This window comes from Urocampus carinirostris, chromosome 16 (assembly GCF_059441175.1).
Source record: "Urocampus carinirostris isolate Australia breed hairy pipefish chromosome 16, RoL_Ucar_1.0, whole genome shotgun sequence".
Classification (NCBI taxonomy): domain Eukaryota; kingdom Metazoa; phylum Chordata; class Actinopteri; order Syngnathiformes; family Syngnathidae; genus Urocampus; species Urocampus carinirostris.
Window position 1 is genome coordinate 15617633 of NC_142364.1, and position 241449 is coordinate 15859081.

The 241449-nt window shown below is 40.4% G+C and overlaps 5 protein-coding genes and 2 long non-coding RNA genes across 15 annotated transcripts; 3 read left to right on the forward strand and 4 right to left on the reverse strand.

Moving 5' to 3' along the window:
* Positions 1 to 2019: 2019 nt before the first annotated feature.
* sec31a (SEC31 homolog A, COPII coat complex component) lies at positions 2020 to 34450 on the reverse strand. 7 transcript variants are annotated; one of them, XM_088319796.1, is made up of 27 exons: positions 34238 to 34450; positions 32680 to 32759; positions 30933 to 31056; positions 28778 to 28976; positions 28618 to 28713; positions 26881 to 27021; positions 26655 to 26797; positions 24792 to 24891; positions 24563 to 24724; positions 22554 to 22706; positions 21471 to 21692; positions 21304 to 21378; positions 20002 to 20232; positions 18585 to 18681; positions 15981 to 16159; positions 14925 to 15051; positions 14705 to 14850; positions 12763 to 12933; positions 11287 to 11478; positions 11119 to 11217; positions 10063 to 10159; positions 9658 to 9924; positions 8171 to 8226; positions 7888 to 8094; positions 6811 to 6957; positions 4425 to 4496; positions 2020 to 3142 (listed from the first exon to the last, which is right to left on the reverse strand). In XM_088319796.1, exons 2-27 carry the CDS (start codon positions 32756 to 32758, stop codon positions 2963 to 2965), a joined length of 3762 nt encoding a protein of 1253 aa, XP_088175922.1. In that variant the 5' UTR covers position 32759; positions 34238 to 34450; the 3' UTR covers positions 2020 to 2962. The 7 variants fall into 7 exon arrangements, with proteins under 7 accessions (XP_088175922.1, XP_088175925.1, XP_088175924.1 ...); XM_088319799.1 differs by having other exon boundaries at positions 6811 to 6930; positions 9703 to 9924; positions 10063 to 10162; XM_088319798.1 differs by having other exon boundaries at positions 9703 to 9924; positions 10063 to 10162.
* A 3406-nt stretch (positions 34451 to 37856) lies between these two features.
* On the forward strand, positions 37857 to 39032 carry LOC148350393 (uncharacterized). The gene is made up of 2 exons (XR_015847094.1): positions 37857 to 38238; positions 38653 to 39032. It is a non-coding gene; the product is annotated as an uncharacterized LOC148350393 (long non-coding RNA).
* An 83-nt stretch (positions 39033 to 39115) lies between these two features.
* Positions 39116 to 40582, reverse strand: LOC148350394 (uncharacterized). The gene is made up of 2 exons (XR_015847095.1): positions 40345 to 40582; positions 39116 to 39580 (listed from the first exon to the last, which is right to left on the reverse strand). It is a non-coding gene; the product is annotated as an uncharacterized LOC148350394 (long non-coding RNA).
* Positions 40583 to 44286: 3704 nt separating this feature from the next.
* On the reverse strand, positions 44287 to 72363 carry lin54 (lin-54 DREAM MuvB core complex component). Of its 2 annotated transcripts, none has more exons than XM_088355891.1 (14): positions 72215 to 72363; positions 66010 to 66362; positions 62845 to 63093; positions 59966 to 60077; positions 59755 to 59894; positions 56628 to 56786; positions 53923 to 54189; positions 52054 to 52251; positions 49800 to 49894; positions 49641 to 49709; positions 48334 to 48436; positions 48132 to 48269; positions 47853 to 48055; positions 44287 to 45199 (listed from the first exon to the last, which is right to left on the reverse strand). In XM_088355891.1, the coding sequence occupies exons 2-14, from the start codon at positions 66331 to 66333 to the stop codon at positions 44998 to 45000; spliced, it is 2259 nt and encodes a 752-aa protein (XP_088212017.1). In that variant the 5' UTR covers positions 66334 to 66362; positions 72215 to 72363; the 3' UTR covers positions 44287 to 44997. The 2 variants fall into 2 exon arrangements, with proteins under 2 accessions (XP_088212017.1, XP_088212018.1); XM_088355892.1 differs by lacking the exon at positions 72215 to 72363 and adding an exon at positions 71409 to 71469.
* A 3957-nt stretch (positions 72364 to 76320) lies between these two features.
* cops4 (COP9 constitutive photomorphogenic homolog subunit 4 (Arabidopsis)) lies at positions 76321 to 85732 on the forward strand. The gene is made up of 10 exons (XM_088355800.1): positions 76321 to 76439; positions 78870 to 78949; positions 79034 to 79185; positions 80485 to 80588; positions 80669 to 80822; positions 80898 to 81048; positions 82539 to 82709; positions 83912 to 84027; positions 84134 to 84218; positions 85319 to 85732. The coding sequence occupies exons 1-10, from the start codon at positions 76366 to 76368 to the stop codon at positions 85450 to 85452; spliced, it is 1221 nt and encodes a 406-aa protein (XP_088211926.1). The 5' UTR covers positions 76321 to 76365; the 3' UTR covers positions 85453 to 85732.
* A 4904-nt stretch (positions 85733 to 90636) lies between these two features.
* Positions 90637 to 97621, reverse strand: LOC148350397 (placenta-specific gene 8 protein-like). The gene is made up of 3 exons (XM_088356233.1): positions 97520 to 97621; positions 95068 to 95192; positions 90637 to 90851 (listed from the first exon to the last, which is right to left on the reverse strand). The coding sequence occupies exons 1-3, from the start codon at positions 97602 to 97604 to the stop codon at positions 90747 to 90749; spliced, it is 315 nt and encodes a 104-aa protein (XP_088212359.1). The 5' UTR covers positions 97605 to 97621; the 3' UTR covers positions 90637 to 90746.
* An 8600-nt stretch (positions 97622 to 106221) lies between these two features.
* Positions 106222 to 230353, forward strand: adamts6 (ADAM metallopeptidase with thrombospondin type 1 motif, 6). Of its 2 annotated transcripts, none has more exons than XM_088319701.1 (25): positions 106222 to 106418; positions 111059 to 111495; positions 113358 to 113734; positions 128040 to 128211; positions 136716 to 136915; positions 137005 to 137088; positions 139440 to 139588; positions 143880 to 143923; positions 153400 to 153505; positions 158187 to 158333; positions 177109 to 177250; positions 186598 to 186705; positions 194166 to 194311; positions 197595 to 197658; positions 201049 to 201151; positions 202148 to 202281; positions 204685 to 204808; positions 206317 to 206397; positions 210912 to 211075; positions 211145 to 211283; positions 213263 to 213392; positions 217667 to 217871; positions 219382 to 219558; positions 222011 to 222167; positions 226690 to 230353. In XM_088319701.1, the coding sequence occupies exons 2-25, from the start codon at positions 111396 to 111398 to the stop codon at positions 226797 to 226799; spliced, it is 3363 nt and encodes a 1120-aa protein (XP_088175827.1). In that variant the 5' UTR covers positions 106222 to 106418; positions 111059 to 111395; the 3' UTR covers positions 226800 to 230353. The 2 variants fall into 2 exon arrangements, with proteins under 2 accessions (XP_088175827.1, XP_088175828.1); XM_088319702.1 differs by having other exon boundaries at positions 201049 to 201148.
* The last annotated feature ends 11096 nt before the right edge of the window (positions 230354 to 241449 follow it).

The window sequence follows — 241449 nt, forward strand, 5'->3', positions numbered from 1 at the left end:
AATTTGGAGTTGACATTTCACTGATCTGACCTTGCCTGAGAACGTCACAAGTCTAGATCTGTTCCCAAAACCAAACAGAGTTTGACATCCCTGGTTTAGAGTTTTTTCTTTACTATGAAATATATTTTGGTCTGGGAAAGAAAACAGGTCTAAAACATGAGTTATTTGTAAATAAATAAGGTATTGGTAAAAGTTCACGTGATCAATCAATAGACGAAAACTAAAAATGCACAGGAGGTTGTTTATACAGCTTCACTGTAACCCAGGAAGTATATACCTCACTTTGTTTCATACAACATAAATTGCATTCTGAGAAAATTGAACATACATGGGAATAGTTCTGTGTACATTGTTACACAGAATGACAATACAAGGAAATTATATTATTATTATTATTCAAAGTGGCTTTGTCAAAAACCTTAAGACAATAAAAAGAAAACATCAGGAAGCCGGATGGCCAGCCCAAAACAATACCTGATCAGGTATGCTCTGAAGGCAGGTACTGACTTCAATTAAAAAATATGGCTATTGACTTAAAGAGATAAAAATTATACATAACACTGATTTTTTTTTTCTGTTTATTTTGAAAATCGAATCAGTTTCATTTATAAAAAGATAAAAAAGCAAAGCGCTGGCTGAGACACTTTCTACAATGCACTACAGTCTTAAAGTTTTTTGTTGTCTATACACCAGGGGTCACCAACCTTTTTAAAGCAGTTACTTTTATAGTAGCAATTAGCACGAAGGGCTAGCAGTTTGATATGAATTCCTAAAATATTTTGTTACTACAGTACTATTTTTTTTCAATACAAATGCTAAGTTATTACAAGTAGGTTTAAAACCACCTCAGGAGACCACTAAAACCTTTGCCTTGTATAACAGCACAGAGTAATACAATTAATAACACAATTTCCCATAAGAGTCGGCTCAGCTCGAGGTGCTTTTCTTTCTATTCTGTTTCTATTTGACGTGATTGGTCAATATGCATGGTGTCATTTCTGAGAATGCAATCTGGAGGACAAAAGAAAAAAAGATTCAAAAAAGGAAAAAGACAAATTTGGACTCAATTGAATGATTATTAGGCAGCACGGCAGCGCAGTGGTTAGCGCATGTGCGGCACAGTTCATGTCTTGGGAACCTCCTGCGTGGGTTCAAATCCAGCTCCAGACTTCCTGTGCGGAGTTTGCATGTTCTCCCCGTGCTTGCGTGGGTTTCCTCCGGGCACTCCGGTTTCCTCCCACATTCCAAAAACATGCATTTCAGGTGAATTGGCCGGTCCAAATTGTCCCTAGGTGTGACTGAGCGAGTGAGTTGTCTGTCCCTGTGTGCCCTGCGATTGGCTGGCAACCAGTTCAGGGTGTCCCCTGCCCACTGCCCGATGATTGCTGGGATGGGCTCCAGCACCCCCGCGACCCTACTGAGGATAAGCGGTGAAGCTAATGAGATGAGATGAATGATTATTACACATTTTAATCTATATTTTATATTTAGTTTTTTTCTCAAGGGTTCCATGTAGTTTCAATTCTAAATTGGTTCATTTTAGAATTTATAGCACTGAAGAGTTGATAATTTTATTTTTTAATAAGGATTCTAAGTTGATTTAAAGTTGTGTAATAAAATAAAGATAAATGTGTAAATGAGTTCAAGGACCACTGTAGGGTAAAAACAAAAACTTATAATATTGTAGAATGATACATGTTTTAAATATATTATTGATTCATTTTGTGGTCAGTGTTACATCCATCCATTATCTGCACCGCTTATCCTCAGTTGGGTCGTGGGGGTGCTGGAGCCCATCTCAGCTATCTTCAGGCAGTGGGCAGGGGACAACCTGAACTGCTTGCCAGCCAGTCCCAGGGCACACAAGGACAGACAATTTGCTCGCTCATTCACACCTAGGGACAATTTTGGACCGGCCAATTAACCTGACATGCATGTTTTTGGAATGTGGGAGGAAACCGGAGTGCCCCGGAGGAAACCCACGCAAGCACGGGGAGAACATGCAAACTCCACACAGGAAGGTTCGATCTCATGACTTCAGAACTGTGCTGCATACACGCTAACCACTGTCCCGCTGTGCTGACCCAGTGTTACATTATTATTGGTAATTGGTAAAATAGCGTCTTTATTTTCTAACTTATAGCACTGACGAGTTAATTTGCATTTGTTTTCCAGGGATTGTGTTGACTTCAAAATTGCCTAGTATAAAAAGTTAAATGTCTAACTGAGTTAAAAGTTTACAGTAGAGTCAAAAAAAAGGCTATTCTAATATAGCTAAATAATACATTTTAAAATGAATTATTCATTTTGTGATCAGTGTTAACATTATTGGTAATGTATATATTAGAAATACAAAAAAACTGAGCTGTTTCTCTAGAAAGGGCTGGAATTTTCATCACTACACATAAATGACTTCTCATGCCAGTTAGAAAACACATTTCTTAGAAAATAACAATTACCGATCAGTGGTGAGCTATTTTCAGAACTGCTCTGCCGGCTACTCAGGCATTTTTAGGTAACTACCTTAAGCCCGATATTGGTGACCCCTGAGCCACAAACAACATGCCTAAGTGACAACTTGAAAAAAAAAAAAGGTTTTTGGAGTATTCTGGAGGATTAAAAAAGGAATTTTGAAGTGAAGTGCCGTGATAATATACACAATGAAATTGAATTGCTGTTAAGACATGGCCTAAAAGGCGGAGTTGAAAAATCAAATACGTATTTTACGCAGAAGAAGAATGTTTTTTTTTCTTCAAAAAATATGACAAAAATAAAAATTTCTACACAATCTGATGCATAGAATATCCCTTATTCTTCCATTTTCAGTCATTGAACAACGATTCGCTCGAATGGAGTCGCTTAATATCAAGTTGATTCAAAAGCAATCAGTGGGAATTGAAAATAAAACCCCCCATCTGTTTAGAGCCCTTGATTGGGGGACCCGGGTGGTAAGTGGGCGTGCTCACACGCCCATTTTGTTGGCTTGCGTTAGCACCACCTTGAGGACGGGCATAAACGCCGAAGTTTCGCTAAAGTTGCTGCTGCTGACGATATGCGTGTGAATGCCCAGACCCTCGGCGTACGCGCGTGCCTCGATACTGCGCGCCATGTTGTGCAGGCCCCCAACGATGGCAGGGGAGAGCTGCCGGAGAGGAATAGAGAGCACAAGTTAGAATTAAAGACTTGAATGTTTTACTATCTGTTGCAGGGCAAAGGTAAGACCGGACCTTGAAAAATCAAGGCGATCAAAGCCCACGGGTATTGAAGACTGACCCAGCCCGACAAATTGACCTATGGCTAAGTCCTACCCCTTTACTCACCCAGACAAACATTCACATTCTGTGAAGAGTGCTATGGCAGGGGCAATTGATCAGTACTAGTGATCCCAAGAGCCAAGAAGAGAACCACAGGTTCAAGAGCGTTCTCCATTCAGGCCCTGGTGTTGTGGAACGCTCTGCCCAGAGATTTGATCTGCAACCTCAGTGGAACTGTTTAAATCCAAGCTTAAACACTTCTGTTCTGTAGCTTATGAATGACCTATATTTCATGTTGAGAATATTTGTGTATTATTTGTTATTGCATCCGTTGCAGCATGGTCATCCTGGAAGGGGGATGACCTCATGAGCAGCCCCTTTTCAAGGTTTCTTTGTTTTCCGCAAGTTGAGGTTTTTGAGTTTTTCCTTGCCGTTATTTAGGTTTTGGATCAGGGATTGTGTAATAGTAGTCTGTATTCTGTGCAGCCCCTTGAGACTCTTTGTGATTAAGGGCGTCACAAAAAACATGACTTGACAATTGATGCATTTTTGACCCAAAAATACCATATCAAAGTCACCAAAAAGGGCCTGAACTGTGCATTTCATTGTTGAGAAGGTCTAGTTTTCGGATATCTGATTTCAGACTGATTGTGATGTTCCTGTGATGACTACAAGAGTTAAAGCTTTCCAATGATGTATTTCAGTGACTGGTTGCTTCTTAACAGTCTGACGGTGAAACGTTTAAGGGTTAATGTCAATTGTTTGGTAAAAACAATGGTAAAATATAGAAACATACTTTAATTTTCTAATGAAAGATGAGGGTTCAAGCTTTCTTATGATGATATGTCCTTTATAGATGGCTACAGAACTGAATTTTCTGTTGGCCTTAAACAATTAGTCAAAATGGAAAAAATTGGCTGCAATTGGCTCTTCTAGCAAAGGAGAAGCCCAGCCCGAAATACGGGTAGTTTTTTTGTACATTTTTTTATCTTTTTGGTATGTTTTGAACCCAATTTTTTTTTTAAATACAATTACCTGATTATTTTTTATGGAGAGAGTCAAAAAATTGGTTTTAGGGTGTTGTTTGGACACATCATGGCCCAATTTCCATTTTAAACATCCCATAAAATTTAAAAGGTTTTTTGACAATGAAGATGTTTGGCAACTTACAGTCTGATCCCGCAGTTTGTCATAAAGTGCCTCCAGTCGTTTGTTGGCATCGTCCAGCTTCCTGCGAGTTTGCTGGATAAACGAAAAAAGAATGGTTCAAATAACATTAGTGTTAGCTGCCTTAAAATAAACACAGACAATATTTTTACTATTACTTCTATTACGTATGTATAAAACTTCAAGGCATCTGCTGATTTTACAGTATTTACGGACTACAAGTCGCACCGACCAAAAAAATGCATATTTAAGAAGGAAAAAAACATATAACGTATAATTCGGACCATACGCCACTACTATTTTCCCCAAGTTCTCAACCCTGCGGCTTATGCAACGATGCAGCTATATTATGCATTTTTATCAACTTCCGCCAGGGGTGCCCAAACAGTAAAGGTAAGAGTGAGACACGTGGAATACATGTGTCCAGGAAGGCGCAGGTTTAATGTAACTTTGCGCTTTGTGCATGAAAAAAACTAGCATGAACAGACCCTCATCATGGAAAAGGTGTCAATCGAAAGGCGGGTGCTAACTACCATATTGGGAGTAATTTTACAAATCTGTTTAATTGAAAACGGAAATAATGTGACGAAAGAAGGGATTACAAGAAGAAACGTCCAACGAATCAAAAATGTTTTAGTCGGAATTCTATTTATCTGTCAGCTATATCGTGTATTTTGGAGTGAATAATTTACACGGTTGGATTCTATGGATCGTCCTTGATGTAACGAAGCCATTTCCGCGGACATTCGGAGAAGTTGAAGACGGCAAGGGGGACGTAATGGTGAGTTCCTTCGGCTTTATAGTTTTCGGGTATCTTGTTTTTGACTGATCATGTTTCTAGGATGAGTATATATTGAAATGGTCATCCTTATCTTTGATCCATAGAGTTTACGTTTTCTATTGATATGTGGGGCATGACGTATTTCGGTGACTGGTGGCATCGTACAGACACCTATTTTTTACTGTATATTACTAAAACCCTTTCTGTGTACCATCGTTCTTTGTAAATATCTTTTGTTTCAATGTGGGTACATGTGGCTTATAATCAGGTACGCCCCGTAATCCGAATTTCACGGTATAAGTCACTCCTGTAGTATAAGTCGCATTTTGGGGGGAAATTACTTTGATAAAAACCAACAAAAAACATACATGCTATCTAGAAAGGCAATTTGAAATTGAAATAAAATAGAGAACAACAGGCTGAATAAATGACTGGTATCCGAACGTTACATAACTGACATGCCTGGCTGGTAATGTCAATAATGACGTAACATATTAAGAGTTATTCAGATAACTCTAGCATAAAAACAGTTTCACTTCAAATCACTAGATATAATGAAATCTTCATCCTTGGTGTCACTTCTACCGGTAAACAACTCCCCAAACTCAGGAGGAGGACAATGTGCCGCTTCCTCCTTACCACACTACTTCAAATTCCTGGTCACATCAGTGTATGATGTCCTCCCAAACCCTGCCAATCTGTTCACCTGGGTTCTGGTTGACCCCCCGTGTTTCAGCTCTGTCAGAACAGAGGCTCATTAGAACATATCCTCAACTGTTGCTCAAAGGCCATGGGAGTGGCAGGTATAGGTGGCGCCACGACCAGGTCCGGCAGGAAATAGCTGAAACGATCTGCACTGGCATCAACACCAGCAAGCGACAACATCCAACCAGGAGCAATATTTCCTTTGTCAGAGCAGGTAAGAAACCTCAACCCTCCAAGAAGACACAGGGAGGTTGTTCACAACTGCAAGGGTCTAGAAACTCCTGGTGAACATAGGGAAGCAGTTGCGATTAGCAGACATCATCACAGCTACAACACTCTGGCCAGTGAAGCTGCTTAAAACTAGAGCCAATAAGCAGGTAGTGCTCCTTGAGTTGACGGTTCCTTGGGAGGACAGGATGGGTGAAACTCGGGGGAGCAAGAGGGCAATGTAAGCCAACATTGTGGATGAATACCAAAGGAATGGGCGGAGGGCCCACTGCGAGCCTATTGAGTTGGGCTGCAGGGGCTTTGCAGGCAGGTCTTTTACACTGTGTCCTCGAGCATTTTGGGATTTGTGGACTGCATTGGCGAAGAGCCATCAATAACATCTTGGAAGCAGCTGAAAAAGATACACGGTAGCGTGACCACCCTCGGCTAGGCTACCTAGATAAAGGTTTCTGACTAAGACCTGAAACACCCGATGACCCTGGGAGAGTCCCTGATAATGTGCCCAGGTTGCACCATAAGGTGTATTGTGTAACACATAATAATCCACTCCCAATGTGAGCCAAATAGGCTAACTGGCAAATGTATAACTTGCTTAAGATAATGTGTAACGTCAAAGTTGTGAAGCATCAATAAATTTAGTTTTTTTTTTAACGGCGGCGGCTTTTCCCAACTAACCGGGTCGGTAGCAACGGCCAGGCATCTTTGGACCAGGCCTTCAAAGGTGGTCTTGAGGATCAGGTGCTCCTCTGGGATGGGTTTCTTTGCAATCTTCTCAGCCGGGATTGGCTGCACAGGCTGGAAACATTTGGCATCGGTTTTCATCTGTGACATATACCAATCACAATACTAGTACTGATACCGTGAGTATGTATAATTTTTGTGGAAATACCCTTAAAACCAAGCAAAAATATTTTCCCTCAATAATGCCTTTATTTAGGGTTGGGTATAAACAGAATAAATGTAACGGTGTTACTTAATCAGAATACAGCAAAAAGTAATCAGATCACAGGGACATGTAGCTAAAATAAAGATTACGATTTTATTTAAAACTATATTTTGTATACCTAATGCACTGATAGACTAATTGTATCCTAATTTCAATCACTGACACAAGAGAGATGGATCAGTTGTACACACCATGTGCGCAAGCACGATCTTTTGCGATTGAACAAACTGGTACCTTATCCACCACTGTATGTCGTCAAAGCAATTTACATTTTGTCTACATTTCATTTTATCTTCAATGTTGCACTCATTTTGTTGAATTGGTAAACGCCTGAAGTTTTGTGACGCTGCTATTGTGTGTGCGTATTGGGCATTAGGCAGCGAAGTTGCTCGCCAGAGATGCGTTCAGGGACATTTAGTAAATTTAATTATCCTTTTATATTTTGCAGTTAATTGTTGTTCAAAATCCACTATTTGATCACTGTATTGTTATGTTGTAAGAATTATCTACTTAGCCAAGTAAATCTGAATAACTTCAAGGGGTTTGGAATCTCCACTTCAAACAAGTGAAAACACTTGGTGTGTTTAAGACAATATTGGGTTCTTGATGTCCTCCTAATGTAAACTAAAACAGCGCGTATCTTAACTGCCATGTGAAAGAGTAAGTTTTATTTTTGCTTTTCTCTGTAGAAGGCAGCAGATACTGGTGTTGGCTACCAAGTACCTTCACCTTGAAAAAAAAAAGCTGGTATCGGTACCCACCCATCACTAGTTTCATTTGATCCACCTGAAAATAAGGATACCAACCTGTACAGCATCACCTGTGGGCCCCCCGGGTGCTCCTTCAGTTGGTATGTTTGGATTAAGGGTCTGCGATGACATAGGCTGGAACACACCATGAGGACCCGGGATTGAGCCCTGTGGCGTTCCAGAGGCCTGGACATTAGGGTCTCCGCCCAGGGGAGCCATAATGGGAGCTGTAATTGGTGCAGGTGGGGCGTAGTTTTCCGGAAGCTTTGAAAAAAATGATTTTTAAGTTTTTGGATTTGTTTACAGAGCAATGGAAAGCGGATATTCTGGAAAGACTCACTTTCTTTTTGGAAGTTCTGCTGAGGGCTGGTGGGTCGTTCCAACCATTCTGGGGTCCTGGCACATGCAAAAAATAAGGGAATAGTCCCGTGTTTGCTATTAAGTCACTGACTTACATTAAAAAAAAAAGATGATTGGTCATTTCATTAAAATATCAGCAATTAGTCCTCCATGAACCATAAAAATTTCAGTTAGAAAAGCACAGTTGGTTAATTAAGTGGAATGATCTTTCCAGATTAAACTTCTGTTAGCAGAGTTTTGCTCAAGTTACAAATTATATTATTTTTTTAAAGAATAATTTTAATTGAATACAAGTTGGCAGCACGGCGGCGCAGTGGTTAGCGCTTGTGCGGCACAGTTCATGTCATGGGAACCTGTCGTGGGTTCAAATCCAGCTCCAGACTTCCTGTGCGGAGTTTGAATGTTCTCCCCGTGCTTGCGTGGGTTTCCTCCGGGCACTCCGGTTTCCTCCCACATTCCAAAGACATGCATTTCAGGTGAATTGGCCGGTCCAAATTGTCCCTAGGTGTGAATGAGCGAATGAGTTGTCTGTCCCTGTGTGCCCTGCGATTGGCTGGCAACCAGTTCAGGGTGTCCCCTGCCCACTGCCCGGAGATGGCTGGGATGGGCTCCAGCCCCCCCGCGACCCTACTAAGCGGTGTAGCTAATGAGATGAGATGAGATGAGACAAGTTATCTGTATAACTCTGGAGTTATCTGTATAACTCTTGTAACACCGTTACTGATTCAGATTCAGATTCAGATTCAGATCTACTTTATTGTCATTCTAGTACACGTGTATACAGAACGAAATGTCGATGCATCTGACCCCCACAGTTTCCTTGAATGTACAGATATAAATAAAGTTGTATTGTAATTGGCTACGTATAGTATTTTACCATTTACCGGATGTACCGTATCCGAGCGTGTAACGTACAATACCATGTCCTCAACATGTATGTTTTTGCTGTTGGTTTTATCAAATACATTTCCCCCAAAGATATAACATATATGTGTTTTTTTTCTTCTTAATCATGCATTCTTTGGCTGGTGCGACTTATACTCCAGAGGCTTATAGTACGGAAAATACGGTAAGTGGGATATTTGTTGATATGGGACACAGACTATGGCACTATAACTATTTTAAATTTTATGAAATCATTAAATGTCACATAGTAAGATAAAATGCACTAAATAATTTTTTTCTTGTCTGGAGATCAGTTTTTTTAATTGTTTTTTCTTGTCTTGCTGTCAGTAAAAATAAAATCCCAATATTTTACTTTCATGGCTCGAGTCAAAAAGGTTCCAGAGCCCTGTTTTCACAGATTGCAAAATACCAGGAAATAGATTTATAGTTTTAGTGGAGAAGGAAATTAGTGACAGATCAATTTTAATCAATGCATTTTTTTAGTGTGTTACAAGACAAACAGGAAGTGACACACAAGAAACGCAAAGACAATTAAAAAGTTGCCTTGGCGATCTCTCGCACCTTGTCCCTGGGCTTCCGCGTTCTGCTCGAGCTCAAACTTTGTACCTGAAACTCCGCCAGGTGGAGGAGCGAAACACCCAGGCGAGCCTGGGACGCCATGCTTGAAAGATGAAGAGGTAGGAAATGGAGGAAAAGAAGAGGAGTGTGAAGAAGAAGAAGAGGGCAGGCACTGGCCGACGAAGCCGGGTGGCTGAGGAGGGTAAGGGGGCTCAGAGTACTGAAGAGGCTGATAAGCTCCAGGCGGGAAGTGCTGCACCTGAGGCTGGGCTGACATTCAACAGTTGCTGTTAGTGGTGGAGAACGTGCAAAGATGCCAAACATTATGATATGAAATGTTTTGACGGTTTTAAAGAAAAATAAATAACAGCTTTGCATTTTTGTCGTCGCTTGATCTTAAAGACTTACGCTGGTATTGCTGGGAGTACATGTAGGAAGGGCCGGTGGAGGCGGCAGTGGCGGAGCCTGACGGCGGCATCCCGTACAGAGACTTTGGCGGTTCGGCCTGCTGGGAACATGGTGGGGATTTTTTTAGACTTTGGGTGTTAGCCAGCTAGCTAGATAAAAGCTGGTCAAAAAGCCGGCTAAAAGCTAGGTAGTTAAAAGCAAGCCAGCCAGCAAGCTAGACAAAAGCTACCTAGCCAGCCTGCCATCTAGCTCAAAAAGCTAGCCAGCAACCCAGCAAGTTAAAAGCTAGCCAGTCAGCTAGCTACATTAAAGCTAAGTGACCACTTGGCTGTATAATAACTGGCCAGCCAGCCATTCAGCCGGCTGGATGAAAACTAGCTCACCAGCAAATTCAAACAAAAGACAGACAGTGAGCATCTAAGCTAGGTTAAAGCTCTCCATCCAGGTAGCTAATTTAAAGCTAGTCAGACAGCTGCATAAAAATTAGTTAGATTAGTAAATAAAAACTAGCCATCCAACCTGTTAAACAAAAACTAGCCTCCTAGACAAAAGCTTGCCAGATAGACAGCGGTATAAAAATCTGGCTAGACTACTAAATAAAAATTAGCCACACAGCCAGCATGATAAAGGCTATCCAACTAGTCTCTCGATAAAAAGCTAACCAGTCAGGTAGTTAGCTAAAAAAAAAAGCCAGCTATTTAACTGGATGCCAACTAGCCCGCAGAATAAATTGTAGCCTACCATCCCGCAAAATAAAAAGTAGCCACCTAGATCAATCGAGCAAGTCTGCCAGTTTGGTAAAAGCTAGCCAGACATAAAAACAAGCTAGACTACTAAATAAATATTGGCCTGTCAGCCACCTACATAAAACTTGCCAGCCAGCCAGCAAGATAAATTCTAGCCAGCCATCCTGCTAAGTAAAAACTAGCTAGTTAGCCAGCTAAATGAAAACTAGCAATCCACCCAATTAGATAAAAGCTAGCCAGCTATCAAGCAGTTTGACCTGATGTAAACGAATTGGGAAACTTCAGACTCTTAAATGTTCAATGGAGGTACCTGCTGCTGCTCAGGACCCACTTGGAAAGGAGGTGTGACGTTGGGCAAGGCGGTCGGTGTTTGGTTACTCCACGAAGTGACAGTGGAGGCGGACCTCACCTGAAACACACATTTTTCTTTCAATTAATAAATTCAATCTTTACATTCTGGGTTGGTAGAGCAACTCACGGGTTGGTAGTACTGCTGCTGGGTGGGGATAGAGGCGGGTGTTGGTGCTGGGGGCGTGGCAGGCTGTAGTGGAGTGAAGGCGTGGCGGGCTTGTGGGATGGTGGACTGAGGTTGAGGTTTTGGGGTCTGAACTGGACCTGCCTGCTGACCCAGAGCCCGACTGAGGCGTTCGCGGAGATGCTGTACAGCCACCTTGTGGGCAAAAAACATGCCGACAAGTTAGCATGCTAGGTAGGCTCATCAGAATACTTAAGATTTAATGCACATTTTTTTAAAGTGATGTTTCTGAAAAATGTAATTGAATCTATTTATCTAAAGCATGCTTTTTTTAACCTAAAAAAATGAATCAAAGTATGGGTAGAATATTACCGTATTTGTGGAATGATTGATCAATATGAAAATATTGCTGATAACCACCACAAAACATGCAATTTGAATGTGAGCGCGCCAAATCCTAATCAATGGACCACCTGTTATATAGATGACCTACAAAAAGGCATTCCATTTGATTTCATTATCATACTATTTTAAATCACGTTATCAGAGATGAATGTTAGAGAATGGAGAAAACAAAGTTGTCCTGAAAGCTCAAGATAAAAGCATGACGAGGGAAATAACTCTAATTAATACATTGTTAATTTAATGTTGGTATTGTGAGACCTGGGAAAATGTGTTATGGTCAGATAAAACCAAAATAGAACGTTTTGGTAGAAAGAAAAAAACTCAATTGCATCTGAAGAGAACCCTACCCACTGTGAAGCATTGGGGTGCAAACATTATGCTGTGGGGCTGTTATTCTGCAAAGGGACCAGGATGACTGATCTGTGTAAAAGAATGAAGGGAGCAATGTATCGAGTGAAAATCTCCCTCCATTAGCAAAGGCATTGAAGATGAGACGTGGCTGGGTCATTCAGCATGACAATTATCACAAACACACAGCGAAGACAACAACGGAGTTGCTTTGTAAGAAGCTTTGCAAGGTCCTGGTTTTGCCTAGCCAATCTCTAGATACAAATCTCAACTCTATAAGGGAGTTGAAAGTCCGTGTTGCCCAACAGCAGCCCCAAAACTGCTCTAAAGGAGATCTTTATAGAGGAATGGGCCAAAATACCACCAACAGTGTGTGAAAAGCTTGTGAAGAGTTACAGAAAATGTTTGGCCTCTGTTATTGACAACAAAGGGTAAATAATATTGAGATGAACTTTTGGTATTGACCAAATACTTATTTTCCACAATGATTTGCAAAATATTTCTTTAAAATAATCAATGTGATTTTTCAGTTTTTTTTTCCACATTCTGTATCTCATGGTTGTGGTTTACCCATGTTGACAATTACAAACCTCTCTAATATTTTCAAGTGGGAGAAAAAGTGTTTGACTACTTATTTGCCCCACTGTAACAGATGTTACGCTGTTGATATTGTGAGAAGACAATATGGCCGCCCCTTTTGTTCCCGGGAATGAAGCTGGAGCTCACCTGGCCGCTGGCATTGGGCAGGTAGCTGATGGCCGTGGACAGGCTCCCCTGCGAGGCCAAAAGGCTAGCGTAGCGACACATCTCCTTGGCCAGCAGGATGCCGGCGTTGGCACCAGAGCGTTGCGTCTGCTCCACGGCACGCTGCAGCACCACCACTTTTTCGATCAGGTCCTGTAGGGAAGATTACAAAATAAAAGCAACAGTTAAATTCGTGGATCGATCCTTTTTTGACTGTACAATTGACCCCCGGAATGCGGTGAATCAGCCTTATGACGTTTTCAATTTAATGTGTGGAATAAGATTTGTTTTTATGGCATTTTCCTTATTGTACAATTTCAACAACATAAAACTTGAAATTTGCAGTTTTTATGCATATGTAGAGTTCTGAGTCTATCTATGGGTCTCTATGCCGGTCAGCTATTGGTCAACTTCATAGAAAATGCTGGTCAGCTATTGGTTTGCGTCACAGCTTCATGGAAATGCTGATATTCTATTGGCTGAACTACCTCCCCCAATGTCTTTTTGATTCAGTTCGAAATCTTTTGTTGTTTGTAAAGACTCGGAAATATTGTATTTTTGTAATGTACTCAATCACTATGCGTCCAAAGCTTGCATTGACGCTAGAGGAAGAAACAAAAACATGATAACCATGGGAAAAAAGCTTGTGATTATCAAGAAAGACAAAAAAGCCACGCATCACTCTCCTACTGAATTGCATTTATGATCTGAACTATAATCAAATATAAATATAATAAGGAACCAATTTAAGAAATGACCTCTTTCAAGACCAAGACAATACTTGCAAGTTTGAGTTTTAAAATCAAGTTTGCGTTTAATCCACCATCGCCTGCCCCTCCTCTGCAACCGCCATCCACTCAACCCTACCAGCTTGAGTCACATCCTTTCTATATTTATTTAAAATATCATGCATCAGTCTCAGTGATGGGCTGACATTTATTTTCATCAAATTTCTTATTTTTCAATGTTTGCATCCCAGCTGACTTTAAACAAGGAGCAGGTGCCACCCTCCACTGCCACCAGCCAATCACTGATCACATCCTGAAAAACAACTTCACTCATTCATTTTCAATATAGAATCTTCATAGGTCTCACGTGCGTGGTTTGCCTAAATCCACACATAGACTTATATGACTTTTGCTTCATAACTTTAAGTATGGTGACAGTGGTGTATCGAATCCCTCATAAAACATCTGTGATATTGTGTTTTCATATGCAGTATGCAGTGTTTAACTGGGTAGCAGTTGTATTAGAAGTCTTTCGGGGCATGCTGCGGCCACTGCCCGTCAATGCCAAGGTCTAGCTCATCTCTGTGACACGGATTGAGGCTTTATACCCAAAAAACAATGGCGGCAAGATGATGAAGGTATTGTATCGGATCTAAATCAGCAGACTTCTCCTGATACTGGTAACCAGGGAAACCAGGGAAACCAGTCCTGCCCGTTTCACGAGAGGGAGAGAACCCTAACCCCAAAAAACGTCTTGGATAGAGATGGGCGCCACCAGGTTGTACTTGTCCAAGACACACCACAAGAAGTCGTGCCCCAATGATCAAGTTTGGCGGACAGCCACTCCTCATTAAATGTGCACTTTTTGTGCGTGGTCCAAAGTAGACATCTCTGTCCAAAGTTGCTATGTGTATTTAAGGTAGACCTAACGGATTTAAGACTTTTTAATGACAATTAAGGCCTTATTTTTAGAACAGTTAATTTAATGCCTTTGAAGACTTATCAATTATCGGCCGGAGCCCTAGCTATCTCTGTATCAAGTGACACAATACTTTCATTGGATAAATTGGGAAGTGGAAATTTCTTCTTCATTTGGGCTCCAGCTTGTCATTGGGGTGGAATGGTAGGACCTAATTTCAGACCAGTTGAGAAGCAGTGGTGTCATGTATTTAAGTTATCCAAAACTCTGTGTATACCTGCAGAGCAAGCGGACAATGTTGCCGACCGGCCACGTTCCAGCAAGCCACCAGTTTGTCTATGCTGCCGGCGCAGATGTAGCACAGGCAGGCATCGGTTCGAACGAAGGCTTCGTTCGACGCTTGCAGACGGTCGCCGAGGAGATCTGGAGAGCACGAATGGATCAACGAGAGGGATCAAATTAAAGAACAAACAAGATGACGACGCCACTCGACTCACCACACAAGGAGGAGAACTCTTCGGGTTTTGCGTAGGTCATGACGGCCGCAAGCGCCTCCTTCCAACTGTGCAAGTCGCATGTGTTCAGGACGTCGCGCCAGTCTTTGGTTACCACAGCGCTGATTAGCTACCAGACAACAACAAAGTATTGATATAGTTGTCAGTTGATTCACTGAACTCAGCCGGTTTATGAGGATTACCTGGTTAGTTTGTTATCAATAATGCCTGAGTCAATGTAGGCAAATAAATGGCTGGATAAGTTAGCTAAAGCTTGCTAGCTATATAAATTAAGCTTGCTATCCAGGTAAATTCTAGGTAGCTAGCTAACTGGAGAGAAGATAGCCAGATAAAAGCTAACTTCTAATCTAGGTAATAGCTGGCATAGCGTAGATCGAAGCTTGCTAGCTTACCGGCTAGATAAAGGTTAGCCATTTTGCAAAATAGATAAAACCTGGGTGAGTGGGTGGACCCCTTACACACTAGGGTCGCAGGGGTACCATTTCCTGCGGTGTGTCTTGGGCAAGTACAGCCTGGTGGCGCCCATCCCTCTCCAGGAAAACCTAGGAGGCTTTATATAATCTAGCTAGCTCACCAGGTAGATAGAAGCTAAAAGGTAGGTAGATAAAAGCTATTTAGTTCGCCAGCATTATATATACCAGCTAGCTCACGAGCTAGATAAAAAGGTAGCTAGCCAACTAGATTAAATTTAGGAGGCTGGTGCCACCCACATAAAAGTAGGATAGCTTTTCTAGATAATGATAAGCTTTTCTCAATAAAAGCTAGCTAGCTAGCTCGATTAAAGATAGATGGCTTTGATGCAACCCTAGCTCTTACTGTAGCTTAAATTCCATGCACCCAATAGATAAATTAATAGAATTATGGCAAACTTGCTTTCACTGGGGTCCACACACAAAAAAAATACAAAAGTACAGAATAACTGAATAATTAAATGCAAAAACACCCCCATACACAAGCGCTTTCTTTTCATATTATATTCGTTTTTTGAAAAAGTGCTCGCTTCCTCAATTACAGGGGGGGAAAAAAACTTAAGCGCACCTTAGCGATCTTGCCGCGACTCTTGCGGAAATATTTCCTCTGGGTCTTCTCTAGCAGCTCGGCTCCCCCGGCGACAGCCAGGATGATGCTGTCGGCCATGCGGTCGTCGTGGAGGCAAAGCTCCACCGCTGCTTCGAAGTCGCCCGTGAGCAAGGCTTGCGTGATTAGACCGTCCATATCTGTACATAAAAAACAAAAAGAACATAATTATCATTTCCAGAGGTGGGTAGAATAGCCATATTTTTACTCAAGTGAAAATACTGTGTTACTTCAGAATAATATGACTCAAGGAGAAGTAAAAAGTAGTCATTCAAATAAATAATTGAGTGAAAGTAAGAAAATTAATCAAATACTTAATAACTTATTTAGAGATTTTTTTTTTAACAACCATTCAATCAGATCATCAAAGTCTATCAAATTTAAATAAATTACAAGCCTGTGTAATTCTAAGTCTGTGTACTCTGGGTGAACCCTCTGTGGATTAAAAATAATAATACATATATATAGTACGGTATATATACATTTATGGGTGATTCTTTTTTGTGGTGTCATAATAGAAAAAAAACATCCCATGTTTCATGTTTTTATGGGGTTTGGGGTTTTTAAGGGTTATTTATCTATCTTCGTTATTCATTTTTCATTATCCGTTATCGGTCAGTTCATAATACGCTACAAAGCCTAGGAGCCGGGACACTTACTCTCAGCCAAAAGGCCAAGCTAAGGTCCTAGCCCTAAAGCCTTGTTGCGATCATTGCGAATGCACCGTTCCCGGAGGTACTGCATGTTTTTATGTCTTTATTACAACACTAATATGTTTAACACTAAGAAAGGGTGGGACAAAACAACTGATGCATCTTTTATGTCGGGCGTACAACTTACACAACGTCTCTGCCCTGGTGGCCGACAACTTTTTCGTATCTATCTATCTATCTATCTCGTTTTTATTAATATTATTTTTTTTCTTTTTTTTTCAAATCAAACGTTAGCTTTATTCCGATTTTGAAATCTTCGTTTAGTGGAAATTTCGGTTCATTTGGCAATTTGCATACTCGGCGGCCAATCAGAGGCCTGCATCGAATAACTTCGTGCTTCCGGACTTTCCTGAGCGTTATAAGGTCGTGCATTTTAGGGCTCAGCCCCAGAAGATGCAAAAGAAGCTAACAAAATTAATAACGCTACAAAACGTAAACATACATTAAAAGCATCGTGGAAAGAGGAGTTCACGTGGCTTGTAGCAGACGACGCAACGCAAACATTGCATGAATGAAGATGAGTAAATACAGGTACATACTGATGGCATATGGAAAACAGCGATGTCATATACATGCAATGAATGTTATAAGTAGATTTATAATAAACTTAATTTTAAAGTGTTGTTCTGTTATATATTCTGATGATCAATTCTTAATACTTTGCAACAATTGTTTTTTGGGGGTTTTTTGTTGCGATTAGTCGTCTTATTTGTGTTTCAAGTTGTGAAAAATGGGGCAGGCAACGTTATGGCTGGGCAGGCAACTTTTCAGAGTTGTCTGCCCAGGTGTCGGGTAACTTTCTGTCATGAGTTTCAGACACTGATATAGTGTACTTCTGGTTTTGTCTAGGAATATATAGGGTCGAATCCAAACTACAGCTTACAGTCAATGTGTTAAACCAACACACCCCATTTTGGGTATACGTCTCTATAAAAACAAATATATATATATATATATATATATATATATATCCTGATTTATTTTTGGGCGATTTTTACAATTGAGGTTTCCCCCCGAAATCGATTTTAGTGACACCCTATCCAGAAAAGCTAACCCTAACCCTAATTCTTTAGCTTACACTTGTGCTGTTTTCTCTATTATAGGTTTTAGTTTATTTTACCATCTTATTGTGTTAACTGTAAATCGGATCTTTAAAGGACCACGATTGTGTTACGTCGACATTTCAGTTCATCGGATTTTGTGGCTGTATACCTGTTGCACAGTGTACATGTTCTCATTGTCTCGGTTGAAATAAATGTCAGCTTCCGGACTGACTGACACAGGCTGATGTGTTGTTTGAACATCAATCATGCTTTATTGTCCCAGAACTGTCTGATTTAAGTTTCTTGTTTTTTTAAATAAAATTAAATCACAATCATCAATTAATAGATCCGACAGCGCGCGCTAAGCTACACCAACCATAGTTACGGTATCCATGCATCACAAGTGGAGCAAATAGTGCGGCTGAAACAACAACACCAGGGCGATACTCTTTAGTTGCTATTCCTAATTGCATAGCCGTATCATTTCTTCCTTATTATGCAAATTTCAGTAAAAGAGGGTCTCAATTATTATATAGTTATATTCATGGAATCAAGGTGTCCAACCTTTTAAGGGTGGATTAAAAAATATTGTCTGTCTATGAGGAAGATTCCCTGTACCAATTACACAAAGAAATAGATTGAGACTTGTGAGGGATAATGGTAAATGAAGCATACACAATAAGTGATCCAGTATATCAAATTCTTGAAACGAGTGTGTCTCCAACTATCATCCCGAGGGCCGCAATTGGTCCCTGGGCCTCGAGTTTGAGACCTTGCTTGAAATGAAAGGTTTCATGTTTTATGATTACCTTTACCGATGCTCAAGTTGACGCCCTCTTCGGGAGTCTCAGTGGAATCCTTGGCCTGGGCAGGGGCCGTCTTCGGGTCTCTATCCAGTGGCACCTCCTAAATATAAAAATAATTACAATAAAAAGAGTAACGAGAGCTTTGTGATTACATTATCATATTTTCCAAACTGTAGAGCCCAGCCAAGACCCCCCAAATTGGCCAGAAATTTGAAAGAGCGTCTTATAATGCGAGGGTGCATTACATATCAGAAAATATGGTGGATAAAGATGAAAGTGCATAGAATTAGAGCATACTGCATATAAACTGTTCTGCCTTTGAGAAACAGTGGTTTTTTGAGTGCCCTCTTGTGGTTATCATGTTAATTGTTTATTGCTAAAAGGAAAACAAAGAGAAGGGCAGAACTTCGACGGCAGCTCAGACGCCAACTTTCGAAATCCGCTTATGTTGTTGCTTGGGACAAGAATTGTCCATAAGTGAAACATATTCTGAAAACTTGAATGAAGATGTTGGTTTATAGCAGTGATTCTAGGGGGATGCGGGCCTTCGTCAATGGGGTGCACGTGTCACCTCGGGGAACTTTTTGTTGTTGTTTTAATTAGTACAGTGCAGTTGCACCTTCACCATATTAGGGGGCAGCAATAAATAAATAAATAAATAAATAAATAGATAAATAGACAGACAGACAGACAGACACTTTATTCATCCCCGGTGGGAAATTCACATTTTCACAAATTCCAATAAATATGGTGCAAAAAAATATATATATTTGAAAAGCACTGGTTTATGGTAACATTTTGTACAAAATTACAATTAATTATTAATTAATTATTATTTTTTTAAACTTAATTATTAATTAAAAATTACGTACCCTTGCTTGAATTGCTGTTTGCATGTCTTAGCTTAATTTAGAATGTGATTGTATAGCTAGCAAGTTAACGGGACTTTTTTGTACTTTGTCTTTCGGTGACTTTATAATGGTAATGGTTGAGGCCATAGTCCAAATTAACAGGCTCTGAAGAAAGGAAGTCTGGTTATTCGGGAGATTGCTCACAACCTGTTTAGCTGGTGGAAAATGGGAATACTTTAGAGTGAGGACAGCACAGTAACATGGGCATGGTCTAGTAACAGCACATTTATGAATGAATTAATGTTCGTGGCTAAACCAGATGTCATAATGTTCATTTATGTTTGATTAAATTACATTAATTTAGTATAAATGAATTTATTTTTAATGCAACACTAGCTCTTACTTAATAGTCCAATGTGCCTTATGTAAGAAAAATACATCACAAAGGACTATTTTTGGGTGGTGCGCCTTATAATACATTGCGCCTTATAGTGCGGAAAATACGGTACTTTTTCATGATATGCAGTGATTCAATGATGGTATCTCTTTTTTCTGTCGCGGAAGGTTACCTCTTCCAAGGGAATCTCTTCCTCCTCCTTTTCCAGGTCATCCTGAAGGTCATCCTGAAGGACTTCCTTTTGGTCCGCTTCTCCTACAGTCTCCTCACTCTCTGGAGCGTTATCTGAGTTCATGTTAGCTGCAGCAATCACGTCGAAGACCGCCTCTGGATTTTCAAGCGGAGGAGGCAGAGCAGCCACCGAATCCGCCTGTGGAGGCTTTCCTTCCAGCGCCGCTGATATCTGCCAATGTGAGTTTGCGTTATTTCCTTTATGATGCTAAACTGAATCATACTATCTGTCAGTGCTTAATTGTTTTCTGACATGCCACCCCTGTAAGATGAAAACCAACTGCACCACACTAGATCACCCCCAGCCGCCCACCACCCCCAACGCACAACCAAATGGTGGGTGGATCTCTTAACCACTAGGGTTGTAGGGGCATCAATTCCTGTGGTGTGCCTTGGGCAAGTGCAGCCTGGTGGCAACCATCCGTCTCCAGGCCAGCACATCTTAATATTACACTTTTTATATACAATTGTACCCCACTATATCTTTATAACAAAGAATAGTTTTATTACCTCTTAAGAGTAAATATTTGATGAAATGTTTAAGTAAATTGTAGTGTTTTATATTAACCAGTGTGTGCATCAGTTCTGTTTACATTCTATTTTTATTTTATCAGAATTAATGAACTGCGAGTTGAGACTGATGTAAACTAAATTTTATGATAGACCTCTGGCGACCTGTCCTGGTGGATTCAGCAACTCGCTTAGACAACACAATTCGATTCTAACACTTAATAAACTAAAATGAAGACAAAACTCCTTACACTTGATGCTCCCCTTTTGTGAGAGAATATATGCTGTTGCTAAAATTGTGCACTAAACACGCAAGGAGAGCAGAACAACATTTGAAACGAAGTTTGCTATTCTTAATGAATACAAAGTAGCCACATGCATTGTGGCCCATTTTTTCCGCAGTCGTCTTCCCCTTCTGTATCCACAAACTACTACACTGTACTAGCTTAGATTACATCACACCAAAGGTAAATAAAATTTAAGTTATTCTATAAATGTATTTATTTATTTAATCATAGACACATATATTACATATGAATAGTACTTAATATATACTATTTTGTTTGTTTTAATCCGAGTATAACTGCTGTTTGGAAAGAATTAACTGAGTGCCATAGGTTTCTATCTTCTGACATAAATAAATTTTACCTTATAACCCTCATCTTCGTACGGATTCATGTTGTATCCCTGGGGTATACTGTTATAAATATGGAGTTATTTTAATGAGTTTTACCCTGGTAGAAAGCTCTTCTTTGTTGTAGCCCAGAAGTTCCAAGAATTGACTGCGAATGTCACTTTCAAAGTTGGCCTGAAAAACACACTTTCCTTGTAAACACACAACAACAATAAAAATAACTGTCTTTCTATTCACACTCACAAAGAAAAAGCTGTCTGTCTTACTTTGAGGAAAGCCCAGATGTTTTTATCAAACTGGTCCTGAGCCGTTTGGATCTTGTCCTGGCAGAACTCCCGGAAGGCACCAGAGCTCAGTGTGGCCTGGAGCTGCTCCGAGCGGGTCAAGAAAGTCGTCTCCGTCACCACCTGGCTGACGTGGACCAGTCGGGGGCCAGGCTGCTGCCCGTTTGCCGGTCCGTTTTCCAGCGATACGAGCTTGCCGCCGAACTGCAGGATGACCACATAAGAAAAAGGTCATCGTGATCAACAAAAGTTGGAATATTAATCAATGAATCTGTTAAAAAATGTGGCTCATCAGACATGAGATGAGGGATACCATAAGTTCTTAACTCATGAGCAGAAGTATTTTTTATTGATTTACATGGATTTATTTTTTTACTTCAAATAAATTCACATTCACCCGTACTTATGACCACGACCACTACATGTTAATCATTCTAGCGGATGCTAATCTTTTTAAGTCAATGCCTGGTACAGCAAGGCGTAGTAGCTTGACAACACGTACAACAATTTATCAGCCGGCACAGCAATCTACAGGTACCAATACACTCAGATATTCAATACCATGTCAGCAGCAAATGGTACCATTTTAATGGATTTATGATTGGTTGGCCAGAACCTATCCATGTCGTAAATCGGATGTCACCTGTATACAAATTGTACTAGCTAGCAGTTGTTAGATGGTGCTAATTTCATTTATAGTTACTTTTTTAAGATCACTGTTCACAGATCCTTTAACCACTTGGCTCATAGGGGCACCATTTCCTGTGGAGTGTCTTGAGCAAGTTAAACCTGGCAGTGTCCATCCCTCTCCAGGCTGTTTTTTTTCGGGTAGGGGTTTTCTCCCCCACATGAAACCGATATTACTGGTTCCATGTTTACCAGGAGCAGGACAAGCCTCCTGATCTGACTCAGATACAGCAACTTCATCATCTGGTCGCCGTTATTAAAAATTGTAAAAATATCTACCAACAGCTATATAAGATAATTTCAAAGATAATTTTTACCATTTTATTCAAGAAACAAATACAAAAGAAAACAAATAGGATTGTGGATCGAGCAACTCACAGCAAACGAAGCTCCGACAGGCCTCCGGATCCACTTGGGCGGTTTTTTAAGCGGGTTGATACTAGTAGCGGGGGCAGCAGTCTGAGGTAGCTGCAGAGGGGGCAATGTTTGTCCTGTCCCGAAAGGATCCATATTTCCAAAAGACTTGCTAATCTGTGAAAGTAGGAAACTGAGGTATGACACAAATTCATTTTAAAATCTCATGTATAATGTGTTGTAGCAACCGCTAGCATTAGCATAGTTTGCGGTCACTCGCCGACCTTGCATTCGCAAGTGGCTTTACCCGCGCTACCACTAGCATTAGCGGAATTTTGCGGCTACTAGGCAACCTCGTATTAGCGACTAGTTCCAACTATATCACCACCCACATTTATGGCTAACTTTAGCATCAGCTGCTATTGTGACTGTAGATAGTATTAGCAGTTGTGATTTACTTTATCATTCAAATACTGATTGCTTACTACAAATATTTTTTTCTGTAGTAGTTACCTAAAATTCCAGACTAGAGACCGCACATGATTAAAAGCCGCATGCTCAAATTTAGGAACAAAACTCAATTGTATCTTAGTACAACCTGCACCTGATTCCAAACCGCAGGCTTAAACAGCCATACAAGTTAACTAATGCATGACTATTTCTTACATATTAAGCCCGGCGCATACCTGGCACCGACCACAAGGGGAATTTGGGGTCAACACCTTTGGCTGCAGAATGTCAACGCTGTCGTCCCCTGCACCCGACATGTGTCATTTTCAATTTTGCCCCAAGTTGTTTACGTCACGTGTTTTCGGATCATTTGACCAGTCATTCATTGATTACATAGATAAGCACGGACTGTGCAGAATGAAAACGCAAATGAGGGCTGTGTCGAGCAAAACGCGAGCTTCTAGACGACAGCAGCAGGGCAACCATACTGTGGAGAATATTGCCAGATTGCAACACAGGCGTGTCTTTTTGTGTTGTTTCTGGTGGTTACTGCAGTAAGGGACAAAATAACATTTGCATGTGATTGTTTCTCGAGTATTAAAGGAAACTTCAGCAAACTTGAATGGATGCCGATAATACGCAAAGAGATGTCAAACGCTTTTGATGGATAACTTCCATTGCTGTTCAATTCGGATGTAGAAATTGAGGACTTGATTTGTAGTGGGAAAAAGTTGGAAATATTGAATAAAGGATCGTCAACCCTCCCGTTTTTGTCTACTGCTATGTGTTATCATACTAATGTTGGCAAAAGCATGGACTAGATCAACTCAAAGGGCGTCATAAATACGTTGTGAAAGAGAACAGCTTGCCATTTTTTCGGGGCCACCATGAAAAAAAACAATAAACCAAACGGTACTTAAACCTGACGTGTTTATAATCTGGTAACAAGTAGCGTCTTGTAGTCCGGATTTTATGGTTTAGAGAACCCTCTGTACTTCGAGCTTTGGTTATCGCTGGTTCATTGCTTTGCGGATTTTGAATTGAGTTATCTTTATTGTCATTGATATCAACGTATTAAATTGTGTTCTGAACACACAGCACATAGCAAGTGCTATCACGAGCGCAGGTTAGGGAGGGCTTTGCGTTTTGGGTGGGCGTGACCGTGTGTGTGACTGTAATAGGCCTGTGTATGCTGTCAGTCAAACAGCAAGGCGGGCGCACAAGTCAATATGTCGACCCAAAACAAACTATAAAGAGTGGTTACAGCTAACTTTTAGCAGCTTGTTACATTGTAAAGAAATTCATCAATTAAAACCGGACTCAGAGGAAGGTCAGAAGTGTAATGACAAAAAAAGAGCATCCATTCAACTGCAATTCTGTGTTCTTACTTATAGATTGATTCTTTGTATTTTGTTATAGTCATATTTTTCAGTCAGTAAAGACGTCATCTCCAAGTAAGTTTGCTTCTTGTGGGCTGTTATGAGGGTGCGACACTACTTAGCGGATTTTCACTTTTCTCATTAACTGCGATAACCAAAGAATTACCGTATAATTTTTCTTAACCCTCTAACAACTTTTCTGACCTGTTCTGCATGCCGGTGGCTCTGCGCCTGAGTGCTGCCGCCCATGATGGAGTAGACGTCTATGTGCCCGTCAAAGCAGGCGGCCGACAGCACCGCCGGGTTCCTGGGGCACCACTGCACATCGAAGCACCACTGGCTGCCGGCTGGGAGCTCGTACAGCACCTGGTTGGTCGCGAGGGTTGCCACAATGAATGAAAAACATCAACGGAGAGATAGGCGACTTTCTTACCTCACCCGTGTTCGGGTTCCAGCACAGAATCCTGCTGTCCTTGCCGCAACTGAGGAGCAACTCTGGATCGGCTGCGCTCCAGGCAATGGCGAGGACGCCTCTGTCGAGTGAAATAAAACAATTAATCTTACTGTCTTTTCCAGAATATAAAACCCCATTTCTGGACAGACATTTCAAAGTGCGCTTTGTGACGTGTTACATTCCGCAAAATGCTGGTGGATGAAATTGGAAATGAATTCAGTATTTATATGTGTGCGTTAAGACACAAGATCTTACGTTTTCACTACGATATTAATGCAAAATTACAAAACATTGTATGCAACGGGAAGCAAAAAACATACGAGTAAAAACGATATAAAATCGAATGCCTTTTTGAATGTCATCTATGACATTGGTGGTCTAGTGGTTGGATTTCAGTGCCCCCACCGCCTCCAACCAGGTTCGATTCCCATAACATACATCAGGCATGGCAAACATACAGCCTGTGGGCCATTGGATGATTTAATCCAAACCCTCCGTGAATTTCTGAGCATGGCAAAAAAAAAAAGCAAAATCTTCAGCTCATTTCTATCAAAGTTTAATTTTAACAAATGCATTTGTACACATATATGTAAACAAATTTGACCAGAGTTAAAGTACTTTTCACGCACATTTATTTAACTACATATAAAAAAACTTTAATTTGTTTTTCTACAATCAGAAATGTTGAACTTTAATTGCTGTTTTTGTTACTTTCTCTATTTATTTGGATTAGAAAATTCGGGGAATGTGTTTTGGAACGTCATATCTTTTAAAATAGCGAAAAATGTAAAAAAGATATTTTTCATGATTTTCTTGGGGGGTTTTCACAGTCATCTGCCTATAGCTAAAAAATAGAATGTTGCGACTTGTGAGTCATTTCTACAAGGCAGGTCACATATAGGGAAACTTAAATCCCTATTAATACTATACAAAGCAAGTAAGTATAACCTACCGACCAATATTCAACAGTTGTTTCTCTACAGAGCAGACACTAATCCTCTCAGGGGGATCCATACCTTAGAGGTCCCATATTCTCGCACAACATTGAAAAGACATTGTGCCACCCGAAAAGGTATTTGTCCATGGAACAATTTAGTTGACAACAATGTCGCGAATTTACATCAATTTAACAAATCAGACTATACATATTTTAGAGAAATATACTTAAGAAGATAATATATTGAGTTTCTTTGAGTGTTATACAGTACTCATGTTTGTCATACAACCTCACACTGAGGTTATGAGTTTTTCCTTGCCTTCATGTAGGTTCTAGATCAGGGGATGGTGTAATAATAGTCTGTAATAGTCTGCTGTGTGTGCAGCCCTTTGAAACCTCTTGTAATAAAGGGCTATAGAAATAAATATGACTTGACTATCAAAAGTTTTATTTTTACAAACACAAATCAAATACTCCTTCCTGCCGCTAGAGGGCAGTAAAGGTGTGAAAGAACTGACATCCAGTCTGGTCTAGTTCTGCAGTATTTTTCTCAGCTTCAGTAGACCCAGACTGGTGGTTTGATCCAATGTTACTGCCCGTTCACAGCTAAAACTATTGTTTTGTAATTGTTTTTAACTGCTTTCAAAGCAGTATGGTTATTGAGGCAAGCATATTTATATTCATAGCTCCCAATTGAGTTTGTTTGTTTGTGATATTTGTGGTGATTTGGTTCAGATGTAAGGCTGCATCTACTCAACTGTTAAAATAAACAAAATGTTAACACATTCAACGCCAACTATGAATATAATTTTGCCTTATAATTCTGTGCGCCTTGGAATGTGCAACATATGGTTGATTTCTTTTTTTTTTTTTTCAGGGATCGGCTCATTCTTCAACATTAGCACCTGGTGTGATTCTCCAGAATTTTAAGCGGGGACGTGGCGAATCGCAAATCCCACATCTGGATGACGGGCATGCGATCGTCCTCGGAGGCCAGGACCAACTGAGTGGCGACTTCTGGGTTCCACGCCAGCCCGGAGCAATGCATCTACGAGTGAAGAAGAGTTCTTTTCAACACATATTTTTGATTATATTTGGAAATCAACATACATTTTCATGTGTGTATCATACCCTGTTGCTATGGTCGCTGACTTTAATTATGAGGTCATTCTTGCGGAGGTCCCAGACGGAGGCCCGACCACTTGGACTGGCTGAGGCCAGGATGTGCTGGACTTGCCTATTCCAGGACAGGCAGCCGATGTCCTCCACTGGCTGTACACAAAAAATAACATGCCGGGGTTTTTGTTTTTTGCAATTTTTTTATCTATTTAGTCGGTGAGAGAAAAGCCCGGCCCAACCCGAAAGTAATGATTGACATTTTAGGCCCGACCAGAGCCAAAATTTGGATTGGGCTTAAAATCTTCCCCCTAAGCGGACAATTGAATTTTTACAAAAGCATACGATAAACACTACAAAAGATAAATCTTAGTAAAGGAAAAAGAATATTGAGGAAGGAAATACCTCAATAATCATGTTGTGATAAAATCTTACATCCCTGAATCATAAGATAATTGTGAGCATCCAAAAAGACCCAGTCCTCCAGCTAAGTAAGACCTTTTGTGCCATTAATTGACTAGTCTGGTCACTTTGAGAATGTTGTTGTTTTTTACCCTGTGTCCCCCCTTCCCCGAGCTAAAGGGAATAGGACACCCCTTGTTTAGACCTTTCTTCACATCAAGACAGTGTGATGTTTAAATATCACCAACTGTACCTGTCTTGCCCTAATTGTTTTTCTATAATGGATAAGTTACTGTGTTTGAAAATGTAATGGTTGGTTGGTTAGATCCTTTAACGAGCTAAAAACTAATTTAAGTTCATGAAGTGTTGTACATAGATATTTTGTAGACTAGAAGTGTACAAGTCTGAGCCTTGGTTGATTCATACCTAAGATTTACAACCTTGTAACCCATTATCTCCCTGCTTGGCGCTTAGCACTAAAGGTTGGAATTGAGGCAGTAAGTCACCTAATGACGAGAAAAATTTGGGAGAAAAAAAACAACAAAAAACATTGATATTTTGTGTTTGAGTTTTAAGTTAAAAAAATATGGCATAATAATAATTACGGGATTTTTGCATCACTTCCGACTGTGATCTGTTTGTCATCAGTATTTTCACACAATGGCTGACAAGACAGTTGCATGTCCAATCCATCTCCATCCATGTTGAAGGATTAACAAGGCAATGCAATAAGAGTCTAAAAGTGTTTATATTATGTATAAACAGGTATATTTTGTAGTAGTTTAGAAATAGTAAAGTTTAAGTACTTAATTTTTGCAAACTTATTGGCACATTGTCTCAATGCATTGTAATGTACTTTTGCAGTTTTCACCATCCCAAGAAGGAATTAAAGCTTCAATTACACGTTCCCTATGTCAAGATCCTTCTTTTGTGGTTTAGCCCAGTGTCATATTGATGACACCACAGTAGTGGCCTAAATAACCCAGCCCAGACCAAGCCCAACAAAGTAAAATGATTTAAAGGACCATGCCCGATGCGGACCCGAAATTTTATTTTATTTGTGAGGACTCAGGACGAGGAAGAAAGTGTGATTTTGGTCCACAGCTGTGCATGTGCCGACAAGCACGCCGGTTTTGTCGGGCACGGAGTAACTGGGGCAGGTTAGCATGCGCGGATGCGCCGCTTAACATGTCGCGCTGTGCATCCTCCACAAAGAAAAAGAAACACAGAACAAATGACGAGTGATTTTTCCGCGAGAGAGAAGCCCGAGCCTGAACTAATGATTGCCCGACCCGAATTTCAGGCTAGGTTCAGGCCTGGGCCTGAGATCTCACCTCCACACTACAGTACCTGTGTTTTGGGTCCTGGCGTCATGGGGGACTCAAAGTTGTTTATATCCCAGATGTAGATTTCAGACTCGTTCCCACCAGAGGCAAAGAGGTTGGTCTGAACGAAAAAAAATAAGTAAGAAGAGAGGCGGTAGAAGAAAAGAGGGACGGTGATGACGTACCTGGAAGGGATTTATGTCCAGTCCTCTCACGGGGCCCGTGTGCCGGTTGCTCTCGACAACGACAACGTCGCTTTCGCCGGCCATGATCTTGGCAGCGTCGTAGAGGATGACGTTGCCATTTTCGCCGCCGGCAATGACCAAACCGGACAAATGACCTTGGGCGTCTGCTCCGCAGGGACCCCAGACCAGCTTGTGATACCTGGGGTGGGGGGTAAATGTCAACATAGTCGTAGGGGTAAGATCTTAAGCCGGATTCTAAAATCTCAATCATTAATAATGGTTTGGCCTGGCCTTCTCTCTCACTGACTTATTTTATATTTTATAATCCAACCTCAGTGTTCTCGTTTGCCTGCGTCCCTGCGTCCTAGACGCATCATTTTTGCTGGGGACGCATAGTCTCAAATCAACGTGCGTCCCCAGGACGCAACCTTTTTGCCACAAAATTGTCATTAATACCCGATTCCTTTTTTTTAACAAAGATTTACTGCACTCCAAACTTTTCGTCAGGCATTTTTGTTTTGGTCTCGCGGTTCGAGTTTTCGTCTGCACGCCGATCTCAGTCAACGAGATCTCGTTGCAGAGTGAAAGGAAGTCCGTCTTTTTTTAGAGAACCGGCTTTTTTGGCTCAACTCATTCAAAAGAGCCGGCTCTCAAACAGCTCACTTGCTTTGATGATTGATATTACGAATTATGTTGTGTAAAGAAGTTAAGAAAAAAAGGAAGTATAAAAGGAGAAAATTAAAAAAAGACAGGTTTGTGGTTATCCCTTTAATCGGTATATTACCAACAATAATTTGATGCAGAAATAAATTAATAATTTGATGATTAAAACTGAATGAATATATAGATTTATATTATATATTTGTCGCCGATTTACGATTTCAACCTCGATAACACTAAATTTTGGGGACCCATAGATCTGTGTTGGGACCCATAGATTTTTGAGCATGCGAGTCCCCGGGACCCATCACTTTTCAGAGGTAAAATGAACACTGCAACCTGTCTTTGCTCTTAATTTATTCTTCTTTGAAGAGGATCCACACAAACTATTCCATCCCCCTTTCGCGCAAACCCAGGTCACATCGTCGCGCACAAAGAACAGGGGGACGGGAATCCATTGCGCAGATCCTCCAAAACAAAAATAAAAAATAAGAACAGTGACAAGTGAATAATTCTTTTAAAAGTCAGTAAGAGAGAAGGTGTCATCCTCCTCACAAATCAAATATGAAAATTCGGGTTTCCTTGGGGCTCAGTCCCTCAAATGAAGTACATTTTTCGGGCTCACACTTATTGACTGCGTAAACTTTAAACACAATACCAAAGTAAAATTGACAATGTATTTATTTAATGTGCTTCAAAGTTCAACTCATCATCAGATACACCAGAGTTGTTTCCCTTGTCGTGCTTTTTTTGCGATAATATCTTCAAGGAAAACTTCTCAATTCATCTCTGGTAGTGTGAATAAAAAGGGTGTGAGGATGAGAAAAAGTCCAATGCCTTTTCAAATTTCATCCATATCACTTCAGGATTTGGCACACTCCTGACCGCGACCCAGGTTTGATTCCCATTGCACCCAGTGTATTGAGGTTATGGTCAGCAATATTTTTGGACTGATGAACAATTGCACAACTACACTAGGTTGTTATTTTCTAGGTAAAAAAGCGCGTGATACAGGAATGAGTAAAGTACTCCCTTACCGCAAACTTATCTAATTTAGACGCACCGTCTCAAATGCCCGATTCACTCTCTGCAGAATCAGAATACACCTCTAACTCCATCAACAAATTTTCCCCTGGGATCTACACACTTCACATGTGACTCTTTTATACTTCAAAACGGCAAATTTTGCCCCAGTTAAAAAAATGTACACATAAAAAGGTTTTACAGCTCAATCTTTTATGTTATAGCATGGAGTAGTTTTTATGCGCAAACTGGAACCAGACTATAAGAGACAGTCAAAAGTGGTGAGCAGCCTTGAGCGTGCTCTATTGCTAGCCTTTGGGACTGCTTGTGAACTGAATTTTCTTTCGTATATTGAGCAAGATTTTTGGCGCAAATAAAACTCGTATACCGAAACTTTTGTCTTCAGGGGTTCTCATATAAAGAGGGCCCACATTACACAAACAGAAACAAAGGGACAGGGAAATTGAACTACCTGTGAGATGAAGAGAAGCTGCCACATGACTTCATGTCAAGAGACGGGTCAGAAAAGTCCAGCTCAAAGAGCTCCAGGGAGGCATTTGTGCTGAAGGAGGCATCCAGCTGCTGTGCTGACGTACCTGCGCAATGTTTTTTTGCAAGTGTGAAATCTTACATCATCTGATGAGTAAGGCTGCAACAATTAAGCGACATCGTCGACAATGAATTCCATTGTTGAATTCTATCCCTGCCAAGAGATGCCCATGCACTGTAGCGTCTCTGTCTCAAGCGGTAACATACAGAAACTATGGTGAGTTAACATCAAGTGCGCACAGCAAAACTTATGTTTGGGAGCATTTTAGCCTTCATACGGCAGATAAAAAGACTACTTGCACAGCAGACCATGCGTATCATGGCAGTAGCTCGGTGACACACGAACATTTAAAGAGCACACGTCGGACAGTTAAACAAAACTGAGTCTGACTCGCTTCAGGAAAATACAAGTAACATTCAAACCAATACGTGTATTGTGCATTTTATACGCGCAGATTTTCTTTAAAAGAGAGCTTGAACATTATGCCAGACTGTGCCTGACAAGCGTATTAGAAATGAGATGCATGCCGTCTGAAGAACAAACATCGATTGCAAATGTCAGTTTTTAAAAATGCTTGATTTCACTGTTAAAAATCCTTAGGTTCTTTTGTTACAGTCTTTACAGTTGACCACGGAATTTACTTCACAAAATGCACATATTTGTGTTATTTACTGTTCTACTGCTGTTAAAGAGCCTGTTCTTGATTTACAGAGATAATGCATGGTTACTTAATTTATTATTTGCTTGTCCCCCAAAAAATGGAAAGAGGTTTATTCATGGATTTATGTCTTTACTGACCAAGCACTCTGCCCAATTGGATTTAGATAGGGCAGGGGTCTCCAACATGGGTGCCTCCTAGGGTTAACTGGGGTTCCAGCGGACTTGTTCTGAAAAATGGTTCACCAGTGCTCTGCCATTGTGATTTTCCAGTAAGATGATTTTTTTAATGGTTGACTGAGTCTATTGGAAAAGCTGCGGTCAATCATGGACAATCCATCGCATCCACTACACAGCATTATCTCCAGACAGAAGAGCAGTTTCAGCGACAAACTGCTGTCACTGTCTTGTACTACGGACAGATTGAAGAGATATTTTCTTCCTCATGCCATGAGGCTCTTTAACTCTACCCGGCAGAGTAAAAGCCCACATTAAACCACACCACCTACATTGCATATTACCGAATTTTATTGCGATATGTATTCTGTGTAGCACTATTTAGATATACTATATAACACGCTACAGTGGGCATTTGCACGTCACACTGGGTATTTGTATATTGTATTCTTTTGGCTTTATTATTGTATTGTTCTCAGCTCAGGGATGCTGCTGGAAATGTGAATTTCCCTCCGGGGATGAATAAAGTATCTATCTATCTATCTATTTACCCTACTTCCACTAATCAACCTATTAATAACAAAGTGTCAACTTTTAATAACATAAGTTCTTTTAGAAATGCATATCTAACTGGATGTCATTTATGCCAACTAATAACAAAAAGTAGCTCTCAGCTTGAGACGCCTGAGATAAGACATGTTTATTTATTTTTGTAGAAATTCACAGTATATTGAATAAAAGATGTATTTTTCACTGTAACATATTTTCTGGTGTTTATTATCACTTGCCACATAACTAATACAACTTCATGCCAAGTTCATGCCTGTGCTCGTACCTGTTGCCAGGTAGATTGGGTGCTGCTTTGCCGGACTCCAGGTCTGGATGGCGGTACGGTTGATTTCTTTCAGTTTCATCCTGAAAATATAGATTTTAACTTTTAAGTCAGACTTGCCTGACAATTATTTATACATACAGTATAAATATGTTTTATTATGGAAGAGCAAAACCAGCATGCCCATAACCAACATTACTTGACTTATTTGCACACTGTCTCATCGCATTGTACTTTACTGTTGCAGTTTTCACCATCTGAAGAAAGAAATGAGAGCCACACGTTCCCTGTGGTCACAGTCCTTTGGTGGTTTGGCTCAGTGTCATATCGATGACGCCACACGTATAATAATAAACACTGGATTTACTGCTAGTGTGGAGAAAACTAATAAAAGATTGAAATGATTGTGTAGTGTATATGGTAAATCTCATCTCATTAGCCGTACCGCTTATCCTCATTAGGGTCGCGGGGGGGCTGGAGCCCATCCCAGTCATCTTCAGGCAGTGGGCAGGGGACACCCTGAACTGGTTGCCAGCCAATCGCAGGGCACACAGGGACAGACAACTCATTCGCTCATTCACACCTAGGGACAATTTGGACCGGCCAATTCACCTGAAATGCATGTTTTTGGAATGTGGGAGGAAACCGGAAACGGGGAGAACATACAAACTCCGCACAGAAAGTCTGGAGCTGGATTTGAACCCACGACAGGTTCCCATGACATGCACTGTGCCGCACAAGCACTAACCACTGCGCCGCCGTGCTGCCTATATGGTAAATAAACTAGTTTAAATGAGCTATCTTTGTTTTTATTCTTCATTGTCCAGCTTGCTGTGAGTAAATAGGTGCCACGTTGTATTTGTAAGGTTTTTAATCTTTTAATAAGGTGAGCCAATGGCTGTTTGACAGGTAACAACATAACTTGGTAATGACATGGAAAAACGTGCATATCAAACTGGTTGCCCATCGTGCTTATCAGTAACAAGAAAAAAGTAACTCTCAGCCTCTTCAAAAAAATCCGTGGCCCCAAGGCACAGTAATGCGATGCCCATAGGGACTAGGTAGCCCCATAGGACCCCATTATGTACACTACTGCATTCAAATAGCTCACTAGCGATGAGATCTTCAAGGAATTATGTAAGAAAACCGACTATTTGGAAACCTACAAATAGAAAGGATGGACTACTACAAAATAAAACAGTTGCGTTATTGTTAATTGTCAATACAGTTAATAAACGTAAAATTAGAAGATAAGGCATTACGGAACTAGAAAATACAAGTAGAAACAAGTTTTAAAAGGATAATTTAAGGTAAAATATATGCTGGCCTTCATGACAAAAATGAATTTAAGTTTAAGAGAATTTAATTCTTCGCTGTGCAGGTAATTAAACATAACTATTGGCTCATCAATAACAATAAATGAATAAACAAGAAATACATGACATTCACATTTTTAAATAGAGTCTCATTTCAATTCGTTATAAAACTGAAACCAATTGGAAAACAATGTTTAATAAAGAAGCTTATCAGTGAGCTGACAGCTCATTAGGCAATGGCTTACCTTCCTTTACTTCTTGCAACATACGCACAGGTGCAAAATAAGAATTGGCGAATTGAATAAAAGCAGCAGGGTTTATGCAACTTAAACCTCCTCCACCTTGGAGAAGACGACAAAGCGGCAGCTCTTCGAAGCTACCAGTATCCGCTTATCTTGCCCCACGACTCGGCTTTCCACGTCCCCACTGGTGTCCATCAACGTGGCACTACGCATCGGCTCGGAGGTCTCCACCGACGAAGAAGAACTAAAACAAGGCGTGAAGAAGAAAATCGGTGCGTTTCCGGTTTGCATAGCATGCTAGGTCGATTGACTTTATTAAATTTAAGTCTGGTTGTTCACCAATTGTTATTTATTTATAAACAAAGTACAATAAATTTCGTTTGAAACTGTTCACAAAATTTGCCCTGCTAAAGTGCACATAAAAAAAACCATTTGTTAAGTTTTGCATTTTTATGCGACTTATCAATTTTCTCCCTGGCATGTTAACGCAATATTGCTTTGACATTTTGTATGGAAATGTTTTTTGCAATTTGTTCAATAAAGCAATATTTTTTAAAAAAAAAAAAGCATGCTAGTTTTCCTTTTTACAAATTACATCGACTTTTGCATACATCAAAAGCACAGAAATCGTTTGACCAAATTATTGAAGATTTTGTCCATGTCTTCAAAGTAGTGTACTCTTCTTAGATGCGCTAAAATAAACTGTCTTTTTCATCTTTTGGGGTTTGGGTAGGCGTTTGAAACAACTATTTTCTTACTTTCACCATTTCCATCCTAGGATTTAAAAAAAAAACTGCAACACGTGTGTGAAATCACTCTCCTCCCCCCGGTCCTCTTTATTCGAACATTGTGTGTTCCGTGGCCGGAACGCCGAGGATAAAAGATCAAAAATATGGGGAGTGGAAATTATAGACTCTTTAGCTCAATTGATTATTGTTAAAACACTTGAGAAAATATTTCATTTTAAACTTGTTAAGGACAAACCACGCACCCCACCTTTAAGAAACCACACATCATTTTAATCAAAACTAATACATTTTATGTCTGAACCAGTCGGTGGCTGACAAACGTTTACAAGAAAACACAACCTTCAATGAACAATTTTTAAAGGGACAGTGTATCATTTGACCACTAGATGTGGCTGTAATGTGCAGTAAAATCACAAACAAGTGCTAAAAAAGCACAGGGAATAAAACAAATTTTATTGAACATGGCTTCATTACTAACAAAATAGACATGAAACAGTGATACAATAAAAACTTAGTTTTCAAGGAAACAAGAAGTGCTGCAGTATAACAAAGTAAAAAAACAATTATGACATGTTTAACTCCACACAAGGAGGATTATCTAAGAGACAGTGTATAATATTTAACGCCTCATAGTGGCGCAACAAAACTTTCATTCAGTAAAAAAAAAAAAAAAGATTCGAATACTAGGCAAAAAATGCTAGAACTACAAACGTAATTTGATAAAAAAATCAAGTCGAGACATTTGAATTACTTTTAGGTAGTGGAATCCCAGCCTAAGGTCGCTGCCGTGTTTGTCTGGCATCTTGTTGCAACGCTGTGCTCTGTGGCACTGATTTTTGTTCGTATTAAATAACACAGTGCCATCAATATTACACACTGGGGCCTAAAAACGAATTTTCCGACAAATGAGAAAATACACGAACTGCAGACTCATTCCTCGACCTAGTATTTGAAAAGATGTACAGTATTAAGATGGTTAATGCATTTTTGCGTATTATTCAAATAAGTATAGCTTTTAAAAGTTTTACCACTAGGAGGCGCTAAATACATACTGCCCCATAATGCAATTTTATGAAACCTGATAGGATGCAGTTGCATCGCAAAAGTCATAAGGTTCCATATCAAAAATTCAACTCAAATAAAAAGGTGACAACTAAGACAAAGTCCGACCCGCTTAGACCATTTAGCAGGGCAGTGACTAGTTTATAATGGTACACTTTACACGGCTGTCTGCGAAAATTAGAATATTTTGATAGTTCTTTTCTGCAAATCATCATTTAAAGCCATAGCAATTGACCTGTAATATTACCAGGGCCCCCGCGACCCTACTGAGGATAAGTGCAGATAATGGCTTACAAGTCTGGTATTGTATGGTTTCGATCATCAGAATTACCTTTTTATTTTGCAAAAATGAACACAATTAAGTTATAACACATTTGTTTAAAGTATGAATAGCTCAAAACATGTAGACTCCTGCGATCTGTAAAAGCAAAAAGATACACACAGACCAATGGTTAACATTTTCAATTTCACGTATTTATACAAGAAATTTCAGTTAAACCCTCATAAAATCAGGTGTAATCTACCCCAGGCGTGTGCATGGGTCAGATGGGTAGTGATTATTCTAATCATTGGGATTTCTTTAAGATCAACTTGATTAACAAGAAATCTGAAATTGCCTTACTTTTCCAGTCCAGGGAGTTGCCATGTGTGACCGTCGCCTCTTGTAAAGACAACAAATTGTCACATTAGTCGTAAACTAAGCATTTAAAATGAAAAACAATGTTCTACCTATATAAATCACAATTCTTCCAATACATTTAAATATAAAACAAGCGTTTTACGTGCTCCGAGTTCTAAGCACCATGCTCTTTCGCTTCTTGATCACGTGCTATTTCTTCTTCGCCGGTTTAAAAATTAGATCTTTGAATGAAGTCCAGTTGCGTACTGAATGTTTAACAGCGCCACCTATTGCCTGGTGTGACAAATATAAAAAGTCACGTTTTCCACCCGAATGAAAACTCTTTTTATAACATTTGTACTATACCATTTCGCTAATGGACACAATTTCTCACATGATTACTGTACTGCCGGGATATTTTTTAATAACAGTAATTCTGGTTAACGGATGAAGATAAGAAAAAACGCATTTCTGTGCTTTAAAGGGGTAATCAGGTCTCAAATGTATTTACATTAATAGCCATTTGTGATTCTAGTACAGGGTTGTCCGACTAATTTTCAGTCGGGGGTCATATGGTAGAAAAACATTTTCACAGGGGCTGGACTAGCAGTTGAGAGCGCAAAAAAATAAATAAAAATAATAAATACAATTAAAGAGAGACAGAGGAAGAGACAAAAACAAGAGAGAAAGAGAGAGAAGTAAGAGAAAGAAAGGCAAAAACAAGAGGGGAAGAGAGATGGAGAGAATTAATACAAAGGGAAAAAGAGAAAATGGAGAAAGACAACGAAAAACAAAAAAAACGAGAGACGAAAAAGACCGAGAGAGCAACAGAGAAATTTACAGACAGAGAAAAGAGAAAGAAGAAAATAGAAAAAAATACTGAGGTAGAAAAAGAGAGAGGAAAGGGGAGAAAGTGGGACAAAAAGAGAAAACAGAGAGAGCAATAAATATGGAGAGTGAAAGAGGGGAAAAAAAAAAGGGAAAAGAAATACAACTTGTTTTTTGGGGGCTTGGCCAAGCTTTGGCGAAATCCAATGGACATATTTAAAACTGCAGCTCGTTTTCAAATACATTTTTTACCATTAGCTCGTTTTTCTCTTACACTTCTCTTCCAATCTTTTTGGCAGGCCTGATACAACCCACGGGCTGCATGTTTGACATCGCTGCTGTAATCCAACCACAAGACTATGGCCCAATCCCATTTCTCTCACTCGGCCCCGAGAACCCTCCAGTGAGGTCCCTCGATAGAGGAGTGCCCTCATCGAGTGGAGTGCAAAGTGGAAAAGGTTTGGACAAGACTTGCAAGGTTCCACCCCTGTCCAGGAGATGGCGGTAATATTAATTGGCTGTAGACCTTAGTGACGTATAGGCCTACGTCACATGTAAACAACTCGAGTCTCAACGTAGTGTGTCAGTTGGAGAGTTCGTGCAACGTTAAAAATGCCCGCTACAGCTGTGTTATTACCGATTGCCTGAAAGCTCATCATCTTTTCCGTGTCTCCAATCAACGGAGGAGAAATGTGCTATACTGAAGACAGCTTTGGCGCTATGTAGTGCTGATTCATCTTTACAAGGTACGTACACTCATTAAAAAAAATGACCCGTTCGGTCAAATACAGTAAGAGTTAACATACAATGCACGTTCACATAATACCCTATGTTTGTGTAGACATAAATGGCAATCTACTTATTAGTATCTTAATGCCATTTTATGACATATAGTAGGGGTTTTGAATGTGTGACATGACGAAAAGTAAACAAACACAAGAACAGTCCACCTGACCCTTAAGCTGACATAATATCGTCACCAAACTTCCCTGTACGACCCAAAAACCTTAGTTCATAAGGAATTTAATTCAAAAGAGTTGTCATTGGATATAAAAAAGGTCATTTCAACATTTTTTCATGATGCTTACATCACAGTTAAAGCGGTCTTTTTCTTTTCTATGCCCACTTTTATGTCTAAATTGTTATCTATTGTGTTCCAGAGTGGCTGTCCCATAAGCGTGGACAGGTTGGACAGGAATGTTCCCATCCTGTGCTTATGGTTGGATGTGGAGTCAGAACTCATTCAGGACTTAAGGTTGAGCAAGAAGGTTAGGTTATGTGGGCCCTGCATGAGCTGCTAAAGAGGGAACAGGGCCGTGGCTGGAGGTCCTGATCTACGTGTACTGGCTGGCCCACGCTCTGTCCTACCGTGTGGTGTCACGGGTCTTCAGGGTTCCCAGGTCCACCGTACAAAGAATTGTCCACAGTTAATATGGAATAAATTGCCCAAAAGCCATATTTAGGCTCTTTAAGTCAGACCCACATTTGCATTATGTGCTTTTCTGCATTACTATTCAATAAACATCTTCATTTTGAGTAACACCTTGGTGGTTTATTTCATAATGATGTGAGATACTGTGTGTGAACTATGTGACTGTTGGAAAGAAAACAACTACAAATCACTCCAGCTTAAATAATAGTTTACTTTCAGAAAAACAAACTCACATTGGGCCAAAATACATAATAGTAAATAATGTGTCACAAATTTTAACAAAAATATACCAATACTTCCATGAAGCTGGAAAACACAAACTGGAACTTCATTGAGTTCTTAATAAAAAAAACAATATTATCCTTTTATAAAACAAAGGGAAACATTGCAGAGATGTCACTGTTCTGGAAATTTGTCCACGAGCTTCCCAAAAAGGACGGGAACCGCTCAGTTTTGGCCACAGTTTCTTCGAGCCTTTTCCTCACTCCGGCAGACTCCGCTTTCAAAAAGTCAAGGAGTGTATCGTGCTTCCTTTTTTTTCTGGGTGATTTGGGGTTTGGCGCCGGATTAGAAGGTGCCAACGACGTGCCCGGTGGTGTGGATGGCGTGGTAGCTGTGATGGTGACCAGCTCTTCCACGGGACGTTCTACAGTGGCCTTTAGGTTGGGTGGAAAAAACAAGAATTACTTAATGCTGATGTATTGTACAAAAACAACTGAGTATAGGATGCTCAGCAAGTTGATGTGAGACAGGAAATTATAGGATGTGTTCTGGATAATTATTTGATAGTGAATAGATACACAAAATTGACATGTTATTCTTATGGCTGTATGAGCCTTCTATTGGCCAGCATCACATATGCTTTAGAATTGTCTCCACATTTGGACAACATTTTGAGAAGGTAATTAGTTTACTTAATATGTGTTTACAGAGAAGGCAGTGGACTATGTGATAGTAGTTTGTTTCAACTGTATTTCCACGTGAAATTCGGAGACATTACTCATAATGCATGATGAAAACTAATGCATTCTGATCTCACATGAAAGAATCATATTGTAAATAAAACACGACACCCGAAATTGTGTGCAGTAAACAAGCGCTTATGTTCAGAACGGTATTCTGACTATGCTCCTTTAGCGACTGGCCATGTACAGTAGATGTAAAAGGACGACTCGTTTAAGATAAAAACAGGGATGGGCTGAACCGTGATTTTCTGCCCAGTTATCCTACTTTAAAGTTTGTAGCGTGAAGATTTTTTTTTGCCAGCTCCCTTGGTAGATTAGTGCACTTCGTAAAGTAGCGATTTTGCAATGTTCGTGTTTTAACGCGAAAATACGATTTTCTATTGCATTTACGTCTAACTAAGATATCTCAATACATTTTGTTGCAAATACATGCGTGGTTGTGGAAAACTACTTACATTTGTGCGGTTCCTTTCCGGGCATGTTTGTTGATATTGAGAATTCGCAAAGCCTTCTGGGTAGTCACTTCGCCGCCAAGTGAGGTCGAGAGCCCCCTCGGTCTTGAAGTGGCTACGACATGGTTTGAGGGCACTTCTGCCTCGGTCTTGAGAGTATCGGGACACACCCCATTTTCACGTGAACGCGCAAACCGAGTGACTAGGGCACATAGCGAGTGAAAGTGCGAAGAATGGGACTCAGCCATGACTGTTCATATTCTTGATTCTTATTCCACTCCATATATGGCTCACAATGTCACAGGTTTAAACTCGTAAGACAATATATGCTTGTTTAATAAATATTGTCTTGACCTTACCTTTGAGGTAATAGAACTTATGTTGTGTGTTACCACTATGTCGAAAGGGAAATCTATACTTACTGTAATCATTTTTTCTCTGGCATTGAGTAGATCAGGAGTGTCAAACTCAATTGAGCTGGGGGCCACATGCTTAAAAGAAAAATCTCACAGGTGCCGGACTAGTAGGTTTAAGAAAAAGAAAGAGAAAAATAGGAAAGGAGAGGGGGAAAGAAGAGAGAAAGATAAAGAGAGAGAGAACATGGGAGACAGCTTAAGAGAGAGAAGGTGAGAGACAGAAACATGAGAAAAAGTGAGAGAAATAGAGAGAACGCGATAGACAGAAAGTGAGAAAAAAGAAGAAACACAGAGAAAAAAAAGAGTAGAGACCGAAAAAGAAAATTAAAGAAAGTGAGAAAGAGAAAGATAGATCAAAAGAAAAAGAAAGGAGAAAAAAATTAAGAGTGAGCATTAGAAAGAGTGAGGAAGAGTGAGACAAAGTGAGAAAAAGAAGGAAAGAGCGAAATAGAGAGAAACAGAAAAAAATGAGAAAAAGCGGGAAAGAGAGGGTGAGAAGGAAAGAGAAAGTTAGAGAGAGAGAGAAAGAGAAAAACAAAGAGAGCAAGACAAAGAACGAAAACAATAGAGAAAAAAATGAAAGAGAGAGAAGATAACGAGGGAAAGAGAGAGAGTGTGAGAAGGAAACAAAAAAAAGAAAGCAAGAAAGAGAAAAAGGGAACAAGAAAGAGAAAGAAAAAATATTGGAAAAATGAGAGACACAGAAATACTACTACAGATGATTTGCTATTTAAACTACAGCTAATTTTTCTCTTGCGCTTCGCTCAGTGTTGTGTAGCGGGCCGGATTAAAATCCTCGGCGGGCCTGCATCGGCCCACGGGCTGCCTGTTTGACACATGTGGTGTCGATGTTAGAATACCTGGACTCAGATTATGTACCGTATTTTCCGGACTGTAAGGAGCACCTAAGAACCCCAAATTAGCTAAAAACCGTAACCTGCACATTATATACATACCGCAAAATACGGTGAATATGGTGGAATATGTATAGTGTTTATACGTGTGCGTTACTAGACGAGGTTTTACACTATACTGCTGTATTTGTGCAATGATGGATAAATCGAAAGATATGGCTGACCAAAATCATATGCGTTGGGAATCAAACCCGGGTCACGGCAGTGAGAGTGCCAATACTTAACCACGAGTTCATCGGTGGTACAGATAGCGTATGAAAGGCATTTAAACCTAGTAAGACAATCTATGCTGGAGCCTCCAATTACACATTGGCTTCTCAACTTCCTCTCAGGGAGACCGACCACAAGCAATTTGGGTCAGCAGCAACACCTCCAGCACCACGGCGGCCCCCAAGGGGTGTGTGTTGAGCCCCTTCCTCGTCCTTATGCTGAGCCACAACTGAACCCTGTCATCCAACTCCAATATCTTCATTCAGGTTGCGGACTGTGGTTGGTCAAGACAAAAGACAGGTGGGGAATGAGCAGGCTGGCCCAGGGGTTGCCACCTGAATCTGGATAAGATCAAGGAATAGCAGCATTGTAATTCATACATTCGGATTTTATTCATAGATTTTAGTAAAGCTTTTAACACTATCATTCCTTCTAAATTGCATTTTAAACTTTTTCATCACCTCAATTTTCCAGTTTTATTATAAAATTGGATTTTAGATTTCCTTCTCAATAGAGAACAATTCGTTCGCATTGGTGAGATATATTCATGTTCTATTGTCCTCAACACTGGTACGCCTCAGGGCTGTCCATTGTCTCCAACTTTGTATTCCCTATTCACTCCTGACTGTCAACCCAATTCTGACCATTCACTATTCGCTAAATATGCAGACGACACCACGGTTTCTGGCTTTATTTCAAAAGGAGATGAAACTGAAAACCGAGCAGAAATTGATTCACTTTCTACCTGGTGCCATGAGAGTAATTAGTTATTGAATGTAGGTAAAACTAAGGAGATAATAATAAATTTTCGTACTAAGCCCCCCCCCGCATGTGCTACTGTCAATTAATGGTAGTGAGGTCGAACTGGTCCATTCACTCAAGTTTCTAGGTACTTACTTGTCAGCACCACCAACGGTGCGCTGGCGTGGACAGGGCGAGCAGTACAAAGTTCCTGGGTGTGCACATCAGCGAAGACCTGTTCTGGAGCAATAAGATCAAATCCCTGGCCATAAAAAGCCCATCAACACCTGTACTTTCTCTGCAAACTCAGGAGGGCAAGTGCTCGGAGCCCCCTCATGCTGTCATTCTACACAGGTACCATTGAGAGCATCCCGACCAGCTCCATCACCGTGGGGTATGGCGCCTCCGCCGTGTCCTGCCGAAAGACCCTGCAGAGCATCGTGAGTACAGCAGAAAAGGTAATTGGTGTCCCCCTCACGGAGATCTATAACGCCCATTTAACCCGCAAAGCCACCAGGGTTGCAGGAGAATCCACAAACTCACCCAACCTGGAGTCGTCAGGGAAAAATGCAGCACCTCAGAGCCAGAACCAGCAAGCTCAAGGACAGATTCTTCCATCAGGCTGTCAGGACTCTAAACTTCCCCATCCCTCCCCCTCTGCATTCTGCCAAATCAATACAAAACTTCTCCATTTAGATTCCGGCTATATTCTGCACATTTTTTAATCTAATCCTTATATAGTGTAAGGGAAATTATGGTCTAAGTGTGCCTTTTCTACTATATTACAATACGTTTATTAGGGTGGTCCTTATTTTTCGACTTTTAAAATTTCATGCTCTGACCCCTTGAATATGTTCCAATATATACAAAACGTAATTAGGCAAAGTTTCATCAAAATCAAAGGATATTTAGAGGTCGCTCAAGGCCTCTGAAATTTTGGTATGAAAAATAAGGATTTTTCGCACATTATATCAGACCTAGTGTACAAAGTTACTTGTAACTTTTCTTGTGTTACAATTATAAGCAATGGACTGAAATTGGATGTTCTAAAACGCCGTACACATAGGGTTAAGATTTCCGTTTTTTCTCGAAAATTGCCAAAATTTTACCATTTTGGGAAATTTCAAAGTCGTTGAGCTACCTCTAAATATTATCCAAATTGTTCAAAATTGCACACAGTGTGTTTTTATCGATAGAAGAACATATGCGGGGGGTCAGAGCCCAATATTTCAAAAAAAAAAATTTCGACCCCCATTAAGGACCACCCTAACGTTTATACATTTATATTTACTCAATAATTGTGCAGTTGCATTTTCGAGTTGTTTTCCGGAGCAAGCGCCTCCAGTCGGGAGCGTGGGTTTTCCAGGCCAAAGAACCTTTGTTTCTAAAGCTTTGGAAGCTCCCTATCTGGTGCACGGAAATCCTTACGGCCAAACCGTACAACCCAAGGACTGGAGCATAAATGTTCTATTTGCGAACAATAAACTGCTGTGTAAATGATACATTCATTTATTATGAGCTCACGCCATCTAGCAACCAACAGTATACACTGCGTTTGAATATGTGATTCCTGCCTAAACCAATCAGAATGCGCTTACGTGCCCGTGTTTTACTCTATCCTCCAATAAGAAATCTATGAAACAGTATAAAAAGGAGGCTCACGCTTGAGTCTGTGAGATTATTTCGTCGCAATCCAAGAACGCAATATTGCCTGGTTTCAATGTGCTTGCTTTTCTTTAACAAACGAGTTTGATTGTAACTCATAAGTCTCTTATTTCATCTAGACATTGTTTTGAACCTGTCATAGTTTTATATGCATACTTGTTTTTCTTTTTTGACCTTGCAGCTATTTGTTATTTATTGCATGTTTGCACACAGGGAAGAGAAAGTAATTTCATCTTTGCTATACGATGTGCATGGAGTAAATTTCACAAAAAAGTGGAAGTTTACTTTATCTCATGCGCCTTATAATCCAGTGCGCCTTATAGTGCAGAAAACACGGCATTTCTTAATCTCCTCATCATATACTTTTTGCATCATTATGGAAATTGCAAGTTTTTTGCAGACATGCCAAATTTCAGAATAGATATAACCTATCCACAGTTTATAACAATAAAAATAATGATAACAACAACAACAACAAGAATAATTAACAGTGTAAGCAACACGAGATTAGCACTAACTAGTTACAAATGCTTGTCAAAATAAATATCAAAATTGTGTTTTATCTAGTGTGAGCACAAACATACCACTCGACACTGTGTTTTGCCGTAAAACTTCAGATAGGAAAGAGGAACGCACAAGAGTATAAAATGAGGGCGATAAAATCTGTCGGTCTCTGATGTCCCGCGTGTGTCCGTTTCCAAAATGTCTGCCTAGCTGTTGATTGTGGCACAGTCCACTTTAGCTTTGGCCGCCGAGTTGATAATCCTCATGAGGCAATGTCCAAATTCCTCAAGGATCAAGCGCTCGGCATCCGCCTGAGGTTGCCGGCTGTGCTCAGCCCACTTGGCCTGTTCCAGGAGGCATTCGCACGTGGCCTCCAGTACTTCCTTTGTTACAAATGTGTACGGGAGCCTGAAAGGAAGATGGAGAAGTAATCGGTTTTCATGAAGAAAAATTTCCCTTTCCATTTATCCCTCTTTTCATGAGAACATATGGCTCGGAGATAAAAAATTGCTCATGCAAATTTAATACTAATTGTTCTACTTCTAGTATGCCCAAAACAGAATTAGGCACATACAGAGCCAATGCAACGCTGATTGTAGTAATGGTTCAGTCCAGTATATAAAGGGAATTTTCCACAACAGTTTACACTCAAGGTGTTACACCAACTGACCCTGTTTTGGCTATATGTCACTAAGAAATCCTTTGTAAAGAAGCCATTGAACACTGTGTGTTCACTGTTGAGACACTTAATGATAAAAACCCACAGAAAAAACTGTAAATTCCCAAAAGTACACAGAGCGGGAATTGTAGGCAAATCTCTGCCTACAACACGCTTCCTTCTCTTTCGAACCCGCCCACCGCACAGAAGGGGAACACTTTCCAGCCGGGAACTTTTTGTTTGCAGTATTTTGTGACATTTTTAGAAAAGAACTGCTTGCACCTTGTTTTAAAACCATTATTTCCAACAAAAAAAAAAAATGAAGGTCAAATTGAGCCTGAACGATCTTAGGTAACCGTGGAAGGGAGACGAGTTTAAAGTGGTATAATTGGTGATATGGGACACTGGCTCTGGCATTATTTTTCTTTCATACGTATTATCAAATCATCTAACGGCACGCAGCAAAATAAGACGGGCGAAAAAATAAGCTTTTGCCTGAAGAGCGGGTTCGGCGGTTTTGTTGAATTTTGTCTTAAGATAATGATATGGGTCCCTCTCAAAAAAAAAAACAAAAAAAAAAGATTTTGCTATTGTGGCTCTTTGGGTCAAAAACCCTGATAAAGCAAATAGCCAAGGGTAAGAGCATCGAGTAGTGTAGGCACGAAGTATAGCACACCCTCAAGTACGCCTGGGCGAGAAAACGTGAACAATAATTATCGTGATATAATTTTGCCACAATAAATAAAAACATTTGATAAAAGGCGATCATTTAAATGGTAATAACACCACCCAACCAGCGAGAAAATGGGGACGCTAATGCAACAAAAATGCAAGTTCCAGACTAACATTCAGGAGAAGGAAGAAGTTGACGAGGACCAACCGATCATTTCGCAGAAATGGCGGTAGAGTGGCTCACACAATATACACAAAAGGACTAGGATGCGGTCAAAATGAGGGACAAAGAAAACAAGGACACCCATTAGACCCACTCAAAGCATGCTTCAGATGTTTAAAGGTATTTTGGTTACTTAAAAGTGATAAAAATTAGCTGCGATGTGCCAAGAACATTTGCCAACCAAGAAAACTTCTTCAATGTTAGTCATTTTTGTGAAATGCTGTGTCATAGTTTGTCACCATGAGTCTTTGTTCTGACAATTGAAGGATTTTATACATTTGACTATAAAGGATTTTGTACGATCAAATACAAAGTACATTTAAATGCAAAAGATATATACTGGCTGAGCTGTGGGGCGAGGTCAATGCAACCTAGTAAAGAATGATGTTTACAGGAACAGCGGGGAACTGGGACAAAGGGCTGATAAGATAACCAGAACTTCTCGACGCAGACGGCCCTGGTGGCGTAGAAACGCTAGGGGATGTTTTGACCATTTCAGACATCGAGGCGAGGGGGCTTTCCTGGCACACCCATAGGAGGAGCCGGCACACCAGCTTGCGGAAAAAGACGTGGGTGGGTTGAAGAAAAATAGGCAGAAGATCGAGAGAAGATCGAGAGATGAGGTTTTGACAGAGACTCAAGCAACACTAATTCGGCTAATTCGATAGAGTTCACTTAGTTAAATTATTTAAGAAATTAAATCTGCCCCCGAGTGAAAATGTCGGCTATTCTTGTCCATATTTTCCCATCAAGAAACAAGCGTGCATTGTTTGGTGAATGCAGGTTGTGTTTTGTTAATGGAGTCAGATAACTAATTCAAACATTTTGGTAAACGGTACATTTTAATACTTAAAATCTAACACAATAAAAATTCGTTAAGACAGAATTAGATTTTGTCAACTTTCACTCAAAGGCTAAACTTAAGGACAAAAAGACACAATAGTTATTGCGATAATTATCGATATCGACTGATAAGAAAAGATTTATTGTGCTAACAATTTTTGTCACATCCCCAGGCTTACCCTCAAGTGACCCCATGAAAATATTTGACCCACATGAGGAGACGGGTGAAGTGAAAAGGGGCAAAGAGAAACTAAAGTCTCCTCCCGAGAGAGGGAAGCTTGACCTAGCGTACCACGGCGGTGGAGACTAGGAAAGACCGTATTCCTTGCTATGTTGGCAGCGGACAGCATGAAGCCAAATAAATTAAGCTGTCACTTCAAGTCATTACACCGAAATCACGCCGATAAGTTTTTTTCAGCAAAAATGTGCCAAAAGGCAGAGATTTGGCATGCACGCAGGTGACATGTTACCACCAATATTGAGGACTCGTTTTGTCCTAATTGAGAAGCATTGCTATATGCTATTTTGTAGCAGGGGTTCAGAGCCCACTAGCTAATTACCATAGCTTTCCATCCTCCGCTGTATGGAAATTTCCCCTAACGATACCCACCTCAGAGCGGAATAATGTCGTATCCTGGGTGTCTATTGTATAAATATTTCGTTACCTGCCGCCGCCGCTGGAGATGACGGGCGTCGTCTTCATGAGAAGGTCCGAGATCTGCGAGGAGAGCTTGGTCTTGGCCGCCGTCTGCTGCTGGACCCTGACCTCGGCGGCATCAGCCAGATGCATGAGCGTCTTCCTCTCCGGGCTCTCCTCGAAGTTCTTGCAGCCGACGCACTTGCAGATGGACGAGCACATGATCTTGGCCTGGGTGAGGAATATGAAGATTGTTTTGAGAGATGTTTTCCAGACTTTATGAAATATCGACGTGTGGAGATCGCACCTCGTAGCACTCGCAGTAGTTCTTCAGGCACCCCGAGCGTTTGCAGTTGCAGCCTTTGCTGTGGCGCCGGTCCGGCTCGCCCTCTTTGCCCTTGCCGATCTTGGGCTTGAAGGCCTCCGGATTGCGGTCCAGGCACGTCTGTAGCGCACCACCAACCCATCTTATACGGTTCGGGATCGGGTGCGCAGACTTTACGACTTACCTTGATGGCTTTGGAACGCTCGGCCTCGTGCTCCAGGTTGTTGAAGCAGTTGTTGCAGTTGCAGTTGTTGCAGAACTCGCCGTTTGCAAAGCAGTCGCAGTATCTTGAAAGAGGATTCGTAAGAGAAAAATCATTTTAGGGCTGCACGATTTCGGGAAAAAACTTAATAGCGATTTTTCAGACATGAAATTCTAATTTCGATGTGATTTTCCATTTTAAAAGCGAAGTGAGTTTTCTTTGCTAGTTTTGTTTTTAGGTGAGTACTTAACCAGTACATAGTCTTATATGAGTGGGCTCAAAAGTAAGCGGGAAAAAATATAAAATGCTAATGAAATCATGCCATAAACAGGTTTTAGAAGGAATACCTGGAATAGGCCAATATTACATTTTTTTTTTAAAGATTTTCAAGAATTACAACCAGTAGGGTAATTTTTGATCCTACTTATGCATCCAAGGTTTAATGCTAGTAACAGGGCCGCCAGACTGTTCAGAAGCAAAGACCTATCCAGTCAATGGTCCTTTAACAGTTTCCAAATGGCCACTTTTGGAAACGCCTAAACCTACCCTAGAAAAATGTGCAAAATTCTAATGTTTAGTTTTTCAGGTTGTGATCAAATTTGACCTGGGACCAGGTAAGGCTTCATGCTATGGTCCCAGCTGTTTTCCAGCTAAGATGCCCATGCTACACTTGTGTTGCATGTAATTGCAAAAAAAAAAAAATTCAGGCGGGAATAAAAGCCTACCATTTCTGTGTGCTCCCACCTAGATTTCTTAATATTAATAGCGCTTGCAGTGATTATTTCTGTTGGGGGGATAACTTCAGAGTCTTACCTTTCAAAAGAGACCAAAACCATACAGATTTTCCAACCAGTTTAACAACAGCATTCAATTTACTTTAGGTACGTCTTGGATTGAGATTTTAGGTGAATTTTACAGGATTATGATTATTAAGATTTAGGGAAGAGCGCCCTCTTCTATAGAGCTTTTTCAGTGTTGCTGTCTATAAATCCTTGAAAAAAAAAACCCGCAATGCTAAGTAATTATACATTTGCACTACGTCACATCACACCATTTAAACTGTAAAAGCAGAATGTCCCAGGGTTGCCGGGCGTTCTCCTTGGGCGAAGATACCAGTGAGCATTGTCGGAGTCCTTTTTAACCAGACATGTTGTAAAAACCGCAACAAATTCAATCATTTACTAGCACTACACCCAAAATTCAAGTTCTCTTCAAAACTCAACATTAAAACTCAAGCATTTCGAAGGATTTCAAGCACCCGTCCTAACCCTGAAAATGGTCATACTCACAGCTTGAGACACTGCGACTTGGTGCAGTTGCAGGGTTTCCTCGGCCGCGACGCCGCCTCCGCTGTCATGCTGAATTTGAAGCATAAATGAAGTTATGAATTGCCACTTTTTGACTCACCTCAGTAAAATGTTAAACTGATGGTGCAGTAAACTATTCACCCGTTAAGTGTTTGTCGGGCCTGAGTCTGGACGGCAGTGGCGGAGGCGGGAAAAGTGGAGCTATTGGCGAGCGTCACGATGGGCCCCTGTTGCAGCTTTAAAACACACACACACATAATATTAATGAGCTAGCATCTCCTTTGGTAGACACAGGCTAAAATTCAGTCAGACAACACCCCATGCGAAAATGGCATTACTTGCAATCAGGGTTGGGTAGGGTGACTTTAACTGGATTACTTTTGGATTACGCCAATACCAAATGTGCTAATAAAAGACAAAAGAAACTAAATCTGAATAAAATGACTAAATTTTGTGCAAGCTTGGGGAGTAACGGAATACATGGAACAGCAAAAATGATGTTGGCAAGCTGTTTGGATTTATTTTCATTTTGTTTCTGTCGCATTTTATGTTAGTTTTGCCAGAGATCAAAGAGATCAAAGCCAGGAGAGAAAGCTTACCACGTGTTGTGAGTCATCATTTTATTCATATTTAGTTTCTTTTGTCTTTTATTAGCATATTTGGTATTGGAGTAATCCAAAAGTAATTGAAAGTAATCCAGGTAAAGTAACCCTACCCAACCCTGCTTACAATGATTAATTTTCGAGACAAAGGACGAAAAACCTTTAAAAACAGTTGAAAACAATAGTTGCTGCCAATTAGTTTTACTTTTTCAAATCAATGAATTAGCATTGATGCTACATAATGAATTTGTCAAAACAATTGCTAATAAGTGAATAATTAAAACAATTTTCCATGCTTGGTCGTGGGTAAGCTGAGCGATCCGATCTGCCCGTCTAATGAATTTGTAGGAAATACTAACAGAAAAATACTGGATTTTAAAACGATATACGTTTATGGCCTTACGTCAGTAGTTGAGGCCATTATTACATGCCAACAGTAAAATCGTGAATTCTTAAAAATTCTAAATATAAATAATTTCCGATATAGAAACGTTGATTAAAATATCAGACAGTCTTTCAACCCCCCCATGCATCAAACCAAAAAACGGAAACAAACTAAAAATCAGTAACCGAAATCGCTCGTTAATCAAAACCCGCAAAGAAACATGTATTTATCATGTATCAGGAACATATAATACATACAATTGTATTAAAATAGCAACTACAGATCTACAAACAAAAACACAGAACACAGAAATGCAGTTGCATGAATGGTCTTTATTGTCGTCATACATTAGTAAAAACAAATTGTAGGGTTTCTCCTTTCAGTTTAAGAAAGCGATGTAGAGAGCAGCCGGCTCGCTGCACACTAGCATCAGGGATCCTTGGGTTAATCCAGTTCTCAGTGATAATTAAAATACAAGAGACACGAATGTAGGGGGTTCCCATGAGTTGAAGCTACAGGTCACCTGTTTCAAGGGTAATGGATCTGGATTAGGTGAGATACAGGCTCGGCAGAGGTGGTTAGTCGAAGTTGTTACATAACTTAGCTGTAGACGCAGGCCGGGCTGCTTTCTCTCCCGATGGTGTCTCAGTCTCTTTCCGGACCCAATGACAATCCACCAAATACCAGCATTTTTTTGTGCTCTTCTGACTTTCCTCAGCATCTGATTTAATTGATGATTTTCTTTTTAATATAATGAGCAGCTAAAATACCAGCCGTCGCTGTGCTTTGCAATTTTGAGTGGACCCATTGACTTGATTGCTCGCCCAGCCCTTTACTGACAGCATACACCAGCCTATGACAGTCACGTACACAGACAGTCACTCCCAACCAAGACACACACACAGAACTCTTGTAAAACTACCACGTGATAGTTTTTGCTTTACGTTGTCTGCTGCAAAACACCAAGTTCAAAACCAGCTCGGTAGTCTAGATAGTAGGGCGCCCGGTCCGAGACTGGGAGGTCGCTGGTTCAAGCCTTGGCCGAGTCATACCTAAGACTTACAACATTGGTACTCATTGCATCCCTGCTTGGCGCTCGGCATTAAGGGTTGGAATTGGGGGGTTTGGTCACCTAATGACTCCCAACATAGCAGTTGGGTCTAAAACGGCAGTGCCCTGTTTGGTTGCAGCTGCATCGGCTTGCTACAGTTTAACTGTACGGGTCAGGTGTATCGACATTTCGTTCTGTGTGCATGGTTACAAAGAACGACAATATAAGTAAATTCTATTCTATTCTATTCTATTCAATGAAAATCCGTTAAGTACCAAAACCGCAATACAGCGAGGGATTACTGTCTTGCCATTTTTGCACAAGGTTAACGTAACGAAAACAAAAACACAGACAGACCTGCGTGACGTATTGGGCCGGCAACACGGCGTAACCCAGATTGGCGCCGCCTGGTGCTTGTGCCAGGACGGTGCCCGGAGGCAGGGTAGTGAAGTTGGGCTGGATCTGCGGCAGCGCCGTGGCGGGCATGATGAGGCGCTGCTGGGTGGGTGTGCCACTCACCATCTGGGACCCTGATGTTAGCGGCTTGGGGGCCACCTGTGAGCGGGATTAGGCATCAGTGTCTGATGTAATGTGTTAGGGAATTACTTTTCTCTGTAACAAGTACTGTAACGCGGTATTTATAAGGTATTGTAAAGAAACTGTTGTTAGAACGTGGTGTTCTACTTTTTAGAAGCAGATCATGAATTGCAAAGTCCTCTGCTCTGACTGTTCCACCTTTGCTCACAAAGTGACATACCCCCCTATACCACACAGTGCTAAGTACAACATTAACATGGGTGGGCAGTAAGGGGGGGCGCTGTCTCAAGCACAGAATACGAAGACGCGTAATTTCTCCCAACTGATATTCTGACATTCTCCCTACCCAGGGTTTGTACACCCTTTTCATGGCCAAAATTCAAGCACTTTTTAACGACTTTGAAATACAATTTACACTCTCCAGTACTGTTAAGAGAAAAAAATCCGGTGCGAATCGTGTTTTTTTGCAGAACCACAAATATATCTACGAATTACATATGTGATTTTTAGACTTGTGTGCATTTATCGATTCATATCATTTTTAGATCTTGAGTAAATCGCAAATATATATATATATATATATATATATATATATATATATGTTTTTTTTTTTAAATGACAGTAATATGAAGCGTATATTTTTAGTAGCAGGAAGTTCTTTCCAATAAAATGTACCTTTGGGAAACGCTACCTCAATTTGCAGGGCCCAAATGTCCATCATTGATACATAATCGTTGCACTAAAACACATTTAATAGTGACCTGTTTAGGTGTAGCATGCACCCATCCTCTTGGGCGCGACCTGTAGGGGGCTTCATTAGACAATGCCATAAAAACTAATGACAGCAGCTGTTAATCACAAGGGAAGAACATGTGTATTTTTCTAGCAAAGCTACCAGGGATCAGAGTTGGCGTCATTTTTAAGCAGACTTGTTGAGAAACATGGCAACAATTTCAATTATTTACACTCACTTGACCCAAAATTTAAGCGCTTTTCAATCCTTGAAAACACAGCATTGAAATTCAAGCATTTTTAAGGATTTCGAGCACCCGTACAAACCCTGCCAACCAAATAATATCCTCACATCTGAGTTGTATTTACAACTATAAAATTGATCCCAGAAATTAGTGGGTCAGTTAATATGTACATATTCGGTTGTATGTCACAACTAGCGAATGGTAGGCAGCATGGGAAAAGGGGGTATGGCTTATACAGGAACAACAAAATCAATGGGGCAAACGAGAGCACAGAATTTACAATAAATGAGTGCTGAATTTTGGTCTTTGTAAATTTTTTAAATTATTTTCGCAAAACACCATTCCCGATGGTAAAAGAAAACATCTTAGACATTGCCTAGAAATGGAGAAAGAATAAGTGGTCTAAAGATATTAGACAAAATGAATATGGACTTTCTCAGTTGTGCTAGTTTGCAGGCTTTCAAGATCGAGGTTTTCATTAAAAATGTTGTATTATATGGCCATTTTAATCAGTTTTAGGGGGTCAGCTTCAAAGTGAGAATATACAGTACTCAGTAACTAGCCAGTTACTTTGAAAATAACGCACTACTTTTGAATGTCTGGGGGGATAACGCAATTACATTTTAAATCAATTGATTTTTATTCAGTAATGCGCCAAACAGTGATCAGCATTTGATTCGGTTCGACCTGGCCATGAGGTGATGCCACATACCTGCTTGACTGTCTGCGCTGTCACAATGGGGACCGACATGCCCACTCCCCCAGTGCTGACCACCATTGGTTTAGCTGCCTGAATGGCACTGGTGCTAGGAGTGCTGGGCGGTACGGTGCCGCTAGCCGTGGTGGCCGTGACCAGGCGGACGTAATGGAAGCGACTTCCGGGCACTTGGATCTGCTGCATGTTGGACTGGGTCGCCAGCGGGATGATGGTCTTATACTGGGACCCACCCACTGCCACCGATTGAACGGGTTTGATACTCTGCAATTACCAGAAAGAGGATAGTGGATTCAAACAGGGTGAAACAGATACCACATGTTTCTATTAAACTTCAATGGGTTCATTCCAATTTGACTTTTAATCATGTTTACTTAAATGTGCTGTCTGTAACTTTAAAATATTCAACTCGCTGATGCCACCTGCTGCCTGAAATCATCATTGCAGCCTCTGTCGAGCTCCTTTTGTTGCGCGTGCAAGTATGTAAAATTCTGAGATAGAAGAATAAACTTTTCATTTTTCATCTGTTTGAAGGTTTGGGTTGGTATTTGGGCTGTATTTGAAACATTCAATTTCTTACTCTCACCAGTTTCATCCTTAAATAAAAAAAAACTGCAACCAAGCTCGTGAAATTCCTCTTCTCCCTCCTTACCTCCCACGCCTATTTTCCTCCTGCGTAATGCACTTTGTGGCCGGAACAAAAAGGGAGGGTAGGATAAAAGCAGATAGGTGCGGTGGAAAAAAAACTCCGCACAGGAAGAGAGCATCTTAAACTACGCAGTGAACCTTTAAAGGATAGGGTGCTTGAGGTGTCATTAAAAAAGTTGAAAGTTAAATATTTGAAGTGTGTGTTAGCAATGCCCGAGCGACTGTCTGAGTTCAAAGAGCCATTTGCTTACGTAGCATAAACATAAAGCCTTTATTGTAAAATAAACAATTCCTCAACATAAAAATATTTTTAAAAATATGATATAATACTTCATGTATTTTTGCTTATTATTCAAATCAATATAGTTTATTTAATGATTTTTTTTTTACCCTTTAACACTTTATTTTTTATAGTCAAGTCAAGGTTAGTAGTATAGCTCTTAATCACAAGGAGTCCGAAAGGGTTGCACAGACCACAGATTATTGCAAACCGCAGACTTTTATTACAACATCACCTGATCTAAAAACCTACATGAGGGCAAGGAAAAACTCAAAATCCTCAACATGAGGAAAATGAAGAAACCTTGAGAAGGGACTGCACACGAGGTAACCCTGTTTCTGTGCTCGCAAGGAGGACAAACTTGCAGATTTTATTGACAAAAGGGCATAATAGAATGTCTTTTTTATGATTCTTTTGCATCCTGTGGCTGTGGCCGTATTTGCAGGCAATCCAATTAATTGCAACATTTCCTCAGGACAAATTTTAGTTGATTTGGTGAGGCTCAGAAAGTCAATCTTGACTTGTGACGTACATACAGATATACACATTCACACACACATTTTTATCATATACACACACACACTGCTTCTTTTGGTTTGATTCTCTTGATTTGTTTGAGTTGTAGAAGTATTTCACCTATTATACAATTAAAGGGTTTTGAATTGTAGGCCTACTGTTTACAACAGGGGTGTCAAACAGGCGGACCGTGAGCCGGATCAAGCCCGCTAAGGGATTGAATCCGGCTCGTGAAACAACGCCGAGAGAAGCGCAAGAAAAAAACAAGCTGCAGGTTAAAATATGTCCACTTGATGTTGTCAAAGCCAGGTACCTCTCAAAAGGACGCTGTAGTTGTATTTATCGCTCTTTCTCTCTTCCTCCCTTTTTCTCTCACTCTCTATTTCTCTTCCTTTCACTCTCTCTGTCTCTTTCTTTTTTCCTCTTTGTCTCTTTCTCCCTCTCTATCCTTTTACACTCTTTTGCTCTCTCTTCCTTTTCTTTCTCTCTCTCTCTCTTGCTTTCCTCTTTTATCTTTCTACCCTTCTCTCTTTTTATCCTATTTTCTCTCTTTCTCACTTTCAATTTCTCTTTGGACTTCTTTCTTTGTATGTCTTTCTTTCCCGCTCTCTCACTATTTCTCTTTTTTCTTCTCTAGTTTCTCACGTTCTCGCTCTCTTTTTTCTTTCTCTTTCCTAGTCCCATACTCTCTCCTCTTCTTTCTTTCTCTATTTTTTCTTTCTCCTCAATCGACTATTTCCAAAAGTGGCCATTTTGAGACAACCTGTACTTGTATATCTAATAAATATATATATATATATATATATATATATATAATCTCTCTCTCTCTCTCTCTCTTCCCCCCATTACAACTTCGATTTCATTTTCAAAATATTGTGTGATGAAACAGTAATAAAAATATGTTGTTTTTTTTTTTTTACTGCTGAAGTCTGCATTGTAGTTATTTAATAAAAGAAATACATTTTAGTGCCTCAAATCTTTGTGCTTATTGTAATTATAAATCTATTCAAGGGGGGAGGGATTCAACTATTAAAAGATAATGCCATTTCCAAGCAACAGGTATTGGATCAATACTACCCTGGATTTACTTGGGTCGGATCGATACCAAAATTCCCAGTATCACCCACTCCTTATTTAGACAGATGAGTCCATATTTTTGGGCAAACATATGATTACATACAAAAACGGGATTAGCAGGTATTTATCAAGCCAAATTCAAACTTATTTAGCATTTAATAATTGAAAAGAAACTGCTTACCTGCACTGTTGCCTGGCTAGTGGTCACCTTAACAGGCGATACTGGCGTAGAGTGCTGTTGCATTGAGAGAATCTGCTGGCCGAGGGCCACGTTGACCGGCAGCGTCATTGACTTCTGAGCGCCGCCGGATGTCGGTGACGGCATAGACACAACCGTTACCTGCGTAACACATCAAAGAGATATCAAGCAATCAATGACGGATTCACAGTACAGTCAACCACGGGATACAATATGAATCCGTTTTGAAGTGGAGTCGGATGAAATTGTCATAGGGCGGGTATAGGAACACCTGGTAACCAGCTAATGTGTTCGGAACCACCACTATTCCAGTTAAAAACAAAAATTGTATACACATAAGTAACAAAATAGTACATAGTAAGTGTTTTCTCTTAACTGTCGGGGTCTTAGGGGCACCATTTGCTGCGCAGTGTCATGGGCAAGCACAGCCTGGTGGCGCCCATCCCTCTCCAGGCCAACAATTACTATTGTAATATGCGAGTATATGATTAAATAACATTAGAAATAAAAAGAAAAAACGAAATTTCATTTGGCTGTTCCAGTGAAGTAAGTGGGTGGATGCCAACGGAGGGGGAGGGGGCTTATTGAAACTGATTGTAGAACTTGCCCTTGCGAGGATTGCGACGTCCTTAAAAGACCGTGTTGATTTGATCGCATTCTTATTCTTTTAGCATAAGTATATAATATTTGAGCACTAGATTGTACTGTGGGCTAACGCGAAAATAAACTACGTCACAGAGCATAGCTTACAGCAAGATCCCATAAAAAACATGGTGGTGACCTTTAGGTAGGTAGTCAACTAAGAAAAATATATACAAATTTCTTGACCATAGATATATATATTTATTTATTTTTTTGCAAAAATAAACATTGGCATGATGTATTTTTGCCTTGTTTTTTTTAACTGAGTCAGGCTTTTCAACCACTAGGAGGCAGTAAGTATTACACAATGTCCCTTGAATATTTATCCTGATGGTCAATTGGTCATTACTGCAAGTCATGGGACCCATAGTAAACAAATACAGTAAAAAAAAAGATATTATTATTTTGACGACAATTTTTTTACGAAACACATGATGAGATTGTGAAATGAACCAAGAGCGAAAAAGGCATTGTGGGAAGGAGCGCAGCCAATAGCAAAGCAGCATCATCAAAAGGTTAGTGGTCTTTGTGTAATGATTCATGATAAAGGTCTATATCGCAAAGAGTTTAAATGCCAGGCTTTCCATTTCTTAGTATATTATTATGGTGTTTTGATTAAATCAGCCCCATTTGGCTGTCAAGATGAGAACTTTGTTTTGAATACAGAAAGCTCCAAGTTCTTCGCCCTGAGAGGAAGTCACCTTGCAGGTTCAAATGACACGCTTCCAGAATTTGCTGATGTTGCGAGGCCACTTTAAAGCCAGGCGGAAAGCACCGACTAGCTCTCTTTGCCGGGACAGCAGGACCGCAACCGCCTATGCTCTTGCAGCAAACGCAGCCTAAAAGACCCGTATGAACCAAAAACAGTCTCAAAGACGAGTCCTTGTACCACGAAACCCTCTCTCTCAGCTAAAGCACGCAGAGGAATCTAGAGAGCGAGAGAGACAGAGAGAGAGACAGAGAGAGATAGAGAGAGAGAGAGATCTAGCTGACCCTGAACGACTGAGAGAACTACATCTCTCCTTCTCTCAAGGCTGATTTGGTGCCAAAAGCTTCTAAAATGCCCTACAAAATCTCTTCTCATTTCTATCATTAGCCATTTTCACTTCCCACAATACACCCACCCAATGCCGGAGAGGCTAATCAGAAATGACGGGAGATTTCCAGGGGGGCCGGCTCATGTCAAGGTGGAATTTGGCCAGGGTGGATGAGAAAAATCATTTGAACATGCACCTGTACTTGCACTAACTAACCATACTTGGGCATTCATTCTCTAGTCAGCTATATAGTCACATTCAGCGCAACAGATGAGGTGAGTTTTACCCCCTCGAAATTTTGAAGTTGGTTTTCCCCAGTCTTTCTTTTCTCTAGTGGCAAAATGAACACAGAACAGCATAGATGATATGAAGCAGGTACGATGAAGGGGCAGAAAAGTGCTAAGTAGGGACGAAAAAGCCAGTAAAAGAAAAAAACTGGTTAAAACAAGAACTCTTCATACATTTCACTCATCTTGCACTTTTTGCCTGTCGAAGGTGTGTCCCCGGAGTGTGTGTGCTGTGCTACATGTTTGCAGAATTTAGCAGTTAAATGCCTTCACCAAGTCACTCCACACACTCAAATAAGCTCAAAGTGATGGGAATTCCCTCTCTGTTTCAAGAAGCGTCTCTTTTGGCTCGGCTCACTAAAAAGAGACGACTCAGCTCCTAAATGCCTCTTCAGATTGTTTTGGTTGCTTCTAACCATATATGAAAAATGAATACGTAACATTAGGCACAGAATTACTTTTGGAGGTCAAATAAAGCATAAAAAGAAAAGAAACGACCACAATGATAAAAGAAACAACAGAAAATAACATAAAATAAAGGCAAAAAGAGGGAAAAAAGAAAAAACAATAATAAAACGTTAAAAAAAAAGGAGTGAAAGGGCAGCATGGCGGTTGACTGGTTAGCGCGTCTGCGGCAGAGTTCTGAGGTCATGGGATCAAATCCAGCTAAGGGCCTTCCTGTGCGGAGTTTGCATGTGCTCCCCATGCTTGCGTGGGTTTGCTCTGGGCACTCATGCATGTCAGTAATTGCCCGGTCCAAATTGTTCCAAGGTGTGAATGAGCGACTGAGTTGTCTGTTTTTGTGTGCCCTCCAACTGGCTGGCAACCATTTCAGGGCACTTGCCCACTGCCCCAAGATAGCTGGGATGGGCTCCAGCCCCCCCAGGACCCTACTGAGGATAAGCGGTGCAGATGATGGATGGATGGAAGAAGTGAATACAAGGAAAGTGAGGAAAAGCAGGAAAAAAGCTTACATTAAAAAAGGTTTTGAGTATTGCTTCATTCGCGATAAATAATTCAGTTGGGAAATCGTGCTGGCCGAATCGGTAGCCACAGAATTAGATTTTGACTTAAATAAATACGATTTAAAGCAATTTACTCTACATGGGCTAATAATAACAATACTTGACTCGACTTCATCACCTTGCTGGGGGTCTTGAGCGGAGAGATGGCGATCTTTTTGCCGGCGATGCTTTGGATGCTAATGGTAGCGTTGTGCGGCGACTCGGCCAGGGTGATGGTCCTTTGAGGCATCGACGGTGAATTCTGCCCGAGCACCCGCCCTACGGAGGTGGAGCCCTCTTAGCGGCAAAAACGGTGGGGAGAAGGCCTTTAAGCGTGTGTTTCAGCTCACCTGCTAAAATGGGGGTGCCCGTCGACTGGGGACTCAACACTTTGCTGTTCGCTGGTTTGTTGATGATGAACTTGATAGGAGCGGCAGAGGACGTCGGCGTTTTTTTGGCGATCTGTTTGAAAATGAAGAAGTCGGAAGCGTTAGTTTTACTATCCGCATAGATGACAAAATGATCCAAGTTTATGTTCAAAGGACACGATATTTACAAAGTATATATTTTAGCACATCAGGATATATTATTGCTAGTTAGAGCTCTTGTAGGTCGAATACTAGCGTACATATTATTGGCTTATGATTGTATTGTTAGTGTAAGTTCCATCTGCAAATGTGATGCTACTACCTCAAAGACAAAAAGAAAAGGAATAAAACATGATACAGTAGTAAGTACATAACTAAACCAAGAATCATAAAGAGACAAGCATCACGGAGTGCTTTAATGCAGTCTTTCAAATTGTATTCAAAAAATAAAATGACATGGTTCCTTCATTTGCACATACATGGCAGGAAATGTACTCACAAATGAACGGAGATAATTAGAATGCGTGGAAAATATTAGTTTCCTTCTGCAGTGTTTTTTTACATGCAGGACTTGAAAGTCAAGAGAGAAAACGTTTCAGTTTGACGCAATTCTTTACCTGCCTTATGATTGGCTGGCTTCTTCCTGATTTGGCTCAGAGCATTCACCCAGATTTTAAAAAATCGGCCCTCTTCCTAGTTCGTGTTTAAACATTCTATACTGTATCTCCAGTGCGCTAAGACAAATGTATTGTTTATTATTTTTTGCATCCATCCAATATGGTTGATGTAAAGTGCAAAGAAGAGGCAAGCCGTTTCTTTTGAAATGAAAGTGGCATAAGAAAGCTTGATGAGGTTGAGAAAATGGTTGGATCGTTTTTTATTGGCCACTTTTTACCACGGAGGAGGACCTCTTGAAGCGCAGCTTCCAAAAGTAAGTTACACTTCACTTTATTTATCTATATAGAGCATATTATTTTATGAAATGCTAATTTTTTGGGACAAAACAATAGAAGTTACTTATACAAGCCTGAAACATACTTATATAAACCTTAAACATACAAAATATAGAACTGAAGCAAAAATTATACTGACGTCCGGAACCTATCTCGTTCGTAAGTAGGGCAGCGTCTGCATTCCAATAGTATTTTTGTAGTATTAGTATAATATCTTTGTAATATAACGATGATGGTTCAATAGTATTTTTTAGCATTTCTGTTTCCATAATTCATTTATTTTTTAGATTTTCTGCAGTATTTTTATAGTATTAATGTATTTGTATTTTTATAGTATTTCTGTAGTAGTGTATTTGTCTTATATTAATACTGCAGAAGTATAATGGCCATTCTGTCGTTATGGGAACTATATTCTTTGTAGGACAATAAAAGTTCTTAATATCCATCCATCCATCATCTGCACTGCTTATCCTCAGTAGGATCACGGGGGTGCTGAACCCCATCCTAGCTATCTTCAGGAAGGAGGCAGGGGACACCCTGAACTGGTTGCCAGTCAGTCGCAGTGCACACAGGGACAGATAACCCACTCGCTCTTTCACACTTAAGAACAATTTGGACCAGCCAATTAACCTGACATGCATGTTTTTGGAATGTGCGAGGAAACCGGAGTGCCCGGAGGAAACCCACGCAAGTACGGGGAGAACATGCAAACATCGCACAGCAGATTTGATCCCATGACCTCAGAACTGTGCTGCAGATGCGCTAACCATTCGGCTGCAGTACCGCCAAGTTCTGAATAAACATTGTTTATTTTAAATATAACTACTCTACAGTCAAATGATAATTGTAGTCATCAATGTGAACTGACTCTTAAGCCTATGAGAATACAGAACATGATGCACGATACAAACCAGTGAGGTAGCAAGACCGTGAAAAGTAAATCTTCTGAAAGCGAAATACATGATCGACTCCTCCAAAATGACCTTTAAAATGATCTTATAATTTATAAATGTAAATAACTCAGTGCTTGCCCTTATACAAGGTAGATGGTTTAGTGGTTGATATAAATATTAATCGTGGTAATAACACCAAAGTGACAACATAGCAATATCCTGATAACCATTTTTAGAAATGCATATCACCTTCACGCTAATCAGTCACAATAATAAGTAGCTACCGGCTTCAAAAAGGTTAGAAACCAATGCGCTAGCATTTCTTGGCATCAATTTTAAGCGGGGCTCGGAACGGATTCGCGAATTTACATTCAAAAGACGTCTCTACTTACAAATGTTTCAGGTTACAAAGCTACTCCCAGAACAAATTAAATTCGTAAGTAGAGAAGATCTTCCAGTTTGTGGTGCCTGACTCATTGAAACAGAAAGTCCTCCACGGTTTTCATGACTCAGCAGGTCACCAAGGCCAGAACCGTACTTTGTCTCTGGTGAGGCAAAGATTCTTCTGGAATGGCATGGAACGTGATGTTGTGAACTATGTTAAATCCTGTCAGCGTTGTATAGTAGGGAAAACACCGGAACCACACAACCGTGCACCACTCAAGAACATAGTCACCTCTGAGCCTATGGAGTTGGTCTGTATAGACTTTTGGACTGCTGAGCAAACCAGTGAAAGCTGTCAGGCTCTGCTTTCTTTGTTATTGTATGTGTGTGTCTTGCTGTCGGTCACCCCTCTTGAGGGATATGACCAAGGTAGATACATAGAGGTACCACAGTACTCTCAGCCGGTAATAACGATATCTCGAGGTAAGTTTGCATGTCACTATGTTTAAGTGCGGAAAATAGGGGACTTTATATGTTGGATCGGATAAAGTAAAATAAAATCTAGTTATCTAGCCAACCACAGTCCTCGGCATCGCCAAAAAAAGCCAAGACTCATTTCATTTCAACCAACCTGCACAGTTTTGAGCTGCTGCCCTTGTAAGGCCACCTGTCCCATGGCGCCCCCGACGACCGGCTTTAAATCCGACCTCCCGCTGATGGTCACCAACTTGATGGATTTGCCGTCGGCCGCTACTCCTGCCTTGGTGGCGGCGTGGGGCAGCTGCAGCACGATGGGCTGTCCGCCTTTCCCGATGGTGGTCACCAGGAGCTTCTGCCCCCCCGCCGAGCGCACCACCTCCGTGGCCTGGGACGAAGCCACCTATAGGTGTAAAAATAGGTCAGTGGTTAAAAAGCTAAGCCTAAAAAAATAGTGATGTTTATTATCTTGGCTGAGTTTAGCCTAAAATCGCTTGCATGAAAGCAGATTAAATTTAGCTCGGCTGAGTTACTCTGAGAGCTTCCCTGCCCCTGACCAGGCAAACAACTTGGCTAAGAAACTGCTGGCGTCTTTTTACAAAGCCACGGTGGAGAACAAAAACATTCAGGGTAATAAACACAGGCAGGGGATCATTGGCTGCTCTTTGCCCAGTCGGAGGACACCCCCGCCCACCATCTTTTTTACTTGCTACCTTCTGATAGGTGCTACAGGCCCCTTAAAACAAGGACCAACGTGCTTTTCTTTTTATTTCACCATTGTTACGATGCACTAAACTTCAGACAAAGTGATTTTCACAATTTGTCTTCTCATTGTGTCTCTAAATGTTGAGGTATTACAATTAAAACAATTGCAGGCCTCTCTCCTAGTATTAGTGGGTGCTTGACTAAATACTTGATGTCCTAAATGTGGAATGTCATGAAAATTCTTTTTAACCATGATTGGCTTTTCCTCATTTTTAAACCACATGAAAGATTAAACACTGACCCTTTATGCAGTGGTTTTCAAGTGGTCTGACTTCACCATTCCGCTCAAATCAAACTCCTTTTCTCAGAGATAGGTTTGTTTAGTTTGAGGAAGAGATCGTATAGTACATTCCCTTTTTTCCCAAAAACAAAATAACCAGCAAAACCAAAACGATCGCGAGTCAAATTAATATGCTTCAAAGGCGAGCTACGAGGTCGCGACACTGAGCGCCAAACACTGCAAACCTTTCACGAAGGGTGAATTTATTATGATTCAAAGAATGCCAGGCTGAATAGTCCATCTTATCTCCAACATCCAGACCATCCATCTATCCCATTTATCCTGATAATCTTTCATCTCTTTTCTCTTTGAAATATTTATGACATGTTTACCCTGGAGTGTCATAACTAATCTTGTTGTTTCACAACATTGATATCAATAAAAATAAAGTAAATCAAATTAAAGATTATCCCCAGAGATACATTTGGCACTTACTCTGTACTGTTTTGTGTGTGAAAAATGTTTTCTATAATATTTCCATAGATTTCTTTGATATCTTGCGCCATTTTAACTATCCTGCATTAAAGTTTTACATGTAGGTATTGCCATTTCATTAAACTCGTTTGACTGTATAATTGCAACAGTTGTTTGAAAGTCGTTCATTTTATTGCTATGACCAATTAAGAATGCTTGTCAAATGGTCTTCAGAGCTTTGATGAATATGTATAGTAAGGTTTTTTTCAGATTTTACAAAGTGAAGAAAAATCTGCAAAGATGGTATCAATGAAGTTTTTGGATAGGGTAATATGGTATACATACAGTAGTCTAATTCCCATTCATCTGGTCCCTCGTCAAAAAAAGAGAAGTTTGTTCTTTATGAAGGACCAGTTAAATAAAAGCAAAAGAAAAAAAAATAGAACAACAATTAAAATAGACAAACGTGCAACTGATTAAGCCAAAATGCCCCAGCCAGACTAACTCAATGTAGGGATTCCATGAGCGGCAATTAGCAATCCTTCTAATTTTTTCCAAGTCCAGCCCGGGGACCAGTTACGGCCTCTGATAAAATTTTTACTGGCCTTAGGGTAAATTTATTAAAGACTGTTCAAAGAATGCCAGGCTGAATAAACGGCCCTCACACATTTTTAGTTTACCAAATCTGGTTCGGCACTCCTGATCTAAGTAATATATGTATCCTGCGGTTTGGGTTTCAGTTGACCATTCTCCATTCTGATTGGCTAGAAACAACAGAATTTGGTATGATTCTCCCAACGCCGCATCTTCGACTGACAGTGATCCTCGCTTTTAACGTAGCAGCTGCGCGGTCCAAGGGGAAACTATCCCGCATACGTGAAAGCAGCGCCTCACGCGTCTGGTTCACAAAACTCCCCACGTTCCCTCAAAGCCTTTTCTCCTTGGATCTAGACCAGGGGTCGGGAACCTTTTTGACTCAAAGAGCCATAAAAGCAAAAAATATTAATTTTATTTTGGGAAAGAGCCACACCATATATTATGAGACAAATTTACTAAATTGCTAAACCGGCGCCCCAGACAAAAGCTTAGTCTTCAGCACATTTATTTTTGATGATTTGATAAAAATTATGAAAAGAGAATAATGCCAGAGCCCCTGTCCCAGATTCAACAAACATACCACTTTAAACTTGTCTCTTTCTTGCAATTACTCAAGATCGGTTAAACTCCTTTTGACCCTTTTTTTCATACATATTGGTTTCAAAACCAGATGCAAGCATTTATTTTGTAAAAACGTCACAACATTCTGAGAATAGGGAGCCTTATGTGCTTACCTTTGGCGAGAGATGGGAGGGAAGGCTTGTATTTTTTGCATAGCTCCACCCATCCCTCCCACTCACCCAATCAAATGACTAAGTTCTCTTCCGGTGTTTTGGCGTATTTACAGTTCTGTGGATTCATCATAAAGTATCTGAACACACATTATATAGTGAACTTTTAAATAAAGGATTCTTTAGCGTTGTACAGCCAAAACGAGTTTTTTTCCCCCTTTTTTTTGTGTGACACCTTGACTGTAAATTGTAGAGAAAAACGTGCCCTATATATACTGCGAAGTGTTATCTTCGTATTTAGCTTTGATTTGGCTCTGCGTGTACCTGATAGACAACTCCGTAATTGAACATTATGGAGACATTTTGCATGCAATCAAATTGGTCTCTGAGCCTCAGATACTCATAGAAAGAGCCATATATGGCTCGCGAGCCATAGGTTCCCGACCCCTGATCTAGACTATTGACGCTGGTCACCATTTTTATTTCAAAGCGGTGAATTTCTCCGAAAGGTGAAAGATTTTCATTCCTGCACCTTGTTGAGGATGATCTGATGATTGGCAGGGGAGATGCCGAGCGGCACGCTGAGCTTTTGCAAGGCGCTGGTAGTGACTGTCATGCCAGGGACGCTGTCAGAGATTTTGGTGGTGGCGGTGGGAAGAGTCGGTCTCAGGGTCACCAGAGGTGGGGAGACGACCATGCCCGCGTTTTCTTCCGACGTCCCAATGCTCTCCGGGGTGGTGTCCGTTTCCATTGAGACAGACAAAGCCTGGCTGGCCTGAGCCACCTCTTCTATGGCCTCCATGTCCATGATTTCGTCTGGAAGGAGGCTGTTGAGCTCAGGCGATACCACGTCCATGCTAGCGACGACCCAGCACCCCGATACACCTGAAAATAAATGAAATATGTTTGGCATTCGGGAGAAAACACACAGGAACACATTTCTTTCTTGTTTGTCATTTGACTACTTTTTATTCCACTAGTTATAGTTCCTCACACATAATCTACATCCGGGCAACCAGAGTAAAGCGGGCATAATGGATGCGTTTATGCCTCATTATTATTGTGATTGGCATTATATAGCAATCAAAGCTCTATTTTGGCTGCCATTAAACATTCTGGGATGAGTTAGGACAATGAATATTCACCGATGTACAAACAAGACCGATACACATAAGAACAGGGGTCGGAAACGTATGGTTCAGAGGCCAGGTATGGATTTATTCGTGAGTACATCGGGCTTGGAGATAAAATAAAGGCCATGCCGATTCTCTCTCAATCGTGCCATTGAGTACATGCAAGGCCGAAGCAGGACAATATAGTGTACTTCTGGTTCTGTCTGGAATATATAAGGCAGAGTCCTAACTATAGCTTACAGTCACAGTGTTGAACAAACAGACCCCATTTTGGGTAAACGTCTCAATAAAATCCTTTGAATGACAGCTCATTACACTATGTATGATTACTATCAATTGTCCTGATGCACTTACAACCAGTCTTCAAGCACTACCTCTTAAATATTTGCCTACTCATCCTGACGTTTTTTTAATCATTTTTTTCTCCTTTAGGTGCTTATAACATGTTTATGCTACAGTTGCATCAAAGCCAAAACGAACAGAATGAGCAACAGATTCCTCCCGAGATCCATTACCACCCTGAGCTTTTATCTCCAACATTCATGAGCATAATGCATATTAGTGCTGCAACAACGAATCAACAAAAGTAGTTAGATTATCGATTCGTTGTATCACGTAATCAATGAGCCACCAGAAAGTTAAATCAATGCAAATTAGAGTGCACACCATTTCGCTGTGATGCTGGGAATTGTAGTATCGATGTGGTCCGGCAGAGGGCTCCAAGACATTTTTTTATAAAAAAGCTACGTTAATATTTTTATATTCAGACGCTCCCCTACTTACGACCATTCGAAAAACGGTAGATACGAACATTTTTTTCAGGATATTGAAAAATACTTGGACATTGCTGTAAGTTAGATTTTGTACCGTGTGCATCTTTTTCCGAGTATGGGACAGTACTGTAGTGCTTCTTTCCCCCGCTATCGGCATGTGGCGCTGTAAGCGGTCACCCAGCATCCACCCCAAAGAAGAAATCAGCTTCCTCACCTTAGTTCATGTGTAAACATTCTATAGTGTATCTCCAGTGCGGTAAAAACTTCTACATATGTATTGCATAATATCTCAAGCATTCATTTAATATGGTTGGTGTAAAGTGTAAAGAAGAGGCGAGACGTGTCTTTTACGGTGGAATAAGAAAGCTTGATGCGGTTGAGGAAATGGTTGGATAGCTTTTTTTCGGCCACTCTACCACGGAGGGGGACCTTTTTGAAGCTCATCTTCCAAAAGTAAGTTAAACTTCACTTTATTTATCTTTATAGAGCATATTATTTTATGACATTTATTTTAAGTACAAAACAATACAGGTTACGGATACAAGCCTAAAACATGCTTATACAAACCTTAAACATACAAAATATAGCACTGGAGCAACTTACGAACAAATTCAACTTACGAACGATCGTCCGGAACCTATCTCGTTCGTAAGCAGGACAGCGTCTGTACTACATTTTGAACATTGCATCATTTACAAACAAAATTGACACAAAAGTTTCAAGTTTGTAGTATTTGACTTGATTTGAAGGTTAACAGTTTTTAAGGAGACAGAAATACAGAGAAAATAAGGATAAAAAATAAAGTAAAAAGAAAAAAATAATAATGACATGTTTAACTCTACCCAAGGGGCAAATTCTTGCTCAAATATAATTTTCATATTGGTAATGTTTATATTATTCCAAAATTAAACCAAAAAAACTAATTTGTTGGCAACATTTTGAAAAGTGGGTTTGTTTACATTTTTGATTATTTATTGCAATGTATGCCTTTTTGTTTTTTTTGTATACGTCCAAATTTAATATGATCGGTGGATAAGGTGGTAGGAAAGGAGTATCCTCCATATTTGCAGGTGTATAGCATACATTTCTATGCATTTTTTTAATTATCAAGTTAATTGACATTTTTTTTCATTGCTTTATAGCATAGAATATTTTGTTTTGTGCACTCGTCTGTCCAAAACGTCAATATTTGAATAAACAGGAGGGTAATTAGAAATCCGATTAATCGAAAAATAATCGACTGATTCATCGATTATGAAATTAATCGTTAGTTTCAGCCTGATTAAATAGGATTTTTTTATATTACTGCCACGGGGAATGCTGCTACATGCACAACTACTCAGGAACCTCAAACATATTTATGGTATATTATTAATATATTATTTGTGTTGTATTTATTTTGTAGGTTCTCGTTTATTTTTTTTCTTGTTAACAAACTTCACATCACAAAATTAAAGGGGTTGAAGCCAAAGGCGTATAAGAGACCCGCTTCCTCAATCAATCATCTAAACAAATGATCATATCTTACATAATTATATAGGGGCAGCACGGCAGCGGAGTGGTTGGCGCGTCCGCGGCACAGTTCTGAGGGCATGAGATCGAATCTTTCTGTGTGGAGTTTGCATGTTCTCCCCTTGCTTGCGTGGGTTTCCTCAGGGCACTCCGGTTTCCTCCCACGGTAGCTGGATTTGAACCCACACAGGAGGTTCCTAAGACCTTAGAACTGTGCCGCACACGCGCTAACCACTGCGCACTTTGAATAAATGTGTGTAGTTGGGTGGGGATGATTAGTTAAAATTGACTAAAATCAGAATATAAAATCGTAATTTTTCTAGACTGAGCAATAAATGTAAGCTTTTATTCACAGCAATTATGCCCTGCCCTTATAGATTTTGGGATTTTTCTTTTTAGTTTATCTCTCTCACAATGGACATTACTTACGATGAAAATTTCAGACACCTCTATGATTTCTACGTGGGAGAAATAACATAATAGCAGGGTGTTCAAATACGTATTCCCTTCACTGTATGTAGGGCACGGTCATAATTGTTGAGTGAGTAGCAGTCCATTGACTGCAGTCCATTGATTTGCACAACATTTTGTGCAAATATTTATTAATAATAAACCAAAACGAACCCTAATCCCGTTTTATTACAGGTAAATCACCACTTTTAACCTCTGGGTGTTTTTATAGGTCCATGTGTCGCATTTTTTTGTGTATTCACATCTTTTTTTGCTAACAAAGTTATTACACAGAAACAACAATGCTAGTTCTCCATTTTAGAAGTTTTCTGTTGTGTGTCAAAATTAACCTAAAGGGCTTAATTTTTGTGTGTGTGTATTGTTTATTTTGACAACGGACTTTCTGCTGACGGTGGGATGACTGGAAACCTTTGGTGGAGCATGTTTCTTAAAAGCAAGTTGAAGTGGCAAGAAAAATAGACAGATTTAAGTAAGGAACGCACCAGTCAAAGCAGAATTTAATAAGTCCTCAAAAATGGACTAACGGGCTTCTGTTACAGAGCCATCAGTGCCCTAAACGATACTAGACTGTTTTTTTTATCTTTATATTTTGAGTTTTATTATACGAGACCCGAGGCGGGCGACGACGCTTCATAAGACAATGCCGTACAAACTAATACCAGCTACCGTTAATCATTTAAGGAAAAAGACATGCAATGGTATAGCGAAGCCACCAGAGAGCAATGTCGGCGTAAATTTTCATCAGACTTGTTGAGAAATAGTGCAACAAGTTCAAGCATTTACAAGCACCTGATCACAAGTTCAGGCACTTTTCAATGCTTGGAAAAACTGCATTAAAATTCAAGCATTTTCAAGGATTTCAAGCACCACTACGAGCCCTGCTTGCTTTTCAGTCTTTGATTATATGTTTATCCTTGAGTGCAAAGTCAAATCTTGTTGTAAACAATATACACTATGTTGGTATCAATGACAATTAAGACAATTTTACTCTAATACGAGGGCAGCATGGCGGATGAGTGGTTAGCACGTCTGCAGCACAATTCTGAGGTCATGAGATCGAACCTTCCTGTGTGGAGATTGCATGTTCTCCCTGTGCTTGTGTGAGTCCGGGCACTCCGGTTTTCTCCCACATTCTAAAAACATGCATGCCAGGTTAATTGGCTGATTCAAATTGTCCCTAGGTGTAAATGAGCTAGTAAGTTGTCTATCTCTGTGTGCCCTTGCGACTGGCTGGCAACCAGTTCAGGGTGTCCCCTGCCCACTGCCAGAGGATGGCTGAGATTGGCTCCAGCACCCCCGCGACCCTACTGAGGATAAGCGGTGCAGATAATGGATGGATGGATATTCTAATAACTTAAATAGGTTTATCGTCGTTAAACTTTTCAGAGTAAGTAAAGTATGTTTTTTTTAATTAGTTTTTTGATTCCACTCGGCCAACTATTTACTCAAACTGTTTAAATCATTGACAATGTTTATAACATAAACACATAGAATGTGAGGTCGATCTACTAAAGGTCAAAGTTCAATGAGTTGTAACAGTACTGCGATTAAAAACAACACATTTTACCACAATAATAATGATTTAGAACTGCTAATAATTTCAAGAAGATATAAAATAAACACACGTTAATAAATTAACAAAAGTGTCGAGTCCAGAAGCGTCAGTATCACCGTTTAGAAGCTTGGAGGAGAACGTAAACAATCCAGCCAGGGTGGCCAAGCTAATGTTAGCCCACCCACCCGAAACTCCAAATTTGTTGACATAAGGATTATTTTAAAATTATTCATAATTTACCATAACTGTGAGACGTAAAGAGGACACAGACAGCAGATTAAAAGGTAAACAGCAACCATATCGTTCACCCGCATAAAGAATCTTTGTTTTTCCCACGGAGGGGCTCACTTAGCCCCTCTACGATTGGCTATCCGGCTGCTGTCGTGCAAATAGCTGCAAAGTTTGTTTATTATCAATTCAAACCTAAAAATGATATTAAAATTACCACGCCGCCATTAAACAGAATGCAAGCGAGTTATTTACTTGCCTGCGTTCCTATTTCAGGCCGGGCTTGGATTTCGAAAGATCCGCCATTTTTATCTCGTCATCAATCCTGCTAGCTAGGAGGCTAACAGAAAGGGAGGGTGCTGTAATGATAGATGTCATATCCATACTCGTGTGTTTTTTATTGAACTATAAACAAAAAAAGTGTGGTAAAAGTTTGGACAATTGACATAATAAATTAAGCGATTGGGGGTGCGTTTATTTGGGGGGATCCTGCTGTCACTAGAGATCATTCCGATAGTAAAAACGAAACCGTTGTGAGTTAAACGCATAAACGCTGCTTGTTTTCTATAGTTTGATCGCTGTGTATTATCGAGACATAATTTCGGTGCATTTTAAGCAGTTACAAGAATTATGACATTGCTTTATAAAATGTTAAAATAAGAAGAAAAAACACGTTCATGTCAATACGTCTTGCTGCTGTGCATAAACAGCGTTGGGACCAAAACAACACACATAAAAAACGGAGAAAATAACGTATTCTTGATCGGCTGCAGAACATCAGTGTTTACTTTGGATGATTTGACGTAGACGTGTAAGCAGTTTTTCCCCCGGGGTGCAAAACACTCCAACCGGTCGCTCGTGGAGAGTTTAGCGGGGATGTCAAAACGGTTTGACGGCATCCTCTTGGTGAGTAAGACCATCGATCTCTTGTACTATTAGCAAACTTGCAGGGCTAACCGGAGCTAGCTCCAAGCTCTACGTTTATTTTGTCCGCGTGAAATAAACACAATCCCACGCGTGATCGTGGTGCCTTCTGCCCGGGATCCCGGTTCGTGTCTCGCTTACCTGAGTTATCTGACGCGGGCCGGCGTTTGGGGACGAAACGGGAAGCGCAAAAGACGATTGTTCAAAATACCGCGCCGAGCGCCATTCCTCCCTGACATTTCACAGGTCGGCCACGCCTTCCTCTATCTACGTCACGCGGGACGTCACTCTTAAAGGTACATAACCAAAACAGCGTTATCCGTACGAGAATTTGTTTCTTTTTGGGGGGGATTCCCTTACATTTATTTCTCTATTTATTTCAAGTCATATTTTTGCTGTAAGTTTTGATGTTATTATATTTTTTAAATGTTGTTTTAAGTTTAAAAACATTTTCTATCCCGTTTTTATAAAAAATGACAAAAAGTTGATACTTGAAATGAGCAAAAATGATCTGTCAGTGTAACAAAAACAATATTTTAATGCAGGGGTGCCTAACTGATTTTAGCTCAGGGGCTGCACAGTAAAAAATATTTTCTCGGGGTCTGGAAAGAAAGAAAGAAAGAAAGAAAGAAAGAAAGAAAGAAAGAAAGAAAGAAAGAAAGAAAGAAGCAGAGAGCGAGGGCGAGAGAGAGAGAAAGACAGAAACAGAGAGGGAGCGCGAGAGAGAGGAGAGCAAGGGAGGGGGAGATGGAGAAAGAGAGCGAAAAGCAAAAAGAAAGAAACTGTTAGAAGAGCAAGAGAGAGGAAGAAAAAGATGGGAGCAGAAGAAAAAGAAACGGAGAAAAAGACAAAGAAGGAAAGAGAAAGAGATAAGAAAAGAGAAATAAATAAATAAATAAAGAGATAGAGAGCAGGCAGCACGGCGGCGCAGTGGTTAGCGCTTGTGCGGCACAGTTCATGTCATGGGAACCTCTCGTGGGTTCATATCATATCCAGCTCCAGACTTCCTGTGCGGAGTTTGTATGTTCTCCCCGTGCTTGCGTGGGTTTCCTCCGGGCACTCCGGTTTCCTCCCACATTCCAAAAACATACATTTTGGCCGGTCCAAATTGTCCCTAGGTGTGAATGAGCGAATGAGCTGTCTGTCCCTGTGTGCCCTGCGACTGGCTGGCAACCAGTTCAGGGTGTCCCCTGCCCCCTGCCCACTGCCCGGAGATCCTAATGAGGATAAGCGGTACGACTGATGAGATGAGATGAGATGAGATAGAGAGCAAGAGAGAGGGAGAACAAAAGAGAAAAAGAGACAGAGAGGGAGAGGGAGAAAGAGAGCAAAAAACAAAGAAAGCGGGTGAGGGAATAAAGGAGGCGAGAGAAGGAAAAAGATGTGTAAGGGAGAAAAATGAAGGGAGAAAGAGACAAAGAGGGGACATGAAAGAGATAGGAAAAAGAGAATAAAAGAAAGAAAGAAATGAGAAAGAAATGACAGAAAGTGTGGAAAAAAAATGAAAGAGGGAGATAGAGTAGAAGAGAAAAGAAAGAAAGAAAGAGAGAGAGCAAAAGAGAAGAACGAGTGAGAAAGAGGGGGAAATGGGGATAAGGGGAGCAAGAAAGAGAAAGAGAGAGAAAAGACAAATAGAGAAAGAAACAAATAAAGAGAGAGAGAAAAGAAAGAAATAAAATGAAAGAAAGAGACAGAGAAGGAGAGAATCAAAAAGAGGGAAATAAAGAGAGAAAAGTAGACAGGAGAGAGAAAAGACAAAGAAGAAGAGAGACAGAGAGGGAGTGAGAGAAAGAAAAAGTGAGAAAAGAGAGAGCAAGAGAGAGAGGGGGGAGAGGGAGAGAGAGTAAAAGAGAGAGAGAGAGAAATACAACTACTATCGTATTTGTGTAAATTTGATATGTATTAAACATTTTCATCGCAATCTTAAAGGTACTGTGTGTAATATTTGAGCCCTAGATGTCTCTGTTTGGTATTGTGCAACCGAAAACGTTGGCTGACCAGCACAATGTAGAATGCAGTCTATGGAGACAGAAAGTTACCAGAACACCGTTGTTTTCCCTCACTTGTTTGCTTAGCCTTTCATGAATAAAAAAAAAATAGAAGAAAGAAAAGAAAAGAAACGATAGAAGAAAAACGGAAACAGAGAAAAATCTGAAAAAAACTAAAAAAAAAAAAACGTAAAGAAGAAAAGGGAAAGAACAGAAAGAAAAGGGGACACAAACAAATTAAATGTGAAAAAAAGGAAAAGCCAAAAAAGGGGAAAAGACAAAAGAAAAGAGAAAAAAGAATTAAACTAAAGAAAAATCAGTAACAAGAAAAAAAGGAACAAAAACAACAACTCAAATTAGCAAAAATCATTTAACAGTGGAACTATTTTACTTCATTCTAAATTGTATTAGTTTTTGTGATAAAAATAGATAATAGAAAAAAAGTATAGAGTTGACAGCAAGACGGCAGCCAAACATGGCGCTCTAGGTCAGGGGTGTCAAACTAATTTTAACTCAGGGGCCACACGATAGAACAAACATTCTCTCCGGGGCCGGACTAATAGATTTGAGTTAAAGAAACAGAGCGAAAGAAATAAATAAAAGAGAGGAAGAGAAAAAGAGAGAGGGTGGGTAAAAGAAAGAGAAGAACGAAGAAAGAGAGAGCGAGAGAATATAAGAAACAAAAGGGAAAAAAGAGAAATAGTGAGAGAGGGGGAAAGGAAGAGAGAGAAAGAAAAATCCAAAGAGAAAAAGAAAAAAGAAAGAGATGAGAGAAAAGAGAAGGGGAGAAACAGAGAAGGGGAGAAAGAGAGAAATGGAAAGCAAGAGAGAAAGAGACAAAAGAGAGGGAAATGGAAAAAAAGAAGACAGAGCATAGAATGTAAAAAACACAGAGAGAAAGAGAGAAAAGAGAGAACAGGAAAAATGACAACAAAGAAAGAGAAAAAGAGAGGGAGACAAAGAGAGAGATAGAAAGAAATACAAGTATAGCATTTGTGAGAGGCACCTGGCTTTGGCAACATCAAGTGGACATATTTCAACCTGCAGCTCGTTTTTCTCATGCGCTTCTCTCACATTGTCTCGCAGGCCTGATTCAATCCCTTCGCTAGGTGATAATCATTTTACGTCAAATGGATGCTAATATCTCAAATGCCAAGATTTTTTTTAAATGCTTGTTTATATTATGGTTCATATATCTTTGCTGATTATTTCAATTTCCAATCAACAAGGATTTGTTTTTTGTTTTTATTTTCGAATGAAGTTTTTTTTTCACCACCAGGGTCACTAAATAATACACACTGTTCCTTTAATCAGAATAGGTTAATAAAGGTGGGGTGCGCCATTTGAACTTAAAAAGTTTACATTTAAATACATTTTCTATAAAGTGTGTTGTGTTGGCAATGCCCAGTTTAGTTCAAGGAGCCCTTATGCTTAATTTTCCACAGTCCCTATCTGCAGTTATCTTACTTTTAGTAGAGCTGTTCTGGGCGGAACACATTAAGTCCAAGGAATGGGGGCCAATTATCATTGTAGCATGAGAATGGTGAAAGTAAGAAATGGCCTACCTCAAGTGGAGTCCAAGAGTTTATTCAATAGTCCAAGAAATGCACGTACATGCACATGCATTATGAATGAGCTGACTGAGGTTGACACAACCCAGGAGATGGCAACTGACAATAACAAAGTTCCAAATTCCGTACAGCTCTTTTGATTAAATTGTACTGCCTCATCAGTAGGTAATTGATACGTGCTGCCACCTACTGATGTGGATGAATGTTACAGTTACTCAGATGATCACTGGAAGAAAGCAAATATTCCGAACAATAGAATTTTTTTTAATATAAAGAATTAACTATTTATAAGTTCATTTATAGGGCTATATTAATGTTCAAAAGGATCAAATAACAAGATATTTTAAAAATGATAATCTTATACAATAAACCGACATACAACATTTTGTAAAATTATTCGTAAGTTGATGTAAAGAAAAATGATAAAATAGAGAGCATAAAATAAAGCAACGTATTTAAAAATCCAATTTAAACTTGGAAACACGGACCTGAAAGCGTCCAAACTTCATATTAAGTTACATTGCACTCTACGAGAAGCATTTTTTTTGTTTTCATTACTCAAATCTTTTTAAGTAAACAAACAAAAACAAAAGAACGTCACCTGAGACATTTTGGTGTGTTATTTTGGTACCGGATATGAAATAACTTTATTTTGTAAATCAAGTGTCCCTGAACGGAAGTTGTAGTTTTCATCAGCGGAAGCGGGACAATTGACAACCCGGACGGCGCGATCATGGCGACCGAAGTGCGGCAGGAGCTCGCACAGCTGATGAATTCGTTCGGCTCCCACAAAGATCTCTCGGCCAAGTATGTTGCGATCAATGGAATCATATTTATTTAACTATTGTCAACCACTCTTGGATATTCACAGTTTTCGAAGCATCCCGTCAGGCTAAAGCAGGGTTACCGTTACAGACGAAGCTAAGCTAACGTTAGCTTATGTGATTACCCCGGTAATAGGTGCTGGAATAACTTGTATCCGTAATTGTTTATCAGCAATGGGTGAAAAGCTAATATAATACATAAATTGCGCCCGTGCAACATAAATACATACACTTTTTGTGATCAAAAGTGCATCAGAATATTAAAACGAAAAAAAAAACAAGTTTAAGTTACTTTATACAGATTAATCCAAAACTCAACATTTCTTGTCCAGCCAAGTCATGTTTATTTGTATAGTATTTCATCACAAGTAGCATCAAAGGGTTGAACAGACCATTACTCAAGCCCCTGATCTAAACCCTAAACGAATGCAAGGGAAAACACAAAAATCTCAGAGTGAGGAAAATGAAAAAAAAACTTGAGTAGTCGCTGCATATGAGGTAATCCCCCCTTCCAGGATGACCAGGCTACAAAAGATGTTGCAAGAGATAATACACAGACATCATCAGCATGAAATATTGATAAAACCAGAAAGTCCAGTTCAAATATTCATGTCCTATGTATGTTCTACATGATGGCATACATCACGTCCGAAGTGCTGGTACGATGGCTAGAAATGCATGCACTGTGCAACAACCAGGCTAATCCTTTTCCCTCATTGATATGAAAAGAGTTAGTAAAGAGTAAGTTATTGAATAGCTGTGTGTCTTAAGCCTAAATTTAAACACTTCCACTGGGGTTGCAGATCAATCTGGGGAGGGCAGAACTTTCCACAGCACTGGAGCCCGAACGGTGAACGGTTTTAAACCTGCCGATTTCTTCTTGACTCTTGGAAACACCAGTAAACCAGCTTTTTTCAAGTAAAGGCTCTGATCAGGAACATAGGGGGGATTAAATCTGATATATATGAGTGGGGCAAGTCCATGCAAAATTTTGTATGATACCAACAGAACCTTATGATCACATCTTAAACTGAGCTGATGCAGGTCAGCTAAAATCAGGGCAATGTGATCAGACTTTCTTGTCCTGGTTAAACTCCTCACCGCAAACTTTTGATGCCAGACTTTGGGAGACCAGAGATTAGTATTAGTACATTACAGTAATCGGAACGGGCGGTAACAAACGCATTGTTTATAGTCTTGACATCAGACTGGAACAGCATAGGGCACATTTTTGCAATACTGCAATGATGGAAAAAATATCTATTCTGGTACAGACGCTGCCCTACTTACGAATGAGTTTGTAAGTTGAATTTGTCCGTAAGTTGCTTCAGTGCTATATGTTGTATGTTTAAGGTTTATATAAGTATGTTTAAGGCTTGTATAAGTAACCTGTCTAATTTGGTACTAAAAAAATAAACATTCCATACAATAATATGCTCTTTAAAAATAAATCAAGTTGAGTTTAACTTGCCTTTGGAATACGGGCTTCAAGATTTAGGCTACTTCCTCCTCCATGGTAAAAAGTGGCCGAAAAAAGCGATCCAACCATTTTCTCAACCGCATCAAGCTTTCTTATTCCACTTTCGTTTCAAAAGAAACGGCTCACTTCTTCTTTACACTGTACACCAACCATAGTGAACGGCTGCACAGGTTATTAAACAATAAAAATGTCAAGGTTCTTTGCGCACTGGAGATAGTGTAGGCATAGAATGTGAGGTGCGCATGAATGATGTCAGTAGGGCGACAGTTGGTGCGAGAGTGTAGGGGAGCTCGAGAGTTTAGTTTTGGAGCGAGTTCTGTGTGTTTACGATAATTGGGTGCTGACGGTTGTCGCTCTCCAAAGAGACTAAGCCTTCCGGAGTATTTTTTTCATGAACGGGGAGCAATCCATTAGCCACACAAAACGACACGCTACATTGGTGGCAGCGGTGGGATTACGAGCAAGTGAAGGAGAGATGTTTACACACGAACTATGAAAAGGAAGCTGATTTCTTCTTCGAGGTGGATGCTGGGTGAGCTCTCACAGCGCCACACACTGGTAGCGGTGGAAAGAAGCACTACAGTAATGTCCTCTACTCGGAAAAAAGTGCACACAATACAAAATCTAATCCCCGGATATTTTTCGACATCCTGAAATAAATGTTTGTATTTACCACTTTGCGTAAGTCGAATGGTCGTAAGTAGGGGAGCGTCTGTAATATTTTTGTCATGCGACGGAAGCAATAGATTTGGGGGTAAATGTGGCAACAGAAGGGCTTTTGTGATATACCCCAAAAAACCTGTGCAACTCATTAATAGAAAAAAAAACCTGATTTACATGTAAATGGCAGGGGAGCACTGTAATATGATGGAAAATAGTTACTTTTTTCTTATCGTTGAAATAATGTCCCTTTCATCCACCATATCTTTCAAGATATAGACAAATCTTGGAAAAGGCTGTCCAGTTCACAGATGCAGATCAGTTGGAATCCTTAAAAGCCTTTGTTGAAGCAAGTAAGGAGCACTTCAATGTGTTTTTAACGTACTCTGAAGTCTTGCACACTTCTCCATTTCTGACACGTTTTCTTTTTTTAATAGTGGTCAATGAAAATGTGAGTTTAGTCATCTCAAGACAACTTCTAACGGACTTCTGCACGCACCTTCCCAACTTGCCCGACGCCACTGCCAAGGCGGTGTATCACTTCACCTTAGAGAAGATCCAGCCCCGGGTCATTTCCTTTGAGGAGCAGGTCATTTATTTTTGCTCATTTATGTTTGGTATATGGCATTGGTCTCAAACTATTTATTTGGGGGGTGCTGAAGCTAGTTTTATGGGTGAGGATGGGTCAGATCTACTGTTCACATATGTTGTTTTTGGAATTTTTCTACAAAAATCATTAAGAATAAATATGAAAATAAACCAGTAATAAGTTAATTTATTGGGGCTGCACTTAAAGGGGCAGTGCATATTATTCAGTGCCTCCTAGTGGTTAAAAATGTATTCAATAAAAAGAATATTGATTGAAATTTAGCAAAAATAAATGAACTATCATATAAATGTGCATTATTTTTAAATACCTGTATGTGTAGAAACTTCTTATTTATTTTACAAACATGAGGGACTTAACTAGATTGAGATGACATGGTCTGCAATTTTCCTGCTATTGGTACCGCAAACAACAAAAACTTTTTTCTCTGCCTTTTTTCTCTTTTTCCCTTTTCTGTTTTCTTTCATTCAATGTTTCCTTCATTTCTTCTTTTTGATACATTTTTAAATTTTCTATGTTTTTGATACTTGTGCGGCCTCAAATGACAATAATATAGTTGCAGACTTGATGAGCAACACTGCAGGTATACTGTAACTCACAGCAGTACTCCTTGCAACAAATATTATTTTTATTTCAGTTGCCCTATTCTTCTTGTTGGAAAAACAAATTTTGATATGAGATTAGATTTGATGAGATGGGATGGGGAGTTAACAATAAAAATCTAGGGGCAAGGGAAGAGAAGGGTCATAATATAGGACATTTTGTTTACCTAGGAAGTTCAATTATGTCTTAAAAATTTCATAAACATAAAAAAGTAACATCTTAGTTGCATGTCTAGCTCAGTGTGGATGACAGCGGAGTGTTTGTGGGGAAGGGTCATCAGTCAGAAGGTTGACTTGAATTGTTTTTCTTTTTTTTCCTTTTGTTTGAGCTCCTTTTTTCTTATTTCATTTCCTCTTTCTTTCCTTCTCTTTTCCTTATTTTTTCCCTTTGAACTCTTCTTCCATTTTTGGTGTTTCTTTGCAAAAGGCTGTGCAGTGAAATTGAGGAAAAACACTGCTTTATGGTCACTTTTGGCTCTCTTTAGTTTGTATTCTTCCTTGTGATTGCAAGCACTCGTTTTCGGTGGTACGACAGATTAAAGCAACATCTTGTGGTCAAATAATACTCACGGTCCTTTTAACTCAAAGACGGGGGCCTCAAACTATCATCCTGAGGGTCGCTATCGGTCCGCGGGTATATGGGATCGGTCTTACTGACGATGGCGTGAACTGTGTTCAGGTGGCCTCTATTCGACAGCACTTAGCAACCATTTATGAAAAAGAGGGCGACTGGAGGAACGCAGCTCAGGTTTTAGTCGGCATTCCTCTGGAGACGGGGCAAAAGTAAGCTGCGAGTGCCTTTCTTTTCCCCTCTTTTGCAATCTTTCTTCATCTTTAAAGAGTTCTTATTTGTCCCACTTTAGGCAATATAATGTGGACTACAAGTTGGACACTTACCTGAAAATAGCCCGCTTATATCTGGAGGATGATGACCCGGTGCAGGCCGAGGCCTACATCAACAGGGCCTCGCTCTTGCAGAACGAGTCCTCCAACGAACAGCTGCAAATACATTACAAGGTGAGAAAGTGGGGGGAGATGATATAAGTGGAGATTTAAAAGAAAGCCAAGGCTGAGATGTAGAGTTGGTCTTAGGTCTGTTACGCCAGAGTCCTAGACTTCAGGAGGAAGTTCATTGAAGCAGCGCAGAGATACAACGAGCTCTCCTACAAATCTATCGTGCACGAAAGCGAGCGCCTGGAGGCGCTTAAGCACGCACTCAACTGCACCATTTTGGCGTCCGCAGGTAAGAACGACTTATTTTGCCTCAATCAGAGTTCAAAATTACAGTGTCTGATAAGTTTGTTTTTTTATATTGGCCACCTGCAAAGGAGGTTTCATAGGAGGCCAGTGTGGAATAAGAGTCAAAATAATGAACCCAAATGCATGACACGAGAAGACGTAAAAAGGGGATGTGATTTAACCCCAATAGGATTTATTCGCGACCAACTTTCACCTGAGAGAAGAGAGTGTGGACCCGGGCCTGCTGAGTAGGAGAAACTTGAGAAACGGGGTCTTGTGGTGGCGGAGAACTTGAAAAGGAGATATGGGATTACCTTTATAAAGAAAGTTGGAGTGGAAGGTCTTGGGACAGGGGAGGGGACTGCCGAGGAGGGTAGATTTGGGATAGAAATTTTTCAAAGTGGTCTTGAAAAGAAGTTTTGAGAGTACCTTTAAGAAGATGGCTAGTGAGGAAGGTCTTGGGATGAGGAGGGAACTGAAGAAAAAAAGTCTTGGTAAGAGAAACTTTTCTTGGTGAGTAGATGAGCAATTTTCAAAAAAACGATATCAGTGTGCAATAATAGTCAAAACCACAAACTGACATCCTATGAAATCTCCTTTGCAGGTGTCCAATATTAAAAACAGAATAAACGTATCAGTGGCTATAAATAAACAATAATGTATGGAGCGGGGAAAAAAATGAATTATGGACAATATCTAAATGCAGACCAGAGGTTTTGGTCATTTGTGCCTTGGAATGGTTGGATAAAAACATTATCTCAATTGCCACAAACAAGTCCTAAAATTATTTTTTCAACACCACTTTTTGTTGTTTTTTTATGGGAAAAAGGGCAAATTTTTGTTAAAAGGCTTTGGAGCCATCTTGCTGCCTATAAATTATGAAACTTCTTTATTGTTAATTTATTTACAATCAAAAAAAGAGGAAAAAAACATTCTCAATAAGTACATTTGGACAGGTGATTGGACAAAACAACATCAGGGATTCAAAACAGATGAACCAAAGGGAATAAAACTAATTGAGTATATTAAAATAGTTGTACTTGTGTCATTTTTGGTATTACTTTTTTAGATTTGTGCATTCCGCTGGTAAAACTATAATCATAAAACTTCACTAACGTTCAAATTTAATTTGAAAAAACAACATTGACCGAATTTAAAGGAACAGTGTGTAATATTTCGTGCACCCTAGTGGTACAGTTAAAAACCATTGATTTGAACAGTAGGCAAAAATACATGAACTATCATTCTGTTATCATAATGTAAACTTTTGTACAAATCATTGATCGAGAAATTTTGTATTTTTATTAAATAGTGGAATGACTACCTAGAGGTGGCCGCCATGTTTGTCTGGGATTCTGCTGCTATGGTGTGCTCGGGAGTTTGGACTGTACCTGAAACAGGCCTTTTCTTACTTTCATTACTTTCATGCCACACTAACAAAGAAACTGCGTTGACAAGTATAAAGTGGGATTCAAACCTAACCAACCATCCCAGGTCAGCAACGTTCCCGCATGTTGGCCACCCTCTTCAAGGACGAGCGCTGCCAGCAGCTTGCCGCGTACGGCATCTTGGAGAAAATGTACCTGGACCGCATCATCCGGGGGAACCAGCTGCAGGAGTTTGCAGCCATGCTAATGCCTCACCAGAAGGCCACAACGGCAGACGGTTAGTAACCAAAAGAAACCTCACCATTCCTTAGTTTGATATGTTGTGAGTGAAATTGAATAAGGTAACCCCTGGGATATTTGACCTTGACATTTTTTTGATATTTTGTTTACAAGTCTTAAATTTAACTTCAAAAGTCTTAATTTTTTCCCCTGTTTTACTTGTGTAAAGGAGCTAATAGCTGTCTATTATTACACTAACAAAATAATGGAACTTTTATCTGATTGATAAATGCAATTGCCTCGGTCGGAAATAACAGATTTCCGTGCATACGAAGCATTTGTAAATCATAGATATATTTGTGGATCTGCAAAATACACAATTCACACTGGTTTTCTTTAATGGTAGTGGGAAGAATGGAAAAATGACCTCAAGAGTGTTTAAAAAGTGCTTGAATTTGACCGTGGAAAAGGTGTACAAACTGTTAAAAAGGTCTTTAAAATTCCTAAATTCAAATGGAAAAATCATGGGGGAACCTTGAGAAAGGTAAGGACTCTGTAACCCTGAGGTATACTGTATAATATTCAGTGGTTCCCATAGTGGGCAGTGGAAAGGTTTTGGGGGGCGGCAGTCCGAAGTATGAATGTTTGTTTGATGATTTGTACACAACACGTTAGGGCTGCTCATTTAAACGAAATTGAATCGACAACGCGATGTGACCTCGTGCGATTGTGAAACCGCAAAGAATTGTTTTTTAAAAGGTTTTGTAGTAAGTTGATGGAGTTTTGGCCAACCACAATTGATACTGTTCGAGTTTTAAAAGCGCCGACCAATCAGAGGCAAGTTTTGATAATGGCACAAGCCAATAAACGCGATTCAAAGTTTGCAAGCACCACACACTGCCACACCCACCGTGTGAGCTCTTTGAGTGTCATGGCGGACTCCGTAAACATAGTCCCAGGGTCAACAAACGAGAAGGAAATTAAGCTTGCACCAAAGGAGGACGGTACATCACTTGTTTGGACCTATTTTGGTTTTGTGCGTTGCAGAATTTACTTTCGCGTAGTCGTTAGGACCAGAGGAAACACAAGTTATTCGTACCAGTACCTTAAAAATGGTCACAAATGACAATACACTGCATGTGAAAAGGATTACAAGTAAAAGATGAAAAGGGTGCATCTACAAAAGGACTGTAACTTACTGGGGATCCAAGGAGGCACCAGCCTGCAAAAATCTTATCTAATATATGATTGTCTTTGTAGGCTCCAGCATCCTGGACAGAGCTGTGATCGAACACAACCTTCTCTCCGCCAGCAAACTTTACAACAACATCACCTTCGAAGAGCTTGGGGCCCTTCTGGAAATCCCTCCAGCCAAAGTGAGTCAACTCAACAAATCTTGGTTTAGTTTTCTTCCCTACATGTCAATCTTGACGTTTTTTGTAGTTATTTGTTTTCTTCTAGTGATTATTTTGTTTTTTACAGGCTGAGAAGATTGCGTCGCAAATGATCACTGAAGGAAGGATGAACGGTTTTATTGACCAGATCGACGGCATCGTGCACTTTGAGAGTAAGTAGGATGGTGTTTTTAACGACAGATTAAGAAAGGCTTCAGGAGTCCCCACATGTGTTGCTTATTCCTGGACAGCAGGGGGCGCCCTAGTATTAAATGATGTGTCTTCATATTTTACGAAGTCTTCATCAGTTCTGCACAACGTTTTAACAGGACAAAGAGGCATATTAGTAAAAATGAATGAGGCAAGCATGCATATTGCCCTGATCTGAAAATATTTTTTGTCCTGTTAGCATATTATTTAGTTTTTTGGGGTAGTTTTTTGTAATGTAAAGTTTTCCTTGTTCAAAAAATAAAGGTTAAACCATTCTTAATTTGCCTTTTCCTGTAGTATTTTTCCAATTTTAGTTTAAATAAAAAATATGAAATGAGCAAATTTGTTTATTAGTTGATATTTTAGCTCATTTCAAGGATTTATTTTTCCCTAAAATAAGTTAGGATTGAGTTGCTGTGCCATGCAACCCTTCATCAAGAGAGAAGCCCGACAGCATATGCTGGTTTACCCCCTCCGCATCATATGCGTTGATAGCAGTCATTCTTAACTATCCTTTGCCATTCACATCTATACCTTGCACTTACTCTCACATTCCATTAGATCATTTCACCCCATCCATCCAACCGTATTTGGGCCTTCCTCTCATTCTATTTACCACCACTTCTGCACTACAAACTCTTTTGGTAAACGGCCTACATCCATTCTTTCCAAACCATCTCAGAATATTTTCATCAACCCTCTCACCAAGATCTCTCACTACACCAGTTCTTCTCCTTACTTCCTCTTTCCTTCACCTATCCAGTCGTGTCACTCCACACATACAACACGAACATCTCATTTCAAACACAAGCCGCCAATTTTCCAGGTATTGGTGTCGACAGGCATTGTGGGAAATGTAGTTTTTGTTAAAGCCCTTTTTTGTTGCTTTAATTTTTAGACATTTTACACTCTTGCTGGCCATTTAAAGTGATGCGGCAGGCCACATTAGGCCCCGGGCAATGAGTCTATGACCCATAAGCTATAATTCAACAGTGTAATGCATTTTATTGTGAAAATCCGTCACTCATCAGCTCCCCCTAAACAGACTCTTGACATTTTTCAGCACGAGAGCCGCTTCCCACGTGGGACAAGCAGATCCAGTCCCTGTGTTTCCAGGTCAACAACCTCTTGGAAAAAATCCGCCAGGCTGCTCCCGAGTGGGCTGCCCAAGCTATGGAGACGCAGATGAGTCAGTAAAAATGGCCTCACCCCCACTTAAGTTTCGTCTTCCCACTCGAAAGCATCAACAAGGTGCGCCAAACGGAAACGCATCCCTCCACCGCTCACTTCCCATAAAGTGAATATTCCGAAGGCACGCTTTTATTGCCCTTTTGCCCGCAGTGACTCATGTTTTTCTCGATGGATGACGACACTAGCACTCATGTCTGTGGCGTTATATCTGCGACGTGTTGTATACGGCAAGGATGATGACACAAAATGTTGACATTAAATATGAATAAATGTGCACATGGGTAGCGCGTCAGTTTGTTTTCTTCCTCAACACAGCAACTGTTGATTTTAGGCAGGGGTCACCAACGCGGTGCCCGCGAACACCAGGAAGTCCCCTAGGAAAACCTGAGTAGCTTGCAAACTATCCATCTATCCATCCATCAATTATCTGCACCGCTTATCCTCAGTAGGGTCGCGGGGGTGCCGGAGCCTATCCCAGCTATCTTCGGGCAGTGGGCAGGGGACACCCTAAACTGGTTGCCAGACAGTCACAGGGCACACAGAGACAGACGCCTCACTTGCTCATTCACACCTAGGGACAAATTTGGACCGGCCAATTAACCTGACATGCACGTTTTTGCTATGTGGGGAAAAAACTGAGCGCCCGGAGGAAACCCACGCAAGCACGGGGAAAGCATGCAAACTCCGCACAGGAAGGATGTTAGTTGGATTTGATCCCATGACCCCAGAACTGTGCCGCAGACGCGCTAACCACTCATCCCCACCAGCTTGCTAACTAGTTCCGAATAAACCTTACCAGTGATGGTGATTTTCCAAGAAATTTGATTTCTAACTTCCATGAAAAATCATTGAGAATGTGTTGCAAGGTTTAGTTAACCCTCGTGGCATGCATTTTCTTTTGTGACTCAATGCATGTCAGTGTACATTCTTTGGATGTGAACTCAGCCATTTATGAATATCTTTTGTCTTCCAACCGTTTATAATTTTCAGTGGCATACACTTACAGTGCTTTATTTATTCCCAGACAAGTCCTAAAAGTGACTTAAACAAAAACTTTCTGAACTGCATTTACTTTTCATGGCAGCACGGCGGGGCAGTGGTTAGCGCGTGTGCAGCACAGTTCTAAAGTCAGAAGATCGAACCATCCTGTGTGGAGTTTGCAAGTTCCCCCCGTGCTTGCGTGGGTTTCCTTCTGGCACTCCGGTTTCCTCCCACATCCCAAAAAATGCATATCAGGTTCATTGGCCGGTCCAAATTGTCCCTAGCTATGAATGAGTGAGTAAATGGTTGTCTGTCTCTTTGTGCCCTGCGACTGGCTGGCAAGCAGTTCAGGGTGTCCACTGCCTGAAGATGGCTGAGATAGGCTCCAGCACCCCCGAAGCCCTACTGAGGATAAGAGGTGCGGATAATGGATGAATGGATTTACTTTTCATATGGCCTAGTTAAAGCGTTTAATTAGTCAAATTGGTGATGAATTATTTTTTTTAAATACGTGCTATTTTTTTTTTACTACAGCTGTTTCGCAAAAAACTTTAATGTTTTACTTTAACGTTAATTTCTCTAGCAACGCAATATTATTTGTACAATTTTTTTTTTACTCCACTGTACTGAAGCGAAAAATACTAATATCCTGGAAAATGCATTGCAATACTGTACACCAGGTTTATGACATATCAAAGATTATAAATTATCTTGGATATTTATACGTCCAAATTATGTACATAGCATGTTTTGTGTATAGAATGTGTTTGGCTCCCAAATGGCAAAAACATAAATTACAGTACAATACCATTTCTAACATCTACATGTTTTCACAACCCGGGGGAACTTCGAGCTCCCAAATGTTTACTTTTCAGGCGGGCAATGCGTTGCCCTTAAGGAAATTGCTTACTAGATCATTTATTGTGTTTACATTTAGCACAAGCCAAAAACCGGATGTAAAGTCATTGCGTGCGCTTCATATAGGGTTCAAAGGAGTGCTTGAAATCCTTGAAAATGCTTGAATTTTAATGTTCTGTTTTCAATGTTTACAAAGTGCTTGAATTTTGGGTGAAGTGCTTGTAAAAGCTTGAAATTGTTGCCATGTTTCTCTGCATACTAAATCGATAGACAATGCATGAACTGAAAATACCTAAAACAAGTCTTTTTATAAATGACGCTGACACGCCTGCTCTGGTGGGTTAGCGTTGCTTTCGTTTTTCTTTTGTCATTAACAGCAGCTGGCATTAGTTTTTATGGCATTGTCCTATGAAGTGTTATCGCCCAGTTTGTGTTGCGTCGAAGAGGACAGGTCCACCTATTTTAATTATGTACATTTACTATGGACCATGTCAAAAATTTAGGTACCATTTTTCAGGGGTAAATTTTCATGGGAAGAACTTCCTGCAACTGAAAATGTAATACAAACATGAGGATGGATATGTCTCACAAATATTTACACACGTATTATTCAGATCCACACTTATTTGCAATATTTCTTCATAAATGCAACCGCATGATCAAAAATAGCATATGTAATTTGCAGATATATTTGTGGATCTGCAAAAGTTATGATTTATTTAAATGGTACTGGATGAATTAAAACACTGAATTTGAAATTCCTTAACAAGTGCTTGAATCTGGCCATGAAAAAAAGGTGTACGAACCTAACATATATTTTGGTTTTTATTTGAGATTTTAAAATATAGCAAAATATTACCACTTCCAGATTTTTATGTGCCATTTACAGTTCTGTGATCTCTTACCGGACTTACACTATGCCTGACATGACTGTTGCATGTCCAATCCATCTCCATCCATTTTAAAGGATTAACAATACAATGCCATACATTTGTAAAAATGTTTGTTTGATGTCTAAAAAACAGGGTTGGGTAGGGTTACTTTAACTGGATTACTTTCCATTCCTTTTGGATTACTCTAATACCTAATATGCTAATAAAAGACAAAAGAAACTAAATATGAATAAAATGACTACATTTTGTGCAAGCTTGGGGAGTAACGGAATACATAGAATGGCAAAAATAATGTTGGCAACCTGTTTGGATTTATTTTCATTTTGTTTCTGTCGCATTTTATGTTAGTTTTGCCGGAGATCAAAGAGATCAAAGCCAGGAGAGAAAGCTTACCACGTGTTGTGAGTCATAATTTTATTCATATTTAGTTTCTTTTGTCTCTTATTAGCATATTTGGTATTGGAGTCATCCAAAAGTAATTGAAAGTAATCAAGTTAAAGTAACCCTACCCAACCCTGCTAAAAAACTAGATATTGTATGAATTGGGTCATATATAAAGTCTATGCATGTTGTTTTCGTGAAAGTATTGGCACATGTTCTCATGGCACTGTATAGTATCGTTAAAGTTTTCATCATTCGGAAAGGGGGAATAAATGTTCAATACTAAGTAGTCACAGTCCTCCTTAGGTGGTTAAACTCAATGCCACAGACACCAGCTCAGTAGCCTAGATGGTAAGGCGCCCGCTTTGAGACTGGGAGGTCGCTGGTTCGCACCTCGGCCGAGTCATACCAAAGACTTATAACATTGGTAAAATGGCGGCGCCCTCTGATGGCTGCGGCTGCATCGGCTCGCTACAACGGGTCAGGTGTATCGACATTTTGTTCTGTGTACATTGTTACACAGAATGACAATACAAAGGAAATTATTAAATTATTATTATAAAACGTGATCAGATCTTTTGTAAATTAGCCTAAAATGTATATATGTAAATAAATCAGTGACCTTATACAAGGCAGATTTTGTTCTGGTTGATTAAGCCTATGTTGACCCTACAACCTGGTAATAACCTTTTTATAATGACAAAAATGCATATGAAAATTGTATCCCTTTGCGCTAATAATTAAAAAAAAAGTAGCTCTTAATGTCATGACTTAGCGTTTACAAGCTAGTGGCAAAGCGCTGAATTTCTATGAGGCAGGTTTTGTCCAATAGAAGCTCCTCCTCTCACTTCCAAGGTGCAGTCCAAAGAAACATTTTATCGGCTCATTCACTACAAGCCTAGTTAACATTTTTGACGTCTATCTCCGTCAAAAGCTCTGCAGGTGTTACGAAACTGGATATCGTAACTGTCATGTAAAAAAATGAACTTGTCTGTGTCGTTTGTTTTTGTTTATTACCTAAGTCCTACCTGAACGGTTGATTGACAAGTACCTGTTTTCTAAATCTCTCAATATTGAATGTTTTGGAAACTAACCAATTATGTGTTTATGTTATGTAATGTTCTGGAACATTAATTCCTACGCTACAGAGGATGCTGCAGGATAAAGTTAAGCACAGAGGCTTAGAAGAAGCGGTTTCAGCAAAGATGAGGAAGAATAAACGAGCAAACGCAGAAGTCATTTGTTGACATAGTAATTTCTTTTGCAAGTTAAACACTACATTTTATTGTTTGCCTCCAGTTCCAAAGTTACTGTTTTGAAGTGAGTTACAATTAAACAAAATAAATATGAGGGAGTGACACTCATGGCATATGTTACGACACAAAAAAACGCAGCTCAAAGTAAAGATGTGTTAGCAGAAAGTATTTTCCTGATTCCTTCAGAAAAATCATCCACTGGCCCTCTTCAAAGAAGTCGAAGCGGGATAAGAAATATATGATGTTGGTAGGTTGAGCCTAAGTCATATTGTAAAAAATGTTCTTTTTTACATGTTTATTTTTATGTAAATTACTTCAAAAGAAAACTGGAGTATGACTGAAATACAACTAAAAGCTTAATACTCTCCTTAAAAATAGCCCATATCTTTTTCTTTCTTGAATTTTCGGTTGTTGCTTGCTAATAAACTAAAAGTGCAATAATCACCTCAAAATAGCCCAGCTCTTTTAGACTTTTTGCTTGTCTCCTAGCTTATACAGGGCCTAGCAAAAGTACTAAAGCTAAAAACTGTAAATATTATCCAAGAATCAACAAAATTCTTTCAACATTTTGACTGAAAAGTAGGTTTTGCACATCTTGCCCACTGATCTCTCAACTCAGCCAACTGACTCCAGAAGTTCCCCCATGACAAAAGGAATCTCTTTTTCGTCTCAACTTCAGATGTTTTGATAATAATGTTCTTTATTGAAATATCACCAAGTAAATCAATCAACGATAATTCAACACACATTTTCTAGAAAATAGCACCATCAAAGTTTAAAAAAAAGTGCTGATTTGGATGAGATTTTGTCATCTGATTTTATGGCAATTTTTCTTAGCACTGCAATTCAATTGAGATGATTTTCCCTCCTTTATTGTTGAGTTCTTTAATATTTAACTCAGGTTTCCTTTGGAAGCGTTTTTTTCTTTGTTTCAGAAGATTCCTTGTTCCTTTCTGCGGTCGATGTCCCGCTTGAGCTGGCAGGTTGCACACACCAAGCAGCAGGCATTGGCCAGGAAATCGCTGCAGAGGGAACCCTGCAAGCATGCGGACAATGCAAATAAAGTGCTTGGTGAAAGTATTGTTGCGTGAAAGTTAAAAGCAGTAAGGGGATACAAGAAGATTTCGAAATATTTACACATCTACCGGAGCACTATGAGAGCATAAAACCCCTGTAAACCTACTAATACCTGGCCACCCCTCTAAACGTTCAGTCGAAACAGGGAGAAAACTAATCAGAGAAGCAACCAAGAGGTCATGCTCCCATTGGATGCCCTGCAGGCATACACAGCCGAGGTGGGACAATCTGCCCACGAGAGAACTATTAGTCGTACTCAGCATAAAATTGCCCTTTATGGAGGAGTGGCAAGAAGAAAGCCCTTTCTGAAAGAAAACCATAAAGAGGTCTGTTTGGTGTTTGGAATGAGGGCACATCAGAGACAAATAACTTGTGAAACAAGGTGCTCTGGTCAGATGAGACCAAAATGTAACTTTTCATGCTGGATGCAAAGCGTTTCATTTGGCGTAAGAGTAACACTGCGCATCACCCTGAAAACACGATCCCCACTGTCAAACATGGTGGTGGCAGCATCATGCTCTCAGGTTTCTTTGCTACAGCAGGGACTAAGAAGATTGTTAGAGTTGAAGAGAAGATACAGGGCAATTCTGGCCGAAAATTTGTTGGAGTCTGCAAGAGACAAGAGAATGGGGTGCAGGTTCATGTTCCAACAGGACAACGACCATAAACATAAAGCAAAATCAACAATGGAATGGTTTTAAACTAACAATTTCAAGGTGTTCGAATGGCCTAGCCAAAGTCCAGACCTTAATCTCACAGAGCATTTGTGAAAAGTTGTGAAAAATGATATGCACTAAGAATCAACATCAAACCGTAAGGAACATGAGCTGTTTTGTACGGAAGAATGGGAAATATTTCTGTTTCAAGATGTGCAAAACTAATACAGATGTACCCCAAATGACTTGGCTATGATCACATTAAAAGGATGTTGTACAAAATATCAACTCAAGGGGGGCAGGTATTTTTGCAACGTCTATTTTTCAATGTTCATTTGTTAGCACAATATACAAAGTTGTCCCTTTTCACAATTGTGTGTTTTTAGAGTTTTTCTACCTATACGTTTGAAGCCTGAAATCTCTCAAATTGTTCAAAGGTTCTTGGGGGAGGGTTCAATACTTTTGCAACGCACTGTACTGTTATCGTGTTTGATTTGAGATAGCGCGCAGAACAATGGCCTCGCTGAGTAAACTCCTGCTGAAGGAAACGGGTTTGAGCTCAGTAAATACTACATATTGACATAGAGTTGATTTTTTACCAGGGATGTTAAATATCCTTTGTTTTCACACTGATACCGATACTTGATTCTTGAATAGTCATCAATATTGGATACTGACACCACTAATTAAAAAAAAAAAAAAAGGAAAACCATTTCCCTAAAATATCATTCAATTATAATAAGATTTAAAGAGAAAAAAATATATACATATATCTATATACCGTAAATTCCGGACTATAAGCCGCTACTTTTTCCCCAAATGTTCAGCCCTGCGGCTTATTCAGTGAAGCGGCCAATTTACCTCTAAGTTTAAGCATACATTGTCTGTAAAGTTAAGGTACGTTCCGATAATGAGGAACATGCCCTTGGTGGCGATAGTTACGAGGAGGAAGTTGAGGACGATCTACCGTGAATGGGGTTTTGAACAAATTTATTGACACTAATAACAGCAAACAAACAATGTGAGGTTTGAACAACCACTCTCGACAATCTCAACAGCAATCAAGCACATTCACAATTTCATTATATCTGACAATATGACGTTTTAATTTCCACAATTACGGGATACTATATTTTGAACAGGCACTTTAGATCCATTGTGAGCGTGATCCTAACTAGCGTGTTGGTACCTTTCAAAGGCACGGTTTGGGATGAAAGTTATATTATTATTATTAAAGCTTTGAAAACTCTCTCGGTGTACCGTCTTTCTTCGTAAATATGTGTAACCATGTATAATATTTATTTGCAACTGTATATTTTTGTAATGTATTTATTTTAGAGATTTATTCTGTTATGTGTTCTACGGACGAATCAAAAAGAAGGGGCGGAGCAAACGCGGGCTGATGGGAAGTGGGGTAAAGCTGAGTTACCGGTAGATCTGTCTGTTGTCGCAGCGGACAATAGTGGATATATATTTTTCCCACCCTTAACTTTGGAAATATACATTTTGTTTCCTTGGATTACTTTCAACAGGACCCGGACTTTACAAGTCTGCATCATACGTTTAATTACGGGTATCATTTTCCGTTCATATCGATGATTGTGGTACTAGGATTGTGTACCATGTCCCGGCTCCTAGGCTTTGTAGCATATAATGAACTGACCGATAACGGATAATGGATAATGAATAACGAAGATAGATCAATAACCCTTAAAAACCCCAAAAACCCCCTATGTGAATACAATTGTGGAACCAACAAACCTGGTTTGGGTCAAACTTTTGATTGTGCCAAAAAGTGGCAAATCACCTGAAAGATGGTGGGTGCGGCTTATAATTGGGTGTGCCCCATAGTCCGGAATTTACATATATATATATACAGTGAAGAAAATAAGTATTTGAACATCGTATTTTGCTATTTTTCCCACTTAAAAATCATGGAGGGGTCTGAAATTTTCATCGTAGGTGCATGTCCACTGTGAGAGATAAACTAAAAAGAAAAATTCAGAAATTACAATGCATGGTTTTTTTTAACAATTTATTTGTGTGATGCAGCTGCAAATATGTATGTGAACACCTGTGTATCATCTGGAATTCAGACCCTGAAAGACCTGTTAGTCCGCCCATTAGAATTCCACCTGCACGGCATGTATCATCCTAAATCAGATGCACCTGATTGAGGCTGCATAAAGACACCTGTCCACCCCAAACAATCAGTAAGACAGTAACTTGTAACCTGGCAATGACCAAAGAGCTGTCCAAAGACACCAGAGACTAAGCTGTATACCTCCTCAAGGCTGGAAAGGCAAGCGGCTTGGTGAAAAAAGGTCCACTGTTGGAGCAATCATTAGAAAATAGAAGAAGCTAAACATGACGGTCAATATCAATCCGAGTGGAGCCCCATGCAAGATATCATCTCGTGAGGTCTCAATGATTCTAAGAAAGGTGAGGAATCAACTCGGAACTACACGACAGAAGTTGGTCAATGACCTGGGACCACCGTTTCCAAGGTTACTGTAGCTAATACAATAAAACGTCATGGTTTGAAATCGTGCATGGCACGAAAGGCTCCCCTGCTTAAACTAGCACATGTCAAGGCCTGTCCATTTGGATGATACAGAGGAGTCGTGGGAGAAAGTTTTGTGGTCAGATGAGACCAAAATAGAACTTTTTGGTCATAATTCCACCAAGCGTGTTTGGCGGAAGAAGAATGAAGAGTGAAATTCGATGAACACCATCCCTACTCTGAAGCATGGGGGTGGTAGCATAATGCTTTGGGGTGTTTTTCTGCACATGGGACAGGACGAGTGCACTGCATTAAAGAGAGGATGACTGGGGCCGTGTATAGTTAGATTTTGGGGAACAACCTCCTTCCCTCAGTCAGAGCATTGAAGATGGGTCGTGGCTGGGTCTTCCAACACGACAACGACCTGAAGCACACAGCCAGGAAAACCAAGGAGTGGCTCCGTAGGAAGCATATCAAGGTTTTCCAGCCAGTCTCGAGACCTGAACCCAATCGAAAATCTTTCAAAGAAGCTTAAACTTCGTGTTTCTCAGCGACATCCCAGAAACCTGACTGATCAAGAGAAGATCTGTGTGGAGGAGTGGGCCAAGATCCCTTTTTCAGTGTGTGCAAACCTGGTGAAGGACTACAGGAAACGTTTGACCACTGTAATAACAAACAAAGGCTACTGTACTAAATATTAACATTCATTTTCTCAGTTGTTCAAATACTTATTTGCAGCCGCATCGCACAAATAAATTGTTGAAAAATTATGCATTGTGATTTCTGGATTTTTCTTTTTAGTTTATCTCTTTCACAGTGGACATGCAACTACGATGAAAATTTCAGACCCCTCCTTGATTTCTAAATGTGAGAAATAGCAGGGTGTTCAAATACTTATTTTTTTCACTGTATATATAAGTTGTACTAGCTCCAACAAAAAAAAGTTTTCTGCTGCTTAGTGGCACTCAGCTCTATAAATACCCCTAAAACTCGATCTTTTCCACACCTGTACGTACGTTTATGTTGTACCGTGTCCGGTAAACACTGCGGATGGCCATACTCAAGCCGCACAGGCAGCACTCGTCCATGTCGTCGGCGATGGCGCAGCTCAAGCACGGGAAGCACCAAAGACCGAAACAACCTGCCGAAGCAAAAACAAAAACGGGATGGGCACGGCGCCATGAGGTACACCTTCAAATGTGTTACATTTTTAAGCAGCGAGAATTTTAGAGTGGCTAACTTCAAATGAATACAGCTGAATATTACCAACGGTTTGTCAGCCTGGTTAATTCCTTCCCCCATACCACATAAGTCAGAATTTGCACCTTGTGATGACCAACGGAATTATTGTAATTTCATCACTAGCTTGTCATATCCACGTTACTTTTATTGCTTTATGCAACAGACTTTCTTCATTTGTTAGTTTTTACATTTGTATAACCACTTGTGAAGCCCCCTCTTAAGGTTTCTTATTGAGTTTTTCCTTACCCACATGTAGGTTTTAGATCAGGGGATGGTGTGATAATAGTCTGTGGTTTACAATAGTCCACAGGTGTCAAACAGGCGGCCCGCGGGTCAGATCAGGCCCGCTAAGGGATTGAATCCGGCCCACGAGACAACACTCAGAGAAGCGCAAGAGAAAAACAAGCTGCAGGTTGAAATATGTCAACTTGATGTTGCTAAAGCCAGGTGCCTCGCACAAAGACACTGTACTTGTATTTCTCTCTCTCTCTCTCTCTCTCTCTCTCTCTCTCTCTCTCTCTCTCTCTCTCTCTCTCTCTCTCTCTCTCTCTTTCTCTTTTCCACCCCTTTTCTCCCACTCTGTCTCTGTCTCTTTCACTCTCTGTGTCTCTCTTTTTCTCTTCCTTTGTTGCTTTTTGTTCTTTCTCTCTCTGTGTCTTTTAACTTATTTTGCTCTTACTTCATTATTTCCCTTTCTCTCTTCTCTTTTTCTCTTCCTACCCTTCGTACTTTCTTTTCTCTTTTCTCTCCTTCTGTCTTTCTATTTCTCTTTGGATATCATTCTTCCTCTCCCTTTATTTTTCTCCTCTCTCACAACTTTTTTTCTCTTTTGTTTCTCACGCTCTCTCCCTCTCTCTCTTTTTCTTTCGTTGTCCTGCCCTCTCTCCTTTTCCCTCCCTCTTTCTCTTATTTCTTTATCTCTCTTTTTCTTTCTCTTTAATCTACTAAGATGTTTTTCTCCCACTCTTTACAGCATTTTCCCACTATACAACATCAACAAAAAATATTTTGTGCTGTCCGTTATTTTAAAATATTGTACTTCCTGACGCCATCTTCTGGCTGAAGTAAATTCAGCAGTCTTCATCAAGCTGTGTTCGTGTCTCTCTCAGACACGCTCGAATAAACTCTTCCTTTTTCTTTTTTTGGGGGTTTGGGTTGGCATTTGGACTATATTTGAAACCGTCCTTTTCTTACTTTCACCATTTTCATCATTGAATAAAAGAAAACTGCAAGCATGCCTTTGAGATAACTCTCCTCCCCCTTATCTCACCCATCTCCTTTCTTTCAGCGTAATGTGCTCCATGGCCAGAACATCGATGGTAAAAGTAAGATATCAGCAGACGGGCGCGGTGAATAAAAAAAGGCTCTTTGAACTTAGTTGGGCATTGTTAACACATACTTAATATAGATTTTTTTTTTATCTCAATCTATGCACACCACAATTAAAAGTGGTGTCCATAACTTCAAAATATTTAATTTACTGACACCATCTTCTGGCTGAAATCATCATTTCAGCCTCTGTCAAACTCCTTTTGTTGACTTTCTTGGGTCATCTCGGATTAGCTCATCTCTTTTCATCTTTTTGGGGTTGGGTTGGCATTTGGACTGCATTTGAAACAGTCCTTTTCTTACTTTCACCATTTTCATCATAGAATAAAAGAAAACTGCGAGCATTCCTCTGAGAAAACTCCGCCGCCCCCTTTCTTTCAGCGTAATGCGCTCCATGGTCAGAACACTGGTGGTAAAAGTCAGATAAAAGTTGGAATGCGTCTTGGAAAAATATATAAAGGCTCTTTGAACTCAGTTGGGCATTGTTAACACGTTATAGAGAAAAAGAAGGTACTTTCAACTTGTTAAGGACAATTTTTGCAGTGTTCATACACATCCCAAGTTATGTTTCTGACACTGTTTGCTATCGGTCGACGTCTTAACATGCTATTAGCTGAACTCCCTCCAATGATGCCTTTAACGCTCTTCGTTCAGTTCAGAATCTTGTGTAATTTGTAAAGACTTTGCGAGTTTGTGTGATGCAATACTATATTTTTTGTATTGTATTTATTAGCTATGGGCCCAAGGGTTGCGGTGATGCTTAATGGAGAATTAAAAACATGATAACCATGGAAACAAAACTTGCGGCTTCTCACAAGTGGAAGGTTTTAAATCAATTTAATTTTTTTATAGGCTGTCACTTTCTTTTTTCTTGTCTTTTTTATTTTGAGAACTTACATGTCCCACAATCGTCGCAGAAGTCACACAAACCGGTCTGGAAGTCGGAAGCAGGATACCTTCCAGGTTGATTTGTGACCGCCATGATGATGACTGAAGATGGTAGCTAGGTTGAGAAGGACAATGCTAACGTTAACTCACTCAGTGCCAAAGACAGATTTTCCTGTTGTCTACGTTTTCCTGTCTACATACAAAAAATGTTTTTAAATGCAAGAATAGAAATGAATTACCCATTTTGAACTACAATTTAGTTGAAAAAAACTAAACTAAAAATGTTTTAATTGAGAAATATTACATTTAAAATAGGCAACATAACATTTTCTCATCAAATGTCTTCCAAAATAAAAAATAACAAAACAAAAACGTTAATCGAGCAAAAGATCCAAATGTCCTCTTTTTTAATTCAATCTAGTGGTCAAATAATACACACTGTCCCTTTAAGAAACATTTTCCACCAAGATAAGAAAAATGAGCAAATAAGCAAAATCATTCAAATTTGCAAGAAGAGAAAAAAAAAATGTCTTTTAGTATCTATCTATCTATCTATCTATCTATCTATCTATCTATCTATCTATCTATCTATCTATCTATCTATCTATCTATCTATCTATCTATCTATCTATCTATCTATCTATCTATCTATCTATCTATCTATCTATCTATCTATCTATCTATCTATCTGTTTCTCTCTCTCTCTCTCTCTCTCTCTCTCTCTCCAATGTAAATCTATCTATATATCTATCTATCTATCTATCTGTTTCTCTCTCTCTCTCTCTCTCTCTCTCCAATGTAAATCTATCTATCTATCTATCTATCTATCTATCTATCTATCTATCTATCTATCTATCTATCTATCTATCTATCTATCTATCTATCTATCTATCTATCTATCTATCTATCTATCTTTCTCTCTGTTTCTCTCTCTCTCTCTCCAATGTAAATCTATCTATCTATCTATCTATCTATCTATCCATCTATCTATCTCTCTGTCTCTCTACCTCTCTCTCTTTCTCTCCAAAGTAAATCTATCTATCTATCTATCTATCTATCTATCTATCTATCTATCTATCTATCTATCTATCTATCTATCTATCTATCTATCTATCTATCTATCTATCTCTCCAAAGTAAATCTATCTATCTATCTATCTATCTATCTATCTATCTATCTATCTATCTATCTATCTATCTATCTATCTATCTATCTATCTATCTATCTATCTATCTATCTATCTATCTATCTATCTATCTATCTATCTATCTATCTATCTATCTATCTATCTATCTATCTATCTATCTATCTATCTATCTATCTATCATAGGCAATTCTTACCTTGAGCTTGCTCTGTGGGAGAAATGATGAAGGAGAGAGGTATGGGACTCTTTTTGTCCTGGGTGGGTTCCTCCCTTTTTTTTGCTCCCCCCTTCCTCACTACTGCACCTGTTTACAGTGTGTCAGATTAGAGAACAATGACAAAAACGAATTTATTGCCACGAAATTTAGTGTATATTACTCTGCTGAATACTTCAGGTGTCATTGTTTTTTTTTTAAATGCAGCGATTTTGTATTGGTGGATGAGTAACATTTTAAAAGAATATCACGCTACCAATGTCGAAACCCGCATCCTCGAAGGTACCACAAATAGTGGTAGAATGTACTTCCCCTATTGTTCACAGTATCTCTTCTCTTTCGATAAATGGTAACCAGAGACGTTCTCCTTTTTCGGTAACTTAATTTAGACTGTGTTTTCTTTTTCTTTTTGGAACATTCGACAAACAAAAAACAAAGGGGAATATAATTGAGATATAGTAGTAGTAGTAGTAGTAGTAGTAATAATGATAATAATGATATTTGCAATAATAAGAACAATAACAATTGTAATAAACTAACACAAAAAACAAAGGGAAAACAGGGAAAAATAAGAAATTAATAATAATAATAATGATAATGATAATAATAATACTGATAATACTACTACTGCTACTACTTCTACTAATAATAATGATAATGTCACGGTTGCCATGGTGCCCAATTGGACCTGCTGTGTGGCGCCAGCTTCTGTCACGGTTACCATGGCGCCCAATTGGCCCCGCCTGTGGGCGCCAGCTGAAGCTCGTTGACAGATTGGCTCCCTTTCAGTATTTAAACGCTGTCCTGTCAGCCGCCTTTTGTCGGTCCGTCTGCGAATCTCTGTTTTTACCCAGCAAGCTCTTTTTTGCCTGTCCTGTGTTTTACTCTTGTTTTTCTCCCGCCACGATCTGTTCGATTTAGACTTTTTCTGTTCCCGACACCGCCATCGCTCGCCACGGAAGTCCCACTTCCGCGGCTGAGCAACCCACTCCCCGTGACCAACGATCTCCGGATCGAGTATACGCTCCTTTCTTGTTTCCCCAATAAAACTGTGAGTAATGTCACGCGAGTGGGTCCTTTTTCCTGTTCTAGTCACTGACAGATAAAAAAATGATAATAACATTAACAATAATAACAATAAACTAAAACCAAAAACAAAGGGGAAAACAGGTGAAAGTAAGAAATATAACAACAATACTACTACTACTTCTACTACTACTAATAATAATAATAATGATAATAAAAATAACAATAATAATAACAATAATAAGAATAAACTAAAACAAAATCAAGGGAAAGTAAAAATTATTATAACAATAATAATAATACTGTACTACTACTAATAATGATACTACTGATAATGATAATAATAATTATATTGACAATAATAATACTATTACTGCTACTAATAATAATAATAATAAACTTAAACAAAGGGGAAAACAAGGGAAACTATGAAATATGATAACAAAAATAATAATAATGATACTACTGCTACTACTACTACTACTACTACTCCTACTAGTAGTAGTAATAGTAGTAATAATAAAAATTATAATTACAATCATGATAACAAATACAATAGTAATAAACAAAAACAAAAACAAAGGGGAAAACAAGTGAGAAATATAATAACAATACTACTACTACTACTACTACGACTACTACTACTAATGATAATAATAATAATAATAATAATAATGATAATAATTATATTCACAATAATAACAATAACAATAATAATAATAAACTAAAACAAAAAAATAGAAAGTAAGAATTATAATAACAATACTACTATTACCACTACTACGACTACTACTACTAATGATAATAATAGTAATAATAATGATAATAATTATATTCACAATAATAACAATAACAACAATAATAATAAACTAAAACAAAAAAATAAAAGGGAAAGTAAAAATTGTAATGACAATACTACTACTACCACCACTACTTATATTAATAATGATAATAATAACTATTTTAACAATGATAACAACAACAATAGTAATAATACCAATGCCACCACCACCACCACCAACAACAACAACAACAAACTAAAACAATAAACTAAAACAAAAAACAACAACAATAAACTAAAACAATAAAGTAAAACAAAAAACAACAACAACAACAATAAACTAAAACAAACAACAACAACAACAACAATAAACTAAAAAACAACAACAACAACAATAAACTAAAACAAAAAACAACAACAACAATAAACTAAAACAATAAACTAAAACAATAAACTAAAACAAAAAACAACAACAATAAACTAAAAAAACAACAACAACAAACTAAAACAAAAAAGAACAACAACAACAATAAACTAAAACAACAACAACAACAACAATAAACTAAAACAAAAAACAACAACAATAAACTGAAACAAAAAACAACAACAACAACATTAAACTTGAACAAAAAACAACAACAATAATAATAAACTTAAACAAAAAACAACAATAATAATAATAAACTAAAACAAAAAACAACAACAATAATAATAAACTTAAACAAAAAACAACAACAATAATAATAAACTAAAACAAAAAACAACAAAAAGAAAAGCAAAACAATATTGCAGTGTTGGGGAATATCTTAAATGCTCGAGTCATTCTTCAAAGTCCAGTCTTCATTGTTCTTAAGTGGTGTCCTTACTTTTCTTATAGTCCATCCATTTTTACCATTTGTCCATGAAATGATGAAGGAGGGAGGTATGCGTCAAGTCAAGTCATGTTTATATGGAGAGCCCGTAATCCCAAAAAGTCTCAAAGACTCTAAGGACTACAGGCTACCGTTAATTTCCCTCTATGTTCCTGCTTGGAGCCTTCACTCGGACAATGCTGGTCCACTAGTGATCCCAAGAGCCAAGAAGGAATCTGCGGGTTCAAAAGCGTCTCCCATTCGGGCCCTGGTGCTGTGAAATGCCCTCTGAGATTCCACCTGGGACCTCAGTGGAACTGTGTAAATCTAGGCTTAAAACACACTTCTATTCAATAGCTTATGAATGATGTTGACCGCAGGAAGCTGTCAAGCGGACATTCTTTTACTACCTATATTTGATTACCTTCTCAAGGTTTCTTCATTTTCTTCATGCTGAGTTTTTCAAGTTTTTCCTGCCCTCATGTAGGTTTTTGTCATAATTACTGATGCGGGGCACCTGAGTCTGCTCCTTTGGCGCCAACTACCTCGGACGCTGATTGGCTGCCTGTCACTTTTTAAACCCCTTCTCTTCCTGTCACCGGTTGTCAGTCCGTCTGCGAACCTCAGCTCACGCTAGGCAAGACTTTCGACTCTTACTCTCTCCTGTTCTGATTCCCGTCTGTTTCCCGGCTCCGACACATTTACTTAACTTGACTACGTTTTTGCTCCCCCGTCCCTGCCACAGATCTGTTTTCCCCCGCTCTCGACACTGCCTTCGCCACGGAAATACCTGCTCCCCGCGACCAGCGATCTATGGATCGTGTGTACTATCCTTTCCCTTCTTTCAAATAAACTAAGAGAAACACACGCAAGTGGGTCCTTTCTTCGTTCTGGTCCTGACAGTTTTAGATCAGAAGATGGTGTATTCTAATTCAAAGCGCAGTCCTCTAGGAATCAAAAGGACTGAACTATTTCAAGGAAGTTAAGTATTTCCGACGCTGCGTTGTTCACATGTTTTGCATTACTTTTTGAGTATTATTGCTATCAAATTTTGGGGGTGCCTGGGTAGAATTTGGGGGTTCCCGCTCACGTCCTTGCTGTTCACAAAACATTGATGTGAAATTTTGTATAGGAATGTTACAACATCCTCAATTAAGGGGACGGCAGTAGCTCAGGAGGTAGAGCGCCCAGTTCGAATCCCAGCTCGTCCGTATTTCATGTCGAAGTGTCCTTGGGTAAGACACTGAACCCCTAATATCCCCAATAAGCAAGTTAGCGCCTTACATGACTGCAAGGCTGCTATTGGGAAATGTGGAGCACATTGTAAAGCGCTTTGGGAAGTCATTGACTTGAAAAGCGCTATATAAATGCAGATCATATCATCATTGACAGGTCACACTACTACCTTTTGAACGCAAGAGGTCGCCACCTGCAAAGCAAAGTGAGTCGTGTTTGGAAATTGACCACAAAATCATCACTCGCATGAGACAGATCGTCACCACAAGTCTTCCAGTCATTATGGAACTCATTACCGGATTTTTTAATAACTACTCAATTTTAAAAAAGGGCAATTATTAAATGTTGCTTGTAATCAGGACAACCGCAGCTCGGCATTGTGGGTGACATCAGGATTACTAGTAAGTTTTTATTTTGTGCAAAACAAGCGCAGGGATGATTTGAAGAGGGGCCACATCTGCATTGACGTCAACCCCCCTAAAAAGAGAGAGAGGGGGGGGGGATGCAATTTGAAAGCGGGGTGAGTGCGTTTTAGAGAACTGGCTTTTTCGGCTGGATTCACTTAAAATAGTCTTTTCTTTCGGCTCCCAAACGACTCTTTAGATTGTTTTGATGCTTTCATCCCTGTATCACCGGTTATTATGTATTATTACGCACATATTTACTGAGAAAAAGGTAAAAGTAAAGCAGAAAAGATGATAAAAGAAAATAAATACCTAAATAAACAAAATATTAAAATAGGACAAAAATAAAAAGAACAATTTTTAAAGGAAGAAAAATGTCATGGTTGCCATGGCGCCCAATTGGCCCCGCCTGTGTGGTGCCAGCTGCAGCTTGTTGACGGATTGGCTTTCTGTCTATTTTAAGCTCAGCGCTCTCACGCTTCCTTTGTCAACAAACTTCTGCCCCGCAAAGCCTGGGTTTTGACTCGGTCCTGTTCCTGTTGGTCCGGTATTGTTCCTGTTTATTTTGTCCTGTTTAATTTTGGTTTCCAGTTTCGTGTCCGTCTATTTTTGTCCTGTTTATTATCTTCTCCAGTTTTTGTTCCTGTCTAGTTTCTCCTGTTTATTTTCAATATCCTGATTCATTATCTATCCTGTCTGTCCTGTCCTGTCCGGTATCGACCCCATCCGTCCGATATCAACTCGGGCAATTGGAATCGATCTCGTGGGTCTCTGGCTTCCTGTATTTCCATGCCAGACTGCTGCTCAACGTGCATGGCTCCCCATTTCCCATAAAATAAAAGGTTTGTGTGAGAACGTCACGCGTTTGGGTCCTGATCCCGTTCTGGTTCTTGACAAAAATGGAAACGGGATAAGAAAAAAAACTAAAACGAAACAAGAAAAAGAAATAAAGAAGAAAATAAGCTAGGGACAGAAGGGAAATCGGTTCATTCCCAATAATATTGTGACATTATGCACAAAATAAATAAATATTTTGAAAAAAACTGTTTTTCTTCTAAAGTATTTATTTTTTCACTCTACAGGGAACCCTCTAATTAATTTAAACTTTGAACCCTACGATACTAACTCAGAATCAATCAATCAATGAATCAAAACAAATCTAAATGTTTTTGCACGAACGACAGTATTCAGTTTTAAAAATCACGCCAAACAATATTCCTTAATAAATATACAGTGGTAACTCTACTTACGAATTAAATTGTTTTGGGACTTGCTTTGTAACCTTAAACATTTGTAAGTAGAGGCGCTTTTTCAATGTAAATGCGCTAATCCGTTCCAAGCACCGCAAAAGTATGATATTTTATCAATAAATCATCAGAATCAGAACACGAAACATTTACATGTTAGATTACTGCACAATAAACAAAAAACGAGAGGGACATCATGTGTTAAAAAAAAACAAATAATAAAGGAAATGATAAAAATATGCATTCACGTTTTAACTGGCCTCTTTGTTTACTGGTCCTGAGCAATGTTTTTTGCCTTGCGTTTCTTGAAAAACTGATCCAGCGATGTCTGCTTTTTCCGGCTTTTGCAAATCTGTCGGAAACATGTGAGGCAGACGTCATGATAATGAACCATAGCCTGACCTGTCACCACCTTTTCTGGGTGTTTCCTTTCTACAAATTCTGAGATTTTATGGGATTTTGCCAAAATGTCATCAATTTGGGCTGATGGAATGATGGCTGCGCCTCCTGCACGGCGTTGTGTGTTTCATCTATTATCTCTTACTTTGTTACAATGGCCAGATAAAGTCTCTTCCTCTTCTTTTCTCCTTGTCCACTTTTCTGCATGTCTCTCATGATGTCCATTGTGAATGATTGTCATGATTACCGATATGAATCACCTGTGCCCGCTCATTTGGGGCCAATCGCCGCAGGTTCTGATTGGCTCCCTGTCCCCACTTAACCCAGTCATGTCGATCCCCTGTTGTCAGTCCGTCTGCGAACCTCTGTGTATACAAGGCAAGCCTTTTTTGACCCTGACTCCCGCCTGTCCCGTTTTTGCTCCTGTTCGTCTCCCGCTACAACCTATTTTGATCCTGACCACGTCTGCACTCCCGTCCCAACTTACAACCCATTTTTGATCCCGACTGCGTCTACTCTCCCGTCCTGGCTTCCGACTCGTTTCCGACCACGCTTTGCTCTCCCAGTACCGGCTACTGACCAGTTTTTCTGTCCCTGACACTCCCATCGCTCGCTACGGAAGATCCGCTTCCGTGTTCGGAATACAATCCGAGTACGAGAGCGACTTGCTTCCCGCACCCAGTGAACATTGGCGCTGGGCGCTGCCTTTCCTCTTTCTTTAAAATTGTGAGAAAACGTTAAGCGATTGGGTCTACCTTGTGTGCTGGTCGTGACAATGATAGCTCTTCGTAGTGGTATACCATAGAGTAGACTGCTTACAGAGCAGGAAGGGGATACGAAGAGCATGCCGGGATACACAACGAGTTGCCAGGAAGAACTATGGGAACGGCAAACGGCATTTTTGACTTTGTATCCTGAAACGCCTTTGTAACTCGAGGCAATATTTTCGTGTTCAGGTACTTTTTGACCTAATAATTTATTATGTAGAGACGTTTGTCAGTATAGGGACTCCTGCACGCAATACGATCATGACACTCGTTCTGTCAGAAGCGGATAAGGAAAACCGACTGTTTGTTCACGTGAAGGGGAGTCAGATTCAGCAGGGGGAGTTGGAATTAGGCTCCAAGAGCCAGCTTATGAAGCCGTATTGTTCGCGGACGACACACGACTACGATGAGTAGGAGCAGAGGAGGCAAACTTCCCTCCTCCAAATCCGAAAAACCTCCTCGCTCTCTCTTTGCATGCACGAATGCATGAGCGCCTGCAACCCCCTCCCCTCCCCCCACACACCTCGCACCCTCACCCCTTTCTCCCCTCCTCTTGCAACCTCAACTCACTTTTTAAGCCCGCCCGAGTGAAGATTATAACGGCTCGGAAATAAAGAGAGCCCCGCTGGAGGAGCGCACCTTTTTGTTTTGGTTCGGAAGGAAGAACCACCGGCTGGATCCACAACACCCCCCATCCCATGCGCGGGTGAGAGGATGAGCGAGGATCCCCGCGGGAGATGAGCGCAGCAACACCGAGCCGGCCGGTGCGTGGTCGGGCGGATTTGGGTTTTTCGGACGCGCGTCCTGCACCAGCGGAGCGGAGCTGACCAACAACCTGGTAACATAAACTTAACTTTGCTTAACTCCAAGACAGGTGCCTGTTGTTTTTTGCACTCGTTTTAAACGGTACACCTGCACAAGGATGGCTATTCAACTGAACGATGAATTTGTCATTCTATGAATGAAGATGAGCTTAATCCTGAAATGGATGACAAGAATTTAAGGGTTTAGATCAGGTGTTTCTAAGAGGAGAGATCCTTCTTGTTACCCATTATCGCTCTAGGAGCACCCTGTTTGATTTGCACTTTTAAAAACTCAGCTCATCTTGTTATTACTATGCTGTTACTATGTTTTTACCTGGTTTATGTAGTAAGTAGGGTTAAATCAGTACAGTCATGGGCGTAACCAGACCGTTTTGGTGGGGTGATCAAGCACCCCCTAAAATTAAAGCATTTATAAAACTATCTTTCCCTTATTAAAAGACAGGATCGGCTTTAATGTGATATGAAAAATGTTACATGTTTTTTAAACAGCCCAGCGGCTGAAACGCTCCACTGCCTTGAAATGGTGCAGTCCATTTGATTCTTAGCACAACTTTTCATATTTTGTTTTGTAGTATAACTGTATATCTTTGGTTGTTGTTGTAGTTTTCTAGACATTCTGCAGTAAATTGTTTTGATAGTATTTCTGTATTTTTGTAGTATTTCTGCCCCCCAAAAATCTGTTGAAGTATTTTTGTAGTATTTCTTACATTATTTTTTTGTAGCAGTGTTTTTGTATTGTAGTATTTTTGTAGTATTTATCGATTCCAATTGCCCGAGTAGATATCGGACGGATGGGGTCGATACTGGACAGGACAAGACAGACAGGAATGAATATGAAACAGCATAACGAAATAAACAGGACAAACTAGACGGGAACGAAACTGGAAACCGATGTTTAACAGGACAAAATAAACGGAAACAATACCGAACAGGAAATACCAACAGGGAAACACGACCGATTCAGAACCCACGTTCTGCGGGGCAGAGGTTCGTTGACGAACTGACTAAGGAATAATGAGAGCACTGAGCTAAAAAAGACGGAAAGCCAATCTGTCAATGAGCCACAGCTGGCGCCACACGGGCGGGGCCAATTGGGTGCAATGGCAACCGTGACAGAACACAATTTTAATATATAGATTTGTAATAATTTGGGGGTATTTTGTAGACTTTTCCAAAGCAGTCTTTTTGTTGCAGACACACAAAGGGACAATGTGGACAAAGTTGTCACCAAAAATCATGGTTTCATCCGCTTAGTCTCACTAAGGTCACAGGTTATATACATATTGTCGTTATATTTTTGTTTGGCGAGCCAGATGAAAAAACCTGTGGCCTACGGGATGTAGTTTGCCCACGCTTGCTCTGGGTTCTCAGAACCCCAAAAGCTCTGAACCTGAAATCACCTCTGGGCACAGTCAACCACTATCAAAATCATTTTACTTGAGAATCACAATGACCTAGCCAGGGATGATTTTCGGTTCAGAGCTTTGGGGATACTGGGTGTCTGGATGGCTTTTTTCCCCTTTCTTTTAATTTAGTGATTTAGGATGATACAACACTGTTCAGGAGTGTCACATCCAATTTGTGAACATCACATTACACTTTGGGGTTCACAGTAACACCATTACTGTCAGGACCAGAACGGGAACCGGACCCACTTGCGTTGCATTTCTCACAAGTTTGAGAAGAAGAGAAAGGGCTGCGCCCACGATCCAGTGTTCACTGGACGCAGGAAGCATGTCACTCTGATACCTGGATTGTGCTCCGAACACGGAAGTGGATCTTCCGTGGCGAGCAATGGCGGTGTCAGGGACGGAAAAAGCGGGTTGTTAGCCGGGACAGGAGAGCGAAAACGTGGTCAGGGTGGGAAGCGAGTGGTAAGCCAGAATAGGAGAGAAGACGAAGTCGGGGACAAAAGGAGGTCGGAAACCGGGACGGAAGAGCAGATGTGGTCAGGATAAAAAAACGGGTCGAAGGCGGGGACAGACGGGAGCAAAAAACGGGATAGGTGGGAGTCAGGGTCGAAAAAGGCATGCCTACTTTTCACTGAAGTTCGCAGACGGACTGACTAACGGGACAGACAGGACTGGGTTCAAATACAGATCGGGAGCCAATCAGAACCCACGGCAGTTGGCGCCAAAGGAGCGGGCACATCAGTAATCATGACAATTAATACACCATGCCCAGTTTTTACTCGTTTATTTCTAATACACACACATAAACATACAGAAGAAGAAGCATGGAACTTATTAGACAATGCATTCTGTTTAACACCTTATAGTTCCAGTGAACATACTATCCTCGTAAACACCTTAGCCTCCACAGACTCTGCCGCTATGCCGCAAGTGACACTAGCAGAGCGACCGAGGAGCAGGGCGAGAGTGGTGCTAGGAATCAAATGGATTGGACCATTTAAAGGCAGTGAAGTAACTCTAACTCTGCGTTATTGTTATTTTTGTTTTACTTAAAAAAAATATATATATTTGTTGACATCTGCATGTATTCTTATTCATAAATGAAAAAATGGAATAGGCCTTCAGGATCAGCCCCTGGGCCACAGTTCTAACCCAATGTTGCCCCCGACTCAAAATAATTCCCCACCCTCTGCTATACACAGTTCAGAATCCCCAGAACTTCATTGAAGGTTTGTTGAAAATGTGAGACTTTAACCCAGGGGTTAAATTTATCAGAAAACGGACCAGAATTGGTAAGCTGAAAATGTGTGAGGGACGACTATTCGGTCTGGCATATTTGAACAGTCTTCAATAAATTCACCCTCCGTGTAAGGTTTGCCATGCTTGGCAATTGGCGTTGTGACCTCAGAGCTCGCCTTTGTAGCATTTTCATTAGAATCTCAAGGTCTTGGGAAAAACGCACTAGTTGCCGATAAAACAGCTTACTGTTGCTTCACCTTTTCACCGCGTTTGTTTCCAGTTAGCTTGTCGCCATGTTTCGTCTGGCAGGGCCTTTTGATATTATATTCTTTGAAAACAGTGACAGTCTCTTGGCAAATTAGGCAGATGCAGTAGTTTATTTTTTCTTTCACACAGAATAAAGGAAACAGTCACTTGGCCCCAGATTAAGCAAAGTTCCAATTTCTCCATGCAGAAATGAGCGGTATGCAATCGCTGTTCACTCCAAACACTATCTGTTTTGGAGCTGGCCTCACATGTTGTGCAAATGGGATTCGCCATTTCAAAAGTTTTGTGTTCCTTCAATGACATCACAGCTCTAGAGGAAACAGGCGAGATGGGTCAACTTTGAGACTACGTTTCTCTATCCCCCATGGTTTCATATTTTGGTGAAAAAAATACTCAAATTTTTAACTTGTCCTGAAAGCGGCCAGTTCGGTAATGGGGTAAGCTAAAATTCACACAGAAATCCAAGGCTAATGTGGCCATCATCTGTTGAAACGGGGAATTTTCATGTACGAATGTATTTTATACTGTTTCTTTTGAACGTCTTCATATTTTGATCTTTAATCTCCACAAGGGTGGTTGTGTCGATCAGACGATAGCATATCTGTCAAGCTCCAGGGCTCCATGCCCTTAAAAACTGTCGTATTTTCCCTTGCAAAATACAAAATAATCTTACACCATATATTTTTTTTCAAACGTGTTTATTTATGTAGTTTAACATGTTCTATTGTACATGTGTTTCGTTATATCATTTATATTGTTAATTAACATTTTGATGTGAGATACTGAGTTGCTCGACTTGAATGAGGTTTATGATAAAAAAGTTAAAAAATGAAGTAGCTTGGACGTTCACTGTAGAAGGAAAAACTACATGCAAATATAATTAAGTAGAATAATACATTTTCTCATTCAAATTATCAATTCATTTTCTGCATTAAATTATTGTTGGTAATATACTGATTAAAGGGATAACCACAAACCTGTCTTTTTTTCATTTTCTCCTTTTATACTTCCTTTTTTTCTTAACTTCTTTATACAACATAATCATTTGTAATATAATGCATCAAAGCGAGTGAGCCGTTTGAGAGCCGGCTCTCTTTAACCAGTCTAGCCGAAAAAGCCGGTTCTCTAAAAAGAGACGGACTTCCTTTCACTACACAACTACCTCATGGAATCCAATGTTTTTTAAGACCACATGTATTTCAAATTTACTCAATCAACCTCGCCTGTTGTTTTCAGATCAGAATGACTTACGGCGTTTTAATTCAGGTTCGGCCATTGCGACTTGATGATTGTATCCAAAGAAAATTCAAAACGTTCAAAATGCTGTAATGTAGGCCTACTGCTCTGCTTTCACTTTGTTCATGTGTGATCGGAATGAGGCATGATGGGAAATCCCCAGGCGGCAGACGCATGCGCACAGTAGCATCAAACTGCTCGCTTCGTTTGCAACCAAAAAAACGATACAGAGATAGAGGCTACCGCGGCGAACTCGTTTGACTTGATTGATTTGCAGTTTCGTGATAGTCGGTGTATACCGGATGGTACCCATCATTGACAAATTTGCGTTTTTCCGTACGATTTTCTTGTACGTCGTACACGTCTTGAAATGCATAATAAACGTACTTTGTACGGCAAAGACGTACAGGTTGACAGGTATGCTATAGTCCAAATAGCTCAATAACAGAGTGAAAACTAGAAACACTCGTCCTCATGCCTTTGATGGATTTCCCTGGCAGGAATGCAGATGGACGGAGCGAGGAGAGTTTCCGATCTAGAGCTTCTTCTCCGGAGTTCCACCTGATACCTGATGGATGGCCGCATTTTGGCCGGGCTGCGGACATGAATCGTGAGGCCTCGTGGAAGCTCTCGCCTCCGGGAGAATTCTGAGCATCCGGGATAGAATCTTTTCTTTGGCCCCACCAACCGCGAGGGGACGCGGACCACGGAGTTGTTATGGTTTGGCCTCGGACTGAGCGCGTGTTTGTAGTCCGACTCTAGCGCCCTCTTCCCCTTCCTCTTCCGACCCATCCTCACCCGCCACCCTTTCCCTCATGTCCCAGTTTTCCGAGAATTATGGAAATTTTGTGGAAGACGCTGACTTGGACACTGAGCCTGGTGGTCATGGCTGCTTCTGAATTTCAGAGCGCTGATCGTCCTTCGCACAACTCGCAAGGTAGGATGTCGAAAGAAATCTTTTCGTACGGGTGCTTGAAATCCTTGAATATACTTGAGTTTTAATGTTGTGTTTTCAAGGATTGAATCGTGCTTGAATTCTCTTTGAAGTGATGGTAAATGCTTGAAATTGTTGCCATGTTTCTTAACAAGTCTCCTTCAAAATGATGCAAACATTGCTCTCTGGTTGCTTCTCTTTGTCGTAGAGTTTCTTTTCCCTGGTGATTAACGGCAGTTGGCATTAGTTTGTATGGCGTTCACGCCCAAGAGAACAGTTGCATGCTACACCTGAACAGGGCACTATGTGTATTAGTGCGAGGATTACCTATCAATTGTTGGAGATTAATTACGGGCCATGCAAAAAATTAAGATGATTAATTCTAATGGTCAGAACTTCCTGGATGGGAAGATATATGTCTCAAAAACAATTATATTCACAATTTACTCAAGGTTTGAAAATCATACGATATCATCTCGATAAATGCACATACAATATTGTAAATCACAGACATATTCGTGTGTTTTCAAAATACTTGATTTACACTGGATTTTTTCTTTAAATGGTACTGGAGAAATTGGTAAATTGCCTTTGAAAGACCTTAAAAGGTTCTTGAATTTGGTCATAAAAAAGACGTTTGAATCCTGCATTCTTAAAGGTAATCCCAAATTCTTAAACGTGCAAAATTTGAGGAAAAAGTACACGTTTTCTGCCTAAAATCTATATATATTTTATCAGCATATTTCAACTACTTTCCGAGATTTTGAAAACAGTATGTCTTGCTTTTGTAACACAGAGATGTCATCAGAGCAACACATGCACCCAAGCCAGTCGCCATATTGTTTTACGAGTTAAGTAGTAAAGGAGGTTTAGAGTGTTTTAGGCCACGTTTTGGTAGTTTTTGTGGAGAATTCCTAGGCGTTGTGTCACAGGTAGATGCAGTAATGGTACAACAAAAGGCGGAAAAATACGAGGCTACCCGACCCAAAAACACGTGGTGAGCAGCCAGGCTAACCAGGAACCAATAATGAAATTTGGCAATGGGGACAATAATAAATGCGAAGCTGGTCAGGAATAAATGAAGGGGCCTGGCTAAACAGGCACTGATGTGAGGCTAGCTAATCAGAAAAGACGTTTTGAGCAGCCTGTCTGACCGGAAACCAACAACAAAAAACCAAACCAAGGAAAACGTCGCTGACCCCAGGCTAGCCAATTAGAAAACACACGCTAAGCAGCCAGACTAACCAGCAACCAATACCAAAAACCAACACCAAAACACTAAACAGCTACGGCGACAAATGCAACGCCGACCTGAAGCAAACAAAGTGACACTTAGAAACTTAAGTAACTGCCAGGCTAGCTGGCCAAACAACACACAGTGGGAAGCCAATGAGCGCCCACTGGGAGCAAGAAAAATAGGAAATACCTCGCCAGCCCCGACACTAACTAGCTAGCCAAACAAAATTATACCAACAGCGACACATGTAGCGAAAAACACAGAATAAAGGAAACAGTCACATGGCCCCAGGGTAAGCAAAGTTCCAATTTCTCCATGCAGAAATGAGCGGTATACAATCGCTGTTAACTCCAATCACTGTCTGTTTCTGAGCTGGCCTCACATGTTGTGCAAATGGGATTCGCCATTTCAAAAGTGTTGGGTTCCTTCAATGACGTCACAGCTCTAGAGGAAACTAGGTTTTCTCAATCCTACGGCGTGTGGAATAATTTGCAACATAATTGCGGGGATGAACACTATGTGTTCTGTGTCTAACTGAAAAAACCAAACAATTTGGGGATTACAACAGTTCTGGTGAATGAGAGTGTTTGGACCACCGTACTCTTAAAACGTTTTTTTGTGTTCACAGAAGAGTTCCTGTCCTACCTGCAGCACTACCAATTGACTGTCCCAGTGAGAGTCGACGAGAACGGAGAGTTCCTGAGCTACACTGTGAAGCACCACCGACCCGGCAGACGGAGACGAGGGGCGGTTGACCCCTCGGCGGACCCGTATCCGGAAACCCCCGAGTCCCAGATTTTCTACAGAGTCTCCGCTTATGGAAAGCACTTCCACTTGAATCTGACTCTAACCCCTCACCTGGTCTCCAAACATTTCACGGTGGAATACTGGGGCCGGGGCGGCATGGAGTGGCGGCACGACATGGTGGACAACTGCCACTATGTGGGATTCCTGCAAAACCGGAGCGGTGCCTCTCGAGTGGCGCTCAGCAATTGCAATGGCCTGGTGAGCGCAATGTAACCTTCATCCATCCATCTATTATCTGCACCGCTTATCCTCAGTAGGGTCACGGGGGTGCTTGAGCCCATCCCAGCTATCTTCAGGCAGTGGGCAGGGAACACCCTGAACTGGTTGCCAGCCAGTCGCAGGGCACACAGAGACAGACCACTCACTCACTCATTCACACTCAGGGACAATTTGGACGGGCCAATTAACCTGACATGCATGTTTTTGGAATGTGGGAGGAAACCCACACAAGCACGGGGAGAACATGCAAACTCCACACAGGAGGTTCGATCTCATGACCTCAGAACTGTGCCGCACACGCACTAACCACTGCACCGTCGTGCTGCCAGCAAAGTAACCTATCAGGTGTTAATTAATGAGACCTTACTGTAGATAGGGTGTATGGGCTCTTTATCTGTGAGCAGTGTTTCTCAACTGGTTGGCCGGGACCCAAAAGTGGGTCGCAAACCGGTTTTCAGTGGGTCTTAGACGAAGGAAAAACTGAGGGTCGATTACACTTCTTAACTTTTAAAGGCAAGAATCCCCTGCTCAATCTTTTCTTCCTGTTCAGTCAATCGGCACGTTTGAAAGGGACCACATCTCATTTCATGGTGATTTTCCTGGTTTTATTTCCTTTTTCTGCCTAAAATAATGACTCCTAGAACGTTAGTGATAAAAAAGTGGAAAAAAGTGACAACAACGATTGAGTCAAGGAGGGAAATGATGAAAAAAGTGTTTACATGCCTGTAATTGAAGCACTGCTGGAAGGTTCAGTAAATAGTTTAAACATGTTTTTTTTTTTTTTAGTTTTTAACAGTAACTTAAAAATTAAATATCGATTTTTAGGTACACTTAGGTGTATGCAGGACAATAAAACTAAGATCTTGTTAGAGCAGTCAACAGGGCGGGACACAACAGAGTAAGGGTGAGGAGATTGAAAGCAGGAGTGTGCCTTTTGGCCACTCCCCCCAGGTTGGCACCCTTTGGGGTAGTGCTTCTCCACCATTTTCTCTCATGGCCCCCTCGGAAAGAGAAATCCCCCCCCTCACAAAAAGCGATATTTCAGTGTAATGTCAGTAGTTGACAGTTTAAATTATTTGGCTTCATGCAGTCCACTGCCAACATTTTTAAACATAGCAAACACAAAAACTCATCCAACATCGTGGTCGCAACAAAGCTACTACATATACTTAGATAAAATTCCTTGTCTGAGCTTTGAGTAGACTTTCTTTTTTCTCTTTATCTCTGTCTCTGCCTGTTTTCTCATTCTTGTTTAATATTTTTTCTTTGGGTTACTGGAGAGTTTCAGGACTTTGTGTCCACACTTCATACTCATTCTCTTAGATATGTATGTGCAAAGCGTGGATGCTTTAGCACCGAGCTCACTTGCTCCTAATAAGAGCGCTGCTGCCCCCTAATGTAGTGGAAGTGCAATTGCACTTTATTCTGGGACAGTAAAAAGTAAAAAAGTTGATATCAAACGGTTTTTAAGGAGCCTGGTTTTTGAGATATGGACACATGACGTTTTAATTCACATGTATGCATGTGTGGAGCATTTTAGAAAAAGCCTTGGAGTTTTTTTTTTCATTTCTCAATGTCCACCTTTCAGTTTACAGTATTCAATATTTACAAAAAAAAACCACCATTTCCTAATGTAGGACAGGGGTCTCAAACTCAATTTACTTGGGGGCTGCCAGACCTAGGGTCCGAATGATGTTGGGTCGAATCCAGTTTTCCTCTGGTTCGGGTAAAACCATTCCACTGTTTTAAAAATGTTTTAAATATCACTCTTTTTAAATTCCCTACACAAAATAAGATCTAAAAATAAATTTATATGAAATCAATCAATCAGCAACAAATTAACCCATAATCAGCTATAGGGCTCCACTCTGAGGGACAGTGTGTATTATTCAGTGCCTCCTAGTGGTTAAAAAAAGTATTAATTGAATAAAAGTTATCAATGTAAATAAATAGCAAGAAAACATGAACTATCATATACATTCGCAATGTTTTTGAACACCTGTAGGTCATGACATAAACCTCACTTGGAGACTACGTAATTGTCCGCCATCTTGCTGCTACAGGTCCCCCAAAAACCCAAAAAACTGAAGAAAGGCTGGGCAAAATAAGTAGAAAAACGATGGTTCTTCAAAGTCACTTTAAGTCGCTGTAATTTTCTTTCTTACTTGTGAATTTTTGGAACTCGTTTTCAGTTACACGACAGAGTACTACAACATCTGGTGGTCTAATAATAAACACTCTCCCTTTGACCTTCTCATTAAGACGGGGGGCTCAAACCATAATACTGGCAGCCGTCAATGGCCCCCAGGATGTGTGTTTGAGACCCCTGATGTAGGACGGATTCTATGGACAAAAATGAGCTAATAATGCCACAAGAACGTAATCAATTTTGTCACACAGTCTGTTTTTTTTTCAAAATCACCATAGCAACTTGGCCAGGATTACAATTCTCATCTCTTTTTTGCTGGCACTTAGCCTATTTCTACCAAAAGTGACAAAAATGGCTTTAATTTTGGTTTCAAAATGTAATTTGATTCTGACAAACAGTAAAATATTTATTAGATCTAGTTTTTACTCTGTCGTGACCAGAACGGAGACAGGACCCACTTGCGTTGCGTTTCTCACAAGCTTTATCGGAAGAAAGAGAAAGGGTTGCGCCCACGATCTGGTGATTGCTGGACGCGGGAAGCAGGTTGCTCTGATACACAGATTGTACTCCGAACGCGGAAGTGGATCTTCCATAGCGAGTGATGGCGGTGTCGGGGACGGAAAACGGGTCAGTAGCCGGGACAGGAGAGCAAACACGTAGTTGGGGTCGGAAGCAAGTGGTGAGCCAGAATAGGAGAGAAGACGTGGTCGGGGACAAAAAGAGGTCAAAAGCCGGGACGGGAGAGTAGACGTGGTCAGGATCAAAAACGGGTCGAAGCCGGGGAACAGACGGAAGCAAAAAACGGGACAGGTGGGAGTCAGGGTCGAAAAAGGCTTGCCAGGGTTAACTGAGGTTCGCAGACAGACTGACAAAAGGGGACAGACAGGAGTGGGTACAAGTACTGATCGGGAGACAATCAGAGTCTGAGGCAGTTGGCGCCAAAGGGGCGGGCACAGCTGAGTCACATCAGTAATCATGACATACTCGTTAGTTTTTTAGATTTATTTTACACTCTTTTACCAAACGGATGACATACTAGGCAAGGAGAGTAACGGAATACGCGTAATGTTGTTGCGTGATCAGAGTACAAAAAAACGTAACTGTATTCCCTTACAGTTACAGAGAAAATTACAGGTATATTTTGTGAAAATTACAATTGTATTTTAAAGCATTTTAAACAGGGGACACTATTGTCCGGTGTGCTTTAGTTTTATTTCTTTTCATTCTTTTCCTCGTTCGCATTAGCTTTGTTTACATTCGCCACTTCCGTTCGCTCCTCTCTCTGCTGTCTCATTCATTACACACGCACGCAGCGCACTAAGGACTCTCCCCTCGACCTGCGGATCTTCCCAAGGTGCCTGACCACAAAACATGACTACACGACCCAAAAAGTCGCAAAACTAAAAGAAACGTGCCATGTAATGAAAGTGCAACTAACGAGACAGCATTAACAAACAAGTACGAACAAATGAAACAACATGAAATGAAATGATGAGTGCAATTAAATGCCTGGGAGCATGTGCCCTCTTTCACAGCATCCTTTCATTCACTCACTTTATGCACTCATTGAATGAATGAATGAGAGAATGAAACTTGATTTCGCACATGAGGAAAAAAAAATAGAACAATACAAGTCAAAAAGTCAAGTCATGTTTATTTGTCACGCCCTTACAAGAATAGAATAGAATAGAATATAGAATATACCTTTATTGTCATTGTTACAACATGGGATATATTGTGACGACGAAATTGGACGTGGCACTCCAGGTCCGTTTTTTACAGTGAGGATAAGGAAAACAAAGAGATAAAGGAACAAAGAAGATGTTTGTACTGTCCTTGTTGTATAGGCTTTGTTTTCCTCCGGAGGGGGAGTGTATGAGGGGGTGAGGGACAGACAGAGATGGGCTGATCCAACTAGATGTTTGATCTTGCTGTACACACGGTCCAGTGTTTTTTTTCCTAATTGCTCAGTCCACGTATTGAATGGATTTGGGAAGTACAGTCCTTAAACATGCCCGATTAAAGTCGCCGGTGACGATAAAAGGAGTGTCAAAGGGCTGCACAGACCACAGATTATTGCAAACCACAGACCCTTATGACACCATTCCCTGATCTAAAACCTACATGAGGGCAAGGAAAAACTCAAAAACCTCAACATGAGGAAAATGAAGAAACCTTGAGAAGGGACCGCACGTGAGGTAATCCCCCTTCCAGGATGACCAGGCTGCAATGGATGTTGCAATAACAATTAGTATACAGATATAGAAATATAGGTCATTCTAAGGTATAGAATAGAATTGTGTTTTAAGCCAAGATTGAAACAGTTCCACTGAGGTTGCAGTTGGAATCTCAGGGGCAAGAGCATGCCAAAGCACCCGGGCCCGAATGGAGAATGCTCTCGAACCTGCGGCTCTCTTCCTGGCTCTTGGGATCACTAGTAGACCAGCACTTTCAGAGATCCACTTCCGCGTTCGGAGCACAATCCATGTATGAGAGCGACTTGCTTCCCGCGTCCAGCGAACACCGGATCGTGGGTGCAGCCCTTTCTCTTTCCTCCAATAAAACGTTTGAGAAACGTAACGCAACTAGGTCCTGTTTCCGTTCTGGTCCTGACATTCTCTTAATATGCTATTAATATGAATTAAAACATATCTGATTTGCCATGTGAATTGGAAAGGTATATTTTTGCTTAATACACTGTCACGGTCGCCTTGGTGACCAGTCTGCCCCGCCCCCTGGGCAACAGCTGAAAGCAGTTCCACTAATGGTGGGTCTGTATTTAAGGCTGCATGGTGGGCTCTGCGGTGGCGGGTTCATTAATACTCATTATTCACAATCCCGGTCTGTTATGCCTTGTCCTGTTTTAGTCTGTTATGCCTTGTCCTGTTGAGTTCGTGCCGGAGGAACTCTGTATTGTTCTGTTTTGCCTCGGAGTATTGGGCGACTTTTATTTTATTAAATAAAACCTATGGATCGTCAACGCATTTGAGTTCTCCCTTCAGGCCTCCTGCCTCCGTTCTGGTCCGGTCACCTTCCACGCCACCACGTCTCGTGACAGAATGAACCCGCCAACAATTGAACTCAGCGAACGATCCCAGCGCGACTTTGGGAGAGCTGGAGAGCGCAGTTTGGCAGGCGCCAACTGAGTTGGCCTTCCCTGCCCGTTCGAACCACGGCCCCGCCCGTCGTGGCCCTTGCTGTGCCTCGAATGGGGTCCCAGGAAGAATTGACGCCTGCCTGCCCGACTCCCGTGCCGATTGCCTGCTATTCCCTCTCCCCTGCGTGCAAGTCCGACTCCGACTCCGCTGCCCGTCAGGCCGACTCCGACTCTGCTGCCCGTCGGGCCGACTCTGACTCTGCTGCCCGTCGGGCCGACTCCGCTGCCCGTCGGGCCGAGTCCGACTCCGCTGCCTGCCAGTCCGACTCCGCTGCGTGCCAGTCCGACTCCCCTGCGTGCCAGTCCGACTCCCCTGCGTGCCAGTCCGACTCCCCTGCGTGCCAGTCCGACTCCCCTGCGTGCCAGTCCGACTCCCCTGCGTGCCAGTCCGACTCCCCTGCGTGCCAGTCCGACTCCGCTGCCTGCCAGTCCGACTCCCCTGCGTGCCAGTCCGACTCCGCTGCGTGCCAGTCCGACTCCGCTGCGTGCCAGTCCGACTCCGCTGCGTGCCAGTCCGACTCCCCTGCGTGCCAGTCCGACTCCCCTGCGTGCCAGTCCGACTCCGCTGCCCGCCAGTCCGACTCCGCTGCCCGCCAGTCCGACTCCGCTGCCCGCCAGTCCGACTCCGCTGCGTGCCAGTCCGACTCCCCTGCGTGCCAGTCCGACTCCCCTGCGTGCCAGTCCGACTCCGCTGCCTGCGTGCCAGTCCGACTCCGCTGCCTGCGTGCCAGTCCGACTCAGCTGCTCCTGTTTTGCCGGTTCTGATTTTGACTCTCTCATGTCTTGTCTGTTCTGATTCCGCCTGTCCTGTCTGAATCACCACTTCTGAATCGGTCTGTCCTGAGTGCGACTCTTCTGATTTGACCTGTTCTGATTTTCCTGTCCTGTTCTCGTCGGTTCTGCCTGTCTGTTGTCCCCTGTCCAGTTTGCCCACCAGACCCCCTCCCTGCCGAGCGCCGATTCCGATCCGCCCGACGCAGATGGCGCCTGCCTCTCCCCGTTCCTGCGGGTTCGGAGGAGGGAGCGGGGTTGCCCCAATCGCGAGCGTCAACATTCCGGGGCGTGAGGTTGTAATTTTTTTTCTTTTTGGGACCTCGGGAGCTGTCCCTTAAGAGGGGGGCTCTGTCACGGTCGCCTTGGTGACCAGTCTGCCCCGCCCCCTGGGCAACAGCTGAAAGCAGTTCCACTAATGGTGGGTCTGTATTTAAGGCTGCATGGTGGGCTCTGCGGTGGCGGGTTCATTAATACTCATTATTCACAATCCCGGTCTGTTATGCCTTGTCCTGTTTTAGTCTGTTATGCCTTGTCCTGTTGAGTTCGTGCCGGAGGAACTCTGTATTGTTCTGTTTTGCCTCGGAGTATTGGGCGACTTTTATTTTATTAAATAAAACCTATGGATCGTCAACGCATTTGAGTTCTCCCTTCAGGCCTCCTGCCTCCGTTCTGGTCCGGTCACCTTCCACGCCACCACGTCTTGTGACATACACGATACTACGTGGTTAAAATGTAAGCACCTTTTCATTGGACTAAGAACAACAATCTGATCTTGGTTTCCTCTATATCTTTTTCAAGGTTACATTGATCATTTATTGTATTTATATTTATTTTTTACGTCTTTTATTAGCCTATTTGGTATTGGAGTTATCCAAAAGTAATTGAAAGTAATCAAGTTACAATACTGTACCGCAATGTTAAGGTATTCGGATTACGTTACTGATTACATTTTTAATAAGTAATCAGTAACTGCATCTTTGAAGTACGACTTTAAACCTGCATACTGTAGAGGTGACATTAGCTTGCAGGCTAGCCGTTGCGCTATACTAAATAAGTCTTATTGAGTGATTGGGTCAAATGGCTCACTGGGGGTTGCTTAATCATCGTGTAGGAAAGGATTTTGGCATTTGTCACCTAGGATAAGATGTGAGCTCATGGTTAAACGCCGTATAACACAAAAAGTCTTAATTCAAGCTAGCGGGGGGCACAGTTAGCCGTGCGTTCAGGCGGAGAGGCTACAACATTAAACGCATTGTGGTTTGTCTGACATTAGCATGGCGGGAGACAGTTTCCCTGGAGTTAAACCAACTCAGGCATAGTACCTTTGTGCAGTGGTGGGCCTGCAAGGCCTTTTTTGCTGGCCTAAAGAAATATCTGAATCACGTGATGTTAATAATATTTTGCCCATCGGTACTGGCTAATTAATGATTGATGCAGTTTTTTTGTGTTTTGCCTAAATAAAGGCAGATCTTATGGTAAGCATAGAAGACAGAAATTCCAAATTGTCTGTCGGCTTCCTTTCGTTGCTTCTCCCTTGCATGCACTGCTTCCAGACGTGTGCTTTTATGTATAAGCATTTAACCAATCACATTTCAGGATTACTTACGAAGATGCCAAGCTCCAAAATCTGTGCACAGGCCTGCAAAATTTTATGCCAATCAAATTTCCAATTGGTTCGTTTGGCCCTCCATGAAGGCGTAGAGAAACGTTACAGCTTTCACAAAGCTAGGAGGCGGTTATTCACCACTGCACAATCAAATACAGTATACTGAGTTGATTTGATAGCATTCTTTAACCCACAACAGCTGAAGTGGGGAAAAAATAGATTTGGTTGCAGATTTACTGTCAAAGCCATCTTTAAGGTGGACTTTTCAAGAAAAGCTGACATTTTCAGCCCTAAAAATGATAAATTTATGCCTGAAGTACAACAGGACCAACTAGACTTTCAGCTTTAGCTTTGATGGCAATATGAAATGAAATGATCTGCATTTATATAGCGCTTTTTCAAGTCAATGAAGACTTCCCAAAGCGCTTTACAATGTGTTTCACATTCACCCATTCACACACACTCACACACTAATAGCGGCCGTGCAGCCAACCTTCTTATTTGGGGCATTAGGGGTTCAGTGTCTTACCCAAGGACACTTCGACATGTAACACGGAGGAGCCGGGATTCGAACCTGTGATCTCTTGATCCCAAGACGAGCGCTCTACCCCCTGAGCTAATGCCGCCCCAATAACTTTTAGCACTGATAATCAGGGTTGGGTAGGGTTACTTTAACTTGATTACTTTGAATTACTTTTGGATTACTCCAATACCAAATATGCTAATAAAAGACAAAATAAACTAATTATGAATACAATTATGACTCACAACACGTGGTAAGCTTTCTCTCCTGGCTTTGATCTCTTTGATCTCCGGCAAAACTAACATAAAATGCGACAGAAACAAAATAAAAATAAATCCAAACAGCCTGCCAACATCATTTTTGCCGTTCCATGTATTCCGTTACTCCCCAAGCCTGCACAAAATTCAGTCATTTTATTCATAGTTTATTTTGTCTTTTATTAGCATATTTGGTATTGGAGTAATCCAAAAGGAATTGAAAGTAATCAAGTTAAAGTAACCCTACTCAACCCTGCTGATAATCTGTAAGACAGAGTAATCAACATTTTATTGAGAATAGACAAGAAAAAGTCGGCAGTAGCACTAGTAATGTTTAACAGACTGGGCAGGGACTAGCCAATGATTTTTCTGGGCTGTGCTGCTGATTGCCCAGAAAATCATTGCTCTTCTTGCACTTCATTGAGCTGATATCACATGCATTCTTTTGCCAGGTTGTGGCTTATATCTGCTTATTGGGCTGTTTTTTTTCTTCATAATGTTGTTGCACAGGCCGGTAGTGTTCACCAGACTGGGCAGAGACCAGCCAATGATTTTCTGGGCTGTGTTGATGACTGTTAAAAAAATGATCAGACTTTATATACTTCATGTAGCTAATATTGGATGTAGTGTTTGGCCAGGCCGTAGACTATTTTCTAGCCATCAGGACATCGTCGTTGGCACTGTTGTGGTGGTGCAAGCCCGTGTCCTCCAAAGTGGGCAACAAACAGCCGATGATTATCTGGGCTGTATTGATGACTGCTAAGAAAATCATCAGACTGGAACCGGCTGGCTCATGCTCCAATCATTTGGCCTTTGTTTTTCCCTAAAAATGTTGTTGGCTCTGCTGTGGTAGCGCGAGCAGGTAAAAGCCCTGCAATGGATGTGCAATGTCCCCTAGACTGGCCACAGTGCAGTGGATGATTTTTGGGGCTGTGTTGAAGACCGCTCAGAAAATTATCGCATAAAATGGACTTAACTAAGCTAATATCACATGTATTCTTTTACCAGGTCGTAGCTTGGCCAAAGTGTTTTTTTTAATAACGTTGTCGGCCCTGCTGTGGTACTGCAAGCTCGCAATGTCCTCCAAACTGGGTAGAGAGCAGCGGATAACTATCTGGGCTGTATTGATGACTGCTAAGAAAATGATCAGACTCGAGTCGTGGCTCACGTTCTAGTCATTGAGTGGTCGTTTTTACTAAAAATGTTATTGACTTTGCTGTGGTAGCACCAGCAGGTATTGTCTTACAGACTGGGGAGAGAGCAGCTGATAATTTTATTTGCTGCTTCTATGACTGCCAGGAAAATCACCGTCCTTCACTGAGCTTATATCACATGCATTCCTTTGCCGAGCCTTGTCTCATGTTCTAGTCATTGGGCCATCATTTTTCTTAAAAGTGTTTTTGGCTCTGCTGCGGCAGACCAAGCAGGCAACATCTTCAAGACTGGGCAGAATGCATCCAATGATTTTCCGGGATGTGTTGATGACTACTTAGGAAATCATCAGACCTCATGTACTTCATGTAGCTGATAGAGCACGAAATGTTTTGCCAGATCCTTGCTTTTTTTCTAGCCATCAGGCCAACGTTTTATTTTTAATAATGTTGTCGGCTCTGCTGTGGTAGTGCAAGCCTGCAATGTCCTCCAGACTGGGTAGAGAGCAGACGATGATTGTCTGGACTCTGTTGATGACTGCCAAGAAAATTATCAGACTTGAGCCGTGAGATCATGTTCTAGTCATTAGACCATCATTTTTTCCTAAAGATGTTTTTTGCGGCAGACCGAGCAGGCGACGTCTTCAAGACTGGGCAGAATGCAGCCAATGATTTTCTGGGCTGTTTTGAAGACCGCACAGAAAATCCTCGCACTTTATGATTTTCATTGTGTTGATATCGCATGCATTTTTTTGTCCCGTGTCGTGGCTTATGTTCTAGTTATTGGGCCGTCTTTTTTAGATTATGTCGTTGGCTCTGCTGGGCAGAGTGCAGCCGATGATTTTCTGGGCTGTTTTGATGACTGCACATTAACTGCACATGGAGTTGATATCACATTTTTTGCCTAGATTGTGGCTTATGTTTTAGTCATTGGGCCGTAGTTTTTTTTTAAAAATGTCGTTGGCTGTGCTGCGGTAGTGTAATGTCCCCCAGACTGGGCAGAGTGGAGCCAATATTTTTTGTGCTGTGTTGATGACTGGTCAGCAAATCATGTACTTCACTAAGTTAATATCACATGTATTTTTTTCCGGGTAGTAGCTTATGTTCTAGTCATCGGGCCTTTGTTTTTCTATCAGTCACTATTTGAGATTGGTCAATTGTCATAATATAATATAAAAAAAGGAAAATGCAGTGTAGCTGACAAATGTGAAGATGTAGTCCTTTAGTAGCCAAATGTGCTGGCAGCATCTAGACCCGGCATCATAAATTGATTTACTGTTCCTCCCTCCGTCACCCCCCCTACTCACAACACCAAAAATGGTCACAAGTGAGCGTGCGCTTTAATGCGATCATCCGTCTGGACGATTGCAAAACCTTGACTCACTCTTTAAAAGACCCAAATAAAATAAGTTTTATATTTCTACAGTGCCAAGACACTTCTGTCTGCTCTAAAGAGGTGCTTTAGGGTAATTGTTTGAACGCTGGTGCTCGCTCTAATTGCTTGTTTGACTGGCTGCTAAAGGATTACGTATTTAAATACCCGACTATTTGGCTTTCCTTCTCTTTGCGGCCGGGGAATCTTGGAGGAGACGCAAACATAACAGACAGGGGTCGCCGAACGCTATTCGAAAGAGTTGCACGGTTTGAAAAGTCAGCAAAGCGAAGGGGTTCTAAAAATGTTATGTCCTTCCAGGGGAGAATTTTTTCCTCTACAACCTCATAATCCTTTTGGCAATGGAACTTCAGTACAAGATCACTACAAGATGATTTTTAAGATATTACAGACTCATAAAAATCTGCATGGGTGGATGGATTTTACAGAATATTTGTAAAGAATGGAGTTACCCTTATCTGCTATATTTTCTGATAGCTACTGCTAGCCATTTTCTTCCAATTTCTGTTGGCCTCACAAGCTAACAGATTTCTATCTTAACTTAATGCTAATGTTCAAAAAATGTCACAACCAGAACGGAATTAGAACCCAAATGTGTAACGTTAATCACAAGTTTATTGAGATGTAGAGGAAGGGCAGCGCCCGCGGTCCAGTGCTCGCTGGACGCAGGAAGCAAGCCGCTCACACAATCGGAACATGTTCCGAATGCGGAAGTGTATGTTATGGAGCGGGAGATCGTAGTGTCTTAGACGGAAAAAACGGAGAGCAAAACGTGGTCGGGATCAAAAAACGAGTCGTAAGCCAGGACGGGGGGAACAAAAGGTTGTCGGGGTCAAACAACAGGTCGTAGCCGGAGACAAACAGGGAAATCAGAAACGGATGAGTGGAAAACGGGTGAAAAAAGCGGTACCGACGGGAGTCAGAGTCAAAATGCTTGCCTTGTAGAATCAGAGGTTCGCTGACAGACTGACAACAGGGGAGTGAAAGGACTGAGCTTAAGTAGGACGGGGAACCAATCAGGAAGCCAGCAGTGGCTGGCGCCAAACGAGCGGGCACAGGTGAAATTAATCAGTCATCATGACAAAAAAAGACTACTGGATTGCAATATAAACCCACCTCTTACCACGGGGACGTCAGTGAAACCGAAACGCTGCAACTCTTATTAAAAAAAAAATCAATCGAAGTAGTTCTCCAAAGCATCTACAAGATGTAACTTCCTATAATGGTATCTCACAGGCATCCGCATGTGGCAACGGACCAATCACAGGCATATTAAGTAATGCATTTGGTAAAGCATTTTTGTTATCTGTATACAATAAAAAAACAACATTTGAATCATTTGAACATTAATTTATCAGTTTTGATTGTCAAGAGGCAATGAATAGGGGTTTCTGACGGGTCATGAATGATGTGGCTCTCTGTCTCCAGGAATTGCTTCACCATCTGCTACACAGGCCCATAAAACGCTTGGTCATGATAAAAAAATAGTTGACAAAATATAGACAACTAAGAAAGCAAGACTCAAAAACTTTTAGTTTAGTTCCACCACTAAGTAATTTTATAACAGTTCACATTTACAGTTTATGTTGTCTTACAATGTGTTCATGTTCAGTTCCAGTCCCTACTTCACCATAATCCTGAAAAATCAAAGTCCGTTTTTTATTTTGTTTTTCATTTCAAAGTGTTATTACGTTGTCTTAACACATATTTATGGTAAATATTGTCAAAAATTGAAAGTTTGGCTTGTTCTGGGGAAAAAAAAGGACAAAGGTTCTCACTCATAACATAATTTCTGACTCTTTCATGGCCAAAATAACAAAACAAAAAAAAAATCCAGGTTTGATACTTGGCCAATAAAAGGTTAAGGAAGTGCTTTAACGTAAAATGGGTGGCAGTAGTCTTATAATTGAAGGGACTGTGTGTAATATTTAGTGCCTCCTAGTGGTAAAAAAACTTGTATTCAATTAAATAAAACATCGCTTTAAATACTAGGAAAAAATACCTGAAGTATCATACCAATGTAAATCTTCTAGGTCGAGAAATTTAGATTTATTTTACGTAGTGGAATCCCTACTTAGGTCACCGCCCTCTTGCTGCTACGCTGTGTTCTGTAGCACTGGTTTTCTTCCTTAGTTATCGTTTTACTTTTCTTAGCATTATTTTGTCAAGGCCCGCGGACTACTGAAAATGGGTCCTCGACCCACTTTTGGGTCCCGACCCACCGGTTGAGAAACCCTGCTCCAGTCTATTACAACGAAGTGGCTAACACTCGTTTGGTGTGTCCTACAAAGAATATAGTTTCCAGATATTCTTACGAATAACGACAGAATAGCCAAAATACTACTTCAGTATTAATATAATACAAAGACACTCCTGCAAAAATAGCATAAAAATACAAATACAGTAATGCTACAAAAAATACTATGTAAAAACAAAAACAAAAAAACTATAGAAATGCAACAGAAATGCTACAAAATACTATTGGAGTACTACAAAAATACTACAAAACCATCATAGTTATATTACAAAAATATTATACTCATACTACAAAAATACTATTGGAATACTACAAAAGTACTGCAGTAATATGCTAACACAAAAACTCAACAATATAAATATTACAAAAATATCATAGTAACCCCTAAAAAATACTACTGTAATACTACAAAAATAGTTATTGCAATACTACAAAAACACTATTTCAGAAATACTTCAAAAGTATAACTACAGTAATTCTACAAAAAATACTACAGAAAACTACAATTATCACTGTCTAATATTAAATGAACAGCGTGTAATATTTAGTGCCTCCTAATGGTACAAAAAACCTTTATTGAGTTAAAAACATTGATTCAAATACTAGGCAAAAATACACGAACTATCATACCAATGTTAATTTTTATTTTAAAAAAAATCATAGGTCGAGAAATTTGTATTTCTTTCAGATGGAGGAATCCCTACTTAGGTCCCCGCCATGTTTGTCTGGCATCTTGCCGCTAAGCTCTGCCTTTGACGCTGGTTTTTATTCGCATTAGACAATACAGTGCCATCTGGTGATCAAATATTACACACTTGGGCTTTAAACGATTCTTAGTTATCTTGTTACTTAGCATTTGAGACCCACTAAAAACAGGTCCGTGGGCCACTTCTTGGTCCCGACCCAGCATTTGAAAAACACTGCTCCAGTTTACGTGTTTAGTGTCTAAAACTCGTCGAATAAAGAAAGAAGAAGTTCTAACTCTCCATTCGTTTTGTTTGTTTTTCTATTTACAAGCACGGGGTGATCACCACGGAGGAAGAGGAGTATTTAATTGAACCGTTAAAGAACGTTTCCTCCCCCGCCGACGGCTTCAACACGGAGGAAGCACAGCAACACATTATTTATAAAATGTCCGCCATGCCCTCGTCCCAGGACCAGAGCCAGGAGTTGAGTTGCGGCATTTCAGGTGGGTGCACTATCCTCCTCGCCCCAGTTTTTTTCGAGTGAAGGTTAGCGAAATATTTTCGTTAGCATTTCTTACAATGGCGACAAGATAAAATTCCGGTCGTTCGTCAAATATTTCAACCTTAAGTAATAACAACATATAGTTTTTTTTTATATGGGGTTTTGTAGACCAAGTCTCCATTTTGTCTTTTGATATTGGCGTTTCCATACCTCCAGGGCTCCATGCCCTTACAAACTGTCGTATTTTCTACTTACAAAATACAAAAAAACCTTCCACCATATTTTTTTTTCAAACGTGTTTATTTATGTACTTTAATCGGTTATATTGTACATGTGTTTCGTTATATCATTCTGCACATATTCGTAGTAATGAAATAAGAAATAAAATAAGAAAAAAAGTCAAAACATCAGGAACAATTGATCTCAGCGTAACTTAAATATCCGTTAATAACACTTTAAATTTAAATTAGTAAATAAAGATATTTTTTGGAGGGAAAAAAATGAGTAGGCATTTCTATTTTGGAAACCAAACCACAATATCAACCATTGATGTGTAGTGCCTAATTTCGACTCCCCTGCAAAATCCTCCCCCACTAAGTTAATAATAATGAGTGTTTTAATAAGCTTATTATATAGAACACGATCGCGATTGTCGGAAGCGCAGCAGAATGCGCGTTCACGCGAGGAGGGGAGGATTTTGCTGGGGAGTCGAAATTAGGCACTACAGCGGCAGACGCATGCGCACAGTAGCATCAAACGCTCGCTTCGTTTGCAACGGAAAAAAACAATACTGAGATTGAGGCTACCGCGGTGAACTCTTTTGACTTGATTGATTTGCCATTTCGTGATAGTCTGTGTATACCGGATGGTACCCATAATTGACAAATTTGCGTTTTTCCGTACATATTTTCTTGTACGTTGTACATGTTTTAAAATACATAATAAACGTACTTTGTACGGCAAAAACGTACAGGTTGACAGGTATGCGTTTTTCACATACATGACCATAACAACATAAACAGGTGAGGCCAGTAAGACAACAGCGACAAATAAGCTATTCAAAACCATTGGTAAATGGTCTGCATTTATATAGCGCTTTTCAAGTCACTTAAGACCTTCCAGAGCACTTTACAATATGCTTCACACTTAACCATTCACACCCCCACCCACACACCGATAGCGGTGTCAGCCATGCAAGGCACCTACCTGCTTATTGGTGGAACTATGTGTTCAATGTCAAGGACACTTTGACTCGGAGGAGCTGGAAATCGAACCTGTGACGTACTGCTGCCCCAATAACCTGTCGAAGGAATATAGTGCATCTGTCGGATAAGTTGGCTCACCTTGTCGGAAAGCACAAACAGCGCTATTTAGGGAAACTGAGGATAGCATTTGCAGGGCTAGCTACCTTCTTCCTCCTGTCATTTTCACACATCCAACCAAATTGTCCAGTCCAAACGATCTGTACCACTATAATATAGGGACTATATTGTAAATGGAGTATCCCCATACACCAGTGCTGATCTAAAAGCTTCTAAAAGTCTGGATGCTTACCAGTTCATCGTAGCTGGCTGGGTTACCAGTACGCGTTGCCGCGCTGACAGGGGGAGTTACCTCATAATCGCAAAGGTAAGACACTAGCGTTAGCTGTGTATGTTGATGTGTTTTATCCAGGGGGCCATCTAAACTCAAATGAACTGTAATTAAAAGCTGTTCATTTTTATTTTAGCTACAGTAGCATTAGCTACCTTATTGGTAGCCACATAGAATGTCTCGTACCTACTTAACATAAAATTGCTTGGAATCATATAAAACCTACCTTGTTAAAAATACTCGCTGCAAATCCTGGTGTACTTAGAGGGATGCCAGTCCCTCCGATTGATTTCAGATATCCATGGCCGTCTTCTGTCTTCATCAAAAGAAAAATGCCAAATCGCGCTTAGGACATTGCCTGTTCGCACAGCCCACCGCAGAGCGACACATCACCAATGTAAAAAGTCGTGGTTATATTCTTCTGTCGTGCTCATTGATATTATATGGTTTTACCTCAACTGCCGTGCGCTCGTGTGCTTTTGACGTCCGTCATGGAGAATGATACACCACAGGTCTACTCTGTTGTAGGATGTTGCCTCAAATTTGACTTTATTCGAATATTTATGAATTACAGTACGTTTCATTGTTTCAATTAAAAAAAGAAATGACAGAAACGCATTAAAAAAAATCCAATTTTTGTTTCAAGTATTCGAAAAAAGAACAACAAAATGGAACGTGCATAACGCTCCCCTTATCTGGGCAACATAAACAGTGCCATAAAACGCAGCATGCATTTATAGAAATAAAATAGCAGCCTATTGAAAAGTCAAAGTAAATAGAATAATATTATCACAGTTTAAGTTTGACTTTTGTGCAGTTATTTTTCTCTTTTCACCTCTGGGGTCCATGGCCAATTACACACCTGCCTTTTAAAAGGGGCAGAGCTTGGACTCGCACAGCTCGGTTCTAACACAGGCTACACAGGAGTCTTTTTCCTTTCTTTCCTTCTTTCTTTTTGTCTGTCTTTCTTTCTTTCTTTGTCTCTTTCTCTCTGTCTTTCTCTCTCTCTTTCCCTCTTTGTCTGTCTATCCCTTCCGACCTTTTCTCCATTCCATCCCTTTTCTCTCTCCGTCTATTTATCCCTTCCTAACTCCCTTTCTTCATTCCTTTCATTCTCTTTCTCTCTTTCTTTCTTTCTCTCTCTCTCTCTCTCTGTCCCTCTCTGTCTGTCTCTCTCTCTGTCTCTCTTGTTGTGTATATATCCCTTCCTACCTCTCTTTCTTAATTCCTTCCATTGTCTCTTTCCATCTTGCTTTCTCTCTCTCCCTTGTTTTCTATCTATTCTTTCCTACCCCCTTTCTTCATTCCTTCCCTCCTTTCTCTCTCCGTCTCCCTTTTGTTTTCTATCTATTCTTTCCTACCATCTCTTCATTCCTTTGCTTCTCTCTCTCCCTGTCTCTCTCTCTGTCTCTTTATCTCTCTCTCTCTCTCTCTCTCTCTCTCTCTCTCTCTGTGTCTAAATATCCTTTCCTATCTCTCTTTCTTCATTCCTTCCATTGTCTCTTTCCATCGTGCTTTCTCTCTCTCTCTCTTTTTTCCTATCTATTCCTTCCTACCACCTTTCTTCGTTCCTTCCCTCCTTTCTCTCTCTCTCACTTTTGTTGTCTATCTATTCTTTCCTACCTTCTTTTCTTCATTCCTTCCCTTTGCTCTCTCACTCTCTCTCACTCTCTCTCCCCACCTCTCTCTGTCCATCTATTCCTTCTTACCTCTGTTTAATCATCCCTTCCCTCCTCTCTCTCTGTCTATATTTGTGTATATATATATACAGTATATATATATATATATATATATATATATATAAAAATTTCACTCTCTCTTTGGTTTTGTATCTATCCCTTCCTACCTCCCTTTCTTATTTCTTTCTTTCTCTCTCTCTCTCTCTCTCTCTCTCTCTCTCTCTCTCTCTCTCTCTCTCTCTCTCTCTCTCTCTCTCTCTCTCTCTCTCTCTCTCTCTCTCTCTCTCTCTCTCTCTCTCTCTCTCTCTCTCTCTCTCTCTCTCTCTCTCTCTCTCTCTCTCTCTCTCTCCCTCTCTGTCTCTCTGTCTCTCTCCCTCTCTGTCTCTCTGTCTCTCTTTTGTTGTCTATACATCCTTTCTTACCTCCCTTTCTTCGTTTCCTTCCTCCTCTCACTTTTTCTCTTACCCTCTCTCTCCAGCCACGTGAATATTTTTTCCAGCATAAGTTCCTGAGCTAAAATGACTTTGACACCCCTGCTCTTACTAGTTAAAGACACAACTGAGATGGAGTTCAGTTCATATTTGATTAGCTATTTCTAAAGCTAGACTATGAAGTCAACAAATCTTACCCGTAGACTTTATCGTTACGGATAAAGTCAAACATCATATCTATCAGTTGTGATAAACACAAGATGTTTACCTAAAAGTCTTTGGCACCAACACTCGACTTGTCCTGTGTAAAATAAAACGGTAAGTAGAATGGAATCCTTATTTATGTCTGTCCCGGTACTAGAGTCTCAGATGTTGCCTCCATCTGGGATAACATCAAGATAAGCAACAGAACAAAGTTGAACTTCATCTTCGCTATCATTTGGCGTTCATACAACAAAAAACAAGAAAAATCACACACTCTGGTGATTTGGTCTAGTTCCAAAAGTCTTCACCGACTGTGGATTGGGCTTTTTATCATAGATTCTAATAACTGGAAATGATAAAATATACCTCATTCATCATCATTTATGAAGTTAATGAAGGATACTGTACATGATCGCTGTATTTGATTTTGATTGGATCATTTATTCACCATGATGTAATATGAAGATGTGTTATGTTACTCTATAATTTTTCACTCTTTTTTTTAGCCAAGGCACCTTTTATTCTATCTAAAAATCTCGAAGCGCTCTGTCCATCCAAAATATCGTAAAATGAATTCCCGGCACCGGCTTTGGGTTTTTATTTATTAATTATTATTTGGAAAGCTTTAATTTTAATGCTGTCTAAAGTGACAGTGTAAGCTTTTGCTTATCATTTTCTATATTTGTATATTAGTTTTTAATAAAAATAATACTTAAACTGTGCAAGGATTAGCTGCCAGTGTTACAAAAATGAGTTTTACTCTGCTTACAGTTACAGTTTTTTGGTTTTTTTTTTTGTAAAATGAGAAACTAATACGGGCGCCGCCCTACTTACGAACGAGATGGATCCCGGACGATCGTTCGTAAGTTGAATTTGTTCCTAAGTTGCTTCAGTCCTATATTTTCAATGGAATGTATGTATAAGGCTTGTATAAGCAACCTGTATTGTTTTGTACTATAAATAAACATTTCATAAAATAATATGCTCTATGAAGATAAATAAAGTTGAGTTTACCTTACTTTTGGAAGATAGGCTTCAAGAGGTCCTCCTCCGTGGTAAAAAGTGGCTGAAAAAAAGCGGTCCCACTATTTCCTCAACCGCATCAAGCTTTCTTATTCCATTTTCATTTCAAAAGAAACGGCTTGCCTCTTCTTTACACTTTACACCAACCATATTGAATGGATGCATGAAATATTAAACAATAAAAATGTCAAAGTTCTGAGCGCGCTGGAGATGCAGTACACGTAGCATTGTATGTTTACATACAAAATAGAAAAAGGAAGCAGATGTTTTTTTACTTCCGGGTGGACGCTCGGTGACCTCTCACGGCGTCACACGCCAGTAGCGGCGGAAAGAAACACTACAGTAATGTCCTGTACTCGGGAAAAAGATGCAGAGTGCAGACACTCCTGATTGACAGTTTCTAATGGGGATGAGAGGACAACAAAAGGCGCTCCGGAGAGGAAGGGAATAGAAAACTAATGTAGTAACGAAAAACACAGTCCAAGGCTAGGCTAGAATAAATAGGTAGTCTCACTACTATGCACAAAGTGTAGAGGGATTTTCTAAAATATTGTGGAAGGGTGTGACACCAGTGGAACCCCACTTTTACTGGATTGAAACTTCTTAGACTTTAAAAAAAAATTTGTTTAGATTTTTTATTTTTTTGTAAAATGAGAAAATATTTAAAATCAGCAAACTTATGTGCAATATTTTTACTCTATTTGATTAATCTGCAAAAAATTAATGAAACATCATTGTTTGCTGGTTAAACATATTTATGTAATTTGATACTTGAGTTGTATGATCAGATATGTACTATTATTATTATTATTAAGGTGTTTTCAATCGCAATATTTTGTATAAATGCCGAATTATCCTTTTATTTATCAATTTCTTAACTTTATAACTTATAAAACTTATTTATAACTTGCTTTTTAGCTGGGTTTACATCAGGTTGAGGATGTTTTTGTCAAAGGACAACCAGGTAAGTATTGCGGCATTTGGGGTAGGGTCTTGAACTGACAAAAAGCTGTCGTCGGCAGGAAGCCAGCGTGCCCCAACACGCACGTTTTTTTTAGTTTTTTTTTTTTTTTAGAGCATCTGGGTCATAAAGCTAAAGAGGCTGCGAGGTACAAAGGGGAGGCCGTGTTCCGTTTTTAGTTACTACCACAAGAATCCGACTCCAAAGGTTGTGAATTTTGATTTGAATTCTTATTTGCAACCAGGACAGAGTGAAACGAGTATATTTTGCCAAGCTTCTTTTCCATAACTTTTAAAGCCTCAGTGTATATTTCAGTAGACCCCAGAATTCAATCCTTTGGCACGCCTGAATTGACCCACACGCTGCATGTTTGACACTCCTGCCATAAAGTGGAAACACCGCAAGACGGGCTTGCCATATACAGAGGATGTACTGTATATAGGTGTTGCCCTATTGTTTTTTTGCCCAAAGTTTTCTTTACAAACTAAATTAGATTGGATAATTTAAGATTAGATTTGAATTTGTTGGTTCTCTTAGGGAAATTCACTTCCACCAACTGTACAGGGGAAAATAACAGACTTTACACACACACACACACACACACACACACACACACACAATAAACAACAACAGCAGAATGGCAAACCTACATGAAAGGGGTCAATGAAGACAGGCTGATTCAATGGGTCAGCGGGGCCTGTTGTTTAGTAAGGTAATGGCACAGGGGATCAGGCTTTTCCCGAGGCGTGCTTCCCTAAATATTTTTGTTCTGTATCTGCGCCGTGACTACTGAGAAGAAGTATTGGTGTAGTGGGTGAGTGATATCTTGGACTATTGTGTTCGACAGTAGGACGATGGAGTTGCTATTTAAATCTTAGGGGTTGGGTCTGAGAAGGCCGATGATATTATCTGGAGATATATAGTAAATAAAAAAGATGAATCAGATCCTTGATGTGGATTCTTGGTCTTGGGTCGCCGAGATTTCCGATCGCCCAAGTGATCGAAGAATTATCCCAGGAAAGAAAAAAACCTGGCCAAAACTCTTCTATTTTGGGTTTTTAGTCCATTGTGTATCACACTATTAGTGGGAGGAGTCAAATTGAAGTAAAGGAGAGATTTGTTTTTCTAAGCAATGTGTGGCCTACAATTGAGAATCTCAGGTCTTGTCTGTTATCTTAGTTGATGTGCCCGCAGCTAGCAATGACTAAAGACGTGCTATCAGTTCTTGCTCTGATGTTTTTAATGTCTTTGAATATCTTTTTTACAAACCTATATCGAAACATAGACTAACAAATAATTATTTGCTGCTTAAATTCATTTATTTCATTTGATAATTGAGTTATATGATCAGATATTTATGACAAGTATCCTTTTATTTAGTCATGTAAACTCTCTTCTTAATGGGGGTAACATCAGGCTGATAATGTTTTTGTCAAATGACAATGCGTGTTATTTAGAAAGGTAATGGCCGAGGAGATCAGGCTTTTCCCAAGGCGGCCCTTCCAAATTTTACTGTTCTGTATCTGCACCCTGACTGTAGCAGGATGAAGTATTGGTGTAGTGGGTGATTGATATCTTGGACTATTGTGTTGTCCAGTAGGATGATGGGCCTGCTATTTAAGTCATAAATGTTGGGTATTGGTCGGCGCTTTGTGTGAGTTTGGTTCGGTTCGTAACAGAGAGACTAGTGAAAAAACTTGTGGAGCAGTACAAGAGGATGGGTTGAACAATGTTTTGGTATAATATTAACAGGAGGTGAGGTGCAACATGCAGTACAGTCCCGAGTAAAAGTATTGCCCCCTCAAGAACATTTTGTCATATTGCCACATTTCAGGCTTCTGAACATATTTTCTAAGAATTAACAACTTATTGAGACACAATCCTAAATTGGAACCAAATAATTTCAACATTTTATATTATATCTACAACTAAAAATGAGGAATACATGTTGCAAAGATATTGGCCCCCTGTTCTCTCAGCTCAGCCAATTATGTCCAGAAGTGATGAATTCAGAATGATCAAATGTTAATCTATATTACTAACAATGTCAGAGTGCACTGCAAACCTACCAAGACCCGGCAGTCCCTCTAAACATTTGGCCCGAACAGGGAGAAAACTATCAGAGAAGCAACCAAGAGGCCCATGATCACCAAAGTCCAGACATTAGTTCTATAGACTATAGAGCATTTGTGGAAAGATCTGAAAAATGCTGTGCACAAACGATCACCATGAAACCTTAAGGAACTTGAACTGTTTCGTAAAGAAGAATGGCCAAATATTTATGTTTCAAGAAGTGCAAAACTAATAGAGACACACCTAAAAAACATGTGACAAAAGGAATCTATATTTCAATATTTATAATATAATATATAATTTTAAAAACAATATAAAACATTGAATACATTTGGTTTGTTTTCATGATTAGACCTTACATGTTGTTGATCCTTAGAAGACATGTTGAATTTTCCAGCTATACATTTGAAGCCTGAACTAAAACAATATGTCCAAAAGTCTTAAGGTGGGGGAATAATTTTGCAAGGCACAGTAGGTGTTGCCTCATTGTTTTTTACCCCAAACCAAATTATTGATCCAACTCTCTTATTGTGGTTTCCAGACCTGGTTAAGACAAGCGTCCCCTCCTGGGTTGGAGCACCTGACCTGAAGAAAAGCGACAACCGAAACGTAACGCGTCGGACGCGGCGCTCCATCAGCACCGAGCGTTTCGTTGAGACCTTGGTCGTGGCCGACAAAATGATGGTCGGCTACCACGGCCGCAAAGACATTGAGCATTACATCTTGTCCGTCATGAATATTGTAAGTTTGATGCCGCTTTTCTTGGAGAGCGCCCCCCTGCGGACACCATTTGTCTGACTTTGTGTCTTTTCTTCTTTTCTGGAGGTCAGGTTGCCAAACTGTACCGCGATGCCAGTCTAGGAAATGTTGTGAACATTATCGTGACACGGCTCATCGTTTTGACCGAAGATCAGGTACGAAGAATCCTAAGAAATCCTCACTAATATATGAGAAACTTCATAGAAAATGGACCAATCCTTCCATATGTAGAAATAAAAGTATCAATGAATACCTAAATACCGAAACTTCATAAATAAATGCACGCCGTATAAAAGATAATTTTTTATCTAGTTTGTTATGGATTTTGTCGTGTATTTTATCACTGACAAAATAAATGACAAAATACCCAACACGATATGCGACAAAATACACGACACAATATAACATAACATTCACAACAAAATGCGCCAAAATACATGATAAAATACACGACAAAATGGACGACAAAATAAATTTCGAAATACACAACGAAATATGCAACATAGTACACAATGAAATGCACAACAAAATACTTGACGAAATACATAGCAAAATACAAACCAACAAAATAAATGACAAAATACATGAAGAAGTACACTACCGAATACATGACAAATCAATTAGCCATTCATTTTCTGCACATCTTTTCCTCAGACACGGGGAGAACGTGCAAACCCCACACCGGGGGGGCTGGTAGCTGGCGCGCAAACAACTCAGCGGCAAAATACATGACAAAATGAATTAAAATAAAACACAACAAAATACACGTCAAATTAAGTTAAAAAACATAAATAAATGAATTAAAAAAAAAAGATTAAATTCACAAATATACAAATACATTACATTAATGTCATATATTTAGTTATACCGTTCATATTCATTTATATACACTGGAAATCAAAACTAGAGAACAACTTTTAACGAATTGAATAATTCTGAAAAATTTGCCGTCTTCACTGCTCAACAGTTTAAGGACATTTTGGTGTGCCTATACCATGCACAACAACACGTTTTCAAAAAATGAATCAGGCATTTCAACAAAAAAAATGCTCTGATTGCAGTAGAGAACACTTTCAGGTGCTTCCCACTTAATGGTTCCAATCTAGCATATCATGCTAATTTCCTTGATTATCTGTCAACCCCTCTTTAACTGTCAGTTTCACTGACCTTTGTAAGATTGTGGTCATTCTAAAGTGACTGAAAGCCTCTAGCAGCAGGCTTTCCAGATGAAAACACCATTGCAAGACAAGTTGATTGTTCAAAATCTGAGATTTCAGAAATATTGAATCTTTATAAAACTAAAAATGAATTCAAGTCGCCCAAGAAGACTGGTCGTCATGGCAGAGAGGGCAGGCCACTGCTGATGACGATGGACAATCGTTTCCACTCTGCAGCTGAAATTGCTCGCCAGTTCCATGCTGAACATGGTAAGGATCTGTCTGGTTGTTGAAGAGCATTTCAACTAAAGGCCCACACTGCAGTGACCAAATCTCTCATCAGCAAAACAAATATATCAAAAAGCTAGACTAAACTTTGCTGAGGAGCATGTAGTGTGGACTGATCCAGAGTTCACTTAAGTAATGAAAGCAAATTTCATTTATTTTGGTCTGATGGGAAGCATCATGTGCATGTACCTATTGGAGAAAGACTAAACCCAAAGTGTGTAAAAGAAAGACAGTGAAAGGTGGAGGAGGACGTGTCCTGGTTTAGGGCATGTTTTCTGCAGCAGGAGTTGGGCCTCTTGTACAGCTATATGGCTGAGTGAATACAAATGTGTATCAGAACCTTCTTCAACAGCACATGGTTCCTTACTTGCGTTCAACGCCACATCAGCTTGCAGTCTTCATGCAGGTCAATGCTTCATGTCACACAGCAATACGGGTAACGAATTTCCTTGAGTGTGAAAACATTGAATTCATGGCATGGCCTGCCCAGAGTCCTGACTCAACCCAACAGAGATCCTCCGGAAAATCATTGTTGACAAAGTTATGGTCAAGGAACCCATAACAATCGCCGAACTGTGGAGGAGCCTGGGAGAAGAATGGGCCAAAATCACACCAGAGCTGTGTGAGACTAATGCTATCCTGTGGCCGCAGATGTGCTGAAGTCATACACAGCAGAGGCCTGTACACTTCTTACGAATTGCTGAATGTTGTTATCTTCAGAATTTTTTTCCATGACAACTTCATTATTCTCTATTTTTGATAACTGTGTTTTCTAAAAACCTTATTTTTTGTGTGATATGCCTTTAGTCATTTTGTGAAAAGGTGTTGTAGTACCATGGTATGGACACAATAAAATGTAATTTAAGTGTGGAACAGTAAAGATGGTATTATAAGTAAGTTTTTCATTTTTTTACAAGTTGTTTTCTAATTTTGATCTGCAGTGTTTATCGTAGGTACTTTTTCGTTTATATATTTATTTATACGTGTTGCTGGATGGGTCCTCCATAGAAAGCAATGTTCCTGTTTTTTGTGCAACGTCACCTCCGCATTTCTTCCCTCAGCCTAACCTGGAGATTAACCATCATGCTGACAAATCTCTGGACAGCTTCTGCAAATGGCAAAAGTCTATCTTGTCCCACCACAGCGAAAGCGGCAACAGCATTCCAGAGAACGGCATGGCCCACCACGACAATGCCGTACTCATCACTCGGTGAGGATGCTTCACTTCACTTATAACCAGTATTGAGCGCGTTCCTTTAAAAAAGGATTTAGTAAAAGTTCCTAGTGACTTCATTTAAAAAGTAATTGCGTTACCCCCAAACTGCTGTAAACCGTTCCAGTTTCTCGTCTCACCTGTGTGCCAGTGGCGCCATAGCAGAAGGAAAGTCAATATGTACAGAAAAACTTCAAGGCATTCCCGTCCATGTTACATATGGTTAAAACACTGAGTTTCCGCTGATCCGAATTATACCAAACATTATAAAATAAAATCATATTTGCAGGCACGACGAGCATTTGAGTTACTAAAAAACAGGTACCGTTTTAGTCACATAATCACAGAAATATAAAAAAGATGTACACCAGGGGTCTCTAACCTTCTTAAACTGACAGCTACTTTATTACTTATTAGCACAAAAGGCACCCAGTTTGATATTCATTTCTAAAATATCAACTTCAACCGCATTGGTCATCGGGGCACCACTGAGGACGCAACTCTGGACAACCTTCTGCACTGTTGATGGTCTCTGGCTTGTTTTTAGGTCGTGACAAAGTTGGCACCAGTCCATTCTTGAATGTTGTTGGCCCAGTTCTTTTTCTGAGGTTTCCGTTTGCCCATAGTTGACAACTGTTCTTCGTAGGGTTCAAAGTTGGTGTTGTGCACCGTTTTGTTTGTCACATGGTCTAAGAAGGTGACACCTAGAAGTTTCCTGTAGCATCGTATCTCCATGGCTTGAATTATTTTTTCCAGTTTGGCTGTGTAGCGGATGATGGAAGTAACTTGCGCTTGCACGAGTCTGATCTTTGATTTCACTGTCCCTCCAAATGCGTTAAAGTCTGGCAAGTGCTGCTGTGGTTTTAGCTATCCTGGCCATGATTTTTGGTTCTGACCCCTCTTTTGATATGATGGCTCCAAGATATTTACATTTGGTGACATGTTCTTGCGGGTCATGGTGATATTTGTGGTGATACTTTTTGGGTTGTTGGTCATTAATTATGTTTATTTCTGTGCTAATTTCCATCCCATACTGGGTCAATGCTTTGTTCAGGCGATTGACCAGATCCCATGCTCTGTTTAAGGGTTTCTTTGGTGTTGTTAAAACCTCTCACATGATACACACAAATCAAAAATCTGTTCTGGGGTGTCCCTACCCTCCCTGAAGCCTGCCTGTTCTTCGGCTAGGATGTTTTCAGCCTGTGGTTTCAGTCTGTTCAGTAGGACTGTCTTGTTGTCCATATGCTAATACCAGGTTAATTATTGGAGATACCCAAAGGTTGGCAAATTACGCCCCGGGGCCACATGTTGTGGCCCGCAAGGCTTTTTAATTCGGCCCGCCATGCAAAAAGGTTAAACATAACATGACAATAGTAAATAAAGTACTAACAACCTTTTTTTGTGGTGCCGGCTACTACAAAACATATTACAATACAATAACCACAAAATGATGGTACTACAAAATTAAATAGCAAATTTTGTGCTTTAAAACAGGGACCTTATATTTTATTTTGCTCTAATTTTAAAAAGATAAATAATACTACAGAAATGTTAAAAAGAAACTACTACCATAATACTTTAATACAAACATACTACAGAACTACTACCACAGTAGTACTAAATAAGTACTCCGACAGAAATACTACAAAATCCTTCAGAAATACTACTAAAGTAATAATCCCAAAAATGTATTACAGAAATAATAGAAAACATACGAAAGAAATACGAGATACATACTACAAACAAAATACTACAAAAATACTAGAGTAGTACTACAAAAAAACCAAAATACTTTGATTCTCAGCATTTTAAAACCAACTTGATGAAATTAATCTATTTAAAAACAAGCATAAAAATAAATGTAACATGTATATATATTGATTCATAAATGCAAATAAGAAAAAATCAACAGTTTTCCAGGTCCAGGCCCCTGGCCACATTTTTGAAACCAAAGCGTGCCCTGACTCCAAAAATGTGCCCACCTTTAGAAGTATGGTTAATTAGACCCGGTTAACCATCAAAAAGAAACATTTTACTAGAAAAACGCAATGATCCAGCACTGGTGAGATATCTGCAGAACAGGTTCGCAGGAATCTCAGTTCTTAGGGGGCACCCTGGTGTCCACGGGCACCACGTTGGAGACCCCTGGTGTGCATCAATCTGTGGAAGCGGTGAATCCTTTTTTTGAATTGTGCAATCTTGAGAGCTTGCAAACTAATACAGCTAAGACACTACATATTAATTTTGTCTCCGGGCTTTAAACCACTCAAAGATATCCATCTCCATTTCTGGAACGCGTTCCTTCTTAACGTCTTCCTCCCAACACTGGTTATAACGCAGAACTTTAATAAAGATGAAAATAGAAGGTGTTCTGTGCAATGTCATGCAGCGAAAGCCAGAACCTGCGCTCGTCTTTATCTTCGCTGTTGTTGGCAGGACTGTTTGGCTCGGTGTACTAGAGCACCTCAAGTGCTTGCTGGTTGATTCTCTTTTCAGGAACAAGTCACTTCATTTGCTGTCATTGGAGAACTCTTGCTTGCTGATGCTCTTCAGTTTTATTACAGGATGACGTTGCTTTTTAATTAATTTTCTTTGGAAAGGTTTTGGGTTCAGCCCATAGGTTTAAGGTTAAGTACATCGTCGGAATATGACATTAATCCATTCTGAGGTGCAAATTGCTTTAAAACAAGGGATAGAAACCTATCCTTTGCACACACGTTACCATAACCACGTGACAGAAGTTGCAGACGCCTTGACGGACGACAGTAAACCTTAGTAAACAGTACTCCCTGTGGGTGAGGCCAGTAGACAGTAGACAATGACAAAGCTATACTGTTCAACACCATAGGCAATGACTAGTTAAACGAACACTGTGCAGTTGTCAGACGAGGTGGGTCACCTAGAGCGCTATTGAAAGAATCTGAAGCTAGAAAGGCTGGCTACCTACACATACTTTCTTCCTCCTGACATATTCAAAGATCTAACCAAGTCTGTCTGACTTCAGTTCACACGATGTGTACCACTATATTGTAAATGGAGTATCCCCGTACACCGGTGCTGATCTAAAAGCTTATAAAAGTCTGGATGCTTACCTTTGTAGCTAGTTGGGATACCGGTTGTTGCTGTGCTGACAGGGGGAGGTCCCTCATAATGGAAATGGTAAAACACTAATGTTAGCCTTGTATGCTAATGTTTTATCCAGGGTGCCATTAAATCCTAGCGAACCTCACGTTAGCTGGTGAACTCATGTTACTCATTAGCTAAGTTTGCTATTTTGCTTCATTAGCATAAATTTAATTAACAATATTATTTCTTTAGCTACAGTAGCATTAGATACTTATTGGTAGCTAGTTTGAGTGTCTTTGACGTGACTCGTACCTACTTAACATAAAATTGCTTGGAAACACATAAAACATACCTTGTAAAAAATTCTTGCTGCAAATCCTGGAGTACGTTGAGGTCTGCCAGTCCCGCTTGATTGCTGATATTCTTGGCCGTCTTCTGTCTTCAACAAAATCGATACGATAAAATGCCAGAAGGGCTGAGAACCTTGGATGTTCCCACAGCCTACCCCACAGCAAGAAATCCCTGTTGTAAAACGTTGTGGTTATATTTTTCTGTCGTGGTTGTTGATATTTGTTTCAACTCAACCGCTTATTCAATTGCCATCCGCTCAGGTGCTTTTGTAGTCCGTCATAGCGCTCATACTTCTGGGGAATGGAATCGGACGTCACGTGCAAAAGGTCCATACTTTGTCTGTTTTCAGGAACTGGTTGACTACGGTACATTGTTTGTTTAGCGGATTTACGGAGTTGGGGTTTTGGATTTTAGGATAGGATAATTATCTTTCCATGTGTAGGATTACGTTGTGGGTATCTCTTTTGCAATCCAGGTTAGGGGGTTACGACAAGTGTCAGAGTACCTTATTCTTGTTTTCAAGGCCAGGGGGTAGATTTAATGTGAAAGAACTTATTCAGCGGGTGTTGCAAGGAACTGAGCTACAGAGAGTGATACTTGGAAAGAAGGCAGCGAGCAGAAAGAAATCAAATTCTCCGTGTCCTTGGATTTAATAGATTAAAAGGTTTAGCTACGATCGGATCGTTTGTTGGCATTGCAAGACGCACGCGGCCCTCCTCGGCTGCGCTCTATTGGATTAGCGGCACGCCAGGTCAAACGGTCGGGTCAGGGCACGGCACGCTCCACTTTTGCGCATCGAGACGGGAACATTGCCAAAATGACAAGCGCGTATGTTGCTCATGTCTTAATGCGTTTTTCTATCTTTTTTTAGATATGACATCTGCACCTACAAGAACAAACCATGTGGGACGTTAGGTGAGTGTCTGGGTATTTCCTTAATACAGCTGATGCAGAATTGCCTTCACATACCACATACTGCATGAGATATGAAAAATAATTGTATATTGGGATGAAGTTCTTTTTTTTCTCTCATGCAATTCGAACAAAAATCTCATATGTAGCATCTATGCTATTAAGCAGAGGGAAAAAAAAGCTACTAGTACTAGGTTTTGATGAATGGTCAAGTCAAGTCATGTTTATTTTTATAGCCCTTAATCACAAGAGGTCTCAAAGGGCTGTACAGATTACAGACCACTATGACACCATCCCTGATCTATTGTACCATCCCCTGATCTAAAACCTACATGAGGGAAAGGACCAACTCAAAAACCTCAGCATGAGTAAATCAAGAAACCTTGAAAAGGGGTAATCCCCCTTCAACATGAAATATAGGTAGTAAAATAATGGCAGAAACACCAGAGTCAAGATTATTTTAAACAAAAGATTTTGATGAACAATGGACAAGACAATAGACTATAAGATTTCAACCCGGAGCTCCAGGACACATGTTTTGTCCCTATGTTGTACTATTTCTAAGGCGCTGTGGGACAGTTGTGCTATCAAAAAGGGCGTTGACTTACACTCCTCGTCTAAAAACTTGGATAATGATAAATTGTAGCTCAGGAGATAAAGCGCTCGTCTAGGGATCAAGAGGTCGCAGGTTTGATTCCCGGCTCTTCCGTGTTACATGTCTAAGTGTCCTTGGGCAAGACACTGAATCTCGAATGCCCCCGATAAGCAGGTATTTGCCTTGCATGGCTGACGCTGCTATAGGTATGTGACTGTATGTGAATGGTTAAGTGCGAAGCACATTGTAAAGTGCTTTAGGAGGTCTTCATTGACTTGAAAAGAGTTATATAAATGCAGACAATTTACAACATCCAACATCAGTGATAGTAAAAGTCAACTCATGTTTATTTATGACGCCCTTAATCACAAGGAGTCTCAAAGGGCTGCACAGACCACAGATTATTGCAACCCACAGACTATTATTACACCATCCCCTGATCTAAAATCTACACGAGGGCAGGGAAACACTCAAAAACCTCAGCATGAGGAAATTGAAGAAACCTTGAACATAAGGTAATCCCCAGGATGACCAGGCCAAAATGGATGTTGCATTAACACACAATAGAAATGAAAATAAATATAAAATAGTTAAAACAAAACACTCTTTACTTGGTTTAAGGCTCTGGGGCTGGATCCAGACTTTCTGCACTGAGGCAGGATCAGTAAAGGAATGTAAACTCCAAATTTTTATCTCTGGTTTTTAGTATTATGCTTTATAATTCAGCCTACATAAGTTAGTTAACTTACATATTATAATGACGGACGACAAGGGATCTATTCTAAACCCAACAGATTTATTCACTAACATTGGGTATTTTCATGCTTGGCATTGAATGTGTTAACTGTTTTTTTTAAATCATTCAATCAGCCGACACTAATAGAGATTCCAAACTTTTATATACGATGACTCTTTTACGTAGTAGTTTCAATACTTGGTCTTCTATCGATTTGTTCTGTGCGCAAGGGATTTGAGAGATTAAGATCAGTTGCATGAGTCTGCATGTCTACAGGTTGTTGTAATTGGCATAGGCTTGCGAATTTTAGTCAGTACAGTGCATTGAGTTTTGTATTGAGAATCTTTTCGTTGCACCACTGTGTATACGTTGATGCCAATTCAAAAATACTGACTGCTGTGCCAGTTGATTAAGATTGACAGCTGCAGTCCACAAAAAGTTGTCTTAATCATGGTACAATGTGTTACTTCTCTTCCTCGCTGATTTTTTCATTCTATTTAAAAAACGGCCGTGAATTAGTTCCTTTTTATTGCTGTTTGAGCCTGCTACTTAAAATCTGGGGCGGCTAGTAAAACAACAAATTTGACTTTTTTTCCTTAAATATTCATATATTCAGGTGTGCTTTGTGGTCTTGAATTTATGGTAAACAAACAAATGAATTAATACTAAACAAATACATAAATACACGAAGACCAATTATGCTAAGAGAAACGATCATGGACCACAAACAATGAGCTCTTAGAGAAAAAAACATAAAGGAAAAAGAGGCTCGAAGCAGCGCCCTATCCCCAAGGCCGACAAGCTGTTTTAATTTAAAAAAAAAAATACAATAACTTAATTCTGTCAAAGATAAATGAACAATGTAACCTTGAAAAAGACTTGGAGAAAACCAAGGTCAGGCTGTAGTGCTACAAAAAAAGTGCTTACATTTCAACCACGTAGTATATAGAAAGGTGCACCCAGAGTAAAACTGAAGATGTACTTGAACCATTTGAAGTATCAGCATAGTTTTGGTCTCTTTTTGAATAAAACACTTTGTAGTTTTCTCCTCTACAGTCCAAATATGATATCAATAATACACAGACGTTACTAGGACGTGCGTGCAGGTCGTATGAAAACTTAACTTACTTGAGTATCACTGATTGAAATTATGATTGACACAATTCATCTAGCGGCGCATTACGTATACGTAAATATAGTTTTAAATAAAATTGTAATCCTGCAAATTAATCTTTATTTTTACTAAATTAACCGGTATTTTGATGACCTGTTTACGGCCATATCACCCTGAGAAGGCCTGATTTTGGGAAGCTGACCAGTGTCGGGCCTGGTTAGTACTTGGATGGGAGACTGCCGGGGAATACAATTGGTCCACGCTCTGCTGCGACAGCACTGACTCTAACCCACTGGTACAGTCTGTAAAAATGAATTTTCCTTCCTATATCTTAATTACGTAACGCCGTTTCATGTATTGCATTACTCCCCAAGCCTGTACAAGATCAGCCTTTGCGTTTTTCACAATGGTAAACTACATTTCTGATGCCACTTTTGCAGAAATAAACCAAAAACAGCTTTCACTGCCCCTCTGCGACAAACGCTTCCCATGTCATCCCTTTTTCTTCTCTCCTCCACCACCTCCAACCTCCTCTCGCCATCTTATCTGCACGGGGGCCCGCAGGCGGCACGGTATATCGGAGGTAGTATTGTGACTTCAGGGTGCGCTTTGAAAGATTGACCGCATTCGTCACATTCCCCCGGTCGCTTTAATTGCCCCAGCATCTGCTTGGCTTCCTCGTTCGTCTGCCCCCGCCAACCTTTTTCTCCAGGATCACGCTTCAGGGCCACAACTCTGGCCTTTCAGGGGTCACAGAGTAATCACCCAGCCTGGAGATAGTACACAGCTCGCTGTTGAGAAAGCAACTGACACTCACATTCTTAAACTAATCGCAGAGTAGCCACCCTACGTTTCCCTCCCACCTTCTTTCCTCACCTTCAGGCTCGCCTCCTTCCTTTCGGCCCATCGCGATTTGCGAGTCTATTCTTGTTTAGCCTCTTAGCAAAGAGGATACAAAAGCCGTGACACTCTTAGCCAAGTCCCTGCAGGGGGGAGGGAGCTGGCGCTAACTCGCCGCTGCAGGTGTCTTCCCCCGTTCGAACCCTCCCGTGATCACTTTAAAGGGATTGCCGCGTTGCAAATACAAACAAAGATCTGACACGATTGCTTGTGCATAAAAAGTTAGGTGTGCAAAGTTTCTTCAAAGTATACAGTGCCTAGCTAAAGTATTGACAATCCTTCCCTACACTAAATCATATTGCCACAATTAATGCTCCAAACACAAAACTAAAAAACTAAAAATATTTTCAACAACAATCATGAAATTAAACCAAATTAGTACTATGTTTTATATTGTATCCATTCATCCGTTATCTGCACCGCTTATCCTCAGTAGGGTTGCGAGGGTGCTGGAGCCCATCCCAGCTATTATTCAGGCAGTGGGCCGGGGATACCCTGAGCAGGTTACCAGCCAGTTGCAGGACACACGGAGACTGAAAACTCACTTGCTCATTCTCACCCAGGGACAAGTTGGACTGGCCAATTGACCCGACATGCATGTTTTTGGAAAGCAAGCATAGGGAGAAGATTCAAACTCTGGCCAGGAAGGCTGGTAGCTGGATTCGAACCCATGACCTAAAAACTGACGTAGACACGCTAACCACTCAGCTGCCGTGTCATCCATTTGATATTATTTTTACAATGAAAAAAAAACCATGAAAAGTAGAGGTAAAAATATTAACCCCCTGTTTTTTCAGCTCAGGTAACTTACTCTAGAAATTTCCTGATGACTTCTGAAAGATCCACTGTCAACCTAAATGACTAACAACAGAGTGCACATGTGTGTCATTAAGTCTCAGTTTTAAAACGTTATCTGGTACTTTTAACTCAACACCTAAAAAAAAGGTGTACCCCCAAGTAAAACTGAAGCTGTACTTGAACCATTTGGAGTATTAGCATAGTTTTAGTCTCTTTTTTTAAGAAAACACTAAGGTTTTCTCAAGTCTCATTTATTTGTATAGCCCTTAATCACAAAAATGTCTCAGAGGACTGAACAGGATTACAATTACACCATCGCCTGATCTTAAACCAACATGCGGACAAGGAAAATTTCAAAACCTCAGCGTAAGGAAATAATAAACCTTGAGAAGAGGCCTCACAAGTGGTATTCCCCCTTCAAGGATGACCAGGGTGGAATCTTCTACAGTCAAAATCTGTTTAGGTACTACTGGCACTGAATTGTTGAAGTATAAATACACACACCCCCCAAAAAAAATTGGGTGCGTTGTGGGACTTAATAACACAACATGATTACAGCCCAAAGCCTTTCTTAGCTCTACCTCAAATTTTACAATAGTAAATGGTCTGGAAAGGGATGGGTGCCACCAGGCTGTACTTGCTCAAGACACACCACAGGACATGGTGCCCCCATGACCCTACATAAAAATGACCTCTACATAAAAACGAGCATTATACACATGTTTTCCTAAGAAGTCCAGGCAAACCAAACGTGTGCCATTTGGGTGGCAAGGGCTGCTAATATGGAATGCTTTAACAAACAAAAACGATCTTGGGCTGAATGAAAGGTAAGAATTGGGGCTATTTTATGCATCACCCATATTTGGAAAAATAAGAAACTTAGCATGAGATAACGCTGGGCTATAGTTGCGTGGAACACCCCCAACCCCCTTGTAAACACACGGGGAAACAATGTTAACTCACCATTATGCTGAACAAGAGCGTATTTATATACACAAAAAGCAAAGCTATGATTCAAATAACCTACATACTCGTTGGGAGCAGTGTCCGCAAGATGTTGCGGAAAGCTTCACGCACTCCTCATTGTACTTATTCAAAAGTACAAAGGCAAGGCAGATATCATTTTTTCCCAGAATTTCATTGGCTATTCGATACGTCAATCACCTGGAAGCTTTGATGCGATCGTAATGAGTTGGACTTCAGTTTTGCCCCGAATGCACAATAAAACCAGGGTATTTCCGACTTTTCACGTACGCAAGACTTCATCACTGCGTTGATTTATCAGGCAAGTCCTTTTTGCAATTTGGCTGAACACTGGGTTCTGCGGAGATGTTCTTCATATTTCAAGTGTGGCTGACACGCCGAAAGAATGATTCTCAGATTTTTCTTTCTGAGACAATGCAGATGTGAGTCACAGTACTTGAGCCGTCAACACGGCCCCCAAAAAACACGATCTGTGTCTTTGAGTTCCGATGACATTAGGAAATTTACAACCCGACTTTTTACTGCTTCATTTTTAGCTTGTGGGGGGGCCTGGCTCTGGCGTAGTGTGGTTTTTGTTGCAACCCCAAAACCATCAAGACTAGGTAATGAAAGTACTAATATTATTTAAATCATTATAATAAGTTTAAGGTACCATTTACGTTAGGGGTGGGCATACCGTTTGAGTTGTGGGCCGAAATGATGTAAAAAATTTGCCTGGGCAGCCGGGCCAGTAGGTAAAAAAAGATTAAAAAAAAAAAAAAAAAAAAAAAAAGAATAATAAAATTATTATGATCTACCAATACAGGCTCTCAACCAGATACTTTGCATGAGGAAAAAATTTATTGTATTTTTATATTATGTATTTATGATCATATTTATATTGTTTTTTTATATATGTCCATGATTTGACAATTTAATCAAATTGGTTCTGACACACTGAATTAAAGCAAAGTAATATGGCTCATTACTGAAGAAGGGGATGACGCTCCACATTGAAAAGCAACGACGGCGAGATGATAAAGGTGCTGTATATGAGTCAGTTCAGGAGGCTTCTTATGCTAGTGGTAACCATGGAAACCAGTACTATCTGTTCCATGTGGGGATGGGAAACGCTAACCGGCAAAACAGCTTGGAAAGGGATGGGCGCCGCCCAAGACACACCACAGGAAGTGGTGCCCAGAATACCAAGGCGGTTACGGGATCCGAGGCGAGACTGAAAATTAATTTTACTGGTACTTTTAAAAAAAATGTTTTTTTAGACTTTTTGTTGGGGCTTGATTAAAACGTATGGTTCTTAAATGGCCCGTGAACCATATTTTGCCCATCTTGCACTAGTTCCAAACCTGAAAGCTTTTATATAACATGTCGTAATCTGTTTGGTGCATTTTGTTCAGTGTGCTGATGGGCCGCATGTGGCCCACAAGCCGTAGTCTGATTTAGGTGCTCTGAAATAAAAGATCGATTTTTGCTGTCAATAAATCAGAGGTGGAATTTTATTGGTCCATTTTTTTCCCCTTGATATTAGAAATCGCTGTTCATGTAATTATCGGAACATGCGAAATTAAATTAAAAATTATGAATTAAATAGAGATTCTAGTACAGTAGCGCCCCTGGATACAGCACCCCCAGCCTCATGATGTTTTCACTTTACAGTGTGGTGTAATATGTTTTGCGGACCCATTTTACGGCATTATGTGACAAAATTCAAATTTTGCAGTGTCAGTGCGTATGACTAGCTACGTATCAAAGATATGGTCCTGCTATTGGTCGACTTCATACAAAATGCTGTTCTGCTATTTGTTTGCGTCACGACTACATAAAAATACAGATATGCAATGGCCTAAACTACTTCCCACGATGCTTTTTTCCTTATTCATTTGGTTCAGAATCTTTTGTGCTTCGTAAAGACTGCAAGTTGACGATCCAATATTGCAAACATGTTAAAGTCAGGGCCTGTAGGCCCACCCCCAAAATAGTTTGCTTTTGGCCCTTGTGATGAGCTTGATTCATTGTTATATCATAGACTAGGAATCATTGTGGATCTGTTTTTACAGTAAATTGATTTTTCATTTTCAATCAGTTTAATGAAATTCTACAAATTTTGGACCCTCCTCAAAAACAGAAACAAAGAACATTGACTGGTAAATACATTAAAAAAAAAGTCAGAGAGAGAGAAGCCCAGCCCGGATTTAAACGTAATGATTGACATTTCAGGCCTTCGATCTTAAGCTTAAGATATTACCTCTACCCAACAAACATACCCACACCTTCTTTGAACTGTCACTCGATCCACTCTCAACTCACCTGTAGATGTAATCTGTGAAGAATTACCTCCTCCCTTCTCCCTATCTAACGTTTCAAATTTTTAGGGGAAAATAGGCCTCGCGTTACCTGGATTTCAGGGTAGGCTGAAAGTTGAAACAGCCTGCACTGCCTTTCTCCTCTCTTCTCTTTCGCCAGCTCCTAAATGAGGAAAACATCTATTTTTTCCTCTCCACTGACAGCTTTTTGGGCGCGGTGGCTGCTGCGTTTCCTTCCTTGGCTCGCTTCTTAAGTGATGCTTGGCGCTTGATGAAGTGTAAACCTGCGTCTTGATGTTTTCCGGTGCCTAGAACTGCGAATTTAAAGGCGCTATTCTGTGCAATAAAGCCACATATTCTGGACTATAAGGCGCACCAAAAATCCCCAAGTTGGCCTTATAATTCAGTGCACCATATATATTGAAAATACAGTGGATAAAATACAAAATGCATAGTTGCAATTCGATAACACAGCATTTATTAACTGTTCTGCCTTTGAGAAACATATAGCGTGGTCATCGAGTGCCCTCTTGTGGATAACATGTTAATTGTTTGTTGCTAAAAGGTAAACATAAGAGAAGCGCAGAATTTTGACGGCAGGTCAGACGCCACATTTCGAACGCTCATTGTGAATTCCCTTTTGTTGTTGCTCTGGTCCAGGGGTCAGCCACAAGCATCTCAAGAATCGCATTTAACCCCTTGGTGCTCTCTAGTGGCTCCTTGGTGCTTTTTCAGAAATTCGGATGATGGAAAATTAAATGGTTTCTGTGGTAGGACAAACATGATACAAACATTCGTTATGTTTTCTAATGACTACTGATATATGTAGTATATACAAATATATATATATATATATATATATATATATATATATATATATATATATGTGTGTATGTATATGTGTATATGTATATATGAAATGAAATGAAATGAAATATGAACTGTATATATGTATATGTGTATATATGTACTGTATGTATGTGTGTATATATGTACTGTATGTATGTATGTATGTATGTATGTATGTGTGTATATATATATATATATATATATATATATATATATGTATGATATAGATGTAAATATGTACACGAGAGGATCATTCGTAAGTTTATTTTGTTAGTATATTTTGTATGTTTAAGGTTTATATACGTGTGTTTAAGGCTTGTATAAGGACCTGTATTGTTTTGAACTAAAAAATTAACATTTCATAAAAATATATGCTCTATAAAGATAAATAAAGTTGAGTTTAACTTACTTTTGGAAGATGCGCTTCAAGAGGTCCTCCTCCGTGGTAAAAAGTGGCCCAAAAAAAAAGCGTACCAACCATTTTCTCAACCGCATCAAGCTTTCTTATTCCACTTACATTTTAAAAGAAACGTCTCGCCTCTTCTATACACTTTACACCAACCATATTGAATGGATGCACGAGATATTAAACAATACAAATGTCAAAGTTCTTAGTGCGCTAGAGATAGTGTAGACATAGTATAGACAGTACAGAATGTTTACACACGAACTAGGGAGAGGGAGCGGAATGTTTTTCTTCCGGGTGGATGCTGGGTGACTTTTTACAGCGCCATATGTCGGTAGTGGCGGAAAGAAGCACTACAGTAATGTCCTGTACTCTGAAAAAAGGTGCTCACAAATCAAAATATAACTTTCAGCAATGTCCGGATATTTTTCGACATCCCGAGATAAATGATCATATCTACCGGTTTTCGTAAGTAGGGGAACGTCTGTATATGCGCCTAATGGTCCAGTGGGCCTTACATATGAAAACATATTTAACAAAAGACTATTTTTGAAGGTGTGCCTTATAACCAGGTGTGCCTTAGAGTCCAGAAAATACAGTACTATACTGCCCCTTACTGGTATGGATGAATGTTACAGTTGCCTGGCTGATTAGTGAAAGAACGCAAAGATACGGAAAATGCTCTTTTTTTGCAAAGATAATATCGGCTAATTTATGGCTGCACACTAGATAAAGTCTCACTGCACAGTAGTCCAAAAACGCTGTAATTGAGTATGTTTTTTTGCGCGTGTGTCCAGGCTTGGCCTCTGTAGCGGGAATGTGCGAGCCGGAGCGGAGCTGCAGCATCAACGAAGACATCGGCCTTGGCTCGGCTTTCACCATCGCGCACGAAATCGGCCACAAGTGAGTCCAAAAGGATTTTTTTTTCCTGTGGCATGAAGCTAAATGGCTGGATACCAACCACTTAGGACTCTAAAGTGAATTCAAAGATCTGTTTTGATGAAATAATACATGGTTGAGTTTTATTGCTTAAAATATGCAAAGATTGAGAGCTACCAGGATGGAGATGGAGCGTTTAAAGGTTTTCTCCATTTTGGTTTTAAGGGTTTTTATTTTGCCCTTGTGTGATGTGGCTAAAGTGATGCAGGTGATAAAGTTTTTAGAGTGCCTTGTTGTTGCAACATTGTAAAGTCCAGAATAACCCGACAACATAGGTTCCAGGTTGAATGGTTTTTTTTGTTTTTTTGTTTTTCAGTTCCCCCCTACCGGTTATATAACGTGAATTGTGAATTTGTGAAGCCCTATTAGAATTTTTGTGATTAAGGTACAATTTTCACGACTCAACTTGACTGGCTACACACTTAATTCAAGGAAATATTGAACTAAATTGTCTTTGTTGTCATTGAAAGCAATGTAGTAAAAACATTGTATGAAATTACGAGATTTAGACATGGCACTCCAGGGTAAACATGTGATAAAGACTTCGAAGAGAAATCAAGATATTAGCTGTCAGGATTTAATAGTAGCAAAATATTTAGACTCAGTAAATGGCATTAGATTTTATCTCATTACACTATTTTTACTCACGGTGCCACCTTGTGTAATGTTGTAATGGAGCATTATGGGAAAGAGTTCAACCAAGACAACGCCCCACAACATGACTCACGGGTATCGTCTAAGTCATCAGGGAATCATTTCCTGTGGTTTGTCTTGGCATGTACAGCCTGGCGGCGCCCATCTTACATACAACGTGGTGCCGTGAGTTAAATATTGTGATGATGAGATCAAATTAAATGCTTTTTCTTATGCCATCTACATCACTAGTGATCAAGTGATTAGATATTGGATATGGGCTTTTTAGTATTATTATTGGTTTGATTGTCACTAAATCTATCAATCCATTATCTGCACCGCTTATTCTTCGGGCAGAGCGACACCCTGAACTGGTAGCCAGCCAGTCGCAGGGCACCCAGAGACAGACAACTCACTCATTCACACTCAGGGACAATTTGGACCGGCCAATTCACCTGACATGTATGTTTTTGGAATGTGGGAGGAAACCAGAGTGGCCGGAGGAAACCCACGCAAGCACGGGGAGAACATGCAAACTCCACACAGGAAGGTTCGATCTCATGACCTCAGAACTGTGCCGCGCATGCGCTAACCACTGAGCTGTCGTGCTGCTCGTCATTGAATCCAATAAAATCAAATCAAATTGTTTTCTAAAGCACTTTTCAGCCAATGAATTGCCACTCAAAAGCCGTATAAAAACATTCAGTGTACAATTGAAAACAAATCCCCTCCCTTTCACCTAACAACCAGGGACACCAAATACACAGGCACACACAATGGAGAAAGTAAAAATAAATAAATAAATAAACAACTAAATGCACTTAAGACAAAGCACAGACTAATCATATGTGGCTATAGACTTTAGATGACCAAACCCAATCGTTTCTTAGATATTTATGCATATTAAAATTAAGCTCAGAGTAAAAAAACAGCTACCTTTTTAACACAATCACATTTTAACCCTAACCCTTTAAGTTTGTTTCGGTAAAGGTTTCTCTCTCTGACTTTCAGGACCAATGACAAATATGTCTGTTTTGTCCTGGTTGAGCTGTAGGAAATCCTCCTTCTTCCACGACTTAATATAAAAAATGTATTTTAAAGGGGTATCTATAGAACTTGTGACAGCAAGGGACACGGCAAGGAAGAGCTGGGTGTCGTTTGAGTAACCACGGAAACTGACTCAGTGTCTCCTGATGACATCCCCAAGGGGAAGCATGTACAGATTAAAAAGTACCGGGCCTAAAATTGATCCTAGGGGAATCCCACTTTTAACTTCATCAGTTCAGGAGTAACATGCATCCATACTTTAAAACAGGGGTCTCCAACCTTTTTCAAGCAGAGAGCTACTTTTTTGTTACAAATTAACTCAAAGGGCACCCAGTTTCATTTAAATTTCTAGCAACTTAGCTAGAGGGCTTGCTAAATAGCTAAAAAAGTAGCTTGATATTTAGATAGAAAGGTGAACGGGTAGAAAGGCTCAAAGGGAGCTTGATAGCCAGTTAAAACCCATAAGCTGTAATTTAGTTGGTTGTATTTATTGTAAAAAAATGAATAAAAAGATGAATAAATAAATTTGTCTAATACATGAATATATATTCTAATTCTACTGTCTTAATTAATCAATTGAATATTTTTTGGGCCATGAAGCCAAACCACTGGGATTTATTTTTTTAAATTTCTAAAATAACAATTTATCATGGCATTACTATGGTTTGACTATGTTATTTATTACTAGGTCAATTATTACAAAAAATATAGGGTTTAAAAAAAGCTCAGTAAACCACTGAAAAACTAATTTCACTAGAAAATAACAATGACCCAAAACAGGTCCGCGTGCACCTCAACTGTCCTTGGGGGGAACCACGTTGGAGACTCCTGCTTTAGAATCTAGTCAGACATTTAAGTTTGTCCGTGGTACAGAAAAGGTTGACAACCACTGCCTTAAAGCCCTTCCACCTCCTCCCCGGGCCCCGTGCCTGGGGACTTGGCGCAGGTTCTGCGGGGTCCCGGGTCCAGCGAGTGTCGCGCGTGCATACCTTTGGCGCAAGACTCCTAGCTAGCAATAATGATGATGTATTAGCCTCCCCGGAGAGTTGTGCAAGATGGCCATTTCCTTTTATTATGTCTCGTGTCTGCTTCTGTTGCAAGGGGCCTGTTGTAAAAATAGTCGGTGCCTGCAGAAGATGTATAAGGAATAACAGCACGGCCGGGCCTGATTTATTTCCAGAGCATTCTAAAATGTCACATACGCGGCCTGCGCTAGAAAAACAGCTTGAGACGGCGCGATGCGGTCGGGTTTGTTAAATGCATTAGAGCTGATTTGTGCTCCCGGGGCCCGCAAGGAAAAGTTTAAATTGATTGTTAGGATGATTAGTTTTCAAACTCCGGCCGTAATTGATCCAAAAGATTCCCGCCCACTGTCCTTACTTTCCAGCCTCTCTGGCGCCCCGCGCAGACCTGCCGGCGCTGATTGACAGACAGGCATCGCATATGGACTGTAGCGGTGTTTCTCAACCGGAGGGTCGGGAAACAAAAGTGGGTCGCAAAGCTGTTCTCGGTGGGTCCTGGGCCTTTTCCCTGGCAAAATAATGCTAAGAAGAAGACAGTAAATGGCGAGAATGCCCTGCTCGATCTCTTCCACCTGTTCAGTCAATCGGCGCTTTCATTTTATTTTTACCCTGTTGGTCTTATTTCCATTTTCCTATTTGTCCCAAGAAAGTTAGTGATAAGGGCAAGGAAAAGTGAAAAACGGTGACAACGACCATTTCAAAATACAAAAATGGTGCACGAGTGTCGGCCATTGAATCGCTGCTGTACGTTACAGTAAATGGTGTTGAAAGTGTTATATTTTTAGCTATTTTACCAGTTTATTAATCTTTATTAACATATATAATTAAATAATCATTGATGTTTAGCTAAATACCTACATATCATAATAATGATAAATGTAATAATAATAATACCATAATAATAATAATAATATGAATTTATTATTGTTATTTACAATTTCCTTTAGTATTTGGCTGTTAAGGCAGTTTTAGTGGGTTGCGTATATGCCAGTATATATGGTACTTAATGTCGTTTTGCTGTTCTTTTTTTTTTAAGGGAATATATTCTACTTTATCTGCTTTAAAGTGCACAATTCCTTTATTGGATACATTTGAGAAGTGGATTTTTTTTCTCAACTTGGGTCTGAGCTTGTTATTATGGTTAAAATACATATATCACAAATTTTACTATTCCCCATGAGTTGTAGCTCCAGGTCATCCGTTTCATGGGTAGTGGCTCAGGCGTTGGTGAGCTACAGGCTCGGCAGGGGTTGCTTAGGAGAGTTGTCTGCTTAGCCATAGCAGTAGGCCAGATCTGCAGCCTCGGGATTGAGTTCTCCCCAGAACGCCACCAGAGTCGCTTCCCAAACCCAATAATAATAATCCACAGAGCACCCGCTGGTGATAAGCATTTCTTTGCGCTCTTCTGACTTTCCTCGTATTCCGATTTAGTTGATGAATTTCTTATCAATGTAGCGAGCGCTAAAAGCTAGCAGTTGTCAGGCTTCCCAGTCTGTTTTGATTCAAAGACAGTGACTTGTGCGCCTGCCCCGACAGCATACACCAGCACACAGTCACACCCAGAAAAAATATGCTCAGAAAACAATGCACAATACTTTGATATCAATGACAATAAAGATAGTTCAATTCAAAATCTGCAAAGCAGTGAACCAGCAATAACTGAAGCGCGTAATTGATCCAAAAGATTTCTATCCACCCTTCCCCCTTCTTTCCAATTTCTCTGGTGGCCTGCTCAGACCTGTTGGCTTTGATTGACAGGCAGGCATCAGACATGTGATTAGAACCTTTTCTCATTCCTGCTTAACTCCAGACAGGGTTTGAACTTTAACCCCATGCTGTGCACCACACAGCTGTTTTAAGCACCATTTATACAGCAGGGGGTTTGGTACGCCGGAGACCGCCGTGCTGCGGGTTGACTTACCCTCTCTGCTTTTGATTGACAGCTTCGGCATGAACCACGACGGCATCGGCAACTCTTGCGGCACCAAAGGTCACGAGACGGCCAAGCTAATGGCGGCCCACATCACGGCCAACACCAATCCCTTCTCCTGGTCGGCCTGCAGCAAAGACTACATCACCAGCTTTCTCGAGTAAGTTCATGACGATGGTTCATCCAAGGTTTCCCGTAGAATTTTGTCCGACCCTGGTGGGTAGACAATCTAAGGCAGTGGTTCTCAACTGGTCCTTTTTGAGGACCCACCATTCAACCCAAATAAAAAGTTACAACTCAAATCAGGAAATAAATTCCAATTCTGAATTTTATCAAAGGAAAAGAGTTGTGACCCATATAAGCCTACATGGCATATATTGACGCCCCTAAAACGGCTTTAAAATACCCACACACATAAAGAAAAAAATTAAGAAATTGTGTATCTACATAATGATAATTGCTTAATTGTAAATAATAAATTCAATATACTGGTAAAAAGCTAGAAGTATAACATTTTGAAATCATTCACTGAACTTTGCGCTTTAATGACAGACAATCGTTCTATAATTTTGTTTTTCCCAATAATGAGATTAAGATTGTACTGGTATGCCAAAAGTGATAAATAGGACTCAGTTTACATACCAAACTGCTCTTCTACCATTATACCCAGCTTTAGGTCCATGGACTAGTAGGCCCTTTCTCCCTAATGGTAGAGGAAACAATACTGTGCACTACTTAAGGCCTCTGTGCTGAAATTTATTTTGTAGTACATTCTTTGTAGAACTAGTTTTGAAGAGTATGCAGTTTTGTCTCACCTGTAGACGCCAAAGTTGTTCTCCATAAAGCTGTCTTTGATGTACTTTACCTGGATATATCCGATAAAGTATATCCCGTGATATAACTTTAATGTGTTCTAAAGTGAAAATATAAAGTGGAACCCGTAGTAATTAGCTAATTCCCTCTGCAGCCCCATTACCCCATATAAAAACATTAATATAACAATAGTGTGAGATAAGTAATACTTCTGTGTAATATTCAGGCATGATATACATGAAAAGAAAATATGTTATTTACCTTTGGTGTGGTGTGACTTGAAGCGGTCAATTGAAGATGCAGGTGGATGCAGAAGTGGTAAGGATATAGCAATGGCGGTTTTAAAAGGAAACTAATTCTGCTACTTGCAAGGATTGTCATGCTCTTAATAAACGTCCAGTTATGGGCATGTAACTTAGCAAGCATAGCAATTCGAGTGCCCTCTTTGTATTTTTTGAGAATCGCAAGCTCCTTTCCATAGTTATCAAGTCTTACAGTACAAAAAATACAGTATTGTATTGCCGACTCGCACAGTCTTAACGAAGGACACGGGATTCTGAACTGAATGAAGGGAGGTAGAGGACCAATTTCATAACTTTATTTTTATGATGCCTTGACGCAAGCAAATAGCAGACGAGCATTTTATAGGATGTCGACCAATAGCAGACAGGTATCTTAGAAAGGTAACTCATCGTATGCATGAAGGTTTGAATTTTTGGGTTAACGCTAAGCCTAAGTTTTTGGGCATACATCATTTGTTGTGGTGTCGAATGTTGGTGAAAATGCCATAAAGAGGGGCTGAAAACATCTTATTCCACACCGAAAAGTGAAAATATCATAAGGCGGGACGCTGTATCCTGGAGTCTATTGTATTAAATAAAACGCGTTATCTCATCTAAGTTCATCCAACACCCTGCTACTAGTCACCTTTTAGTGGGTTGAAGCCTTAAAAAACGCATACTAGGACATGGACCATAAGCTCAATATCAAGGATATCAAATAAAAACTCACCCAACACACGCACTTATGCACACGCAACCGCAAGCTCGCACATTTTTTTGTGGGAATGAGGCCCCCGCTGGCTGCCAGCCTGGCACGGTGAAAAACCTGCACGGGCCCCAAGTCGGATCGAGCCAGACAAAACATCTGGAGTCGGCCTTCGGTGTCTGGCAGAAAGCAGATACTCGCCGTCCTGACGGGGAGCTCCTGGCCCCGATCGCTCCTCGCACGTCACAGCTGCTTTCACAACAGAGCCCCGACTTCAGAGTCAGGCGCTCGTGAGCTGTCCCATTCAGAACAAAAAAAAAAATATCACAGATTCTGGTCTAGGTATTGTTTGGGTTGATAAACAAATCAATAATAGAGGCTATCTTAATGGGAAGTGGGCAATTTACGGTCGACTGGCCACTTTTTTTATGGCGGCCTATCAAATAAAAAAAGGTAGGGTTAGAGGGTTAAAGTTTCGGCTTGTAGGCTAGGGGTTACGGTACGCATTGGAGAAGGGGTCATGGTGCCCCCTTGAACTAGGAATCCCCCCAAAGACACCTGAATAGCCCTTGCACTCGTTCACAAAACAGCTCACCAGTGATGGGTCATTCCAATTTTCTAGTAAAATTGATTTCTAACTGATACATTTTTGAGTTGACTTAACTTCTAATAATTACAACCTGAATATAACATAGTAACAACATAGTAAGTTGCTATTTTAAAAAAAGTATATAAAAATGGTAGCCTTTCACATCAATGAGTAACAAAAAGAGAGAGGTTTAAACCACTGCAAACTTACCAAGACCTGGCCACCCCTCACCAAACAAGAAGAAAACAAATCAGAGAAGCAACCAAGAGGCCTATAATTAGACCACTATACGTTTTAAATCTGCTCTTCTTGAAGAGTGGCAAAAGGAAAGCCCTTTCTGAAAGAATAGACCAAAATTGAATTTTTTGGGCTGGATGCAAAGCATTATGTATGGTGTGAGATTAACACTGCACATCACCCTGAAGACACCATCCCCACTGTCAAACATGGGGGTGGCAGCATTATTGTCTGGGGTAGCTTTTCTTCAGCAGGGAATGGGAAGATCATAAGAGTGGATGGGAAGATGGATGGAGCCAAATTTAGGGCAGTTCTGTCAGAAAATCTGTTGCAGTCTGTAAAACACCTGAGAATAATACTACTAATAATAGGGGCAATACTTTTGCAAGGCACCTTTTCATTCCCGAGAAAAGTAATTGCGTTCCAGTTACTCTCAACACTGGTCTGGTCCCACGGAAGTAGCAGACGACCACCCCCGCCTCCCCCATGCGTGTTTCCCTGCACCCGTTGCCCTGCTGCATGATTTACGCGGCGGACCCCGGCTCCACCGTCTGCGGCAATAGAAGAAAACACTTTCATGTGTGTGTTTTGAGCGTACAGGCGCGCTTCCAGGATGTGTCTGTCCTCAGCCCTTGACATTCTAGTGAACTCGGAAGATGGCACGAGGTGTTTAAATGCCTTTCAGTTATTCATGAGTTTCATGCAAATTCTGCAGAAAGGGAATTTTGTCAGACAAAGCGTAAACCAGGAGACCCCAAACTTTTTTTTCAAGATGAGAGCTACTTTTTCTTAAAAATTGGCACAAAGGACAACCAGTTTATAATAATAATAATAAAAATAATATATTTTACATGTATTTTTTCCAGTTTAAAAAAATAATTATATTATAATAAATAATTATTGATAATTTAAAACCTAATATATTTATTTACTTAGCATATTTGACTCGTATTTATTTTACTTTCATAAAAAGCTCCCCCAATTGGCAGCAATTAAGCTATATTTTATTTTAATTTGTTTCCCCATTATAGTATGTACAGCCCTTTGAGACTTCTTGTGATTGAGGGCTATACAAATTAACATGACTTGACTTGACTACTAATATATTTACTTTCAAAGCGCTTTTCAGAGAACCCAAAGTTGCTGTACACAGAATATAAAACTCGAGTGAAACAAACAAGCAATAAATATAAAAATAAAAAACATTAAAAAAGGGGCGTGGGGTTTAAACATTACAAATAATATTTAATATCAATATGTATTTCTAAAATAAAAAAAAAATACATGTTATTAGCTTACTATGTTGTTACTGTGTTATTACCAGGTTATTTTTGAAAGGTTAATTAGACTTATTCAACTACCAAAAAATCATTTTACTAGAAAATCACAATGACTTGCACTGGTGAGCTACTATAAGAAAATGTCCGCAGGAACCTCACCTTCCCTTAAGGGCACCAGGTTGGAGACCCTGGCGTAATCGCTCACGAGTAAGATCATCAAGTTTATTATTAGTTTTTCCCTGTTGAAAGTGCGATAAACCTAGCGGTTCGCAAATGCAGGGTACTGGTACCCTGATTGACAGACAGACATCACATTTGGACTTTAGAGTGAGTTGTTAGAGTTTTGGAAGTTTGGTAAGATACAGGAAGCTGTTTTTCTTGCTAAGTTTCGATTAAAATCCGCTTGAAATATAGGCAGATGTCTATCCCATTAAGACCCACAAGAAAAATCAGTAAAAGCCATGCCAGAAAAGCCACAAGAAGTCCATCGTTTTAGTTGACCGTCACGCGACACTCATGTCCTCTAGAATTGAAAAAAAAAGCAAAATAAAAACTAAAATCCATTCTAAGGTGGGTTCGCCAAGTGAAATTGCCATACAGCGGGGATAGAAACCTATGGTAATTAGCTCTGAACCCCTGGTACCCTGGATAAAATATTAAAATAACAAAATAGAGTTTACTAGGTGGTACTTATGTGTAATATTCGTGCATTGATCAAAGACCATTATAAATAGATGTACATGTCAAGGAAACTTTTTTTTTTTTTTTTTTTTTTAGATTTAACTGTGGTGTGATTTGACCTGAGCTGCTTGAGTGGAGTAGCGGGTGGATGCAGGGGGAGACAGCGACGGAAGATTTAATATGAAACTGATTTAAGAACTTCCACTTTTGAGGATTGTCATGCCCTAAAAAGATTTCCTTGCTTTAATCGGCTCCTTATTTTTAAGAATGGTCCCGATCATCATCTTTTTATGTCCCTCTTTTGGATTTCTTGATAATCGGAAGCTTCAGTTCCATAGTCAGCATGTTTTGCTTCCTGTTTTAGCACCACTGAAGGCCTTGGGATTCATTGCTCATAAATACAGTACAGAAAGACAGTGTTGTATCTCACTCACCTGCTATTTCTTTATAAGGCACACAAGTTTACGAACTGAAAGTAGAGAAAGAAAAGGATTATGGGAAGGAACTCAGCAAATAGCATACTGCCATTTTCATTATGCTGTGACGCTAACCAATTGCAGGTCAGCATTTTATTTGACCTTGACCAATTGTTTACAAGTATCTTAGAGTTGTAACTCCTCATAACAAAATCTTTTTTGGCAAGTTTGTTTAGTGGTAAAAACGCCCTAAAGAAGGGCTAAAAACGAACGAGATAGGTTCCGGACGATAGTTGGTAGGTTGAATTTATTCATAAGTTGATTTAGTGCTATATTTTGTATGTTTAAGGTTTATATAAGTATGTTAAAGGCTTGTATAAGTAACCTGTATTGTTTTGTACTAAAAAAATAAACATTTCATAAAATACCATCGTCTTTAAAGATAAATAAAGTTCAGATTAACTTACTTTTGGAAGATGAGCTTCAACAGTTAGGTGACTTCCTCCTCCGCCGATCAAACCATTTTCTCAACCGCATCAAGCTTTCTTATTCCACTTTCATTTCAAAAGAAACTGCTCGCCTCTTTACAATTTACACCAACCATATTGAATGGATGCACGAGATATTAAACAATAAAAATGTCAAAGTTCTTAGCGCACTGGAGCTACAGTATAGAATGTTTACACTCAAACTAGGAAGTAGAAGCCGGATTTCTTCTTGGGGGTGGATGCTGGGTGAGTTCCCACAGCGGAAAGAAGCACTACAGTACTGTCCTCTACTCGGATAAAGGTGCACACAATACATAATCTAACTTACAGCATTGTTCGTATATTTTCCGAAATCCCGAAAAAAAATGTTCGTATCACCCGTTTTTCGTAAGTCGAATGGTCGTAAGTAGGGGAGCGTCTGTAATTTGTCTGTCAACTCCTTGGAGTCCCTCAAACTATAAATATAAATATTTTACTAATTGCTACCAGATTTGAACCCTCGAGATAGACGGGTGATAGCAATTCTAATGACCTGGAGTCTTCATCATCGAATTATTATCATTATTACTGATTTTACCATGAACTGTTTACTTTATTTGCACTTTGACTTCATTTCCAAAATGTTGTGGAAGTAGTTTAGTCGTCATGTTGACTTCGTTAAAGTTTTAAGTGCAATATCTCAGTTGTGTATAGTTGATTCTGTTTATCTTTAGATTAGGAAAATACTCACACAATTCGAAAATAATGCCACTAGACCGGATCTCAACTAAATGTCATAAAAAATAGTTTTGATGATTGAGTTATTCTTGAGTTGCATGCAATTTCTGCAGAAAGGGGAATCTCCTGAGTCAAACTGTAAACGTTCATTATGAGTTCATCAAGTTCATCATGAGTTTTTCCCTGTTGAGAGTGCCGTGAACAGCGGTTCTCAAATGGAGGGTACTGGTACCCCTGGGGGTACTCAAGGAGACTTCAAGGTGAACTTGAAATTTTACTATAGGTATATCTTGGAAAGTACCATCTATAAAAAAAACAGAGCACTTTTACAGACACTAAAAGAAACTCTTAGTATTTGCATTTTTTTTTTGTTTTTCCTAATATTTTACTACGTTTTCTCTTAACAACATTTTCCCCACTATATGACATTTGCTGTGCCCAAAAACATATAAAATACATACTTTGCCGTGTTCCCGAGTATGACAACTTAACATCATTTTTATGTAGTACAACAGACCCCAGGATACAACGCCCCTGCCTTAGAATTTTTTAACTTTACGGTGTCATAAGACTTTTTCAGCCCCTCTATATGGCATTTTTACCAATACACAGAATAAACAACAAATTATATGTGCCCAAATATTTCAAATTAAAATTCCAACTTTTGTGCGTATGAAAAGTTACTTTTCTAAGATGTCTCCCTGCTATTGGTTGACGCCATATCAAATGCTGATCTGCTACTGTTTTTTTCACAGCCTCATAAAGATGCTAATATACTATTGGCTTAACTACCTCCCACAATGTCTTTCTATTTATTCAGTTCAGAATCTTGTGTGCTTTGTAAAGAGTCAGCGAGACAGTACTGTATTTTTGTTCTGTATTTATTCGCTATGGGACCCAGGTGATGCTAAACTTAGTAAAAACATAATTACCATGGAAATGAAGCTTGCAATCGTCAAGAAATACAAAAAAGGCACCCGAACCGCAAACCTCGCTAAGTTGCATGGCGGTACCTAATCAATGATCGGTAGTTTTACGAAAAATAAGGAGGCCATTAAAGAAACCAAGTCTTCTAACGGCATGACATCTTCGCATGTGGAAGTTTCAAACTCCTCTGTGTTATATGTCGAAGTGTCCTTGGGCAAGACACTGAATCCCTTAGCCCCCAATAAGCAGGTAGGCGCCTTGCATGGCTGACTCCCTACTAGTGTGTGACTGTGTGCGCGCGAATAGGTAAGCGCAAAGCACTTTGTAAATCGCTTTGGGAGGTCTTCATTGACTTGAAAAGCGCTATATGAATACAGACCATCCACTGTCTCCTCCTCTCCTTTGCATCCGCCGCAACCCCACTGTACCAGTACAAGTTACGTCACATCAAAGGTAAAAAAATGTTCACTTTTGTCCTTGAGATGTATAACTCTTTAGAATGTAATTCAATCCCATTCACATATTTTATACAGCGGTAGTACTATTTTGTTATTTTTATTTAGGGTAACAAGGGGTTTGAAACACATTAGCTTCACATTTCCATGGGGTTCTCCCCCCCAATCCCCGCTGTACCGTGGTTAACTTTACAATTCCCACTTCAGAACGCATTAATGTCATATGCCGGCTGTCTACTGTAACAATATTGTAAAAAAGAAACCCTATAGGATAAAAAAAAAATCTCTAGTATACAATGTCAAAGATCTTAACCAAAGTACCGGTTAGGGGGTACTTGGCTGAAAAAATATTTCACCGGGGGTACATTAAAAAAAAGGTTGAGGAACACTGCCATTACATATTACAACCCTATAAAATTTGCCATTACAGGATATGCACGTCTCAACTTTGCAGATGAAACAACAAATAAAAAATGTCGTGGAAAATTAGCTTTCACTGCGTGATTTAGTACACTACATAAATCATTTTTTATGAATTATGAAACATCCTCTCACACTGGTTCATTTTGCGGTCTCACTGATTATTATCATTTTTTGCAAGTACTGCAGTTATATGTAAAAAGAAAGTTATACAGTACTTTTATTAGTACATAAAAAAAAAAAAAAAAAAAATCAAAGCAGCCTGTCCGTAGAAAATGTTTAAAAATGAATAGCACTACTACAGGAATTCAACATAATACACCTGCAGTAATACTACAAAAATACTACCACATGAATAATACAGATATACTACTGTGGAAATACTACAAAATAAAACTACAGTAATGGTAAAGAGTCGGCATGGCGGAGAAGGGGTTAGCATGTCCGCGGCACAGTTCCGAGGTCATGAGATCAAATCCAGCTACCTTCTGTGTGGAGTTTGTATGTTCTCCCCGTGCTTGCGTGGGTTTCCTCCGGGCACTCCGGTTTCCTCCCTGATTCCGAAAACATGCATGTCAGGTTAATTGGCAGGTCCAAATTGTCCCTAGGTGTGAATGAGCAAGTGAATGATTGTCTTTCCCTGTGTGCCCTGCGACTTGCTGGAAACCAGTTCAGGGTGTCCCGTGCCCCCTGATCACTGCCTGAAGATAGCAGGGATGGACTCCAGCACCCACGCGACACTAGTGAGGATAAGCAGCATAGATATTGGATGGATGGATAATGCTACGGAAATACTTCAAAAATCCGACTGCAGAAACACTACAAAAATACTAAAAGAATACAACTACAGTAATCCAGAGGCTCCCCTACTTACGACCATTCGATTTACGATATACGGTAGATACATTTTTTTCGGGATGTCGAAAAATATCCAGACATTACTGTAAGTTAGATTTCGTATTGTGTGCACTTTTTCTGAGTACAGGACATTACTGTAGTGCTTCTTTCCGCCGCTACCAGCGTGTGGTGCTGTGAGAGGTCACACGGCATCCACCCCGAAGAAAGAAAAAAATCTGCTTTCTCTTCCTAGTTCGTGTGTAAACATTCTATACAGTTCTATACTATGTCTATACTTTCTCTGGCGTGCTAAGAACTGTTGACATTTTTATTGTTTAATATCTCAAGCATCCATTCAATATGGTTGGTGTAAAGTGTAACGAAGAGGCGAGCCGTTTCTTTTGAAATGAAAGTGGAATAAGAAAGCTTGATACGGTTGAGAAAATGGTAGGATCGCTTTTGTTTTTCGGCCACTCTCTAACACCCTCTCCAGGCCAACAGTAATACTACAAAACCAAATATCAAATTTAGTGCTTAAAATAGGGACCTAACATATCCTATTGCTTAAAATGTAAATGTTACCAAAATAATTTGATTAAATTTGTCTATTTTAAAACAATTATAAAGAAATATACCATGTAGATGTTTGCATTTATATTTATTCCTAAATGAAAAAAATGAATAGTATTTCAGGATCGGCTCTAAATAGTTAGATTAGATCATGTTGAAATCCGTGAACAGTTTTTAATAAGTATCTATTATTAAAAACGCATCACAATACTCGTTACCAAGGAAAGTAATTACAATACTTTGTAACACGTTACCCCTAACACTGCTCGTTTGTATTATGAAAATTTAACCGCAGTAGCAAGGGCAATCCACCACTTCCTTCCTGCAGGACAGCAGCAATTGCTTTTAACGACGGGACCCAATAAGTCTGCGGCTGCTGTTAAACTTCACACACTCTTGCCAGATTTCAACTGATCCCTTTCTCTCTTTTCTGACTCTCTTTTGTCATGCCCTTCATACGGTGCCTTGCAAAAGAATTCCCCCCTTACCCCCAGAACATTTGGGTATATATTGGCTTCAAATTCCGAGATAAAGAAAAAAAACTCAAAAATGTTTTGTAAGCTTCATCATGTGGGACATGTAGATTAAGTTGCTTTAAATTATCCATCCATCCATCCATTAGCTGCACCGCTTATCCTCAGTAGGGTCGCGGGGGTGCTGGAGCCCATCTCAGCCATCCTCGGGCAGTCGGCAGGAGACACCCTGAACTGGTTGCCATCCACTCACAGGGCACACAGGGACAGACAATTCGCTCGCTCATTCACACCTAGGGACAATTTGGACCGGCCAATTAACCTGACATGCATGTTTTTGGAATGTGGGAGGAAACCGGAGTGCCCGGAGGAAACCCATGCAAGCACGGGGAGAACATGCAAACTCCACACAGGAGGTTCGATCTCATGACCTCAGAACTGTGCCGCTCACGCGCTAACCACTGCGTCGCCGTGCTGCCTGCTTTAAATTAGATTTATTTTAAATCAGAATCAAATTCGATTGTTACTGTTTCGGGCAGCAGGTACTGCTAACGGTTTCCCACCTGAATTAATTGAACATAGCCTCATATTGTCTCTAGCATATATCATGAAGGAAGCATTCCTAAACATATCTTTTTTTTTTCAGTTCATTGATATGGATAATAATTGATCAGGTACAGAAAGAAAATAGTAGAGACACACAAATAAATATTGCAAGTGTTTGACTCTAACAAGCTACATTTATGTACCTGACAAGGAAAAATGGAAACACACGAAAGAGGAAAAAAAAGGACTCACAGTCTTAGAAAATGGGAACTAGGAAAGAAATTCGTTGGCAATAATGAAATCATTGTTCGATAAACGGTGTTAAACACTCAACTAATATAAATGTTTAGGAATTATTTTTATAGCATGTCCGAAATGAAATATAAGTTGCCCCTGCACCAAAACAGTCAATTTGGAAATCTTTCTTGGTTTACCTCGGGGGAACCCAAAGGTGTCTTTCGCTAGGCACTGTCGTCAACAAAAGCCGGCCAAATCTCCGTTCTTTTACCCCCGCAATAGAAAAGGACTTCACGTTTAGCCGTCCTCGCAAGGCCCTTGGGGATAACAGTACACGCGCTTGTCACAAAACGTTTCCGGACCAAATCCGTGAGCACTTGGACAGAAGACGACAAACAAAGAGCTGCTTAGTGTTCGCAAAGGAATCCGATATCCGAGTCCCCCGCGCGTCTTCTCTTATGTTACACCTCATTCCGTTTTTTTTTTAAACTGTAATTTTTATGCCTTGGTGTTTCTAACAAAAGAGTTTTGTCCATAAACTCCAATTACCCCGTCTTACCCAGCCAGAGCCTTTGGATATTACACACGAGCTTCTCTCCATGCCAAGTAAACAGCTTTGGCCGTCACGATGGCCTACATTCACTTTCTTGTAGTTCCTTGTTTGGCCTCGTAAGAAACGTTCAATGAAGAAACTCTTCGGGAGGTTTCCCATCGAGTTGAAGCGGCCGTTTGTGGGCCCTAATTTAGGTGTGTCAAGCTCACGTTAGCCGGGTGACGGAAGAGTAGATTAGAGACAGAAAAAAAGAAAGAAAGAGAAAGAAAGAGAAAAAAAGTAGGAGATAAAGAGAGAGAGAGGGAGAAAAAGAGTAAGAGAGAGAATGAGGGGAGGAGGAAAGAGTGTGAGAAATAGAGAAAGATAGACACGGAGAGAAATAGAGAAAGACACGGAGAGAAATAGAGAAAGATAGAAACAGAGAGAAATGGAGAAAGATAGACACAGTGAAAAATAGAGAAAGATCGACATGGAGAGAAATAGCGAAAGATCGACATGGAGAGAAATAGCGAAAGATCGACATGGAGAGAAATAGAGAAGGATAGACACAGAGAGAAAGAGAAAGGGGGAGCAAAAAAGGAGAAAAACAGGAGACAAAGCAAAAAAAGACCAGGCAAATCATAGAAAGTAAGAGGAAAAAAAGAGCAAGCGAGGGAGAAAAATAGAGAAAATGAGTAAGAGACAAAGAGAAGGGATTAAGACAGAGAGAAAACAAAAAGAGGGAAAAAGAGTGAGAGATAGGGAGACAAAGAGAAAGAGAGTGAGCAAGAGAGGAAAAAAGTGTGAGAGAATGAGAGGAGAAGAAAAAAGAGAGGGAGAAATAGTGAAGGAAGAGAAAATGAAGAGAGAGAAAAGACAAAGGGACAGAGGGTAAAAGAGAGAGAGTCAGAAGGACAGAGAGAGGTAGAGTAAAAGAGACAGAGAGAAAGAGATTAACTTAAGAAAGAGAGATAAATAGAGAAATACAGCAACAAGTCAAGTCAAGTTTATTTGTGTGGCCCCTAATCAGTGACTTTGTGAGTGGCGCCTGACTTTCGCCACATCTAGCGGACATATTTAAAAATGCAGCTCATTTTTCTGTTGCGCTTCTCTTCACGTTGGGCGGGATTCAATTGGTTGGTGGGCCTGATCCGGCCCTTGGGTAGCCTGTTTGACACCCCTGTTCTAATTGGAATCGGAGCCATTAGAGTCGTAATCATGTGCATCTTGGCACCATTTTTGGGGGACTCAAAGCCCCTTTTTAAAATAACCAGGTCACACCACTAATGAATGAGATCAATGAAATGGAAGATCAAATGAAAACATGTGCGAATTGAAAAGAGTCGCAAAAATAGAGCCGTCATTGACAAAAACAGTTTTGTTTTTTCGCCAAATACTACCGGCTTCATGCTGACATCCCCCAAAGCGGGGTCACCGAACCCTTTGAAGCCGAGAGCTACTTTTTGTGTCACAAATTAGCGCAAAGGACAACCAGTTTAATATGCATTTCTCAAAGAATATATTATCTTGCTGTTATATGTATTACTTTGTTATTACCAGGTTGGAATTATTCGAAGTAGGGTTAACACTTTGAGTGCCAGGCATTTACCAAAAAAGATTCTTTCTACTGATCATTCAAAAAATTGTGTGTTTGGATTATAATGTATATTTCATATGGTTTTTAATTTGTTTTTAATGTATAGCACTTTATATGCCATTTTATATTTTGACCATTTTCGTTTGCCCTGTAGGCTAAAAAAGTTTGCCCACCTCTGCTCTAAGGACCAAAATGCTTTGACTCTCAGCAAATTAAAGTCAAATGGTGACACAAAACCCCTAAAATGTGGCTAATTTTAGTCGTAAAGCGCTCGTCTTGGGATCAAGAGATCGCAGGTTCGATTCCCGACGCCTCCGTGTTATATGTCTAAGTGTCCTTGGGCAAAACACTGAATCCCTAACGCCCCCGATAAGCAGATAGTTGCCTTGCATGGCTGAGGCTTCTATCGTTGTGTGTGTGAATGGGTAAGTGTGAAGCACATTGTAAAGCACTTTGGCAGGTCTTCATTGACTTGAAAAGCGCTATAGAAATGCAGAACATTTACATTTACATTGTTTTTGAAAAAGAAGGGGATGGGCGTTGTCAGAAAGCATCATTTAGTGGTTTACATGCAGGCAATAATCCGATTGGAACCAGAATATCGTGATTTTAATTCTGGAAAGCCATTTAAATGCTCAAAATAATCAGATGAAGATCTTAGTCTGACTGGGAGTAGTGCAGTGGTTGGTTACTCATGCATTCTGTGTATACACATTTGACTAATGAGATCACTTGTGCACACCCTTATCCGGGATGTTTTTGTCACAGACCAGAAACCGACACAGGACCCAATAGCGCTCGTTTGCTCAGTTTTTATTAATAAAGAGGGAGAGTAGGGCTTGCTTCCACGATCCGATGGTTGACGGACAAGGGTAGCAGGTGGCAGGAGACGCGGCAGTGGCACTTCCGTGTCGAGCATGGATGGTCGAAGATTGGCAGGAAATACAAGTCGTAGCCGGGACGGGAGAGTCAGGGCGGTGTCAAGTTTGGAAACAAGGTCGGCAACAGGTGTCAAGCAGGTAGCGGGGCAAAACAGGTTGGATATCGGGAAGGCAGAACGGGGCAGAGTCAGGTCCGTAAACAGGTTGGCAACGGGTATCAGGCAGAGAAAAACAGGGCAGGAACAGCGTCCGAACGTGAGAACTTGCCGAGCTGGAAGCAACGGTTCGCATAACGATCTGACAGGGATCTCTTGAAGGCTGGGGGTTTAAACAGAGTCCGTTTGCCAATCAGCTCTCAGGGCTGTTGGCGCCAATTGAGCAGTCACAGGTGCTCTGAATCGGCAATCATGACAGTTTTATGCCACAAGGCATTTTAGTACTTGTAGTCTCCTGGCACCCTGTCTTCATAACGCTGTCTGTTCTCCAGGGTCTCATTTCACAGACCTCAGAGCCCATGACAGCAGGTTGCATCTAAACTGAGACTTCATGACTTGCAACTCATCCTTCTGCTCGTTCACTTTCAGCTTCTTCACGTCGATCGTGCTCATTGTGAACGCTCGGTGGCGCTAGAAACAAATAAATAAATGATCGGTTGATCTCTGTTGAGGTAAACGCGAAACTGCGCCCGAAACGTAGCCCGTTCGGTTAGTAGCGCATGGCGTGCAAACAAGAGGGAGCGGGATGATGTGGAGAATATAGGCTAGATTTTCCCGTTTATCATAACGTTTTTTTATCTCGTTTTTCTCTTTAAGTCTTTTATTACATGTTTATCCTGAGGTGCCATGTTTAATATTAACAATGTTAATGGAGACATCCTGGTCCCTTCTCAAGGTTTCCTTATTTTCCTCATGTTGAGGTTATTGAGTTTTTCCTTGCCCTCATGTAGGTTTTACATCAGGGGATGATGTAATAATGGTCTTTAGTTTGCAATAGTCTGTGGTCGTGCAGCTCTTTGAGACTCCTTGTGATCAGGGCTATACAAATAAACATGACTTGAGTTGACATTACAAACAGGTTCACTCTGTTTGTTACTGTTAGTCATTAAGGTTGACATTGGATCATTTAGAAGTAATCCGGGAACTCACGGATTTGGTGCTTTTACCTTTTTGACGAGAGAAGCTAAATCGCTGCCTTTGACGTAGACAAGTAACTTGTGAAAAGGTGGAAAATTCACCATAAACACGGCGACCGTTTAAACAGATATTTTAAGAAGAAGCGGGTATTCTCTTCAGCCTTCTTTTCGTCTGCATTTGTGTTGTCAGCGAGCCCGTTTTTTCCCGCGGCGGGATGGAAATCTTCCACCACGGCTGGAAAATACACAGCGCTACAGTAAACAGGCTTTCCCAATCGAAATACACAAAGTCCGTTTCATGCCGAAGGGATCATTTTCTAACGTTAGCTCCTCATTGAAGAAGCTCAGCGAGTCGGTCCAGAGTAAACACCCGCGCTAATCCCTGATTTTTCTGAGATGTTTTCTCTCCGAGCGCTTGTTTCTCTTTGATAAAACAGACTAAACAACACATTCTACCCTGCAGTTGCTATAACCTAGATTTACAGTGTTGGGCCCGTCACTTTAAAAAGGTAATTCGTTATAGTTACTCATTACTTTATCCAAAAAGTAACTGAGTTAGTAACTGAGTTACTCTGTAGTAAAAGTAACTCGTTACTAGGGAAAGTAACTATTTCCTTTACTTTAAAAAGAAGTTGTATGTCAAAGAATTTGAAATTTTCTGAGCAGTATTCGAGTCAGTTGAATAGAGGACAGGTAGTTGTGTTATAGAACCTTGTCATATTTATTGCACCTCACCAGCACTAGATCTATCCTACACTTGATGTGCAACAATAAGGAGCAGTAAACAATATAATGAAATAACAATCAGCAGTAAACAGTATAAAGTGAGTTTGACTGATTTAAATCTAACTTTAATGGTCTGTTGTTAAGATGAGAATTCCGACTCTTTTCAGAGAACCGGCATTTTCAGCTTGGGGATGGCTCTTTCGGCTCCCAAATGGCTCTTTGAGTTGTTTTTGTTGTTTATGTCAGGACCAGAACGGAAACAGGACCCAATTGCGTTAGGTTTCTCACAAGTTTTATTGGAGGAAAGAGAAAGGGCTGCGCCCACGATCCGGTATTCTCTGAGCGCGGAAAGCAAGTCGCTCTCGTACTCGGGTTGTGCTCCAAACGCGGAAGTGGATATTCTGTAGGGAGCGTTGTCGGTGTCAGGGACAGAAAAAAACGGGTCGGTAGCCGGGACTGGAAGAGCAAGGCGTGGTCGGGTTAGGAAGCGAGTCGTTAGCCAGAACGGGAGAGTAGACATAGTCAGGGGACAAAAAGAGGTCGTAATCCGGGACAGGAGAACAGACGTGGTCATGAGCAAAACAGGTCGTAGCCGGAGACAGGTGGGAGCAAAAACGGGACAGGTGGGAGTCAGGGTTGAAAAAGGCTTGCCTAGTATTCACTGAGGTTCGCAGACGGACTGACAACAGGGGATTGACAGGACTGGGTTTAAATAGTGACAGGCAGCCAATCAGAACCCGCGTTGGTTGGCGCCAAATGAGCAGGCACAGGTAAATCACATCAGTAATCATTACAGTTTAATCTATATTTTACAAGTTATTATGTATTAAAAAGGGGAGGAATGAAGCAAAATGAACACTTAAACGTTAACAATGAAAAAGACAGAAAACATACATTACAAGATAGTTATGTCTTTAGAAAGTTGTTTGATTTGAACGAGAAACCTCTGCCTTACGCTCCCCGGATTCTTCAGTTTGTGTCTTTTCATGCTAGGTGGTGGTTAGCCATAATAACCAGAGCTGCAATTACTATCGCTTTAATCGTGCAACAGAGCATGCCATTTAAGGCAAACACGCAAGACTTTAGGTCAGTCCGTTTCCTTGTGGGAAAAAAACTTCAGCAATGGTGGAAACCGGTCGGATTTTCCGCATTTTATATTGCGCTAAGACTCATTGCAAGTAAAAAAATTTGTGTGAAGGAATTAAGGCGTGGATTGCAAATTGAAATTGTCGTATAGCAGGGGATAGAAACCAATGCTAATTTGCCAATGTATTCCAAACCCCTGGTACGTCAGTTAAAACAATTTGAATAATTAAACAATATATCGTAAGTACCAATTATGTGTATTTTGTGGGCTTATGGTTAAACAGCATATAGTGTTAAACATACATATAAAGGAAAAATGACATTTTATTTACCTTTGGTGTGACTTGAGCTGGTCAATTGGAGTAACAGGTGGATGCACAGGGGCGAGGGAGACGGTGGCAGCAGATTAAAAACGAAACCCTAAAATACTCTTAGAAGATTTCCTTGCCCTAATCGCCCCCTTTTTTCATAAACGTATACATGTACGGAAAACACTCACCATTATCCTAACGTTCACTAATTCCTAAATTGTACTTGCTTACTTAGTCCTTATCTGTTTGAGTCAAAATCAAGATTGCATATATTTTTAAGACAAAATAATAAATCAGGTACATACAGTAACTCAACAAAGTATTGCCCCCAAGACGCTAAAAAAAATGAAAATGTGTTTTTTTTTTCTAATTTGGGCAAAAAGAGTATACCATGCAGCCATGTTTTAAAGGCAAGTGGTTCCAAGGACGCCTGGTTAGGACCTGGATGGAAGACCGCCTGGGAACACCAGGTGCTGTAAGCTTTTAGCAGCACGGCGGCTGAGTGGTTAGCGGCTCTGCAGCACAGTTCTGAGGTCATGGGTTAAAATCCGGCTACCAGCTTTCCTGTAAGGAGTTTGCTTGTTCTCCCCGTCTTTATGTGGGTTTCCAGGTTAATTGGCCGGTCCATATTGTTCTGACTGAGCTTTTGATTGGTGTCTGTGTGCCCTGCGACTGGCTGGCAACCAGTTCAGAGTGTCCCATGCCCACTGCCAGAAGATAGCTGGGATGGGCTCCAGCACCCCCGCGACCCTAATGAGGATAAGCGGCGCAGAAAATGGATGGATAGAAGGGTTCTGAAGACTTTCACAAAAGTAATATCCTCCTAGGGGTTATCAAAGAAGCAAAGGCTAAAGATTGTCAGGGGACCTGCCAAAGATGGCTATGTGCGCCGATGGATTGATATGTTTTCCTAGAATATCGGAAATGTGCCCAAAAAAATCCATCCACCCATCATCTGCACCGCTTATCTTCACTAGGGTCTCGTGGTGGTCCTAAAGGTCATCTCAGCTATCTTCAGGCAGTGGGCAGGGAACACCCTGAAGTGGTTGCTCACAGAGACTGACGACTCACTCGCTCATGCACACCTTGGGACATTTTGAACCCGGCCAGTTAACCTCAAAACCCATGCAAGCACGGGGAGTACATGCAAACTCCGCACAGGAAGGCTGGTAGCTGGATTTGAACCCATGACTTTAGAACTGTGCCATGGACGCGCTAACCACTGTTGGGAATTAAATATCAAGATGTACCGTTTACCAAATTGTTCGAATTAGTTATCTGACTCCATTAACCAAACACAACCTACATTCACCCAACAATGCGCGCTCGTTTCTTGGTGGAAAAGATGAACAAGAAACATTTCCACATGGGGGGAAATCGAACGAATTAGTGTCGTCCGAGTCTCTGGGGAGCCTTCTCTCTAGTCCTCTAGCCTTCTCCTCTTGGCCCACGTCTTTCCGCAAGATGGTGTGCCGGCTCCTCCCATGGGTGTGCCAGTGAAGCCCAACGTCAGCTCCACCACCTCGCCGCGATGTCTGTAAAACTCAAAACAGCACCGAGCGTTTCACAAAACAATTTCTGCCGTCCTCCGTCATCAGGGCCTTTCTGCGTCGGATGTACTGATGATCTTATCAGCCTTACGTCCCGTTCCCGCCTTTCCTGTAAACAATATTTCCTACCGTGGTGCCCTGAACTTTCACTGCTCATTGAATAAAGGCACAGTCAGTAAATAACTACAGCATTAATCTCAATAAATGTAACTTGTATTCAATCGTATAAAATCCTTTATGGTCAAATGTATAATATCCTTCACCATCCAGCTGCCATCCTGCCCCCATCTAAAAATGGTGTTTTTTATCTATTAGTTCGAAAACTGAAATATGGCAATATGTCCATGATCTCCTGGGCGGCACTGTTGCAGTCCGTTCCACTGCCGACAATGGTCGAGCTCTATTTGTGCAAGAAGCAATCCTATTGTAGCTTTGTGTTTTTGACAGCTCAGGTCGGGGGACGTGTCTGGACAATGAACCTCTGAAACGAGACTTCCTGTACCCAACAGTGGCTCCGGGGCAGGTGTACGACGCCGACGAGCAGTGCCGCTTCCAGTACGGGGCCACCTCGCGACAGTGCAAGTACGGGGTAAGAAACAAGTTTCTCATAATGAGATCGGGGTCTCCAAAGGGTTAGGGGCCACTACAGCTAGGGCCAAGTTAGGCTCTTTCACAATGATAGCTCAAATAAGAACATTTATTTTGATTTCAAATGGGATCTAAAGAAAGAAAACATCAATCCTTATTTGTGTCTGCGTCACTTATATTAAAAGGGAGATCGTGTATTGTTTGAACACTAGATGTCACTGTATTGTGTCGTGCAACCGAAAACGAGTGCTAAAAAGCACATGGAAGAATGCAAACGGTGGAGAATCAAAGTGACGAAAGAGTGCCGGTTTCTTCTTGTTTCTTGCTCGGCCTTTTCGCAAAGAAAGTAAAAAATGAAAAAACATGAAATCTAAGAAAAAATAAGTAAAAAGATGAAGAAAAAAAAGATTAAAAAAAGAAGAAGGTTTTGGTTTTTGGCATTCCGTTAGGAGCAAGATGGCAGATCGAGAAATTACGTAAAATTACTGCAAATTTCTCGATCGCCATGTATATTAAAAAGGTTACATTCATATCATAGTTCGTGTATTTTTTAAAAGTATTTTTCTTTTACCACAGGTAGGCGCTAAATACTACACATTGTTCCTTTAAACTATATTAAGGTGGGGGCTTGAAACTCTCATCCTGCAGGCTGCAATTGTCCCCCAGGTGGTGAGTTTGAGACCCCTATGTTAGATTGACAAATACCTGATTTTTGTTTGTTTGTTTCTTCCTTTTTCATGTTTTTTGTTGCTCTTTTGTCCCCTTTTCTTTTCAGTTTTGTCTTTCTTTCCTTCTCTAGTCCTTTTTTCTTTTTGTGTTTTTATTTCTCCTTTTTTCATCTTTTTCTTTTCTCAGTTTTTTTAAACTATTTTTCTCATTTCCTTATTTTCTTCTTTTTACCTTATTTAAATTTCCTTTGTAAAGTGTCATTTTTTTCCTTTGTGTATTGTAGCACTCAGTTTCAGTTGCACGACACAATACAGCTAGAATTAGTGGGCAAATATACACACTGTCCCTTTAACTTTCATACTAACTATCATTCTGACGGCCGCAATTGGCCCTGCGGGCTGTGAGTTGGTTACCCCAGATCCTAACATTTGATATTCATCCAGTAATGCCATCTGATTTTTATAACAAGGTATCATATGTAACAGGTTGTCCATATTTTTTCTTAGCAAAATAAAAATTAAAACAATTACTAACAGGAGATGGTGATAATTTTCTGCTCGATCTCATCTGACTGTTTAGTCAATAAAAGCGTTTGAAAAGAACAACATCTCGTTTTATTGTGATGTTGTGGGTTTTATTTCCTTTTTTCTTCCCATAATAATGGGTCCCAAGTAAGTTATTAATTAATAGGAAGGAAAAATGGTAGAAAGTGACCCAACGATCGTAGGTATGACCTTGATATTCCACTTCGTAGAGGTCATACTGACAAATCTTGAAGTCATCACATCTGGATTGGATGGACTTTAAAGGACTTTAAAGGTCTTGAAAAGTCATGGAGAACTTTTGAAAAGATCCCGTTTATTATCGGCTGTGACGTTTTCCCCCAGCGCACACATTTAGACTTGTGCAGGCGGCGGGTCCCTGTGGGAAATGAGCTAATAGGCTCTTCGGGTTTATATTTCCTGTTTGAGAGAAGGGGGTTGTTTCTTTTTGGGGAGTGGTGGAGGATAACTGTTTAATTATTGTCTCACGAGGTGAGCCGGTTGGGTGGTTTCCGTCAGCACCTCCAACCAGACGTCGGACCGAAATCGACGCTCCTGTTAGGCCAGGGGTGTCAAGCATGCAGCCGGTGGACCGGTTAAGGCCCGCCAACAGATTGAATACGGCCCGTGAGACAACACTGGAAGAAGTGCGAGAGAAAATCGAGCTGCGCTTTTAAAAAAGTCACCAAACCTGGGCGCCACTCCCCAAAACACTGGAGCTGTATTTCTCTCGCTCTTTCTCTGTCCCTCTCTGTTTCTCTCTATCTGTCTCTCTCTCTCTCTTTCTTCCCTCTCTCTCTCATCTCTTTTTTCTCTCTCTTGCTCTTCCTTCCTTGTCTATCTTTTGTCTCTCTCCTTTTCTTTATTTTTTCACTTTTATTCTTTTTTCTTTTATCTCTCTGCCTATTTTTGAGAACTTTCTCTCTGTCATTTCTTCTACTTTTTCCTCTCTTTCTATGTGTCTCTCTTTCTTTATCTTATTGTTTGTAATTTATTACAGAATTTTCCCTCCGTTACTTTTTTTCCTCTCTTCTTGTTCTTTTCCTCCCTTTCTTTTGCTTCTCCCTCTTTTTCTCTCCATCTTTGGTTTTTCACCCTTTTCTTATTCCTTTTTTCTTTCTTTTTTCCCTTTGTTTCTTTCTCTGTCACTTTCTCTTTTTCTCTTTCTCATTTTCTTTCTTTCCCTGTCTCTCGCTCATTTTCTTTCTCTTTTAATTTTTCTAATTATTTGTCTCTTTTTGTTCTTGCTATTTCTTTTTCACATTCTCGCTCTTTTTCTCTCTTTTCTCTCTCTTTTCTCTCTTTTTCTTTATTTCTTTCTTTCTTTTGTACTTTTTTTTCTATTTCTTTCTTTCTTTCTTTCCTTCGTTCGTTCGTTCCTTCCTTCCTTCTTTCCAAACAAATGCCATCGGGTGCTATGTGGATTGTTATCACGTTCAGGAATCCAGTGGCGTCAGAAGAGATCTATCCTAGCTGCAGGTCCGGCTACTGCTTACAGTTAGGGTAACAATGCCGCTAAGCTACTGCTGCGGGCCAACGCCAGGTCCATTACCCATGAAATGAATGACCTGGAGCTACAAAATGGGAAACGCTACATTTTTAGACGGTTTTATTTTAATCATCGCAGGGATCTGGCTTAACTCCAGGACACCGATACTTGCGCTCGGCTAGCCAGCCGCTTTCTAAATTGCTTTCTTGCACTCCTGATTTCGTTTTACTTTTGTATAATGACAATAGAAATATTAATTCAACTGCTATTATGTGTTGCTTGTTGTTTGTAGATCTATAATTGGTAATTTATTACTTTCCGAGTCGGTAATGATATCATCTCGTGGTCATTTTAACCCATTGGGGGCTTATATGAAAGTGCAACGTTTCTTCTGGGTTTTTCACTTTTGGCGGGGGGTTCCGATCCCCATTAACCGCGAAAACCAAGGCATCTGTGTACTCCCCTAGCCTGACAGTGGCCCAAGCCGTTCACCTTTCATTCGATAGTGAAAGCAAGTGGCGCAGTGGATTATTGAAAGCAGCTGGCCCCAGGAAGTTGCAGCAAGCAGAAAGTGGTAGTTTTCTGCTTTGTTGGGGAAGGAGGTAGGAAGGAGATGGTATACTTAAGGACACGGCATGTCAGAATCCACGTGCTGGATCATACCTTCTATGCCGACAACTACCGTCCTGTATGAGCCTTTGAAGTGGAGAACAGAAGACGACCTGGTTATATTTTTATGTGGCAAATTCTGCCTCGGAAGCTCAAACAGTTTTAGAACTCAATTTTATTTTTTATATGAATCATTGGTGCATGCTTTACAGATTCAAGAGCTTTGGTAGAGTGAGATTGAGATGTAGTCGGATTTTTTTCAGGAGACCTCTGTTTGGACCAGACTTTTTAAATCCACCATGTGTAATATTTCACCACTAGATGGCACTGTAACATCTAATGCGAACCAGTGTTGAGAGCGGAGCGTAGCAGCAAGATGCCAGACAAACATGGCGGCAGCTTCTAGGTAGGGATCCACCATGTAGAAGAAATGCCAATCCCTCGACCTATGTTTTTTTAAATAAAAGTTAACATTGGTATTGTAGTTCAGGTATTTTTGCCTGATTTTCAAATCAATGTTTGTTTTTTTCTACTGAATGAAAGTTTTTTTGTACCACTAGGAGGTTTTCAATATTACACGCTGTCCTTTTAAACTTAAAAACCCAACAGTTACTATTAATACAGGAAATCCCCTGTCAAGAAGACCCGGAGGACCCGAATGCGTGACGTTTCTCACACAAGCTTTATTTTACAGGAAATGGGGCAGTCATGCACATTAACCCAAATGCCAGTGATTCGGCGATCATAAGGCAGCAGTCTGGCGTGGAAGGACAGGTAGCCAGAGGCCGACGAGATCGATACCAATTGCACGAGCAGAAATCAGACAGAAGGGGTCGATACCGGGCAGGACGGGACAAACAGGATAGATATCAGGCACTGGAGACTGGAGTCCAATAACAAGCAGGACGAGATAGAAGGAAACGATACCAGACACTGGAGATCGAAATAAAACAGGACAAACTAGACAGGAACGCTACCAGCCACTGGAGATCGATATCAAAAAGAACACAATAGTCGGGAACGAAACTGGAGATTGATATTAAACAGGACAATAGACGGGAACGATACCGGACAGGAAACACAAGCAGGAAACCGGACAGAGTCAAAACCTACATCTTGTGGGTGCAGAGGTTCGTTGACAGACTGACAAAGGATTAGTGAGAGCACTGAGCTTAAATGGGAGGGAAGCTAATCAGTCAAGGAGTCGCAGCTGGTGCCAAATGGGCAGGGCCAATTGGGCGCCATGGGCAACCGTCACATCCCCAGAATATGACATTAATCCATTCTTAGGTTGGAATCGCAAAGTGAATAGTGGGGGAGTAGGAACCTATGGTAATAAGTAACTCATGTTTATTTGTATAGCCCTTGGCAACGAGAGCATGAATTACAGGAGTTGACAAAAAGAACATGCATCTATAGCCAGTTTTAATTTTATTTACTTTCGATGTGACATAATTTAAGCTGGTCGAGTGGAGTACCAGGTGGATGCAGAAGGGAAGATGCTGCGGATTATGATTTTTATAAAATTTTTATGTAAAAATCCGCTTGCAGATCGTCATGCCCTTAGAACGTATCCAGTGGAAAGTAGTTCAGCCAATTACATATTCCAGCATTTTCATGATGCTGTGGCAAAGGCACAACATTTTATATAAAGTCGCCCAATTGCAGTCAAGCCTGAATAGGGACGGAACTCTACATCCGCATGAACAATGCAAAGTTTGAATTTTTTAGATTCGCAAAATAATTATTTGTAGATGTCTTATAATGGAGAAAACGCTGTAGAGAGGGGCTGAAAAACATCTTATTCCACACTGTAAAGTGAAAACGTTGTAAGGCAGTGTCTTTTTATCAGGGAATCTACTTGACCCTTTGCACACATGAGACCATGACTAAGTGACAGAAGGTGCTGATGCCATAAACTGTAGTAAACAGGACTTCCCAGAGTAGACCACAAAAAAGCTATACTATTCAACACCATTGTCAATGACTAGTTAAACGAATACTGTGCAGTTGTTGGTGTCGCAAGCCAGAAACGGAGACAGGACCCAGTAGCGTTCGTTTACTCAGTTTTATTGATAAAGAGAGAGAGCAGTGCTTGCTTCCACGATCTGATGATCGATGGACACGGGTAGCAGGTGGCAGGAACGCGGAAGTGGCACTTCCGTGTCGAGCGAGGATAATCGTAAGCAGCAGGGATACTGTTCGCCAGCCGGGACGGGAGAGCTAGGGCGGTATCGAGTCCAGAAAAGAGGTCGGCAACAAGTACCAGGCAGGAGAAAACAGGGCAGGAAAATGCCGGAAGGTATGGAGCTTGCCTAGCTGGGAGCATAGGTTCGCAAACGGTCTGACACTGGTAACTGGGAGCCGGGGGGGTTTAAAAAGTGGCAGGGAGCCAATCAGCGACCAGGGCTGTTGGCGCCAACGGGGCAGCCGCAGGTGCCCAGAATCAGTAATCATTGCAGTCGGATGAGGTGGCCGCCTTGTCAGAAAACACAAAGAGCGGTTCTGTATTTGGAGAAACTGAGGATATCAGGGATAGCTACTGACATATTCACAGATCAAACGAATCTGTACCACTATATTGTAAATGGAGTATCCCCATGCACCAGTGCTGATCAAAAAGCTCATTAAAGTCTGGATGCTTACCAGTTCTTTCTAGCTGGTTGGGTTACTGCAGTGCCTCTTAATATGTTTCTGTCATGTCCCCCCTCGGAAGAGGAAATCCTCCAAGATTGTTTTTTAATATTTTTTATAAACTGATCACATCAAATTGGTGGGGATAAAACACCGATTGATTGATATTGGTGGTAACACGGCACCTCCGTCCATCCAATCTAAGCCTTTTGGCACATTTTCTCAGAAAGAAAACTCGAGTGTCTTATCAGCGTCATTGTGTTCTTAAAGTAATAGCTTAATTATTTGGCTTCGTGCTGTCCGCTGCCAACATTTTTCACATAGCAAGAACTTCCAGTCTTTCCTCGTCTTTCTCCGTGGTCGCAGTAGAGAGCTACATAGGTTTTGTCAAACTTCCCCTTCTTAGCTTTCAGGAGGAGACTTTTGGTTGTCTCTTTACCGTCTCTCTTCGCCTGTCTCGCATCCGTTTTGAATTTTTTTTTCACGGGGTCACTTGAGTGTCTGCTCCACTTCGTGTCTACACTTCACACTCAATGCTCATACGTACTCTGTGTTATATTCAATGCGTGGAAGCTAAATGTAAACAAAGCACTCTGCCAATGAGAAGGCCACTGCAATCTAGTGTATTGGAGGTGCAATTACACTTTATTCTTGTAAAGTTTAAAAAAAAAAATCCCCAAAGTCAGACTTGCCCGAGATCCCCTTGACAAAGCCTTGCGCCCCCTAGTAACCCACTGAGTAACTGATGAGACACTAGCGTTAGCTGTGTATGCTAATGTGTATTATCCAGGATGCCGTCAAATCTTAAATGGACTGTAACCGAAAGCTGTTCAAATTGTTGATCATTTATGGTCTTTTTGAATAGGCCAATGCATTTAGCTGCAGTAGCTCTAGCTAATTCATCGGTAACTACATTGAGTGTCTTGGACGTGACTTGTACTTATTTAGCATAAAACTTCTCGGAAATACAGAAAACGTAGATTTAATTTCTTAAACAATTTAACTAAGTGAACTCCATTGAATATGGCCGAATAAGCCGCATTAGTGTCGTCAGAGTCTCTGGGAAGCATCTCTTAAAGTCCTTTAGCTCTCTTCTTATTAGCCATCTTTTCCCCACACAATGGCGCGCCGGCTCCTCCCATGGGTGTGCCAGGGAAGCAAAAACGTGGTCGGAATCAAAAAACAGGTCGTAGCCGGAGACAAACGGGGAGATCAGGAACGGATTGGTGGAAAAACGGGTGCAAAAAGCGGAGCCGACGGGAGTCAGAGTCTAAGTGCTTGCCTTGTAGAAACAGAGGCTCGCTGACGGACTGACAACAGGCGAGTGAAAGGACTGAGTTTAAGTAGGACGGGGAAACAATCAGGAAGCCAGCAGCGGCTGGCCCCAAACGAGTGGGCACAGGCTAAATTAATCAGTCATCATGACACAGTCTTCATCGAAAGGGATATGATAAATTACCAAATTGGGCTTAGAACCTTGCCTGTTGGCACAGCAACAAAACACCATTGTAAAAAGTCGTGGCCATATTCTTCTGCCGTTGTTATTAATATTGTTTTTACCACAACTGCTTATTCAACCGCCATCTACTCAGGTGCTTTTGCCATCCGTCATGGCGCTCATACTTCCGGGGAATGCAGCGTAAGTGTCAGTAGGGCATAAAACCAAGAGTTCTAAAGTCTGGATTTTCAAATCTGAAAAGGTTCGAAGTCAAATTGGGGGACAACTGCCGGCAGCTGAAGATACATTTTTGGGTATCAAGCTCATGTCAGAGACAGCAAAGGCCTCTAGAATAAACACTTTTGTGTTTGTGCAGACACTCGGTAAGACTAAAGATATTTGAGGGGCCGGCGGGGGTCATCTTTAAGACTTGGGGGGCCCGTCGCTGAGCCGGGAATGAAACTTCCTTCACGTCGCTTTCCGGCTTGATGGCGAGCTGAGCAAGCCTTAGTCACGCCGTTCGTCCCAATGACTCGGGACAATCAAACGCACCAAAAGCTTTTACAGCCCCCATTCATTCCCATTTAACGCACATTTCGGTTGGAAGGGCATACAAAAATACTGTAGGTATACCACAGAAATCCCACTATGGAAAATAGTACTATGGAAAATGGAAATGCTACAAAAAATGATAGTACTACAAAACTACTACTATGAAAATACAACAAATATACTACAAAATAAAACTAAAGGAATTCCACAAATCTATTACTATGGAAATACTACAAAAATACTACTGTAGAAATATCGCAAAAATACAACAACAAAATAAAACTACATTATTACTACAAAACGACCACTATGGAAAAACTACAAAAATACTACAAAAATAAAATAACAGTAATACTACAAGACTACTACTATTAGAAATACCACAAAAATACTACTGCAAAAAATATTGCAAAAATACCACAAAAATAAAACTACAGTAATACTCCAAAACGACTTCTATGGAAATACTACAAAAATACTTCTGCCAAAATATTACTAATATTCTACTACATAACACTACAAAAGTAAAAACACAGTAGTACTACAAATATAAAAAATAAAAACTATAAATACTACAAAAAACTTTTGTAGAAATACTCTAAAAATAAAACTACAGTATTACTACAAAACAACCACTATGGAAATACTACAAAAATACTACAAAAATACTACAAAAACAATATTACAGTAATATTAAAAGACTACTACTATATAAGTACTACAAAAATACTACTGCCAAAATACTACAAAAATAAATTGTTTCTCTCTCACTCCTTTTCTCTGCATTTCTCTCTCTATTTATCATTCTTTTTTCTTTCTTCTGTTCTTTCTTTTTTCTTTTTCTTTCTTTCTACCAGTCTGTCTGTCTGTCTGTATTTTTTTCTTTTTTTTCTTTCTGTCTGTTTTTTTCTTTTTCTATCTTTCTTTTTTCTTTTTTCTTACTTTCTGCCAGTCTGTCCGTCTATCTGTCTGTATTTTTTCTTTTTTTTCTTTGTCTGTTTTTTTCTTTTTCTATCTTTCTTTTTTCTTTATTTTTATCTTTCTTTCTTTCTTTTTTTTCTTTCTGCTGGTCTGTCTGTCCGTCTTTATTTTTTCCTTCTTTTTTTTCATTCTGTCGTTTCTTTTCTTTCTCTTTTTCAATCTTTCTTTTTCTTTTTAATTATTTTTTCTTTTTCTCTTTCATTCTTATTGTCTTTCTCTCTCTTTCTTTCCCTATCCCTCTTTCTTTTTATCGACTAGTCCTAGTATAGTGGCAAAATGCTGCAAAGAGGGTGGCCTTAAACCATCTTCTTCCACACCTTCAAGTGAAACCATTGTAAGGCAGGGGTCACAGTGGGGTATGCTGTAATACATCCCGCTTGACGAGAATATTGGCTAATGTGTTCTGATCAACTCGCTTTTGCCTTCTTTCCTAGGAAGTGTGTAGAGAGCTCTGGTGCCTTAGTAAAAGCAACCGCTGTGTAACAAACAGTATTCCTGCCGCCGAGGGAACCCTCTGCCAGACGGGGAGCATCGAGAAAGGGGTAAGCAACTTCCGCCGAACGGCTTCTCATTCACTTTGGTAGACTTGCCATTTACATCAGTACCGTTATCACTCGACCAAAAACCTTTTCCAAATGCGACTTATCAGCAGTGTCAGGCATGTTTCTTTAGTAATAATTACTCACCACTTCACCCAAAAAATAACTGAGTTAGTAACTGAGTTACTCTATAGTCAAAGTATCACAATACCCGGGAAAGTAACTAGTTCCGTGACTTTGAAAATAATATGCAATATGTCAAAGAATTTGAAATTTTCCGAGCAAAACACAAAACGCCGCAGTGACGTCTTTGACCAGAGTTGTATAGAGATGCGACTTCCTACTAGAACCGAAAAAGAGAAAAAAAAAAGTAGACAAAAAAAATGAAATTAAAAAATGAAGAGGGGAAAAAAATAAAGAAAAGATAAGAAAAATAGAGAGGAGTAACAAAAAACATTAACAAGAAAAAAATAAAAAAGAAAAGGGAAAAATGAAAAAAGAGAAAAGCAAGAATAAAAAAAAAGAAAATGCAAAAGAAAATAGAAATGGAGAAAAAAATAAAACAAAACGAAAAAAGAAAAGATGAAAGAACAGTTTTTATGGGGGGGGGTACCCGTAGCAGCAAGGTGGCCGACAATTATGTCAGCTCCCTCTAAGTGAACCTATTTTATGTCAAATAGATACAAATTTCTTGACCTACAAGTATTTAAAAGAATGAACGCTCACAAGATAATTCGTTGTTTATCTTCTTTCATTTAAATCGATAGTTGCGTTTTTAGACCAATGTTTAGTTGGTTGGATCCCTTAATCACGAAAATGGTATGGGGCACCATTTCATGTGGTGTGTCTTGGGAAAGTACAGTCTGCTGGCACACATCACTCTCTAGGCCAGCATATGTTTCCACCTGGTCTTGAACCGGGGACCGTTCGCGTGTTAGGTGAATGTGCTGACCACTGCACTACGAATAAATAGGAAGCATTATATATATCACACACTGTCCCTTTAATGGCAGTTTTTGCGGAGTATAGCTTTATTTGATACTGATTGATTTTCATATGATCCTCCCCCAATTTTTTTTTTAATATCTTAATTTGTATAACCTTTTTTAAAGACCAATGGATTTTTTTTTATCATCACTTTTTGTCTTTAAAAAAAAACTGATTTCCCCAACCTCACCAGGACCCCAGCGTTGCCGTCCCCCAGCTTAATTGAGATTGAGACCCCTCCTATAAAGGAAAGAGTATTTACAGCGCTAACAGCAACTTATAAATCTCAGAGCAATCGGGCAAAAACTTTGAAAGATGGCTTCGATAAAACACTCCTGTGGCGAAGAACAGAAGTGGGGAATCATTGCACTTTTTGGCTGTCTACAATCTTTTTCTTTTTTTTTTTCTCTCTTTTTTTCTCTCGCACTTAACTTCTGTGCGACTGCTGTGTATCTTGGCCGAGCTAACAATCTCAGAGATGGATATCTGAGGACACCGGCAAACCACACAGCTAGCCGATACTCCAAGAGGGGAAATGAGAACAGGTTCATTTAGTAACTAATAACAAGCATGGAGCGTTAAAGGGACGGTGTGTATCATTTAGTGCCTCCTAGTGGTAGTAAAAAAAAAAAGGCCATTCATGATCAAATAAATAATATTGATTTAAATTGTAAGCAAAAATATATAAACAATCATATGAACATGATTTTTTTTGATTACTCGTACATGAGGCTCACCTGGGGTGGGGGCTGACATGATTGTTCGCCCTCTTGCTGCTACGTATACCCTCAAAACCTGCTGAAGGATGAGCAAAAGATGGGAAAAATGGTGTGGTTTGGTCAGTTTCCATAGTTTGCATTATTTCTAGTTATTTTAGTTGACACAATACAGTGGTCATATAATACACGTTGTCCCTTTAACTAAAATGTTTGCTTATTCCAATTTCTTTTACCGTGAAGTTCTCTTTCCACAGTTAATGCTAATCTTGCTAGCAAATGCTAACTAGCTTATCGTGACGGCCCGTTTGATGGGTAGAATTTTTTTTAAATAGTTTATTTAGTGTACCTGTGTATCTATACCTGGCAACTTTAGCGAATCAATGCCCTTATTAATGATGGCAAATCCCCTTATTAAGCAATAATTATAATTATAATAATGATAAGATGGATTGGACGCAGGTGTAAGTAAGCAGATCAGGTGATGTTATTTATATGAAAGTGGAAGGAGATTGTACTGTCAAGGATGACACCCAAACTCTTAGGGTTAGGGAAATATTATGGAACTGTCAATGGAGAGAGAGAGAGAAGGTGTCTAGATTGAATTAGGTTTCATTGCTGTTTAGTCTGACAGTGAACTATGATTTTATTTCAGATAGGCAGGTGAGGGAGGGGGTAGGAGTCTGGAGTTGGGTTTGCAGGAAAGATAGAGTTGGGTGTCATCTGCAAAGCAGTAAAAATAGATTTTACAGAAGATATGTAGGTTATGAAGTAGGTTATGAAAAGGAGGTGCCCCAAGACAAAGCCCTGTGGTACCCCTGTGGTGACTGGAGAAGAGTCAGAGGAGAAGGACTTGAGTTGTGCAAATTGAGTGTGGCCTTTGAGGTTGGAATGGAAACATTGATGGAGTTGTGGGTTACTCCAATGGGTGAAAATCTGCTGGGGAGTATAGGGAGAGAAAGTGTATCAAAGGCGGCACTTAGGTAGAGGAGGAATGTAATAGAGTAAACCAGAATCAGCTACAGTAAGGAGGTTGTTGGTGATTTTAGTAAGTGCCGTTTTTGTGCTGTGACATGGACGAAAACTGGACTGAAAGTGTTTAAATGAACTATGGGAGGTGAGATGTGCTTGAGGTCAGGAGGAGACTTATTCAAGAATTTCAGAGATGAAAGGTAGGTGGAAGATAAGGGCACTGGTTATTGAAGTCATTAGGGTCTGAACCGAGATTTTTCAAAATGAGCATTACTGCAGCAGTTTTGTGGGCAGACTGGAAAATACAGGTGGAGAGTGAAAAATTAATAATGGCAGAGATGAGGGGAAGCAGAGAAGAGAGGCAGGACTTGACCAGGGATGAGGGAATTGGGTCAAGCAGACATGTGGAGGGCTTGGATTAATGAATCAGGTCAGCTAATATGTCTTACAAATAGACAGCAAGATAACCTATTTAGAGTAAAAAAGATAATTTTTGATACGTTTTTCTTTTATTTACCAAATAAATGCTTGATCTAGGATACCATTTGCTGGTGTTCCGCGACAATATTTGCAATCTACAATCACGTTGTTGTCTGCTACCAGCGACCAAGACTGTAGGGATTAGAGACGAAATGGGCAAGACAAGGTCTAATAAAAAAAAAAAGAAAATAATAAAATAAAATGTGTTATATGGTGCATGCAATTTGAAATCATCATATAATGTATAACATATAAATTGATAGGTATGGTAATCATTACTTGCATCTGGGTGTTGGATCATGTTGTGAATGTAAAAATATCTTATGTTAGCAAAAAAAGTTAGCGGCTACATAAGCTAACACGTAGTCTTATACTTACCAACGCCCACTGAGTTTTTAAAGAACTTTACCTTTTACTAGTATTTTAGTCCATGGCTGGTTTATCTTGAAGCGAGACTATGTCTTTGTGCATGAATCAACCGCTCAAATGATCGCATTTGATTTCTGTTTTGGTAAAAGGTTTCGCTTTCCTGCGTGATAACATTCACATCTTTTTAATGTCAAAAGGTTGGCAAGTACATACGTGGTTTAAAAAAACAGACTTTCTATGGTGTTAGGTTTAAAAAAGTTTGTATTAACAGCAGTTTTACTTGCGAAACTGAACTTTGAGGTATTTTTCCGCGTCTGCACACGATTAAAGCAAGCTATACGTCACCTCCGCGCTATCCATGGCAGTCAGGTTAGCTAGAGACAGTTTTAACGCGGATTATAACGGTTATTGTGGACGGATGGTTGACGCTCTGAATGGGTTGAATGGGAGAGTGTTACGAACTGTCAGCGGCCATTAGCATTAGATCAGTGGAGCCTTTGAGGGTCGGGTCCTGCGGACAACACAGGGGGCCCAGGTTGAGCTGGGGGGTTGGCTTTGGAAGCACTTTTAGAGCACTTTTTAGAGAGCTCTGCCCCGTGGTTGCCCATCTGCCCCGGTTGGGATAGCGTCAGAGGAACACAAGTGTCAGTTGTTTTCTCACCCGCAGTGTAATGAAGAGAGGCCCGGCTAATGAAAAAGGGGTAGTGGGATGGTGAAAATGGGGTAAGGGGATGGAGAGAGGACAAAAAGTGACCCACTGAACTGAGCTTCTGGTGTCCTCTCACCTTGCTTGAGGTTGTTGCGTAACGTAAAGGTCCCTCCAGGAGTATAATCTCGTTTTCCAGAGCTGCCCTAGGACGTGTGGGACAAAGCAGAGGACAGTGGCCTAACGTACTCTGGTTCACCTTAATGGGACAACATATATTGTGTAGTGACACCTTGTGGTGAAAACAAACATCTTACATACAAAAAAACAAAAAATTATATTGATTTAAAGGTAGGGTTCATCATTTGAGGTGTCCTTAAAAAGTTAAAAATTGTCTCTATTAAGTATGTGTTACAATGCCCAACAGAGTTCAAAGAGTCCCTATGCTTTGTTTTCCACTGCGTCTCTTCTTTTAGCTTACGTTTAGCAATCCTGTTTGGGGCGCAACACACTGGGGACTGGGGAGAATGCCCGAGACTGATGCCATGCTCGTGCCCGCGTTTTCTTTTTTCTCTCTGTTAATGTAGCCAGAAAATGTTGAAAGTAAGAAAAAGCCTGCTTCAAGTAGAGTCCAAACACCAACCCAAACCCCAAGAAAGAAAATGGCAAGATTTATTGGAGCGTGTCTAAGAAATGCACTTACTTGCATGCGCATCATGAATGAGCTGACTAAGGCTGCTATGATCATGCAAGCCAAAGATGGTAGAAGGAAGTAAAACAAAGTTTAAAATTCTGTACTTCATAAATAATAAGGAAAATACATAAACAATCATATAAACCTGAAATGTTTAACATACTCTACTAGAGGGAGCTGACCTACTGGCACTCCATATAACCAAAAACCTTGCGAATGGCTGGGCAGAAAAAATGAGAAGAAAAACGGTGCGGTTTTGTCACTTTGAGTCTCTGGAGTTTGTGTTCTCCCTTGCACTTGTTTTTCGGTTGCTCAACACAATAAAGCGACATCTAGTGGTCCAAAAATATGCACTGTCCCTTTAAACCGCTAGTAACCGAGTAGGAATGGTAACAGACCATTTAGTAAGCTACTCCTTTTTAATAAAAGCATCAATAGATAGGTAATCCTCCATTATGAAAAAGAAAATCCACGGAACAAGAAAAAAAATTACTTGATAGCTTGACTTGCTTTTACCTCGCTAAAACTATCTATAATTCTATTGTTTTGGGCCAAAAGTGTGCGCCAAATCACAATCCTGGTCTCACTATTGCCCTCTGCCATGAGGAAAGAGATTTGCGTGCCTCACTCCGCACCGGCAGATGACTTTTGAATAGGAACTTTCTTTTTAAAAACTCGTTTTTTTTTGGTTTTAGCTCTTTGTGCATATATTTACATAATAATTGGTAATGTATAGATGAAAGTAACAAAAACAATCTGAAGAGCCGTTTGGGTCCCAAAAGAGCTAGCTCTTTTTGTGTGCTGAGCCGAAAGAGCCGCTTCCCTAAAACAAGATGGAACAATGCGCGGCAACATTGACGTAATTACGAAAGAAGGAAAAGTTAAGTAGCTACGTAATCTAATTGTGCAGGTGATATTTAATGTAAACCACACTTGTCCTTCTATATTTGAATTTGTCAGTGCTAAAAAACTATACAATAATAATCTATATTTTTAAAAAGCAAACTACTCCACCCTCCGCCTTAGCTTTCCCCCCCAATGCCGCCTCTCTCCAGCAATAACTCGAGCTCACGTGCACGCTTGCTTTCATTTACATACCTGTCCACCTGTACGTTTTTGCGGTACAAAGTACGTTTATCATGCGTTTTAAGACGTGTACGACGTACAAGAAAATCTGTACGGAAAAACGCAAATTAGTCAATAATGGGTACCATCCGGTATACACCGACTATCACGAAACGGCAAATCAATCAATCGGTAGCCTCTATCTTGGTATCGTTTTTCTTCGTTGCAAACAAAGCGAGCGGTTTGATGCTACTGTGCGCATGCATCTGCCGCCTCGGATTTCATGTGGTAGTTATGTAGTGAAAGGAAGACCTTTTCTCTCTCTTTATGTCTCTCATCAATGCTTTTTTTTTGTTATTTAGGTCATGGATGATTTTCAATGGATCAATCTTTGCAAAAATTCGACAGTATTACAAATAAATGCTGTATGCATTTCCAAGCTTATCCACAGTCTCTTTTTAGAGAACCAGCTTTTTCGTCTCATCTCATTAGAGAGCCGGCTCTCAAACGGCTCACTTGCTTTGATGCATTATATTACGAATTATTATGTTGTATAAAGAAGTTAAGAAAAAAGGAAGTATAAAATAAGAAAATGAAAAAAGAAAAAAGGTTTGTGGTTATCCCTTTAAACAGTATATTACGAACAATCATTTAATGCAGAAAATGAATTAATAATTTGAATAAGAGAATGTATTATTCTACTTAATTATATTTGCATGTATTTTTTCCTTCTACAGTGAACGTCCAAGCGACTTCATTTTTGAACTTTTTAATATAATAAACCTCATTCATGTCCGGCAACACAGTATCTCACAACAAAATATTAATTTACAATATATATGATATAACGAAACACATGTACAATATAACATGTTAAACTACATGAATAAACACGTTTGAAAAAAAATGTATGGTGTAAGATTATTTTGTATTTTGTAAGGGAAAATACAACATTTTGTAAGGGCATGGAGCCCTGGAGCTTGACAGGTATGTGATTTTTATGTGCAGGGTAGCTTTTCTTGCGTGCTGAGTCGGTCTGGGAAGTGCGAAATTGCGCACAGCTTAGACTCAAGTGACGCAGATCTCAATTCTCCTCAATTCTTGGAATCTGCGCCGCTTTTATTCTCACCCACAAAACATTTGGCTCACTCAGCAAATACCCAAAAGACAACAAAAGAAAGAAATAATCACCTGTGACAAACAAACAGTAAAACAGAAAAAATAGCATACACAAGCTAGCTGAGTCAGATATAAAAGCCCTATAAGGAGGTCTGCAGAAACGCGTAAATGAAATTATGGGCTGAGTAATGGCGCGATTGGGAGTTAGCGTGTTTAAAAGGGCTCGAAAGAAGGATGGCGCACGTGTTGCTTAGTGAAAAAAATCATCAGTCAAGCGCTGTATAGTCTACATTTCACGCCGGAGCTAATTTACAGCTTGGACGGGACGCTCGGAAAACAATAAAACTGACACTCGTGTTGTCCCGGCTTGTAATAAGTTGCCTCTGGCTGATTGTGCTCTCTTGGCTTCCCTTAGTGGTGCTACCAGGGCGAGTGCGTATGGTACGGGACCTGGCCCAGGAGCGAGGACGGGGCCTGGGGACCTTGGTCCTCCTGGGGGGAGTGCAGCAGGACCTGCAGCGGCGGCGTTTCCTCGTCCGCCAGGCACTGTGACAGCCCAGCGTAAGTAGGCAAAGTAAGCCACAGCAAGCGGAACACACACACACTTGGGGGCTCGTCTACGCGTGTGCGCATATGGTTGGAGCGCGGTGCTTCTCAATTATTTTTTGTCATGCGCCCCCTAGGAAGAAGAAAACACCCCTGTCCTCCGACTATACAGCTATTAATACAGAGATCCCTCGTTTTCGCGGTTAAGTGGGACCAGTACCACCCGAGACAAGTGAAAATCCGTGAAGTAGTGTTGCCTGTTTTGTTTTTTGGCAGCCTTCATTAGAGCAGACAGAGAGATAGAGAGAAATAAATAGAGAGAGATGGAGAGAAAGGTAGGGAGTAGGGGAGAGCACGTTGAAACCCAATATGTATTTTTTATTTGTCATTAATTTTGAGAGCGTTCCTTGATTAAAAGCCTTGCCGACTGCAAAGGAGAGAGGTGGCGGGAGAGAGAGACGGAAAAAGAAAAATAGACAGAGAGAGATAGTAACAGAGAGAAAGAAAGAGAGACAGTGGGAAAAAGAGAGAGAGAGAGAGAGAAAGAAAGAGAGTAATAGAAGAGAGCAATAGAAAGAAAGAGTGTAGGAAATAAACAGACAGAGGGAGAGAACGAGAAAGAAAAATAGACAGACAGAGAGAGAGAGCGAGAGAGTAACTAAGGGAGAGAGAGAGATAGAGGTAGAAAGAACGACAGACAGTGGGAAAGAATGAGAGAGACAGAGAGAAAGAAAGAGAGAGAGAAAAAGAGGCAGAGAGATAGAGACTGAAAGAGAGAGAGAGACAGAGAGAAAGAGAACGAAAGAGAGACAGAGAGAGACAGAGAGGGAGAGAGATAAAAAGAAAAAAAAGAGAGAGGGAAACAAAAACAGAGGGAGAGAGAGAAAGAAAAATAGAATGAAACAGATAGTAATAGAAAAAAAAGAGGTAGCGATAGAAATAGAGAGATAAACAGACAGAGGGAGATAGAAAGAAAAATAGACAGACAGTGAGAAAGAGAGAGAGTAACATAAAGAGAGAGAAAGAAAGACAGAGGGTGAAAGAAAGAGAGTTGGAAAGAGAGGCAGAAAGACAGAAAGAAAGGGAAAGAAAGAGAGACAGAGATGGACAGAAAGAGAGAGAGACAGAGAAAGAAAGAGAGGCAGGGAAAGAGAAAGAAAGAGGGACAGAGAGTGAGCAAGAGAGAGGGCAAGAGACCGAAAGTGATAAATAGAGAGAGAAAAAGAGAGAGACAGAAAGCGAGATAGAGAGACAGAGAGAGCTTTATAACTTACCACGTCCAAGTATATTCTTCTGAAAAATTTGGAATTTTAAAAGTTTAACTTGGGAGTTTGTTACATTTCGTATCAACACTTCACACTTAGTTCTAAACGCTGACGCTCAATGTAAGCCAAACTTCTTCACCACACTGCCAATGAGAGCGCTACTGCCTCCTAGAGTAGTGGGGCCACAGTTGCACTTTATTCTGGCACAGATAGAGCCCCACTATTTAACAACCATTGCTGTAGCGGTAACCGTCAAACAGGACTGAGACTATCGTATGGCCAGCTCATACGAGGGATTTTAAAGGGTGAAACGAGGTCATATGGGGCCCAATCAACAATGTTAAGGACATTTCACAAAAATATATGGTGTACGAGTATTGTAAATTATGGACTACCATCCGCTACTTTTTTTCTACATTTTAAGCCCTGCGGCTTACAATTCGATGCAGTTTATTTTTATGGTCGTGAGAGAACTCGGCGGTGCTTCCCGCCCCCCATATGCCGGTTGGTGCATAGCAGCTTGCCTAGCAGCTGGCCTAGAACTGGTAGGACCAGTGTAATCCGACTGTTTAATTAAAATAAAGCATGGCAAGGGCACGTGGTGGGTGTCCATTCAATGTGTTTTCTGCCAAGGGCTCTGAATGTCAGAGTAAAGAAATTCAATGAAGTGAGGGTATCATGACTGTCTTTGATAGCCAAATGCCTCATCATCTAATTAGTGATGCGCATGAATGGATGAAAACACTGATGTAATTTTAGAATCAACCTTACTCTGTTTCCTTGTCGGAATGTAAAGTCACACAATAATGCACTTCAAATATCAATAACAATTAGAATGAATGACGTCAAAGTTCATCAAATAAGCAAACACAATTCCAATATTTTCCAATTCAGGGAATGTCAAATTCTTTGGTAACACTGGTTTCTCAAAGTTTACGAGTCAGTATTGAAGATCAAAGGAATAATCCAATTCCTACCGCAACCTTGTTGCAGAGCTCTATGAGGAATCAGATCCTTGCTGGCATTTTGGTTACTTGGATAACTGTGATTTCCAGGAGTGAAAAAAACCCTGGGCTTTATAAAGGCCCACAAAAGAAATATATTGTATGTGTTTGTTTTTTGTTTTTGATTATTAAAGAATAAACTTCGACAATGTCAAGCTGTCTGTGGCTACGTGTCAAGAAACATAAAGGGGGCAACTCATCTAAGCCCGGTGTCAGGACCAGAACGGAAACAGGACCCACTCGCGTAACGTTTCTCACAGTTTTATTGGGAAGAAAGGAAAAGATCCGGTGATTGCTGGACGCAGGAAGCAGGTCGCTCTGAACGCGGAAGTGGGACTTCCGTGGCGAGCGATGGCAGTGTCGGGAACGGAAAAAATGGGTCAATAGCCGGGATAGAAGAGCAAAAACGTGGTTGGGATCAGAAACAAGTCGAAAGCCAGGAGAGGAGGGTAGACGTGGTCAAGATCAAACGGATCGTTATTCGGGTCGGGAGAACAGATGTGGTCGAGATCAAAACCGGTCGTAATTCGGGATGGGAGAGCAGACGTGGTCGAGATCAAAACAGATCATAGCGGAAGACAAACAGGAGCAAAAAACGGGACAGGCGAAGAAGTGCTTGCCGTGTAAAAATAGAGATTCGCAGACGGACCGACAAAAGGGGACTGACAGGACAGAGTTTAAATACTGACAGGGAGCCAATCCGTCAACAAGCTGCTGTTGGCGCCACACGGGCGGGGCCAATTTGGCGCCATGAAAACCGTGACACCTGGGCTAGTTATAACTTGTATATATATACAAGGAAATTAGGTAAGTCAAGTGACAATATAAAAATGCAACAGGGACATCAAATATTAAAAGGAGATCTCAAATTTGATTTAAATGTTAGAATCTGCTACCATGTGCAATGTATTCTTAGTATTTTTCGTCTTTTTTTAATCATACCGTCACCGGTGGAGCCCATTTTTGATGCTGTCGTTTCCGTGACGACATGATGTCACCTCTCATTCAAGTGTTCCGTGTCGCATTCAGGCCTTCCGGAGGAGGGAAGTACTGTCTCGGGGAGAGGAAGCGCTACAGGTCCTGTAACACTGCCGTGAGTTTTCCCTTCTTCTCTTTTCTTTATGTGCAACCTGAAGCCTGCGGGAGGCTTTGCTACGCTTTCTGCTCAAGGTCTTTCCAAGGTCAGCGCACAGTTTCCTGACTTTCTCTGTCTCGGTGGAAGTCCGTCGAGGAAGGCGATTTAAAAAAAATTGTGATCGAATTTCCCTGCGAGGGATTATTCCCCACGATCGCGGTGATGCTTTTTTGGACAACAAGACAGCTTTAAACTTTATAGCGTGTAAAGCAACAGACCGGTTGGGGTTTTTATAATAAATTTGTGTTCAGGTGTCCACAATCCAAATCCCCCGTGTCCTCTTTTTAAAGAATTATCTTTTGGGGCCAAGTATGTGAAACATACGCAAGGAATGTGTTTACGATAGTGCTGGGGGTCACCAGCTAAGAGCTCCTTTTTTCTGGTTAGTGTGAAGGGTTAGTAGTTTTATATGCATTGTTTAAATAACAAGTTATCATGTTATTACCATGTTATTACTATGTTATCATTTTGTTATAACCAGGTTGCAATGATTAGAAGCAGAGTTAAAATAAGCTAGAAAAGGTTAGAGATATAATTTTGTAGACCCATCACTTGTTAGCTATATTCAGAACCGGTCTACGGGCTACTTGGTTACTCTTGTGGTAATGGAAATCACTTAAGTGCAGAAAATACGCGAAACCGGAATCAGGTTATCCAGAACGATACCCGATTTCTTAAAAATATATTTTATAGAATAGCATTTTGAAATGTTTTTAGCAAAATCCTTCCCTACCTTCTTACTTTGCAGCTTAAGTGCATCGCAAGTTGAAAAATATCCCTTATCCCTGATCATATATTGCTCTGAGCGGGGGGCCGGTAGAGCGCATTATTGTTGGGCCTGGTGGCTCTCTTTTCGCTATGTTGACCACCAAACAGTGAGCTGCACTCGTGCGGCTGCGATCCATTGTCCCTGATCACAGATTGCTGCAAGTGTGGACCAGTAGAGCACACTTTTGTTGTGTTCAGTGCCCTTTTTTTGCTGTTATTTTTGCCTACACTTGCGGCCGAGATCCATTATCCCCAATCCCATATTTCTGTGAGGAGGCACCCGAAGAAAGCAAGCTTGCCATTTTGTTCCAGCCTAAAATGAAATAGATGGTTGTGGCCTTGTTCCATTATCTGCGGTCGACTATTGCTGAGAGCATGCGCTGGCTGAGCCCATATTTTTCGGTTTGGACAGCTATAGCAAGCTATTGTGGCTCACATAGAATGATCTACACTGTTTTGGCCGCAGTCTATTATTCATATTAGACTCTTACTAACAGTGGGGGTCGAGAGACAATTTATGTCATGCGTGGCGGCCCTTTTTTTCCTTTTTTTTACCTAAAATATATAGCACGCAGCTGGACTGTCGCGATCCATTATCCCGGGTTGATTGCTGTAAGCAAGGCAGAGCGCATGTTTAAAAACTTGAGGGATCAGGTGAGTTCATGGTTTTTGCATATCATAGGGGGTTCCGGTCTCTAATAACTGCGATAAAGAAGGGATTACGGTATATGTGGATTTTTTTTTTACATTTGCCCTTCATCTGCTTGCTTTAGCGCCCGTCTTTTAAATATAACAGCTCAGCAAAAGCAAGCATTACAAGGAAAACAAAAATCAGCCCAAACTGCATTTTCATCATCGACTTCAAGCGCCAAATGACCGTGGAGCGGAAGCCAGACAAGCTTCAGACAGAAGACTGATATTATCTTTGCTCTTCGAATTTACTGCTCGACTATTTACTAATGTGAAAAATGGAAACATGGCTGAGTTCAGTCAGCCTGACAGGGGCCCAGTCATGTTAGGTCAGCATGAGTTGTGTCAAATCCAGTTAGGCATGTTGACGGTTAAGGTTGCGTCAGGTAAAGTGAGGCGGATTATAAAACGGGTTGAGTCAGGTCAAACAACAGTGCATCATTCTTTGTTTACGTATACAATACAGTGGCTTGTGAAACTATTTGGCCCGCTTGAACTTGGTGACCTTTTGCCACATTTCAGACTTCAAACATAAAAATATAAAAGTGTTATTTCTTTGTTATTTCAACAATAAGTGGGACACAATCATGAAGTGGAACACACTTTATTAGATATTTTAACATTTTTTAAACAAATAAAAAACGAAAAAGTGGGAGTGCAATATTATTCAGCCCCATTGAGTTAATACTTTGTAGCGCCACCCTTTGCTGCGATTGCAGCTGCTAGTCGTTCGGAGCATGTCTCTACCAGTTTTGCACACTGAGAAACTAATAATTTTGCCCATTCCTCCTTGCAAAATAGCTCAAGCTCAGTGAGGTTGGATGGAAAGCGTTTGTGAACAGCAGTTTTCAGTTTTTTTCCACAGATTATCAATTGGATTGAGGTCTGGACTTTGACTGGGCCATTCTAACACCTTGATATGTTTTTTGGTGAACCATTCCATTGTAGCTTTTGCTTTATGTTTTGGATCATTGTGTTGTTGGAAGACAAATCTCCGTCCCAGTCTCAGGTCTTTTGCGGACTCCATCAGGTATTCTTCCAGAATTGTCCTGTATTTGGCTCCATCCATCTTCCGATCAATTTTAACCATCTTCCCTGTCCCTGCTGAAGAAAAGCAGGCCCACACCATGATGCTGCCACCACCATGTTTGACTGTGGGGATGGTGTGTTGAGGGTGAAGAGCTGTGCTGCTTTTACACAAAACATAATATCTTGCATTGTTGCCAAAAAGTTCGATTTTGGTCTCATCTGACCAGAGCACCTGTTTGGTGTGTCTCCCAGGTAGCTTGTGGCAAACTTTAAACGACACTTTTTATGGATATCTTTAAGAAATGGCTTCCTTCCTGCCACTCTTCCATAAAGGCCAGATTTGTGCAGTATACGACTGATTGTTGTCCTATGGACAGATTCTCCCACTTCAGCTGTAGACTTCTGCAGTTCATCCAGAGTGATCATGGGACTCTGTGATCAGTTTTCTCCTTGTATGATCGGAAAGTTTAGGGGGACGGCCCGATCTTGGTAGATTTGCAGTGGTCTGATACTCCTTCCGTTTCAATATTATTGCTTGCACAGTGCTCCTTGGGATGTTTAAAGTTTAAAGTTCTTTTTGTATCTAAATCCAGCTTTAAACTTCTCCACAACGGTATCTCGGACCTGCCTGGTGTGTTCCTCGTTCTTCATGACGCTCTCTGCGCTTTAAACAGACCTCTAAGACTACCACAGTGCAGGTGCATTTATATAGACTTCGTTAGTCATTTAGATCAACATTGAATCATTCAGAGATCCTCACTGAACTTCTGGACAGAGTTTGCTGCACTGAAAGTAAATTTTTGCATTTTTTATTAGCATGTGTTAATCAAGGGACACCTTTTGTCTTTTTGTGTTTGACAGGCTTGTCTTTCGGGATCCCGTGATTTCCGGGAGAAGCAATGTGGCGACTTTGACAGCATGCCTTTCCGCGGGAAGTACTACAACTGGAAGCCTTATACAGGTGGTAAGTTCTAATCAGTGAGGAAAAATATTATTATTTGAAGCCAAAAATAAATTCTGATTGATATTGTAATAGATGACTTAATCAATCGGGATTTTTACACTAGGTAGATGTTTCATCCATGTTGGATTGAAACCAGGTAAACTTGGTCCCAAGAAAAAAATGATTCATTCAGGTTTGTCTAGAGAAAAAGTTTTGGTCCTAAGACAATTTCATAGTCCAAAAAAAATTCAGATCACAAGAGAACATTTGAGTCGCCTATAAAAGGGCTGCAGTCCTAAGAATACGTTTGCAATCACAAATTAAAATTCCCAGGATATATATAATACGTTTCTAAAGGTAATGCTCCTGAACCACAAGTGAATATGTCTAGTCCAAGAACAAGATTCTAGTGTCAAAACATCCCGAGTTCAGAATTGTCCCCAACCATATATTATATTCTTGTACTCCAGAGACAGTAGAATGGGTATAGTCCTGAGTAAAGACAATAGTCCTGAGTGAAGGTTAAGGTTTTTCCAGGAGAAAGGTTCTGTTTAGTTCACAATTACCAGAGAGTTTGTTGTTTCACACACAAAGTTTTGGTCTTGAAGTTAAATATTCTTTGGGTATAGTCTTGGGTAAAGACAATAGTCCCAAGCAAAGGTTCCTTTCCAGAAGAAGGATCCAGTCTTAAAACAAGATTTTAGTTTTAATATCAAGACTCTTATAACCAGAGAAGCCTATAATTTTATACACAAGGTCCTGGTCTTCACGGATATATTCTGCCCAAGAAAGGATTATTTTTTTTGTCTCTTCTTCTTCTTTCTTTTCTGTTTTCTTTTCCGTTCTTCCTGCTTTTTAAATTTTCATTTGGTCACTTTGAGTCTTTGTCGTTTGTATTTTCCCCATGTGCTTTTGAGCAGTACAATGACTGTATCGGTCAAATAATTCACACTGTCCCTTTAATGCTGCATGTGTAAATATCGGCCCTGATGCAAACAAAACTGCCTTACCTCACAGGCAGCGTCAAACCATGCGCCCTCAATTGCTTGGCGGAGGGATACAACTTCTACACCGAGCGCGCTCCGGCCGTCATTGATGGCACGCGATGCCAGGCCGACTCTTTGGACATTTGCATCAATGGCGAGTGTAAGGTGAGCCAAATCACTTTAGGCTATCTTGAGTGGATTGTGGTAGCTGTTTGACACAGTAGACCCCGGGATACGGCAACTCTGCCTTACGACCATTTAACTTTACAGTGTGGAAAAATACGTATTTTAGGTTGTTCACGACATTTTTCCCACTACACAAACACCACAAAAAGCTTTTTGGTGTCCGTGCGTGGAGAGAGTTACATCTCTAAGATGTTTTACGTATTGAAGGTGAAGGACCCATGCGGGGGAATCAGAAACTAAAGGCAAGGGTGATCAAACAAGGATGGTATTTATTAACTAGGACCAAATGACCAAACACACATTGGGCACACAGCAAAGAGCAAAGTAATAAAAAAAACAGAAACAGAAACAAAAACCAAAACATGACATGGTAACAGTCAGCAGGTTGAAAATGGCATGGAAATGGCAATGACCCGACAATCAAAGAGCTGTCCCAACAATCAATATAAAGGCCGGGTAGAATTTAGGGACAGGTGTGTCTTGATTGGACAGAGTAGTGTCCAGTTCCAAACCTGGTTGGCGCCCCCTGCGGGAAGGTACTGCATTAGATCGTAAAATTACCAAAACAATACAAAAACAAAAAGCTGCATCAAACACCTTCACCAGAACAGAGGACGGCTGAAGACCCTTGTCCGTCCCTGCCAAAACAGACCAGAAGCACCTGGACGTATGCGGTTGAGGTTCTTTGTCCTTACCTGCTGAAGCAGGAACCAGAAGCAGCTGAGGGAACTTTTCCTCGCTATCAGGAAAGGATACGGAAGCAGCCGAGCGACCTACCTGCCGCCAGGACAGACTGTCTTTAGATGCCAAAAAAGGGACAGAGGAGATGGATGCTTCCTGCTCGGTCCTTTGGTGTTAGGGTCATTCTGTCACGTATTAAAGGTGACGGACCCATTTGGGGGAAGTTGTAACTGAAGGCAGGGGTGCTCAAAACAAGGATAGTATTTATTAACAAAACGAGGACCAAAGTACCAAACAAATAAGTGGGAACACAGCAAGGAGTAAAGAAATAAAGAAACCAGAAACAAAATCCAAACATGACATGGTAAAAGTCAGCAGGATGGCAGTGGCATGGAAATGGCAATAACCTGACAATCAGAGAGCTGGCCCACCCAATATAAACACTCAATATAAAGGCTTGGTAGAACTAGCGACAGGTTTCTCATTATTGAACTTAGGTGTGTCCAGTTCCAAACCTGGTTGGTGCCCTCTGGGGGAAGGTAGCGCATCAAATCATCAGTCTGCTATTGGTTGATGCATACAACATGGTAGTCTGTTGTTGTTTGCGTACACGACATCAACGAAATATACCGATAGATTATTAGCTGAATTACCGCCCACAATTCCTTCCGGGCTCCTCATTCTGTTCAGAATCCTTTATGCTTCATAAAGACATTGCAAGTAGGCGATCCAATCCTGTATTTTTTCTACTGTATATTTTGGCTGTGGTCCCCAGGGCTTTCAGTAGTATTTCTGTCATATTTCTGTAGTATTTTTGTGGTATTTCCGTTGTAGTATTTGTGTGTTAGTATTCCTGTAGTATTTTTTTTGTAATTTAACTGTAAATGTTTATGTGGTAGTTCTGTTGTATTTTTTTTAGTATTTTTGTAGTGGCATTTCAGTCGTCGTATTTCTGTATTATAGTGTTACTATAATCACTTTTTTTTCAAATGTCTTTCTTAATTGTCTTTTCAGAGTGAAAGGAAAATAATACATTAGGTCCCTGTTTTTAAGCACTAAAATTGATTTTGAGTTTTGTAGTATTTTTCTGGTATTTCTGTAGGATTTATATAATAGTATTTTTTTAGTAGACACATGGGACAATAGGTACAAAGCTGGCACAAAAAAACTAATTTTAAAAAAAAATTAGTAATACTTAATTTAATATTAAATTCGTCTTGTATTAAATACTGTACTTTGGCAATTTTTGTTTGATTAAAAAGCCTACCGGGCTTTAGTTTGCCAACACTTGGATTACAGCAAGGAAATCTTCTAAGGGGATGACAATCCTCGCAATCTTCCTCATCCACCCGCTACTCAGCTTGACCACCTCACTTCTTTTTAATTTTATAAAATCACTTTCCCTCACATGTATATCTATTTATAATGATATTTATTCACATGCACATATATTACACATAACTAGTACTTACCATATGCTATTTTGTTATTCAATGTTTTTCTCTGGGGTACTGAGTGTTTGGAACGCATTGGCTAGTTACGGTAGGAGCCGATCCCTCACTATACGCCAATTTCACTTTGAGATCCCCACCCCGGATTCATGTTGTATCACGGGGTCTACTGTTTTACTGCAGTGTACTGTGTCTGGAAGTATGACTTTGTGTTCACACGAAGGAAATATTTGGTTTTCTTGCGTTCCAGCACGTTGGCTGTGACAACGTTTTGGCTTCGGACGCCAAAGAGGATCGATGTCGAGTGTGTGGCGGTGACGGCAGCACTTGCGAGGCCACCGAGGGTCTTTTTAATGATTCTCTGTCTCGAGGAGGTAAAAACAATAATATATTTAATTGATATATACAGTGACTAGCAAAAGTATTGCCCCCCTCAGAACCTTTTGTCATTTTGCCACACTCACACTTTAAACTACAAGCTAAAAAACGGGATATTTTCTAAGAATCAACAACACATGAGACACAACCATGAAGTGGAAGCAAATAATTTAAACAGTTTATATTATATTTATAATGAAAACTGAACAGTAGGTGTTGCAAAAATATTGGCCCCCTGTTCTCTCAGCTTAGCCAACTGGTCGCTGATTACTTCTGAATGTTCGTATGTCGACTTAAATGAGAAACAATTACAAACAGGGTGCATTAAAAGGGTTCCTACAGCTCAAGGCAAGTTAAATTCAAGACTTTTTAAAGACTTTCAATGTCTTTTGAAATCAAATTGAAGTCGACAAAAGACCCCCACAATTGAAACAAACAAAACAAAAATACACAAATGTTTCTTGCACACAATACATAGTGCCTCATACCCATTACCTAGCATAGCTCTTAGCCATGGAAAATAATGTTCGTCTGACAGCCTTCTCATGAAATTTACTCTTGTCGATGGTCCAAAGTAAATGTTTGTCCGAAGTTGCTATGTGAATTTGTGGGTACACTTAGACATGCGTCTACTCTGAAAGGCCCGACTGAAACCACATCACCGTTTTGATAGTTCCATTATTGTGGTCACGCCATAATGCTACGAAAGTAAATCAGTGAATTATTAAAAAAGACAATTGATAAATGTCACGAAATATTTTTAGTTCAAACAAAAATAGGTCTTATTGATGTGTTCACATTTTTAAGACACTCAAAAATTGGATTTAAGACATTTTAATTCCAATTTAGGCCTTATTTTTAGAATAACGAATACAATGCCTTTTAAGACTTTTCAAGGACTTGTGAGATCTCTTCTTAAGTCTCAGTTTAAATGCACTTGCGTTGTAATGGGCTCAGAGGTTGGTAAGAGGAGGATAAAGTTGTGGAAAAGTTGAAAGCAGGAAGAGTTTTATATATATTTTTTTTCATAGAATTATTTTTAAGACGAGCAAAATGATATGTTGCTTATTTTAAATGTGTTTTTCTCATTTAAAAACAGCTGGGCTTCAATTTATACCAAATTCTACTTTTAAATGGGCAAATGTGTCTGTTTTAGCAACAGCGTAGGCGGTAAAACATAAATGATGTTGAAATCCGTCTTTGGGTGAATGAATTGGCTGTTTCGGACCATATTTTTTGTTAATTTGTGCGAGTGCTAAATTATGTCATATTATTACACTGCACTACGTCGTGTTGCCTCGGTCCCAGCGACAGAGTCGCGATGCGTCCTGTAGCGAGGAACATCTTTCTCCTTCTATGGTGGTCAAAGAGCAAGCGTCTAAAAATACTCGTGTCGCGTAACTAGCGTCCTCTCGCTTTTTGTCCTTTTTTGGAACATTTCGCCTTTCATTTGGACTCCGTTCTATACATCCATTTGCTTAAAAAAGTTGTGCTTCCCCTGCAGGCTACATGGAGGTCGTCCATATTCCCAAAGGTTCGGTTCACATCGAAATCCGAGAAGTTACCATGTCCAAGAACTACATTGGTAAGTTATTCATTGAGGACTATTATATTCAAAGTAGTCGAGATACATTTGAATTACTTGGTAGTCCTTCCAAGTGTTAGGACTGAAGGTAAGATCGGGATGAAAAAAATCCAACTGACCCGGGCTCGCAGGTATTAAAGCCCGTCCCAGCCCGAGCCCGAAAAATTATCTTCTTTTGAGGGTCCGAGCCAGAGCAAATCTCGAATTTCGATATTTTATTTGTGAGTAGAAGGGAGGAGAGATTCTCTATCGCTCACTTAAAAAAAAAAATCACTCGTCATTGTTCTTTGTTTCTTTTTTTGGGGGGTGGATCTGCGCGAGGGATTCTGTTTCGAAACCCAATTGTATTGATTTAAATGTTAGGCCTCACCTGGGTTATTGGTCAGGCTCAGTTTGTGTTTGGTCCTAAGATCGTACCTCTAAGTGTTGAACACTTCTGCATTTCTCACATCCTCACATACAACCCTTGATCTGATGGTATCAAGGGTGTTTAAATTTACATGCAAAATATGTATACAATTATGGTGTGAATTTCTCATCATGTAGATATTCCCCCTACCATATATATTCGCATCCAAGCCGAATTTACAACTATAAAAAAAACTCAAATCAAGGGGTCAGCTTATATGCACATACAGTACAGTAATTGTTTGTGTGTCACCAGTAGCAAATGGTAGGCAGTGTGTGGGAAAAGGGGCATGGCTTAGACAGAAAAACCGACCCAAAATCAATGGGGCAAACGCACAGAATGTACGGTAAATGTGTGCTGAATTTAGATCTTTTTAAAATACACCATGACTGGAGAAATAAAGAAAATGGAGGAGATACAGAAATGGAGAAGGAGATCTTCTAAGGTTCAAAGTACAAATACAATTAATAAAAAACACCGCAGTGATGTCTGAGAACATTGTTTGAGTAAATTATTCATATAAAATAAAACAGGAGGTTTGACGGTACTGTATTCAATATTTACAATGTACTCACAATATTTCAACTTTTTACCCACATATCTAGAAAACTTTTCAATTTATACATAACTTCACTTGCTCTTCATTTTATCTTTCAAACATACTGAAGTTCCTTTACGGTATCATCAGTCATTGTTCAGTCATTCAAGTTCCCTTTAATCCTCAAGGAATGATGACAAGTCAAGTCACATTCAATTGAATAGCCTTTAATCACAAAAGATTAGAAGTCCAACTGACAGCAATGAAAAACTTTCTGTCCCGAGCTTCCTGTCTCAAAATCTCAACCAATGCAGCAGGTTCTAGATTATCGCATGCGTTCAGGTCCAGGTGGCTATGGCTCAGAACGCCTGCACCGTTTAACATCCGGGCTCGTCTCACTCAGCCACTAGAAAGGACAAAAAAACGATAGTATGAGGTTACCATCAATCATACAAGCTAATTCACCTTCTAGATCACCAATATGGAAACCAAGTTACATATGTATTTCTTCCATATTTTGCTAAAAGTATTCCGGTTCCCTACACAAATATTTTATATAGCTGATGTTATATTTTACTAGTTATTTTGTTGTGCTCTGTACAGCCCTGTGAGACTTTTTTGTGATAAAGGGCTATACAAATAAAAATGACTTGACTTGACAATACTGTGAAACCACCGATGACAACGGAACAAGAAGACATCTCATGTCTAAGTCACAATTTGGCCTTATTCTCCACAGTATACTTCATTATGGCAATGCAAAAAGTGCCCTAGCTCTGTCATCTAGAAAAATAGGGCTTACACCACAGTTTCCGCGGTGCAGCTCTCATTCGTCTTTTCCTTTGGTGTAGTAGTAAACATTTCTTTGACTTTGTAATCGTTATCTAACTCTGGGGTACTCCCCATCTCGAACAGTCAGGTGATCCAAAAACACGTGACCTGGACAACTTGGAGTAGAACTGAAAGGGGAACAGCTGAAAACCGCTGGAGTTGCGCGAGGAACGGTGCAGTTGACGCTAAATTCCCCACACCGAGTGTGAGTAGGGCTTGAGCAAAAGCCTGGTAAGACAGTTCTAGAACTCGTGATGGAAACCCGCCTTATTGCTAAATTACCTACCTCCAAACCACTTTTAAATGATAGTTCCTGCGGTTCCAACACGCAGCCTCCAAAGATCCCACATTCATGTAGTTCCTGGAACAAAACATTCCAAATAAATGTTACCATTACCAAGACGTGACATTTTCCAAGAATTTTGTCTAGGCACAATTCAACGACAGGAACTTTGCCCTAAACTACATTTTTGAACACGCATAATGTGTTTTACTATAGATGTTCTAGAGTAATTTACCCAGAATTCCTAGAAATGAAAGGTTCTGATGAGTTACGTCGCCAGCGCCAAGACCTGCAATTTCTCTGGAGTATCTCCCTGAAGACCTAGCCTAATAGCGCATTTTGACAGAAGGGACGTTACCACAGTTGATCTTACGCAGTACTCACAATGCATCCTGGCTGTTTATGGTCTTTTGGAATGGCTCATGACAAATCTGCGGCGAGGTTGAAAACATTTTAACCGATTGTACACACAACAGCGCGCACAATCGGTACCAGATGTGCAGTTCCATCCCGAAATTGTAAACACGTGACGGCGGGATGGTCTTACATGCATTTGGAGGGCGGCGTTTGCTTTGACAATTGTGAACAGGGCCGTCGATCGACAGATTATTGGCCGCTTTCACCCAAAGTCTTTTTTCCGTACGTATCAAGACTCGTCAGACGGGATGAAGACGAACAGGGCCGATGACATCACACCAACTGATTATCTTCACCAGTGGACTCTTTGGCTACCGTGCACATATGATTCTCATTCTTGCTGCCTTCTTAATTCAGTTGGTTTGGTTGTCGTGATCCTCTTGCGGCCAATACACGTATGGCTTTCTCATGATAAATTCGACACGGGTTGGCCGACACCGCGGCGGTGAAATAGAGAGCCAGCAGCGACTCCACTTCCTAAGAGAGCTCAGGAGGAACAGCCTGAAGAAGAAGCTTCCGGTGACGTTCTACAGCGCCACCATAGGGCACATCTTAATGTATTGCATCACGGCGTGGTACACAGGATGCTCTACAGTGGACAGGAAAACCCTACAAACATAGCCCAAAAGATCACCAGCTGCCCCCTGGGCCAGCCTGTAGGACATTGCCACCTCAGCAGAGCTAAACACATCCTGAAGGACTCCTTACACGGTCAACTTCAAGCAGACAGGACACGTAGTTTTTTAGATGTGAATACTTTATATTATAGGTGAACCCTTTAATTTTCTAATTGCTATATTTTATATTTGTATATTTTGCCAACTTGAGTGCAACTCTAATTTTGTTGTAGCAACACAATGATCATAAAAGTGAATCCAATTCTGAAGTTTCAATAGCAGGTTAGGTCCCACGCACACTTAACACCATTAACATGGGGAGTTTGGGGCCGAACACATGAAGCAGTCTTCAGCTATACTCCAAGTTGTTGGATCATCTAGCCATTCAAGATGGCAACTATCATAGAGTCGGATAGCTATTACAAAAATGAGCACATATTTACTACTGTGCTAAAGGTTAAGACAAATGAGGGCTGCGTCGTGTAAAATGCGGTGTCAACCCTATATTTCTAGACGACAATGTCGTGGCACTTTAAAAATCCCCATAATAAAGCAAACTGTGAAGAGTAGGGTCAGATTGAAACATAGACGTGAGTAGCTTAATTTTATGTTGTTGCCTTCGAAAGTTGCCATCTGTTTATCATTGTTCAATGAGGATTAGAGGTAAGAGTAGGCCTAAAAAAAATTCAGCCCGACCTGGCTTGCAGGAATTAAAATCCGAAGCAGCCCAAGCATGACGGATTAAGTTGATTTGAGGGACCCGAATTTTCACATTGTATTTGAGCAATCGGGAGGAGGAGTTAGGGGTGCTCTTTCAAATGTGCGAACGTGGGGAGCCTTGCGTGAGAGGGGAGACGGAATTCATTGCAGAGATTTCCCACAAAAAAAGAAAAGAAACAAAGAACAATGACGAGTGGATAATGAAAAAGAATTAAAAAGTCAACAAAAGAGAAGCCCAGCCTGAACCCGAATGTAATGATTTTAAGGGCCAACCCGAATTTTAGGACGGGCTCAGGTTTAAGATTTCACTATTGGGGATTAAGGGAACTCCAAAGACTGGATAATGATTCCAATAATAGCAAAAAGTTAGTGTAACTTTCCCAATTCTGATGTATTATTTAGGACTTTGCTCGATTTGTGGGTAAAAAAGTTGAAATATCGTGAGTACATTGACAATATTGAACAAAGTACCATCAAACCTCCTGTTTTTCTCCTAAAATAAATGTTTTAAATTTTTTCGACGTCACAGCAGTGTTTTATGTTTAAAGCGCATGCGTTGTGGAAAAGAGCGGCTTGCCGTTTTATTTTGCTTCACACACGTGAGATATTTTGCGGCAGATCTTCGATTGCATTTACGGATAACATCAAAGTTGGTAGATAAATATGTGGGATTATTCAACCTAGCTTTTTTCAACCCAGCCTTGAAATCCGAAATCGACGACTACTACATCAACGGTGCATGGACCATTGACTGGCCGAGGAAGTTCGACATCGCCGGCACGGCCTTTCACTACAAGAGGCCCACCGACGAACCAGAGTCTTTAGAAGCCCTGGGGGCAACCACAGAGAACCTGATTGTCATGGTAACACCCAAGGCATTCACTTCTTCTACAGTGGCTAAGTGAGAACCAACGGATGCGTTCCTATCTCAGATCCTCCTCCAGGAACAGAACCAGGGCATCCGTTACAAGTTCAACGTGCCCATCCAGCGCACCGGAAGTGGAGACAACGAGGTGGGCTTTTCCTGGTACCACTTCCCCTGGTCTGAGTGCTCAGCCACGTGCGCCGGAGGTAAGGGATCTTCACTTAAACCTGAATGTCTGCTTAGAAGAAGTATTTGAGAATCGTGGAGTGCTTACATAGTTTATGGTGGAAAATCTGTGTCATAGAACATTATCGCCTAGTCCATCAGGCACTGTTTGCAACATGGAAACCGCATATGTCGGGACCCTGGTGAAAAAAAGCGAGGATCACCCCCTCCTTGCACCTGCAATGAGAGACTGTAACATTACCCCCACCTGCTGTGCCTTTCCAAAGACAACAAAACTAACCTAAACTGACAAGCGCTGCTGGTTCGATCGGTCCGAACTACCGTCAGACGCTCCAGCCGGTGGCGGCGAACCGACGTCAGCTACTGCCTCAGGAATGGCTGAAGAAAAGCTTTTAGGACGTCGTGTAACTGGAGAATCTCAAAGGATTCCGAAGCAGAAGAGACACACTGTAATTAAGTACAAGTACGGATTCGTTTGGAAGAATAGTCTGGTAGACTGTATAGGTACCGATTGAAATCTTGTACTTAAGAGATACGAGAACTGAGAAAAGGGTAAATACAATTCTGTTAAAGTAGAAGCCGATGGAATTGTATGTATTGTCATTGATAACGTCATACTGAACGTTATTTACGACTTGATTGAACATGGAACTCCAGGATAAACATAAAAAAAATACTTTAAAGGAAAAAAATGATAAAAAATAACAGCGCAGCTTCACAATATGTATTTTATTGCAATTAAAATAGCGCAATGACATGTAGCAGGAAGATTTTTTTTAAAAATAAGCGTGAAGTGTCCTTGTATAGGGTGCTTTGGAGAAGATACTGTCTCTTAGCGATAAAGTGTTTGTTTTAAGGCAGGGGTCAGGAAGTTTTTAGACCCCAAAAGCTGTGAAAGCAAAACATTTAGATCTCTGTAGTATCTGCCAGATTGCAACAGGTCATAGAGTTGGTGGCTGGGGTTAGAGGAATTCTTGATAGTGTCCTCCAGACTGGGCAGAGAGGAGCCGATGATTTTATGGGCTGTATTGATGACTGTCGTACTGCCTCCATACAACACCGTGGTACGGTATGAAAATGACAATTATGAATCCAAACAAAGTTTTCACAAAAGGTTTTGATTTCCCAATAAAGCGTATCAACCTTGTTTTAAAGCTTCAAATTGATTGATTTAAGATTATGTTCTCAGATTTAAGTTATAAGATTTAAAATATAGTTAAACATAGGGTTCTAAAAGGTTTTGTTGGAATATTGATATGTGTCATTGCATGTACAGTCATGGTCGTATGAGTTCTTTATTTGTAACCTTTCTAGAATTTGGGCGTTTATACTTATCTAGTTGTAATTAATGCATTTCATGATTATTTATGTATTTGAGTGCAAATATTTACTTACTGGTAGGATTACTTGACTTCTTGACGGATCCATTTTCAGTTGCTATTCAGTTTCTTGTCTACATGGTTTTAAGTGGTGTTTTAATATGTAAACAGGAAAAGACCAAGTTTTATCAGTACTTGCCTTTATTGGGGATTAAGGGAACTCCAGAGACTGGACAATGATTCCGATGATACCAAAAGGGTAGTCTAGCATGTAACTTTTCCCTCTAATATATAAATTGAGGACTTTGCTTGATTTGTGGGTGAAGAAGAAAAATTGTGAGTACATTAGAAAATATTGCCATCAAGCGTTCTGTTTTACTAGAAAACACGTTGTTGCAAAATACAGTAGGGATCTTTTCCATTGTAAAAATTTGTTTTTGGCTTAGCCCTGCCTTCCTAGTTTAAAAGGTATTGTCAGCAATTTGGACATTTTTGTGAAATGTATACCCCAGAATATTTTGTTTAAATCTGATGAAAACCTCAACGGAGCTGCTAAATGTGAGCGTTTGTTTTAGCCATCTCACAACCTGTATGTTAAACGAAGACGTGGATGAAGAAAGTTATACCTCTTAAGAGTTCACCCCACTCATCTTATATATGCCCGACCCCTTTGTTGCTAGGCTCCCAGAAGCAGGAAGTAGTGTGTAAGCGGCTGGATGACAACTCTGTAGTCCAGAACAACTACTGCGACGCTGACAGCAAGCCCCCAGACAACCAACGGGACTGCAACATCGAGCCATGCCCACCAGAGTACGTAAAAGCAGGCCGAAAAATTCACCGATTATTAAGCATATCATGTCGAAAAATATATCCATGTCCCCCCACCTTTACTGAGGTATATGTTCAAAAACCACCTGTGATAGATTTAACAGTGAATGCTTGCTATAACACGGTACCATGCATTAATTAACCGCTTTAAAAAGGAGTGAATTTTCCCAAACGCCTTTTATTTCAGAGAGGGGCAGGAGCTTTATCACCACCTCGTGTCCCCTTGTGTATGTCACTGATTATAAAGTCAGGTCAAATGGAATTCAACCCGACCAGTACATGAGCCTTAAAATAGAAGTTCAGCCTCGCTAAAACGTGGTGCACTCTTCACATTTCCATTTCACATTTCTTCACATTGCACTCTTTCACTGTTTTGCATTGTTCTGATTGGCTAAACAGTCTGTCCCATTCTTCTTTACTCGTACGTCAATAAAGTTGTGGTTTTATATAAACATGTACATAAAACAACTGGCCAACAATTACGTTATGTATATGCAAAAAAGTTTGTCTACCTACTTACCCACCTACCCTCCGATCCGATCCGATACTCCAGATGAAACGGGAAACAAGAAAGCGGCCATGTCACTCGGGTCAGGGTGACACAACACACTTTCCTGTTCAACATCAGGGCCCGACAGCTTTCACTGGTTTACCCGTCCCGCATCATATGGGTGCCCTGCCCATCCCTCAAAACGTGTCTAAACATCCCACTATCCTTTTACAACACCTATATAAATGACAATAAAGACAATGGAGTCGATGAAAAAGTCAATGGAAGCCCATTGGCTTCCGTATTTTTCTTCAAGTTATTCCCCCCCTGGGAGGCCACGGGCGGTACTGCATGTCCTATTACAGTGGTACTTATGAATTTAATTAGTTCCAGTAGTGACGTTGTATAACGAAAGGGTTGACGTTTTCCCATTGAATTAATTGGAAACGGAATTAATCCGTTTTGAGGTCATCAAATGCAACCAAACCCCAGACATTAACTGGAACTGCTCTGGAGGTGTGCTAATGTTCAGTCATTGTTCATAAACATACCATGTTTCTGGACTAAAAAAAAATCACTTGAACTCGAGTTTGAACGAGGGTGCGACCTATACTCTGGTTCGTTTTTTTCTTTCTTTTTTTGTATCTTTTTTTATTGTGTTTTTTTTCTTCTTCTTTTTTTAACACACAACAATGAAGGAATTCATTACTAATAATTATTAATTATGCATTTTTGGCTGGTGCGGTTTATAATCCAGAGCACTTCACTGACCTCAAATCAACTTCCAAACCTTCCATAAAAATGATATCAGTTGGCTTTTGGTTTGTATGAATAAAAAAAAAATGTTTGGAGGAAAATAATAAAGCAAGCAGATTTACAACTTTCCGTGCTCACTCGGCGCCAATAATAAGAAGTCCCGAAAGCGACCACCTGCGTTTGATGCTTTTGGCGTCGGCTCGCGCGCAGGTGCAAGGCGACCCGACGGCCGTAACTCTGGCAGAATTTTCCTTTTTTTTTTTTATACTTACGCGTGTCGGTGTCGCTCATCTGGATCCACTCCGCCGTGCAAGCGCTTCTCGGAGAATCTTTTACTAGCGCAGATGTGTGAAGGTGGTAATTGCGCATGGAGTTGGATGTGATACATTCTCACAGTTAAATGATGCAGACAGCGATGGGGATATCGAAAAGAATACATGAAAGCGGCACACGTGGAGGAAAACTGGCTACTACCATGTTTTCCAGACTTTAAGTAACTTTTTTTTTTTTTTTAGTTCGGCCGGGGGTGCGACTTATACTCCGGTGCGACTTAAAAGTGAAATTATTAACGCATTATTATGTAATTTCACATGCAATTTTCGCACTAAACGTTCTGTGTGAAATTTTTAACACATTACAATATCTTTTCCTGTGTTAGTTTCATAACTAAAATGCCAGAGGGCGCTTCAGGCCCGTGTTGATCATTTCAAATTTGCGGTAATTTATAAAACAAACTGAGAAGGGCTGAGAAAATGGTACAGAGTAGAAAATCATATTCTGCAGATTACACATAGTAAAAAATCGGAATCGGTAATCGAGCAGGAGTATGAAAGTTTGGAGTTAGCGAGAAGCGGCGTCAATGATGAGTCTTGATATAAACAATGTGAAAGAGGGAGTGGCGCATCGGCTAAACTTCAGAGATGAGGGAGTTGTTTACCGGTAAAAGGTACACCAAAGATGAAGAATATTGGATCTAGTGATTTGGAGTGAAAGGGATAGTTTGTTAGGCATGTTCTTTATGCTGGAGTTATCTGGATAACACTTAATATGTTACATTGTTATTGACATTACACTTAGCCTGTTGTTCTCTATTTTATTTTTATTTTAAATTGTTTTTCAAGATGACTGGTACGATTTGGTGTTGGATTTGATCAAATTAACTTCCCCCCAAAAATGCGACTTATACTCCAGGTGCCACTTATATATGTACGTTTTTTTCCTTCTTAATTATGCATTGTTTGGCTGGTGCGATTTATAATTCCGAGCAATTTATAGTCCAAAAAATACGGTAGTTATTGGAGAGTGAGTTATAAAAAAGCCGATTTCTTTCTGGTTCTACTCGGGGTTATGAATTTACTGGATGGTGAAGAGGCATTGTTGTGTCCGATCTTGTCCTTTGCGTGTTCGTTGAATTTCGGGTGAGAGGAATGTTGGTAAATTAAGAGGCTAAGGATGAACTGCTCGAGAGGTTTTGTTGGCAGAATATATTCTGGAGACCACCGCAATACCAGTCTTTAATCGGACAATCTTAGCAGTAGTTTGTCTATAACATTTTGAAGCAAGGTTTTCATATCTTTTTAGAGGTGTTGTATAGGTCAACAGGAAGCAACTTCAGTTTTCTGCTTGCCATCTGTTCGCACAATTTTGTGTCATCAGCCAATTCTCAAAGTTTTTTTGAGGCGTTGTATGGGTCAACAGGAAACCGAAGATTCCGTTCCCTGCTCGCACCTTGGTCTTGTCATTTTTTGACATCAGGCTGAACTTTGTTCTTTCGCTTAAAGTTCCTGACATTAGTTTGAACTTGTATTTTGCATTTAAAATATCCATTTATAATAAAAGCTGCTATACTCCATGTACTATAGGTCTACAATGGCTTGCTGTTAGCTTGCTAATCACTTACCGTCAGGGTTGGGTAGGGTTAATTTAACCGGATTACTTTCAATTACTTTTGGATGACTCCAATACCAAATATGCTAATAAAAGACAAAAGATACTAAATATGAATAAAATTATGACTCACAACACGTGGTAAGCTTTCTCTCCTGGCTTTGATCTCTTTGATCTCCGGGAAAACGAACATAAAATGCGACAGAAACGAAATGAAAATAAATCCAAACAGCTTGCCAACATCATTATTGCCGTTCCATGTATTCCGTTACTCCCCAAGCCTGCACAAAATTTTGTAATTTTATTCATATTTAGTTTATTTTGTCTTTTATTAGCATATTTGGTATTAGAGTAATCCAAAAGTAATTTAAAGTAATCCAGTTAAAGTAACCTTACCCAACCCTGCTTACCATAGAATTCAGTTTAAAAGAGTATGTGCAAATCTAAGGAAGAAACTTGTTTTTGTACAACCGCACCGGGTTTTAATCTGAAGGTTTAAAAAGCCATGAAATTGAACTCATCCGCGTCCATTGCTAACAATTTTTTTCAAATCTGTGGGGAAATGTCAAGTACAGAAAAGTAACACATTGTGGCCTAATTAAGACACCCGTTTCCGCAGATGTCGATGTTAATCAACTAGTGCAGCAGTCAATATGAACTAAATTGGCATTAACATATAGACACAGGTGCGACAAAAACAATCTTAAAACAAAAGTCAATGTACCGTACTGACGAAAATGTATATGCCCGATTTGATTTTTTTTCTGTAAAGTCGCGTAATCAGTTGCAAGATCTAAAGTTCTCCCCTACCTTTCGCACAAGCAAAGCGATATAGAAGAAACCATATATTGCTACTGTTACATAAAGAGGTACAATATTAAAATTCTTCTATTCTGAAAAAGAAAATCCCCAAATTATGGAAAGTAACGAGAAAGAACTACGACAAAGTTTAAATACGACCATTTAATAAATGTTATTTTTATATTCCCATGGTTTCAGGTGAGGCATACCCTCACCATGCTACATTGACTGCACGTTTTTGCATATTGATGAATATTTTTCGCTTCGTGTTCCGATGTTAAACGCCATTGAACTCTATCGTGACTCTATCACGTTCTCCCAGGTGGTTTATCGGCGAGTGGTCCGAATGTGCGAAAACCTGCGATGGCGGCATCCGGACCAGGACTGTCCTGTGCATCAGGAAGATCGGGCCGGCAGAAGAGGAGACCCTGGAGGACCTCCATTGTCTAACCCACAGACCCATCGAACAAGAAGCTTGTAACAACCAGTCCTGTCCACCAAAGTGGGTCACTTTGGACTGGTCTGAGGTAAATCATCAGGTTTAGAGTGCCTTGCAAACGTATTGGCCCCCAAGAACCTTTGGACATATTGCCATATTACTGGCTTCAAACTTCTGGATGAAAAAGTCAAAGTAACTTCTTAGAATCAATAACACAAGTCCGAAAAGACACCATATACATCCAACATTTTATATTATGCTAACAAATAAAAGATTAAAAGAAGGTTTTGCAAAAATATTGTCCCCCTTTGATTTACCTCTTTATTGCTGCGTTCACAAGTCTTTTTTAGGTATGTCTATTTAATTTTAGCAGAGCTTGGAACATAAATGTTTGGCTACAAAACAACTCAAGTTCCTAAAGGTTCCATGAATTCCAGCATTTTTTTGAGTTTTCCACAAATGCTTCATAGGATTGAGGTGTGGACGTTGGCTTGGTCATTCTAGCACCTTTATATTGTTAGTTTTAAAGTATTCTATTGTAGATTTTGCTTTATGTTTAGGGTCGTTGTCCTGACTCATTCTCAGGTCTCTTGTAGGATCACCTTTTATTGGCCCCATCCATCTTCCCATCAGCTCAAACGATCTTCCCAGTCCCTGTTGAAGAAAAGCAACCCCAGAACATGATTCTGCCACCACCATGTTTGACAGTGTGGGTGGTGTGCAGTGTTACTCTTATGCCAAACATAATGCCTTGTATTCAGCCCAAAAAGTTCAATTTTGGTCTTATCTGTATCTCATTTCTGTCTCCCATGTGGCTTTTTGCAAACGCCAAACGGCCTTTTTTGCAGTATTATTTCATAAAGTGCTTTCTTCTTGCCACTCTTCCGTAAAGGGCAAAATAATGCAAAGTACGACTAATAGTTGACTTATGCACAGGTGATGACCGGTCATTTAATGTGATAATGGACCTCTTGGTTGCTTCTCTGATTAGTTTTCTCCTTGTTTGGGCCGAAGGTTTAGAGGGACGGCCAGCACTTGGTAGCTTTGCAGTCGTTCTATGCTCTCCATTTTTATATTATTGCACGCACAGTGAATGTTGCGGAGTCTGCTCGTATCGCATTCCTGGTTTGAACTTTTCCACAACTTTCTTGGACCTGCTTCGCGTGTTCTCTGGTCTTCAGAATATCTTCTTTTCTCCAGTGTCTGCTTTCGCAAAACCCATCGCAGAGCAGGTGTAATTAAACTGAGACTCTATGCACTCGGTTTACATAGTTAGTCATTTAGGCCGATATTGGAACATACAGAAGTCAACAGAGAACTGGATTTAGTTGGCTGAGCTACAAAATAAGAGAGGGGCAATATTTTGGGTTTTTATTGTTTTATAATATGAAATGGTGAAATTATTTGGTTCCACTTCACAATTGTTTCTCACATGTTGTTGACTATTACAAAATATTTTTGTTAGCTTTAAGTTTGAAGTCTAAAATGTGGCAAAATGATAAAGTTCTTGGCGGGGGCAATATTTTCTCTAGGTACTGTAGCTCCCACATTGGTAAATCAGGCTCTAAATTAGCTGTTTATGACTTTTATGTTCTTAGTGTACACCCAAATGCGGACCTGGCTTCAAGCACCGCATCGCCTTGTGCAAGAGCAGCGACCTGACCAAAACCTTCCCGCCTGCCCACTGTCCGAGCCACAACAAGCCTCCTGTTCGAATCCGCTGCAGCCTCGGCCGCTGCCCTCCTCCGCGCTGGATCCCCGGCGAATGGGGGCAGGTATGTTTCGTCACCTCTGTGATATCCTTTCAACTTTTAAAAGGATATATACTGTAATTTCCGCACTATGGGATGAACGGAATAATAAAGCACCCCCTCCCCCAAATGTCTCTTGTCATATGCCTATATAGCTACAAAACTTTTTTACAGGCTTTCAAAAATAAGTCAAAATGGCAAAAATTGTCTGCCACCGACCCAATTTAAGAAAAAGGCCTGGCATTGAATGAGATAAAAGGTTGCAAAATTCCCTGATTGAAATAGAAAGTGTGCCCCAGAGATTACTTTTTAGATCCTCAAAGGACTAATTTCTTTCAGAAAAGCACACTGCAATTATGATTGTTCCCTTTGAAAAAGCGTCAAGACTGACTTTGAAAATCGCAGCGGTCTCATTCGGCCCTTTGACTAAAATGTTTACTTGTGCTGAGTTTATTCTTTAAAAGTTCAGAGGTCAGGAGTCAGTCAGACAGTCTCGATCCCAGCAAGCCTTCGCCAACATCAATACATTTTTTGGCAACTTAATTATCGAGCGGAGCCCCGCTGATAACCCCTGGTGGTCCATCAAAGGGATAAAAGGTTAAACCCCTGTGGCAGTCAGAGTCTGCTCAAAACTTTCTCACGCGGCATGGCACTTAATTATGTGCCACGTCTGCAAAAACTGGTAAGAATAGGTGATTATTAGGAATATGGATTGATAACCGTTTGATATTATCATAACTTATTTTCCCATCTAATTTTGTGAGACCCGGGTGGACAGTCTAGGGCAGGGGTGGCGAACACGCGGCTCTAGTGCCGCATGCGGCTCTTGGCCAATAAGAATGCGGCTCTTTGCCTCATCATATTTTCTATATACTGTGGCTCTTTGCCTCGTTTCATGTTTACTTTTTTCCCCTCTTAAAACACTCTTGAATCCATCAGAGTTGATAACAAATAATAAATAATATTTTGAAATTAATTTGGCAGATTTTATGCTGCTCCAGACACATAACTGACTGCCAATCATCTGCGTAGGTTACGTCTAATGCCGGTCAGTGCGTGGTGTGGCTCTTTGACTCTCACAGTTAAAAAATTCGGCTCTTTGTGTCAAACTTGTTCGCCACCCCTGGTCTAGCGGGATTAAGGGCTCCGGGGCTATGCTCCCCAGAAGAAAATGTTGTACATTTTAAATGCAAACGCATCGATCGAGTGCATTTTTTAGACCAAAACCCAGAAGCTAGATCTAGGATGGTTGTGTGTCATTGTAATTTATTGAATCATAAATACACTAGCAATGAAAAGCAACGACACAGCAAACAATTCACATCCACAGAGCATAGTAAACTAAACAGGGGTTTCATGAAAATAAACATGCTAGGGATCTAATTAGGATAGATAGATAGATAGATAGATAGATAGATACTTTGTTCATCCCCGAAGGGAAATTCACATTTCCAGCAGCATCCCTGAGCTGAGAACAATCGAGAACAATAGAGATAACTTGTTGTGTTTTAAGAATGAGAATTATCTTTATTGTCATTGATATCAACGTTGTGAAATATTGTACGCCAAACAAATTGACATGGCACTCAAGGATAAAACTTGTAATATATAGACTTTGAAAAGAAAAGGGATAATAGACTATCAGGACGAATAGTCCGGAAACACTTTATGCTTCAGTTAACGTTGGTTCATTCCTTCGCAGATTTTTTTTTTTTTTTTTTAAACAAAAAACAACAACAAATGCTTCGGCACCACAGAGGAACGTTTCGGGCAGCCAGGATTCACACCGATTGCCCAGCAACTCTTGAATTGAAATCTCTAATGTCGATGGGCCAATTTATATCATAGCATATTTTATACTGTACTGTGACCGTACACCTGCTTTGCGTCCCTCTGCATCTCGCTGAGGAGAGTTTGTATCCGCTTCTTTCGTCAGGCCGCCCAAACAATGCATCTCAAGCTCTATCCCTCTCTTGTTCTCGCTCTCTCTCAATTAGTAAGTGCCTTTAATAAAGGCCTGCCCCCACCCCCTCCCCCCAAGGACTAATTTGAAATACTGTATACCTATTAAAATCAAACTGTTTTGTCATTGTTCTCTCTCTCATAGGTCGATAAAATCATAAAGTCATCAATGTCATATTTTCCGCGGATGTTTAATCACAGTGCAGGGTGGGCAGGAAAAACAGTGCGCGCTTTAACACGTAGGGAGAGGCTGACTGATCAATATTCCTTGACTGACAAGGATACGTAGCACAAATACACAGTCACTTTTGCAATCAATTATTTGTCTAAAAGTTCTTTTGATTAACTTTGCATTAATAAATATTCAAAATAATGTAACATTTCTTTAATAATACAAGTTTATGAGACACTGGCAGGACGAATTAAACCTTCGTAACCCGCCACATTCTTCTTATTTATTTGAAAGACTGAAATGAGCCGAAAACATGAATACCACGGTCTTTCTATCTTGCAGTGTTCTGCGCAATGCGGCCTGGGCCAGCAGATGCGGACGGTGCAATGTTTGTCTTACACGGGACAGCCGTCCGGCGAGTGCGTGGACGCCCTTCGTCCCAACACAATGCAACAGTGCGAGAGCAAGTGTGATGCTACGCCTGTTTCCAATGGCGATGGTAAGTAGTTATTGTTTCAAATGATACTTTTAAATAGTTTTTATCCAAATAAATCAAAGTTTGGGTGCATGTTATACACGAGGTCTTACGGTAGTTCACGGATTCCTTAACCACCTGGGTCATAGGGGCACCACTTCCTGTGGTGTGTCTTGGCCAAGTACAGCCTGGCAGCGCCCTTTCCAGGCCAATTTAGGGGCAGGGATTTACACACATTAAACAGATAGTTTGTTTTTCCATGCTTACCAGCAGCAGGAGAATTGCGTCCTGTTCTGACTGAGATACAGCACCTTCACCATCTGGACGCCATTGTTTTTTGTTGTGAAGCGTTATCCCAAGCCGGACCTCGGCATTGCCGGGCAGCGGCGTGTGACAATACTGATATATTATTGGATTTAAGAAATGATTGATCAGTTGAAAATATCGCTGACCACTATTGCAAAACATTAAATGCAACCATATCTTACAAGACACCTACAGACTATCTTTAGTAACAATATCCAAATCACTTCATCATGAATAGGATAATTCTTAATGGTTCTAGCACAGAGCCAAGGTGCCCTCTTATCTTTCCTTTATCTTTCCTGAAATGTGAGTTAAGCATTGATGTTTTGCGCACATGAATACTTCTCGAGTTATAACATTTCTATTCAGTCTTCAAATCTTTAATGATATATTGGGAATCCTTCTGCGTATGACGCCTCTTTCAAGCTCAAGTTGTGCTGAAATTGACGTAAATCAAGCAGCTAGCCGAAAAAAGAGAATCTTAGAGAATGGAGTAAACAGAAATTTGACCTATCTATCCATCTACCCTGGTCATATTCCTCATGAAGGGTGACCGACAGCCTGACAAACACATACACAAAAAAATAAAAGAAAAAAAGTACACGCTGATATTTGGTTACTTTGGGGAAACTCTGTAAGCAGCAAACAGGCTATCGCTTCAAATCTGCCTGCTCCCAGCATGCTCTTCATGTCACCGTCAGAGTTCAGAGACGAGGAGGTGGTGTTCCGGTAAGATAGCGGGGAGAAAGACACAGCCATCATTCCATCAGCTCAAATTAAAGACAAAATTTTGTAAAATTTAACGAAGTCTCGGAATTAGTGGAAAGGAGTCACCTGGAAAAATTATTAACAAGTCGGGCTATCGCTACGTCTGCCTTGCGCCTTTCTGACGGATTGTCAAAAGCAGACGTCATCGGATCAGTTTTTCAATAAACTCGAGGCAAATACGTAAATTAATGTATTAAATATTTTATTATAAACCTCTTGTTTTGTTTATTGTGCGGCAATCTAATTTTAATATGTATTTGTTTCATGTTTTTATGCCCTTTTATGATTTATTAAAAAATATACTGCAGTTTTGCAGGGCTCGGAACGGATTAGCGCATTTACATACAAAATGAGTCTCTACTTACAAACTTTTCGGTGACGAAGCTACTCACAAAACGAATTGAATCCGTAAGTAGAGGTCCCACTGTAATCAAACGCGAACCTTGAACTTTTCGATCGGGTTTCTTTTCTCGTGGTATGACACGGTCGCTCGAGCTAGCACGGAAAACGTGAGCGGCGTTCACAGTCCGGCTAATGGGATTAACCGCCGGCTAATTGTCGTTTCACGGACTGCAGTGAGGCAACGTCTGGTCTCATTGGGTCCGTCCCAGGCTGGAGGCCCCGAAGCCTAATAAGGGAAGACACTCGGATCACGATAAGGCATTTCGAGCCTCCGTGCGCTCGGCGCGCGCGTGCAAGTCGTGGCGGTGAGCCCGGAGAGCCGAGCGGGCCGGTATCCTTCTCGGTCTTCGCGTCCAAGTTGGGCCGCTGTTTTCCCTGAGGGAGGTTTCACCTCGTATGTATTACAATTACGTGTGAGTCACAGCGGCACGCCGTCCCATAAGCTATTTTTAGACCCCCGCTTCTTCAATCGGCTCGAGGCTCGTTATGTTGGAGATACAACAGAACTGGATGGGATATTTGTTTTGTAGTCGGATATGGTACTTCATAAGGATCGACCGATATGGGTTTTGAGTGCCGATACCGATTATTAATATTAAGGGGAGCCTGCTAACCGACATTTGGAGCTGATATTCATTTGCTGTAAAAGCTTAAAAATTACCGTGAGAAATTTTTAACAATACTAGAAGACACAAAGAATATTTGTTATTAATTCAAATAAAACTTTAATAGCTTTCTGAAACATTTTACAGTAAAAAGTTGAATTTCAACACAACTAACATGACTATTTTTTCGCTTAAACAAAAAACATAAAAGTTGAGATATCTCCCTCATTTCTTTTTACAAAACATAAAAATGTCCATACTACCAACATGACTTAAACTAACTTAAAACAAAAAGTGCATCAAATTTTCAACGGACCGGCAAATTGAAAAGTGTGGGCATTCCTGTTTTAGAGCTGGATTGATGAGCGTATGTTATGGTAACAGCTTATCAGTCAGCCTTTCTCTTTAGCGTGCATTTTATGCTCTTTCCTAATCACAAACACACATGCTCGGTTGATGATCTAATGTTATGATAAGAGCTAATATATCAGTCCCCATTTGAACGTGCTTCCCTAAAATAAGTACACTTTTTACGCGCTCTCTTCATCACACACACGCTTTCCAACCACAGACTTTAAAACCTCAATATTATCAGCTGTCTTGATTCACAAGCATGTTGGGACTCATGAGTTAGCAGAGTTGCTGCCGTTTACTCCGCTCTAATGCTATTCTCATGCTCATTGTAAAGTTAGAAATAGTCGGGAGATGAACAGCACTGGAAAGTTTATTACATTTTCGGGAGTTTTCTGTGTTTACCATCAACACATACATACTTTCCATCAGGTCTGCAGTCACCAGTGACTGTGAAGTTCAGAAAGCTTCTGCTTCAGTGGCTCCACCCCTAATCGCTTATCCAATCAGAAGGCGTGGGGTGGGTAGTGACCGAGAAAGAAGGCAGGAGAGAGAGGTTAGGCTGCATATGAGCCTAAATATTCTGCCTGTCAAATAGATAAAAATGCAGATAGCGTTATCTGAAAATTTTCAAATATCGGTGCCAATAATGGGCCTGCCCGATATTCGGTCAACATCTAGTACTTTATCGATTGAGCTGTAAAGTGTATGAATATTATCAATCCATGACATACAGTGTTCCCACGCCATATCGCAATATGAATTTCATGTCCTTTGGTGCTCTGCAGGTTTTATTCTAGTAATTAGTTCTGCGGAATTATTAAGTATTCCAAGTATTTAGGTTTTTGTTGCACTCCCGGGTGTATGCTAATGCCGATTTAATTAATAATTACTGCTGCGCTTGTTGATAGAAGATTGACTGCCACACACACAGCTCGCCCAAAAATTCTTAATCACATCACAGCTTGTTAATTTTCTATACTTAACATTTCCCCTCTGATATTTTTTATGTTAAATCGAGAGCGGCTTTGCGGCACGACCTACCAAAGGCTGACCTGATCGCAATTTTGTTTTCTTTAAAATCAAGTATAACCAGCAACACTAAAACTCTGAATTATTGCAAACAGATCATTTACTGATGATATAAAACGAGGTTCGGCATGCATACATACACTGTGTGATTACAGGACAGACACTGCCTTGCTTACGAACGAGATAGATTCTGGACAATTGTTCGTAAGTTGAATTTGTTCGCAAGTTGCTTCAGTGCTACATATTCTATGGAATGTATGTTTAAGGCTCTAACCTGTATAGTCTTGTACTAAAAAAAAATAAACATTTCATAAAAGATAACGCTCTATAAACATATATAAAGTGAAGTTTAACTTACTTTTGGAAGATGGGCTTCAAGAGTTAGGAGACTTCCTCCTCCGTGGTAAAAATTGTCCGAAAAGAAGCGTTACGACCATTTTCTCAACCGCATCAAGCTTTCTTATTCCACTTTTGTTTCAAAAGAAACCGCTAGCCTCTTTACACTTGAAACCAACCATATTTAATGGATGCACGAGATATTAAACAGTAAATATGTCAAAGTTCTTAGTGTGCTAGAGATACAGTGCAGTGTGTATACACACAAACCAGGAAGTAGAAGCTTCTTCTTCGGGGTGGATGCTGGGTGAGCTCTCACAGCGCCACCACAGGCTGGTAGCAGCACTACAATAATGTCTTTCACTCGGAAAAAGGTGCACACAATACATAAACTAACTTACATCCCAAAAAAATGTTCTTATCTACCGAATGTCGAATGTTCGTAAGGAGGGGAGCGTCTGTAGTCAACAAACCCCATGCTAAAAAGCTACCACTGAACACGTCAGGCTTAAAAGCGACGTCATTTTAAAGCAGGGAAAGACTTAAATCACTCACTGCTCTCAACTGAATGCATCATCGCTTTCGAAGGTGGGCAGGACGAAAACCCGGGAAATCACTATAGGCATTGTGCCGCGTGCGCACGTGGCATTCGTCTAAAGTTATTTGAGAACGCAGGAGTTTACGGGTGTATGGTTCCTACTTCGCGTCACATTCATAACAAAGGTTTTGTCAACTTGTCCCCACAGAGTGCAAGGACGTCAACAAAGTGGCCTACTGCCCTCTGGTGCTCAAGTTCAAGTTCTGCAGTCGGGCCTACTTCCGTCAGATGTGCTGCAAAACCTGTCAAGGCCATTGACGCCCGGACGGCAGCTCGACAAGCCGGGGAAGGAACCTCAAACCGGAGAGCCGAACCGAAGCCCGGCCGTCGCGCCGAGGCGAGAAACAAAAATCGGATCACTTCTGTGAAGTGGAGCTCGGAGGATGATCGATACGTGATGTTATTTTATTATAATAATAATTTCTGGTATCATCGTGCTGGACACACGGCTGACAGGACGGATGGACAGGACGGACGTTGGGTTTTGGCGGCGGTATTTTCATTTCTTGACACCGCCGAAGAAAAAAACCACCGTCGATCATCAGCGTACTCTGTATTTATTATACGAAAGTCACATTGTAGCCTATTGTCATCGGACCAAACACAGTATTTCCCAACCTATAGTGAGCCAAGTATCACATGACTTTACTCGACTCGGAAAATAGAATACTCGAACTTGAAAACTTTCAAGGGAATGTACAAGAAAGTAAGTGTAATTTATTGCATACTATTTAAGCCTAAACATTTCCTTCTTATCAGTACTAGACATGCAGCAGTACCCCAAACCATTTACTACCCGCTTTGAGCTTAGTGTCGCACATTTCAGATGCTTTCCGAATGGATGTCGTCTGGCCCCTTTTAAAGATGCCTTGCTTCATGACATTCAACCAGAAAACATATCGGTATTTTAAAATGTGCTACTACACACACCTTTCTGTTTGGAGACCCCGGTTTACAATCCATTGCTTTTCACGTAATTTCAGATTTATGCTGATGGATTATATTGAAGATTATTTGGAACACCACTCTTGTATTTGTGTGCTACGTTAGCATAAGCAATAGCTAGCCATGCTCTATCCAAGACCGTTCAACTTGGCATTTAACAACATGTTTATTTAGCTGGTTGGTTCTTGTTTCCTCTCAAGGCAATGTATGACTAGTTCTAAAATGAAGTCACCTTAGCTCGAAACCCTGAAATTTTAAAGGACCTGTGACGTAGATCAAGTTAGCTTAAATCTCCTTGTGGTTATTGCTAAGCTCAACGAAAAGTGAGAGTGTTCCTTTCAATTCCAGCAAAATCCAAAATGAATATAAAGGACCTGCTGTTAATCATAACTCAAGAGTTTTACAGATGCCCGTTTTTCCCATGAACAGTGGGAAATGAATTATATGAAAGGCATACACCTCTAGCTAAAGGTAGTTTAGCATTAGCACAGATAGCATACAGACTCAGGGGTGGTGTTCAATAAATTCTTGTTTTTACCTTTCCATGTCCCAGTTTGATGACACACCAAATACTGTAATCCCTCATTTATCACTGTTGGGACGAGCAAGGCGAGTTGCAAAAATAGACCCCGCCTGCAGCAATATGTGACTGGAAATAATGGATCGCGGCCGCACAAGTGCATTTCATTTTAGGCGGAAGTAACGACAAAAAGAAGTAACGACAAAAAAGTAGCTGCCAGGCGCAACAAAAGTGTGCTCCACTGGTCCTTGCCCGCAGCAATATGCGATCGGGGATAATGGATCGCGGCATCACAAGTGCAGCTTGTTTTAATGGTTGTAGTGGTAAATATCGTACACAGTAAAATTACCAGTGTTAATTTGACACTGCACATAAGGACCCTATGTTAACTGAGGTAGTGTTAAAAGTATTTTAACAATATTATTTTAAGTTACTGTGTCATATTAAGTGGCATTATTTTAACGGCTCAAAAAAAGCCATCAGGCACTACATTGGTAGGCTCTGTCGGTCCCCGCTCTATGCGATATGCTCTTGGAGATAATGGATCGCAGCTGCATTAGTGCAGTTCACTTTTTGGCGCAAACCATGGCAAAAAAAGGGCCCCCAGGTGCAACAAAAGTGTGTTCTGGCGGTCTCTGCCCGCAGCAATATGCTTTTGAAGATAATGGATTGGACTTCCATTAGTGCAGTTCACTTTTTGGTAGAAATCAAGGCAAAAAAGAGCCACAAGGCTGACAATAGTGCACTCTGTCGGTCTCCAATCACAGGAATATGCGTTTGGAGCTAAAGGATCGCGGCTGCATTAGTGCAGTTCAATTTAATAATAATAGCAAAAGAGAACTGAAAGGCGCGACAAAAGTGCATTTTGGCGGTCTTTGTTTGCAGCACTATGGTATTGGAGATAATGGATGGACAAAAAGGCACTCTGTGGGTCTCTCCTCACAGCAATATGCGATCGGGGATAATGGACCACCAAGTAATGGCCACAACGTAGCGAGGGATTACAGTATATTCTTATCAAAACATGTTTGTATTTTCAGACGTCATCAACTTCTTCAGCCAATGAGAACCCTATGTCAATATGGTGCTTGTGGTGCTAACCATGGTATATGCTGGTCATGTTCTTGTCATGTTTGTACCTCAACACTGGGAATGTATTTGAAAATTTGAAAAACGAAAAAGCAGGACCCGTGAATCCCCTCAAGAAAAACGAGCCATTACTGCTGGCTCAGGAAAGGGAAACTTACTTCACGTCGGATTCTTTTGTTGTTGCTGCTGCTGCTACTTTGAGGTAGCCGTCATCAACTTTGTTCCTTGAAGGAAAGCGTCAAGAAATGAGGGGAGAAAAACAGTTTGGATTCAAAACGTTCGGACTTTTAAAAATAAATCAATTCATGAGGTACTCGTTGCTGTGACCGTTTTAAATGTCACGCTGCTTCCACACTTACAGTGCCTTGCAACAAACGTGAACCTGCACCCTATTCTCAGGTCTCTTACAGACTTCAACTCATTTTCTGCCTGAATGATGCTGCCACTACCATGTTTGACAGGAGGGATAGTGTTTTCATGATGATGCGCATTGGTACTCTTAAACATAATTCAGCCCTATAATCTAAGTTTTAGTGTCAGCTTAACAGAGAACTTTGTTTCACATGTTGTTAGTGTTTCTCATGTGGCTTCTTGCAAACACCAAGCGGACCTTTTTATGGTATTTTTTTCCAGAAAGGGCACTCTTCCATACATTTCGATTACGACTATTAATTGCCTTGTGCATAGATTGTCACACCTTAGTTATGTATGCCAGCCAGTCATCCAGTGTGATCATGGGTCTCTTGGTTGCTTCCCTGATTAGTTTTATCCTTATTTAAGCCAAAACAGGGACAGCCAGGTCTTCGTAGGCTTGCATTGCTTTTAATATTATTGCTCGCAGTACTCCAAGAAATCTTTGTGTATTTTAAACTTTTCCACAACTTCCCTCTGGACCTGTCTGGTGTGTTCTTTGGCTTTCGTAATGCTATCAGGTGCATTAGAACTAAAACTTAATGACACACAGGTGCACTCTGTCATTGTAAGTCATTTAGGTCGACACTGGATCATTCTAAAGTGAAACTTCTGGAGTCTGTTGGCTGAACTGAGAGCAGGTAAATATATTTCTTAAAAGTAATTTGGTTCCGTTTTACGATTGTAACTCACATGTTGTTGATTCTTAGAAAATATTTGTAGCTTTAAATTCTGAAATGTGGCAATGGGACAACAACTTCTCGAAGGCTATTTAAGAGACAATGTGATGAGTTGTGTGTATTTCACATTCTGTCTTAATGTTGAGACACAGTTACTAATTCCTCCCTGGAAATATTAATAATATGCTAATTTATTGCACTGCGTCACGGCTGCCTTTATACTCAGCAGACATTGTGTAAGAAAACAATGAAGTTCCCTCACCCGGAAAAATAATAAAATGCTCTGATTTTTAAAAGACCTCTGTGTGAGTATTTGTGGTGGTCAAACGCCAGACGGTAGGAAAAATGCTCACGACTATTTAAATCTTTTACTGCAGTTTCACAACCTTTATTGAGCCAAGGTGCATATTTTACATGAGTAAGGAAGAAGTAAAAGATAGGGAACCATGCGAGGCAAAAAGGATATATTTTCAATTTCTGCAGTCCCATGAAAAGTGATTTTGATTGCTATGTTTGGGACAAACAGGAATAATGGCTACACCTGCTAAGCCAAACTGGAATGGGCTGACGATGTTAAAAGTCGAGCTGGGATTTCACTTTCACGTCCCGATCCGATCTTTCCACTGCTCGGAATCTGGAAGCTTCCGAGGCTCAAGTGACTTTTAACTAATATATTAATATTGGATTACAAGCGACGATGGAAAAACTATAACAATTTATACAGTGCCGGACAAAATGATTAGTCCCTTCAAGGACTTTTGGTCATATTGCCACATTTCAGGTTTCAAACTAAAAGCTAAAAAACGGAAAATATTTTCCGAGAATCAAATGTTAAGTGGTCTGCATTTACTGTATGTCACAAAAGAGAGTACACCCCCCACATTTCTAATTTCATCATAATGCTTAACTGACAATAATGAAGAAACATCGCAACAAAGGGCAGTCTGTGTAAAGTTTATAGCAGTGTGAATTGAGCTTCCCCCTCAAAAAAACTCAAAATTTAGCCATTCGTATCTAAACTCCTGGTAACAGAAGTGAGTGCACCCTAAAGTAAAAGGTCTTAAAGTTCACTATTGTGTGTGGCCACCAGGATTTTACAGAACCGTCTTAATCTTCCGGCCCATGGATTCCATCAGAGCCTCACAAATTGCCACTTGAATGCTCTTCCACTCCTCCATGACAGAGCTGGGGGATATTCGAGAGCCTGTGCTTCTCCATCTTCTGCTTGAGGATGCCCCCAAAGATGTTCTATTGGGTTTGGATCTGGAAACTCGCCTTTCCCCTAGCCCCTTTAGAAAAGCTTTGGTCATCTTAGAAGTGTATTTAGGGTCATTGTCAGGCTGGAACATTGCCCTGCGAAACAGTTTCTGGAGGGAGATCATTCTCTTCTTCAGTATTAAACAGTTTCCCCTTTAGTTTGTGTTTCCCTTAATAAAATGCAACTCAGATTCCTGTTAAACCCATTCAGCCCCAAACCATGACATTCCCAACACCATGCTTGACTTTAGGTGAGACACAAACATGTTTGTACCCCTCACCTGGTTGCCGCCAAAAATGGTGTGAAGACACCATCTGATCCAAATCATTTTTGTCTCGTCAGTCCAGAGGATATCTTTCCAGTCAGCCAGGGCCTTTGTTGGCAGTTTTCATTTTTTGTCAAAAAGCTGTTTTTTCAATGATGCTCGATTAAACATTATAGTGAAATCTCTGCAGAAATGCGAGGGGTGTACTCACTTTAGTGACATACTTTTTATAGCTTCAATGTGCGCGTTACAATGTGCTTCACACTTGACCATTCACACACACACTGATAGCGGTGTCAGCCATGCAAGGCTCCTACCTCCTTTTTGGGGGCATTAAGGGTTCAGTGTCTTGACCAAGGACTCTTCAACATTTAACGCTTTACCCCCTGAACTACTGTGAGACACCAACGGGGGAAAAAAAGTAAAAGTGGGTGTTGCAAAAATATTGACCCCTGTTCTCTCAGCTCAGCCAACTGACTCCCTGATGACTTCTGAATGATTGACCAATGTCGACCTATACGACAGAGGAATAGGAAAAAACTGAGGGAAAGTGAGAAAAAATAGAAAGTGTGAGAGAGAAGATAAAGAAAGAAAAAGGTAAAAGTCAGAAATAAGAGAAAGAACTACAGCTACAGTTGTTTTGTGAGTGGTTTGGCCTGGCTTTGGCGACATCACACTGACTTTAAACTTCAGCTCGTTTTTCTCTTGCACTCCTCTCACAGGTGTTTCTCGGTCTGGATTCAATCGTCTAAAGCCACCGCCCTGGAAGAAAATATCCCCCCACAAAAACAAAAGCAACACTTTGGTTTCACGCAATGGAGGGAATAAAGCTGATGGAAGTCACCTTTTCTTGGTGAAGGTTGCGATGAACTTTCTCCCCAGGAACCAAAAAAATGCTGCTGCTCAACTTTGAAGTGCAGACCAATAACGTCACCAGACAGTTGAGGGGGGATGTGGGTGATGTAGGACACTTGGTGGAAGTTCATGAGTATGGCGTTTCTCATCCTTTCCTTTTAAATAGTGCCTAGAAAAAGTATTGCCCTAGATTCTTGTGCAAAAAATCCCGGAGCACTGTGCGAGCAATAATACCAAAATGGAGAGACTATGAAACTACTTCAAACACACCGAGACCTGGTCGTCCCTCTAAGAGGCTGGACCTGCAGCCTGGCTCTTGCCTTCCCAGCCCCGATAACAATCCACAGAGCACCTTCTGGTGATCACCATTTCTTTGCCCTCTTCCGACTTTCCTCAGAGTCCGATTTAATTGTTGATTACATTTTCAATGTAACGAAGTGCTAAAAGTCATCTGTCAGCATGCTTCGCAGTTTGTTTTGGTGGACACTACTCCCGCCTTGCAGAATACACCAGCCTAGGGTTCGGGAACCTTTTTTGACCCAAAGAGCCATAAAAGCAAAATTATTTAAACACATTTTTTGAGAGAGCCACACCATATATCCATCCATCCATTATCTGCACCGCTTATCCTCAGTAGGGTCGCGGGGGTGCTGGAGCCCATCCCAGCATTCTTTTAGCAGTGGGCAGAGAACACCCTGAACTGGTTGCCGGCCAGTCGCAGGGTACACAAAGACAGATAACCCACTCGCTCATTCACACCTAGGGACAATTTGGACCAATTAACCTGATATCAATGTTTCTGGAATGTGGGAGGAAACCCACGCCAGCACGGGGAGAACATGCAAACTCCACATATGAGGTTCGATCTCATGACCTCAGAACTCTGCCGCATACGCGCTAACCACTGCGCCGCCGTTCTGCCCCCTGTGTCCCATATACCACTTAAATTAGTGTCCCTCACTCAGCTATTTAAATCATTTTGTCCTAAGTAATGGTTTAAAAAAAGGTGCAAGCAATTTTTTTTTTGTAAAAATGTAACAAAATACTGCAAACAATACGGATATCGTATTTCCCTTCAGCAAAGACTGGACTGAGTTAGAGAGTGAAGGGAGTCCCCTGTGCTGTGTGCAGAGATCCGCCCACCTCTACGCTCACCCAATCAAATTGCTCTAAATGGTTTGCTGATGTTTTGGGTGTTTGAGTGTTATCTGTGGGTTTTCACCATGAAGTATCCTAACAGTGACCATGTATAGTTGAATAAGCTTCCATTCAAAGGATGTCTTAGCGATCTACTGCCAAAACGGGGTATGTTGGTGATACCATGACTGTAAACTGTAGTTTAAAATGTGCCCTATTTATACTGAACCTAGTATACCTATTAGTATTGCTTTGGTTTCACATGTAGCATAATTGGAATCTATCGATTTGACTTTGAAATGTCGCAGTTAAAAGTGCAATAGGTCATTTGAAAAATAAGTCATATATGGGCCGCGTGTCACAGGTTCCCAACTCAGAGTCACACCCACCCGACACACAAACCTTGCAGTAACCTGCCCTGCGATAGCATTTAGTGTGCGCTGTTTGCTCAGAACATTGTGTACGATACGTTGCTATCCTATAGCAATTTAGATCATTCAATCCAAGTCAATTCAAAATCTGAATTAGCGATAAATGGAGCGCTAAGCAGCAAGGGGTTTCTATTAGTTTGGAGTCACCGTTTCAGCCTCGTCTTCACTTGAGGGCGCAGACACATCCTGGTCTGCCAGGCGCTAACAACACCAACAACAACGAGGCACTCATCATCACAGGCCACCGCAGTTCTGTCCAGGATCAAACGCTCGTCGATGAAAGCTCTCAAGTGTCGGAGACACTTAAGCGCTCTGACAAGCGGGATGAGAAGCTCCAAACGGTGTACTGGGACACAGAGCATGCAGAGTCTACTTTTGGATCAGGTGCCAGGTTCTTAGGAGGCGGGGAGACCTGACGGGTCGGAATGCCGGACCGGAACGGGAAGATCGCTGCTCCGGCACCTGCTATCTACCATTCTGTGTTGTTAAGCCTTGTCAAAAGTTTTTTCCCCACAGCCGCCGCCTACATGAAAGCCACCGAGGGGAAAGTTCATCTTGGGGAGGTGCAGGAGGATGTCAAGGATGTGAAGACAAAGTCTTAGGCTGCGAGGACCAGAAATAAAGAACGTACGCGGGTGGGAAATGTACTGGGCTGACGCCAGTGGTGTTAAATATAAGCCTGTGATTACTAGGGCGATTAGTTGCCGACGATTGTAACCATCAGTCAAATAATTGGTTAATAATAATTAGATCGATGGATAGATCCATAGGTAGATACTATAGGTAGATAGATAGAGACAGACAGACAGACACTAGGTAGGTAGATAGATCCTACAGGTAAATAGATACTATAGGAAGATAGAAGGATAGATAGACAGGTAGAAAGACAGACATACACTATAGGTAGGTAGATAGATAGATACTATAGATTGATAGAAACTGTAGGTAAAAAGATAGATTGATAGATAGACAGGTAGAAAGACAGACAGACAGACACTATAGGTAGGTAGACACTATAGGTAGATAGATAGATACTATAGGTAGGTAGATAGATACTATAGGTGTGAACATAGATAAGATACTATACGTAGATAGATAGTATAGGTAGATAAATAGATGGATAGACAGACAGGTAGAAAGACGGACAGACACTATAGGTAGGTAGACACTATAGGTAGATAGATACTATAGGTAGGTAGATATATACTATACATAGATAATATAGGTAGATAAATAGATGGATAGACAGACAGGTAGAAAGACAGACACACACTCTAGGTAGGTAGACACTATATAGGTAGATAAATAGATACTATAGGAAGATAGAAGGATAGATAGACAGGTAGAAAGACAGACATACACTATAAGTAGGTAGGTAGGTATGTAGACACTATAGGTAGATGGATAGATACTATAGGTAGATAGATGGATAGACAGGTAGAAAGACAGACACTATAGGTGGGTAGACACTAGAGATAGGTAGATAGATAGATACTAAGGGTACATAGATAGATAGATAGACAAGTAGAAAGACAGACACTATAGGTTGGTAGGTAGACAATATAGATAGATAAATGGATGGATAGGTAGACAGGCAGATACTATTGGTAGATCAATACTATAGACAGACAGACACTTTATTCATCCCAGTAGGGAAATTAATATTTCCAGCAGTATACTCATGTTAAAAGAAAATAAATAAGAGATATAGATTACAAAAATACACAATATATTATGTAGATCAGAAAGCATTTAAATAATGTTCCAAAAAATAGACACCGTCATAAAAATCAAGGAAAATATGCGAATGTGGGGTTAGGGTTTAATGTGGGCTTTTACTCCCCTGGGTGCAGTTAAAGAGCCTCATGGCGTGAGGGAGAGATGATCTCCTCAGTCTGTCCGTGGAACAAGACAGTGACAGCAGTCCGTCACTGAAGCTGCTCTTCTCTCTGGAGATGATGCTGTGCTATGGATGTCTTGAATTAAAATGAACGGTTTTAACAAATGGCATTTGTTATTTGGACTGAAAGCACTTGGTTTTCTAATATGTTTGTTAGGTACAGTCTGGCATAACGCTCAATAAAAACAAAGACTAGTGATGGGTGGATAATGGAAAAAAAAATTAGCGAGATAGAGAGAAGCCTGTCCCGGCCCACATGAAAAAAATATAAAAACTCAGGTCTTCTTTGGGCTTGGTCCCTCAAATTAAGTTAAGTGGTCAGACTCGGGTTGGGTCAAACTCGCAGCCCCAAGTCGGGTCAGGCTGGATTTTTTTAGGCCCAGTCTTACCTCTGAGAGACATTTATTCCACATAGGTGACCCTTAGTATCGATAGTATTAATGTAGAGATGGCTGACTCTTTTGGAAAAACTTGTCTGGCAACAAAAGTTGACGGTGGAATTCATTGTTGACTATTTCTATTTTTGACATTTGTCCTTGCAGCCCCCAGTGATTACTCCCAATATTCGAAATTGTATACGCTAAAATATCTAGGGATAGTTTCCACAGAAGTTTTTCAATCAGTGATGGGAGAGGTGTAAAAATATTTTGGGATCTATTATCCCCAATCGCCTCTTGCTGTGAGCGGAGGCGGCAGAGCATATTTTTGTCTGGCCTTATGGCTTTATTTTTTCTGCCCAGTCCACAAAAAAGGGGAATTGTACTTGTGCGACCATGATCCATTATCCCCCATCGCATATTGCTGTGAGTGAGGACGGGCAGAGCGCACATTTGTTGGGCCTGGTGGCTCTATTTTGCTGTTATTTCCCTCTAAAAAAAATTGCACTCGGGCAGCCACGATTTTATTATCTCAGGACCAGCAGAAGGCAGGTTTTGTTCAAAGGCGTACTGTTTTGGCTCGCCTAAAATGGAATCTACGATTGTGGCAGCAATTCATTATCCCCGGAAAGCCATTGCGATTACCAGGGGCCGGCAGTGTACATTTTTTTCTGTTTGGGCCACTGAAGTGTGCCATTGTGGCCTGCCTAAAAAGAACTGCAGTTTTTGCTGAAAATCCATTATCCCCAGTCGACTATTATTGAGAGCGGGGACGATGAGAGCAAATTTGTACCATTCTTTTCCCGTTCTTTCGCCTTAAAATGAACAGCATCTTCACGGCAGCGATCCATTATCCTGGGGACCTAGCTATTTTACCGGTTTTAGTATATCATGGGGGTTTCTTTTCTACTTCAGCACGGTTATTAGCAAATAGTGGAGTAAATTCCTGACGGCTTTTTGCGTAGTCCATCAATGTGTTTTAGTAAAGCAAGTGTGGAAAACCACCTTTGACCAAAAAAAGTTTGGCGGATTTTGAGGGAACAATTTCCATTTAAACCTTACAAGCTGCCGCTCGTTCAGGCATTGAGGGAAGTTGTTAAGCGAAAACAAATAATTTTGTGTTGAAACACTAGAAGATAATTTTGATGATCAGCTTATTTAAGTGAATTGTGCACAAGCTCAAATACCGACTCGACGTGTGCAGTTACAGGTGGCGCATTTTAACTTTTATGAAAATCTGTCATAGAACTAACCAATATTCGTGCTTTTCTTTGTAAATTTAACCGAAAAAAACACTGACATGTATCTTAATTTAGATCCATCTGGTTGTTTTCAAGGTATGGGAGTGTAGAATGGGTTTAGAACACCCTGCCTATCTTTCGTTTCTCCAGAAAATGAATCAAGATCAACAATATGGTCCAGGCCTCAAATCTCTTCTTTTGCAGACTAAGACTGTGTCTATTCTGAGGTTTCACAGGTAGCCAGGTCACCTCTACAGACTCCAGGGAAGTGGATTACATTCATAAAGAATCGATAAGTAATCACTTAGGCCAACGAGACAAAGAGGACACTATTTGGTTAGAGAGTCCTGCCTAAGCGAGGGACGGTAGAGTACTAAATCCTTCTTGGGTGAATTACGAGCTTCTCTTCCTTGGAGGAACGCCTAATGAGGACAAATAGTAATGGAGGTTATTACTCTGGTGGCTTTCAATGACACGCCGTCTGTGTCCCAGTTTCACGGCACTCATGTCCTTCAGTCGGGACCTCCACGAGGACGTCTAGTCTGGGTTTTATTGGCAACCATGAAGCCATTAGCTCGGAGACGTTGTGACTCTTTATTCAATATGGTGATTTTTGGGCGGTAATCCGGAGGAAGAACCAAGAACCGACCACAAGAACAAGGTGTCCAAAGATGATAGGGAACTACCTTGCTTCCAAATCTTCTGGGAATAAATCTTACAAGAGAAAAAAGAAGTTGTCCTAAAAAAAAAAGTACCGTATTTTCCGCACTATAGGACGCACCGGGTTATAGGGCGCACCCCCCAAAAATAGCTTTTGGTCCTATATCTTCCATAGATAAGGCGCACCGGATTATAAGGCGCTACAATGGGAACGTGGACAAAACAGTCAGATAGTTCAGTCCAACTTATTACCCCCTTAACATTCGGAAAGCTTGCAAAGAAGCAAATACGTGTCGTAGACACGTGCGGATGCGGTGTCCGTACGATGTCACTCAAATGCATCGTTCTAAATATCATTCGGAAGGTTAAAGTCTTGGGATTCAAGAAATGCCAACCATTCCTTAGTTTCTATTTTCGCTCGCAACTTTACTGTGCATATGACAATAAACACTTGGAATTGAGTTTAATTTAAAAAAAGACCCATCACAGAAACATCGATATCACTCTGGAACAAGATACGGGGAAAATATATAGCCGCAGTAGCTCACCGAAGTCGTTGTGTTCAATAATAATGTGCAACCATGGTCCTCTTATATCCGTGAGTGTAGTAAATCCAGGAGAATAAAATATTTACAAATATAGAATAGTAAAACATGCTTTCTCTATGCCGTAGACAACCAACCAAACTTGCTATCCACATTCATCTTTTTCGGCCAATAGCAGGCTTTGTTTTGTCCCTTTAGCCTATGCAAGCCCGTAAATGATAAAAAGGATCCGCCCCCTTTACCTCCGAATAACTTTAGCCAATAGAGATCGATTCAACTGATGATTGACACATCTTTTTTGGCCAATTGCAGGGTTTGTTTTGCCCCTTTAGCCTATGCGAGCCTGTAAATGATCAAAAGGTTCCGCCCCCTTCACCTCCAAATAACTTTAGCCAATAGTGATCGATTCAAATGATGATTGTCACATTGGTTAGCCAATGAAACGCCGGTAAATAAATCCCATCATACACCGCGGACTACTTCACGTTCGGGGGGAAATCTAGTCGGCGGCTGTTGCATTAGTTGCAAGACTTTGCGACACACCATTGAGCCATATATAAGGCGCACTGTATTATAAGGCGCATGGTCAGCTTTTGAAAAAAATGAAGACTTTAGGTGCGCCTTATAGTGCGGAAAATACGGTACTTTAAGATCTGTATAAACTGACCTGAATGTAGTTTGTTGATACCCAAGCGCACCTAGAGCGATTTTTCGATAATTACAAAAAACAATCATTGATCTCAAGTCTCCATCAGGGCCACTCAGCGGAGAAACACCTTCAGTTTTTATAATAAAGTCTTCTCATCTAGAGACTTGCTTGCAATTAACAGACCCCTGAGGTGAGAATATTCGTCCACTCCCTCCCCGATACTAAACAAGTGACCTACTTCTTAAATTGCTGACCCACTTTCTCGTCGATTGCAAACTAAAAGCCATATGCACTTTTATCCCGATTATTTTCGATGCAATCGTGTATTATTGTTGTTTACTGTATTTCAAGTTATCTGTTTGAAAATAAATAAATACAAAACTACAGTAATCCCTCGGTTATCGCTGTTAAGCGGGACCAGAACCCCCCCACAAAGTAGCTTCGGACCTTCATAATAGCCCCCAAGGTATCAAACTTACCATGAGATGACAACCTGTAACAAGAGAACAACTATAGATCAAAAAATGAAAACACAGAACACAAAATTACAGTTGAATAAATGGTCGTTATGGTCATTATACAAAGTACAACAAAATTGGAAGGCTTCTCCTTTCAGTGTTAGTGATTTAGAGAGCAGCTGGTGGGTATCCTCGAACGGAGCCAGGTCTTCACAATGATTACAATATGAGGGCCATAAATGTAGTGGTTTTCCACAAGTTGTAGCTCCAGGTCATCTGTTTCGGGGGTTAGTGATATCCAGCCTCCTCAGGAGTGTCTTTAAAAAGAAGTTAGCCTAGCGGCCTTGCTCTTGCCTCTCTCTCAACGCCGCCTCAGTCGCTTTTTGGACCCGGTAATACTTCACTGAGCAACCGCTGATGATTACCATTTCTTTGCGCTCTTCTGACTTTCCTCAAAATGCTATTTAATTGATGAATTTCTTTTCAACAAGCCTCTAAAAGCTAGCTGTCGCCATGCTGCGCAGTTTGTTTTGATGGCCACATTGACTTGGGCACCCGCCCCGCTGTTTGACTGACAGAATAAACCTGCCTGCCCAACCAATACACACGGATACAATCTGCCCCCGTGATGGCATTTGCTGTCTGCTGTCTGCAGCAAAACGCAATGCGCGATACGTTGATATCAATGACAAGAAAGGCACTTCAATACGAAATCCGCAAAACGGGGAAATAGCGTTAACTGAATCAGAAGAAGTAGCTAGGGATTACTGTAATATTTCTCGTTTTTTTCCACGAATAATAGATCCGAAAATGCTTTTTTATAACTGTCCATTGTATAAGGGGCAATTTTTAATCATTTCACTTCACGAGGAGATTCACCATAATGCCAGGGGTTATAAACCTTCTGAAGCACAGAGCTACTTATTTGTTACTAAGCGCAAAAGGGGCTACCATTGATACGTATCCTTAGAAAAACATGGTCTCATACTATTACTATGTTGTTACTATGTTATTATTATGTTATTACCAGGTTGTAATGATCAGAAGTCAGAGTAAAATAGAATCAGTTAACGATAAAACATCCGCCCTCTATAAGGGCACTGAATAATTTACATGAATAAAGTATAGGCCAATTTAAAAAAATAATTCTTAAAGAATTATTCACATACTTAAAGACACTCAGAATGTCAATTTATCATGCCACCCAGAAGTCAAAAAGCCGAGAAAATTACAATGGCCAGTCACTGGTGAGCTATTTTTAGAATAAGTCTACGGGCTATTTAGGTGTTCTCGTTTACCACGTTGGTGACCAGGTAATAATGAACCTTTATTACTTTTTGAGGCCTATAATGTGTTAAATATATAAGAATAAAAAACGGAAAAAATCTCAGGTTTGAGGCCCCAAAATGATCCCATTTCCGGAAAACAGGAATTATCCTCAACACTTATTTGGTAAGAAAAATGAAAATAAATACATAACACTCATA

What these genes read in the sequence shown, in the direction of transcription:
- adamts6 (XM_088319701.1), top strand. Translation starts at nt 111,396, where the DNA reads ATGGAAATTTTGTGGAAGACGCTGACTTGGACACTGAGCCTGGTGGTC. An exon ending in ACAGGTCCTGTAACACTGCC is followed by an intron (nt 197,659 to 201,048) that starts GTGAGTTTTCCC and finishes TGTGTTTGACAG; the next exon opens with GCTTGTCTTTCGGGATCCCG. An exon ending in CTGGAAGCCTTATACAGGTG is followed by an intron (nt 201,152 to 202,147) that starts GTAAGTTCTAAT and finishes CTTACCTCACAG; the next exon opens with GCAGCGTCAAACCATGCGCC.
- lin54 (XM_088355891.1), bottom strand. Translation starts at nt 66,333, where the DNA reads ATGGACGTGGTATCGCCTGAGCTCAACAGCCTCCTTCCAGACGAAATC. An exon ending in ATCAGATCATCCTCAACAAG is followed by an intron (nt 63,094 to 66,009) that starts GTGCAGGAATGA and finishes TTACACCTATAG; the next exon opens with GTGGCTTCGTCCCAGGCCAC. An exon ending in CGGCCCAATACGTCACGCAG is followed by an intron (nt 49,895 to 52,053) that starts GTCTGTCTGTGT and finishes TGTGTTTTAAAG; the next exon opens with CTGCAACAGGGGCCCATCGT.
- cops4 (XM_088355800.1), top strand. Translation starts at nt 76,366, where the DNA reads ATGGCGACCGAAGTGCGGCAGGAGCTCGCACAGCTGATGAATTCGTTC. An exon ending in TCATTTCCTTTGAGGAGCAG is followed by an intron (nt 79,186 to 80,484) that starts GTCATTTATTTT and finishes AACTGTGTTCAG; the next exon opens with GTGGCCTCTATTCGACAGCA. An exon ending in CACCATTTTGGCGTCCGCAG is followed by an intron (nt 81,049 to 82,538) that starts GTAAGAACGACT and finishes CAACCATCCCAG; the next exon opens with GTCAGCAACGTTCCCGCATG.
- sec31a (XM_088319795.1), bottom strand. Translation starts at nt 32,758, where the DNA reads ATGAAACTGAAAGAAATCAACCGTACCGCCATCCAGACCTGGAGTCCG. An exon ending in AGAGTTCTCCTCCTTGTGTG is followed by an intron (nt 14,851 to 14,924) that starts GTGAGTCGAGTG and finishes CGTGCTCTCCAG; the next exon opens with ATCTCCTCGGCGACCGTCTG. An exon ending in CGCGGAAGCCCAGGGACAAG is followed by an intron (nt 8,227 to 9,657) that starts GTGCGAGAGATC and finishes TGCATGTGCCAG; the next exon opens with GACCCCAGAATGGTTGGAAC.
- LOC148350397 (XM_088356233.1), bottom strand. Translation starts at nt 97,604, where the DNA reads ATGGCGGTCACAAATCAACCTGGAAGGTATCCTGCTTCCGACTTCCAG. An exon ending in CTGCGACGATTGTGGGACAT is followed by an intron (nt 95,193 to 97,519) that starts GTAAGTTCTCAA and finishes TTGCTTCGGCAG; the next exon opens with GTTGTTTCGGTCTTTGGTGC. An exon ending in GGACACGGTACAACATAAAC is followed by an intron (nt 90,852 to 95,067) that starts GTACGTACAGGT and finishes GCATGCTTGCAG; the next exon opens with GGTTCCCTCTGCAGCGATTT.